This window comes from Phocoena phocoena, chromosome 13, assembly GCF_963924675.1.
Source record: "Phocoena phocoena chromosome 13, mPhoPho1.1, whole genome shotgun sequence".
NCBI classification, from domain to species: domain Eukaryota; kingdom Metazoa; phylum Chordata; class Mammalia; order Artiodactyla; family Phocoenidae; genus Phocoena; species Phocoena phocoena.
In genome coordinates, this window is record NC_089231.1 from 62,460,968 (window position 1) to 62,749,325 (window position 288,358).

At 44.0% G+C, this 288,358-nt stretch overlaps 1 protein-coding gene and 2 non-coding genes across 5 annotated transcripts; 1 reads left to right on the plus strand and 2 right to left on the minus strand.

Moving 5' to 3' along the window:
- The first annotated feature begins 40,487 nt into the window (after positions 1-40,487).
- On the plus strand, positions 40,488-159,499 carry LOC136132458 (nucleoporin SEH1). 3 transcript variants are annotated; one of them, XM_065889344.1, is made up of 52 exons: positions 40,577-40,687; positions 43,207-43,257; positions 46,344-46,490; positions 49,338-49,549; positions 55,098-55,196; positions 56,700-56,840; positions 57,565-57,722; positions 58,944-59,094; positions 66,285-66,434; positions 68,523-68,528; positions 69,129-69,143; positions 72,393-72,563; positions 73,248-73,373; positions 81,351-81,526; positions 84,071-84,120; positions 86,215-86,335; positions 87,824-87,972; positions 91,815-92,175; positions 92,609-92,752; positions 98,553-98,617; positions 101,563-101,689; positions 102,297-102,415; positions 106,105-106,933; positions 107,024-107,150; positions 112,974-113,145; positions 114,180-115,056; positions 116,010-116,158; positions 117,590-117,820; positions 119,179-119,304; positions 119,495-119,638; positions 119,741-119,804; positions 120,226-120,365; positions 120,465-120,557; positions 121,110-121,228; positions 122,132-122,308; positions 123,653-123,743; positions 123,937-124,113; positions 127,140-127,400; positions 127,658-127,773; positions 129,301-129,410; positions 132,066-132,216; positions 136,338-136,513; positions 137,126-137,249; positions 138,684-138,789; positions 139,223-139,430; positions 141,674-141,753; positions 142,850-142,945; positions 149,820-149,939; positions 150,319-150,440; positions 151,873-151,999; positions 152,434-152,492; positions 159,361-159,499. In XM_065889344.1, the coding sequence occupies exons 1-52, from the start codon at positions 40,577-40,579 to the stop codon at positions 159,497-159,499; spliced, it is 8,361 nt and encodes a 2,786-aa protein (XP_065745416.1). The 3 variants fall into 3 exon arrangements, with proteins under 3 accessions (XP_065745418.1, XP_065745416.1, XP_065745417.1); XM_065889346.1 differs by lacking the exons at positions 66,285-66,434; positions 68,523-68,528; positions 69,129-69,143; ... (39 more) ...; positions 152,434-152,492; positions 159,361-159,499 and adding an exon at positions 60,345-62,627 and having other exon boundaries at positions 40,488-40,687; XM_065889345.1 differs by lacking the exons at positions 66,285-66,434; positions 68,523-68,528; positions 69,129-69,143; ... (39 more) ...; positions 152,434-152,492; positions 159,361-159,499 and adding an exon at positions 61,948-62,149.
- Positions 71,582-71,654, minus strand: TRNAE-UUC (transfer RNA glutamic acid (anticodon UUC)). Its single transcript has one exon. It is a non-coding gene; the product is annotated as a tRNA-Glu (tRNA).
- TRNAV-UAC (transfer RNA valine (anticodon UAC)) lies at positions 125,230-125,302 on the minus strand. Its single transcript has one exon. It is a non-coding gene; the product is annotated as a tRNA-Val (tRNA).
- Positions 159,500-288,358: the final 128,859 nt, after the last annotated feature.

Below are 288,358 nucleotides of genomic sequence, written 5' to 3' on the forward strand. Positions count from 1 at the left end.
GTCTGTTACCAAACAAACGTGCTGATTATGGAAATCATCTCTCTTCACATAGGGAAACTCATGTGCATAGGACACCTTATAATCTGCAGTAAGAAATGTGAAGGGTTAGAAAAACGTTAGTGTGCTGTCCAACACTGAAATTTAAATTTTACTTAAAATTAAATGAAATGACAAAGATTCTCTCCTTGACCAAACTCTACTCAGGATCCTCTGAGCTCTTTTTCAGCTAAGTCTCAACTTTTGGGCTGCCCTGTTTCTCTCTGCATTGTCGAATTTTAGCAAGAATCCTGGTAAGTCAGTTAACCAGAATCCCCCATTCTCAGTATCTGGTTACTCTCATTATTTTTTTTTTTTTTCTTTTTTTGGCCACACCTCACGGCATGCAGAACTTCCCTGGACCAGGAATCGAACCTGCACGCCCTGTAGTGAAAGCATGGAGTCTTAACCCCTGGACCACCAGGGAAGTCCCTGATCACTCTTGATATTTAACCAGGTTCTGCATCTTCTGCCGTCCCCCGGGGTGACATCTGATATCCGTGGCCTGCCTTCAGCTAGAATCCTATTAGGCTTACCCAGAACCTCCCCCCCGTGCTTCCTCTGTTAAAAACAAGACTATAGGGCTTCCCTGGTGGCGCAGTGGTTGAGAGTCCGCCTGCCGATGCAGGGGACGCGGGTTCGTGCCCTGGTCTGGGAGGATCCCACGTGCCGCAGAGCGGCTGGGCCCATGAGCCGTGGCCACTGGGCCTGCGCGTCCGGAGCCTGTGCTCCGCGGCGGAAGAGGCCACAGCAGTGAGAGGCCCGCGTACCGCAAATAAAACAAAAACAAAAAAAAAGACTACAGGCCCAAAATGAAGTCGCTTGGGAAGCCCCGTGTCACCAAACCTAAACTTGATGGTAGTTTCAGCTCTCACAGAAATGGAACTTAAAGGAGTAAATCAAGAATCACTAATCACCACTGGTTAGGTGATCTGCCTGATAGACCCCTGCCCTTGACCCTGCAGTAACCAGTTCACTTCTCTGCCTGGGATAACTCCCTTGTTCCAACTCCATACTGCCTGTAAGTCTTTAGTTTTGTGTAGCTTCTTGGAGCTCCTGTCCATCCGCCCAATACATGAATCGTTTAATAAAGCCAATAAGATCTTTAAATTTTACTCAGTTGAATTTCGTTTTTTAACACCTGTTAGTAATTTTCCATCCACTGACCCCCCCCTTCCCCCAGCTTGGCTATAAATTCCCACTTCCCATTCTGAATTTGGAGTTGAGCCCAATCTCTCCCCCACTACAAGACCCATTGCCATTGTCCCTATACCTGTCACAGTAGTCGCCCCACACACACCTGAATAAAGTCTTCCTTACCTCATCATCTTCTATAAGTGTCAGGAATAATTTTTTTCTTTAACAGAAATTGAGAATTCAGTTCCACAGTTGAATTAGCCACATTTCAAATGCTCAATAGCCACATGAGCTAGTGGCTAAAGTATTGCAGAGCATACAAATCATCTAAGTTCTGTGGAACAGAGCTACATGAGGGGTTTAAAATACTTGGGGAATAAAAAGTGTCCTTACATAAAATAATGAAAACACTGATCAGAAAAAACCAGTAAGCTGTGGGAGCAAGAAGAAACTGTAATAAAGAAAATTAAGCAGCCAATCAGCCTTTCTACTTACAGAGTATAATTGAGGAATATATAAGATCTCCCTCCAGAAGTGCCCCACAATCTAATTGTCCTGGTTTCTGAAGTTCTGTCCTTGAAACTGATTATTTAGATTAAAGGCATGGTATCTCCTGGGATACCCCATGATTCTTAGCATCAATCACCTCATCAAATCTTGATCTCAAAGCAACAGTTCTTGTCACCAGATGCACACCATCCTTCAGGAACTCACTTGTCAACCCCCAGTTGGGGGAGCAGCGCTGGCCCTCTAACGGTTTGTCCTAGTTTGCTGCGAGCAGCTAGGATTCTAAGGCAGTGGTTCTCACCCCAGCAGCATCTGCATTGACTGCGAGCCATGAAATGAACAGAGATGAACTGCATTCCCCACGTGGCACCGTCTACCTCATTCCATGGGGGAGATGGGTTGCCCTGGACCCTCCAGTCTCCCTAGAGAGGCTCAGCATGGCCTCCAGCGGTTGGTACTGCTGATGGTATCTTTCAGTTGTGAGACACATGGGAGGGGCAGAGAGCAGAGGAGAAAATGAATGGAGAGAGAAGCACGGTGGTGGGAGAATTACTGCTTCAGAGACAATGAGGAGGTATTTTTATGACCACAGGAAATTTGAGAAGAAGGAGCAATGTCTACAGAGGATTTCTGGGATGTTTCTGGGGTATATCCTGTGAAAACTCCTGGAACAAGACTTGAAGAAAACTGATAAGAAAGATCTAAAGTATTCTTCAAAGCTTGTGTAGTTGGATTTTTGTTTCTTTTGAGTGAAAGTTCATGCAGACAGGAGTCCAGGAGCCTGGCTTGTAGAGTCAAGTGGCATGAGGGTCCACAGACGTTAAATAATGTTGAAGCAATCTAGTAAAGCTCAAACTCAACTTATTCAAATCTGGACTCAAGACCTTATTGTTGAGACCTGCTTCTTTTTCTGCACTCTCTCTCCCATTACCCATTTACCCAAGCCACAAACTTGGACGATATCCTCACCATCTCCCCATCCTTTCTCTTCTGTGTCTAACAGGTCACTTGGTTCTGTTGATTCTTCCTTCTAAGGACTCTCTCTGCTCCACTCTGTCCCCCCTGCTGCTCCCTTAGTTGAGGTTTCGTCATCTTCCTGCCTTGTCTCCTGTCCCATCTAACTGTATGATGTTCCATTTGGGAATCCCAAGTCCAGCATAGTGCCTGGAATATAGTAGATGAAAAACAAATGTGACTGAATGGATCTCTGTTGCACATTTAGATTGTTTCCAATTTTCCTGCCATATAAAAATGCTGCAGGGCTGCCCTGGTGGCGCAGTGGTTGAGAATCTGCCTGCCAACGCAGGGGACATGGGTTCGAGCCCTGGTCTGGGAAGATCCCACATGCCGTGGAGCAACTGGGCCTGTGAGCCACAATTACTGAGCCTACGTGTGTGTCTGGAGCCTGTGCTCCGCAGCAAGAGAGGCGGCGGTCGTGAGAGGCCCGCACGCGGCGATGAAGAGTGGCCCCCGCTTGCCACAACTAGAGAAAGCCCTCGTACAGAAACGAAGACCCAACACAGCCATAAATAAATTAATTAATTATTTTAAAAAATGCTGCAATATCCTTTTTGGATATAACTCCTCCCTCCTTTTTAAGGATTATTTCCTTTGGATAAATACCCAGAAGTGGAATTTTTGGGCAAAAAGTTATCACTGTTATCTCCATTTAGATTTTCCCAGAAGCAAGCCCTGAGAAGGAGATTTGAGAGCAAGTATGTTATGTGGGAGGTGATGCCAGGAAACCCTGGTGAAAGAGTGTGGAAGGGAGGCAGGGACAGGGAGGAAGGAAGCCGTAAAGGGTTTGTTAACAACCCGTTACTGCTGTAGGCAACTGGACCTGGTTCCTTTGGAGAGCTCCAAGAGGAAGTCCAGAACTACTGCTGAGCTATCCAAACCGAAAGGCAAGGAAGCTGGGGTGTTACCACCAACTCCTCATTTGTCATGATTTGAAGAAAGCTTCTAGAGGCTCTTGGTGCTCTGGCACTCCAGCTTGCCCTGGTGTAAGCTGAGCGTGTTCCTGCTATGGATGCGTGTCTACTTCTCCCCCTGATTCACATGTTGAAATGGAGGTGGGACCTTTGGGAAGCAATTTCGTCACAACGGTGGAGCCTCATTAAAAGAAACCTCAGCGAGTTCTGTTGCTCCTTTACTGCTGCACAGGGGGAAAGGCGAGAAGACAAAAGACGGCTATCTATGAGCCAGGAAGCTGGCTCTCATTAGACACTACATCTGCTGGCATTTGATCTTGGACCTCCCAGCCTCCAGAACTGTGAGAAATAAATGCTTGAGCCAGCACATCTATGGGATTTTGATTATAGCAGCCCAAATGGACAGTTCCCATGGCCAGAACATCTTTAAGCAGAAAATAACCTCTAAGAGTACAGGTGACTGTTGAGGGGATATGGGCAGGGCACTTAGAGAATCTACTAAAGATATTTTTGTAGCTTTTGAAATGCAATACTAAATTGCTTTATGAAGGAAGAAAACCAATGTATACTACAGGTAGACATCTAAAACTATATGAGTTTACCCACATCCCTAGTAACATTAGCGATTATCATTATTCTTAAGAAACTTAGCATATTTGAATGCACTGCATTTTTTTCTTTTTCTTTTCGTTTATCTACAGCTGCTCCCCACTTCCTATTATTTTATGCTTGTGTGTAAATTGGGCTGCAATTTACACTTGAATTACAACTAAGTTAATATCAAAACACAAAGGAATTGTTGTTGCAAAAAGCTTTTTCTGCCAGGTGGAACAGAGGCTCTACAGTTTTAATTAATATTTTTTATTAAAAATTGTTTATGAAGTATGTTTTTGCTATGGAAAACACATTCAAATCCCCAGATCTTAATCAGGTGCACTCAGCGTCATAGCAGTATGAATTCTGTCTTTGAGCACCTCTCTCTTCTTGCCCTGGGGTTTCTCTGATGCTGACGCATGACACACCCTAAATAACCCACTATTCCCCCAAACACGCCTAACTCAGAAGCTCAGGGAAGTTAGCACAGGTGGAGTCACCCTTGACCAATGATGATTTCTTCTTTCACCCCCAGGCACACGGTCCTGAGATACATTTCTTGTTTCTTGTGGGGCCCCAGTGGCGATGAGCACCATTTGTCCCTAGTGGTGGCCAACATGATAAGGCATCCTCCCGTCAGCGTTGTCTCCTTACCTGTTCCACACCCCCATCCTATACCATTGCCCCCTAGAAGCACTTTCCCAGATTCCTGCACATGAGCCTTTGTCTCAGACTCTGCTTTCAGGGATTCCAGCTAAGATATTTAGTCTCAGAAGTGGTCCTAGAAACAGACTTTCCGGATGGGATTTTGGAGCCGTGGCACACAGCAATCCGGAACACATTGCTGGAGGTGAGTGGCTGGTGGTAACATCACAATTGCTAAGCATCTCACCTGTGGTGCTTGGGATGAGGTGCAGCTGGGAGGATGAAACATGGGGCTGCATGGTGGCTCTAGCACCTAAATGGATAAAGATACTGGAGGTGGCTGGACTTGTCAAATGCTTTGGAAGACTTGAACAAGGTAAAAGACAGGTTTTGATTGCCAGCCATCTATCAACTCGAGTCAAGTCGTGGAGGCAGCGGAGCCCCTATGACCATGTTCAAAGAGACAGCTCCTTAGTCCCAAGAGTGTGCTGGATGAAAATCAGGCACCAAACCTGTTGTAATGAAAACAGAGATTCAAAGGGGAATAAATGCATGGCCATAAAAGTTCTCATCATCAAAATCAGAGACACAAGAAATATTTGGGTGCATGACCCTGAGAATCTTGCAACTCCAGATCTTTTGGACCCTCCAGGCACACCCCTCATTCTGGCTAGATTTGCCTGAAGAGGTGTCCCAAAATGGTGCTTCTACTTCTCCAGATTTACCCTGAACCATGTGTTGCCTCTTAACTGATAATCAGGATCCACTCAGTGCAGCTTGAGTTGGGAAAAACAGTTCATACTTCAGGAAGAAAGCTTATACAATCAAAAGAATTGAAAGGCCTGTCTCATATGCACCAATAGAAAGGAGAAGAAAATGGGCAATTGCAAATTTTAAGGTGTTGAATGGAGAAGGAGGGAAGTATGAGGATGGGTAGAAGACAATTTATTGATACAGGAACACTTCGGTGATTTGGGAGTCCTTGTGATGACACCTGCATCCACTCCTAAATCACTGCTAGAATAGCTTCTCAAAGCGCAGACAGGATGATGATCCACAGTGAATGAGGTGAAGTTTGAACTTCCTTGGCAGAGTACTAGAAAAGTTCAGGAAGCTTGGATGTTAGAATGGCTCCACTCTGTGGGAGCAGAGACCCCACCGCCTGGCTGTGTTCCTTGGGAGACTTGAGAGGAGTTCCCTTCCTAAAGCACAAGGAGTGCACTGGTGAGGGAGGCACGGTCATCTCTGAGAGGCTGGCAGGACATGTCCTTTGTGGGCCAGAGCTGACCAGTGGAACGTGCTGCCGACGGGGCTGACGGGGTCCTGGAATAGCGGTGGAGGGAGAGATGCACCAGATGAAATGGCCAGAGTAAAAGTTCCTGGATCTGTGAAGTTGTGCCCTGGTGACCAATAGATCCAGGGGCTCTGCTCTGGGGATGAGAGACAGCAGCTGGCCAACTAGGGTCCAAGTGTTGGAAAGCTGAAGTTTGAAATTAGCCACAGCAATGGAAAATCACAATCTCTCATTCACTGTCCAAAGCCAAATCAAATCACAGACCTGAAAGCACAATGATTGAAGGGAAGGCTGCCAAGGCTTCCCCTTGATGAAGGACGCTGCAACACCACTACAATGGTAAAAATGATAAACATGACCCACCCCTTCCCAAGAGGAACCTACAGCCACATGTCAGGATAATGGTGCCCAAGCAAATGGGTAGAGAATCTGGGTTGAACTGAAATACTGTTATGTTCCTACAGTTAGAGTTGGGCTTATGAAGGCAGGTGAGGATTGGAGTTCCGATCCAAGAACACCCTGCAGCGGGGCCACTGGGTCCACTAGGGACCTGCCTGGGGTTATTTCCCAGTTCCACATGTATAGTTGGGATGATACATAGTAGTTTGCAGAATCCTTACAAGGATTTCCTGACATGTAGAATAAAAGCCATGGGGAGAAGTCACTGAAACTGCCCCCAACCCATCAAGATAAAAGTTAGGAGCAATCCTAGGAGGAATTGCTGAGAGTAATAACCAGAAGGGACGTCAGGATGGAGGATGGTGGTCTTCATCAAATGCCAGAAGGATCGTGGAAGGTAAGGGTGGATGCGTATAAACTGAACTAAGTAGTAACCCAATCATAGGTGCCTGGCCCAACGCAGTGCTAACTGAGCAATCAGTGGTTTCCAGCACTTATTACATGGCTGTTCTCCTCAACATCCAACAATAAAGGGGGTCAGGGCTTCCCTGGTGGCGCAGTGGTTGAGAGTCCGCCTGCCGATGCAGGGGACATGGGTTCGTGCCCCAGTCCGGGAAGATCCCACATGCCACAGAGTGGCTGGGCCCGTGAGCCATGGCCGCTAAGCCTGCGCGTCCGGAGCCTGTGCTCTGCAACGGGAGAGGCCACAACAGTGAGAGGCCCGCGTACCGCGAAAAAAAAAAATAAATAAATAAAAAATAAAGGGGGTCAGAAGCGAGCTCTCACTATCTTTCCCAGAACTTTGACTTCCTGTCATAGTGTGGTCCTCTGGTATCGCGATCTTCTCGGCATCTGCACTGGTTCACTATTTGAGCTGCTCATCCCAGGTGAATCTACTTTTGATCCTCTTTGTGGATCCTCCTCATTGGCATAGATGGCTGACTTCGGAAAATACACATATGTATTTTCTTGAGGCCCCACTTGAAATTAAGACTTCTGTATCACTTTTTAAATTGGTAATATTTTATTTTTAAAACTTATATTAAGTAAAATATGACATGATGTTCATATTTGTTCATTCCAGGTGGTAGCTACATGGATATTTGTCTTATTATTGTGTTGTTTTGTTTTGTTTTTGGTATCTTTTTTAATGTGGTAAAATACAACACAAAATTTACCTTTTTAATGTGTATAATTCAGTGATGTAAAGTACATTCACCATGTCTGTCACCACCACCATTTCTAGACTTTTTCATCACCCTGGACGAAATCCCCATACCTTAAATTATTTTTATAAATAAACAAATTATAAAGGTTAATAAATAATTTTTAATTTATTTTTATGTTTTTTTATTGACATAGTTGGATTGCAATGCTATGTCAATTACTGCTGTACAGCAAAGTGATTCAGTTATACATTCTTTTTCATTTCTTTTCTGTTATGGTTTATCACAGGATATTGAATATAGTTCCCTGTGCTATACAGTAGGACCTTGTTGTTAAATAATTTTTTAAAATATTTATTTATTTATTTAGGCTGCCGGGTCTTAGTTGCAGCACAGGGGATCTTTGTTTCGACATGCGGCATGCGGGATCTAGCTCCCCGACCAGGGATCAAACTGGCCCCCTGCATTGGGAGCGGGGAGTCTTACCCACTGGACCACCAGGGAAGTCCCCTTAAATAATTTTTTTTTCGGTACGTGGGCCTCTCAATGTTGTGGCCTCTCCCATTGCGGAGCGCAGGCTCCAGATGCGCAGGCTCAGCGGCCATGGCTCACGGACCCAGCCGCTCTGCGGCATGTGGGATCTTCCCGGACCAGGGCACGAACCCGTGTCCCCTGCATCGGCAGGCGGACTCTCAACCACTGTGCCACCAGGGAAGCCCCCCCTTAAATAATTTTTAAGAACGGAAACCGAGCAGAGTTTTTCTTGGAGGATGTCAACCATCGGCTCAGCTGGGAGTGGGGTGGGGCGCATAGGCCGCAGTGTGGTACCCAGAGGCCTTCACCATCTGAGTCACACTGAGACCAGAGCTCCGTCGTCCCATCACCTGCTGCTCTCTCCCTTTCAGGTCTCCTCGTTTCTCTGGGAAGTCGATCCTGTGCTTTCAGAGTGAGCAGTATGTCCCTCCTGTGCTGTGAGTGGCCCCAGCGATGCTGCCTGGCACCTGTTACAATTTCCTGCTGGTCTCGCCTCTCAGGTGGCAGCTCCTTGGGGACGCGGCTGCAGGACTCCATCCTCCTGCTGCCACCAGCACCGGCCCAGCTCTGAGAACGCTCCTCCTTCCCTTGTTCCCATGCAATCGCAGGGATGCGGCCCTGAGCTGGCATCTCTGCGGGCAGATGGCAGGGTGGACGCCTGTGGACGCCAGAAGGAAACTTTCACACGACTGCCTACTGGAAATCACGTTGCCTTATGCTGAGTCTCATGAAAAGAAAGTAAATTCCCTTAATTTAAATTTAGAAATACAACAGCTGACCTTCAGGCTTCAGTTTAATTTTCATAGTTCCATTGAAATGTCTCACTACAATTTGTTGAATCAATCCTCTACTTTTGGGCATTTAGGTTGTTTCCAACTTTTCACTATTATAAATAACAGTAAAATAATGCGTGTTGCCACAGTTCCCTCTAGAGACGCCATCCTAATTCCCTTCCGCTGTGTGACCAAAGCCCGGGAGCCTGGAAATACGAATTGGCCGTGAAAATCCAGGATGTGAGGTGCCCTAGACAAATGGATACAACTTGTCTTAAAACAAATGTATGCACAGATCGTTTTAAGAATATATTACAGGGGTCTTCCCTGGTGGTCCAGTGGTAAAGAGTCTGCCTTCCAATGCAGGGGACGCAGGTTCCATCCCTGGTCAACGAACTAAGATCCCACATGCTGCGGGGCAACTTAGCCCGCAGGCCACAACTACTGAGCTCTTCGCCTCAACTAGAGCCCACATGCTGCAAACTACAGAGACCATGCGCCACAGCTGGAGAGAAGCCAGCCGGTGCATAACGAAAGATCCCGCCTGCAGCAACTAAGACCAATACAGCCATAAATAAATAAATAAATGATAAATAAATCTTTTCCAAAAAATGAATGTATTACAAAATTCATAGGTCTGTGTGATGTAAATGGATTTATTGATAAAGATTTAAAATAGCGGCCAGAGAAGAGACACGTCCACACCTGTTTGCTGTCCATCAGGGCCTGTGAAGGTTCTCTGTGGTGTCCTGGCTTCCATTTGAGAGAAAGCAGCCACGTGGTGGCCGCTTGCAGCGCGTGGCCCTGGCACCTGTCAGTGCTGCCCAGTGGGGACCATCCTGCCGCTGCGCACCATCGCCTCAGGGGCTGCAGCATGGGGTCTGCACGCGGGGGCCTGTGCCCTGGCTTCCATGGGGCCCCTGCGCTCCACCGCTGTGCCCCCCACCACGGTTACCCAGAGTGAGCAGGAGCTTGCAGGCGAAAGTTTGTTTTCTGGGGGTGAAGGTACCGTTTGGAATCTTACGGCACAAAGTAGAACAACCTCCCAACCATGTCTTTTCTTGTCCTCTTTAAGCTATAATCACCACACTCTTAGAATGTGATCCCCTCCAGGATCAACTCCACCCTGGCTTCCCCACCTACCACCAGCTGGGGGGGCTTGGTGTCAATAAGGAGAGGTTCATCCTGAAGGACTTGAGACTGACCAGGTAAAGCAAGACATCATCACAGTGATTGGAGGCAAGAGGCCATCAGTGGAGGTCCTGCCTGGATTGGAGAGCAGAGGTCACGCAGGCCCCCAGAGGTAGGTGTGTTGTGGCCACTTTGGGTGTCAGCCCTCTGCCCTCAGGGGCTGTGGCCAAAGCAGCATCCAACCCAGATAGGCCACGTGGAGCCGCACACATGGACCAAAGTGATGGAGAGTTGCCCAAACCTGTGTGTTAGCACCGCTGTGGACCCCATCTCTCGAGCCTCTCTGGGAAAGAAGCATTGTACCAGCAAGGGGTTGTGGTCCCCTTGCCGCCGCCCCCCCCGAATTACCCCACTGACAGAGTCCTGGGTCCCTCCCTCCTCCCCTCTACCCCTGCCAGCTCGTTGGGACTAGAGCAGAGAGGCCATGTGTGCCCTGAAGTACAGGGCTGGGCTGTGAGATTCTGAGCGACCTGGCCTGGGACTAGTGTGCCCACCCAGGTGGCCCCGCCTCAGGGGGAGGCAGAAGATGTTGAGAAATGCAGGACTCAGGGAGCTTCTGGCTCCAGATCCCCCATCTAAAGGCAGAGACCAGACTACCACCCACAGCAGTAACTGAATGATGGCTTTTGCAGTATATTCACTGAGAGGGAGGATTATTTTTATTGCCACTGTCAGTGGTGAGTCTAATACCAGCCAAGCAAATGTGGAAGGTCTCATGCCCTCCAGTCAGGGGCACCCCCGTGCTCTGTTTAGCCAGATTGTTGGAAAATGTACAGGAATAGCTTATAAAGGAAGGGAGGCAAGTATGGGGACACATAGTTCTTATCAACTAAAGATAACTTCTCATGCTGATTTTTTAGTATTCCTCTTCCAGCTACAAGTCTGCTTCATAGGCTATTGGATCCCTTACTCTCTTTAGCTAGGCTTCCAGACTAACTTTTGTTAAAGTGTCATTGCATGGAAGGCTAATGTTTTCACAGAGCCTGCCAAAATAGATAGGAATGACTTTTTAAAAAAAAAAAACAGTTCCAGGAAACAAGTAATAACCTTTTTAAAACAAAGATTCAGAGTCTGGATTTGTGAAAAATGCTGTATCAACTCTCCTTTTAATATTCCGGGGATTATTTTAAAGCAAAAGTAAGGGTTTAATTAACAAAAATATGTGGCTTAAAAGACTGTGGGAGTTTGGGGAATTTTTTTAAACTAATTTTTAATCTTTTATGGGCTGGTAAGAAATTTCCTTGTATTGTGAGAGTGAATAATTTTTTCTTCATTGCTTAGATTTTAAACTTGGTGAAACTTTTAGTCTTTAACCATCCAGCATTCTCTAGGATGTTGCATTAGCTTTCAAATGAAAAATTTACATAAGTAGTTCTGCCTTTTTGATTCTCTTCCAGGGAAGAAAGAAAAGAAGAAAGGGAGGGAGGGAGACAGGAAGGAGAGGAAAGAAGTGGGGGGAAAGAAAGGAAGAGAGAGAGAGAGAAAAGGAAGGAAGGAAGGGAGGGAGGAAGAAAGGGAGGGAGGGAGAAAGAGAGAGAGAGAAATTAGAAACTTCTGGGTTCACAGTTAATGGGCCATCCATCTAATGACATCCATTTGTGTCTATGTTTGAAGGTCATTACCAGCAGACAGTCCCTTCCCCTGGAATTCTCAGTAGTGCCCCCTTGCAAAGCCAGCCTGTTGTATTTATCTCTGGTCTACATGACTAGGTTGTTTGGGGGCAGGGGTTGATTTGAATCGTTTTGGAAAACTGACTTCTCTCATTCAGATATAGCTTTTCCGGAGCAGAGTATTTTCAGAACACTTACTGGCAGCATAACATAGATGATATCACAGAAGTAATTCCCGCACTGCTGAGCTGCTCAATTCCCCAGTTAAACACTGCTCTGATGTCACCAGCCTCCCGCCAGGAGGGCTGCCAAAGTCGTGTACACTTAAAACGCCTTCTCACCACCCCAGGAAAGCTGGTATTCACTAATATTAATTGCAAATAGCAATTTGTTCAAAAAATAAATTTATTCATTTATTTTTTAATTTTTGGCTGCATTGGGTCTTCGTTGCTGTGCATGGGCTTTCTCTAGTTGTGGCAAGCCGGGGGCTACTCTTCGTTGCACTGTGAGGGCTTCTCATTGCGGTGGCTTCTCTTATTCCAGAGCAGGGGCTCTAAGCACACAGGCTTCAGTAGTTGTGGCTCGTGAGCTCAGTAGCTGTGGCTCCCAGGCTCCAGAGCACAGGCTCAGTAGTTGGGGCGCATGGGCTTAGTTGCTCCGCGGCATGTGGGATCTTCCCAGACCAGGGCTCGAACCCGTGTCCCCTGCATTGGCAGGCGGATTCTTAACCACTGTGCCACCAGGGAAGTCCATAATTCTTTTACCTAATCAATACTTTGTATATTTTAAGTATACAGATTTAGGCATACTTAATTTGTTGTAGAGCTATGCAAATTTTAACCAAAAATTTAAAATTTCAAGTGATTGAGTCTGATCCTCACAGTACACCAGCATCACAGAGTCAGGGATATGAAAAGATGTGAAGTTGCGGTTTCTGTATGTTTGCTACACCTTTGTCCCAGGCAATAGGTGGCATAAAAATACAGAAAAACCAGGAACATTGGCATGGTGCAGGAATGCATAGTCCTTGCTCACAGAAAGACGTCTACAAAAGATGTCTAATCCTCTTGTGTTCCTGGTCCCAAGTTTGGACGCCTGCAGGATGTAAAATGGCGTTTACATGTTGACCTCTCTGCCCTTTGTAGCTCTGTTATTCTAGGAACCCATCGATGCGCCAATGCGGAGAATTCCTGCTTCTGCGAAGGAGGGAGGTAAGCAGCCAGGGAAAACCTCACGCCCTTACAGTCCGGCTCCTGTCCTGCTGTCGCCCCTCAGAGATGGGTGAGGCCGCAGGGGCTCTGTGGTCACCGGGTTGAAGAGGACTGGCACCGGCTCAGTTAACTCAGTTAACCAACCCCAACAAGCGTCATAGTCATATCCCCACAAATCACAAAGCAGAGCGCACCATGGCTGGGATCCCAAAGAGGTCCCCCAGGGATGCTGAGGGCCCAAGACTCATAATAGCAGGAAGCTAAGTTGCCCGAGCCTGTGTGTGTCGGGCTGGCCCCCGCCCTGGCCCCAGCCCTGGCCCCAGCTCAGATCACACTGTCCACCAGGGTAGCCAGGCCACCAGCTCACCTAAGCCAGCCAGACATTCCTTCTCAAGAAATGGGACTTTGCAGACAGAGACCAAGCCAGTCATACAGAGGGAGACCCTACAGCTCTAAGACCCTGGGGGAGCTGCAACCAGTTGAAGGCAGAAGCCCAGCGCATCACGGAGGAATCTGGTCTGGAGAGAGGAGGGTCCATACAGAGCCGTGGAAAGTGAAGACCTCGTGGCCCCAGAAACACAGAGAGAGGCAGCCTCTCGGATGGCTTTGAATCCCCAGTGTGGCCCAGATGCATTCTTTCCAGTCCTTAGTCATCAGGGACTTAGGGCACTTACACCGTCTTGTTACACCCACTTAAAGAGACCAAAAGTTTCCTGAGACACCAATAAACATTCAGCTAGTTTGTGAAGGCTGCAACATGTTTCATTTTATGAGTTAAACCAAGCATAACTTATTTATAAATTCCCCATTGTTTCCAATATTTTGCATTAGAAGCATCCTTGTAGTTGAATCTCTGAATACATCTACATTTTTTTTCTAGAGCTGAATTCCAAGTGTAATTGCTGGACTGTGTGGACATTTTAATGTGTATTGCGTATTGCCTGCAACTAACTTGTATTTGGACGAGCAGTGTATGGCAGCCCCTGTTTAAATCCATCCCCCCAAAACTTACTATTTTTTGTCATTCTTATTTTTTTTGTCCATGCCAATATGTTAGGTTGAAAATAAGTCCTTCATTTAAAATTTTCATTTTATTGATTGAACTTTTTCTCAGATATTGATGGGCACTAATATTTGTGTGTGTGCATGTGTATGTGTGTATGCACGCACCTTGAGTTCATGACCTTTGCTTATTTTCCGTTGCTGTGGTCAACATTTTCTTATTGATATGTAAGAGATTTTCAAGTTAACCCATTATCTGTCACCATGGCTTAAATTTTTTCTGGTTTATTGTTTGATTTTAAAATTTTGTTTGTGCTTTTTTTTTTGCAGTATGTGGGCCTCTCACTGTTGTGGCCTCTCCCATTGCGGAGCACAGGCTCCGGACGCGCAGGCTCCGTGGCCATGGCTCACAGGCCCAGCCGCTTCACGGCATGTGGGATCTTCCCGGACCGGGGCACGAACCCGTGTCCCTGGCATCGGCAGGCGGACTCTCAACCACTGTGCCACCAGGGAAGCCCTATTCTGTTGTTTTAAATATGACTTATACACATATAATTACTGTTCTCATTTTTTTTAAATTATTAATTATATAAAATTATAATTAGACTGTGATGGTCTAAGATAAAAAGAAGTGAGAAGTGTCAAATATGGCATGAATTTCTGTGGTGCTGCACTCTTAAAACTTTTATGTTGGAGTCAGCATCTTCATCATTATGTGTCATTTTACTACAGTTTGAGACAGGGAGGTGTGATGTTGTCTGAAGGTGGCTTCTGAATCCATGAGTTCATGAATGTTTTATTTGATTCTCGAAAAACGTTAATTAATTTTTCAGTGTAGTGAGAAGAATATCTCAAAAGAACATTATATGGACTACTGCCCTGCCCCGAAAGTATTTCCCTTTACCTTTTTTTTTTTTTTTTTTTTTTTTTTTTTTTGCGGTACGCAAGCCTCTCACCGTTGTGACCTCTCCCGTTGCGGAGCACAGGCTCTAGACGCGCAGGCCCAGCGGCCATGGCTCACGGGCCCAGCCACTCCGCGGCACGTGGTACCCTCCCGGACCGTGGCACGAACCCGTATCCCCTGCATCGGCAGGCGTACTCTCAACCACTGCACCCCCAGAGAAGCCGCTCCCTCTCCTTTTAAAGTCTATGTTAAGCTGTACGAAGGCTTTATTTCAAGCTGTCTCATAAACCTTACCTTTCTCATTAAAAAAAAAAAAATTTTCCGTGCTCAACTTGAATTAACTCTGTCAGTACCCAGGCAGAAATTAGGTTACTATCCAAAACAGAAAATAACAATGGTTGGTGAGGATGTGGAGAAATTCGAACCCTTTTTCACTGTTGGCGGAATGTAAAATGGTGTAGCCACTGTGGAAGACACTATGGAGGTTCCTCAAAAATTTAAAAATAGAATTCCACTTCTGGGTACATAACCAAAAGAATTAAAAGCTGGGTCTTGAATAGACATTTGTACACCCATGTTCACGGCAGCATTTTCACAATACTGAAACATGGATGCAACCCAAGTGTCCATTGACTGATGAACGGATAAACAACATGTGGAATATTCATACAACTGAATATTATTCCATCTTAAAAAGGAAGGAAGTTCTGCGATATGTTAGAACATGGACAAATCTTGAGGACTTAAGTGAAATAAGCCAGTCACAAAAAAGACAAACACTATATGATTCCACTTTTATGAAATACTCAAGGAGTCAAAATCAAAGACAGAAGGTATTACAGTGGTTGCCAGGGGCTGAGGGGAGGAGAGAATGGGGAATTAATGCTTAATAGGTATAGAGTTTCAGATTTATAAGGTAAAAACAGTTATGGGAATGGGTGGTAGTGACGGCTGCACCATATGAATACCACTGAACTGCATACTTAGAAATGGTTAAGGTGGTAAACTTTGTTATGTGCATTTTAATACAGTACAAAAATTAGAATTAAAAAATGTTTAAAGATTTAGAATCTACCACTCATTTAAGTTATTTTACTTTATATAGATACATAGGAAAGGTTGATCTTACTGAATTAAGGCAGGTCATTCTGTATAGATAGAAAGCCTGAATGTAGCCAACGGTATTTCCAATCCACCTCTGTTGAGAATAACTTAATAGCCTTCAGTTTAGTATATGCTTGTAAAGTTTGTTAAATTTAGATAAAGAAATTTAACTCTTTGGTTTTGGAAATTCATACACACACACTACTAATGTAGAGAAAGGGGCAATGATCTATGATAATATAAAATGTTACCGTAAAGAACCATTCTTTTATAAATTTAATGGCTTTTAGTAAAAGCTCCTGAGATCACCCTGACTCCATAATGAAAGAGGTGATGTGTCCCTCATGCCCATTTGTGAGCTTTGTGCCAAAGTAAATTTTAACAAGAGCCATAAAGAAAAGTCTTGCTGCCAAACCACAAACTATGCTCAAAAAACACAAAACAGCAAAGAAATAAAAAGTTAAACAAAAACAAACAAGTGTAGGGCTTTGTGAGGCCAGAATAAACCACATGTCATAGAAAAGTCATCATAGACGGGGAATGTCAAGGGATGGGGGGTCTTGGGTCTCAATCTCAGGGGATGCCATCCCCCTGACATCTCTCATGGCACCCAGAGTCTCCCTGCAGCTGCGCTGGCCTCTGCATCGTCAACGAAGATCATCCAAATAACTGACTGCTCAAGCAGCTTCGCCAAATCACGTTTATGGGGCACTTGATACATAAAGGTTTATTATTTTCCAACTGGATAGCACTGATTAGGAAAGGAGGAAAAGACTCCATTTGAACCATCAAGCTGCCTCTTTTAGAAAAGTCTTCTAAACATTTTAACAGCAAATAGCCTGGTATTTACCAAAAAGCTCTTGTAAGCATATGAAATGTCACATTTTAGCTGCTTAAGAAAAAGATTCTTACCTAAGGGACACTTTTGTGAACCATAAATACTGTGTTTTAATGGCTGTTTTTCATCATTCAGGGGAATGAAGTTTAGCATTAAACAGTTCAGGATCAGATTTTTTAAATCTATACTTAAATAAATTCTACTCATGAAAAACATGATGTCAATAAGCTTAGTAAAGAGGGGGACTTTCCTGTGGTCCAGTGGTTAAGAATCTGCCTTCCAATGCAGGGGATGTGAGTTAGATCCCTGGTCAGGGAACTAGATCCCGCATGCTGCGGGGCAACAAAGCCGGTATGCTGCAACTACTGAGCCCCCATGCTCTAGATCCTGCATGCCACGACTAGAGAGCCCTTGTGCAGCAACTAGAGAGCCTGCGTGCGGCAACTACTGAGCCCATGCACCACAACTAGAGAAGCCTGTGTGCCACAATAAAGATCCTGTGTGCCGCAACTAAGACCCGACAGAGCCAAATGATAATAATATTAATAATAATAATAAGCTTAGTAAAGAAGTGTGCATTGAAAAACTACTCAAGAAAGTTGGGCTGTTCTGTGCAAACCCACTGTTCAGGGCAGGGAAGTAACACAGGTAATTCCAGCTGTGCACCAACGGGTCAATACTGTCTTATTTACATGTGAGCGCAGTATTGTCATTGAAAGATCGCTGAATTGCTAGCATTCTACCAAATTGTTCCAGCTTTGGCTCTGGGAGCTCTTCCAATTGGCTCCTGTGTCCTTTGAGGATGATACTAGAAACCAAGATCTGCCTCAGGTCCTGCTCAGCTGACAGAGCAAGGAAACGTGTGCTTACTAATATCTAGAAATATTTCAAAAAGTAAAAATCTGTATCTGTATTAAGCAATAGTGGAGTTCATACTGACGTTTCCAACTCTACTTCATTACCATAAAAATCATTCTAGCCTTCCCCCTTTTCTTTCTGTCTTTTTTTTTTTTTTTTTTTTTTATTTATTTATTTATGGCTGTGTTGGGTCTTCGTTTCTGTGCATGGGCTTTCTCTAGTTGTGGCAAGCTGGGGCCACTCTTCATCGCGGTGCGCGGGCCTCTCACTATCGCGGCCTCTCGTTGCGGAGCATAGGCTCCAGACGCGCAGGCTCAGTAATTGTGGCTCACGGGCCCAGTTGCTCCGTGGCATGTGGGATCTTCCCAGACCAGGGCTCGAACCCGTGTCCCCTGCATTGGCAGGCAGATTCTCAACCACTGCGCCACCAGGGAAGCCCCTGTCTTTTTTTTTTTTTTAATTTCTTTATTTGGCTGTGCTGGGTCTTAGTTGTGGCACGCGGGATCTTCGTTGTGGCATACAGGATCTTTAGTTGTGGCATGCAAACTCAGTTGCAGCATGAGGGATCTATTTCCCTGACCAGGGATTGAACCCGTGCCCCCTACATTGCGTGTGCAGAGTCTTAGCCACTGGACCACCAGGAAAGTACCACTCCATGCCTTTTCTTATCTGTGACCTCCTATTTCAACATTGAGGAACCTGGTTCCCACCAAATATCTTCCATTTACTAAATTGTTCAATATCTGTGTAGCAGTTTCACAGTTGTTGACCTGAATCCCTTAAAAGGAATTTTGAGGCAGGGTAGAGCAATTAGAGAAAAAAGAGAAGGTTCAGAGGAGCCAGAGGGGCCAACAATCCAATGGGACTGGGGAGTAAGGGGGCCGGGAGAACGTTTCTGGTGACAGAGTTCCAGACTTACAAGAACAAAGAGGTCTCCAGCAAATGTGGAGAGATGTACTTCCTCACTTAGAAGGCGAGAAATGCAGAGTTAAGCAGTAAGGCCACTGTTATCTATCACGCAAGGAAAAATGGAAAAGCACAATGATACCCCAGGACTTCCAGAGGGTGTGGGGATGCTGCTGGTGAGGCTATGACTGAGGCGACATTGCAAAGTGTCCATCCAGTCAGAGCTCACAATGCACCTGCTCTGTGACCCAGCGGCTTCACCAGGATGCTCATTATGCGCTGTGTGTAAAGCAACAAACTGGACCCAAGTGTCCACCAATGGGAGACTGGTCACAATGCCTGGCACATATAAACGCTCACTAAATGTTTATTGAATGAATGAATGCATATGTACATGCATAAAATGAAATATTTAGAGCAGTTTAAATATATATATATATATGCACATACACCTATACCTAAAAGAAGGCCAAGATATAATGTTGAGTGAAAAAAGCAAATCACAAAGTAATCTTATTTATAATAGGATCCAATTTTTGAAAAAATGTATGTGCGTAATAAATTTCTGGAAGAATACATTTTAAAAAACATAATTCTGGTTATTTCTGGAAAGCAGAAATGGAAGAAGGGAGAAGGTGCTAAAGGGGTATTTATCTTTCCCTTTGTTTTTTGAACTTTAAAATCATGACCGTTTAATACTTTTATATAATAAAAAGAGTAAACAATCTCATTTCCACATGACTTCCTTTGTGTTTATATAGCTTTTTGTCTGTGTTGCTATTTAGAGTAAATTGTTTATACAAAGGTTAAACAAAATCAAAGGACAAACATGTCTGGTATTCAATTTTAAATGATATTTATGTGATGTATATGTCCTCCATAACCCCAACCCTTCACTGAACTTTGCCAGTGACTTAGATATTTTATGTGAATTTATTTTAGGGAACTTAATCAACACAGCAAAGGAACCCGGGTGCGACGGAGGTTGAGGATTCATGGCATCCGAATTTGGAAACAAGGTGACTGGGAGGAACGTCAAGCCCCAGTGAACAGCGTAGGACTTTTGAGGGGGGGCCCAGGGTAGCTGTGTCAGCCGTCCTATAGGGATCTTGGTTTGAGCCATATTTCATTTACCTTTGAAAGAAAGGCTGACCCACTGAGACTTAGGTTGCAAGTTAAAGACCACAGGCTGTGAACCACGGCTTCTGGGAGCACAGAGGAGAGAGCGGCTGTCATCTGTGTCCATGTAGCTGGGAAACTTCACAAAGAACAGGATGCTTGTGCTGCACTATGAAGTGAATAGGAAAGTTTGCTAGGAGGAGGGGTGGCAGAGGAGCACTTCAGGAATAGGACAAACTATCCTCCTGGCAGCCTTGTAGTTAGCCAGTGACCAGTTCTGTCTGTCGAGGAAAAAGTCATCAATAGTCAACCTAAGAAAGAAATGGAGAAATTTATTCAGCCAACCTGAGGATTATAACCTGGGAGACAGTCTTTCAGAAAGCTCCGAGGACTGTTCTGCCCGTTAGAAGTCAAAGCACAGTTATACATGTTTTTGAGGCAAAGGGTTATACATCAAATGACATATTGACAATTTACCTAGTCCAGTTCTGCACGTACAAAGTGAGTAGTGAGTCATTGTGATCCCTTAAAGCATTAGGAAGGAATGTTATCTCCTAAGGAGGTCTGGTTAATGCAGGTGCACAACACACACTAAAGGTGAGGAAGGAGGCACAAACAGGCAGAGAAAATTTTTATGTTTAAATTTTTCTTGTCTTGCCATAAAATATGTATTTTACTTTATTACGTCCAATGGGTCATGAAAGAAAGTGATGCGTGTCAGTTGCAGATTGAGGCAATGAGGTGTCCTTCCAGCCCTCGAGCTCTCCCTGAGCCTCCCTGAGACAGCCTGGGAGCTGCAGGAGGTGAGTGGACTGACTCCCCGAGTCCCTACGTGGACAGGAGCTGTCCCAGGGAGCACTGGCCTGAGGACCATTGAGGAAGCAAGAAACGTATCCTGATCAATTGACACATGCCATCTTCTTGGTAACATGCAGCTGCCTTGTGTGCACCAAACAGTTCCTATGGCCTCAGCTTTGCTACAGTTTCTGCTGCCTCCAAAACTCCAGGTCCCGCCTATTTTCCAGGTTGGATCGTCTAGCCTCCTGTTGGTTCTGTGAACCCCAATATCTCTCCATAAATGCTGCTTATGTTTAAGGTGGCAACCAAGAAACCCAATGGATATACAGTAAATGCGGTAAAAAACCAAATTAACTTTATACCAAATGCCATTTACAGTAAACAGTACAATATTTCAGTTCCAGCATAATTATAAAAGTACAGCTTTTTAATCAGTTTGTTCATTTTCTGATATACCAAATCCCAATTCAGCCCATAAGTAGTTTAATAAAATGAGATCCTATCACTTGACATGCAACGCAGCACAGGAATTTGGACGGCTTCTGGAAGATCATGAATTTCCCACATGAACAAAGATGCACGATGGTGGCGACAGTTGAGGAGCACAAGTCTGGGCGCAGCAAGTAGGTCAGCCAAGCAGGACACAAAGAAACTGCAGAAACACAGGGGTCAAGGCGAATGGACAGGAGCTCTCTACTGCAGGGCTCAGGACATCATGGGGAGGAGGGAGAGCCCCGACTGTACTGAGGGGAGAACAGGTACAGCAGGAACATGATGCGTTACAAAATGCTGTTGTCTAAATAACCTGTATTGAATCTTCAAAGAACCCTCTGAGGGGGGGTATTACCCCATTTTGAAAATGGGGAAACCAAGCCTCAATCAAAGGAATCCATTTTTGCCTGGAAGGCCCAGAAGGCAGAGCCTGGGGCAAAGGGTCAAGTGCTCCATTTTTCAGGGGTGCAGCTGCAGGGAGCAGAGGTCAAGGCCGAGGAACCAAACCGGAAGGAAGAAGAGCTGGCTGGAGACAGCGGTTTGGAGACAGCAGCTTGGAGTCAGCACTGCTGAGTGCAGGCGACCATCCCTGGGACAGTCCCGCAAGCAGCTGAATAACTGGACCTCAGAACAGCCGCCAGCTCCAGCATCCTGGGCAGAAGATCACCTCACGGGGAGTTAACGCCCACATAGCACATGGGCACTGAGGGTGAGTCCACTCATCCCATGCCTTCTTGTCAACTGAGAGCCTGGGCAGGAGGCCAGAGGGACAGACAGAAGCCAAGTGCCGTGAGATGGCACCTGCCTGAGGTCAGTGGGAAGCAGAGACAAGCACTTGGAGAAGACCAGAGGTGTCTGGCGGCTGTTGGTCTGGACTTGGAATTTGTTCCAGGCCTTCTGTTACAGTGAATGAGTGAGCAGAGGTAAGTGAGGGTGGGACTTAAGTTACATCCCAAGTTGCAGACAGTCCGAGACCCTAGGGGCTTATTTAGTTTATGAGAATCCCAGGAATGTTTTTAGTATGACGTAGGACTTTCTGTTAGTCGTATAGGCAGAAACAGCGAAAATTGTTCATGGATATGAGTATGATTTAAAATTTTAGCATGAAAGAATATATGGAGCTGATTTTCATTTGTTTACGATTTGAACAAATACATTTGCGCCTGCCAATGTATTAATCATTCATTCCAGGTGGACAAACTATGATCTAGGTATAGTGAGTAATGAAACACCTTGGCAGTCAGTGCTCCTTGTTTCCCAGAGATGGGAAAATTGTTTCTAGGTGAGAGTTCCTTATTCCAAATCTCTCACCTGGAAGTAAACTTCTATGGATATAAAATTTCCCATCTCACTCCTGTCTTCCAGCCGTAGTATAAATAAGGCTCCCCCATTAAAAAACACTGTGGATGTGATGTGAGAAACGGAATCAATATAATGATGGATGAATCACAAACATTTATGTAGACTGAGGTTTGTTTTTTTGAATTGGATTTCATTGTTACTGCAGATTATTCAACGGATACTGAGTTATTACTAGCAAGTTCTATTAGTTGCCTGGAAAGCATCCGTCACCAGGTGGTGCAGCCCTGACCAACGGGAATAGATGCAGAAGAACCATGACGTCGTCCTCCAGCATCTGCAGAGGAAATGTCCATCTGTTAATTCACTGAGAAGGTCTGCGCTCAACAAGGACTTTATAAATAGCAATGTCAGCATATCCATTCATCACATACAGTGGCTAATACGAGTTTTTCATGCAGCTTTCTAAGAATTAGCATTTACTCAGATAGAAAACTGTCGTTTACTCTTGTTGAAGTTCTCATCTATAATCATAAAAATCAATAATTTCATTTGAATTTGCTTGCTTTTCTTACCATCATGTAAATCATTATTAAATGAAACCAAATGATAAGCTTTTACTCTCTAAGTGGAAGTGCACATGCAGTTTATTTTAAAACATTTTGCAAAGCAACATCACTTCCGAAGACAATAATTGCCTGGCAAGTTATTCTCTGATGGCCCAGTGCTATTCTTGTCACATTCAGGAGGTTCTTGATGCAGGAGAGCCTCAGGGGACAGAATAAGCAACGTCCTTGCTGCTCTAAAGATGGGTCAAAGGGAAAGAGGCCCAGACTCCTTACTCTTTCCAAACTGAGGGGTTAAGTGAGCTCAGGTCCTGGCTCTCTGAGCACACGTGTGGCACAGACACAGAAATGAGAGGCTGATGGCAGCAGGAGCCCAGGTACAGGTATGGCTCTGCCTGCAAAGCCTGTGCTGAGCTTGACCCTCCCTGGTCCCCCTTGAGAGCTGCTTGTACTTCTGCCTCCCCAGGCCCAGAGGAGGCATGAGAAATGTGGAAGAGCCAGGATGGACACCCATCCGCAGGCTGAATGGGGGCTTCCCAGTGAACCGTCTGCCCTGCTCGAACCCCTGCCCTCCTCTGGCCCCTTGATGTTTCTAGGTACAAAAGAGTAGGCAGAACATTCCAGGAGATGTGGCCTTGGGAAGGAGATGTGGGAGCTGTGTTCTGATCTGGACCAAACCAGGGTAGGAATGTTATCGAACCTGAGTCCATATGCCTGATGCACTGAACATTGGAGCTTGGAACAGAGAAAGGTTTATTGCAGGGCCAAGCAGGGAGAATGGGCAGCTTGTGCGCAAAAGACCTGAACTCCCTGATGGTTTCTGGGGAAGAGTAGTTTTGGGTTTTTTTAAAAATAAATTTATTTATTTATTTATTTTTGGCTGCTTTGGGTCTTCGCTGCTACTCGTGGGCTTTCTCTAGTTGCAGCAAGCGGGGGCTACTTTTCATTGTAGAGGGGGCTACCCTTCATTGCGGTGTGTGGGCTTCTCATTGTAGTGGCTTCCCTTGTTGCGGAGCACAGGTTCTAGGCACGCGGGCTCAGTAGTTGCGGCACGTGGGCTTCAGGAGTTGTGGCTCACGGGCTTCAGTAGTTGTGGCTCGCAGGCTCTAGAGCACAGGCTCAGTAGTTGTGGTGCACAGGCTTAGTTGCTCTGCGGCATGTGGGATCTTCCCAGACCAGGGCTTGAACCCATGGCGATTCTTAACCACTGTGCCAAGAGGGAAGCCCCCGGGGAAGAGTTTTTATAGGCAAAATCCGGGGGGAGGTCTGCAGGGTGTGTGGCCTTCCTCTGATTGGTTGATGGGGAGGTATTGAGTGATGTTCCAGGAATCTCAATCATCAGCCTTCTGGTTCCAACCAGTCTAGGGTCCACATGCTTGTGCTTGGCTTGAAGTGACCATCCTCCACCTGGGTGTGGGCCTTAGTTGCTATAGAAAGTCTCAGAGATCTATATCAGATGGTTACATGCATCCCTTGAGGGGGAACCAGGACCCTGCCCCATCCTGCTCTATGTCTGTGAGTGCTCCTCTTTTGTTTCTGCCTCCCCTCACTTCCCTAATTAGTAACTGAATCTGCCCCTTGGAACGCAGGGAAGGTTTGGAGGCTGAAGCTTTTTTCCCACAAGTGAGAAACAGAGGACTTGGAAAGGCTTTTGTACCGGGGAGGCCCCACAGGGTCCTCTCGGTTTCCACCCCCCTTTTGAAACTCCTCAGTCTTGAGGGGAACAGGTGTTAGAATCATAAATTCAGCAGAGGAACTCAGTTTTAGGGAGACTGGGTTTCAGGAGGAGCCTCACGGAAAACAGCAGGAAAAAGGTGAAATGCCAAGAAAGGGGAATAAAAAAGGGACAGGGACACACACAGGCACCTGCTGGTGGGACAGCCATCAGGGACTCCTTGGATCCTGCCTGGGTCCTGCCAGGTAGTGGGACAGTGGCCGGGCAGGAAGGGCGCTGGGCTTCCAGGGACCATCAGGAGCATTCAGAGGGCATAGGCCCCTCAGGACGTCCAAATGGTCTCCCTGTGCCTGACATGCCCTCTTCCATGAGCAAGTTTTAGTGGCAGCTGCATGTCCCGGGAGGATTCAGGAGTCCTGGGACCCACATGTCCAGCCAGGGGTCAGGGGGCGGAGGCCACGTTATTTCCTCCTCTGTGTCACCTTCTTGGTGTGGAAAAGTTTCTGTGTCCTTTGCTTTTAGAGAAAACTATGCCTTTTTATTTTGTTTGCATCTTTTTATTAATTCCTGCCTGTTTTGACACCAACATACATCCTCACACATTCACAGGAAGATTCTAGAACGAGAATGGTAACCTGCATGCACTTCTGGCCACATGTCACATCTTCTCTACCATTTCCCACTTCCTCCCAGACAGAGCTCCTGTGAGGAGTGAGGCCCTCTCTGCCCCCTCTCCAGGCAGAGCTCTTGGCGAAGTTTAGGGTGACACGTTTGTGGCACAAGGAGCTTTCCATCACCTGGATATGTCCTCTTGCTGTATTCCCCTAGTTCATCCCAGAAAAGAAGGAGCACAGCTAAGGGAAAACTACAGTGGTTTGGTGATTAGTGAGGCTCCCCCTTGGATGGTGGTCCTGGCTGGAAGCCAACCTCCATGAGTCTGCTTAGAGGGCAGCAGCATGGGACCATGGCTTCTGGACATGCTGACTCCTTGAACGAAGGGTGGTGTCATGCCTGCCAATCAAATATGGTCCGGGGGTCAGTGTCACCATCACCTGCGAGTTTATCAGAAATAAAGAACCTGGTCCCACCCAGGCCCCCTGAGCCAGAATCTGCAGTTCTCAGACCTCTAGGCGACGCACCTTAGAGTTTGGGAAACCCTGGTGAAGGGCGCAAGGCCCTGGGCTTGGAACTGGAAAACCCGAGCTCTGGTGCCAGGTCTGAGTTTTACCAGCTGCATGACCTCCAAGTCCAGCTCCTTGTGTGCAGCTGCAGACAGCATGCCATTCCTTTCCATCCCTTCCGCAAGAGTATCGCAGTCAGTTAACCTAACATAAAAACAAAAGAGCTTTCTCTAAAGTGTGCACACTGACTAAAGCTGCTTCGTCTGTGTGTCAAGGCTCATGCAGTGCGGGGTAGACACGAGCCTTGGTCGTGAGATTGACCTGGTTCAGCTCTATGAATCGTTGACATGCACAGTGCCACCTTCAGTCTTGGAATTTTGCATTTAGAAAAAACCTGCAAAGCCAGACTCTGTGTGACTGTCAGCCGCTGCCGCCCCCTTTCCTGTCCACTGTCAATTGGAGAATCTGATGCACAGGTGTTTGGAAACCAAATACGCAGTGGAGACATTATTTTCACGGATTTCCTTATGTATCTAAAGCGTTATAACCGTCCCCTCCTCCCACACCAGGCTTTCACGCAGGGTGAATATTGGTGACCTGGAAATTTTGCCTAAGATTCTGCGTAAATATGAGAAATTCTGATCTGAAGCCCTGACACTGTCCCGAGAGCCAGTTAGCACCAAGGGTTCTGCATTCGATTGCCTTTAATTATTGCCACACTCTTCCTAGTGCTATTATTAACTCCACTGTAGGGGTGAGAAGAGGAGGTACAGAGCTATTAATTGACTGGTAAAGTAATTAAACACGGAGGCCGACAGACTGGATGGATGCAATGCCTTGGCAGCCCACATGAGCAAACCCACACCAAAGCCAGAGTCAGGGCATCGAATCCGAGAGGACGAGGCATCAGAACAACCACAGACAGTTCGACTCTCCCAAATAGAGCCCCGGCATAAGCTGCAGCCAAGCAAATAATTCCCTCGCTTTGTTTCTGCGTCTTCTCTATAAAAACCTGACCTCGCTCCGGCTGTGGAGGGCTCCTAACCACATTCCAACTCATGCACTCAAATAAACTCTTGAAATGTTTAATGTGCCTCGTTTTATCATTTAACAGGATTCGCCGAAGTTCACGAGGCAGGCTGGGGTCGAAGCCACGTCAACACCAGGCCTTCTGACTCCAAGCCCTGCCCCATGGACGCTGATCTCGTCCTCCAGAAAACAAAGGAAACAAGCACCAAGTGAGCGGTCTCAACCTTGGCATCACCTGGGCATCGCAGGGAGATTAAAAAGTAATAATGTCACATAGACCTGGGGGGGAGGGTCCCCAGGTCATTTGCCTGAAAAAAGCCTCACATCCAGAATATATAAGGACTTCTCACAAATGAAGAACAAAAAGACAAATAATCCAGTGTTTAAAAATAGACAAAAGACTTGAACAGATGCTTCACAAAAGTAGACTCTTGAATAGCCAATAAGCACATGAAAAGGGGCTCAACACCAACAGCAACAAAAGGACTGAAAACCAAAGGACAATGAGTGTCCTTTCACACCCACTGGGGCGGGGTGGGGGTGGGGGTGGGGGCTAACAGCAGAGTGACAGCACCAAACGTTGAGCAAGGATGTGGAGCAACCTGGTACATCACTGTTGGGTGTGTAAGTAGCCCAGTAACATTGGACAATGTTAGCAGATTCATATAAAGTCACAAACCCATCTAATCTTCAATGTAGCAGTTCCACCCCAACATACTTAATGGAGAGAAATGAATGACTAGGTTCCCAAAAGAGACTTTTCCAAGCCTTGTTCCAGTAATCCAGTGTGACTGAAAAACCACCCCCAAAGCCAGCAGCGTATAACCACCATTGCTCATGCTTATGGATCCATGGTCAGGAGTTGAGAGGGATACAGCTCCCCGACCACCCCCCACCCACGGCCAGGCCTGGCAGAGCCACCCACATGGCTCCTCGCTCTCTCCTGGCCCTGGGGCAGGGCTGGCTGAAATCTGGGCTCAGCCATTGTCCATGGTAGCCTTTCAGGCAGGGTGGGCCCAGCATAGCCAGACTGCTTCCATGGCAGCCTGGGCTCAGAGGCAAGTGTTCCCCGAGAAATGTCCCAGCTTTGCAAAGCTGTGTGGCCTCTCATTTATAGCCTCAGAAGTAACGTAATGTCTGTGATAGTCTGCTCAGACCGCCAGAACAAAATACTGCAGGCTGGATGGCTTAAACAACAGACATTTATTTTCTCACAGTTCTGAAGGCTGGTAAGTCCAAGATCAAAGACTGGTGTTCAGTGAGGGCTCTCTTCCTGGCTTGCAGATGACCACCTTCTCACCGTGTCCTCATGAGGCCTTTCTTCTGTACACAGAGAGAGAGAACTCTGGTCTCTCTTCCTCTCTTTATAAGAACACCAGACCTATCAGATCAGGATCCCTCCTCACAACCTCATTTAACCTTAATTACTCCCTATAGGCCCTGTCTCCAAATACAGTCACATGGAGTGGGGGAGGTTAGGGCTTCAACATATGAATTTGGGAACACAACTCAGTGTAGAATAATCTCACTTCCACTGTCTTTATTAGTCGAAGTAGCTCCAGCAGGAGGGGATGTGAGGACCACTTTGTGACCATCCTTTAAAATCACTATGTAATTGTTCATAATAACCCCAAACCGTAAACAATCCAAAAATCCATCAACATCAAAATGGATAAATTGCAAATATTCATATAATCAAATACTATTTAGCAATAAAAAGGAATGTACAACCACATAGATGAATCTCAAAAACATTGTTTTAAAAAAAAGAAGCCACACCACCAAAAAATACACACTGTGTGATTCCACTTATATGAAGTCCAAGAACAGGCAAAACTCACTATGGTGATAAAAGTCAGAAAGTGGCTGCCTCGGCGTGGGGGGTGGTCAGAATTCACTACAGAGGGGTGATCTCACTTTCTGTTGTGATGGGAATTTTCTGTATCTTGTCTTGGGTGGTGGATACATGGGTGTGTACAATTGTGAAAATGCTTTGAGCTGAACACTTAAGATATGGACATTTTGTTGTCATGTGGACTATTTCTCTATTTAAAGAAAAAAGTGATGCTGCTGCTGCCTGGGTGCTGGTACTGCCAGAGATTGTGGCTCAGTTAATCTGGGGCTTCAAAAGTTCCCCATGTGATTCCAACATAAAGCAAAGATGGGGGCATCTGCACCAGGCCCGAGTCTGTCCTTGAGGGGAGGGAAAGGCTTGTGTAATTCCCTTCGATAGAACCCAGTGCTTGCGCTGTGTGTGTTTCCTACGGCTGCTGTAGCAAATTACCATAAATTTTGTAGCTTAAAACAACCCAAACTTATCCTCTTACAGTTCTGGAGGCCAGTAGTTCAAAATGAGTCTTAAGGGGCTAAAACCAAGGGCTTGTTCCTTCTGGAGGGTCCAGGAGAGCATCTGCTTCCAGAGGCGCCCACATTCCCTGGCTCTCAGTCACTTCACACTAGACTCTGCCTCTCATCACATAACCTTTTCCTTTGATGTTGACCCTCCTGCATCCCCTTTAGGAGGACTATATTGATTTCATCAGGCCCTCCTGGATAATCCAGGGTAATCTCCCCATCTCAAGACCCTTAACTTAATCACATCTGCCCAGTTCCTTTACCATGTAAGGCAACCTCTTCACAGGCCCTGGGGATTAGGACACAGACCTGAGGGACCTTTAACCGGCTACTCAAAATGCAGTTTTTCAGATGTCGGAGGGAGACCTGACCCCTTGCCTGGAATCTTGGAATGCAGAGGGCTTGGGAATTTTCCACAGCCATCTCCAACAATTCTGAAAAGTGACCTGCAAAAGACTTCCCCATCTCCCTAGGCTCCTCAGCACTGCACATCAGGGTCCCAAATAACCAGCTGGGCAGTGATAGCATGAACAGAAAACTCCATTTTCTTTCTCAGGTCCCAGGACAAGCCCCATGATGACATGAGAACTTGAAGACAGGACCTGCCCTGCGTTCCAAGCGGAGAGAAGTTACAACGTTACTCGAGAGAGGGAGAGCGTTAGAGAGAGACGGGGGACACAGAAGAAGCTCAGCCCCGCCTCTCCCTCGGCCTGAGGACTGAGTGGAGACCAGCTGCTTAGAGTAGGGTGTGCCGGGACCCGTTGTGAGGTGCCCCCTCCCACTCTCTTTTCTCCTCACTCTCACCCTCTCCCTCTCTCATTTTGTTGCCTAAATTCCTGACAAGGAACATCACAGAGTATCCTTCCTTCACATCCCAGTTGAGGACTCCGAGGCCGCCGGGTCCCGTCCACACTGGCTCCATCCTCTGGTCACCCCTCCACCTCCCACCTGGCCACGCCCAGCCACACCAACCTCCTTTCGCCCAAACTCCCCAGACCCGTCTGTTCTGCTTGATCCCTGTCAAATGACAAACATCCTAAGTGTCAGATGTGTCTGCTGGCAGAGGGCTGGGCCCCTGGAGCCCAGCCATGGACACCAGTTAGGAAACTACTGGTCTGGGCCCTCTCTGAGGTCCTTTCCACCAGTAGAAGTCCATTATCCTGTAATTTTACTCCTACTGTGTCCTTTTAATATGTAATACAAATTAGAGTGGGAAGAACAGCTCCTGGGGGTGTGCTTTCCTTATACCCAGCAACGCAGCCACCCTGGTCCTGAAGCACAGAGCCTTCTTGGCAGTTCAGTCCAAAGCTGCCCTCTGAACCCTGTGCGGGAAGGAGGCTGAGTCCTTCATCCCAGCCCCAAATGCTGTTGCTTCTACACCAAGAGGGAGGCTCAGATGGCAAGGGTTTCCCTCTGAAACCTGGCCAGTGTTCTGGAAACAGGCTCTGTTCTCACCGTACCTTAGCTGGGCCCTCTAGGCTTATCTCCCTCTGCCCTGCTCAGCACGGCTGTTGCTCTGCTCTCCTTCTGCCCCAACCGAAAGGAAAGCTCGCCCTGGGCTCTCTGCCCCTGGATTAGCTGGGCGCCCCTTTCCCAGGGTCAGGGGCTAGAGAAGCAGAGGACACCCGCCTGCAGGACCGCTTTCTCCCTAAGGTGCTGCAGAGAGATGGAGGGAGGAGGCCACCTCTCAGATGCTCAGGAGGGGACACATAGAAGGCCACACCCAGCCAGCCTCTCTCCCCAGATGGCAGCCTTTGGTCCCGAGGACTGAGGATGTCGTGCTTGGAAGCCACCTGTGAGTCCAGAGGTGCCCCTCTTTCTCCTTCACCCAGCCTCCCACGGGTGACGCCATCTCTCGCCCCCACGCCCCTCCTGTCGGAGCTGATTTTCCATGGGTCTTAACTTTTCTGTGTGTCTTGCAAGCAAGGCACTGGCTTCCCTTTGTTTTGCTTTATTTTTTTGAGAACATTTGTACAGCGAGCAGCCTTTCTTCAGAGAAAAGGCAGCGTGCCCACACGCTTGGAAGGTAGAGAATAAGCAGACTCCCTGCTCGTCATCAGATATCCAGGGTCCCCGGGCTCAGAGATTCTTCTGAATCGGGACTCCCGGTGCTCCTGTGACCCCTGGCCGGGTGGTGTCGGGGCTCCGGGAGGTGGTGCAGGAGGATGCAGGTGCTCTCGCTGCTGTTATTGTTGTGGGTGATAACAGGTTCCTCCCGGCAGGAGACCCAGGGCCACTGAACCCAAGAGCCTGCAGGACCCTTCCCAGTCGTGGCCCCCTCCCTGGGGCTGGCCTCAGGGCAGCTGTGCCCCGGCCTCTGAGTCCTGAGCTCTTCAAGTGTATTGAGTCAACGAGCACTGAATTTAGAAACAGGAAGATTTCATTTCCAATTTGGTTATACGCTGTCTGCTCTATTATAAACCATGGAACATTTCAGACGTTGCCAACAGTTAGGAATCTGCACAGTTGCCATGCATTTCAAATTTCTGCATGAGGTGTTTTAGTTCCACCTACAGGTCACTGTCTCAGGAGGTGCTGCAGACGTACAGGTGATGTACCCCACAGCCCACCCGATGCAGTGGGGGACCATGCAGAGCAGCGGTGAAGCTCACCAATGTAATGCAGAGAGAAAGAAGCTAGATGAAAAAAGTACATATTGTACAATTCACAAAACTACAAAACCAGGTGGAACTAATTGTATTAGAGTTTTACAGAGAAATAGAACCAATAGAATATATATTATTTAAATCCCTTTTATATAAAATAATAATATATAATAATTTATATAAAATAAGTCCCTATACGTAGGCATGGAGAACACCAATATATATATTTTATATAATTTATATTTAAAGGGATTTATTTAAAGGAATCAGCTCACGTGACTGTGGGAGCTGGCAAGTCTGAGGTCTATAGGACTGGCTGTCAGGCTGGAGACTCAGGCAGGATTTCTGTGCTACAGTCTTGAGGCAGACTTCCTTCTTCCTTGGGAAACCTCCATCTTTGCTCTTAAGGCTTACAACGGTATGGATGAGGCCCATCTGCGTTCTCTAGCATCTGCCTCGCATGATACAACGAACAACCTGGGAACAGGGATACAACAAACATCCTGGGAACAACCGAAAAACGCACTGACTCTTTCCCCAGGAGAGGATGCAAAGTCCTGGAGTGATGTTTACTCCTCTTGATGTCTCATAATTCTATGATATAAATTAATACTGTACTCTTATGTCATATAATAAGGGAATAAGAGGGGAAGAAGACAAAGCTATTTACCAGATAGATCTATCTATCTATCTATATATCTTTATTTGTAACCAAATAAGGAAGAAATTTTCATGTAACCACTACATGTAACCACCACATCCTCATTTCTGCAACTGATCACTGGTGGTTGTAACACACCTTCCCCCACTACCCATCCTGTATTCCCTTTGCCCTTAGTAAGCACCTCAGCTGGTCATGGTTCTTTCCTTGGTGGTGTGACATAAACCTTCATTCCTGCCATTAGTAGTCCTGCCTGGATTGGGTTGTGGTCCTCCCCTGGTTTTAATCACAGGGCATGGCAATTCTAAGAGACAGCTTAAGGGCTCTCCTGTATTCCAGACATATTCTTCCTTAGCTCCACTGAGGAGGAGCAGCCCAATCTTTCCTTGGGAATCAGGCCCAGTCACCCCAGACAGCACAGTAACTCCTTCCTTGCCTGCTGATTCACAGGAATGAGGAACCTGAAGTGGATGAGAAGCAGTCTTAACTTCCAATTCAATGGACTTATTGTTGTGTCTCCTGATGGAATTAAGACCTTCAGGCCAGCAGAGCAGAGGCAGAGCAGGAACAGGAAGCAAAAATGTCGCTGTGGGTCACTAGGGGCAATGGTGAGTGGTGGCCCTCCCATTTCTACCCCTTGATTCCTGACTTGGAGAAAAACAGCACCATATATTGGAGAACCCTGCCCCAGCCCTGCAAGGGACTGCCACCTAGCTGTCACTGTAACAGAGTCTTTCAAAAGGCCATTCCACCATCTATCACGACTGCTGCTTAGGACTGTGGGGAACAGAGTAAGACCAGTGAATTCCATGGGCAGGGGCCCACTGCCATACTTCATTTGCTGTGATGAGAGTTCCTTGATCAGAAGCAATGCTGTGTGGACTCCATGATGGCAATCTGTAAGTCCATGGATGGGAGTTTTGGAAGAAGCACTGCATGAGGGAAGGTAAGTCCATACCCAGAGTAAATGTGTCTTGCAGGAAGGACAGAATACTGCCCCTTCCATGATGGAAGTGGTCCAATGTAATCAACCTGCCACCAGGTAGCTGGCTGGTCACCCTGGGGAATGATGCCATACTGGGGACTCAGTGCTGGTGTCTGCTGCTTCAGACTGGGCACTCAGTGGTGGCCATAGCCAGGTTAGCCTTGGGTGAGTGGAAATCCATGTGTAACCCCCACCCCTGCCCCTGTAGCCACGTTCATGAGCTCACTGGGTGGTGACAGGGGTGGCTGGGTGGTGTCCATACAACGGGTCATCCTATCCACTTGAATATTAAAATCCTCCTCTGCTGAGGTCACTCTTTGGTGAGCATTCACATGGGACACACGTATCTTCATGTTTTTTGCCCATTCAGGGAGGTCTATACACATATCTCTCCCCAAATTTCCTTGTCACCAACTTTCCAGTCATGTTCCTTCCAAGTTCCTGACCATCAAGTCACAGCCCAGGGCTCAGTGTACAGTTGTACTTCTGACCATTTCTCTTTCGAGGAACAACCAGGTGCACTGCTGGAAGTTCTGCCCACCAGGAGGGCTTCTGCTCACTGCTGTCCTTTAAGGGTGTCCCAGAGACGGGCGGCAGTGCTGTAGCTGGTGCCTGCAGGCCAGGCAGAACCGTCTGTCTATCTGGCCTGAGTTTTCTCTTCCTCAGTCAACTGATTGAGGGCAAGGCCCCATGAGGCCACAGGCAGGGACTGAAACAGAGAAGATAGTGTGGTCGGGGGGCAAGGACTCCACTCAAAACTAGCAGTTTTCTGGGTCACTTGGTAAATGGGCTGGAGTAGCACTCAAGTGAGGAATATGTTGCCTTCAAAGTCCAAAGAGGCCACCAGGCATTGTGCCTCTTTTTTGGTTGCAGGAGGGGCCTTGGAAGGGTTATCTTGACATGCCCCACACCACTGGAGCCCTAGAAATTTCACTGAGGCAGACGGTCCCTGAATTTTTGTCAGATTTATTTCCCACCCTCTGACACACAAATGTCTTGCCAGTAAGTTTGGCATAGGTGCTACTTCTCCCTCACTAGATCCAATCAGCATAACGTCAGGAATAATGGGCCAGTGTGGTATCTTGTGGAAGAGAAAGGCAATCAGGACCCCTGTGAACTAAATTATGACACAGGGTTGGAGAGCTGATACACCCCTGAGGTAGGTCAGTGAAGGTGCAGTGCTGGCCTTGCCAGATGAAAGCAAACTGCTTCTAGTGGTCTTCACTGACAGGTATGGCGAGAAAGGCATTTGTCAGGTCAATAGCTGTATACTAGGTGCCAGGGGATGTGTAAGTTGCCCAAGCAATGAAGCCACATCTGGTACAGCAGCCGCAATTGGAGACACCACCACAGTGGGCGTTAGGGCTTCAACAGATGAATTTGGGGACCCAGCATGACTGCATTTGTAGATAGGGCCTGTAGGGAGGGAGGGAGGTTAAATAAGGTCAAAGGGTGGGACCTAATCTCGTAAGACTGGTGTCCTTGTAAAAAGAGGAAGATATGTCAGAGATCTCTCTCCTGCACACAGAGGAGAGGCTGTGTGGGGACACAGTGAGAAGGTGGATGTCTGCCAGCCAGGAAGAGTGCTCCCACCTGAAATGAAATCTGCTGACACCTCGATCCAGGACTTCCAACCTCCAGGATTGTGAGAGAATACATTTCTGTTGTTTAAGCCACTCAGTCTGCGGTATTTTATTGTGGCAGCCCAAGCTGACTGAGACAACTGTGAAAGTGCATGGCTGGCCAAGCCCGCTGAAAGCAAACTGTTTCTGGTGGAAATGGTAATTAGCAAGTATTGAGGAAAAAGCATTTGTCAGACCAACAGCTGCAAACCAGCTCCCACGGGATGTGTTCATTTGCTTGAGCAATGAAACTGCATCTGTAACAGCAACTGCAATTGCAGTGACTGTCTGGATAAATATACGATAACCCACTGTCAATTCTCCAGGATCCACCTGTTTTCTGCACAGGCCAAGTAGGTGAGCTGAATTGGGACGTGATGGGAATCACCATTCCTGCATCCTTCAAGCGTTTGTTGGTGGCACTAATCTCTGCAGTATTGCTTTTGGTTTACTTTCCTCAGTAGAGGCAGTTCTAGTGGCTTCCACTTGGCCTTTCCCAAAAAATAGCCCTCCCTCCACAGGTCAGGGAACCAACGTGAGGATTCTACCAGCTGCCTACCTCAACCACATCCCAGAACTGGGGAAATAACCACAGCATTGGCTTGGGGACCCGAGACACATGAGCTAAAACTCCTCTGGTCAGCTGACCTCCACAAGGCCTACTCTGACTGGTGGACCACAATGATGCTCTGGGTCACCTTGAATTAGGGTCAGCTCGGAGCTAGTGTTCAGTAATTCTTGAAAAGTCTAATTATTTCCTTTTCCTCAGAGCATAATCACTGTGGTAAAAGGCCCCAGACCCCGAGGGAAGGCTGGGAGGAAGATTCAGTGTCTGTTTTTGCCAGCACAGCAGGGTCTTTCCTCAAGGGGATCTGGCCTCCCCTTTATTCAAGTGTTTTTGGGTCTGTAAACTGGGTCAAGTCTGACGTTGACTGTAAGGCCGTATGACACAAGTTTGTGCACTTGACCTAGAACTCTTCCTGTGACACAGAACAAGTAAGAATTTAGTAGACTGCCCATCTCTTTTCTTCTAGGGACACCATGATCAACTAGTCAGTGCCATAGGTCTCTGCCAATAAGACTATGCTAATTACTGCTTTGAATCTGCTGTCCATTACGGTACCTGGCCCCACCTTGTTTTTGGCAATTATGCTCTCCTTGGATCCAATTATTCCCATTTAAGAATCCCAGTTTGGTGGCAGTTCCCACTGTAATTTTGTGCCTACAGGAAGGAGTGACCACAGGAGTTCTTCAAGGATGCTCGGGCTCCCTCACAAATGTATTTCTCACAGTCATGGTGCAAGGTGTGTCCTCCGGGCCCTCCTGGAGTGGGTGAGCAGGTCCTACATGATAAATCCACTCTCACACTCCAACCTTCCTAGGCCTTTTGGGTCTATCCTCACGATAGACCAAGGCAGGTCTGGCATGTCTTCATTTAGTGTGGGTTACCTTTTGGTCAGTGTCTCACCTCCCCAAACGAGCCCTTTCTAACCCCGTGACTTACAACACTATATCCAGAATCTCTGCTTAGTGGGTTCATATCAGTAAATTCAGCCTGATCCTACTTTACTTTCCACCATTATCCCACACTCTTTACTTATTTGGCTGTGGCGGGTCTTAGTTGCAGCATGTGGGATCTATTTCCCTGACCAGGGATTGAACCCTGGCCCCCTGCATTCAGAGCGTGGAGTCTTAACTACTGGACCACCAGGGAAGTCCCCTAGCCCACACTCTTAATATCCATTCCCACAGATATTCCCCAGAATTATGTCTGCATAAGTTAGAAAAGTAACACTTCTTTTGGAGCATAGTACACCTCCTCATGGGTCAAACTTTGTGCCTCACCCTTTGGGCTTACTGGGATGTTTTGCTATGGGTCTGGAAGTAAAGAGGGGTGCCCGTGGCCAGTCTTGAGGATGATCAGCAGTATCTTTCAAGGCAACTGCCGCAGAAGAAGTTATTACAGGGTCCTCAGGCAAAGCAGGATCACTGTCCTCAGATGGATTGGAAGGGTTACTTCTACTGGCACTCACAGAATTTAGGCCTCAGCGTCCCCAACTTCATCAGGACCTGCCCCTATGTCCCCATTCCAACTGTTTCTTTTCCCAATCCATGCCCTTTAATAGCAGAGGTTGCCTGTGAGGCTGGGTTTCAATCTGTGCTGTAATGCAACCACTTGTAGGATGCCATAAGCTGGGATGCCACTGTTGCAGCAGGGGCTCCAGGAACCTCGGTTGTGCAGAGCTTGTATCCCTTGCTCCTTTGGCTGTGGCTACTGCTGGACACTGGCAGGGTCATCCAGGGTGCTGGCTCCCAGTTTCCTGCCAGTTGGTGGTGAACATTCCAGCACCAGCAGCCCGAGGGTCAGTAACGGCAGGCCCTATTTTCCCTTTCACTCTTCCTGCCCTGGTAGGGGGACTGTTTCCTGCAGTTATTAATCTCTGGGTAACCTCACATGTTCCCTTTTTGCTCTTAATTTTTGCTTCCAACATATTTATAATAATAATTATAATTTCCTGTGTTAAATTCCCTGTTTCAAATACTTGTAGTGGATACTGTTTTTGTGATCAAATGCTGACTGATAGAAAATATCTGTAACTCATTATTAGCAGCTGGTATGATTTTTAACCCAAGAGAGTCAACGTAGAAGCTAAGTGAAATTGAGTCCATTAAGGGAACAGACACAAAATAAATATACAAACATAGCTTTCTTACAAACAATACAGAAAAACAGCCCTTCACAATAGTATTAAAAACTATTAAAAGTTTTAATAAACCTAATACATGTAAAATTGTATGAAGAAAACCTTTAGAACTATAAAAAAGCACATATAATAAAACCTATATGAATAAAGAAATAAAGCATGCCTATGGTGATCTTTACAGGTTAGTACATTAGCAGGAGAATGGTTAATAAACCACAATTTGTCCGTATTCGGGAATGTATACGTTAAAAAGAGTGAAAGAGGGCTTCCCTGGTGGCACAGTGGTTAAGAATCCGCCTGCCAATGCAGGGGACATGGGTTCGAGCCCTGGTCCGGGAAGATCCCACATGTCACGGAGCAACTAAGCCCGTGCGCCACAACTACTGAGCCTGCGCTCTAGAGCCCGCGAGCCACAACTACTGAAGCCCATGCGCCACAACTACTGAAGCCCGCGCGCCTAGAGCCTGTGCTCTGCAACGAGAAGCCACCACAATGAGAAACCTGAGCCCCGCAACAAAGAGTAGCCCTCGCTCACTGCAACTAGAGAATGTCCGCGTGCAGCAGCAAAGACCCAATGCAGCCAAAAATAAATAAATGAATAAATAATTTTTTTAAAAAGTGAAAGAATGAACTAGACCCATGTGGAAAGGTGTCTAAGACATATGAGACACTTTTTAAAAAGCAAAAGCTAGTATAGTAAATTTACTTTTAAAAATCCAAACAAACTTTCTGATACTAGGTACATATGTATGCTTTGTATTCTATAATCCCACAGAAAATGTGTGGAGGCATACACAGCAACAATCATATTCTTTAGGCAGGGAGATTAGATTGTGGGGTGAATGGGGACGTTAACTTTTTCCTTTGTATGTTCCTGTACTGTAAGACATTTCTTACAGTAAACAGCCTAATAATTATGTAATAATTTTGAGAAATGGTCAAAAGGAGAAGACACATCACAGACTGGGAGAAAATATTTGTGAAAAACAACAACAAAAAACTTCTGATAAAGGACTGTTATCCAAAATATACAAAGAACTCTTAAAACGCAACAGTAAGAAAATAAAACAACCTGATTTAAAAATGTGCCAAAGACCTTAACAGATACCAAAGAAGATATACAGATGGCAAATAAGCATATAAAAAGATGTTCTATATCATGACATGAGGGAGATGAGAATTAAAACAAACAACTATGAGATACCACTACATGTCTCTTAGAATGGCCAAAATCTGCAACACTGATAACACCAAATGCTGGTGAGGAACTCTCATTCATTGCTGGTGGGAATGTAAAATGATTCAGCCACTACGGAAGACAGTCTGGAGGTTTTTTACAAAACTAAACATATACTTGCCATATGAGGAGGCTATCATGGTCCTTGGTATCTACCCAAAGGAGTTGAAAATTTATCTCCACACAAAAACCTGCAAATGGATGTTTGTATCAGCTTTATTCTTAATTGCCAAAACTTGGAAGCAACCAATGGGTCCTTCAGAGGTTGAATGGATAAACTTTGATACATCCAGTCAATGGAACATTAATCAGGGTGAAAAAGAAATGAGCTATCAAGCCATGAAAAGACATGGAAGAACTTTAAACGCATATTACTCAGTGAAGTCACCAATCTGAAAAGGTTACCTACTGTATGATTCCAACTATATAGGACATTCTGGAAAAGGCAAAACTATGGAGACAGTGAAAAGATCAGTGTTTGCCCAAGACTGAGGGATGGGGGTAGGGGAGGATGACTAGGTGGAGCACAGAGGATTTTTAGAGCAGTGAACCCATTCTGTACAACCCTACCACGGTGAATACATGTCCCTATGCATTTGTCAAAACGCACGGAATGTACAACACTGAGAGCAAACCCCAAGGTAAACTATGGACTTTGGGTGATAGTAATATGCTATGTAACAAATGTACGACTGCGCTGCTAATACTGAGAGTGGGGAGGGTAGTTGCCTATACGAGGCCTCTATGTATTTTCTGATCAGCTTTTGCAATGAACTTAAAATTTCTCTAAAAAAATGAAGTCTCTTAAAAAAAAAATCCCTCCTATTCAACCTCTCACCCAGATAATCTCTGGCAACAACCGCTGTGTTTACTGTCTGTAAACTTCACTTATACAAAGTTTTTTAAGGTTTGGAGCTTTTATAAATCTATCAAACCTTCACCGACAGTGAGTACTTTCTCTGGAAATGAGTGTCTTTGACCTCAGAGCAGTTACAGTAGTTCTTAGTTATCATACCTGCAGCTCACGGGTTTGGGAGTTTGCCTCTGAAAGTACCAATAAAATCTTACTATTTTTAGTGGGGGGCGCGGGGGGGAAGGCAAGTGAAGGAACTAACAGCAAGCAAGGCTAAGCCATTTCCACACCTCCCGGGCTTGGTGTGGGGGGCGGGAAACGGCCGGGCCCACCCGCTACGTCTGGGAGCCTGCGCTCCGGCCGCCCGGCACAGCCCCGGACACACGCCCCGTCCGCACTGCCCACTCTCCGCGCCCACTCCCACCCGGCCCGGCCCGTCTCCCGGGGACACACGCCCAAACACGGACGAGACTGACTCAGGTCCGAGGCCCACAGACGACAGTCTTAACCTTCGCATTCTCCCCAATTTCCACACTTGGTCAGAGAGTCCTCTAACTCTCCTCAGGGTACAGGCAGCGCCGCATCCAAAAGACTGACCGGTGCCCCAAGAAATCCAGTAGCCACGGCCGCGCGGGGTATGACGGGGCGGGGGCGGGGTCCCGCAAGGTATGATGGGCCGGGGGGCGGGGCGTGGCGCAGCCGGGGCGCCTGAGCGGTCCGCGGGAAGCACAGCCGTGCGCGCCCCGGAACCAGGTCCGGGTGGGCTGCGGTCCGGGCGCCCTCCTGTTGGAGGAGGGAGGGGCTGGCGCAGCCATGTTCGTGGCGCGCAGCATCGCGGCGGACCACAAAGATCTCATCCACGATGTGTCTTTCGACTTCCACGGACGGCGGATGGCCACCTGCTCCAGTGACCAGAGCGTCAAGGTGCGCGCGGGGCCGAGCCCGGAAGGAGGCGGGAGCGTGCGCGGCCCGCTGTCCGAGCGGAGGGGCGCGTGGAGACTGGACTCTTCCCGACTTCAGGCGCGCTGCGGCCACGAGGTCCGGAGCCCAGGCCGACTGGCGGGCGCCCTCCTCCTAGCTATTGTGGAGTCAACGCCGCCTGGGCCGCCTCCGCGCGGCTGCGGGGGCGTCCGTGCGTCACGGGGGCGTGCGTGCGTCATGGCGGCGTGCGCGCTCCTGCCGCGCGGGAGGCCCGACGCGCGGGCCTGGTCGGCTCTCCAGGGCCGCCCGGTTGGGCCCCAGGCGCCATGGCACGGCTCCTCGTTGGTCAGGCAGGGACCCGGGTCGCGGGGACGCCGGCACAGTGGGTGGGGTGAGCCGGCCCCCGCGTACCTCGGCCCCTCCATCCGGAGCGGGGCCCCGGGACCCCTCCCCGCCGTCCGCCCGCTCGTCACAGAAGTGCCGGGGCGGGGGGAGCCGCGCGGCCGGTCTGCTCTGTACGCGACGTCCTCGCGGGCGGGTCGGAATCCACTTCCCGGGCTGCAAGTGTTGCGAGGCCCAGGTTTTCTCACCCGCCCCTCCGTGGGAGTGTCGCAATAATTAGCGTCCGTTAACCGAGTGGGTTTCCTTATCCGAGTAGAACTCAGCTTCCAAGTCACTAGGACTTAGTGGGTCGTCCAGTACGGAGCTTTTGTCTGTCGTGGTGTTGCAGTGAAAATCTTCGTTAACCCGGCTTTTTATGTTTTCTGGATGATTTCCTTAGGCTTATTACAGTAGAGAAATTAGTGAATATTTTAAAAGTTTTTGAGAGTAATTGGCAAATTAGCTTTTTGCAGGTTTGTACTATGTTACAATACTGCTGGTGAAGAGTATCAGTGTGATAGTTGTCCGTGTTGGGCATTATCATTGCAGTTTTTTTTCTTTAATTATTTTTTATTGTGGTAAGGTACACGTAACAGAATTTACTACCTTAGCCATTTTTAAGCGTACAGCTCAGTGGTATTAAGTATGTTCATATCTTTGCCTCCATCTCCAGAACCTTCTCATTTCGCACTGTCCCCGTTAAACATAACTAGCCGGTCCCTCCGGCCCCCGCCCCTGGCAGCCACCCTTGTACTTTCTGTCTCTGAATGTGGTTCTTCTAGCAGCCTCATTTAAGTGGGATCTTACAGGATTTGTCTTTTTTGTGACTGGCTGATTTCACTTAGGATAATGTTTTGAAGTTCATACATGTAGCATATGTCGTAATTTCCTTTGTGAAAAAGGGTATGTTTAAACTTAAAAACTTTTTTAAAAGGCTAAAAATATATATTGCATATACCGCATTTTACTTATCACTCATCTGTCAGTGAAGTTGGGTTTCTTCTACATTTTAGTTGTGAATAATGCTGGTATAAATGTGGGTGAACAAATAACTCCTTGAGGCCCTGCTTTCAACTCTTTGGGGTGCAGACCCAGAAGTGGAATTGCTGGATCACATGGCAATTCTATTTTTATTCGAAGTTTTTTGAGGAGCCACCATACTGTTTATCATTACACTTTTTTAACACAGGTTAAAATGTCTTATTGTAATCTGTAATTTTTGTTGGTAGTAATGTTGAATGTTTTGTTTTTGTTTGTTATATATACAGTTGATCCTCATTATTTGCAAATTTTGTATTTGTGAATTTGCTTATTCTTTAAAATTTATTTGTAACCCCCAAATCAATGCTTATGGTTGTTTGTTGACATGAGCTGGGTGGCAAAAAAATTATAGAGTTGTCGGATGTGCATTCCCAGCTGAGGTTGGACAGGTGACACTCTGCCTTATGATTCAGGCTTTCATAATGTAAACAAGCATCCTTCTCATTGTCTATTTAGTGTCACATTTTTGTTCTTTTTTTGGTGATTTCCATTGTCTGAAGTGGTCCCCAAGTGTAGTGCTGCATAGAGTTCCCACAAGTAAGAAGGCTGTGATGTGCTCTATGGAGAAAGTGTGTGTTAGGGAAGCTTCATTCAGACGTGAGTTATGCTACTGTTGGCGGGGAGTTCAGTGTTATTGAATCAATAATGTATACCAAATACGGTGTTTTTAAACATACACACATAAAACAAGGTTATGTATCGATTGCTTGACAAATATATTGTGACCAGATGCTCCTGTGAATCTCACCTATCAGTATTTTCCTCAGGAGGAGTGGTTTGGTATTCGCCAATTTACTGCTTACAGTGACATTCTAGGACATAACTAGGACATAATGGCTATAAGTAACCAGACTTGACTGTAACTGATATTGTCTCCATTAACTAGTAGAACAAAGGTTCCTTGACCCCAGTGCTCAGCACAGTGCCTGACGTATCCAAGTTTCTCAATAAATATTTTGTTGAATGAGTGAATGTTTACTTACTGATTGTATTCTTTTGTGAATTTATGTTCCCCTCCTTTGCCCTCATAGTGACTAATGTTTATGTTTTTCATATTAATTTGTAGGAATTCTTGGTATAAAATATCTTTTTTCTTGCAGGTCTGGGATAAAAGTGAAAGTGGGGATTGGCATTGCACTGCTAGCTGGAAGGTTAGTATTTATTTTTACAGTGATTTGAAAGAATTGAAACATTTACTATTTAGTAGCATTAGTGACTTGCTGTTCAGCTTTGAGAGAATTGTAAAATTTATATCTTTTACTTACATTTTTTTCACTATTAAAGTAACAAATACACTTCAGAATGTTTAAGAATAAGAAATTTGAAATTCTGTATCATTCTAACCTCATTATTTTTTGCATCTCAGTATTTCTTACCTTTTTCCTTTATATATTTTTTAATAGTTGTGATGTTTTGTACAGTTTTATTTCTTGTATTTTAGAAATAATAGCTTTACCCAGGTACATTTTTATGTATCTTGAGAATCATCAATTTTAAGTGTACAGTTCAACGAGTGTTAGTAAATTTACACGGTTATGCAACCATAACCATAATCTAGTTTTAGAACACTTCCATCAACCCTGAAGTTTCCCTTGTGCCTTTTGGGGTCAATCCTCGTTCCCTCTTAAGCCCCAAGTAACCACTGAACTATTTGTATAGTTTTACTTTTTCTAGACATTTCATATAAGTGGAATTCTACAGTATGTAGTTCTTTGTTTCTGCCAACTTAGCATGTTTTTGAGGTTCATTGATGTTGTGGCATGTGTCAGTGGTTCGATCCTTTGTAATGCTGAGTAGTATTCCCTTGTATAGATGAAGCCACATTTTATTTATTCATTCACTATTTGATGGACAATTTGACTGTTTTTAGTTTTTGGCACTTATGAATAGTGCTGTTATGAACATGCCATACAAGTCTTTGTGTGGACAAACATTTTCGATTCTCTTAGATATGTAGGAATAGAATTGCTGGGCTGTGTATGTTTTAACTTTCTTGAAAACTGCCAGACTCTTTTCCAGAGTGCCTGCACCATTGTATTCCACCAGCAATGTATGAGGGTTCTAGTCTGTCTTTTTGATTATATCTTAGTGGGTGTGAAGTGGTGTCTCACTGGGTTTCAATTTGTATGCCCTTAATGATTAATTATGTTGATAGTGTTTTCATGTGCGTATTTGCCATTCATTTATCTTCTTTGGTGAAGTGTCTATTCAAATCTTTTGTCCTCTCCCCTTTTTTTAAATTGAGGTGAGGGTCACACAACGTAAAATTAGCCATTTCAAGTAAACAAATAAATGTGAGTGCATTTATTACATTCACAATGTTGTACAATTACTACCTCTGTCTAGTTCCAAAACTTATTTTTATCACTCCAAAAGGAGACTCGTATTTCTTGCTTTTTAGTTTAACAGCATGTTTCATAAGTACTTTAGTTTGTTTTTAAACATAACTATAGCAACAAAACAAATATAACAACAAATATACCCTATTTTGTTTAGCTGATGGATATTTAAGTTGTTTCCTTTTTATTGTGATGAACACCTTTATGCAATCCTTATTCTTTAGTTAGATTGTGCTTTACTGGGAATCTAACATTTAGCAGAATCTCAGTGCTGTAGTGCATCTTTTACTTAATAGCCTGTAAAAATAAGAAAGGTGAAATGAAAAAGACTGGACAGAACAAAGGATAAAAAATAAGGGTGCAGGGGCTTCCCTGGTGGTTGGGAGTCTGCCTGCCGATGCAGGGGATGCGGGTTCGTGACCGGGTCCGGGAGGGTCCCACGTGCCGCAGAGCGGCTGGGCCCATGAGCCGTGGCCGCTGGGCCTGTGCATCTGGAGCCTGTGCTCCGCAGCGGGAGAGGCCACAATGGTGAGAGGCCTGCGTACCGCAAAAATAAATAAATAAATAAATAAGGGCGCAGGGACTTTCCTGGTGGTCCAGTGGTTAAGACTCCGTGCTTCCACTGCAGGGGGCATGGGTTAATCCCTGGTCGGGGAACAAAGATCCTGCATGCCGCAAGGCACGGCCAAAAAAAAAGGGGGGGCGGTGCAGAGTTTACCATTGGATGATGACACTGTTACCATGTAGAAATTATTGGATTATGAAAGTGTTCTGAGATTATTGAGTATAAAAGTGTTAGATTGAAAGAGATTTTGTAAACATCATTGGTGGACTGGTGCTTGTTGTCATACATTATTTTTACTGGAAAGCACAAATGAATTCTGTTGATGTGAAATGCTTTAAGACTTTTCTGCCTTTTTTTTTTTGTCAACAAAAAGTTGGATAATAGTAATTTGAACTAATTTGACATTTTTCATCTATAAAGATAATGCTATTGAACTTTAAATTATTTCCTCAGAATACAAGGATTTGGACTTCTCTATATTTGTTCTCATTGCCTCTTTTCCTAGAATAGTCCATTGTCTAGCCAGACATCAGAATCATTTAAGCATTTTGTTGCTATGGTTTCTTATACTGTCAGGCTTTTGAAGCATATAATTTTTAAATTTTATTTATTTTTTTTGCGGTACGCGGGCCTCTCACTGTTGTGGCCTCCCCCGTCGTGGAGCACAGGCTCCGGACGCATAGGCTCAGCGGCTATGGCTTACGGGCCCAGCCACTCTGCAGCATGTGGGATCTTCCTGGACCGGGGCACAAACCCGTCGGCAGGCGGACTTTCAACCACTGCACCACTAGGGAAGCCCTGAAGCATATAATTTTGATTACTCTTATTTATCAGGTGGATGTTTCCTATAGAGGAAATTTGCAAGTAAAAAAAAAAAACAAAACAGTGGACTGATAGAATCTCTCTGTTTAAAAGCTTTGTTAGGCTAAACTCTGAACCAAGTCTCCAACTATCATTAGCACGGAAAGAGGTCAACTTTATCCAGCTGGATTTTTCTTTATTAGTAAAATGTTAGAAGAATTTGACTCTAGAGGGGCTGCAATCTTAAGTACAGAGTATCTTCTAGACGTTAAAAGTGCTAGAATTGAACTTTTTTTTGGCTGCGCTGCACAGCATGCGGGCTCTTAGTTCCCCGCCAGGGATCAAACCCATGCCCCCTGAAGTGGAAGAGTGGAGTCTTAACCACTAGACCACCAGGGAATTCCCTAGAATTTAACTTTTTAAATGTTAAATTAATAGCTTTCTCCTTTTGTTGAAGTAAAAATACCTGTATTCTGTTTCTTCAAGTGACTAAACTCAGCTTTTTTCATTTTTTGCTTTTTTAATTCCTCAGACACATAGTGGATCTGTGTGGCGTGTGACATGGGCCCATCCTGAATTTGGACAGGTTTTGGCTTCCTGTTCTTTTGACCGAACAGCTGCTGTCTGGGAAGAAATAGTAGGAGAATCAAATGATAAACTGCGTGGACAGAGCCATTGGGTGAGACATTTGTAAGCGGTGGGTTGGTGGGTGGGGAACATGAGCACCCGAGGAGCAGTGGTCTTTCCAAGAACACTTCGGGGTGGTAAGATTTTCAGTCCCACCCGCCTTGACCTCCAGGGAGGAGAGAGGCGCTGGGGATTGATGTAGTCACCAGTAGCCAATGAGGTAGTCATTCACGCCTGTGTAATGATGTCTCCATAAAACCCCTATAGCAGCTGTCCTCAACCTTTTTGGCACCAGGGACCCATTTCGTGGAAGACGGTTTTTCCACGGGGAGGGCAAAGGGGGATGGTTTCGGGATGATTCAAGCACGTTACATTTGTTGTGCACTTTATTTCTATTACTATTACATTGTAATAATAAAATAATGAAATAATTATACAGCTCAGCATAATGCTGACAGGAGGCGGAGCTCAGGTGGTAATGTGAGCAATGGAGAGCGGTTGTAAATACAGACAAAACTTCACTCGCTTGCCTGCTGCTCACCTCCTGCTGTGCGCCCTGGTTCCTAACAGGCCACAGACCGGGACTGGTCCATGGCCCAGGGGTTGGGGACCCTTTCCCTAGAGGACAGGGTTTGGAGGCTTCTGGGCTGGTGAACACCTGGAGATTTGGGGAGAGTGGTGCCTGGAGGGGGCGTGGAAGCTCCACACCTGTCCCCAGCCTTGGGTACCTGTCCCCAGCCTTGGGTACCTGTCCCCAGCCTGTGCGTCTCTTCCATGTGACTGTCCCTGAGTTACACCAGTCAGTCAGAAGCACAGATAACAACCTGGGTTTTCGACTGGCATCTGAAGAAGGGTGGTCTTGTGGGACTGAACTCTTGAGCTCGTGGAATCTGACGCTATCTCCGGGTAGTTAGTGTCAAAATTGAGTTGAATTCTCCTTGGACACCCTGCTGGTGTCAGAATTATGTGGGGAACAGCCTCTACCCCCCACCCCCACCGGAATTGGAATTGTTACCAGAAACTTTTACTTCTTTAGGGAAATGTCTCTTCAAGTCCTTTGCCCATTTTTTTGTTGTTGAGTTGTAGGTAGGGGTTCTTTAAGTATTCTGGATATTAATTCCTTAAGAGATATATGATTTCCAAATATTTCCTCCCATTCTGTGATTTGCCTTTTCACTCTCTTGATAGTGTCCGTAGGTGCACAAAATTTTCATGAAGTCCAGTTTATTTTTTTCTTTTGTTTCCTTGTGTTTTTGGTATCATAAATCATAGACAAATTCATTGTAATGGAGACTTTTCCCCAAAGTTTTCTTTTAAGAGTGTTGTGGTTTTAGTTCTCATGTTTAGGTCTTTGATTCATATTGAGTTAATGTTTGTACACGGTATAAGGTAAGTATCTAACTTCATTTTTTTACATGTCAATATCCAGTTTTCTAACACCTTTTATTGAAAAGATTGCCTTTTCCCCATTGAATGATTTTGACATCCTTGTTGAAAATCAAGTGACCATATATGGAGAGTTTATTTCTGGACTCTATTCCATTGGTGTCTGTCTATTCTTAGGCCATAACAAATTGTTTTAATTACTGGAGGTTTGTAGCTTGCATACTATTCATATTGTTTGACTTTTTTTTTTTAAATGATGGGAGGGGTTGGCCTCATTGCCTTTGCACCGGGGCCTTCCTCAGGCAAACAGTTGCTTAAGGGCAGGGGAGCAGAGACATTTCTTGAATAGAAAGGATTTTTCTAGCAGTCAGTCTGAGATGGATCAGTTAGCATCCTATAGGTGGGGTTTAGGAGTGGTGGCATAGAAAGGATTTTTCTTCGAACTTAATAGTTAAATCCACTGTCATTAATACATTTAATATTTCAGCATTCATGTTATTAATTATTCAGTGGTGTTTTTAGACAAAAGTTTGCAAAGATGCTCTGCTATCTTTGAAGTTTGATATTCTTTTGATATTCAGACACCTTAAGATGTATTTTAGTAACCATAGACAGTAAACTCTTGATTTCTAAATTTTATTGACATTTTCAGTCAAAAATCATCTTATCTAGGTGCCAGACAGTAACTGGTACATGCTATGCTGGGATTCTCTAATTACCAGAATGCCAGCTTCGTACCATTCGCTTGGTCTCTACTACATGCCTTCTTTTAAAAGTGGATGGTAGCGGTCTGAGTAGGACTAACACTTATATTTGATGGAAGAAGTTTCACACCCTCCATTCTGCTGTTAAAGAATCTTAATTCCTTTACTTTGCGGCCTGCTTTGTATGACAAAACTGCTCATATGAAAATTCTAACATTTTCTGGTTTACTGACCTATCTGCTTAAGAAGAGAGTACTTAACCTAATTTAATAAAGTTAGACTTCGTAAGGCCTTCTTTCTTCTGCCATAGAGGGAGTAATTGATTATAGGTCACTGGTTTGTTACTGATTGCTAGCTGTGTATGTGGTATTTTGTTAAGTGCTTTGTACGAAATTGAGGCCCACACAGGTTTTGAATATCTTATTCAAGGTTATATACCTAGTAAGTGGCAGAGGAGTTCTGTGTGATTTCAGAGCCTGTGTTCTTTCCACTCTGCCATCCTTTTTTTTTTGTATTTAATTAATTTATTTATTTTAAGATGTACTTTAATTTTTAAAAATTTTTGGCTGTGTTGGGTCTTTGTTGCTGCGCGAGGGCTTTCTCTAGTTGTGGCAAGCAGGGCTACTCTTCCTTGTGGTGTGCAGGCTTAGTTGCTCTGCGGCATGTGGGATCTTCCCAGACTAGGGATCGAACCCGTATCTCCTGCATTGGCAGGTGTGTTCTTTTTTTTTTTTTGGCAGGTGTGTTCTTATCCACTGTGCCACCAGGGAAGTCCCTGTATTTAATTTAAATTGTTAATTTTTTTTCAGGTCAAGAGGACAACGCTAGTGGACAGCAGAACATCTGTTACCGACGTGAAATTTGCTCCTAAGCATATGGGTCTTATGTTAGCAACCTGCTCAGCAGATGGTATAGTCAGAATCTACGAGGCACCAGACGTCATGAATCTCAGCCAGTGGTCTCTGCAACATGAGATCTCATGCAAGCTAAGCTGTAGTTGTATTTCTTGGAACCCTTCAAGGTATGCTTACACAGCAATCCTCTGGTGATATAAGCCTAGTAATTATTACACTTAGCATCAGATGGTTTATTTTTTTGAAAATGCTTTTCTTAAGTAGTCTTGTTCATTATTTTTAAAAATGTATATTATGTAGAATAAAAATTCTCCTTTCTCCACCCTGTCATGTGTCTTATACCCCTATTTCTACCCCACAGAAGAAGCCAACCACTGTAAATATTCTGGTGCGCCTTCTGGACTTTTTCCATGTATATAAAATAAATATTTAATAACAAATATTTAATTTGTGTGTTTATAAACACACAAATATATGCAAATACAGGTATATGCTATCATGTACAAGTGGACACAAAACACACAGACATGTTTAGACATAACATTTTCCTTTCATGCAATTTGCCTTTTTCACTTACAGATACATCATGGGCATTTTCCCGTGTGTTAGTATAACTAGTTCTTCCTTACTCCTTTAACTGCTGTATAGAGTGTGATTCTAAGACTGTATCATAGTTGATTTTTATTAAACTTTTTAAAATTAAAAGAGTAATGAGTCACCTGATAAAAAAATTCAAATAATCTAGAAGAGTACAAAATGAGAGGTAAAAGTTCCCTTACTCCCTAAAAACAAATGCTGTTAGTAGTTTTGTTTTTAGATTTTAATTCTGGTAGTCACTATTTTATTTTTAAATGATTTATTTATACCTTTGGTTCTTGCTGTGTTATCTTTAGACAGTATTTATACTCATTCTGTGAAAGATGACTTCAGCACATTTACAAAGCTTTCCACTTGTGAAGGTATGACAAGGTATTTTATTTGTGGAAGTGTTAATAGTTGTTTAGTTGTATTGGTAATTATCTTAATTTCAAATATTTATTTCTCTAGTGATTTATCAATTTTTAGACTATATATTGACTCACCTCTCTTTTAAAAAAGGGGAAATCAGCTTTTTTTTGCTTCTACCATACATTCACCCTCCCATTTCCTAATATTTTGTTATATTGCTTATACAGTGACAGGATTTACAATGTTTGTATTTATGTTTTGTAAACATTTAATAATATTAAGTTATATGTGTTAAGTACACATATAAGTACTTTATCTTTTGACTACAGGTTGATTCTAAATATTAAGTAGCAACCAAATTTATAAGACTAGATTATGTAAATATTCATTACAGACATAAATGTAATCTGTTTCATGGAAACTTTCTCACACAGAATAATATGGCATTAACTCCTGATGGGTGCTCTTTTCTCTTTACTGATTCCTTTACTTTTGGGTTATACTTGGCTGTCACAATTTTCATATCACGAGTTGCCTTTGGATTTTTTGTTTTCATTTTGGTCGCATACCTCTTAAAGTAACTTTTTTTCCTATATGGGATGGATGGCAAACTTTCTGAATTCTGGCATACCCAGAAATGTCTTAATTTTTCTCCATGCTTAATTATAGTTTGACTAGTTTTAGAACTTCGGCCAAGTTCCAAATGTAAGAATTTCAAATTACTATTCTTGAATCTTTTAAACTTTAGGTGGTGAGATGTCTGAGGCCAGTCTGATACTGGATCTTTTGTAGGAAGACTAGTCTTTCTGGAAGATTTTAGGATTTTGCCTTACTACTTTGAGTTGCAAGTATATTCTCCGAGTTTGTGGTTTGTCATTTTGACACTATCATGACTTTTGATAGTCTGCAGAAAGTTCTGAATTTTAATATAGCCACACTTAACAGTCTTTCTATATTTGTTATAGTGCTTTTTGTTTTTTTATTTGAAAAATTCCCCACCTTGATGTTGTCAAGTGTATTCTGAAAGGTTTTTGGTTTTGCCTTTCACACTTGGGTAATTAAAACTCCTGGAATTGCTTTGTATGGGTTTAAGGTAGTAGAATTCTAAAATTTATATACCAGGATGTTTCCAAGTGTTTTTTCTTTTAAAACATTTTTCTGTTAGGGAAGATTTCAAATATACTAAAAGTATATAATAGGCAGAGCCTCAAATATCCATCACCCAGCTACAGTAATTCAAAGCTACTCTTGTTTAATCTGTATATGCCTCCCCACCTTCACAAACAAAACAAAACAAAAACTGGATTATTTTTAAGTAAATCCAGACATACACTATTAGATGTTGGTCTTTTTTGAATTCATCCTGCTTGATGCTTAGTGGTCCCTTTTAAGGTGAAGAAGGTCCTTGTCTCAGATTGGGGATATTTTAGGATTCTTTGATAATTTATCCTTCTGTTTTCTCGATTCTGTCCTTCTGGAATTCATCTTTGATTATTCTTGGATTTACTCTCTATTTCTTTAAAATTGTTTGGAGATTTACTACTCTGTCTTCCAGATCTCCAACTTGTTCTTCAGGTGTACATTTTATACCATCCAGTGATGTTGGGGGTTGGGGGGAGTGGCAATCATTTTTAATTGTTAAGAAGTCTTTCTTTTTCTCTGATAACTCCTTTTTTATGCCTGTCAGTTTTTGTTACATGGATACAACATTTCTCTGAGGATCCTAATTAAAATTTTAAAAAATTTTATGTTTTTTGATTTACAGTCAAGTCTCCTTTTTTGCAGTAGTTATGTTCTATCAAGTTGCTGCAAAACTGAATTAGCTAATACTGAGCCACCCCTCCCAGGGGAAATACAGGGTTAGGTGCTACCAGCCTCTGATCACATTTTTGTTAACTGATCAGTACTTAACCTTGTTTTATGTGTCTTTCTGTCTAAAGCCACCTTATTTAGCATATATTCATTAACATTGAACTCAGCCAACAACACTAACTCATACCTGAATGCAGTTTTTATCTAACAGGTATTTTCTCCATAAGGAACATCATGACCTTCTTGCTAAACTTAGGAACACAAGGCAGCACGTCAGCACTGCGCTTGGGGGCCATTTTTTTTTTTTGCGGTACACGGGCCTCTCACCGCTGTGGCCTCTCCAGTTGAGGAGCACAAGCTCCAGACGTGCAGGCCCAGCGGCCACGGCCCGTGGGCCCAGCCGTTCCGCGGCACGTGGGATCCCCCCAGACCGGGGCATGAACCTGTGTCCCCTGCATTGGCAGGCGGACTCCCAACCACTGCGCCAGCAGGGAAGCTTGGGGGCCATTTTAAACAGTGAAATCATCAACACAAAGAACAAAAATGCAGAAAACATGATGGTAAATAGAGTGCAAAGCAGACACTGGTTTTCAGCATAAAGCTGAAACAGGAAGGCCCATGAATGCCCCAAGTATTGGATTTTTGGTTTTGCAAATAAATTTTAGCAAGTAGGTCAGTTTACAAATGTAGAATCTGCATATGATGTGGACTGTAGGCTGTTTTATATTTTCTCAAAGATCTATTTCCTCAAAGAACTGTTTGTATGCCTTGGTCTTTAACTGTCACACTCCTTCTTTTTCTCAAGTGCATGTTAGTCTTTGCTCATGTATTTGTGAACAGGAGACTGTGATGGCTGCTAGAGAGAACTGGTGTTGGTATTTTTCTCCTGTTAGATGCTCTGTTTTCTTAACAGCTCATTCTCTTACTTAGGGGGTTGGTTGAGTTTTGACTAAGTAGGTGGAGTGATTTGGCAGGGTTTCCTTGTAGGGCGACCAAGAGGGAGCTGGCAGGTGGGCATTACCCCCAAATTGCCAAAGTCAGGTTTTGACTTGGGGGATAGAGTACTTTAATGTATTTTCTTCTTTCTTGTCCCTCTCCCTGCCAGCTTTGCAGTGCTACTTTATTTCAAGTTCATATCTCTCCTCATAAGTTCTAATCATCTCACTAGGATCCTTCTCAGATTTTATTTAGCCTAGAGCAGAGTCAGCTGCCAGCCATGGGGGTCTTCTGATTGCAGATTATTAAATGAATCAATTCATGATTGCCCCATTACTCATTACTATTGGTTGATTGATTGATTTGTTATTTACTTATTGATTAGAGGTTGGAGCTGCTAGAATTTCCTCCTTAATGATAGTTGTTGAGCTCTTTTTCCCTTAGCATTTTAACTGTCTGATCTCCTTTTGCTTCCTGGAATCCTCCAGATTTCATGATTTCTGATGGCACATTCTGATTTCTGCACTGTTACAGTGTTATTTTTTCATCATTTCCATGGAGGCGTAGGAAGGAGATGCAGGTGATCAGTCTCCTGTATTCAGTCAGAGAGTTGGATGGTTTTGCTCACTGTTTAATTACGAGTCATATTTGGAAAATGGTTTAAATGTGATCATCTTATTTATGGATATACAAATGAGATAATCCTCAATTCAGGTTGTTGTCTGGATGTTTCACAATTTATTTTTTAGAATATTTTAAAAATTTATATTTTCAGTAATTTTAGAATATATTACTGTAAATGTACTTGTCCTTGATCAAATAAATACATTTGTGGAACATTGAAAAAAGAAATTTTGTGAGATATAGAAATTACTATAATTTACATCCCTTTGAATAGCTAAGAATTATAATAAGTAACTTGTAATTTTATTTTATTACTATAGCACTTTGTAGTTTATCTGGTATTTTTCTTTTTTTTAATTAAAAAAAATGTTTGTTTATTTGTGGCCACGTCAGGTCTTAGTTGCAGCACTTGGGCTTCTCTCTAATTGTGGCGTGCAGGCTCCAGAGCACGTGGGCTAGTTGCCCCAAGGCATGTAGGATCTTAGTTCCCCGACCAGGGATCGAACCTGTGTCCCCTGCATTGGAAGGTGGATTCTTAACCACTGGACCGCCAGGGAAGTCCCTACCTGGTTTTTTCCTTATATTAGGTGATGTCGTTATCAGATGCTTTAGTAATAAACACCTAAACCTTTTTTTAAAAATTATCGCATTTTGTTTTCAGCTTTATGAAATTGGCAGATCACAATATCAAGATCAAAGGTTAAACAATACCTCTATGTCATGTTCATAGAGGTATTACTTAATCTGGATGGGGGAGGCAAAGGAAATCAATATCTAGGACATTAGACATAGAAATGAAAAAAAAGATTCAACCTAGAGTCAACCTCAGTAGAGTTCACTCTCTTAATTGCTTATCTTTTGCCTTTGTCAAAACGCCGTTGACCACAAATGAGTCTGGAGACTAGAGAATGATAGGCATGCCTTCCTGAGGGTGGTCTTTTTCTACTTTTCCTTCTCCATCGGGGTGGGGTTCTTTTTGTACGAAGCACATAAAAATCTTTTTGCCATGAATTTGGTCACCGTAAAATTACTTTTCATTCTATAGTTAATGACCAGAACTTTTAGAAAGAAAAATTCTAACGCCTCTTAAGTGTCTTTAAAAAAAAAAAAAATCTATTGACAGCTTGAAGCCTTTTGTTTTGGGAAAAGGACTACTTTCTAAGCCATAAGAAAATGTGGTTAAAAACAAGGTGAAAGCCCAGTGTCCTCAGTCCCCAGGCTGAGAACTCAGGGGTACCCCTCCTGGGTGTGTGGTGCCAGGCGTGGCAGGGGTCTAGTCCAGAGTGACACGCTGACTGGTGGGTTGCATGGCTGCTGAATGCATTTTTAATTCTCTGAACTAAATGTGCATTAACTTTATAATTATGTAAAATATCTTATACTTTTCCTTTCTAGCTCTCGTGCTCATTCCCCCATGATCGCTGTAGGAAGTGATGACAGCAGCCCAAACGCAATGGCCAAGGTTCAGATTTTCGAATATAATGAAAACACCAGGTCAGTACTGCTTTGGTTAAGTTATTGTTCTGAATTGCATTTAATTTTTTAAAATGTTATTTCTTTATTCATTAACTCAGTTATGCATTATTTGTCACATATTTACTGATTTCCTATGATACGCTAAGTTCTCTGCTCTGGTAATATAAAATTGAGTGGTGTAGAGGAAAAGGTAATTGATCTCCCAGTATGTACCATCATGAAGGGAAAACAAACAAAAAAAAGGTGAAAAATGGTGATGAATTTTATAAACTGGGAGAATCAGGATGTTCAGAGATTATGCTTAGGGGGAGGGGGCCAGGAAGATTCATTCAAAAGGAGACCCATAGGGCTTCCCTGGTGGCACAGTGGCTGAGAGTCCGCCTGCCGATGCAGGGGACATGGGTTCGTGCTCCGGTCCGGGAGGATCCCACATGCCGCGGAGCGGCTGAGCCCATGAGCCATGGCTGCTGAGCCTGCGCGTCTGGAGCCTGTGCTCCACAACAGGAGAGGCCACAACAGTGAGAGGCCCACGTATCACAAAAAAAAAAAAAAAAAAAAAAAAAGGAGACCCATAGAATGAGTAGAAGTTAGCCAGACAAAGAGGGCAAAACATTCCAGATGGAGAAAACTGCATGTGTTGAGAGAGAGCCAATATATTTTCACTGTGTTTGGAACATAATAGGTAAAAGGGAGTGTGATGAGAAATCTGGAAGGCTTATACCTGCAAGACCTACTGTTCAACGTTTAATTTTTATCTTAAGGGTAATGTGAAGCCATTGAAAGGCTTCTCAGTTGGAGAATAACAGGATCAGATGGTAGTTTAACACTCCCGAGGTGTGGAAATAGACTTTGTTGTAGCTTCCTTTATCATCACTTAAAAAATTCAATTCTTGCTGTTGTCAGCTTAACTTTTTTCTTTACACTCAAATTTTAGGGAATTCAGGTACCCTTTTTCTTAAAAAAGATGTTAATGGCTAACAAATCAAGATCTCATTCGAATTAAGTTTTAGTTACTCTGTTTTAAGCTAAACTAAAAAAAAAATTAAAGGAAGAAATGTGGGAGGTGATATTACATTCCTAGGGCTGTCAAAGCAAATTACTACAAACTGGTGGCTTAAAAGAGATGTTTCTTTTCAGAGTTCTGGAGGCCAGAAATCTGAAATCAACGTGTTGTCAGGGCTGTGCTGCTTTCAGACTCTTTCCTTGTCTCTTCCAGCTTCTGGAGGCTCCAGGAGTTCCGTGGCTGAGCTGCATCACTCCAATCTCTGCCTGTGTCTTCACGTGGCTTCTTCTCTAGTGTCTGTTTCTCTCTCATCCTGAGATCCTTAATTGTATCTGCAAATGCCCTTTCCGATAGGTCACATTCACAGTTTCTGGGGAATGGGGCTGGACATATTATATATTGCAGAGATAAACACTACTTCATTGTGAGCAAGATGGAGAAAATGGAGATACCTAGACATGTGGATTTTTAAAATTTTCATTTCTGATAATTCTAATGTAAATTGTTTTTTCATTTAGGAAATATGCAAAAGCTGAAACCCTCCTGACAGTCACAGATCCTGTCCACGATATTGCCTTTGCTCCAAACTTGGGACGGTCTTTCCACATTCTTGCCATAGCAACCAAAGACGTGAGAATTTTTACATTAAAGCCTGTGAGGTGAGTTTTTGAAACAATTACTAATTTGAAAGTTCTCTTACCTCTTGCTTATTTTCATTTGTGGAGGAGAGTGTAGAGGCAACAGTGATCTGAAGAATGGATCTTCCCGGACCGGGGCACGAACCCATGTTCCCTGCATTGGCAGGCGGACTCTCAACCACTGTGCCACCAGGGAAGACCAAGAGAGGAGATTTATGTTTTCTTAGTTGTGTTTTATTTAGGCAGATACTAAAATGAATTGGATCCTCTGAATATAATTGCACTCTATAAATGTTTGAAGGAATGAGAGGTGGCAGTCTACTTAGGGAAAATTAAATTAGAACTGAGACATTCTTTTGAATAATCTGTTTAGCTTTAACTTTGGAATTGTGAGTTTCTGTTCTTTTTTCCTTCTCTTCTCCTGTTCTTCCCTTTCTACTACTTTTTCTTTTGAAATTAATCATTGTCATCTCTTTTATTCCTCAGCCTTTTGGGGGGAATAAAATCCTCTTTAGTCACTTAATATCTTTTATGTGGTAGGATCATGCCAGGTACTGGGGAATCAAGTGAAAGTGACATGGCCCATCTCTCAGTAAGCTATGGAGGTTGGGGGGCAGGTATGGATATGACATTGATATGGCGTGTATGTGAGACCATTTGTATTTTTTAATTTAGAACAGTGAGTGTGTGTGTGTGTGTGTGTGTGTACACTCAGAATTCCTCAGGAAAAATTTTTTATTAACAGGAAAGAACTTACTTCCTCTGGTGGGCCAACAAAATTTGAAATCCATATAGTGGCTCAGTTTGATAATCATAATTCTCAGGTCTGGCGAGTGAGTTGGAATATAACAGGGACAGTGCTGGCATCTTCAGGAGATGATGGCTGTGTCAGGTTGTGGAAAGGTAAGATTTCATTGGAGGAATTGTTGCTTTATGATGCTACTTTAGAATTTTCACTTAGAAATGTAAACTCTGAAGTATTTTGAAAAAAATTATCTTTCTACAGTTACTTTTAAATTAATGTCTCATATTGTGTTGAATCTTTGTCATTTTACCTAGTTCATAGCAGTAATTGACTAATTGAATTGTTTACGTTTCCATGTGGAACAAAGTAAAACTAACTGTAACAGAATATACACTACCTCCAAAGATACCATTTGCTATGTGTGTAACTTGTGGGACTTCTCTACAAACTCAGGATATAGTCATCTCTTATTTGATTAAACAATTGCTTTAGCCAACAAGCCCTTAAGAGAAGAAAAATCCAGTATCTTCCCCACTTCTTCTCTACAGCTCCCAAAAGTTAGAGAATCTTGAGGCCACTGATTCTAAAAGTTTCTTACAAATGCCAAGCAGAGAAGGTGGTCTGGACGGTCGACACAGACTGTGGGTGCTGTGGCATGGTCTGTACTTCTCCACGGATGTTTATCCACTGGCTCTGTGTACCACTCTAGTCGGTAGCGTCCCATCTTTAGGATTCGAAGTTACAGCTTCGTTCATTTCCCCTGAGGAGTTACTGTTCCCAAACTGCAGTTTGGCTGAGTCTCCTATGGTCAGCTTTAGGCTGTGGTAGAACCAGCCCAGGTGTCCCTTTCCTCAGGGTCTTTGCTGCCCTGTTCTGCCTAACTTGGATTTCCTGAGCTCAGTGTCTGCAGTGACCAGTTTTGCATCCAAACAATTAGACCAAGTTGGATAAGCCACTCAAACCCCAGAGGTTCTATTACCTACATCCATGAGGACTTGACTTGTACTCGCTTAACCGAGAAGGTGACTCCGTTACCCACACATCAGAACTGAAATCCATTATAATGAAGACAGAATTTTATTTTGATATTAACTTAATGTAATAATGTGGTAGCTTAGAGAATTGTCTCTGTTAATATTTATCTAGTAAGGAAAGGAAATGGGTGGTGAGAGCTTTGTTTTTCAATTAGTATTTCTTTAAAAACTTCAAAAAATAATTGTTAAAATTGAGATATATGTGTTTCATTTAAAAAAATGTCTTTACCATTTATCCTGAGAGATATGTAGCCTGTAGGTCTCTTTTATTTCTTTAATTGTAGATTTGTGCCCTGGAACATAGGTTATTAGTCATGTTAATGAGTTTGACCATTTTCCTTTCAGCTAATTATATGGACAACTGGAAGTGTACTGGTATTCTGAAAGGTAATGGGAGCCCTGTCAATGGGAGCTCTCAGCAGGGAAACTCAAATCCTTCTCTAGGTTCAAATATACCAAATCTTCAGAATTCATTAAATGGATCTTCTGCTGGCAGGTAGGCTGTTTTGTGAGAAAACTAGAAATTATCTTCTTTTTAAATCATTCTGGTAGCCATACTGAAGGTGTGTTATTTCATGGATTTTAAGACTGAATCAAGAAATTCACACATAATTGTGGCACTAGAAGAGAAGGAGGCACTTTGGTAGCTCTGTATTTGGCTTATTACTTGGTCATAATATTTACAGGTAGGTTCTGAGGCCGTTAAACAAACTCAATTATATGCTGAAATTTAGTGGTCTTCCAGAAACATATATAACTTTGAAGTAATGAGATGAAGAGGAAGTTTGGGACAGTACTGAGGATCGTAGTCCCAGATGAGCATTAGTGTTGCTAGTGCTGGTAGGGTGGCCTTTGAGTCAGGTTAAACTGAAATTTTAAATAAAACACACGAACTAAGGCTTTGTAAAAGTGAGTAAATTAAATGTTTTTTGTGTGTGTGTTTAAAATTTTCATGGAGATTGTAAGAGGATATGGTAAATTCTGAGTTCTTGATTTTTAGAATTTTTAGTATATTTTAGATTCTCAAAGAATGTTTAATGTTATCTAAAGAGTTGTCCTTTTGTTTTCATATTCAAATTTCAATTGTGAATTTGTAAGGTAAAATTATTTTAATATGCCTTTGTGAATAATTTGGAATACTATTTAGGAAACTTCAAAGCACAGCCTTAACAAACTGTCACGTGGTTGTCCTGTTGTCAACTTAAATGAAAGAAGAGAATTGTATTTTAAATTTCCTCAACTTTTTTTTTTTTTTTGCGATATGCGGGCCTCTCACTGTTGTGGCCTTTCCCGTTGCGGAGCACAGGCTCCGGACGCACAGGCTCAGCGGCCATGGCTCACGGGCCCAGCTGCTCCGCGGCATGTGGGATCTTCCCGGACCGGGGCACGAACCCGTGTCCCCTGCATCGGCAGGCAGACTCTCAACCACTGCGCCACCAGGGAAGCCCTCCTCAACTATTTTTGTATTGTTATATTTTTATAAAGGAGTCCTGCTTTTTAAGTATTTGCATGAAAACAACTTCAGGTCACCATAGAAGATATCAGATTATAAAGATTATTTCATGAAGCAAAGATACTAGTGTTAATTTTTTTTTAAAAAATCTGGTTTTTAGTTGCTGCCTGTACTGCACATTTTCTTTTGTAAAGAGCTTTGAAGTTTTGATGTGTTCTTATTGTGCCAATAACCATGTGTGTTAGATCTGTGATGCATTTTCCCTTCTCCATTTGTATTATGTCCTTTAACAGAAAGCACAGCTGAGTACCAGCTAACTGGAGTAACTTTGCTGTTTTGCTGCTTGTTGCATGCACACAGGAATGGGAAGCAAGCTCCTTTTCCCCTTCCCCAGCGCCGTTTGACCTCTCCCAAGATACACCAACAGCCTGCTTACTACTAAACGCAGTCCAAAAGGCCTTTAAAAATACAGTGTATATCATTTTTTTTTGTGCTAGCCAGTTTATTGACATTATTTGAAACTTCTGAAATATAAATGGAGAGGCTTTTTGTTGAGACATTGTCACCAAAACAATTTTTTGAAATGTTTCTGAAATGAACATGGGTTTTAAAATTAAAGGATTGTTACCATCCTCATTGCTAGTTGGGAGGAGGGAAGGTATCACTTTATTCCATCTGGAGACTATATATAGACTTATGTCTTTTATTTTCTAAAACAGTAAGCTAAAATGAACTTTTATAATTTTAATTTGAAGATTGAATATTTTTCATAAAGATTGTTTTGAGTGCTAATTTGTTTACCTTTTGTAGAATTGGTTTATACATGATATTATTCAGTACAACTCTGTTATTTCTTTGTAATGTTTAAAAAGTATTAGTGAAGGAGTGAGAGAAGTAGTAGTGAAAGTAACTTGACTGTACAGTTTGTAGCCAAACATTTGGTATTGCTTCATTTATAATTTAGAAGTAAAATGAAAACATCTTTGTAAGTTTTCAGTTCATATTCACTAAAGAGATAAATGTTTCTAATATGTGCTTGTATATTTTTATGGTGTGATTTCATGGCTTAAGTTTTCCTTCAAGTAAAAATTTGGAAACATAGTATAAGAAGCAGATAAAACTCTGCTAAAATTGTGCATGCATGTTAACCTCCACATTCCATGTCCCAGGATTTTCTTAATTTTGTTGGCTGCTTCATTTAGTTCATATCCTCTGATAACAAAGCTATAAATCTTTTTTTGAGAAAATGCTAAAGTATTACGGGTAAGTTTTAAAATGGCAGAAGAATAACAATAGGACATATTTTTGAGCCCTTTTACTTATCAAAATTTTGTACTAGTCTTTTTGCAGAAAAACATCTAAGTACATTCAAAGATTGTGTTTCTTCAAAAGTATGTTGCAATAGCTGGCCATACTATGTGAAAGTCTATCTGAATTGGTCCTCAGTATCATGTATGCACTAAAAAATGTGCTGCTGCTACAAGTGAAGTGTTGCTTAAAGAAAAAGCTTATTTGATTTGTAAATTACAGGAGAGCATCAATATGTTTTTGAGAGACTAGAAAATGTTTTAAATTATAAAATTAATGTCTTTTTTGTAACATTCATACTGATAATTTTTTTTAACATTTTAAGTTTTAACAGATTGTATTTCTTTTTTCAAGTTTCTATACTTGCTTAAGTGAGCCTGATTTGAGTAAGGGTCTTGATTTTGCTATTATGTTCCGTTAGTTTTGGCATGAATATAGTAAAGCTTTTTTTTCTAGCATGTGTTTTTTCCTCTTTGGTTCTCTTTGTATTTACTACTTTTCTCTTTTTCTTCTGTTTTTTCTTTTTTTTTTTTTTTTCTGTTGTTTTTGTTTTGTTTTGGTGTTTTGTTCCTGTCTTCATTGTTTCAGGTATTTCTTTCCCCCTCTGGATTCCCCACGGGCTGGATCGAGATGGTCCAGTTATGCCCAGCTCCTTCCTCCTCCTCCTCCTCCTCCTCCTCTGATAGAGCACTCTTGCGATGCTGACACTGCCAGCCTCCAGTATCCTCACCCTCGCAGACGATCTCTCTCTCGGCCTCTTAATCCCTTACCTGAGAATGAAGGGGTTTAAAAAACACTGATTTAACACTTAAAGGCCTTATTCAAGTGCTTGTAAATGCTTTCATTCCTGGCTTTTTGTTTTTCTTCATTTTCTTTCAGAAGATTTTTCTAATTTAGGGTCTGTCTTGCATGTATTAAAACCAGAACATGGTGTTTGGAACCTAAATGTGTTTGTGCTTCTGCATCAAAGGAATATTTGCTTCATTGGTTGATAACCTTTGATGAAATATGAGATGTGTACACATAACATTAACTGTGAGAGTTACACACAATAGCTGACTTCAAAGTGCCTGTTCTGTACATTTTATTTTGAACTGTTATGGCGTTAAGTTTCTTATGGTTTGTCATACTGGTTAATGTGAAAGCATATCGTTATAGAGTTAACTTTGCCTTTGAGACATGATAAAAAATGTTTTTGATTTTTACAGGCTAATGTTGCAACTGACTAGTTTGTAAAATAAATCATTCCTGTGTATAAAGCAGCAAAACATATTATGGACTGTTTGGTCTTTTTTTTTTTTCTTTTAAAGGAAACTGCCTTTCACTACTTGGAATTATTGTTTAAAGCTTTTGTAATTATTCTCCAAGTAGATTATTTAATAAAATATATTTTTAAAGATATGAATCTGTTGCCATATAAAAATAGAATGTAGTTTATTTGATGGTTGGTAAAGCTTATTTATATCTCCTTAAAATATCATATTGCTAAAAAAAAGATCCAAACAATCAGAAATTAGGGGATGATCATGGCATTTATTTAGAAGGTAGAAAGTTAGTATGGAGACTAACATCTAGAATCAACAAATGTCTACTTGACATTTGAACTGCTATTTGAACAGCATTTCGTATGTCTATCAGCTGATCACACAGATGGTATAGTTGTTATAAATATATATTATAATTTACAATCTAATTTTCAAAGACACTCTCCTATCAATAGACACTTTCCTGTCAAACCCCTAGAGCTTCTTAACATGCAAAGGATAAAGAGCTTATAAAGTATATTGTATTTTAATTTAAGGCAAGGTCTTCCTTCTGTTAAAGGACTTGTTTTAGACCGGTAGACTTGTCGAGTTTCAAAGCAAGAGGTCTCACTTTAAGTCTGGATCTAGCTGAGAATTAAGAATTCAAGTCTTTTAGATTTCAATCATTATCGAGGTATGTGGGGTAGGATGGGGTAATGAATTGAGACAGGCCCTCCCATTTAGTGAACATTGGGCATCTTCTATATGCAAGATACTGTGCTAAACACTTTGGGATATGTAAAAAAAACCAGAAAGGTAGTCGCCACACATTCATTCTAGTGGGAGAAGGCATTTACAGAATTTACAAAGGGTAGTGAGGATTCAGCTTCATAAAAAAGGTTGAACGGTACAGGAGGCATTAAAGAAAGTGATTTATATGTCAGCAGGATTTGGAAGGAATGTGGGATTGTGACATGCTGGAGTACTTACAGTGGAAGAGGGCGGAGTCCAGGGTGATGGCCCAAATGTAGAAGAGGACAGGGCGTGTGCAGGCAGAGGATTAAGTTTTAGTCCAATGAAAGAACAAGGTTCATTTGGGGAGCTAGTGGGAGATTAACCTGGATGCGTACCTTGTGGTCACACTGTAGAAGGTGCTGGATATTGGAGGTTGAGGTGTTACCACTCAGAGCAGTTGGTAAAGGGAAGCCATGTGAGACGTCCGCCTTTCCTAACTGGACAGGTGTCTCTTCTAATTCCCTGGAAGGTACCCTTGGCCATGGGGCCACTTCAAGCTCTTCCTGGAATTGGAGATTTGGAATTCACTATTTCTTCCTTTTCAGTTGGTCAGATAATAGCTGATGTTGTTGAGTGCCTCCACGTGCCAGTGCTCTTCTAGATGCAAGTTAACTGACTTCATCCTCACAGCAAACTCTGAGGCAAGTGCTCTGATTATCCCCATTTTACAGATGAGGACACCTGCAGGTTTAAGCTCTTTGTACGAGGCTGCACAGTTAGGAAGTGAGAGCATTGAGATTTGGACAGTCTGGCATCACAGTGAAGGCTCTTTTCCTGCTAATACTTTGGAGTGTAGATCCCTGTCACTGTCAGGTTGCTGGGTGCCATGGGGAGACCTCCAGTCACTTGATCTTTATGAAGGAAGGACAGTGAGTTGGGTTCAAGGGATTCAGGGTGAGTGACAGTCTGGAACAGTGGACACATTCCAGCAATTCACTGCCAGCGTGTGGCCATGGTGTAGGCAGAGCGTTGCTCATTACACTCAAACAGCATCCTTTCAGCTCTAGAGCTAAGGATTTGATTTGTTTTTCAAGATTCAGAAAATATTGAGATTTTCGCCATTTAATCTGTGTTCATTGAGTGTGGACACAGGTAGAACAGGCGTGGTTAAATGCCAAGGCTGGAAGGTTTCAAGAAGAGGTGTCGAGAGAACTGCGGAGACATCACTGAGTTTGACAGGAGGCCAGTCCTGATAAACTAAAACAAGTGTGGAAGTAGTACTCGGGGCCAAGCCAGAAACAGAATGAGTGACAATGAGGTGTGAAAGGAGGCAGTTAAGGATAGGAGAGACAGAGTGGTCTTTGATAAAATGGAACCAAGGAAGGGTGCGTGTCTTACTCATTTTTTAAAAATTTTATTTATTTATTTTTGGCTGCATTGGGTCTTTGTTGCTACGCGTGGGCTTTTCTCTAGTTGCAGAGAGCATAGGCTACTCTTTGTTGCGGTGTGCAGGCTTCTCATTGTGGTGGCTTCTCGTTGCAGAGCACGGGCTCTAGGCGCGCGGGCTTCAGTAGTTGTGGCTCGTGGGCTCTAGAGCGCAGGCTCAATAGTTGCGGCACATGGGCATAGTTGCTCCGTGGCATGTGGGATCTTCCTGGACCAGGGCTCGAACCAGATTCTTAACCACTGAGCACCAGGGAAGCCAGGGTGTTTTATTTTTTGCAGAGAGATGCAGAGTTTCCAAAGGCAGAAAGGAAGAGAGTGAAGAGGGCATCCAGGAATGATTGTTGAGCAATATTTTGGAGGAGGTAGAAAGTTGTGATAAGCAGATGTCTTTTCCTACCAGGCTAAAATGAGGAGTAGGGACTGTTGAAGTCCCAAGTGTGCATCGTCAACATTCAACAGCTATTCAATGGATTCAGTTAAAGAGTTAACTTTGTTAAAGAGGAACTGTAGGGAAGAAATTCTGAGGTAAAGAAAAGTGAAAGGTGTGGTTTCAGTAAAGCAGTAGTTAGGACCTCGTGGTGAGCAGGCGTTGGTGATGGGACTCGTGGCCTAAGGAGAACGGGAAATAGAGGAAGATAATTAGGGACGTACCGTCTCATCTCCTCGCCCCTCTTCACCCGGAACCAACCTTACTGCGCCCCATGGGCGACTTGGTGTAGCGCGGGCCCCGGGGATGACTTCCTAACCGCAGCACTGTCAGTGTAAACGTGCGGCAGGTGACCACACGTCAGCATCCGCTCCCGTAGGGACAGTGCCAACACTTCCGAACTCGGGGTGTGTCAGATGCCTGGTCCACCCGAAGTAGTTCTCTGTGCTCTAGGCGAGTGCCGCTGCTCTGCAGCACCAGGTAAGAGAGGCGTGGCGTCCTCCAGTGGGCGAGGCGCCAGGCGCGGCGCCTCCGGCCGGGCGCGGCTTCCCGCTTCAAATCCGGGATGCCCGCCCTCGTCCAATCAGCGGGCTCGTCCCTTCGCGCCGTCCAATCCAAAGCTGGCTTGGAGTTCCCGCCCCTCGGTCCGTGTAGCGAACCGACGTAAACCCCAGGGGCGCACGGTACGGCCGGCCGCCGTGTGGGGACGCGCGCACGCGCACTGGCAGAGGCGGTGGACACCGGACCTCTCTTTCGCGGACTTTCTGCCGGCTGGGCGCTCGCGGCCAGCGTCGCGGGCTCGGTGAGGGGTCGCCGGGGGGCGGGGCGGGCGAGTCGGGCTGCCGTGAGAGCGGGGCCTCCGGGACTCGGGTCTTTTGTTCGGGTCCTGGTCCTTGTCTCCCCAACGCGGCGCTCCCCGCTCGCGGGCCGGGCCGGGCGGGGGTGACGCGCTGCTGACCGGCGGATGCGGCCGCGTCACCGTGGCTCCCGGCCTCTTGCGGGTCGTTTCACGGAAAAACGGGAAAGGTGACAGTGTTTGAGGTCGCTTTGCTTTTGTTTTTTCCCGACGGCAGACTTTGTTCGCTGAAGCATGAGGTCCCTTTCGAGGCCGTGGCCTGGAGGGCGGCTGTTTTCATGACAGTGTTTTCACTCGCTGTTATCATTTTGAGGTCATTAGACTGGAGTTTTTACTGCTCCAAGGTCAACTTTTTCTCCGGATTCCAGTTTTTAGGGCAGTTTACGGTAAGTTTTGAAAACTGTTATGCTAGATGCCTACCTAATGGTAAAGCGTGTCTTAGAACGTTGGGGAAGTTTGACTTTGGCTTTTTCCCACAGCTCATACTTTTAAGTGTGTTCAGTTGTGCACGTAGGCTTCCAGTCGACAACTACAGCAGATGATATTTTATGTACCCAGGCATGAAATTAAAGCAATTAAATATCAGTAAACTCGAGCAGGATGTTTTGAAGTTACTGCTTTAAGGACATACCAAGAGGAATCCCAAAGCTGGCTGCTTAGTTCAAGTGCAGTAAAAGGAAAGATAATATTGTATTGTCCTCGTTTTAGATGAGGAGGAGGGCTGGGTAATGCAATAGGGACGGAAGTTAGGGCATATTCCCTTCTAGAAAAACTTTAGGAATGTGGCATGTCCATAGATGGCTTAGAACAAGTGTAGTCCTTTCTGGAAAAGAGAGACTGGGCGGTAGATTACATCTGGAGGAATCTTCCCCTGGATTGTGTTATTGCACCCACAGCAAAGCTCTATTCCTGCACTTAGTACTGTATCATAGTGGGTAGGGATTGTCAGCTTTCTGAGGGGAGCCACCTTATTTATTGTTGCTTCACACAGCCAGGCAGAGTGTCTTTCACCGTTTGTTTTTGATAATGATTGTTGCATGAATGATCTTTGCTTGATATCTGGATTTTCTTAGATTTGATTCTTTCTAAGTGGAGATAACCCTTAAAGATATGGTATACATTTTGATGTGGTATTATATATTTGTAAGTGAATGAGTAACTTAGTAACTACAAGACTAGATGTGCGGAGGCTACTTGGAAGACTTGTGTGGGAATTTATTTTATTTTATTTTTTATTAATTTATTATTTTTGCTGTGTTGGGTCTTCATTTCTGTGCGTGGACTTTCTCTAGTTGTGGCAAGCAGGGGCCACTCTTCATCGCGGTGCACGGGCCTCTCACTATCGCAGCCTCTCTTGTTGCGGAGCACAAGCTCCAGATGCGCCGGCTTAGTAGTTGTGGCTCACGGGCCTAGTTGTTCCACGGCATGTGGGATCTTCCCAGACCAGGGCTCGAACCTGTATCCCCTGCATTGGCAGGCAGATTCTTAACCACTGTGCCACCAGGGAAGCCCTATTTAATTTTTAAAAAATATTTATTTATTTATATATTTAGCTTCACCGGGTCTTAGTTGCAGCATGCGGGATCTAGTTCCCTGACCAGGGATCAAACCCAGGCCTCCTGCATTTGGAGTGCAGAGTCTTAGCCACTGGACCACCAGGGAAGTACCCTGTGCAGGAGTTGAAAGATTGATGGACAGATAGGCAAAGTTTCCGCTCTTAGGGAGAAATCTTTTTAGTGGAAGAAGACAGACAAATACAAAAACAGACAGTGATCAGTGCTGGCAGAAATTAAAATGACCATGGACTCTAGGGTACATTTGACTTCATAATAAGGGATCAACTCTCTTAGAAGGTGAGCTTTGAATTGAGGTGAATGTCAGGAAGGAGCTAGCTGTACAGACATCTAGAATAGTATTCTAGGCCTCGAGGTGGGGATGGGCTTCAGTATTATAGGAACAGAAAAGCCGTTATGTGGTGAGTGAGGCTGGGGTGTGCAGATGAGGTGGCTCACTGAAGTTTTCAGGAAGAGTATGGTACCTGGCTTATGGTTTACGATCCCTTTGATTGCCATGTGGAGAATTAATTGTAGAGTGGCAAGAATTGGACTGTGAAGACTGGTTAGGAGGTTTTTCAGTAGGGTAGGATGGTAGTAGAGTCAGAAAGATGTAGAATGACTCAGGGATTGTTTTAGACAAGGCCTGTTTTGCCCTTAGGAATAGGCTCCACTAGACGTGTTTTGATTGGCAACAGTGTTTTTACTGTGTTTAAATGGGTTCAGGTGGAGTCTGTATTTTCCTGTTGTCTGACGGTGCGTGTTCCTGAAGGCATTTGAGTTTGAGATTTGTCTGTGTAAGATGTGCACTGCGTGACAGAGCTGAGGTCAGGATCCTGGGTGTGTCTAACATGGAAGGGGAGGCTGTCAGGTGAGATGCTTGGCTGTGAAAAGAGGGTGAGAAGGTGGTGCAGGGGTGCACAGGAAGGGTGGGGATAGGTTTTCCACCTCCTGCGTCCTGGTGTGGGAGAGTTTGAAAGTGTTTGTAGAAATCGAGAAGAGGAAATGTAGATAGTTAGACATGTCAAAGAGAGGAAAACACTGGGCTGTGGTCTGAGAGGAGGGTGCTTATGTGATAGCTGGTGATAAGTTTGCTGGGTTTGACCCAGTTTGAAAATCTTCATTCATTCAGCAAATTTATTGAGGGTCTACTCTGTGCAAGGCACTGCTCTAGATTCACTGGTAAAACAGGTCAAGTCCCTGCCCTCATGGCACTTTAAATTCTAACGTAGGGTGGGGAATATAGTTAAACTGGTGAACTATATAGCACTACAGAAAAAAGGAAGCAGGGCAAGGAGATTGGCATGCCGAGCCTGACTGTACGCGCTGGTGGGAAAGTGGACATTTACACAAAGACCTGAAAGAATTGAAGGCACAGGAGCCTCCATGGGTTCCAGGGACGGCAGCAAGGTCAGGGTGGCTGGGGTGGAGGGCGCAAAGGAGAGGAGCAGGAGGTCCCAGGTCAGAGTTACTCAGTCCCCCGTTGCCAGCAAGACTGACTTTCTCAGTGCTATGGGAAGCCAGTGGAGTGTTCTGAGCTAAGCAGTGAGTGTTTGGCTTGTTTGACTGGGTAACCTGAGTGTGTGGAGGGTAGTCTGGGGAGGAAGATAGAGGCTCTTGCAGGGAGGGTCCCGGTTGGAGAGGGTGTGTCTTGACCATGGCGGTAGCAACCAGGAGTCGTGAGAAATGGCAGGTTCTGATTATATGGTTGTGATGTAGCCATTGGGATTTGCTGAGGGATTGCACACTGATGGTTTGATCTGAGCAACTAGAGAATGAACTTGTCGTTTTCTCTGTGGGGAAGATTGAAGAGCAGGCTTTTCTTGAGGGGGTTGCAGTGAGATGGAATCAAGATTGATGTTTTAGGTGCTTGTTAGATACCTAAGTGAAAATGTCAGGTAGGTAGTTGAACATCTGAGGTTCAGGGGAGAGACCCAGGCTGGAGATACAAGTTTCATATGGGATTTAAAACTTTCAACTGAGGGCACTCATCCAGAGAGGCTGGGTAGATGGAGGAGACCCAGGAGCCAGCCCTGGAGCCCTCGCTGTGTGGAGGTCCGGGAGAGAAGGAGGAGGAAGAGCCGACAGCGGTGCTTTGGAAACCAGGTGAAGAAAGTACTTCTGTGAAGAAGGAGTATGAATTCGATTCTGTTAGGTCCAAGACAAGGAGGACTGAAAATTGACCGTGGGGTTATGGGTTTGGCAACAGGGAGATCAGTGGTGATGTTGACAAGCCCTTGGTGGGGCGGTGGGACGGAAGCCAGCTGGGAGTGGGCTTAGATGAGGGGTGGAGCTGGGTGGTCGGTAGTGACTCGTATTGGAGGTCTGGGTGGTAGAGGTAGTGCGGATATAGGTGGCGGTAGCTGTGGGGGGATAGCAGGGCTGAGGTCGAGGAAGGCTTCTTGTGCTCATGGGGAGGACTGCCCCGAGAGATGCAGCAGTGTCGAGGAGGCGAGGCGGGTGTTGGAACGGGAGGGCTTGGCTTCTGCCAGAAGTGTGGATCCTTCATCTGTGATCAGGTAAGGTTAGTAGGTTTCTAGTGGTCTTAAGGCTTTTCCTACTTTGTAGAGTAAATTAGCCCATAATATCTAAACTCACACGTCAGTGATTTGCCACCGACCCCAGCACAGTCCTGCATTGTCGTCCGTCTCATCAGTAGTGGCAGCTCTTGGAATATCTGTCCAGGCGCTAAGCCCTCTCCCTTCCTCTGCTTTCAGCTGATGTGATCAGGCCAGACTTCCTAATACACCATTTAAGGCTTGTAGGATCTGGCTCTGTGGTTTTACTCACCCGTTGCCTGAATATGGTGGAGCACCTGCTATGGCCACCACACCCTTAGCACTTAGAGCAGAGTTTGGAGTCATACCTGGGCGCGAATCTTACTAATTGCACAAACTTGGGTCAGTTTAGCTAGTTTAGTCTCTGAGTTTGTTTCTTCTTTTGTAAAATGAGGATAAGTGAGTTAAGGTAGTAGGTACGCAATAAATTTAAATTTTCCACCATTGCTTATGTTTATTTGTCACCTTTTTTTTTTTTTTTTTGCCGTACACGGGCCTCTCACCGCTGTGGCCTCTCCTGTTGCGGAGCACAGGCTCCGGACACGCAGGCCCAGCAGCCATGGCTCACGGGCCCAGCCACTCCGCGGCATGTGGGATCCTTCCGGACCGGGGCACGAACCCGTGTCCCCTGCATCGGTAGGCGGACTCTCAACCACTGCACCACCAGGGAAGCCCTATTTGTCACCTTTAAAAGCCCTCTTATCTCATACTTTGCCTGAAATGTCCTGCTCATTCTTCAAGGTATAGGGCCAATATCCTCACATTTCTTGAGTCTTTCCTGATTTAATTATTTTCTTCACTGAATTCCACACAGCCCTTACATGATAAGCACTCTGAAATATTTTTAAAATTGAGTAATGTGTCCTGAGTTCTGAGATCAGGGCCCACTGAATGAGTGGCCAGCATGCACTGTAGGTTCTCTATCAGTAGTACAGACTGTGCCAGTGTTTTCCAGACTTAGCCTTTGTGCGCCACTTTTACCATTTTTGCCTTGTCCATGTGCCAAATATACTTTTTTAAATCTTTATTTATTTATTTATTTTTGGCTGCGTTGGGTCTTCTTTGCTACGTGTGGGCTTTCTCTAGTTGCGCAAGCGGGGGTTACTCTTCATCGTGGTGGCTTGTCTCTTTGTGGAGCCCTGGCTGTAGGTGCGTGGGGTTTAGTAGTTGTGGCATGCAGGCTCAGTAGTTGTGGTACATGGGCTTAGTTGCTCCACGGCATGTGGGATCTTCCCAGACCAGGATTGAACCCTTGTCCCCTGTGTTGGCAGGCGGATTCTTAACTGCTGTGCCACCAGTGAAGTCCCCAAATATACTTTATGTAACTTAAATTTTTTCTTTGAACAGACTCACTTTTTTTTTTTGGTGTTGTTGGCTGCACCACGCAGCTTGTGAGATCTTAGTTCCCTGGCCAGGGATTGAACCCGGGCCCTCGGCAGTGAAAGCACCAAGTCCTAACCACTGGACCACCAGGGAATGCTGTAGACTCACTTTATTTATTTATTTATTTGTTTGTTTGTTTGTTGAATTTTTTTGGCAGTGTCAGGTTTTCGTTGCTGCGTGCAGGCTTTCTCTAGTTTCGGCGAGCAGGGGCTACTCTTCGTTGTGGTGCAGGGCTTCTCATTGCAGTGGCTTCTCTCGTTGTGTCGCATGGGCTCTAGGCACGCGGCTTCAGTAGTTGCAGCACTCGGGCTCAGTAGTTGTGGCATGTGGGCTTAGTTGCTTCAAGGCATGTGGGATCTTCCCTGGCCAGAGATTGAACTCATGTCCCCTGCATTGACAGCCGGATTCTTAACCACTGCGCCATCAGGGAAGTCCCTAGATTCACTTTTTAAACCATTTACTCATCCTTAATCTTTGAAATCAGGGACTAGATTTTGCTAGTTCTATTTATTCTATTCCCTGTTAGAATGTGTGCCCAGCTTGTATGACGTCCAGAAATTGTCTGTATATGCCATTAGTGTTGTGCCTTCTTTGATTCTTTATTTGATAAATTAAAAATCCAAGAGTAAATTAAGCTGTTGTGTTTCATTATTATATTAATTGTAAGAAGATAGTTTGATGTTTATATTCTCAGCTATAGTATCCCCTCTTAGAGCTGTTCCAAAAAAAGGATTTTATCAGTTTTCTAAGATTTATGGGACTTGTACTCTTAATCGTTTGAAAAAGTTTTATGGTAATATATGATTTATAAGAATACTTTTATTGTTGCAGTGAGATGGAAGATTTTCGAGGTATAGCTGATGAGTCATTTCCAAGCTTTTTAACCAATTCATTACTTGGTGGTAATAGTGAGATTTTGGAAAATGTCACTCTTTCTTCAAATCTTGGCTTGCCTGTTGCTGTTTCAACGCTTGCTAGAAATAGATCCAGCACTGATAACAGGTAAGAATTGTTTGAACAGATGATTTTTTTTAGATTCTTAAAGCCTACTATATACTGATACTTCTGTGAAATTTTTCAGCCAAGCTTGAGCTTTAGCTTTATCTGAGGCAGATGACCATTTATATAAAATCAACATAGAAGATAAAACCATCTCTTTCCTGTTCTGTCCCTTATCAGTGGTGGGTGGGTAGGTTTGGGATTGAACGCCAGTGACCTTTTGGCGTACCAGTGGTCTTTCTGTCCGTGGTATATTGGCTTTTATTAGTTCAGACTCCTGGTGGCTGGTGATTTGAGCTGCACCCCCAAATGTGATGTGTATAGTTCATTCATCTTGTGTAACTTGTAAAGTTTACCTATGCCTGAATATCTAACCACTTTCCCATCCTCCTAACCTAAACATTCTGTATGGAGCTCCATCTTTACCTTTGGAATGAAGGGGTTGTTTTAACTCTTTAAAAACTTTTGGCTTTAAGATTTCCACAACTCTCTTGTTTAATACACACATTCTGCTGCTGCACAGGTTTTCAGTGCTTTGCACATAAGGTGATGGTTTTGAACATTGGGGACCCTATTTGTTTTTACCCCCTGGTGGTTGGTTTTACAGTCATACAGTCCTATGTCATGGTGAATTTTAAATGTGTATAATTTAGTTATTAACAATTAAAACAAAATTTTTGTGTGTAGGAATTCTGATGTCCAGGCATCTTATTTAGTGGAAGGGAAGTTTTCAATTCCATCAGAGTCGTCTCCCAGTAGCCAGAGTGAAGCTGAACCAAGAGAGAGGTTACAGCTTGTCTTCCCGGATGATGAGTGAGTTCTTACTTCATCTTGCTTTCACTGTGTTAAGAGCGAGTCTCACGTAGTCCTGTGGAAAATGAACACGTGATTGTGTCTCTGATCGTTTATAAGAATTTTAACAGTTTTCTTTGTATGATATTAATTGCAAACAGTTTTAGTCTTTCAAAATCTTTTTCTGATTCCAAGAGTAATACATGCTCATTGAAAAAATTATAAAATACAGGCAATTATAAGGCAGACAACAAAGGCCTGTCATCCCAGTAAGACATTGATTATCTTTTTATTTAGTCTGCTAGACTATTTTCTATGCACATGTACATATGTATTAATTTTTTAACAATAATAGGATTAAACTGTACGTACTGTTTATAACTTTTAAAAATTAATGATTGTGTCATCTTTCCATTACAATTAATGTAGGTATGTATCATAATGTTAATGGCTGCACCATGTTAGGCACTTAGATGATTGGAATTTTACTATTATAAATTTAGTGAACTTCCTTATTTATACATACATTTTGCATCTAGTAGGTTATTTTATTCAGATAAAATCCTAGGATCAAAATAGCTGAGTTAAGAATATTTAATTTTAAACACCACTGCGGATTACCACATTGCTCTTTGGAAGGTTTGTACCAGTTTGCATTCCCGTTAGAAGATGTGCATGAGAATGCCTGCTTCTCTGAGCCCTCTCTGACATTTGGTGGTGTTATTTCGGATCCTCAATTTTTAATTAATTAATTAATTAATTTCTTCCTTTTCTTTCTTTCTTCCTTTCTTCCTCCTTGCCTCCCTCCCTCCCTCTCTCCCTCCTTCCTTCATTGGGTCCTTGTTGCTGGGCTTTCTTTAGTTTTGGCAAGTGGGGGCTACTCTTCTTTGTGGTGCGTGGGCTTCTCATTGTGGTGGCTTCTCTTGTTGCGGAGCATGGGCTCTAGGTGCACAGACTTCAGTAGTTGTGGCTCGCGGGCACTAAAGCACAGCCTCAGTAGTTGTGGCACACGGACTTAGTTGCTCTGCGGCATGTGGGATCTTCCCCAACCAGGGCTCAAACCCATGTCTCTTGCATTAACAGGCAGATTCTTAACCACTATGCCACCAGGGAAGCCCCTGATCCTCAATTTTAGAAGTAAAAGAATTTATACACATGCCTAAGTGAATAGAAGAAAGTCTGGAAGGCTTTACACCAAAATGTAAATGGTGCTTATGTCTCGATGGCGGTATTACAGGCAGTCTTAAAGTATTCTGTTTGAATTCATAATCGAGGATTTATGGGATCGAACATAATTTAATGTTTATTCATTACTTATATTTTTCTTGTGAATTACCTCTTGATGACGTTTAGATATAAGCACTTTCTATATGTTAAAGTTGTTAACTCTGTGTATTCATTTTCGCAACGTGTGTTTTTTGTTTTCGTTTTATTTATTTATTTTTTATTTTTTTTTGTTTTATTTATTTTTAACATCTTTATTGGAGTATAATTGCTTTACAGTGTTGTGTTAGTTTCTGCTGTATAACAAAATGAATCAGCTGTATGCATATGTATATCCCCATATCCCCTCCCTCTTGCATCTCCCTCCCACCCTCTTATCCCACCCCTCTAGGTGGTCGCAAAGTACCAAGCTGATCTCCCTGAGCCATGCAGCTGCTTCCTACTAGCTATCTATTTTACATTTGGTAGTGTATATATGTCAGTGCTACTCTCTCACTTCGTCCCAGCTTACCCTTCCCTCTCCCCATGTCCTCAAGTCCAGTCTCTACATCTGTGTCTTTATTCCTGTCCTGCCCCTAGGTTCATTAGAACCATTTTTTTTTTTAGATTCTGTATATATGTGTTAGCATATGGTATTTGTTTTTCTCTTTCTGACTTACTTCACTCTGTATGACAGACTCTAGGTCCATCCACCTCACTACAAATAACTCAGTTTCGTTTCTTTTTATGGCTGAGTAATATTCCATTGTGTATATGTGCCACATCTTCTTTATCCATTCGCCTGTCGATGGACACTTAGGTTGCTTCCATGTCCTGGCTATTGTAAATAGAGCTGCAGTGAACGTTGTGGTACATGACTCTTTTTGAATTATGGTTTTCTCAGGGTATATGCCCAGTAATGGGATTTCTGGGTCATATGGTAGTTTTATTTTTAGTTTTTTAAGGAACCTCCATACTGTTCTCCATAATGGCTGTATCAATTTACATTCCCACCAACAGTGCAAGAGGGTTCACACCCTCTCCAGCATTTATTGTTTGTAGATTTTTTGATGATGGCCATTCTGACTGGTGTGAGGTAATACCTCATTGTAGTTTTGACTTGCATTTGTCTAATGATTAGTGATGTTGAGCATCCTTTCATGTGTTTGTTGGCAGTCTGTATATCTTCATTGGAGAAATGTCTATTTAGGTCTTCTGTCCATTTTTGGATTGGGTTGTTAGGTTTTTTTGATATTGAGCTGCATGAGCTGCTTGTATATTTTGGAGATTAACCTTTTGTCAGTTGCTTCGTTTGCCAATATTTTCTCCCATTCTGAGGGTTGTCTTTTTGTCTTGCTTATAGTCTCCTTTGCTTTAGGTCTTTAATCCATTTGGAGTTTATTTTGTGTATGGTGTTAGGGAGTGTTCTAATTTCATTCTTTTACATGTAGCTGTCCAGTTTTCCCAGCACCACTTATTGAGGAGGCTGTCTTTTCTCCATTGTCTATTCTTGCCTCCTTTATCAAAGATAAGGTGACCATAGTTGCGTGGGTTTATCTCTGGGCTTTCTGTCCTGGTCCATTGATCTTTATTTCTGTTTTTGTGCCAGTACCATACTGTCTTGATTACTGTAGCTTTGTAGTATAGTCTGAAGTCCGGGAGCCTGATTCCTCCAGTTCTGTTTTTCTTTCTCAAGATTGTTTTGGCTATTCGGGGTCTTTGTGTTTCCATGCAAATTGTGCAATTTTTTGTTCTAGTTCTGTGAAAAATGCCATTGGTGGTTTGATAGGGATTGCATTGAATCTGTAGATTGTTTTGGGTAGTATAGTCATTTTCACAATGTTGATTCTTTCAATCCAAGGGCATAGTATAACTCTCCATCTGTTTGTATCATCTTTAATTTCTTTCATCAGTGTCTTTTAGTTTTCTGCATACAGGTCTTTTGTCTCCTTAGGTAGGTTTATTCCTAGGTGTTTTATTCTTTTTATTGCAATGGTAAATGGGAGTGTTTCCTTAATTTCACTTTCAGATTTTTCATCATTAGTGTATAAGAACGCAGGAGATTTCTGTGCATTAATTTTGCATCCTGCTACTCTACCAAATTAATTGATTAGTTTTCTGGTAGCATCTGTAGGGTTCTTTATGTATAGTATTACGTCATCTGCAGTGACAGTTTTACTTCTTCTTTTCCAGTTTGTATTCCTTGTTTTTCTTTTTCTTCTCTGATTGCCGTGGCTAAAACTTCCAAAACTATGTTGAATAACAGTGGTGAGAGTGGCAACCTTGTCTTGTTCCTGATCTTAGAGGAAATGGTTTCAGTTTTTCACCATTGAGAATGATGTTGGCTGTGGGTTTGTCATATATGACCCTTATTATGTTGAGGTAGGTTCCCTCTATGCCTAATTTCTGGAAAGTTTTTATCATAAATGGGTATTGAATTTTTTCAAAAGCTCTTTCCTCATCTGTTGAGATCATCATATGGTTTTTATCCTTCAATTTGTTAATATGGTGTATCACATTGATTGACTTGCATATATTGAAGAATCCTTGCATTCCTGGGATAAACCCCACTTGATCATGGTGTATGATCCTTTTAATGTGCTGTTGGATTCTGTTTGCTAGTATTTTGTTCAGGACTTTTGCATCTATGTTCATCAGCGATATTGGCCTGTAGTTTTCTTTTTTGTGAGATCTTCATCTGGTTTTGGTATCAGGGTGATGGTGGCCTCGTATAATGAGTTTGGGAGTGTTCCTCCCTTTGCTGTAATTTGGAAGAGTTTGGGAAGCATAGGTGTTAGCTTTTCTCTAAAAGTTTGGTAGAATTCGCCTGTGAAGCCATCTGGTCCTGGGCTTTTGTTTGTTAGAAGATTTTTAATCACAGTTTCTATTTCAGTCAACATGTGTTTTTGACTGAGTGCCTGCTGTGTGCCAGCTACCTCTCCAAGGGCTTGGGAAATAGCAGTGGACAAAACAGACATTACACAAAAAGACACCAAAATACACCAGTTTTATAGTATATTAGAAGAGAAAAAGTGATAGGAAAAAACAGAACATGATAAGGAGGGAAGTTAGGAGGGATGAAAGGTGTTGTCATTGTGAGTCTCCTTGAGGAGGTGTGAGTTCAGAGCAGAGACTTGAAGGAGAGAGTCAGCCCAGTTGGCCTCGGGAGGAGGAGCCTTTCAGGGGGAGGGCACAGCAGCGGGAGGGCACTGAGTGAGAGCATCCCTGGTGTGTCCATGAGCAGGAAGGAGCATGGGGTGGGCAAAGCTTCTGACTCCGGGTGAGGTGGGAAACCCACCAAGGGTTCCATCTCAACTCTGATATGATTAGCCCCCTCTGGCTACCAGTGAAGAATAGACTGCTGGGAAGCAAGACTGTAAGCATGATGACCACTCGGGAAGGCGGGTTCTCAAGGGGCCGGTAGGTGGAGGAGAGGAGGGGAGAGGAGAGGAGAGGAGTGGAGGAACAGAGATCGGAGGTGGGGAGCACACAGCCTGGTGAGCAGGCTGGGGTCTTTGGTAAGTGCCAGGTGTTCAGTGTGGTGTTCTTGGCCACTCCACTCTGCACAGGCATTTCTTAGGCCTTAATCTGGAGAAGAGCCTTCTTCCTGGGTGCACAGGGTCGTGTTGGCACTGCTGATGTACGTGGGTGGGTTGGGGAGCAGAAGTGGAGGGCTGTGTGGGATGGTTGCGTGAAAGACTTTTGCTTAAGATTTAATTTGAAAAATGTTGATGGGCCAGTAAAAACAATGATAGCTGTAGGTTTGAGGAAGTCGAGTTTTGAGGGGGAGTGATGGTGGTGGTTAATTTAGAGTGCCCTCAACTGTCTCTGTTGTCCTAAAGTTTTAATGGTCACACTACATGTCTTTCGGGGGGTGGGGAGTGGCAGGGGGAGGTTTAAGATATGAAAATTAACTAAATGTCCTGACTTGTTTATTTCATTTTACCATCTTGCTTCCCCCACCACCACCCCTTTTCTTAAAAATATGTTACATAGAGACCTTTATTGTCTTTTTGTTTCCTCATATTCTCATTTTATTTATTTGCGATATAATTGACATGTAACATTATATTAGTTTTAGGTGTACAGCTTAATTTAATGTTGGTATACATTTGGGAAATGTCACCACCATATGTCTCGTTAACATGTCACCTTACGGAGTTAAAAAAATTTTTTTTTCTTGTGAGGAGAGCTTTTAAGATCTACTCTCTTAGCAACTTTCAAATGTACAATACAGTATTAACTACAGTCACCATGTTGTACATTACATCCCTCAGGACTTATTTTATAACTGGAAGTTTATACCTTTTTTCCCCCTTTACCCATTTCTCCCCCCACCCCTGCCTCTGGGAACCACCAGTTTGCTCTCTGTATCTATGAGCTTGGTTTTTTTGTTTGTGTGTTTTTAGATTCCATTTATAAACAAGATCATACAGTATCTATCTTTCTCTGTCTGACTTACTTCACTAAGCTTAATACCCTCTAGATTCATCTGTTGTGAATGACAAGATTTCATTTTTTTTATGGCCAAGTGCTATTCCATTGTGTGTGTGTGTACACACACACACACACACACACACACACACACACACACACTACATTTTCTTTGTTCATCTGTTGATGGGCACTTAGGTTGCTTCCATATCTTGACAGTTGTAAATAGTGCTCCAGTGAACATAGAGGTGCATGTATCTTTTCCAGTTAGTGTTTTCATTTTTGGATAAATACCCAGGAGTGGAATTGCTGTATCATATAGTAGTTTTTAATTTTTTGAGGAACCTCTTGCTGTTTTCTATAGCGGCTGCACCAATTTACATTCCCACAACAGTGTAGGAGGGTTACCTTTTCTCCACATCCTCATCAACACTTGCTGTTTGTTGTCTTTTTGATGATAGCCATTCTGACAGGTGTGAGGTGATACTCATTGTGGTTTTATTTATTTATTTATTTTTAATTATTTATTTATTGGCTGCATTGGGTCTTCTTTGCTGTGCACGGGCTTTTTCTCTAGTTGCGGCGAGCGGGGGCTACTCTTCGTTGTGGTGCGCGGGCTTCTTATTTTGGTGACTTCTCTTGTTGCAGAGCACGGGCTCTAGAGTGCAGGCTCAGTAGTTGTGGCTCACAGGCTTAGTTGCTCTGCAGCATGTGGGATCTTCCCAGACCAGGGCTCGAACTCGTGTGCCCTGCATTGGCAGGCAGATTCTTAACCATTGTGCCACCAGGGAAGTCCCTCATTGTGGTTTTGATTTGCATTTCCCTGGTGATTAGCAGTGTTGAGCATCTTTTCATGTACCTGTTGGCCAGCTCTATGTCTTTGGAAAAATGTCTATTCAGGTCTTTAGCCCATTTTTAATCAGGTTGTTTGTGTTTTTGCTATTGAGTTGTATGAGTTCTTTGTATATTTTGGAGTTAGTCCCTTATTAGGTATATGACTGACAGATATCTTCTCCCATTCAGTAGGCTGCCTTTTCATCCTGTGGTTTCCTTTGCTGTGTACCACCCCACCACACCTCTTTTTCTGTTTCCTCTACCACGTGACTTTGTATCCATTTATAGCCTTTCTACCCGCCCCTGGCTTTTGTCTTTTGTTTTTTTAAAAAAATTAATTTATTTATTTTATTTTTGGATGCGTTGGGTCTTCAGTTGCTTTGCATGGGCTTCCTCTAGTTGCGGCGAGCAGAGGCTACTCTTCATTGCGGTGTGCGGGCTTCTCATTGCAGTGGCTTTTCTTATTGCGGAGCATGGGCTGTAGGCACGCGGGCTCAGTAGTTGTGGCTCGCAGGTGCTGTAGCACAGGCTCAGTAGTTGTGGCACACGGATTCAGTAGTTGTGGCTCACGCACTCTAGAGCACAGGCTCAGTAGTTGTGGCACACGGGCTTAGTTATTGTGCGGCATGTGGCATCTTCCCGGGCCTGGGCTTGAACCTGTGTCCCCTGCATTGGCAGGCAGATTCTTAACCACTGTGCCACCAGGGAAGTCCCCTCTGCCCTCTGTTTTACTTACTTCTGTTTGATTGGGGTGAAGCTTTCCTATACCTGCCTGCATATGCACCTTTGGATTAAGTGATTGGCTCTCTGTGTATTACAGCCGCAATAAAGAGGTGGAGAAACTGGGAGGAAAGTTAGAGTTTGCCTCAGGGGCAGAGAGTTAGGACTTGGAGTCTGTGTAAGAGCCATTTTCATTTAATTCATCCTGGCCAGATTGAAGTCTGGCCCTGGGTTTGTCACATGATGAATTTGTTGCATTTAGCAGCTTTTTCCTGAAGTTCCATCTGCTGGTGAAATGGCTGTGGTGACAGACCCAAGAGCTTTTGCAGTAGGTTGGGTGGAAAGTTGCCTTTAAGGAAGAACCTTTCCATCCATAGAAACAACAGAGGCAAATGGAAGATGATGATAGAACAGTGGCAGGGGCTAAAGTACAGCTTCAAAGCGTTTGTAGTTCTGAGCAGTAGCTATTTGGCAAATATACAGTAGTATCCTTTAAGTCTGTCTTGTTTTTTGAAAAGCTGAGGTTTTCTCTAGATGTGGTAGATTCACAGCTACTTACTTGGGAAAGAAGAAAACTCTGCCTCTCATCACTTGAGAGGCAGAGTAGCAATATATTTGACTTCGGTAGATGTACATTACTGGACCCAAAATGATGGTATTGTTCGCAGGACGCCTGGCTGGTCCCAGAAATGTTTCTTTTCACTGTATCCATTTTTTCTTTTTAAGAAATAACTGATTAAAGGATATTTTATAGATACACCTAAGATAACTAATATTTCATTATTATTCTGTTTCCTAATTTAAAAGTTCTATCTCTAAGAAAAAGAATCAGACAGAAGGTCGACATTTGTCAGGTGCCATCCTCAAGGAGTCAGCTTTTCAAAGTAATAGAGGAAGAACGGAAGAAGAGCATGTTAGAACTGCAAAACCCTTTCAGAGCCAAGATCCTTCTGATGGGATTTCACCACTGGAGCAGGAGCGAGGTACTGAACTATTAAAAATCATTCCTTATTGTATATATTTTAATTTCCTTTTTAAAAAACTTTTTATAATTGAAGTATAGTTGATGTACAAAATTACAGAAGTTACAGGTGTGTAGTATGGTGATTCACAATTTTTAAAGGTTATACTCCATTTATTATAACATATTATAAATATTGGCTATATTCCCCATGTTGTACAATATATTTTTGTAGCTTATTTTATACCTAATAGTTTGTTCCTCTTAATCCCCTACTCCTGTAATGCCCCTCCCCTTCCTCTCTCCCCAGCGGTAACCACTAGTTTTTTTCTCTTTGTCTGTGAGTCTGTTTCTTTTTTGTTATATTCATTAGTTTGTTGTATTTTTTAGATTCCACATATAAGTGATATCATACAGTTTTAATCTCCTTTCTTATTTTTTTGTCTTTGGACCAGTGTTTATCTTAAACTATGATACTATAAACTGAAAATGCTTTGGTTTGGCACTTACCTATTAATACCATGTTTATAATACTTTTATAGGAAAGGATCTCTTAATCAATCTCTTAATTATCCATACTGATTAAGCTGAAATCTCCTTTCCTGTGGAAACCATGCTTCTGATGGTCACAGCACACTTCATGTTCAAGACAAGGAGGCTGTTTCTAATACACCTGTCATATTTCCCCTACCAATTACTTTGTATTCTTGTCAGCAGTCATTTTTGTTCCTAAGTTAAAATTTTTATGGGATGTTTGTATTTCTCTTGATGAAAAATGTATATGTATGAAAGTAGACTAGATTAACTCCTCACACAAGAAATGAAAGAAAGTAAGACAAATTGGGCTTATTCAAAATTGAAAACTTCTGTGCTTCAAAAGACACTTTTGAGACAGTGAAAAGACAACCCAAAGATGGGAGAATATGTTTGCAAATCATATGTATCATATGTATATGATCAGGGACCAGCAACCAGAATATGTACAGAAGTGTTATAGCTCAATAAAAAGACAACCCAGTACTGTAAATGGCAGAGGCTGTTCAGTAGACATTTCTATAAAGAAGTTGTACAGATGGCCAATAGACACATGAGAAGATGCTCAACAGCTGTAATCATCAGGGAAATTCAAAACCAGGAGAGATCAATTCACACCCGCTGGAATTACTAGAATCAAGGAGATGGGAAATAGCAAGTATTGGTTGGAAACTGTGACGCTCACCCATTGCTCGTCGGGATGTAAAATGGTGCTGCTGCTGTGGAAGATAGTTTGACAGTTCCTCAAAACATTAAACGTAGCATTACCCTATGACTCAGCAAGTCCAGTCCTAGGCATACACCTAAGAGAAATGAAAATGTGTGTCAACACTAAAACTTGTGTGCATGAATGTTCATAACAGCATTAGTCAGAGTAGCCAGAAAGTGGAGACAACTCAGATCGCCATCAGCTGATGTATGGATAAATAAAATGCAGTATGTCCATACAGTGGAGTGTTGTTTAGCCATGAAAAAGAGTGAAGTATTGATACCTGTTGTAATAGGATGACCCTTGAAAGCATGCTCAGTGAAAGAAGACAGACTCAGAAGGCCACATTTATCTGAAGGTGAATCCATTTATCCATTTATCCGAAGGTGAATCTGTAGGTACAGAACAGGCAAGTCCACTGAGACAAAGTAGATTAGTGGTGCTAGGGCCTGGGGGGCAGGGAGAATGGGGAGTAACCGTTTATGGGTACAGGATTTCTTTCTGGTATGATGAAAATATTGTGGAATTAGTGATAATGGTTGAACAGCTTTGTAAATATGCTAAAAACCACTGAATTGTATACTTTAAAAGGGTGATTTTATGGTATGTAAGTTTTATATCAGTTAAAAAAAAAACTTCCCCATATACCTCTCTCACAGTTTCAGTTAGTATAAGATTTGTCACACTTGCTTAATCTCTTCTGTTTTTCTATTACCTTTTTTCCTGATATTAAAAAATTCCAGACATCATTTTATTCCTACATATTTTAGCTTGCATCTCTAAAAATACGGGCATTTTCCTATATAACCATAGTGATGTTAATACTGTTAACCAACAATTCTGTTATTATCATATAGTACTCTGGCCCATATTCAGTTTACTAATTGTCTTGGTTGGTTTGCTTGGATTGGGGTCCAAGGAAGGTTCCATTGTATTTTGCTCCGTCTGTCGTGGTGTCTCTTAGGTCTATCTTTCTGGAGCTGTCCTGCTGTTTGGCATTGTCTGTTTGATCACTCATGGTGTCATTTTTCTTCTCTCTTCCTCACATCCTCTGTAAAGCAGAAGTTAGCTTTAAAGCCTTGTCAGATTCCTATTCAGGTGTTTTTGGCATATGTATAATTTTTTAAGCTTCCCCACCCTAACAGGTTTTTAATTTAACTGACCACTGATGGGCTCCTATACCATCATTTAAAAGTGCTCTATTCTATTTAAAGGGAAAAAATGTATAGTTCATTAATTTGCTATTTTTGAGTGTTATTGGGTATTTAGTTGCTAAAATATTAATAATTTGGTCTTAGTTTTTGTTTTTGTTTACTTTAACAGACTCGCCTATTGATTTTTGTGCACGATCCTGGATGAATAAGGAGAACAAGGTAATCTTTTATATGTTATCAATTTCTAGTATTAGGAGAGTGAAAGTACCTACTTCACAAATATGAATGCTAACTAGTATTAATATTACCTAGAAGTCTTCTACTTGTAAATAGCAGAAATCCACCTTACTGCTATGAGTAACCGGGAAGCTGACAGTAGGGCTGGTCTGGGGCTTCCTGTGTCTCCAGGGCTGTCTGCACCTCTGCTGTGCTTCACCCCACGCCGACTCCTCTGGAATGTTGGTTCTGTGGAGTGAGGGTTTCTCTTTGTTTCCTATGTTGCCTCCTGAGTGTCCAGCACATAGCTGGCACTTGATAATCTGTTGAATGATAGGGAAGCTGAATTCATTTGTAGGCAACCCAAGTGTTGTGATCAAAAAAACAAGAACATGAAAAAAAAAAAAGCACAATTCTAATGAGCTCACTTGGGTCCATCCTCCCTTCTGTAAATCACTGTGCCAATGGATGGGTTGGGATAAAACTCTGATTTATGAGGCTGGACCCTACGTCCACTTCTGTGTGTGTGTGCATGTGTGTGCGTGTGCATCAGTGCATATATGTGCATAGATAGAGGGATGTGACTGAAACCACCCACACCCCACCCCCCGGACTACATGAAGTGAAAAGAGAAGGGCTCCTCAGAGGACAGGCACTGAGCAGATAAGCAGTTTGTGTTCAACATAAACCATCTCATATTTATGAGAGTTGTTTATAAAGTATGAACCAAGTATTGATACTTTTAAAACTTAAAAAAAGGAAATGCAATTTTTATTTTATTTTACTTTTGTAAGAATTTTTAACATTATTTTGTAAAATGATTAAAAGAGGTCCAAAGTAAGAGTTGTTTCCGTGTGCCAGGGGTTGGCACACTCTAGCTCATTGCCCACATCCAACCTGCTGCCTGTTTTTGTGAAGTTTTATCGGAAAGTAGCCGTGTCCATTTGTTTGTTTATGGCTGCTTTTGTGCCACAACAGCTGAGTTGAGAAGTTGTGACAGAGACTGCATGGCTAGCAGACCCTGAAATGTTTATTGTCTGGCCCTTTGCAGAGAACGTTTGTTGACCCCTGCTCTGTACACTTGCTCCCTCTATGTAACCACTAGTAACTTACATATGTGAGTGATGCTTTTTAGAGGAACTTCAGGTGTAGTCAACTTGAAATTCAGTCAGAAGGCTTGATTTCTTGAACACTGAGAAAAATGGTTTCTAAGAGAGAGATCATAACTTTTCCTGTGATAGGTAATTTTATTTCCCTAGGATGGTTGAAGAATTAACTTCCTAAAAGTATTAGAAATCATTGATAACAAAGAGAAGGACCATAAAACTAGAAAGCAGGAAGACAAGTATAGACACATGAGATACTTGATACAAAAGGTGAAGAAGTAAGAGCAGGGGTAAAATAAATACACTAGATAACCTAGACCAGTGGGGCCACCACTGCATTGGCCTTGGGTTTAGCGTGAGCTGTCCTGGCAGCCATGGCAGCGATTGTCCAAACTGAGTGCATAACTCAGCACTGTGCTCTACAAGTGTGTAAATGGGTTGAGAGCCCGTGTTTTTTCCCAAAATGTTAGCGCGCATTTTGCAGTCTAATTGTTGAGATGGTATTATTTGATATATATTTAATATGATGGTGAAATAAGATTGACACTTGAGGAACTTCACATTTTATTCTGGGCCTTGAAGTGTCCTAGCAAACTGCCATGTGTCTTGTGGCCCCTAGTTGGAGCAGGGATGTCCACTGTCCAGGGTGGGCTGCAGAGTCCAGCTTTGCTGTTACCTGCACCTCCTGTCCAGGCCTTGAGCTGCCCCAGTTCATTTGTGTGTTAGTACACGAACTATATTACCAGGTCCTTTGAGCGTGTGCAAACAGTGTGAAACCTTGAACTTTAAGGATGTCTCATTGGGTGGGTCAGGGGAGGGGGGTGGCATGGGGGCAGAAAGAAAGTTATTAATACGTGTAAAACAGCTAGCCCTTCATTGCCTGAACTGTGAACCACAGACCTTGAGCACATTGATGGGCCTTTCTGCAGCCTGTGCTGTGGTCTTCACAGTAGTGAGTGTGCTGCTCTCATTGCAGTTTTATTTCTTATAGGTTGTTGTTCCTGATGCTGGAAAACATTTTGAAGAGAGGAATCCAAACAATGACTTAAGCCATACTAGTTTCCTAGAAAATGAGAAACTGATGTCACTTGCCAGCTTGGAAGATTCTTCTGGTAGCATCACAAAGCTCAACTGGTGTTTTCCTTGTCCTGACCTTGCCGCTCCACGTATCTCTGCTGCTTTGTTGCTGTAGTTATTATTGCACCTTTTTGTTTCTCTGCCTTCTCCTTTACCTCTTACTTACGAGCACTCAAGTGGCCACTTGTGTTAAGTGATGGGATTTTAGACTTATTTCTCTATAGCAATCCTGATAGGATTATGCTTATCCCTCAGTTGAGTATCATTAAGGTATAAAGTATAAAGCACTGTGTTAAGAAATTAGGGGACAATGAACTATTTAGCCCCTGCTCTCTGAAAGGACTGCACATGGCAAGAGAGATGCATAGTTGACCTCCGATTGTGAGAAGTGTATCTCAACGGTACAAGTTGTGTGGGAGTCATAGGAGGGTGACAAGTTAATTCTGACTGAGGAAGGTATCTGTGAGGCTTTATTGAAGGAGGATGCAGTTCTTCCTCCTTGAAAAGGAGGCCCGTGATAGGCCCTAATGTAGATACCAGAAGAGAAGTACATTCAAAAAGCAGGAACAGCTTCAGCAAAGACACTAAGGTGGGGGCATATAGACCATGTTTGGAGAATAGCCAGTGCTTTTGTGTGGCAGGTTTATAGCACCTGTAGGACTATGAATTGGGGAATAAACCCAGAAAATAGGCAGAGACTAAATTATCCATGGCTTTGAAGGCCAGGCTGGTGAGCCAAGTGGGATAGATAGAAGCTATAAAATCAGGGCAGGTTTTGCTGCTAGCTATTAGGTATTTTTAGATTATGGAATTGTTGATGAGGAATTGTTGACCTGAATTTATGCAGATCCTTGTTTTAGTAGGCTAGATTCTCAGAGATGATTGGAAAATTATCCTCTTGAAAAGGCTTACAGTACCATTATAAGTGATTGAGTGTTCTAGTTTTGTCCTCCCTTGCCCGGCTGGGTGTTAGAACAATGAAAAGCACTGCCATTATTGTTTTATTTGTCTATTTGCAACTTTTTGGTTTTAGTGGAGGTGGAAAAAATTTTTATCATATCTGAGTATTCAGCTTTGTTATATCTTTTTTTTGTTTCTTCATTTTCAAGATCAGATACTGTTTGAGGTTTCATTTTACAATTAATCATTAATTCACCTGGAATTTGGTTTTGCTTCTATGGCAGGCTTATCTTTTCTTTTTTGACAGTTACTCACTTGTCACAGTACTTTCTGAATAATCTGCCCTTTTCCATTGCCACACTTACTATATTCTAACTTTTGATGTATGCCAGGACTTGCTTCTGTGCTGTCTTCTCAATGAGGGTTAAATATTAGTTTATATTAGAATGCTTATGATGACTTATAGACTGAAATTACAATGGTTTTTTTCATGTCAAATGTTAAGGCAAAATCATGTAGACTATTGACCCATGTGTTTTATCAACCTTTTTGATTATATATTATTTACAGTTCAGTCACTACTTTAAAGCCTGTCCTATTTTCTCCTCCATTTTACCAATTAGATGATGATATCGATGATGAAGAGTTTTATGATGATCATTTGGAGGCTTATTTTGAGCAACTGGCAATTCCAGGAATGATGTATGAAGGCCTAGAAGGACAGGAATCTCCAGAAAATTATTTTAAGTTACCTGCAAGTGATCCTAGTCAGGTATATTCCAAACTTTATGGTTTTTCAGAAATTTGACATTAGAAAATCATTATTGGATTCAGTGGATATTAATAAAACTTAAGCTTTTGGTTTTCTTTGGATTCTGTTTTCCCCAGATACAAACTGATGAGAAATACCTTTCCTGTCCTTTCCTGCTACTGCTTACCTTTCCCTCACCTATAGAAAAATTAAAAGAATGGTGCACTGAACATCTGTATACCCTTGTCCAGATCAGCCAGTTGTGAACATTTTTTTGCCATCTTTGTGTTTTCTTTGTCCCTCCATAAGTACTTTTTTACTGAGTCATTTAAAAGTAAGTTGCAGGGCTTCCCTAGTGGCACAGTGGTTGGGAGTCCTCCTGCCAATGCAGGGTACATGGGTTCGAGCCCTGGTCTGGGAAGATCCCACATGCCGCGGAGCAACTGGGCCTGTGTGCCACAGCTGCTGAGCCTGTGCCCTAGAGCCTGTGTGCCACAATGGCTGAAGCCCGCGCGCCTGGAGCATGTGCTCCACAACGGGAGAGGGCACCGCGGTGAGAAGCCTGTGCGCCGCAGCGGGAAGTGGCCCCCGCTTGCCACGGCTGGGGAAAGCCCACGCACAGCAACAAGGACCCAACACAGCCAAAACTAAATAAATAAAATAAATTTATTTTTTAAAAAAAGTAAGTTGCAGATATTATGACATTTCACCCTAATACATCAGCATTTACCTCCTGTGAATAAGGACTTTTTCCTACATAATCACAATTCTCTTATCTAACTTTGATATTGTGACTTAAATTAATATACAGTTCATATTCAAATTTATCTACTTGTCTCCAAATGTCCTTTACTTTTGTTGTTTTTGATCCAGGCTTTAATCAGGGATTACACTTGTATTTGGTTGCCATGACTTGGAGTTCTTTCATGTCATTAAACTTTTTGTAAAATCTAGGCCTGTTGTTTTGTAAAATGACCCATATGGTAGATATAGCTGACTGCTTTCCTCCTCCTGATTAGATTGAACATTTTCCCCTTGAACAGATTGACTCTAAACATAAGCATTGTTGTATACTCTGTGTCCCATTGGGAGGCCTGCAGCCCACTTGTCTCCTGTTGGTGATGCTGTTTGACCATCTTGATGAATATGGTGTTGGCCAGATGCCTCCTTGACCCCCTTTGTTATCAGGAAGTAGTCTGTGGGATTTCAGGTACTTTCATTGCCTCCTCCTGAAACCCCACCTCCTAAGAGACCTTTGGATTGCTTTTATTTTTCCCCTTCTCCTCACATTTCCTAACTCTCAAGTTTTGCTGAGTTACACTGTCCAAGTGTAGACAGAGACCTATTTTTATTTTTTTTAATTTATTTATTTGGGTGTGCCGGGTCTTTGTTGTTGCTGCGTGTGGGATCTTCCTTGCAGCATGTGGGATCTCTAGTTGTGGCACTTGGGATCTTTAGTTGCAGCATGCGAACTCTTAGTTGCAGCATGTGGAATGTAGTTCTCTGACCAGGGATCGAACCTGGGCCCCCTGCATCGGGAGCACGGAGTTCTAGCCACTGGACCACCAGGGAAGTCCCAACAGAGATCTATTTTGTGTTGAGGTTTCAAAACTATCAGAGCAGCTGTATTCCCCCGACTCACCCCTCTCCGCTTTTTTTTGGACAAACCCTTGTGACTTTCAATAGCAGCGAGGGAGCTGCTCTGCTCCGTAGGAAACCCTTACCTGGAATTGGTCACCAGCCAGTGGCTTCACTTCAGGTTTCCTCTGCCTCCACCTGGGAGGGTTGTCGCATGGCCATGGTCAGTCACAGTCCCACAGGTGGTAGCTTCGCCCTGTTGTCCTGCAGAGCACATGGATTGTCTGACTGCATTCTTTATTCAGTGTTTTCAGGCGCTTTGCAGAGGAGAGAGCTGGTTTCCTATGTTCTGGTTCTTTTTAGTCTTTGTTAGTATCCTATGTGAAAATAGTTGTCTAATTTAAATGTCAGTTCTTTGTCTCCTTTGTCTTTTTTTCTATTGGGATATTCATATTTTAACTCTTGTTTTTATAAGCTTTCTGTGTTAAGGAGATATTTTGATCTTTATGCACTTTATTTTTTTATTTTGTTTTTTGGCTCGGACAGGAGACATACATCTCCTCTGGAGGCTGGGAGTCCGGATCTAGGTGTGGGCAGGGCTGGTTTCTCCTGAGGCTTCTCTCCTCGGCCTGGAGACGGCAGCTTCTCCCTGCGTCCTCAAAGGGTCTCCCTTTCCTGGTCCTCATGTATTTCAGGCTTTAGTGTTTTTGTTAGTTTCCTAGGCCTGCCAGAACAAATTACCAGAATTTTGCTAGCTTAAAACAACAGAAATTAATTTTCTTACAGTTCTTGAGGCCAGAGTCTGAAAACAAGGTGTTGAAAGGGCTAAGCTCCCACCAGAGGCTCCTTCCTGCCTCTTGCAGCCTCTGGGGCTCTGGTGTTCCTTAGTTCAGGGCAGCGTCACTCCAGTATCCGCCTCTATTTTCATGTGGCCTGTCCCTCTCTCTCTCTGTGTCCCTCTGAGGTCTTCCTCATGGGGTTTAAGGCCTGCCCCAAATCCAAGATGATCTCAAGATCTTTAACTTAATTGCATCTGCAAAGACCCTGTTTCTGAATAAGGTCACAATTTGCAGGTATCACCTGGGGGTAAGACTTGGACACATCTTTTTTGGGAGATTCAATTTAACCCACAGAAGTTTTATACTACGAAGATATTCACTGAAGAATATAAAACTATCCATCTGTATTTCTTCCTAGTACTTTTACATGTAAATCTTTAAGTCATCTGGAGTTTATTTTGAGATAAGGTAGAGATTGTTTATTTTTTGTATAACGTTGTTGCAAAATCACCCGGTTAATAAATGGTGGCAATGGAATTTAAATGTATGATCTTATTTCAAAGTCTGTGTCTTGTCTTTTATATAGAACTACCTCCTTTTAGTATCCTAACTTTGAAAAACCTTGCCTATGAGGCTGTTTTTGTTGTTATACATCTTATAGCAGAAAAGACTGCTGTTTTAAGGCTTCACTGGCACTTGAGATAGTGGTGGCTGAGTGTCTGAGAAGAGGGTTGTGGGCATGCAAGTCCCTTTCAGCAGTTGTTATTTTAGGAAAGAGTGAGCAGTGCCCTTTGGGAAGGTATGTTGGAGAGCGTGGTTTTGAGGCACTGGCTTAATCTGCCGTGTTTGAGGCAGTTGTTCTTGAATTCCTCAGGGTCGTTTGTAGTATTTGCTGTTTTACTCCTATTAAAAGTTATTAAGGGACTTACCTGGTGGTCCAGTGGTTACGACTTCATGGTCCCAATGCAGGGGGCCCGGGTGCGATCCCCAGTCAGGGAACTAAGATCCCACATACCACAGCTAAGCCCGCATGCTGCAACTAGAGAAACCTATGTGCCACAACGAAGAGCCTGCGCAGCCAAAAATGAATGAATGAATAAATAAAATAAAAATAACTTAAAGTTATTAATATTTGTGTTTTCAGAGTCTGTTAATAATATTAATTTTATGAGTCCGGTCACACTGATGGGCTTCCCATCCTTTTAGAGACTTTCAGTGATAATTACAAAAGTTAAACTGACATTTCTAACATCCTGTGCCGTAGTGAGCATATTGGCCCCACTTTTGGTATCTGAATCTGTTGGTGTGTGTTTGCCATGACCACATTTTGAATTTTGGTTTTGGTAAGTTCCTTACGATTGGTCCACATATAGTCTGGAAGAATATTGTGTAGTCTGTTCCTTTCTAGAATAAATATATTATGTCAACTGTATAACTTTTTTGGTTGTTTTGGAAGGAGTTATGAAAAACAAAACTTATTTCTGGTCTGTTATTTAATTTTTAAAGGAAAGCGGAAGAGAAGAAGTTCTGGCGAAGACTCTCAGGGCTGCTAATGCGAAACTTAACCCTGTTTGCTTTCACGACACAAATGCCAGTAAAGGTGATTTTGGCTTGATAGACCCTTTAAAGCTGGATGCAGGATCTCCTCATCAAAATAAGCATTTGGCGTCAGACTCAGAAACAGTTTTGCCTGTGGATAGATTTTTAGACACTGAGATGCCTCAAGTGTCCATTCAAAAAAATGTGGATGTAGCATCTTTGAAGTCTGTTAGTGACAATGCATTTAATTCCGCTGATGCTCTGTGGTCACCCACTAGTGAAAGGCAAACGTGTGAATGTTATGAATCCGTTGGAAAGAGCAAGGACCGTAAGTGGGCCTTTTTTTTTTTTCCAAAATAAAAGTAAGAAATATGTAAAAATGCTTATACACATTTTGAATAGGATATATTTCCAAGTGAAACTTCCCTAATCTTTCATATTAAAATATTTAAGTGTTCTGTGGATTAAAAAATGGTGTCTTTATTCACAGATCTGGTGGAAATGTGCCTTTCTAACTATTAGTCATCTTTTCCTTCCTCCCTCTCCTCCGTGATGGACTTTTACTGTGATTAAGGCTGGATTTTTCACCATCAGGGAGATATTTTTCTTTTGGGGAAATGGATTTTCCTTTAACTAGTTTTGGGCAGATTTCAGTACTGTTGATAACTAAGATAAGTCAACTAAATAAAATTATTTAAGAATATTGTATCATTTTATTTGTTGCATGTGTCATTGGATGTCTCTGGAATTTTATTTTCTAGAAACGGATCTATCACAGAGTGTGGTCTATCAGAATGAGGAGGGCAGATGGGTCACTGATCTTGCCTATTACACAGCTTTTGATAAAGAACAAGATGTAAATGTGTCTCTAAGTGATGAGATGAATGAAGACTTCAGATCTGGCTGTAAGTGTATTGATAGCCTCTGCTCTGAACCATTTTCATTTTCTGATGGTGTTCTGAGATTACCATGTACATCTTGGTCGGCCACATCAAATCCCTTCTGGATATGTACTTAGCACTTCACTTGTTTCTCTAGGAACAGAGGCTTGAGTCAGTCATTGCTAATCACTGTGGACTGAGCCGAGCCTTTCCCTAAGTAAGGACAGTGAGTCACTTTAGAGCATGTGTGTTGCAGTTAGTAGCACCTTAGGCTTTACTTTCTCACTTTATAAATTGTCTTGAACAAAAGAACTATTCTGATAAATGAGCAGTTACAAAAGCCAATCCATTTTAGAGTAAAAGCTCAGTAATGAAGAAATGGAAGAAAAGTGTCGAGAAAGATAAATGAAATCTCAGAGGATGAGAGCATTAGGAATCTCAGTTAGATTTGTTAATTAGCAGAATCTCTGACCGTGAAAGGAAAACGCTGCAGAAGGCACAGCATTGTGAGCCTTGGCCTGTGGACATTTGCTGTGCCACTGAGGCTTCTAGGGCCTGAGCGCCTCTAAACCTGGAATGAGGAAAGACAACGAGGAGCCTGTCAAGCCCAGTCGTACTTTTTTTTTTTTTTTTGCGGTACGTGGGCCTCTCACTGTTGTGGCCTCTCCCGTTGCGGAGCACAGGCTCCGGACGCGCAGGCTCAGCGGCCGTGGCTCACGGGCCCAGCTGCTCCATGGCATGTGGGATCTTCCCGGACCGGAGCACGAACCTGTGTCCCTTGCATCGACAGGCGGACTCTCAACCACTGCACCACCAGGGAAGCCCCCCTCAGTCGTATTTTTAATAGGCTCAGAAGGTGCCAGAGGAAGAAGTTACTCTAACAGCTGCTTGTACTAAGCTGTTCCTAATGTCCATTGATGTGGAAGTACAGAGATCAGTCGATAAGGCATGTTTCCAGCCCTTAGGAAACTGTCCATCAGCTAAGAGGGATAAGATGAGAATACAGAACAACAGCATCGTTTGGAGTTGAGGGGAGGAAAAACTTTTGCGTGAGTGGGTAGCAGAGGATTTTATATAGGAAGTGGCTTTTGAGGTAGAGTTTCAACAGGGAAATATTTTGGGCATGAGAAGTCCCAAGTGGATAGAAAACCCAAAGAAAGAGGATGAGATGAGGAAGCATGGGCGTGTCTTGAGAATGGTAAATAACCCAGCGTGGCTGGCATTTACGGCAAGACATGGGAAGGGGAGAGTAATGCGACATGGTGAGATGAAGCCAGAGTGGTAAGACTGGGCCAGGGATCGGGTGGGGCTGGACTCCGTGCTGAGCCGTGCCTGGTGGGCACTTGGGAGCCTCTGAAGATGCTTGTCCAGCTTGCTTTGTGAGTCTCCCTCTGGCCTCGATGGTCAGTTAAATGGTAGGTTCCTTAGGGTGTTGTAGAAATCGAGGTGTCACAGTGAGAATGAGAAGAAAATAGCTCATGAGGGATGTGGAGATAAAATCGCTAGGATTTGGTGACTGGATTTCAGCGGATAGTAGAGAGGTAAGTAAAGATGGGCGTTTGGGGTCTAAGTTATTTTGAGAAAATGGCAGTACCATTAACTGAGATGGGAAAAATCAGAAGACATGGTAGAATTTTGGATGATTGTGGTTTGAGGTGGGGATATTCAGTAGTTCGAAATATGAGTCAGAAATTGGAGGTTAAGTTATAGTTGTCAGTGATATCTTGATTTACAAAGGACGGTAGGCACAGGCTGGACACTGGTTAGGGACCCTGTCACTTGAAAAGTCATCAGTTGTGGAATTTTCATGTGTTGCTGGTGAGAGTATGAATTGATAAAACCATTTGGAACTTGTTTGGCAGTATCTTATGAAGGTGAACTTTATGAACTTCATAGTTTATGACCCAATAATTCTACACCCAAGTATATACCCAGTGTTCAGGGTGTATATATTCACCAAAAGACATACACTAAAATGTTTGTAGCAGCACTATGTGTATTAGTCCCAAACTAGAAACTCCCAAATTCCCATTGACCTTGGAATGGATTGTGTTTATACCTACTTTGGAATGCTGTGTAGCAATGGGAATGAAGGATGTGTAGCTACTTGCGGCAGCGTGATGAATTTCACAAACATGTTGAATGAGATAAGGCTAACTAGCAATACATGCCGTGTATGTAGCCAGCTCTGTGGAGTAAGAAGCAAGGATAGTGGCTACCCTTGGGTTGGCACGCCGTGACAGGAGGCAAGCTCAGGGGGCCTTTTGGGTGCTGGCATGTTTTCTTTCTTGATCTGGGGTGTTGATCTGGTGACACAGATGTGTTCAGATTGTGAGAATTCATTGAGTTGCACACTTACATACACTTTTTAATGTATATTATACTTTGGTAAAAAGTTTTTAAAAGTTAGTGATGAAGCTGAGAAAAAAATTTGCAATTCATATTACAGAGTGAGGGCCCATTTCCCAAATATGTAAATTGTGCTAATAAACAATAAGAAAAAGACCAATACTCAGTGTAGAACTGGGCAAAGGGTGTAAACAGCTTATAGAAAAGGAAATTAAAAGTCAGTTCCCCTGGGAACTATTCTTCAGCTACACCTGCACAGATGTATAGGATGTGTGTGCACATTGTTCATCATCACAGAAGGTTGGAAGCAACGTGGATGTACAAAACAGGGACTGATTAGATAAGGTACGTCCATACGAGGGGATACCCTGTGGCCGTAATAAAAGGAAACGGAGCTCTTTAGGTACTGGTAAGGGAAAGATCACCAAAATAAATTATTTAAAATCTTATTCCAACATTTGCATAAAGAGATGGAAGAAGGAAAGACATACATATTTTTAAATACATACAGTGGAAAGATTAAAAAAAAGAAACTATTATAGGGCTCCCTAGCTACTTGTAGAACTCAAAGGTCAGTAGGTTCTCAACTAGTGAGGGGTTTCACGGGGTGCTACATATGTTGGTTGCTTCTGGAGGTGTGGGAAGTGGGGCCAGTGATGAGGGAGACTTGCAGTATTGTATTCCGTTACATCTTTTGGTTAATTTCTAATAACTGGTTTTTTTTTTGCGGTACGCGGGCCTCTCACTCTTGTGGCCTCTCCCGTTGCGGAGCAGAGGCTCTGGACGCACAGGCTCAGCAGCCATGGCTCACAGGCCCAGCCACTCCGTGGCATGTGGGATCTTCCCGGACCGGGGCACAAACCCGCGTCCCCTGCATCGGTAGGCAGACTCTCAACCGCTTTGCCACCAGGGAAGCCCCAAGAACTCTTTATTGAAGCAGAATGTACCTATACCTTCTGCATTTAGAACTATGTGGGCATGTTACTATTAAAGGAGAAATATGATAAAATAGATAGTGGAGGAATTTCATGAAACCATCTGTGTGGTTAGGGAATGAACAGAAACTGAGAAGGAAAGGATGACTAGCACTGGTGGTGAGGAAATGGAGAAAATGATTATTGAAAACTATGGAAAAGTTTGATGGGAGGAAAGAAAGGATGAAGTAGTCAAGGGGAATTGGGCTGGTGGAGCGTGAATGGAATGGGAGACTTTATATGAAGGGAAAAGAAATGTTGAAAATGTAAGAGGAGATACTCAGAAGAGGAAGCTTGGACCAAGGGCATAATTTTATAATAACAAGGCAGTTTTATTTATTTATAAATGAATAATTTTAATATTTTTTGGCTGTGCTGTACAGCTTGTGGGTTCTTAGTTCCCTGACCAGGGATCGAACCCATGCCCCCTGCGGTGGAAGCACGGAGTCCTAACCACTGGACCTCCAGGGAAGTCCTCAAAGTAGTTTTAAATGAAAACTTAAAACTTCCCCATTCCCACTTCCCCATTTCTGCCTCCCCCTCTCTGACAGCTCAGCCATGTGAGCTGCCACTTCTGCTTGTGGCCTAGGATTTAAACATCGGGCAGGGATGGGGAACGGTATTGCTGCTTCAGAATTTAACAACAAAAGCGTTCAGGTGGCACTGGAGAGGACTGTGGTTGCAGATTTGGCAAAAAATTGGGCAGAAATTCTTGTAAGAAATGAAGTTCTGCTTTTTCATAATCTGTGAGTGATTTCTGATGAGCATACGTGGTAACAATGTCACTGTAGACTTTTCTTTAATTGAAGAGTCTTAAAGTCCAGAGAAAAAGTACTCAGGAGTATAATAAAATAGCATTTGGAGCTGTTTACTTAATGATTTTAAAAATACAATATTTTAACTCATTGAAGTAAATTGAGTTTTTCTGGGTTACCTTCTTACTATCTGATTTCCTGTCTACCCTCTCCTGGCTTTTAGATTTGGTTGGTTGATACTTTTCACACTTTAGAGCAGTGGTTTTTAACACTTTGAGTCATGGACCCCACAGAGAATCTTCATAGAAAAATATTTCCTGTGGAAGATAACTGTTCTGCATGTGACTTCCGGAGCTTCCTGGCTCTTCCGATGCTCGTTCATAGACTTGTAGGCTCAGAACGTGTTTATGTGGGAGGTGGTGGGATCGCAAAGTAAGGAACCAGCACTGCCCTGACAAGTCAGAATCCTGAGCTACTTCTGGTGGGTGCTCTCCTGTCCCTGCTGGAAACAGCCTCCTGTGTCTGTTCTCATTTTGTCTCTCAAGGTGTTAGTGTTGGGCCCTCAGGGCTTCCAGAAGGGTAGTTTGGATTGGGTTAGCCCCTGATGGACTGATGAGAGTAGGGACATCTCTCTTGTTTGGGCCACGAGTGGACTGTCCCTTCTGGGTTGCTGTTCACTCCTCCCCTTCCAGCCACTGTCTGGAAACACCAGGCAGAGGCAGAATGGGCAGCAGATGGGAAGTCCAGAGTCTAACCTGCAGACTTTTCTGATTCAGCCAACATGTTTAAAATCCTTTTAAATTCTAATGCCTTGAGCAGGATCATTTGCTGTTCAGCCTGCCTCTGTCCTCTCTCCCCATTGTGTTACACCTGGCCCTCTGCTCACTTACCCCAGCCTTGTGGCCTTGGCCTAGAGATGGAGGGCTGCGTGCCCATTGGTTTCCCTAAGGTGAACTGAGTTGCTCATTTGGAACTTTGAGGGCAGACACTGGGTGAACACTTGTTCCTGTTTGCCTAGGCTGTGGGGTTTGCTGGGGTGTGGGATTTTTCCTTTCAAAAACTAGGACAGGGGCTTCCCTGGTGGCGCAGTGGTTGAGAGTCCGCCTGCTGATGCAGGGGACACGGGTTCGTGCCCTGGTCCGGGAAGATCCCACATGCCGCGGAGCGGCTGGGCCTGTGAGCCATGGCCGCTGAGCCTGCGCGTCTGGAGCCTGTGCTCCGCAACGGGAGAGGCCACAACAGTGAGAGGCCCGCATACCGCAAAAAACAAAAACAAAAACAAAAACTAGGACAGTCCTGGGTGTTGGGACAAACAGGTAGTTGGCATCCCAGCAGACATCTTCATGACAAATTTACAGAGTGGCTTGTCCATCTGATGTTCCAGATGAAATTCCATGGGTATTCATGGGCAGGTACCTTAACTCATGTGTGAAAAACTGCAAGGCTGAAGTTAATGTGAATCTTTTATAAAAAGCTTACATTATAAAGCCCCATTAGTAAGTTAGAACAAGTTAGTACCTGATGAAATCAATCACAGTAGGGTGTTTATTACCAAAAGTTTCAGAACCACGTGCTCTTATTGTGCTTAATACAGATGCATCAGTTCTGTGATGGAAGCTTTCACATACTTCTTTCAGTTTTATTTCTTTAATATTTCATTTTCCTAACTAGCTATGTTATATTTATATGCTAGTATTTAATTAGGCTTCAGTGCAATATAATTATAAAACTTATTCTTTTTTTAAGCTGATGCATTGGATTTGATTGCACAAGATGAAGAAGAATTTAATAAAGAGCATCAGTTTATGCAGGTTTGTATTTTATTGACATTAACCAAAGTTTAGAGTTTTTCTTGTATTTAAATGTAGGCAAAATGTTCATTTCTTTCTGAAAAGATATATAGTGAGTATAGAATTATATCTTGATTTTTCTCATGTTTAGACAATTCTGCCTTTTCCTTCAGACTCTAAATTATTAATTGAGAAAAAGCTGGCATACTGAAATAGTGTTTATTAGTTCACTTAAAATTGCCTTAATAGGCTTCAAAGATATAGTTTTTTTTACCATGTTTTAAAATGAGGGAATTTAGTGCTATTCGTTTTTATTTGAAGATGTACTCCTTTCTAAAGATTTGTATTAATGACAATCAGTCTTTGACTTAAGCAATATGTTAAAACAATGCATATCATAACTCAGGTATTAAAAAGTTTTTCTTTTTCTGGACTTTATTACCTTTATTAGCTGCTTAAGCTTGAATTTGTCCACATTTTAAATATCCTTAGTGAAATTTGTATTTTTATATATTAGAAGAACAGAAGGCTTGCTGGAGAAATGAAATGAAATGATGACTTTCTTCCTAGGAAGAAAATATAGATGCCCAGAACACTTCAGTTGCCCTAGGGGATACATCGTGGGGAACTTCAGTCAATTATGGTCTGTTGAGGAGATCACTTAGCACATCAGATTTGGACAAAGACGATGCCACTTATTTACGTCTGTCTTTAGGAGAGTTCTTTGCTCAAAGGTCTGAAGCTCTCGGTTGCCTTGGTGGTGGTTACAATGTGAAAAGAGTAAGTACCATGTGTTCTAGAAGTGGTTAAATTCACTTGCCCTTATGTTTTGAAGGTTATGATGGTGTAGCTAGATCAGAGTATCTTTAAAGCAGAGACAGGATAGGGACTCCATGGTGGAATATCGGTAAAGAGCTTCAGTTTTTTAGTGGCTGTACCCTGACTGCAGTCCTAGCTCTGTCTTTTAACTAGTTCTGTGGCATGGAGCAATGTATTTAACTCCTCTGTGCCTTGATTTTCCAATTTCTAGAATGGAATACTGTCTTATAGAGTTTTGGGGGGGATACTGTGATAGTGCGCGTACAGCGTTTAGCACGGCCTCAAGTGCATTAAGTACTCCATCCCTGTTAGTTGCTGTTTCATTGGTTGCTGGTGTTATATCATTGGTTGTGGGAAGAATTCAAAGATTCATTTTTTAAACCTCTGGTCTAAAAACATGTTTTGAAATATAGGAGTGTTTTGGTTTTTTAAAATGTACATGTAAAAAGTTTTAAATGTAAGTGATAGTGGTAGATTGTATGAAGGAGTGAGGAGAAGCTGTGTCGCCTGTGAGGGTCAGAGTGGTGTCTGAGGAGGGACACTGAGGTGGTGCCTGAATGGTGGGGAGGAGGCAGCGTGTTCCCAGAAAAGTCTTGGAGGTGGGAGCTGGAGGGCATATCGGAGAAGCAGAGAGTAGGCCCACAGCTCGTGTGAGTGGGCTTTGGGTCGGTGGTCTGATGGCAGAAGTAGACAAGGGCCAGGTCATGAGGGGCCCTTGCAGGGCTCGGGTTCATCTCAAGGGAACTGGGCAGATGTGCTTGGAGGCAGGGTGCCCGGCCCATCTCCAGGTGTGACAGGAGCTGGATGGAGGAGGTTTCTGAGCCTCAGAGGAGGAGAAGCAGGCAGAGGCTTAGCACGTGGAGGAGATGCCATGAAGGCCGAGGCCTAGGATGGCAGTATGGAAACAGAAAAGTTCTAGGGTTCAGGATTTCCTCTGGAGGTAGAGTCGAAGGACCTGTTGGTGAATTTCATGGAGGGACATAGTGCTGTCGGAGGGAGTGTGTATTAAAGTAGGATTTCACTAAGAGTATAATTTTAAACAGCTAGGGTGTTAGAAGTTGACTTACAGGAAAATTTGAAACTGAACTGTGGGTCCTGTCTATGCAGTGAATTAAAGAATGAGAGTAAATACTTAGGCAGATTTTTCTGCCTGGATGGATTGGTTTTGACATTATAAGAGAAGTTGAAGCATAACTGAATTCCTTTCTGAACAGCTGGACAAAACACCACACAGTGGAAAGATGGATCTGTCATTTTGTATTAGTTATGAAATGTTACTTGGTTCAAGTTGCTGGATCAAGGGAGGAAATCCTCGAGTGAAGATTGATAAAAAATTGAGTGCATTAGTGAATTTGCTTTTCAGGTCTATCGTGAGAGCTCTGGAAGGAAGCCAGGTGGGAATTCCCTGCCCTTGAGCAAGGTCCGTGAATGTGACCTTCTGAACGCTCATCTAGGGCAGTAGGAATGTATCTCATCTTAATACAGATTTTCAAGGACATATTTATTGTGTAAAATAAAATACCCTTGTAAGTTCCAGGAAGGCAGGAAGTTTTATATTTTTTTTCTCACTGACATGTCACTGATGATTATTACCAGTGCCTGACACATAGCAGGTGCTCAGTAACAATTACTGGAGGAACAAAGTATCATTTCTGGGTTGTTTTAATTTGGATTTCTTAGTGAGGGCAAATTATTTGACAATATTCATTCTGATGATTAAAGATAGCTAGCAGTAAGGAAATAAAAGGTCCTGTCTGGACTTGTAAAGTTCATTTCTAGTAATTTATGTTATTTTGGTTTTTTTTGTTTGTTTGTTTTTGGCTTGCATCGGGTCTTGATTGCAGCGCGCGGGCTTCTCTCTAGTTGCGGCATGTGGGCTCAGTAGTTGTGGTGTGGGGTCTTGGTTGCCCCGTGGCATGTGAGATCTTAGTTCCCTGACCAGGGATTGAACCCGTGTCCCCTGCATTGGAAGGTGGATTCTTAACCACTGGACCACCAGAGAAGTCCCAACTTATGTTTAAATGGAAAAATCAGAATCATTTCGTTGAAATCAATTTTAGCTAGGTTACCACTATTAGGATAAAATAGTCTAGAATTTCTCAAAGCAGTTGAAAACTAAGGAAATAATTGGCATGTTTATTTTGTAGCCATCATTTGGTTATTTTATTAGATCACCAGAGAAGAGAGAACCTATTGCTCTAATAAGAAAATCAGATGTATCAAGAAGCAGTTTGGAGAAAGAAATGGCTCATCTTAACCATGGTCTATTTTCAGGTAATGGATTAAATGAAGTTTTTTTTTAACCTGTAAGTTAGTGGTTGTGTGATCATGTTCTTTATGTGGAAGAAAGTAATGTATATACCACTTTGAATTTTTTGAGTATTAGTTACAGATTTGATTTTTATGTAACTTCACATTGCCTTTTCAATCTAAAGTAGAAACAAGTCAGCCAAAATTCACCTAAATCCTTTTGTAAAAACAAAAGTAAATGAAATATAATCTGTTCAAGTGGTTGGGTTAACTTTGGCCTATTAAACTGCTGAGTTAATGAATTTTAGCTATTATATTTATTATTTAGGTGGACTTCTAAAGAGAAGTTTTCAGATTTGGACTGTGATAGTATAAATATGATAAATATCTGTGATGAATATTTAAAATCAGACTTTCTTGGTTAACATAACAATTATCAAGCAGCTACTTTTTGCTAGTATAATGCCTCGTACATTGTATCATGAAATTGTATAAAATGTGCTTTAGTCCTTAAAGAGCCTATATTCCAGTGGGGGGTGGGGGGGTTGGGATATTTAGTGGTCCTTATCCCACGGATTGTTTCTGTGAGATAGTGTATAGATGTAAGTTGAATATTACATATTTTCTACAGGAGATTTAAAGGCACAGCTAAGTGAAGGATCAGTTACACTTCAGGCTGAAGAACTGGAGAGTATTTCACAAGTGGATGAAAATGATGTGACATTAACTGCCAATAAAGGGAAAACAGAGGTATTTTAAGCCTTTCATGAAGGAAAGCTAAAACCTCGCTGTCATAATTCTCATACAAGATCAAGATAAAGTCACATGTAAAAAATGCATAACATTTTTCTTACTCAATTTTATTGCAAGTATCCTTTAAATATTATCAGTGTATAATAAATGTACGAAGAGTTTATAAAACAAACTTACAGTCAGTGAGTTATCACAGCTTATACACCCATGTACACCCCAGGTCAGGAAAGAGAGCATTGCCCACAGCCCAGGAGCCATTTTTTTGTTCCTCCTGAACACTACTTCCTCCTGTCTGACCTATGACACTGTATCAGTTTCACCCGTTTGTGAACTTTATATACAAGAAATCATGTAGTAGCATATATATATATTTTTTTAAATATAAATTTATTTATTTGTTTATTTTTGGCTGCGTTGGGTCTTTGTTGCTGCGTGCGGGCTTTTCTGTAGTTGCAGCGAGCGGGGGCTACTCTTTGTTGCAGTGCGTGGGCTCCTCATTGCATTGTGGTGGCTTCTCTTGTTGTGGAGCACAGGTTCTAGGTACGTGGGCTTCAGTAGTTGTGGCTCGTGGGCTCTAGAGCGCAGGATCAGTAGTTGTGGCGCACAGGCTTAGTTGCTCCATGGCATGTGGGATCTTCCCAGACCAGGGATCGAACCTGTGTCCCCTGCATTGGAAGGCAGATTCTTAATCACTGTGCCACTAAGGAAGTCCAAGTAGCATATATTTTTCTTCGTTTTTTCCCACTTAGGTTTGCAAGATGCAACTGTGATAAGTATAATAGTTAATTTTCATTGCTGTATTGTATTCTATTACAAATATTCTGTCATTGATATATTCACCCTACTGTTGATGGATATTTGGGATCTGTCTTATGTCAATATGACACTGTTAAAATCGTGTAGTTTTATAGTAGGTCTTGATATCTAGCAGAATAAGTCTTCCCCTCTTATTTTTCTTTAAAAGTATCTTGGCTGTTCTTGTTCTTTACATTCCCATATATATTTTGAAGTCAGATTGTCACCTTTCACAACCAACTAGCAACCCTCCTGAGCTTTAAGTTGGGATTGTGTTTAATCTGTAGAACGGTGAAACTGTTGCAGAGCACAGGCTCCGGACACGCAGGCTCAGCAGCCATGGCTCACTGGCCTAGCCGCTCCGCGGCATGTGAGATCTTCCCGGACCGGGGCACGGTCCCGTGTCCCCTGCATGGGCAGGCGGACTCTCAGCCACTGCACCACCAGGGAAGCCCTCCTCTCAGTATTTTATGGGGCTTTTTTGTGCAGAGATTTTAACACATCATTTGTTAGATTTCTTTCTGAATTGTTTGAAGTGGTATTTTAATATTATCTTTCTGAACTTAATTTTCCCTTTGTTGTGGCTAAACAGAAATAAATGTTTTTTAATATACTTACCTTATATCCAGCAAGCGTGCTAAATTCATTTTTATTTATGGATTCTTTGGATTTTTCTGTATATGCACTTACATTATCTGAGAATACCAACAGTTTTGTTCCTTTCTAATTTTTATACCTTCATTTCTTTGTCTGGCCTTACTTGACTGCATCTTAGAACAGTGAATAGAAGTGGTGATGTTGGGTTTCCCTGACTCAGAGGGAAAACTTTTCAATAGTATTTTGTCTTTAAATTTGATGGATGCTCTAGATTTTTATTTATCATCAGGTTTTTAAAATTCCCTTCTAATATTTGTTTGCTAGTTTTATTTTAATTGGTAAGGAGGTTGAATTTTGTCCAGTGCTGTTTTGCATCTGTCTAGGTGAACATGAGTTTTCTTTTCTTTTGGTGATGTGGTGAGTTACATGACATGGTTTTGAATATTAAAGCTGCTCTTCTCCACTTGGGTCATGATACATTATCATTTTTATAGATGGTTGGATTCAGTTTGATAATAATTTATTTAGAATTTTGCATATGTGTTCACAAGTGGGTTGATGCTCTTTCTTACCATGTTCTTGTTTGGTTTTGGTACCAAGGTTTTGCTGGTCTCATTTTTCTTATTTTCTGGAAGGTTTTTGTAAGACATACTAATTTTTGTTTAATTAATTAATTATTTTTGGCTGTGTTGGTTCTTCGTTGCTGCACGCTGGCTTTCTCTGGTTGCGTTGAGCAGGGACTACTCTTCGTTGTGGTGTGCGGGCTTCTCCTTGTGGTGGCTTCTCTTGTTGCAGAGCATGGGCTCTAAGCACGCGGGCTTCAGTAGTTGTGACATGTGGGCTCAGTAGTTGTGGCTCGGGGGCTCTAGAGCGTGGGCTCTAGAGTGCAGGCTCAGTACTTGTGGCGCATGGGCTTAGTTGCTCCGCAGCATGTGGGATCTTCCCAGACCAGGGCTCTAACCCGTGTCCCCTGCATTGGCAGATGGATTCTTAACCACTTCGCCACCAGGGAACCCCCTGTCCATTGGATTCTTAATTTTTCATTGTATTTTTTAATTATAGAATTTACATTTAGTTCTTTCTTGATAATTTCTAGTCTTCTGTTGAGTTCTTAATGTTGTTTTTAATTCCTTAAGTATGTTTTAGATTTTAGATTTAGATGTGTTTTAGACTCTGATAATCCATTGTCTGCAAGCCCCACAGTTGTGTTTTTCTGTGATGTGGGCCACATTACCTTGGAACATTGTGTGTCATTCATTGATAGAGGAGTGGACTTTTACAGGAAAAGTTGCTGAAATATTTGAGGCCATGGGAGATCTTCCAGACAGGATTTTTGGCTGCTTCTGAGCGAGGAACAGTAGCAGTCTCAGGTTGCTTTAATTCAGTTATTGGGATTGAGCTGATTGGAGCTTGGCCTCCGGTCCTCCTGAGGGCCACCTTTACTCCTAGGGAGTAGCCCTCTGTGGTCTCGTCCTAAAGCATGGATGTTTACCATGGTCACCGCCTTCCCCTCATCACTGGCAAACTCTGAACCTGATTTTTGTACCCTTACTCCCATAGAGCAGCTTTTCTTAGCTTCTTTTTTAAAAATTATCATTTCAAAAAAGATTTTCTTAGCTTCTTAAGCTTCCTGATGTCTTAGCAGTAGCCTCTTCCTAAAGCAGCTACCCTGGGGCAGAGCATCCCTGGGACTGGGCTCACCTCTATGGGATGCTCTCTTCTCTTGGATTTTGGCCCCATAGTTTTTTATTCCTTTTTTGGCTCTCCAGCGCCTTCTAAGAGATGTTTTCGGATATGCTGTCTAATTGCTGTCAGCAAGAGTTGGTTTGCATCACTTAGTCTGCTATTACTAGAGGCAGAAGTCTTAATTTGCATTTTTTAAATATTGCTTTGCTGTTGGTTCCATTTCATTATTTTACCCCTGGTTTCTATTTATGTCTTGCTTATAAATCTAACAATTGAATGAAATTACCAAGAATCATAATTGCAGTCACTGTGGCTCAATGGCTTCTCAATTTCAGTATTTCAATTTTTTGGTTTTAAATTATTTTCTGATTCAGTTTTAGCATTTCTTTAACTCCTGAAGGGTTTTTTTTGAACAACTGATGAACCAACTTTGTAAGTGACCGAGTACTCTACAAACCAAGTTGATAGCAGCTGTCTTTCTTCATTAGGAGGTTTAACTGGTATACCATTAATTTCTTGCTGCTGTCAGATCTTATGTAGCACTTACAAATAAAGCTTAAACTAATATGTGCTTGTCCATGGAACTGATGTGAACTTTTCATTTCTAGGACACTTTCCTCATCAACAGCAAACCCCAGAGACACACAGGCGAACTGCCTAGCGGTGGTGATTCTGTGCTGAGGATAAGCACCATTGCTTCTGCCATCGCAGATGCATCAGTGAACGCTGACCCCTCCCAGCTCGCCGCCATGATCAAGGCACTTTCAAATAAAACCCGAGAGAAGACTTCTCAGGACGATGGTAAACAAAAGCACTGTTCGGCTGTGTCTCATTTCTTACCTAATGAGCTGGAAAAAAGTAATGGATCCAACGCATTTGATATGGAGAAATACCTTAAAAAAACAGAAATTAGTAGATATGAAAGTGGAATGGACAACTTTTCAAGAGCTGGTGTGTCTGATGCTTGGGATTTATCTTTGTCCAAAGAACGGACTACACATGACATCCATGCAGTGGACCTGGGTGCTACTAGCATAAATGTAAGGGAGCCAGAAGAAGACACAGCAGCTGGTTTTTATGGTGAAAGTGGAGAGAGCGTGGACCAGGCATCACTGAGAACGATAAACTCTTCAAATTCAGTTCTTACAAATATGGGAGAGAGAGAGGGTGCAGGGGTTGATGTGAAGGCACATTCCATTGACCATAAATCACCAGATTCTGGTGATGGTGAAAAAGCTGCCTCCGTATCCATTCCAGCCCTTGATAGCTCATTAGTCAGGAACCCCAGGGTAGCATCCCTCTGGCTGTCAGAAGAGCATGAAGACACACAGAATAGTAGAAAATATCAGAGGCAAAATGAGTATGTTAGTGAGACAAGTAACAATGAAAAGCATGTGACTTTTGAAAACCGTTCCATAATCTCACCTAAAAGTGTCGGTAAGTGTCAGAGTAATTGGTCACATTCAAAAAATTACACAGAGTGTTTTTTTTTTTCTGTTCTCATTGGAAAATACACCTTTCTGGTAGATTTGAAAAATCCCTCTCCTGAGTGTGGTGGACATGGCTCGGAGGATGACCAGGATAGCTTCCGACCTTCCACTTCTCCACTGAGTCATTCTTCTCCTAGTGAGATTTCTGGAAATAGTTTATCAGGGTAGGTGCTTAACCTTTTTTTTTTTTTTTTTTTAAGCAATAAAATACATGCTCAATGTAGGAAAATTGGAACAAAGTGTAAAGAAAATTAGTCATCTATAGCTTCATCTCTCAGAAGTAACCGTTATAAATATTTTGTGAACTTCTTTCAAGCTATTTTTCTTTGCAAATTTTCATACCCTGCTTTTTTCTCTTATTAAAATAATTCCTACATTTAAAAGAAAATTAATGTTATAGACTGCATAATGAATCTGTCACAGTTTATTTGGTGCTTCTGGTCGATACTGGTGATACTATATTTTACCTTTTTTGTTTGTTTGCCATTTTAATGATACTGAGATGAACAACTTTGCTTATAAAATTTTTCCTGTGTTTTAACTGATTTCCTCAGAAGTGAAATTACCAAGTCAGGGATAAGAATATTTTCAGGCTCTCTGGATTAGCAAACTATTTTCTAAAAGAGTCTTAAAGACTTGCACTCTTACCATCTGTGTTTGTTGAAGGTGTGCATTCTACTGTTTTCTTATCAGCGTTTTAAATAACTTTTAATTTTGGGTTTTTTTTTTATCTTACAGTATTATTTGTGTTCTTAATACTAATGAGATTGATAAGTGCTTTTTCAAAGGTTAGGATAAGAATCCTAATATTTTACACGTTTTAGCACAACCTGTAGGGTAACTTAAGCTTCAAGTTATAAGACCTTTTTAATTTTTCAAAAATGCCTTAAGTCAACATTGTTTCAAAAGTTTACACATATACAGGTATATGTGTGTGTCCATAGAACTTTGAACAGTGTGAATGTAATGCTTCATCAGATGTGTCTGTTTATTTGTGTATAAATGTGCACGTGTGTGTGTTTCCCTCCATTAAGCTCATTGTCTGCCTCGTTCTCCAGTCCTCTCACCAGGAGCTGCTATTGCTGGTTTCTTAGGTTTCCTTCTGGTCTTTGTTTGTGCACATACACAGATATGAGTGTATATTCTTATTTTCATCCCTCTTTATAGTCAATAGAGGGTCCTTTACACACTTCTTATGTTTTGCTACACAAGGTTACTTATCCCAGCCTTATCTGTATTACTTTGCATGCATGCAGATGTATTACAGGATAAATTCTTGGAAATGAGATTGTTGGGTCGAAGAGTATATGCATTCACGTTCCTATTTAAATTAGTACAACCCCTCTGTAGAGGTTGTGTTAGTTTAATTTTCCACCAACAGTTTAGGAAAGAGCTTGTTTGCCACAACCTCACCAACAGAATGTTTATCAAACTTTTTGTTGACAGTCTGATAGGTGAAAAAAAACGATTTCAGTATAACTTTAAATCATGAGTGATGATGAGCATCTTTCCTTTATATTTCCTTTTGTATCATATATCTATTCATGTTTGTTACCCATTTTTCTCATGGACTGTTAGTCTTTTTTGTCTCCATTTCTCAGAGCCCTTGACGTATTAGGGAGAGTGGGTAGCCCTTTGTTTGTGACATGAGTTATACAGTTCCTAGTCTTTAGAAGGTTTTTTCCTTTCTTGTATTTTTTGCTCTCCCGGATACTTAGCTCTAGCTTACCCACACCATTTCTGATGAATATGCAAAATCCAGGAGCAGCTTGGGAAACACATAATAGGTAACTTGGATATCAAATATAATTTCAATTTGTTTCAAAATATTGAACATTTATAATAATTTCACTGCTTGGGTAAAATTTTCTGCTTATTAAAATCTTTCCATAGAGGAACATATAAAAGATCTTTTATAAAGCCGTAAAAGAAAAAATCCATAGATTTAATAAAATAAACTTTCTGTATGGCAACAGTTTTTGCCTCAGAATTGACTTGATCTTTTTGTAAGCTTTATGCCAAAGATGCTTTCAAGTCTAATAAGATCTTTCAAGTCTAGTAACCTTGTTAGGCTATGTCTCTATGTTGACCTCATGGCCACCTTGCCCTGTCATACAGCACCCTTTCAGTATGTGGAGTCAAGCATTCTTTTATTTAGGAAAGGTTTTTTTTTTTAATTACTTATTAAGATATTGGTCCTGACCCCAGGAACTCTAGTCTTGCATATGTGGGATCTGCATTTATTTTGTTTGTAATCCCTTTTTTAAGAACTTATTTTAGAATAATTGTAGATCCATGGGAAGTTGCAAAGATAGTATAGAGAGACCCCTTGTCCCTCCCCTGCTCCCCCAGATGCTGCACAGAATCACCACTTGTGCAATCACTTGTCCTGGGCAGGGCAGTGGGTAGAATTGTGTCATTTTATCATAGGTGTGAATGTGTATAACCACCTCCACAATCAGAGACATAGAACTTTGCCATCACCACAGTAACCTGCCTCTTTCTTACTTTTTCATGTTGTTTGCATTTCACATTTCTGATTTCTAGATTCCTTGTAGTATTTTCTTTTTTATTTCTTAACCCCCGTGTACTTTCCAGTTTCATCTTGTTTTCTATGATCTTGACATTTTAAAAAATTGTATATGAAGGCATTTAATAACAACTGTAAGTGCTCTATAAAGACATATTGTTATGATTTTTTTTCCTTCACCTGCCCTTTACTGCATGATCAGAGACAGAATGCTGGGCTGGATGGTCTCAGTTTTGGACCCACCTGTTTTTTCTTTCGCCCCTAAGAAAATACACTTATTCATTAAGTGTAGGAAACATATCTTAGGGGGATACTGAACTTTCTCATGAACTTGGTCAGATATTTTGAATGAGAGTGTTACGATGACCTTTCTAAAGTGACTGTTGGTGGGCTTCCTTCTCCCTACGGGTCAGCCACCTGCACCCACACCCCCACCTCTCAGCCACGGCCAGACTGCAGCCTTAGGGGGAAAGAAGCAGGACACCAGCAGATTCTGAGGTTCGTTCTTCTGTCCCTTCTCCTGCTGCACGATAGGCGTTCCTGCCGAGGCCAAGCATCCAGCTCCATTTTATCTTCCTGCTTTCGCTCATCTCCTTTTTTTCTCATCAGCTTAAATGAACATGCTGGCGTCTTGTGGCTGATTTTCCTGTGCACAATTCTCTCTTCCACTGAGGAGACTTTGTTTCCTGTTGCCTGTGACTCCCTCCTTCTCGTGCACCCAGCAGCTGGTACTGCCTCTCTGGGCATCCATGCCTGTTTTCTTTTTCCTCATCTTTGTGCTTTTTTTTTTTTTGTCTGTTTGTTTAAATTTTTTTATTTTCTGGCTGAGTTGGGTCTTCGTTGCGGCACGCAGGATCTTTTGTTGTACCATGCAGGCTCTTTGTTGCGGTGTACGGGCTTCTCTCTAGTTGTGGCGGGCAGGTTTTCTCACTCTAGTTGTCTTGCGCGGGCTTGCATGGGCTCTGTAGTTTGCAGCACATGGGCTGTCTGGCTGGGGCACACAGGCTCAATAGTTGTGGCGCACAGGCTTAGTTGCCCTGAGGCATGTGAAATCTTGGTTCCCCGACCAGGGATCGAACCCACATCCCCTGCATTGGAAGGCGGATTCTTTACCACTGGACCACCAGGGAAGTCCCTCATCTTCGTTTCTTTATGTGTTCTCCCTGTGTTGCGGGGTAGCCGAGCTGTTCAAGTGTTTATCCTTGATGTCACTGATTTTCTGTAGCATCAGCTATGCTTTCATGGCTTCCAATGTGGACATTCATTTTGTATTCATTTCTTTTTATTGAAATTCTTCTTGTACTTTTGTATTATGGTAAAATGAGTTTCATGGGTTTTTTTTCAGGTTTTTCCAGTTCATTAAGTTTTTTATTTAATTTTTTAAAATATTTATTTATTTATTTGATTCTGCCAGGTCTTAGTTGCAGCAGGTGGGCTCCTTAGTTGTGACATGCGAGCTCTTAGTTGCAGCATGTGGGAGGTAGTTCCCTGACCAGGGATCAAACCTGGGCCCCCTGCATTGGGAGTGTGGAGTCTTAACGACTGTGCCACCAGGGAGGTCCCATACTCATTAAGTTTCTTAATATTCACAGTGAAATGTTGGTCAGAATGTTGATCTGTTGAGTGGCCACATCTTTCTGGTGAGAGCCCTTTATCTACTGAGTTTGCTGCTCACCAGTTTTCCTGCTGGCTGGTCTTCCAGCATCCAGCCAGCTTCCAGCAGGTCCGTAGTGCTGATTTAGAGCTTCTAATTCCAGAATTGCCTTGAGGTTTTGTGTGGCTGGCACCTTGGCAGTTTTTGGCTTCCTTTGGAGTCTGACATCCAGACTGAAATTTCTCTTCTTTTGTTTGTGTGTTCTTACAGTTCACTTCTCATTGCTTGAAGTAATACAACCTAAATGCATTTGTTCATTTCGACCAAAGGAGCTAGACTCAGCACGTACCCCATTACCCAGAACTCTTTTCCTGCTGCCCCATGGTGTCTGTGTGAGTATGTGTGTGCATGTGTGTGTGCGCATGTGCATACAGAACCCACGCAGGTGCATGTTATTCAGTGACTAAAGAGGGCCTGAAGCAATTTGGTTAATATTTTGTCTCCATTGGTTAGAGATTCACTAACTAGTATTGTGTCAGGGCTGTCTTGATTTGGTCCTTTTAAAAATCCAGAATTCAAAATAGGATTTTCTCTTTGTGTCTGATGGCCACCTGAGTATTCTGAACTTTGTGCACAGAAATGATGGGTAAAATTCAGTCAGATTAAGGGCTGACTTGAAACTAAATGGCAGAGTATTCAGGGGGTGCGGCAGCTGTTTCCAGAGGCGGCTGTGTGGGAGGCGGCTGTGACGGTGTTTCCCACACAGTGTGATTTTGTACTCTGCCTTGAGGGACAGCTTGGCCCTCTCCTGTGCTGGGGGCTAACTGACAGAATATGGCACATGTATTAAATAGATGCAGGAGCTTATTATTTATTGCTTTATAACTTTTTTTTACTTAATATATTCTGAACATCTTTCTGAGTCAATGGTTAGTAGTCAACAGCATGATTTAAAACAGCTGCATAGTGTTTTATTGTGTGTCTGTGCCATAATTTCAATAGCCTCCTTTCTCCTACATGACGTTTAAGATTGCCTACGTTTTATTGATAGTGATATATGATGTTTCCTTTTAGCGAATCTTTATAATTAGCACTAATTTTTTTCTTAGGATTAATCTCTAGATGTATAACACCTGAGTCAAGGGGCTTTTGCTATGCATGCTTGATAGCTCAGCCGAGAGTTGCACTGCTCCTATTCCTGCCCGTGGTGTGGCTCTTCCCATCTCTTTGATTGTTTTCATCTTGGCTCTTTTTTTTTTTTTTTAACAATCTGTATCAAAGATCTTTATTTATTTTTGCGGTACGTGGGCCTCTCACTGTTGTGGCCTCTCCTGTTGCGGAGCACAGGCTCCAGATGCACAGGCTCAGCGGCCATGGCTCATGGGCCTAGCCGCTCCGTGGCATGTGGGATCTTCCCGGACCAGGGCACGAACCCGTGTCCCCTGCATCGGCAGGCGGACTCTCAGCCACTGCGCCACCAGGGAAGCCCCATCTTTGCTCTTTGAGGGCAGGAATTGGCCAGTGCTCTGCTCTTTGCTCTATATCAGGTATTCAGTAAACTTTTGTTGAATGAACAGCTAACATTGTTATGTGACTGTATATGAAATTTATTAATGAAACTGCCACAACATTTTTCTTTTTCAGTAGCTTACCAGATACTTCATTCAGTAGGACTATGATTTACAGTTTTAGATAATTAAGGGTGAAAAGAATTGAGTCTAGGGTTGAGTTGTATATGGCAGCTGGGACAGACGGTAGTGCAGGTTGACAGGGTTGTAGGCAAGCAGGAAGGGCTTTCTGCCAGTGTAGACGATGTTAAGTGAAGGGATGAACAAGTCCAGGCACAGGTGTTCTCTCTTCCAGGTGTGCCCTGGAGTCTTTCAGTTCAGCAGCTCATCTGCAAAAGCACCCCTGTGAGAGGGAGTCATCCCAGCTGACGTGTCCACAGGCCAGCATCAGCAGGCTGACTTACATTTCTGAACGAGAGAGCACCTGTCCTGCCACGGCCTCAGATCGTGGCCTTAAGGACCACCAGGTGGGAGCACTTTTGTTATTTCTTTACTCAGGCTTCTGGAGCTGAAGTCTTACTGATGTAGGACTCAGACTCGAGTTCAGGCCTAATTTCTGTTGCTCTTTTAACTTTAAAATAAGTGTGTATGTGTGTTTTGCTCGTGCTGGGTAGGCACTACAAGTACAAATATTTTAGCATCTGCCATCAAAAAGCTCTCAGTCTGGTGGAGGCCGTGCAAGACATGCCGTGTAGAGAAATGCACTGTGAGAGATTCAGGAGGCGACTGATAATCTGACCAGGTGGCGAGTCCAGTGAAGCTTGGTGGGAGGACTGTCTGGAATCAGGCATGGGGGAGGCAGGGAATTGCAAAACACGCTGCATTTGAGAGCCCCCAAGAAATTTGGAATGGCTTCGGTGAATCGTGTACATGGAGAAGAGGAGGGGAGGCCAGACCACGACATGGTGGATGTAACATTTGGGAGTTTGAAGGCTCTTAAGTAGGACACAGACCTGCTCTGTGTTGTTTTGAAAGCTCCTTGCAGTGGAGGAGGCACTGAGGAGTGAGGTTAGAACCAGGAGGATTTGACACCAGGCGGCTGGAGTTGTCAGGCGAGGGGCAGCACAGGCTCAGGCCAGGGTCATGGCCATGGGGGTGGGAGGGAAGCAGAGAGGTCTGAGAGATTTGCTTGGGAGAAGCTAGAATTTTACTACCTAGGTGTGTTTTGTGAACATGACAGTGTTCAGTTTGTAATGAGCTGCGTATGACTTGCGGTGTGCAGTGCAGGCCTCCTCCGCTAAGCTGTGCCTAAACCTATCCACTAAGTTACTAAACAAAACCACTTGTTTCTTGTCCTGTAAATTAGGAAGAACAATGAATGCAGATTTTCTAACTTTTAATCCTGCATTTCACAGCCACTGAAGTACTTTGTATAAGCCATCCTTTTTTCAGAGAGGTAACATCATGTAGATCTCTATTCTTTGAGAGTATATCAGCATGGTTTGCATTTGTAATACTCACTTTATCTGTGGATAATGTCTAAACATTTTTGGTCACACAGAGTGATGTCACCAGTACGTTGAGCACCACAATTATTCAGGCCAGTCCAGTTCCATCTCAGGAGCAGGCTCCGGATAAGTTGAGAGAAAAAAGTCCATTTCAAAGTAGAGGAAAAGGAGCGTTACTGTGTATTATCCAGAAGAACTTGGACACAGAAAAAGAAACTGAAACTGCTTCTCTGAGTAGCGAACTTGAAGATGTAAAACCGAATTTCAGATCGAAAAGAGAGCTTTCCTCCAAAAGTGAAGATCTGTCAGAAACCACTGTGGCAGGTGTGACCTCAAATCCCAGTGAACTGGACCAGGTCAGCCTGGCTCTGCCAAGGGAGTTGGGCCTCGGCCAGTGGGCCCTGCCAGCCACGCCGCGCCTCCCTGTGTCCCGCCAGGGGCCTGTGCCCGACAGTGGACGTGTGACTCCTATAGACACGTCTGCTGCTGACAGTGCGTTCGTTGGCCAGGGCCCTCCCCAGACCTCCTTCCCCAGCACCGAGGGCTGCGGCCCTGCTCCCTCAAGGCAGCACGTGCCCACCTCGGGCCCTGCGCTCTCCGCACGCCGTCCCCTCCCCATGGCTCCCTGTGCCCAGCTGAGCTCGGGAGCACTGCCTCGGTGCCAGGCTGGCGGCACCACAGCCTGTGGGCTCCCGGGAAACTGTCATCCTGCTGTCGTCACAGGAGAGCACGTCCAGAACTCTGTGGCCATGGGCTTTTGTCTTGGACAGAACATCAGCTCGGAGTTGCTGGCTGCCTCTTCCCTTTGTAACCCGTATTCTAACGCCTTCAATCAGAGTCTTCTAAGTACAGCCAAACCTTTTACTGTGCAGTCTCTTGGTCCAAACTGTGGAATTGATCCATGGGATTCAGGAGTGATGTCAGGATTTGGTAAGATGCTTTTTTCTCTGCTACTGCTTGTTGTTGGTTGCTGCTATTTAAAAACTGAATTTTCTCAATTGGGACCATAAAACTAGTTTGTTTCAAGGAGATACTGATTAGCCTGAATTTCTTGTAAACTTTTCTCTTTATCCTGAATTTGGAACACAGACCATAACGTATTTCTGTGCAAGGGTCCCTGAGTGGCCTTAGAAAAACATAAAAACTTAACGCAGGTAAAACTCCCACTGCCTTTGTCTTTCTGTTTCTCTCTTGTGCTCCAAACTTGGAATTCTGTTGTTGGTTCAACTAGGAAACGTCTAGTATAGAATCACCCACCTGAAGGAGGGAGTCTCCTGCCAGTTTTTAAGTCTTCAGGGGTGACTCGTGTGGGAGTGAGAGGCAGCACCCTTCCGCTCCCGCCCGTAGTGGCTGAGCTGCCTGTGCTCGTGCTGATGGTCACTCTTGGGAGCAGAGCTTGGTGCTATGCTTTCCTGACACGGTGCTCATGGCCACTGCAGCACGATCAGTTTTGCCTTCTTTTTCTTCTGAAGGAATTCCACAGTGACCCCATAAGAATGGTGAAAAGCTTGGTCATCATGTTAAAAATCAGTTAGAGCCTCCATCATTTCTCATTAGATTAGGCAGTGGCTTATATTTATAGGAGAAAAAAGGAAGAGATTACTGACAGCAATAACATCTAAGAGTTGATTAGCTGTAAATTTTTTAGTTTGATCAATTTTGATTGTTTTTCCTCATGGGCTGGTTGCCTCAGGAGAAAATTAGTGACCAGTCTCTGCTGAGCCGTATGCAGTGTTGGGGACTCCTGTTTAGATCTGGGGCACTTTATAAAACCATAGCTCTCGGTGTCAACAGGTAGTCTTCTGTAAAAATTTCCATTTAACCAGTTGTGCTTTTGATGGGGTGTTGGGTATGCATTTTGACTCTGCTTTAACTCTACCCAGGGAAAGTAAGAGTGCCTGAGGAATTGAAGTTTCCTCATGCTTGCTGTATTGGCATCGCGTCACAAACCTACCTTAGTGTCCTGAATCCTGCCGACTGCTGGCTGCAGGTCAGCATCGGGGTCCTCAGTGTTAGTGTCAACGGTGAAAAGGTGAGCTTTCTGTGTCTTTCTCCTCTGACTTAGCGATTGCAGTACAATTAATGCTGGAGCTCTCCTTTGCCTAGTATTAGTACTTCCTTTTATACCAGGGAGCATGTCCACCACCATATACTTTGCACAGAATCGTTGGAATCGTATCTTTCTCTTGGTTCCCCTTTTGTTGCGGTACTTCCAGTGAAAGGGAAATCTGAATGTATTTCTCAGATCTCATCAGGTGTTACTATTTATTTATTAACCATTATGTTTCATTGTTACTTGTTTATAAAATCACGTAAGTGTGCTTTTTGTGCTGTCGGCTTAAAGCACTGACTGGAGCTCCAAGTTTCTGGTCTCTATTTGTTGTTTTTGTTAAATGTGATTGAATATGTTATTGTTGTTTATTCCAAAGGAAAAAAAAAAAAGAAACAAGTTACTCTTGCAACCTGTGCCTTCATTTAGTAAGTTAATTTATCTGATCATGTTCTTACATGATCTTTTGGAATACCTGGAAACACAGTTTTAACATTAGAGCAGGGGTCTCTCGCATGATCAGTTACAGCTGCTGAGGTTCTAGACTCTAGACCCTGTGGGCCTCGGTGAGTAGGGAGAGTGGGAAACAAGGTCAGCAGCTTCTTGCAGACAAACATTGGTGGACGGGTTTACTCTCCCCTCTTACATCCTAGTGATAACCTTGATTTACTTGATAAAATAAGACTGTCTTCTCTCCCTCTCCCTTTCCCCAGCTTTTCCCCTCTGATCCTGAGGGTAGAGGAAAGGCAGGTGGTTGGAGGAAAGGGTTGAGAGTGAAAGGTGGTGAGATTGGAGGCCTTTTTAGGAGCATGTAGGAAGTAATGATGACTCTGGAAGTGGGAGTAGAAAAGAAGATCCCTGTTCACAGGGAGGAGGGAGAGATTGGAGTGAGTCAGAATCGTAGACTTTGAGGCCTGACAGTGAACCTTGGAGATCAGTCTAACCCCCTACGTTACACAGCTGCAGAGACCAGGTCCCAGGTGATGTCCAGGGTGGGAGACAGGTCCCAGGGTGATGTCCAAGGCTGGAGGTGCTGCCATTTTCAGCACCCTTTTCAAAAAAAGTGAAGGTAAAAATAACATATCTTCAAAAGTCCTTATGGGAGTTCTCTCGTGGTCCAGTGGTTAGGACTTGGTGCTTTCACTGCCGTGGTCCAGGTTCAGTCCCTGGTTGGGAACTAAGATCCCGCAAGCTGTGTGGCATGGCCAAAAAAAAAAAAAAAAGTCCTTATAATTTTGACTAACTGTATTTTCCAGGTAATGAGTTATGAGGCCTGGGTATTTTTCAAGAGCTAACATATCTAGATTTGGTAGTTTGAGTGACTATGAAAAGGGATCTTAAACTAGTTGGTTCTTCTTCCTGATTTTCATTGCGAAGTTATTTCTTAACGGACCATGTGGCTCTTCTTTTAAGGTGGATCTTTCAGCTTATCCTTGTTTAGTTTTCAAGAATAAAGTCATCATAAGACCTCATGCCACAGAAGAGATAAAAGTGCTCTTCATACCGTCTGATCCTGGGATTTTCCGATGTATATTCAGCATTGCTTCTTGGCCGTTTTCAGCTGACGCAGAGACAGTGGCACAGGCAGAAGCACTGGCAAGCAGGGTTGTCCTCACCGCCATTGCCGAGACCCCCGTGATCGAGGTGACTGTAAGCAGGTCTTTGTCATACCTGGCATTTTAATGAGGCTGTTCAACCTTAGAAGTAAAATTTGGGTAAAATGAATTTGTGGATGAATGTGCCAAAAGTTATAATTGAGCTAAACATTACTCTCAATATTTTCTTATTCCAAAATTTAAAATTATTTCTGGAATTCCCTGGCAGTCCAGTGGTTAGGACTTTGCGCTTACACTGCCGAGGGTGCGGGTTCAGTCCCTGGTCAGGGAACTAAGATCCGGCAAGCTGCAGAGCGAGGCCAAAAAAATTAAGATTATTTCTTTTGTTTTATAGAAGCACAGATATGCTCGCTAAGATGTTTGTAAGCAAAGTATAACGTTAAACCCTATTTTCCAGCTGGTTTCCATCGTATAGTTTGATGTGCGTGGAGGAAAACACCACATTCAGATTATCCTCTTTTCTGTACCTGAAAACTGCTCACTGAAAAATTTCCTCTTGTACAGTTGCTCATTTTCTGGAAGTGAAAGAAATTGGGTCTAGCCAGGTTGGGGCAACAAAATTCTTGTGGGATTGCAGGCCTCTTTAGGACACTGGCTGTCAGCCCTGGCTGCACATCGGAATAACTGGGGTTTGTTTTTTTTAAAAAATTTAATTAATTAATTTATTTTTTGGCTGCATTGGGTCTTTGTTGCTATGCGCAGGCTTTCTCTAGTTGCGGTGAGCGGGGGCTACTCTTCGTTGTGGTGTGTGGGCTTCTCATTGTGATGGGTTCTCTTGTTGCGGAGCACGGGCTCTAGGCATGCAGGATTCAGAAGTTGTGGCACAACAGGCTCAGTAGTTGTGGCTCTCGGGCTCTAGAGCACAGGCTCAGTAGTTGTGGCACATGGGCTTAGTTGCTCCGAGGCATGTGGGATCTTCCCGGACCAGGACTCGAACCCGTGTCCCCTGCATTGGCAGGTGGATTCTTAACCGCTGCGCCACCAGCGAAGTCCCTAGATATTATTGTAAACATTTTCAGTGTTGTCAGAGTTTGGACTAAATCCAAAAATGCCCACATATGTTTTGGAGGGAATTGAGAAGTCGGTAGTATAACAGTAGAGCTAGTGGAAGGGAGGCTGTGTGTTTTGTAAAGTTGTCAGTTTGTCTTCTCACAGTAACGCAGCTAAGCTGTTGCTTTGTTCTGTAGTGTATTTGGGTACGTGGACTACCTCAGAAAAATAATTTACTTGTGTAGAAAATAGGAATTGTAAAATAGCCCCAGGAGTCTTAGGTAAGTTTACCTTTAATGTTGACTATTTGTGGCTGGAAAGGGCAGTGATGTGAACATAAGCTGTGATATTTATTAATATATTGTTTTTATAAATCCCTTTTTTCCCATAATTTAGGTAGAAACAGAAAAGAAAGATGTTCTTGATTTTGGTGACTTGACTTATGGAAGCTGGAAAGCTCTGCCTTTAAAGCTGGTAAACAAGACGCACGCCAACATCCCAATTAGACTCATTATTAATGCTGTAAGTACTGTGCTCGGAGGAAACCTTTACAGAGCACACTGACTTAGAGTTGTAGATGCAGCTAGTAGCATCCTTGGTTAACTTCTCTTAGGAAAGTAGATATTTTTGTTTAGGATCTTTGAACAAATTTAGCATCACACCAACATGACTCCATTGGCTCTACTGAAGCAGCTTCTCCTGTTTCTGACAGAACGCCATAGCCTGGCGCTGCTTCACCTTTTCCAAGGAACCCATCCACACAGCTCTGAAAGCTGTTCCTTATGCCCATGCGATTGCTCAACTGGCCACCCCCTCGGTGATCAACCATATGATGCCTGCCAGCGATGACGGACAGGTGAGCTGGGGGATTGAAGGACTGATTTAGAATTAAGGAGGAAGTTAAGTTTCCAAACTACTTTTCTTTCACTGTGTATGAAAAATTTTTTTTATTTTACAGGATCCAGAATTTCTGATAATTTGGGTTCTTTTCCATAGTCCAAAGAAACAGATGACTTCTTCAGGTATCATGTTTACGTTTTATGGGATTTTCTTTACTCCGTAGCTAAATAAACTACAAAGTTGAGGCTTATTTCTCCTGTCAGTAAATTGTCAAATATTTATTGTAATTTGTCAGATATTTTATGTTGTTTTAAAGCTGGGCAGAGAGCATGCTATTTTGGGTCAAACCCATCCAATTATGGATAATCCAAGCAAGTACCACTGAAAACGTTTTGGGGTCTTTTCTGGTAATTGATGTTATCTCCTCTACCAATTAGATGTTTTCTTCCTTTTTCTCCTCCACGCATTTCTGTTCCTCTCTGAGTTCTTTGAACAGTCATTTTAAGATTTTTTTGTGCCCCTTGATGGCGTAGTGTTGGGCCATGTGTGGCATTTAGAATTAAATAACTCTGGTGTCTGAACTAAAAGAATGACCTTTTACAGAGATTCTAGACTCAGCAGAAGAATTCTTGGCAAGAGTTGATGTAGAAGTTGATAGTCCAAACCCTACACCAGTCATTAAAAGTATCAATCTTCGAGCAAGAACAGGAATAGCCAGGATACATGCTCCGAAAGACCTACAGGTACCCTAAACTCCTCACTTTGCTGTTACTTTATGTTCAGGTTGATTTCATTCCAAGCGTGACATTTTTAAAACATGCCTGTTTTACCCCATCCTCTAGACTATGCACTTGTTTGCCAGTGTGGCTTCCTCAACAAGGCAGTACTTACCTTTGAAAAATGCTGGGAATATTGATGTCCACTTGGACATCAAGGTAAGAATTTGTGTCTGAGGCTGTAACTTATTTCCTCGGGCTGAGACTGTGAGTGTCTCCTTGGGTTCTGAAGGTTGCTCTGCTGTTGACCTTGTTCAAGGGCTGGGGGCATTGGCAGGGGTGGTCAGACAGAAGAATCTGAGCCCGGGCTTTCAGAGCTGGTGTTACACGAGCATAAAACAGATGGTTAGGAAGTTCAGCTGGGATGTCTAATGTAATAGGTACAAGAACCAAGCTCTAGATTAGTTCCTGAAGACCGAGTCATCCTGTGGCTGGGTGGAGGAGAGGGAGCCACATGTGTAGACAACATTTCTGAGTTGTGTGGCTGAGTGAGGGGGTGTTGGTGGCCAGGAATTAGGGATGGGGCAGGGGATAGTTTGTTACGGAAGAGAAGAAAGATGTATCCTTTCCAAGAAAGTAAGATGGTGGGGCATTGCTGGGCAGGGAGGGAGTAGAATACCCAGTTGTGGTCAGTGAGAGAGACAAGGCACGTGAGTGTGTGAAAGCCATGTCTGCAGGTCAGCGTTGACTTATAATTATGTAAATACTTAGATCCCAGATCAAGGAAGTCACTTTTCAGTGGATCCAGAGAAACTATTCCTTAAACCTGGAGAAGAGCATGAAGTTATAGTTTCATTTTCTCCAAAGGATTCCAAAGCCTGTGAGGAAAGGTAACGTAGGACTGTTGATCATGGCGAATTTGTGCTTATTTAGGTGTGCTCCGGTCCACAGCCTGAGGGACAGAGTACACGCTTCACCTCGCCTATACAGCACCGCTTTACCTCTTTCCTTTAGCCTCAGATCTTTCTGCTTACTGAAAATCTCCTTTTAAACCAGCTAGCTGACTAGAAAGTAAGATATCACTATTTTCAAGTATATTCTGACAAAAGTAAATAATAACACGTCAATCTTGATGTTTCTCACTAACTTCTTCTCTCTCACCAAGGAAATCATCAGTTGACCTTGTCAGTTGTTAAAGATACAACTGACAGTTGTACCTTTTCCAGGCCAGTGACTTTTTGGCACCCAAATCATAAGTGAATATCCCTTTACAGTGGTCGGAGCACCCTTGTCACCAGCTTTTGAACTTGCTTGATAAAATGTAGCTTAGCCCGCTGTCCTCAGACGCACGTGGCCCATCCCCTGCCTGATTGCCGAGCCCCCTGCCTGGTTCCTGAGCCCCCGAGTGCCTCACTGTCCTCCGCCTGCTTGTCCCTGGGTGCAGAGGTGCTGGCTGCTCAGATGTGAACACTTGTGCCGGGAGGACTCGCCCGCACCTGCCCACCGGGGTAGCACCCCCACCCAGGAGGCTTTCCTCATCCCTTCCCAGATCCCTCCCTGTCTCCCGTGACCCATGCACTTCTCTCCCGCTGTGCTCGTGGCATGGGCCTGTGGCATGTACCCGTCTCCTTCTCTGTCTGTTTTCTCCTCTGGAATGTAAGCTGTGAGGGTGAGAATGCAGTGTAGCCTCAGCACCGACCAGCTCAGTCTCTTGGACGAAGGAAGCGCATAGGACAATAGTTGTCGAAAGAATTGAATTCTGAATATTGAACTTAGATGGTTTTCTTTGTTAGGATCTTGAAAATATTTGTGCAGTCGTTTGGCCCTCAGTATGAAGTGATGTTAAAAGGTGAAGTAGTTTCTTCAGGAAACAAGCCTCTGACGCCTGCATCTTGCTGCTCAGATATTCCTTCGATTTTATCCAACAAGCAGTTTCTGGCGTGGGGAGGTGTCCCCCTGGGCAGGACACAGTGAGTATACACTGTAGCTGTTATCACATAATGCTAGTCTTCCCTGTGTTGATGATGACCATGTTAATGTTTTTAGAATTGAAATAAAACTATCATATTCATTATTCATCCTATCATGAATACAAATTTTTTAGTAAAATTTTAACCTCTTTTTAAAATACAAGCCAAAAAAATTAGGTTTCAGTTTTCTTAAGCTCTTTGGTGAATTCTGTGCTGATGACCAAACTTAGGCAATTAAGTGTGTCTTCGTTCCTTCTCTGGAAAGCCCTGGGGACTGGTGGGAAGAAGAAATAATCAGAGACGTTGCATCTATTTAAGGAGTTAGAGGCTAGTTGATGAAGGGGCACGTGTTCTTTACGCAGCTCTCAGTGAAGACCCCTCTCAGCTAGGCTCCTGAAATGTCCTGCATGGCCGTGAGTTTGAGGAACTGTGCCCTCCTCAGTAGCTCCTATGCCCGTGGAGTCAGTCCATCTCTAAACATTGTACTTGGTTTTAATTGGCTTTGTTTTTATGAAAAAAATATTTTTCAGAACGTCTTTCCCAACCATTGTACTTATGGAAGGTTTTTCTCAGGTGTGCTGATAACCAGAGGTCTTTGATTTTATTCTGAGGTTAAACTCAGCAACCTTTCCCTTTTAGCACAAGGTGCACAAGGCATAGACCACAGCTTAAATAATTTAACTGTCAGTCTTCAAAATTTGAGTAAAATGGAGATTTATTCATGTATTCTGTGTTCTCTAATGAAGAGAGGCTTCATATATTTTCAAAGACTGAAGGATTTTCATCCTGTGAGCCAGTTGCTATTCATACGTCCATTCTACTTGCACTGTAAGTTTTTTTAAAGTAAGGTTATTTCAGTATGCTGTTTAAAAGACTACTTTGTGCAAATGAGTCTCTTAAAGTAAAAAATCTGAGCGATGTGCTTAGGACCCTTGTTTCCACGAAAGATAGGTTTTGGAGCTGAGGATGGTATTGACTTTAATGACTTAATGAATTTGGTAATCTGAATTTTCATTGATTACTATTTTATAAGACAGATAATTCCTATACATAGAGAATGAATAATAAGGGCAGCTAAGGAGCTATAACAGGAGAGAGACTAAACCCAAAATCTTCTCTGATAAGCTGAGTCTTGAGCATACGTTCTCACAAATGTAGAGTTCTGGGACTGTGGAGGCACAAATGTAGAGTTCTGGGACTGTGGAGGCACTTCCAGGCTGCTCAAGGGGCCTGTGCAGTCAGTCCGTCTCCAAACACTGCAGTCAGTTTTAATTGGCTTTGTTTTTATGATTGTAGCAATATCCATGGAGGAAAACCACATTTAAGTTGTGTCATTGTTTCTAGGCTTCAGAAACTAGCTTTAAGAAATAATTCCACATCTTCGGCCCAACATTTACGACTGCTCATTAGAGGACAAGACCAGGACTGCTTTCAGGTTTGTGGAGTGCGTGGCTCTGTTCTGTTTCACGTTCTGTCTAGATCCAGGACACTTAACACTTAACATCTAGATACATGACACTTAATGTAGGCCATCTTGTGTTCTTAATCTTCGAGGAGTTCATGTTAATTGTATGTTTTATTTGTGCTGCTGCTCTGTTTTATGCAGAGATTTTTTTTTTAAATTGTAGTTTCAGCACACTTTTGGTTCAGAAGAGCGATTGACCAGTAACTGTGAGATCAGGATTCGTCCAAAAGAAGACACATACATCTCTGTGTTGTTTGCACCTACTCGATTATCTTGTATGTTGGCCAAACTAGAAATTAAACAACTTGGAATTCGATCACAACCAGGCTTTAAGTTCACGGTAAGATAATTTTATAGCTTTTTTTCCCTCCCATGGAGTTTATGACATGTTGTAACTATTGGTTAAATATTGGTAAATTACATATACTCTGCTTTTTATAAGTCAAAATATGTGATTACCTAGATTTACAAACAAGTTAGGGAGTAATTATATACCTTGTAGGATTACCCTATTTTAAAAGCAGCCACCAGAGTATTCCTGTAAGTAATGGCTTGTCTAATGCTTGTAAGTTTCATTTCGGTTTGAAAATTTTGAAATGTACTCAACTTTTCAGAAATCCATTTTTTGGTAAATCCAGATGGAAATGTTTAAGATGTTGACTTTCCAAGTAAATTTTATTCTTTCAGTTCAGCAAAGTGTCTATGGACATCATTTGTTAGACTCTGTTCCGTACAGCAGGGATACAAAGACAAGAGCTTTTCTATTTTGTTTCTTCCCAGCATAATTTTAAAAGATTTCAAGTCATTTCTTTAGCTAGATTCAGGGTAGTAAGAGAGAAAAATGATGAATCCTGGAGGAGAGGAAAGAAGGACAGGGTAGTGGAATGAAGCCTGAACTCCCTGAAAGTAGCTAAAATCCAAGCAATTAGTTGGCAGTGGGGCTGGGACTACGATGTTGGTCGTTTCCTAGTGTCAGAGTGGATGTGTGATAAATTACAAGATTAACAACACCTAGAAGTTTTTTTAAAAAGGATGGATATTTATGGCAAATTTACCTTTATTTGATGCTGGAGCTGGTCACACTCTCTGTGGAGCTCTTCACATGACCCCATGAGCTTTGGTGGGGAGAGGTGTTAAAAGGTGTAAATGGCCATTTTCAGAGCAGTGGTTCTCAACCAGAGACTGTTTCAACATCCAGGGGATACTTGGTAATTTCTGGAGACATTTGTGGTTGTCACACTGGAAGTGGGAAAAGATACAACTGGCACCTGGTGAGTAGAGGCCAGGGGTGCGGCCAGACACCCACAGTGCACAGGGCTCCCCATGTCAAATGGCGCAGCCCAAGGGCCATTGTGCCGAGGCTGAGAACCCTGCTCTAGATGGATTTTATTTTATTTTATTTATTTTTATTATTTTATTTTATTTATGTTACGTTACGAGGCTTGTGGGATCTTAGTTCCCAGACCAGGGATTGAACCCGGGCCCCCGGCAGTGTAAGTGCAGAGTCCTAACCGCTGGACCACCAGGGAGGTCCCTGAGAAGCCTGCTCTAGAGTAGCAGTTTCTCTGGTTGAAACTTCGGGTCAGTGGGCATTAGTCAAATTTCATTTTATTTAATCTTTTTTTTTTTTTTTTTTTGCGGCACACGGGCCTCTCACTGCTGCGGCCTCTCCCATTGCGGAGCACAGGCTCCGGACGCGCAGGCTCAGCGGCCATGGCTCACGGGCCCAGCCGCTCCGCGGCATGTGGGATCTTCCCGGACCGGGGCACGAACACGTGTCCCCTGCATTGGCAGGCGGACTCTAAACCACTGCGCCACCAGGGAAGCCCTAATCATTCTTTTTCTTAACCTTTTAGTCAGTAATTATTTGTGACTCCCTTAGACTTTTTTTTTTTAATTAATTTGTTTTTATTTTTGGCTGTGTTGGGTTGTCGTTGCTGTGTGCAGGGCTTTCTCGTTGTGGCAAGGGGGGGCTGCTCTTGTTGTGGAGCACAGGCTCTAGGCGCACAGGTTTCAGTAGTTGTGGCACATGGGCTCAGTAGTTGTGGCTTGCGGGCTCTTTAGCACAGGCTCGGTACTTGTGGCGCACGGGCTTAGTTGCTTCGCGGCATGTGGGATCTTCCCGGCCCAGGGATCAAACCCATGTCCCCTGCATTGGCAGGCAGATTCTTAACAACTGCGCCAACAGGGAAGCCCCCTCCTTAGACTTTGAAAATATAGGAAGAATACTGATTTTGAGTGTTTTCAAAAGCTGACTTTCCCTGTTACTTTCTATTTTCTTGCCTAAGATTTACTTGCAAATCTCTGTGGGAAAAGAAAAATTAGAAATACTTTTGGCTCTTGGGAACTAGCAGAGCTCACCCTGAATGAGGTGGGATTTGCAGGAGCTTCACATCTGAAGCCCTTTAAAAATGCTGTTAATTTGTACTAAGGGGCAAGCAATACTGATTTTTGATCAGCCTGAATTTAATTTTTCAAAATGTTACTTAGTACATAACAACTTGAAATAAGCTACTGATGTTTTTAAGTTTGCAAAGGATTCTTTGGAACTTATTTCAATAATTAGGAATGAAAGCTCATTTTTAGGGAATGCATGTCAAAGGGTATGAAACATTTGTTTCCTAGCAGGGTACCTATTTCTTACATTCCTATTCATAGAGTTTGTTCTGTGAATCCTTGTTTCCTGGTAGTGCTGAGCCCCCTGGGAGCCTTGTAGCTCAAGGGTGGCCCTGGTCAGCACTGGAGCCTCCACTCTGCCCCCGGCTACCGGCTTGTTTGAGATCTGGGCTTCTCTTTGGTCCCTTTGGCACAGTCCTCTGACTCTGCTAGACCGGAAGTTAACAGGATTATATGCTCATAGATTTTTCTGTCCCCAAAACTTTTCATATTGAAAATTCACAATTATTGGGTATTTGAAAGAATTACATGGTGAACACTTGCATGCCCTACCACTTAGATTCTACAGTTAACATTGTGCTATATTTCTTTTATCACATATTTAACCATCTATCAATTTATCTTATTTTATGCATTTCAGAGTAAATTATAAATACCAGTGTCTTTCATGCTGAACACTGCTTAAGCAAACATATCAATATTAATCTTTTTATTGTTCTTTTATCATCTAAGCTTGGCATATTGGAAGGTAAATAATTTTGTAGCTCATTGATTTGTTTTTCCCTTAAAACATAGTCCTTACTGTAAGGCTAGAGATTGACTGTGGGGAAGCTACTAGCCAAAGTACACAAAGCTTAATAATTTTAATTGTAGTAAATCTGTTTTTATTGTCTTCTCTGACCGTAATTTAATCTTCTATTTTCTGCTTACATAAAAATAATTTTGGATGTATGTGTTCTGTATTTTTAGATACCTTTGTCTGGATATGGAGGCACAAGTAACCTGATTTTGGAAGATGTTAAAAAGTTATCTGACAGTTACATGGTAACAGTGAATGACTTAGTGCCTGGCAAAGAAAGTAGAATTGTTTTTTCTGTTCGTAACACTGGCTCTCGAGCAGCTTTTGTTAAAGCTGTAGGTTTTAAGGATTCTCAGAAAAAAGTTTTGCTGAATCCTCGAGTATTAAGGATTTTTCCAGACAAATTTGTGCTCAAGGAAAGAAAACAAGAAGTAAGTATGAAAGTCTCTGCACTAAAAATATGAGCTTATTTTTAGGTTAAAGTAATAATTATGTATTTTATGGTAGAGAGCTAAAATCATATTTGAAAGGAACTTAGGAGTGGAAGGACTTATCTGATCTTGGAAATACTCTTCATGTGCATCTTTGTCTATAGTGACTGTTTGTGCTCCTGTGACAGTTTATTCAGAGTGAAATGACTTACTCAGAAATATTTAATATTCACTCCTGATTTTTTTCTTGGCATCAGGATGTTACTATAATATATAATCCATCAGACAGAGAAAACAATTGTAAAAACACCACAGAACTGTCAACTATATACTTTTTTGGTGGAGATGAAATTTCAAGACAGCAGTACCGAAGGTGGGTCACTTACCTTACATGATGGTGGGGACCATTCAGTGGAAATAAAGAGGCTGTGACAGTGGTTTGGGATTTGGAATTTATAGAAGATGTTTCACTACTTTTAGTGAACTGGCAGATGAAAAATCTTGGTAAAATTTGTGTGACTGATAAGCTACCTGTAGGAGAAATACAGGTAGAAATACCTGTAGGAAACTCGTCTGCAGGTTTCCTTGCAGTATCCTTTTCTGGACGTACATAGGGGCCTCTGCTCCTTTGCTCAGAGAGGACCTTGGACTTCATCGTAGGACGGTCTTTGTAATGATAGCAGATCAGTTTCAGAAAAGATTTAAGAACTACTGAAAGAGTATATTGTGTAAATGCACCTGACTTGGAACATTTCTGGGAGTGTTGAGAATCATTTCAGAGGATCAAGCCTTATTTTAGACATGTGTAGGGTGTCTAACTCTAGCTACTTAAGCTTGTACTTGTAAAAAATTTGGTACATCTGATCTAAATGTAGTTTAATATGCTGGAATGTTGTCAACTTTATATTTAGGTCTAGGTGTGATTTAGACATTCTGTGTGTTGAATTCAGAGTTCTTGTGTCACAAAATCTTGTTTCCTAGCCTAAAGCTGAGTATGAGGTAAGTGAAGCTCCTGCCAGTTCATCGTTCTCAGGAAGTCATTGTCTCACGGGAGGGCGGGCGTGTGCGTGGGCCAGTCTTTCCTTCTTCCAGTCCTTTGTGCTCTGCTGTGTTTTATTCTGATACACAGTTCAGGAAACTGTTTTATTTTTAATCTGTGAAAGACTGTTAGAATGTTTAAGAAGAGTTTAGTGATGATTTGCTACATGATGATAGCACAGACCTGAAGTGAAGAGCTCAACTTTGAATGCGGTTTTTTCTCTCAGTTGAGTATTTTAGAAATAGAAACTGGCATTTAGAGAAATTAGATCACAAGTTTTTTGGTTTTTTTCCTTTCTCTCTACTGGGATATAGAAATCAGTGTACTCCTTTATAACTCCTCTTTGCCATTAATTTATAGTAATGAGATTTCTTTCGTTTGTGAACATCTGTGTTTTATAGAGAAATTTACTTTTTAGTTCTCTCACCTCAAAATTCTCTAGAAGAGGTCAAAGTAACAGAATTACATGGTAATTTAAATATTCCCTTCTGATGTTTTATTTGTATCATTTTCTTGGCATATTTTTTCTGAGACAAATTTCTAACTGACCAAATTTTCACAAATAATGAAAATGTATGACCCGAAAAGAATCTAATTTTATCTTTTCTCTACTCTTCTGTTAGGAAGTGGTTGATTTGATGTGTTTAACTGAAACTGATGATTGTACTCCCATGTATAACTTTTAAGGGAATTTCCAAAACAAGGGGTTTTTTTTTCAATTACTTATATTGGGATTTAGGACATTATATCTATGAAGTAATGTATCATGATGTTAGTGGGATTTTCCAGATGCATGAATAAAATCTAATTAAGGTTATTTTGTATGTATAAACGACTTCTGAATAAAATCTCTACTGGCAGAGCCATGCTGCACACACCAGGGGTGAGGAAGCAGGTCCTTCCCACCCAGAGCATGCTGCAGAACATCGACTTTGCGGAAGCATTTCAGGACGAGCTGCTCGTAACTGAAGGTAGGAATTTCAACGTATTTTAAATCTTCTGGGTCCAGTGTGTGAGGAGGAAGAGTGTTAGCTTAGATGTGGTATCAGGCTGAATTTGAGTCACAGCTTTACTGTATGACTTTGGACAGATTACATCACTGAAATTCAGTTTCCTTAGCTGTAAAATGAGAGGAATAATGTCTCTGTTCTCTACACAGAGTTCTTGTGAAGATCAGATGAGAGGGCTTTGCCTTGTAAATGTTAGATATTATTGCACCTAGTCTTTGGGTGGACTTGTGAATAGAGGAGGAGAACAGTTATGATTAAACTCAAGTTATTACTGTTTAAGATTTCATGATTGCAAACTTACACTCATTTTGAGATTTCTCTGCTCTTGTGACTGCTGTGCAATTTATGGAGGATGTGATAGTGGTAGTGTGACTCTAATCTAGATGTTTAGCCCTATTTGAGCTGAGCTGAGCAATTCAGGTATTTACTGGTATCTATGACTCATACAAAATATAAGAATGGAAACATGCAAATTGTGTAAAAGTATGTGTACGGATTTTCACCACAGTATTGTTTATAATAGGAAGAAATTAGAAGTAACCTAAATGCCCAAGAGTAGGGGATCGTTTAATTATGCAATAGAATATCTTGAAGGCATTCAGACAATATGATTCTATATTAAGTGACATGGAAAGCTCCTCAATTTATTAAGAAAAGAATTATTTTAAAATTTTGCATATAAGATCACCTGTCTCCCCCTTGGCCTGTGAGCCCCTAGAGGCAAGGGCTGCACCTTCTACCCCTGTGACTCATGCCCTGCACTCCCCACCAGCCCATTTGGTAAAAATAATTTAATGTCTTATTTATAGTTACCTAGGTAAAATTGCAGGAGTATACACACCAAAATATTAACAGTGGTTATATTCTGGTGGTAGAATTTCAGGTGGTAGTGTCTTTTCCCCCCATTTTTATTTTCTAGTTTTTTAATGATGAAATACACACTCCTTCTGAAGTGGGAAATGATAAAGGAAAAGGATATTTATGCCTATGTAGAGGTGATATAGAATAGTTTATGATCTTTTCAGCAAATTGGGAGTCTAGATCATCTGCTTCAAGGGTGGGTTAGTTAAAAATAATGAAAAGATTTGAAATGGTTGGAAAGAACGTTGGATTTGGAGCTGAACCTCAGTTCATAGCCCATCTCTGCTACCTCAGCTCCTCCGAGCTTCACCTTCCATATCCCTTCCTCAGAGGAAGGATCCACGTGAAAGAGTTAACCTGAACTGTGCCGTGGAGATGGACCCAGACACATAGCAGCAGCAGTGAAGTCTAATGAGAACTAGGCAGCGTGAGTGTGCAGCCCTCGCAGCTTCACGACTCTATGTCTGAGTGGACTTGGTGGGGAGTGCAGGGCACGAGTCACAGGGGAAGAAGGTGCCGCCCTTGCCTCTAGGGGCTCACCGGCCAAGGGGGAGACAGGTGATCGAAGTATAGCATGAAAGTGCTGTGACAGAACTGTCCTTAGGGACCTGGGGGCCGCGGAGAAGTGGCAATCTGCTGAGAAAGCGGGGAGGGGGTTGACAAGGAGGAGAAGGTGTGGACCAGGGTGGGGGAGGGTATTCAGGCAGAGGGAGCTGCATGTGCAAACATTCAGGAAGTGGGTGTGTTAAGGGTTGTGTTGACAAACCTGACAGGTGACCTGCTGAGACCCCCCTGTGATGGGGTTGAGTGGGGGCTTCAGGTGGGTCCTTGGGGCCAGGTTGCACATCAGGGAGTATTGGGCTCCTGGAGGTGGTGTGCATGCTGTCCAGGTGAGGGGAGGAAGCAGCCCCACTTGGTCTTGTGCTGGTTGGTGTAATGGATCCCTATAAGAATGTTGCGGTTGAACTTTTTACATGATTATTTTGAAAAACATTTGAGCGTATTACTATTAAGCATTCATAGCGATCTTACTTTTGTAAAATGTGTAATTACTGTGGCAAATAATTTCACAATTAAACTTTTATAGTCAGATGTATTTAATATAAATTTTAATTTACACTTCCTGTGTTCTTTCTGAGTTTCCATCTTAAAAACACTTAATTCTTAATATCTAATTTATATGTAGAATACAAGCATGTTCTCTAAAATTTCTTGTATATATAAATTCAGGTAGGTTTATCTTTGGATAAACCTTGAGCACTGTCTGATCAATCTAAATACATGTAGTTATACTAATACTGCCTGTTTCTGGATTTACTTAAGTTTTTATGAGACTGCCACTTATGAAGTATGTGCTCTCAGACTCTGTGTTTTGGCCCCTCATTTGGGGTGGAGGTGATGATGCCCAGAGAGCTGTGGAAACTGACCGGGTTGGTTTATGCTGGGGGTCAGAACAGTGCCCACAGCCCTGAGAGAGGTTGTTACTCGTACTTCCCGTGAGGAGACTGAGGCTCGGACTGGTGAAGGAAGCTGCCAGAGGTCCCAGGCTGAGCGTTGGCGTGGCTGTAATCCAAATCCAGGGCCAGAGCCTGAGCTGCCAGTCATTGATGCTAATCTGTAGTGTTAAAAATCCAAATGTCACCTACCCCCAACTAAGAAGATACAAGAAAATATGTAAATATATGAGTGCCTCTGTTACTTGGTGGTGTGATTATGTGAAGATTCATGTATTTCAAACATTATTTTCTATTTCAGTATATGACCTTCCCCAGCGGCCCAATGACATCCAGCTCTTTTATGGAAACATGCGTAAAATTATACTTTCAGTAATTGGAGAATTTAGAAATTCTGTTTCTAACAGAGAGTTTCTTCCACCTTCTTCCAGACCTAGCTTGGAATCTAAAAGGTAAAACTAACAAAACATCTTTCATCTGAGTTGAAGATTATTTGATTCACAGTGGAACTGATCTTTTACCTTGTACTTTGTTGGGTTTTTGTCTCAAACTGTTTATTTCATCTTTATTTTTAAGTTGAAAGAATTCCAAATTCACAGAAAAGTTTAAAAACAATACAGAGGGACTTCCCTGGTGGCGCAGTGGTTAAGAATCCGCCTGCCAATGCAGGGGACAAGGGTTCGATCCCTGATCTGGGAAGTTCCCACGTGTTGCAGAACAACTAAGCCTGTGCCACAACTACTGAGCCTGCACTCTAGAGCCTGCGTGCCACAACTACTGAGCCCATGTGCCACAACTGCTGAAGCTTGCGTGCCTAGAGCCCACGCTCCACAGCAAGAGAAGCCACTGCAATGAGAAGCCCGTGCACGGCAATGAAGAGTAGCCCCCACTCGCTGCAACTAGAGAAAAGCCCATGTGCAGCAATGAAGACCCGACGCAGCCAGAAACAAATAAATTAATTAAGTTACTTTTATAGAGAACTCCCATACGCTATCTGCACCGAGATTTCGCAGTTGATAACGTTTTACCACATCTACCTTATGGTCTTTCATGTATATACAGGTTTTTCTGAACCATTTAGGAGTGACTTGCAGACATGATGACCAGTAGCCCTGAATTGGCTGTAGATGCCCCCCCTCATAGGCATGGCAAGCCCGTCAAGGTTAGGACACTGATGCGGCGATACAGGACCACCATCTGGTCCACGGAGTCTCCCAGTGGTGTCCTGTGTAGTTAAGGCAAACAGCAAACAAGAAACTGCCTCTTTCCACTTCCTCTTTGGTCCAGAATCTAATCTGAGATCACACGTGCGTTTGGTTGGCTTGTCCATTTACTCTCTTTCAATAAAGGGAGTTCCTCAGTCTTTCACAACAGAGAAAACAAACAGGGTTTGCTTATCAAGTACGATCCACAGAATCAAAGGTATTTTCCAGAATGAAGCTTCAGTACTAATTTGGGGTGAAACACAGAGAAACCTGGGGTTGCCCATGGTACTTTCTAGATCTACTTTGTAACATCAACACTCCCCTCTGGCTTAGATTTAACACAAGGTCCATAAGTTGTGGGTGTGTTGTGTCACACAAGAGACTATTTTGATCATGAAAGGTATTTTATGCTTTGATAACTATGTAACTTACGTGATACTTTACAAACAGCTGTGCCACATAAATTCGTAAGTTTCAGATTTCTTTACCACAAGCAATGTGAGACAGACCAGGTGCTGCCTGTTTTAAGGATCCCAGTGCATTTGCTGTGGTATCCTGCATTTGCAAGATTACAAGGTGATTTAACCAAGCCATCTTTCTTTTTTTTCTCTGGTCGTTTCTGGTAAAAAGGGAAAAGTAGGCTGCAGGCCAGCTGCTAACTCTTTCTTACCGGATACCTTGATGTTTTTATACAATACAGGCCAGTTACTTTGTAAAATATTCTTGATTTCAGTTCACAGCTTCAGGACATGCAGAATGATGCTGCTGGTTTCTCAGTGAAGCTTCCTCGGTGGTGAACAGTGCTGATTTGTCCTGTTACTAGCAGTATTTTTATCACTTTGTTTAAGTGGTGTTTGCCAGGTTTCTCTACTGTAAAGTTAATAAATATCTTGAAGGGATATTATAATACACAACTTGGAGACAATGAATGATCTTGTTTCTTGTGAGACTTTGAGCACCCAGTGAGGATTGCTTCCTGAATCATTTTATGTCTGTCTTGGTTACTAAATGGTGATTTTCTGATCCCATCTTTCTGCATTTATTAGTTATCTTTCTACTTTGAGGAAGGAATTTCCTTTTTCTTCTTATTCACATATATTAGGACCAACTCGTGGATTCAAGATTAATCCTTGTTGTCATTATTTAGCCCCCTGACCTGCTCCTTGGTCTTTTGCCTGTGCCCACACCACCTCTGGGCACCTCCTTATTCACAGGTACAGCAGGATGGTCGAGGCTCGTCCTTCACTTGCCTGTCCAGCCTGGAAACGAGGACACGGGCAGCAACGTGCTCATTGTTATTGAGGTGTCCTTGCTTCTAAGCCCGCTCAGTGGACAGAGCTAGGAAATATATGAGTTTATATACAAATCCACGTGCAATTCATATCTACTTCTGTTTATAAATGTGTTAAAATCTTGAGTTTACACTGATACCTCCAATTCTAATCTAACATAACACGTGGATTCCTTTCCTCCTTCCCATAATTGTACCTTTTTTCTCCAGTACTGAGAAGCCTGGCCCCATTATTTTCAATATGTTTACGTTTTACTTAGTCCCCCTGTTTTCAGCCAATCTTGTCTTCACATGGTCTGTCTCCCTGGGCCCAGTGTTGCCAACTCACACCAGCAAGTCTTAGTGGCACCAGTTGAGGGCTGACTCCCCCCATCCCCATCACCCTAGTGCCTCTGACTCACGCCAACTTGGTTTCTTTAATCCTTATGCTGTTCGTGTTAATTTTTTTTCTAAGATAGTCAAAGATAGTATTAACATGTATTAAAAATTACCTTGAGGGCTTCCCTGGTGGCGCAGTGGTTGAGAGTCCTCCTGTCGTTGCAGGGGACACAGGTTCATGCCCCAGTCCGGGAGGATCCCACATGCCGCGGAGCAGCTGGGCCCGTGAGCCATGGCCGCTGAGCCTGCGCGTCCGGAGCCTGTGCTCTGCAACGGGAGAGGCCACAACAGTGAGAGGCCCGCATACCGCAAAAAAAAAAAAAAAAAAAAAAATTACCTTGACAGTTACTTCAGTTGTGAGGAACTTGTTCTTAGGAAGCTAAACAAACAGTAATCAACTTTGTTTTTTAAATTGTTTTCTGATGTTTGGCTGGTGCCCCCTTTGTTTCTCTGGGGCAGTATAGGTCTGATTGGAAAGGGGGGGGTGGTCAGAGGGCAGTGAATTAGGGGTGAAGAGAGGGATTTCTCTCTGTCCGCCAAGTGTTGACTGGAGTCCAGGTGTAGCCCTGCTGTGTGGTAGGTGAACTTGGTCACCGCACCAGTGAACTTAAGTTGTCATGTGTTCACGTGATTACGAAATTTAGTTGAATTACAATTTTTTAGTAATCTAAGGCTTATTAGAAAACCCAATTTCAACACTTAGTAAAAAAACTTCCTAAACTTTATTAGCATTTCTTAACTGTAGTTTTTTGCCAAGAAGATTTTGTTTTAAAGTTTTTTGGTGTTAGCGTTGTAAAGCCAGTTATCATTATTCAGTTATAGATACTTGAAGAGTTTTGTTGTTTTTCTTAAATTCTTAATATTGGGTAGGTTATTTTTGTTTTTTTTTTAAGGAAGGAAATTCTTTTTATTTATTTTTTGGCTGTGTTGGGTCTTCGTTGCTGTGCGCGGGCTTTTCTCTAGTTGCGGCGAGCAGGGGCTACTCTTTGTTGCGGTGCGCAGGCTTCTCATTTGCAGTGGCTTCTCTTGTTGCAGAGCACAGGCTCTAGGCGTGCGGGCTTCAGTAGTTGTGGCACGTGGGCTCAGTAGTTGTGGCTCACGGGCTCTAAAGCCCAGGCTCACTAGTTGTGGCGCATGGGCTTTGCTCCGAGGCATGTGGGATCTTCCCAGACCAGGACTCGAACCTGTGTCCCCTGCATTAGCAAGTGGATCCTTAACGACTGTGCCACCAGGGAAGCCCTGGGTAGTTTTCTAGTAAATCTTTTTTAAAAAACATTTATTTGGCTGTGCTGCGTCTTAGTTACGGCACACAGGATCTTTAGTTGTGGCATGAGGGATCTAGTTTCCTGACCAGGGATCGCACCCGGGCCCCCTGCACTGGGAGCACGAAGGCTTAGCCACTGGACCACCAGGAAAGTCCCTCTAGTAAATCTTTTAAGAGACCTCAGATGGCATGCAGAAGTCAAGGCAGGAAACAAATCATTGCAGATTCTAATTAAAGATTAGTAACATTTAACCTATACTGTACTTTACTTTTTATACACTTCTTTAAGAAAACCCCAATGTGAAGGATTCTTATTCACTGAAAAATATATAATGCACTTTTATTTTTATGTTTTCAGATTTATGAATAATTAATATAAAAATGTGACACAATCTGCTTTATCATTTTAAATTTCTTTTCTCTCTCTCTTTCTAGTGAATCTGGCAGTTGTGGGACACATGGTGGTAACATTTCTTTGGATGTTTTACCAGTGAAAGGTCCTCAGGGGTCTCCACTTCTTTCACAAGCTGTTCGCCCACCTCAAGATAAATCGGCCTCAGAAGAAGTGTGGACTGTCCAGCCTGAACACTTGATTTTAGTCGCCCCTTCTTGTGAGTATGCCCCCAACGACAGGACAGAAAGTCCCTCTGGGGCCCGGGCTGTACTTGCTCTGTCCTCAGGGCTCTCATAGGACAGACCTGGGCTCCGTGCAGATGTGGCTGGTGGCTTGCCCAGGCCTCCCCTGCCTGCTACAGACCCAGCCAGAGTGTCATCCTGACACGAGGACTCGGACCCCAGGCCAAGCTCCCGTGTGGCAGAGCTGCCCATCCGGAGTTTTGATTCCTGCCCCCCACGCCCCCATCCCCCACTGAGAATGCAGTTGGCACTTGGCCTCTTTTACCCTTAACGTTGATACCCTTGGTCCAGAGTAGGAACAAATCTAGTACCTATGTCTGTGCCCAAGACAGGGAGTAACAATTACCAGATTTCCTTTTTCTTCTTTGTTCACTACTAAACTTTATTCAGTGTCTTTGTAGTTTCCAAGAGTAAATGAAGGTCTTGCTTTACCAGGAATTTGAAATTTCTGTAATTGGGCAGTTGGGAAAACAAAATGAGTTAGTATGGTAGTGTTTTTATTTAGGATTTATTTTTACTATTTATTACCCTTTGTCTTTTTCACAAATGTTAAATGTAAGTAACATTTTATTTATCTGTTGTCATAGGTGATATGACAAAAACTGGACGTTTCCAGATTTTAAACAATTCTGTTAGGTTACTGAAATTTGAGCTGTACTGGCCAGCACATTGTCTTACAGTGACACCACAACATGGGTTTATCGCACCAGAGTAAGTATGACCTCCCTTTCCCCTGGGTGTTATTTAGATGCTTTAGCATGGTGACTTTTTAAGGATCAAATAATAGGCCATTTTAATTTATTCAGTAGAATTTTGCAGTGTGCTGACTCTGTAAAGAGCACCATGCATGGTTCTGTGGGGCCACAGTGAGTTCAGGACTCATGCTTCTTAGCGGGTAGAGACCATGTCCACAGCCAGTTACGGTATCAGCCTGACAGGGTGGAGAGACGTGTGAGGCGGGGGAGAGTTGCTGATGTAGCTCTGCCTACAGAATTACAGCACAGGGATGTGGCTGTGCACGTGATGAGGGTAGTGGTCTCCAAAGCCCCGGGGGTCTTGCCTTTGTCACCTTGGGTCTAGCAGCTTATTCTGCTGGTTTTCTCTAAGGACATTTTACAGACACAGATTCCTGGCTTCTGATATGTCTGAGCCATAATCTAGTTTGCCGTTTTCTACAAAGGATATTTTAAGGTAAAAAGAAGTCTTTGGGGGCCAGATGGTGATGAGCAGCTGCCCTCTCTGTGCAGCTTAATTATTGGGATATAGCCTCAGCTCTGCAGCTTCTCAGGGACTGTGTCTGGGTTGGCACAGAATACGCACATCTGAAAGTTGCTTCACATTTGGGAATAGCAACTTTGCACAAGAGCAACATGAAGTTTATTTGCTTTTGCAAAATGATGGCGTATGCGTTTCAGGAGAGTTTATTTGACCAAGACCAGGTTAAGGTATGGTTGGGGACACTCCAGAGAAAGGTTCCTAGGACCAAAGCAGTCAGTTAAATGTTTGTCTGTTAATGGGTGAAAAGCTGGGAGATGACTGGACAGGTTATTCACAGAGACTTGTCCATCACCCTGCATGTTGAGCTTTTAGCAGTGGGAGGTCATCTTGGCCATTTTGGACGTGGGTACTGACCTCTCTTTATAACTGGTGGTTTCTCTTCAGTCACAAATCCAGTTACATCGTCCACATTTAAGTCTTTGACATCCCATAGCTCTTGAAGAGAACAGTGAGCACAGAAAACCTGACCGACCCCCTTTCCCACCCTCTCTTCCCTTCCAGTTACACTGTGTGACCGTGACGGCTCGTTCTTTTTCATTGGCGGCTCAGAGCCTTTGTGTTACTGGTATTTTGCTCCAGAAATGTTTAACTTGAATTGCTGTTTAGATGGCATTTCAGTGATGTGGTCCATTTTCACATGAGCTTTGCCCTTAGGTTCTTGGGTTCACACCACTCAGCTTTTTGTCAGCCACTGGGTTGGGGTTGAGGCCAAATCAAATGCGCCTGGTAGCTTACCTCTGTTCTCTGCTCTTTCTGAGCAGTGAGGAAATAGTTGGTGACTGACAGGACAGTGTTTGTAACTCTTGTGGTTACTGCTCTTCCAGTACAGGGTATTCTTGGTTCTCAGTGTTCAATTCTTCTTTTAAGGAGCAACCTACAAATTCTTGTGAGTCCTAATTCCTCCTTATCCACAAAACATTCAGTGTTCCCATGGAGTGGCTTGATCTATATACACTGTGACAATGGACAGAAGGTAATTTTTTAAACTTTTTTTTGATCAACATTTCTCTTTTTTTGCAGTTTAAGTTTTGTAATCCTCACTGATAGCACTTACATTTCAGAAATCGAATTGAGGTGTCCTTTCAGCCCAAATAGACTTAATTAAATAGAGTATTTAGTGCAGAGTTTTTCCACTAGTGAGCTGAACAAGTGTCCTGGGTGGGCAGCAGTGGAGAGTGGGTCCTGGAAGCCATCATTAACTTGCAGATTTTGCTTTGGAAAAAAGAGGGGAGTTGGGAGAAAGGATAAAGTCGAAGAGCTACTTTGGGATCTGAATGGACTTTAAATTCACCAGTGTTTCATTTGTTTGGCATTACTTTTCTCTACCATAATTTAAAAATAGGAATTTTTTTTAAAAAAAACAACAGCTTCACTTGCATCTTATCCCTTTGTTTGGCTCATTTCAGAAAATTGTGAAGGTTCAAATTCGAGAAGACTTGACCCAAGAAGAACTTTTCACTTGTTTGACCTCCGGCCCGTTTAGAATCCTTTCCCCAGAAACAGAGCCTTCAGTTAATCATCTGGTAAAACCAGTGACTAAACCACCTTCCACAAGAGTTGAGATAAGAAATAAGACTGTTACTTTTCCTACAACAGAACCTGGCGAGACTTCAGGTATTGTATCACAAGGTTACGTAATTCAGACTTATGCTAGTACGTTGGATCTAACGCTCTTAGTTAACTGTAGTTTGTGATAGGTGCAGATTTCCCGCTGCTTCAAGAGAAAATCAAGTAGTCACTGGAAATCATTTCAGTTATGAGCTGGATTTGCAGATGCTTAAAAATTGTACCATGTTGAATTTAGGCCTTTAATAACTCTCTGTTCCAGGAGGTTTAGATTTTCTTATCACAACCATCCCTCCCCGACTCTCACTAGGTCTTTGACCAGAGTTGCTACTAAGTTAGTGGCTGAAGAGGAGAGGAAGGTGGGTGGAGCCTGGCTCTGTCAGTTACTCTGCGACTACAGGCTCCAAACTTGCCCAGCCTCCCCAGCTGTGATTAACACCCACCACCCAGGGCCTGGGGATGGTGATGCGGTGTGTGAAGCACCTCTGAGCTTCCTTGGGCCGGAGTAGTGCTTTCTGCCCTGTGGGCGCTCTCTCCGCGGCCTCGGGGTCTAGGATTGCACATGGACAACTTAGATAGGGTCTGGGGCCACCTGTTGCCTGGCCCCCCAGCTCCTCAACTCTCGCGGTCTGTCTTCCACTGCAGCTCAGTCTCCTGCCCTCAGGGTCCCTCCTGGATATCGTCGGCACCAGGATCTGTACCGTGTTTTTACTCAGTTTCAAGCCTGTCACTTCTGCCCATCACCCCCTCTGGCTCTTCCCAGCTCACTTACTCCAGGGGTCAGCAGTTGCCTGACCACATTCAGACCTCCAGGCCTTTCCCCTGCCCATCGCCCCACCCACAATGCACTTCTCCTCTATCCCTCCTCGACTTCTGTGCTCTGTCCCTGTAACCCCTCACAAACACTCATGACTGCCTTGTGCCCCTCGCCCTCTGCATTCCCGTCTGGCAGAATCCCAGCCCCGGTTAAACTTGACTGTCTCCCCGGCTCTGTCTCTGCCCCTGAGTGCTGCGCAACTTGGGCCCCTAGACGCCCTGAGCACAGGCTTCCCCAGCGGCCCTTGCAGCCCTCCTCCCCGCTTGCCCCCGCCCCCAGCAACTGAGGCTTCTCTCTCGCAGCCCCCGCTGCCCCCTCCTCCCTGCTCCTGCTCTTTCTGGCTCTTGCCTTTGCCTCACACATGGTTGAAAATCTAGAGATCATCCCAGGTGACTCTTGGCTGGGAACCTGGGCCCACCTGCTCCTGCCGTCTCAGGCAGGGCTTCCTTGGGCCCTCCTACCCCCTTGTCAGCATTTCTTCCTCTTTGCCAAAGCGTCTCCATCAGGACACAGCACGCCTGCCGTCACTCATGGACAGGGTGCCCTCGGCCCCTCGCCTTGCTGCGGCTGCCCTCCTCCCTGGCCCCTTCCTGCCAGGGTTGTGCTCCCACCCTCGCTTCCTCAGCAGCTTAGCTGCTGCCACCAACCAGGCCCTGAACTTGCTCCCATCAAGGTCACTAGAAAGCTTGATTTTGCCAAATCCAGGGCATCTTTTGTGTGTCTGTGTCAGTTTGACCTTAGCACTGGCAGCCACTCCTTCCCCCTTGGAGCAGCTCTCGGGGCTCATCTTGCCTCAGGGCCCCTCCTGAGCCTGTGCTGCTCCCTCCTCCTCTTCCGGCTCCTAACGCCTGCATCCCGTTCCTTCTCTCTGCTTGCCCTGAGCCCCAGATGTGTGCACCCCACACATCCACGAAACCTGCTTCTCCAGCCTTTCCCATGTCAGCAGTGGCACCACTGCTTGTGCACTTGGTTGAGCCAAATCCCTACAGTTGATGTCTCTTCCCTTCTGTTCACCAGTCCCATCCATCAGCACGTCCTTTGCAGTCTGTCTTCAGAATAAACCCCACATCTGCCCGCTGACTTTCCTCCCTTGGCCACCACCAGGCCTGATGCGTGCAGGTCACCCTGTGCGGCATCTCGGCCGAGGGCCACAGTGACATGGGCCAAGCTCTGCCCACACTCTGACCCCATGCAGCCTCTTAACCTGCGCAGCACCAGGGGTTCATGCATGGTGAAGACCCAGCTGTAGTTCTTCAGTAGCTTTTTGCATTGCACTTCCGTTAAATACAAGATAAGGCATCTGTCTGACAGGACTTCGTTAGAAAATATTGTTATTCCTGTTGGACTCCAAGGGATCTAAGTGTATTTTTTCCCTGTGATGAGGTCAACACCGTATTTTCCACAAATTATCCCACGAATCTGCTTGTTTAGTTACCCCTCAAAGAGTTTGAGTTGTTAAATGTGTTCCTTTTAGGAAGTTACCTGGAACTTGAGAATCACGGTGACACAGAAGTGAGGTGGCACCTGTCATCCTTAGCCCCACCTTACGTCAAGGTCAGTAATAATTGCCTCAGATATACTCATTTTAATGTTTAACTTTATGCAGGATGTTTCAAAATCTGAATTATGAGCATATGTTGAGATAACTGGTTTTTTGTTCCTCTGCTTCATTTACTTAATTATCTTTGTAAGTGGGGCTAACCTGCCCAGTTGTGTTCACAAGGTGGTTTTGAGAGTCAAGTTAGAGAATGTATGTGAAAATACGTGCTTGCTCTGTTTCATGCTCTCTCCTGCAATCCTGCTTTTTATCTGAAATAACTATTTTGAAAAATATATAAAAGTTTTATACCAAGGCATTGTGTGTGTGCTTTTCTATCCTGAGTTCCAAGTGCTGCTGTGTGTTTTCACCTAGTGGGAGCGAGTGCAGAGACGGGATTGAACCGTCCTTGCCAGTGAGTCTTAGCCTGTGTGCCCTGCAAGTGGTGTCCGCCACTGGGCACCACCCGAGCCAAGTGTGTGGTCACGTGTGATGTGGCCTCTCTCCCCTTTTCTTGGTTTGACCATCATGGTTATGAGCCATAATGTTAACAAGACGTGTGTAAAAGATAGTGCAGGGGACTTCCCTGGTGGTGCAGTGGTTGAGAGTCCACCTGCCGATGCAGGGGACGTGGGTTCGTACCCCGGTCTGGGAGGATCCCACATGCTGCGGAGCGGCTGGACCCGTGAGCCATGGCCGCTGGGCCTGCGCATCCAGAGCCTGTGCTCCGCAACGGGAGAGGCTGTGACAGTGAGAGGCCCACGTACCGCAAAAAAAAAAAAAAAAGATAGTGCTGGGCCCACTGACAAAAAATGAAGCACAGGTATCGTATGGAGTGTTGAAACACATGCTCAGCAGGGTCTTCAGGGTCTTTGAGGAAATGGCAGTCCTCCGATGCGGGAGCAGCCTCCTCTCCTACAGAACACTGCCGCCAGGGGTGGGATGAGGGTCTGCGTCAGGTGAGACCTGGTGTGAGCCTAGCCCAGGGTGCTCCTGGCCCACCATGAAACAGGCTGGTTTGACCTCAATGACTGTGAAGGCAATGGTGTCACTGGAATAGATCCGCTTACTTTTTTGTTTTTTTATTTGATTGTTTAAATGGTGTCTTTGTAGGGAGTTGACGAAAGTGGAGATGTTTTTAGAGCTACCTATGCAGCATTCAGATGTTCTCCTATTTCTGGTGTACTGGAAAGCCATGGAGTCCAGAAGGTGAGTTCTAACACCTTTTCACAGCCGTCTGTTAAGAACACAGTGTTGGCTGGCCAGGAGTGCCTCAGTGTTTCCACCCAGAAGAGTTCACTCCACCTGGACCAGTGCTGCTCACAGCCAGGCTGCTGCAGGAGCAGCTGCAGCACAGGTCAGCACTCTGCTTCTTCAGCAGGACATCTTGTGTGAAACAAAACACCGTGCTTGGTGATGCGGTTGGTTTACATTCTGGTGTAAGCACTTCAAGTGGCCTCAGGTTGCCAGTGCTTAGAACACGCTTCTGGTAGCGCTGATCTAGACAGTGGTTTTGTTCACCAGCTGTAGTCAGAAAACTCTACCAGTGTTGCAGACCACTCAGTGTTCATGTGGGGTCAACAGTGTGTCTTCAGGGGCAAGTGTGACAGGTCCCTTTAGTACCACTGCCCTGGTAAGTTCTGGTTTGTTTGTAGCCCTGACCTGGCCCCTTCATGTATGACGCAGGGATGCTAGTTGTTCACGTGGCCTCAGTAATACACTTTTCCTTTTTCATTCTAATAGCCAAAACTCATTTAAACTATAGCATTTACTTGATATGGGTCCAGTTCCTCAGAGATTCAAGCTTGTAATAAGGTTTATTAGAACATAGTTGTGAGCTCGCAACTGACCATGAGAGAATCTTTGAGCAGTGACAGAGTCACAAACTCTGTGTGCTTCACTGTGTCTGTGTAACAGGCTTCCAGAGGGTTTCTGACTTTCTTGTAAAGACACAGAGTTCTACCAGTGTAGTTTATTTCACTTCCCAGACCACAAGCAGCTGAGCAGGGAGCACACGTTGCTCAGCAGAAGTTCTGCATCTGAAAGGAAGGTGCAGAGAAGCCCCAGCAGGAAAGTCGTCAGCTGTGCGTGGATCAGAAGACCTGATGGTATTAAAACAGCAGTGCTCCCTAAACTCATCTACAGGTCCCAATGAAAATCCCAGCTTGTTTTTAAGAGATTGACAGGCTGGTCCTAAAATTCATGTGAGTGTGCAAGGGACCTAGAATAACCAAAACAATCTTGGAAAAGATAAAGTTGGAGGTTTCACACTTCCCATTTTCAAAACCTACAAAGCTACAGTAATCAAAACAGTGTGGTATTGACATAAAGATAGACCTATAAAATATGTGATGTAGATGTGAAAGTCCCAAAATAAATCCTCATATTTATGGTCAGTTGATTTTTCAATAAGGGACAATTCAACAGGGAAAGAATGTTTTTCAACAGTGGTGCAGGGACAGCTGGATATCCATGTGCAAAATAATGAAATTCAACCCTTATCTCACACTATATATAAAAATTAACTTGAAGTGGACCATAGACCTACGTGTAAGAGCTAAAGCTGTAAAACTGCTAGAAGGTAACTGTTGATCTTCACGACTTTGGGTTAAGCATCGGTTTGTTAGATGTAACACCAATAAAGCTCAAGTAACAAAAGGAAAAATAGATGAATTATCAAAGTGTAAAACTTTGTGCATCAAAGGACACGATTAAGAGTGTGAAAAGAAAACCCAGAGTATGGGAGAAAACATTTACAAATCATGTATTTGACAAAGTACTTGTATCCAGAGTGCATCAAGAACTCTTACAACTCAATAATATAAAGACAAATACCCAGTTTAAAAAATGGGCAGAAACTCTGAATAGACATTTTTCCAAAGAAGATATACCAGTGGCCAGTAAAGACATGAAAAGATGCTTAGAATCACTAGTCATTGGGGAAATGCAAATCAAGACCACAGTGAGATCGCTTCATACTCACTAGGATGACTGTGATTTTAAAATAATAATAGTAATAACAAGTGTTGACAAGGATGTGGGGAAATTGGAACCCTCATACACTGCTGGTGGGAATGGAAAAGGGTGCAGCCACAGTGAAACCAGTTTGACAGTTCCTCAGTAAGTTAAAGTTAGAGTTACCATACGGTCCAACAATCACACTTCTGGATAAATACTCAAAAAAATTCAAAACCAGTGTTCAAACTTGTACACAAATGTTCATAGCAGCCTTGTTTACAATAGCTCAAAAAGGTGGAAATAACCCAAGTGTCTATCGACTGATAAGCAAAATGTGGTGTGTCCATACAATGAAATTTTATTTGGCAATAAAAGGAATGAAGTACTAATAACATGCTATCACGTGGATGAACATGCCAAGTGAAACCACAAAAGGCCAGATATTGTAAGGTTCAATTTATGGGAAATATCTAAAATGGTAAATCTGTAGAGGCAGAAAGTAGATTAGTGGTTGCTGGGGCTGGGAGTGAGGGTGGAGAATGGTGGGCAACTGCTCATAGCATGGGATTTCTTTGGGGATTGTTGTGAGTATTTTAAATTAGATTGTGGGCATGGTTGCACAGTTCTGGAGATACACTAAAAACCACTGACTACACCTAAAATGGGTGAATTATGTGGTATGTGAATAAAGCTGTAAAAAAAAAAAGAAAAATGAGTACTAGATTGTCTCCCAGGAATTTCTCCTCTTATAATAGTTGACATGGAAATGTAACCTCCATGAGGTCTCTGGTTTTTGTTTTGTGCGTCACTGTGTATCCTGGACTGAAGTTGCTGCTCACCGCATTGTCAGATCACATCTCTCAAATGCGCTCTAGGTCTGGATACTTAATTTATGTGCACAGCACATCACTCTGGGACCCTTTAGGGAAGTATTACCAAAGAGCACAACTGTGGTTGTATTGAGTACTGATCCAGAAGGAAAAAACAATTAGTTCGTTATGACTGAGACACCATAATTGTGTGAAACGTTGGTCAGTGTGAGATGAGACTAAATGAGCCTAAGGCATGTTAGGGCTTGTTGTAGAACATGCAGTAGTAGTGGGTTTTCCCTCCTCTGTTTTTTATTCATTGGTGTTAGAGGAAGTGTAAGTGGGGTTTGTAGGAAGTGTGGTGCTGTGGTTCCAGTGGCTCCAGATGGTTGTGTGCTTGCACCATTCAGGGCATGGTTGTATCCATCCTTTCTGAATCCTCCCATTGCCCTGTCATCCATGTCCCCCACCCCAGTAGCTCCTGCCTCTGTGCTCCCAGCCTGCAGGCCCAGTTGTTTCTTAGATTCTGTGTCCACAGAAATTAGGTCAATGAAGCATTTTAATGTTAAGTCCAGACTCAAAGATACTGATTTATTGTTACCCTAACTAGGAATCAGTATTTTTAACACTAAACATTTAATTAAAAAGCTCTTAACGCTGATAAAATACTGTTTTAAAATACTTCAACTTCCTGTTGACCTTTGACATGCTGCACACAAAGATTTCGTGTATTTGACTTGGAGCTGTGTGGTCGGGGTGACATTCTGAAGTGAGTTAGGGTAAGAGCTGCTCTGGTGGGCACAGCATCCTGGCTCCTCTGCCTCTGCTCCCACACCCACCCCTTCCTTCCTGTGGACCCTCTTGTCCCCTGCAGTCAGTGAGGTGTGAGGCCTTAGTCCTTCACCACTTGGCCAGCAGTGGGTCCCATAAGCATTTCCATGGAAGTCTGCATTGTATTTTGGGGGGTGTCAGACCTTCCTCATTTAGGTCTTGTACTCTAGAATTTTTTAATAACTTTTTTTTTAAGAGTTTGCATTATTTTAACATTTTATTTCTATTTTTTGAAATATTGTTGTACAATAGCATATGTTACAGGTGTACAATATAATGATTCACAGTTTTTAAAGGTTATATTCCATTTGTTATTGTGCAATATTGGCTATATTCCCCATGTTGTACAATATATCCTTGTAGCTTATTTATACCTAAAGAGTTAGTACCTGTTAATCCATTACCCCTATGTTGCCCCTCCCCGCCTCCTTTTCCCCACTGGTAACCACTAGTTTGTTGCCTACATCTGTGAGTCTGCTTATTTTTTATTTGTTGCATTTTTTAGATTCCATATATAAGTGATATCATACAGTATTTGTCTTTCTTTCTCTGACTTTTTTCACTTAGTACAATGCTTTCCAAATCCATGTTGCTGCAAATGGCATGATTTAATTCTTTTTCATGGATGAGTAATACTCCATTGTGTGTATGTGTATGTGTGTGTGTATATATATACATATATACACACACACACACACACACATGCACATATATATTACTACATCGTCTCTATCCATTCGTCTATTGATGGACACTTAGGTTCCTTCCATGTCTTGGCAATTGTAAGTAGTGCTTCTGTGAACATTGGGGTGCATGTATCTTTTCAAATTAGTGTTTTTAGTTTTTAATTTTTTGGGTAAATAGGAGTGGAATCACTGCGTCATATGGCAGTTCTATTTTCAGTTTTTTGAGAAACCTCCATACTTTTCTCCGTAGTGGCTGCACCAGTTTACATTTCCACCAACAGTGTACTAGGGTTTCCTTTTCTCTACATTCTCGCCAATATTTGTTATTTGTGTTCTTTTTTTGATGATAGCCATTCTAATAGGTGTGAGGTGATAACTCTGTGGTTTTGATTTGCATTTCCCTGGTGATTAGTGATGTTGAGCATCTTTTCATGTGCCTGTTGGCCATCTGCATTTCCTCTTTGAATAAATGTCTATTCAGTTCTTCTGACCATTTTTTAATCAGTTGTTTGATATTTTTGATGTTGAGTTGTGTGAGGTTTTTATATATGTTGGATATTAACTCCTTACTGATCATATCATTTGCAAATATTTTCTCCCTTTAGTAGGTTGTCTTTTCATTTTGTTGATGGTTTCCTTTGCTGTGCAAAAGCTTTTAAGTTTAATTAGGTCCTATTTGTTTATTTTTGCTTTTATTTCCTTTACCTTACGAGACAGATCCAAAAAAAGTACTGCTATGATTAATGTCAAAGAGTGTTCTGCCTTTGTTTTCCTGTAGCAGTTTTATGGTTTCTGGTCTTTAATCCATCTTGAGTTTATTTTTGTATATGGTGTTAAAGAATGTTCCAATTTCATTCTCTTACATGTAGCTGTCCAGTTTTCCCAGAACCACTTACTGAGGAGACTGTCCTTTCTCCATTTTATACTCTTACCTCCTTTCTTGTAGATAATTGACCATAGATGGGTGGTTTTATTTCTGAGCTTTTTGTCCTGTTCCATAGATCTATGTGTCTGTTTTGGAGCCAGTACCATGCTGTTTTTGATTACTGTAGCTTTGTGGTATAGTGAATTCTACCAAACATTTAGAGAAGAGTTAACACCTCTCCTTCTCAAACTATTCCAAAAAATTGCAGAGGAAAGAACACTTTGTAATTCATTCTATGAGGCCATCATCACCCTGTTATCAAAACCAGGCAAAGATATCACACAAAGAAGAAAATTACAGACTAATATCACTGGTGAACATGGATGCAAAAATCCTCAAAAAAGTACTAGCAAACTGAATCCAACAATACATTAAAAGGATCATACACCATGATCAAGTGAGATTTATCCCAGGGATGCAAGGATTTTTCAGTATCTGCAAATCAGTCAGTGTGATACACCACATCAACAAATTGAAGAATAAAAACCATATGATCAGGGACTTCCCTGGCGGCGCAGTGGTTAAGAATCCGCCCGCCATTGCAGGGGACACGGGTTTGATCCCGGGTCTGGGAAGATCCCACATGCCGTGGAGCAACTAACTAAGCCTGTGCGCCACAACTACTGAAGCCCACGTGCCTAGAGCCTGTGCTCCGCAACAAGAGAAGCAACCACAATGAGAAGCCCGTGCACCACAACGAAGAGTAGCCCCTGCTCGCCGCAACTAGAGGAAGCCTGTGCACAGCAACGAAGACCCAAAGCAGCCAAAATAATTAATTGATCAATCAATCAATTAATTAAAAACAAAAAATATATGATCATCTCAATAGATGTAGAAAAAGCTTTTGATAAAATTCAACATCCGTTTATGATTTAATACTCTTCAGAAAGTGGGAACATACCTCAACATTATAAATGCCGTATATGGCAAACCCACAGGGAACATCATACTCAACGGTGAAAAGTTGAAAGCTTTCCCTCTTAGGTCAGAAACAAGACAAGGATGTCCACTCTCGCTACTATTATTCAACATAGTTTTGGAAGTCCTAGCCACGGTAATCAGAGAAGAAAGAGAGATAAAATGGATCCAAACTGGAAAAGAAGTAAAACTCACTGTTTCCGTATGATACGATACTATGCTTAGAAAATCCTGAAGATTTTCTATACCAGAAAACTAGAACTTATTAATGAATTTGCTAAAGTTGCAGGATACAAAATTAACGTACAGAAATCTGTTGCATTTCTGTACAGTAACAACAAACTATCAGAAAGGGAAAAGGAAACAATCCCATTTACCATCGCATCAAGAAGAATAAAATACTTAGGAATAAACCTACCTAAGGAGGCAAAAGACCTGTACTCAGAAAACTGTAAGACACTGATGAAAGAAATTAAAGATGACACAACAGATGTACTGTGTTCTTGGATTGGAAGAATTAATATTATTAAAATGACCATACTACCCAAGGCAATCTATAGATTCAGTGCAATCCCTATCAAAATAACAATGGCATTTTTCACAGAACTAGTACAAAAAATTTTAAAATTTGATTGGAAACACAAAAGACCCCAGATAGCCAAAGCAGTCTTGAGAAAGAAAGATGGAGCTGGAGCAGTCAGGCTTCCTGACTTTAGACTGTACTACAGAGCTACAGTAATTAATAACTTTTTTTTAATTAAAAAATTTACATTTTGAGGAATGTGTTACTTAAAGCCTTAAAGAAAAGTATACTTGGATCTGATTAGTGGCAGAATTAGCCAAAGCAAAGACATTTTTCCCTTCAATTTTTTCATACCTCACTTTGAATTGGTAATCTAACTGCATGTGTGTAAGGTTCCGTGTCTGAATTTCTCTCCTGGATGTGTTGTTTGTAGGTCTCCATCACGTTTTTGCCCAGAGATAGAGGGGACTATGCCCAGTTTTGGGATGTGGAGTGTCACCCTCTTAAAGAGCCTCACCTGAAGCACACCTTGAGATTCCAGCTCTCTGGACACGTGAGTGTTACACTGAATTTAAGTAAATTATTGGGTGTGTTTTAAAGACACCAAGGGAAACTGGCATGAAAAACTGGCCTGTTGTTTTTGGTATTATTGTTATCCCATTAATTCTGTTATAGATTCTTATCATCTTAGTTTTCTTATGTGTCTTTATTGATTGGCTCTATGAAATTTGCTTGCCTTAATTAGGTAAGATTGTGTGTGTGTATGAGAAAGAGAGAGAAAGAAACAGTGCAAGATAAAGCATTTTGTGATTAAAGGAATTTAGAAATCATAAATCTCCTTTTTAAAAATTAGGAAGGAAGTAGTAGAATTCAAATAGGTAAGTGTCCACATGTTTATTTCTCCTCCTCCACCCTGTGATTTTTTTATACAGAGTGTCAAAGCACAACGTGAGCTTGAAAATTCACGCATTTCCACAAATAGCCTCATTAAAATAGATAATTTACTTAAGCCCCGAAGACAACCTGTATCAGAGGCGTCTGCTCTCATACCTGGGTATGTTATTTCTGTCATTCTCATGAATTTTTCCCAGGGCTTTATTGAGATATAATTACATTCGGTAAAATGCCCAGTGGCTTACCTGTGATTGATGTACGTCACCCCCACTGCAGCCAGGTAGAGACCGTTTCTCTCTCCTGGAGCGTCCTCACATGCATGCCTCTCTGCAGCCACCCCCACCCTCACCCAGGATTTGTTCTGTTCCTGTGTGTTGTCATAGTTTTGTGGAATTTCATGCACATGTGCACTCAAGTTGTGTCTGGCTTTCACTTAACGTAATGATTTCGGGATCATCCGTGTTGGTGAGTGTACCTATGGTTTGTTCCTTTTGTTGTTGAGTTCTCGTGCCCCATCATAGGAGCACATCACGATTGTTTCATTTTCCTTTTAACATTTGGTGGCTTCTGACTTGGAGCCCTTGTGAATGAAGTGCAGTGAATATTATTATATGTGTATTTCTGTGGACATATTTTTTCATTTCTTTTGGGTAAAAATATCTAAGAGTAGAATTGCTGGGTCATACGGTAGAAATTTATTTAACCTTAAACTGCCAAAGAATGTTCCCAAAGTAGCTGTTCCAATTTACATTCCAAAACACAGTGTATGAAAGTAGATTCTTAAAAACTTCGAAAAATGTATGTTATACCAGCAGCTTACAAAGCTTTAATGATAGTATGTAAATGTTTTACCTAATGAAAAAAAAAAATTTTTTTTCAGGGATGTGTTTTTTTTTTTTTAACTTTTTTTAAATTGAAGTATAGTTGATTTACAGTGTTGTATTAATTCCTGCTGCACAGCAAAGCAATTCAGTTATACATATACATACATTCTTTTTTTAATATTCTTCTCCATTATGGTTCATTACAGGATATTGAATATAGTTCCCTGTGCTATACAGTAGGACCTTGTTGTTTATCCATTCTCTCTATAAAAGCTTACATCTGCTAACCCCAACCTCCCACTCCATCCTCCCCCACCCCCTTCCCTCTTGGCAACCTCCAGTCTGTTCTCTATGTCCATGAGTCTGTTTCTGTTTCTTAGATATGATCATGTGTGTCATATTTTAGATTCCACATATAAGTGATATCATATGGTATTTGTCTTTTTCTTTCTGACTTACATGAAAATGTTTCTTATAATCTTTAGTTACCTAACATTTAGGTCTAACTTAGTTGTGGAGGAAGGTGCTTGTAAGGAAAATATGTTAAGTTCCTCTCAGGGAGGTGGAAGCGCTGCTGCTGTCTCAGCTGCTTCCCCGCACCCCTGGACACTTCCTGCCGCCAGCAGTTTGTCTTAACACACATTAGTCAGTCGCCTTTACAGAGCTACTTTAACTGAGTTGCGGGAGAAAACAAAGCCACACTTCATAATGTAATATATACAAATATGGATTTTAAATAGTTAACCTTCAGACCTATCTCCATAGCAGGCAGCTTGACCTCACCCACCGTGGAGTTTATGCCCCAGAAGATGTGTATCGGTTTCTGCCAACAAGAGTTGGGGAGTCAAGGACGTTGAAAGTCAATTTGCGAAATAATTCTTTTATTACACACTTGGTAAGTTGGAAATCTAGCTGTGGGTTTTGGAAAAGTAAGTGTATTCTACTATTTGATAAACATTTTCCTGATAATTAGAAGCTTGTTTTAAGTTATAATAGTTAAGTTTTAAAATGCCTTAATACCGTTATTTGAAAAGAAACTCAAGGGAAGTTCATGATCCTTTACCTGAAAATTGAAAATTATTTAGTATTTGTTTTCATATTTTCATTTTTTAATTTTTCCTCTTGTTTTCTTCTGTACTATCACACCAACATATTTCTGGATAACATTTACTCCAGTTAGAACTAGAATAAACTCATTAAACTTCCCCTAAGTGTTTTCATGAGCATTTATTGTTTTACCTCATTTTGTGGCTATACGGTATGTTGATTTAAGTATGCACAAATATCTAACTTGTATAACTTCATAAAATGTTTCATATTAAATTCCAGCTCAAGTTTTTAAGTCCCAGAGAGCCTTTCTACGTCAAACATTCAAAATATTCTTTGAGGTGAGTTTATCATAAATCAAAATGTTCTCATCCGAGTGCAGGTCTTTGTGTTTAGGAGCCTGAGATTGCTCTTGGGGGTTAGGACTGTGAGGTCTCTCTCTGTTGCAACCCCTCATCCTCCTCACCAACACCACAGAGCACCAAGCACGTGGTGAAGGAGACAAGGAACCTGCTAGGGAAACATTCCGTGACCTGTGGGTACGTGTGGTGAGTAGCAACTCAAACTTGCGCAGTGTTTGGACTTAGTGCGTGACTCCTGTTTCCCAGTATTTTGACAGCCATATACTTACATAGAACCTTAATTATCTTGTGATTAACTTTAGAGTGATTTCTGCGTCACATGTTATTTTCACTACACTGAGAATCAGGGATTTAAATTTTAACTAATTAGGACAAAAACCTTCCCAGATTAATTGGGAAAATTTTATTATCCTATTTTCCAGTTGTCATTCTTCAAATAACCCTGTATTGTTCTTAAATCAGGGCTACATTTTCTTGTCATCCTTGCTTATTTTCTTTTTTTAAAAATGTGTTTGTTTTTATTTATTTTTAAGGTGTATGTATGTATATATATTCTTTCAGTTTTATTGACATAATTGACATACAGCACTGTGTAAGTTTGAGGTGTACAGCATAATGATTTGACTTACATACATGATGAAATGATTATCACAGTAAGTTTTGTGAACACCATCATCTCATATAGATACAAAATTAAAGACATAGAAAAAATCTTTTTTTCCTGCGATGTGAACTGTTAGGATTTATTCTCTTAACAACTTTCATATATAATGTACAACATGTTCAGTATATTTATCGTGTTGTACATCACATCCCTGGTACGTACTTAACCTTACAACTGGAAGTTTGTACTTTTTGACTGTCTCATCCAGTTCTCCCTCCCCCAACCCCCTGCCTCTGGTAACCACAAATCTGATCTTTTCTATGCATTTGTTTTTGAAGTATAATTGACCTACAACACTGTTAATTCCTGTATTTCTATATGTTTTTATTTCTATACATTTGAAACTGATCACCACACTAAATCTAGGATGATACATCACCACACAAAGATATTACATAGTTATTGACTATATTCCCCACGCTGTACATTTCATACCTGTGATTCATTTATTTTGGAACTGTGGACGTTTGTATCTCTTAATCTCCCTCACCTATTTCTTTCTTCCTCCTACCCCCATCCCCTCTGGTAACCACCTGTTTTGTCTTTGTAGCTATGACTCTATTCCTGTTTTGTTATGTTTGTTCATTTGTTTCGTTTTTTAGATTCCACATGGAAGTGAAATCATACAGTATTTGTCTCTCTCTGACTTATTTCACTTAGCATAATATCCTCCAGGTCCATTCATCTTATTGCAAATGGCAAGATTTCACTCTTCTTTATGGCTGAGTAGTATTCCACTGTGTATCTACACCACATCTTTATCCGTTCATCTGTTGATGGACACTTGGGTTGCTTCCATATAATACCTTTTTCCATCCTCTCACTGTCAGTCTATGAGTGTCTTTAGATCTTAAGTGACTTTTGTAGCAGCATATATACGGGCCTTGTTTTTGTATCCATTCAGCTGCTCTTTTGACTGGAGCATTGAATCCATTTACATGTTATTGATAGGTATGTACTTACTGCCATTTTGTTAATTGTTTTAGGGTCTTGCTAATTTTCTTTCTCCATATGATGTACATAAAGGCTGAAATCTCAAACTGGGTTGTCACTGTTATTTAGAATTTTAACAGTAGAGTTCTGTTGCACTTAATACTGAAAAATAATTTTATCTTCATCTTTGAATCTTTAATTAAACAATTTAGTTATTATAAGATCTTTCATTTTAGCATCAAGAGGCTGTCCCAGAAACATGTTATATTTTGTGAAAACTTGGCCCACTTGCAGGCGTTCAAGGGCTGTCTCTGAGTTACTAGCCCAGCAGCACTGACTCAGAAGCTTACACTTACCTCCAGATACTGGAAGATGAGTCGTGGGGACCGTTCTCTCCACCTCTCATCCTTTCTTCCCCTTCTCGTCCCCCCTCCCCCATCCCATGTGCTATGAAACCTGCCTCTCAGGAGCCCAACCTAAAGGCACGAGTTGTGCAGAGTCAGCAATGACTATACCTAGAAAGCTACCATGGACTTAACTTCTCTGAGCCTGTTTCCTAATTTGTGAAATGGAGATGAAAAGCCACTGGCAGCCTGGACTCGTTACAGGAGTATGTGAGAGGTGGTCCTGGGGAGCCCCAGCAGGACCCACAATGTCGATAGAGCATCACGGTTTCTGTCGGTGCTTTCCCAGCCAGTCCCTTCAGTGAGAACATGGATGAGAGGGGCCTGGGCCTTAGCACTCCTAAGTCTGAGCTTTCACGCTTTGCTGCCCTGAGCTCTTGTCTGTGGGTCCCTCCCATGACGGCCTGAGACTGGCGACATTCCACAGTCAGTAGAGTAGGGTGGCTCTGCTGAACTGAGGCAGAGCTGCAGAAACAATTCACCTATTTAAAAATAGGTTGTTTAAATTCCCAATTGTGACACTTTTTAGTAACAGAGTACAAAGTGATACTGAGTAAGTGATCTGTCCTGAACACCGTTATTATCTGAATTTGAACTTTATCATAATGGTCTTATTAACTCTGCTTCCCGTTTACTCTGTGTCTGGTTCACATCCCTGAGCTTGGTCAGTGTTTTGCAGGTGTGTGTCTTTAAACGTGAAGCAGAGGGGGTGGAATACTCATGTGTAAACCAGTGTATACCTGTCACAGCTTACTGGAGGGGCTTCAGATTTTTGTTTCAAGGAGCTTTTATCTTTAAAAAAATCTTTTTAAAAAAAGTTCAAGAAACCTTCAGATTTAAAAGAAATTCCCTTGAAGAGCCTAACAGCTTTTTAAAAAACACTATTTGCATTCAGCTCATCTACAGTTTTGGTAAGGACTCATTACTTACAATAACTTGTTAAATTACTTGGCTTTATGCCACTTGCCCATTTTATGGCTGAAGGATGATGCAGTCAACTTACCTGGAGATACATTCCTTTTCCAGCTTTCATCATTAAATACACTGTAGTTTCAAATTTTCTTCTGATGTTATGTTCTTTGCTTAATTTGCTTTCACAGATTTTTAAAAATTGAATTATATTTTAGCTGAAATTTGTAAATCAGCTCCTTCTTGATCCTTTGTAGAAAAAGAACCTGTTTGTGTTCGATCCCAATGGCATTACATGCGGCAGCCTCTGGCCTAGCAGGGCTGTAGGGACCAGCCAGCTGAGTGAGGCCCACAGGCAGTTTGTGGTCGCCAGTGAGCTGTTAGACCTTCACAGGAGACCACACGACCTAAATTGAAATGTAATTTTGGCAGTTAACATGTCAGAGTATTTTCATAATTGCCACCTTCAGTTTCCTCCTCCTACCCCTGTGACCAGCGGGTAGTGTCCTTCTTCCTCGTGCGCCTGGGTGCCCATCTCGTGTCCCAGCAGCACTTCCTCCTCCTCCTCACGCACAGCTCCCTGCAGTGCTGTTGACATGACAGGTGTGATGCTTAAAGCATTCCTAACAAGGAATCTTTATAAATGAGATGGCGTTTTGCTTAGTTTCAACTTGTCTAAAAACCAATTTTAAAATATAAAATGCGTTCATTCTAGTAATCTAAAAGTAGACATTTTTATAGAGTTGAACTTGGTGACTTGCCATTCCAGTGCTAGAACATTTTAAGCTGTCCTGAATTAGACACTCACTGCTTTTCTCTGCAGCCTAGGTCATGTCACAACATCTAAGAGAACTTAGAAACATGAGAAACTATTTTTAATTAAGCAAAATTCGGGCAGTTTACATAAGCTAGCATTTAAAATAGCATCACAAGATACATTTTGTTTGCTTATACTCTTCAAACATGTTATTATTTTAAAATGTTTTTAACTTTTTATACTTTGAAAAGAAATTTAAATAAGGTAATTTTATACTTTATTGGTGGCAGGTAAAGTTATTCTGATGCATTTCATTATGGAACTTAGGATAAATATATAATGTTACAGATTCCAGCATCAACTTTAATAATTAGCAACTCAGTATAAACTTGATGAAATATGAATAAGAAAACCATGCATGCAAAGCAGTAACTTTGATCTGTTCAACAAGGTGAAGTAAACTCTAAGTCGTAGAAAAGTCTTCTCTCATGACATGTCTGTAGGCTTAAGTCTTACGTAAAGGAAGCTGGGAAAGCTGGTTTTTTCATATATAAGAATGACTTCTTTCTATTTCGGAGAAGTAGCGGTTTGTCAGCTCTCTTCAGTGTCCACTCTCCTAAAGTGGAGCTCACCTGAGAATTCTTCCGCAAACAGAGGCAGGGGCTGCTGTCAGTGCAGGCGCGGAGGGCTTTGTACCTGTCCCAAGAACGAGACTGTTGGACCCTGCACGGGCTCATGAGCTGTAGGGGGCTGGTATGGCGGCGCTGGCCTCGGAGGGTAGACAGTCTGTGGCGGGTAGACAGTCTGTGCCGAGGCTCCTGGGGAGCCCCTCCCTGTCCCCTGTGGTCACGTTCTCTTCCTCAGGGGCCACTTGCCCTGGGACCCGTGAACCCCACTCCCCAAGTAGTAGCGCGGCTTCCGTCACCACGGGTCCGCCCTCCCAGGAGGCCCCTCTCCCGGGCTGTCCTCCTGCGGTGGGGACTGTCAGCTGACTGCAGATCAGTAGGCGGGAGCCCCGCACGTCCTGGGGGTTTTGCCTTAGGCGGAGGTGCTGGGGGAGGGCGTGTGTTGGGCAGGTTTATGTCATCCATGGAAAGTGGTGGATTGTGAAGGAGCTAATGGAAAAGGAGCATTAATGAGCAGTTTTTTGGTAAAGGTTCTGTCTTGGGCTCTAGGTGATCATCTCTTTCTCATGTCTTTTTAAGAAGAATTTGTTGTGTTTCCACTTACCCCCGAAAGCATCCTCTGTTAACTTTGTTCAAATCTAATCTCTGCTGGGACATTGCAGCTAAGGCCCCGTCTGCTGGGCTCACAGCAGCGCATGCAGGTCCTGGTGAGCCAGCCCCTGCGGCTGAGCGGCCAGGCCCTGCTGTGTCCTTCAGAGGGAAGCCAGGGAGCAGCAAAGTGCTTGTTTTAAGTTAAAGCAAAAGAAAAATTACGGTTGCTGTAATTTGTAGGTTCACGGGCATGAGGGGTGAGGGGGTTCTGGGCACCCCGCCGGCCCTGCCTCTGTACCTCCTGCTGCTTGCTCTGGGGCCTCTGCTGCAAAATTCGTCATTGGATGGTAGGAGGTTTTAAACTAGATCTCTGTGTTGTGTCTATGTGCTTTCCTATTACGTGTTCCCGTGTGTGTGTGTGTGTGTGTGTGCGTGGTGTGTTTATATGTGTGTGGTGTGTGTATATCAGTGTGTATGTATGTGTGTGTTTGTATGTGAGTGTGCGTGTGTATATGTGTGTGTGTGCATGTGTGTGGGGTGTGAGTGTGTGCTGTGGGGGGGTGGGAGTGTGCGTGTGTGTGTGTATGTGAGTGTGTATGTGTGTGGAGAGAGTGTAAAGCCCTCTTGGTAACAGCACAGTCACTGCTTCGCTGCACTGCTGGTGCTGGAGTTGTGTGAATCCGTGGTTCTTTTCAAGTTGCACCCCCCATTTATTCAGTGTCTGTAAATCTAAAGCAGGAGATACATGTTTGTCATAATATGTTTTTCAAAATCCTTCCTCAGTTAAATATGGGTTTCTTTATTCCATGTTAATAATGGGATCCTCTAGAGATTTACTTGGGGTATTTTAATGCTTTTAGTAATTCATAAGTTAAAAAGCCTCTTAGGTTGGCAGATTGTACTGCGTCATTCTGAGGATTGAGATGCTAACATGAAAGAGAAAATTGTCCTTTGTCAGTGCCGTCGAAAGGTACCAGTTTTTTTAAAGGCATCTTAACTTTTTTTTTTTTTGCGGTATGCGGGCCTCTCATTGTTGTGGCCTCTCCCGTTGCGGAGCACAGGCTCCGGACACGCAGGCTCAGCGGCCATGGCTCACGGGCCCAGCCGCTCCGCGGCATGTGGGATCTTCCCGGACCAGGGCACGAACCCGCGTCCCCTGTATTGGCAGGCGGACTCTCAACCACTGCGCCACCAAGGAAGCCCTAAAGGCACCTTAACTTTGATGTGGGGAAATGAGGTAAATGCATTGGAGGAAAATGACCCAGACTTTAAATATGTATGTTCTGCGTTATCAGTTACATGCAGGAAAAGGGCTTTGAAATACTTAGACTGTTTTCTGAATTTCTAGCCCACTGTGCTGGGTTCATCAGGGAACATGCTGGAAACAAAAGCACAGGTCAGATCCAGTGGCTGATCCTGAACACATGTGGTTGAGATCAAGGGCGGAGCCCCTGCCCTCTGAGGAGAGTCTGAAAGCTGTAAAGTTTCACTCAAAAATGATTAAGACAGAAAGTTGGTGACATCACACAGGTGTGGGAAAGTGCCTTTGTCTCATTCCCTGGGAATAAAGGTGTATTTTTGAAGCTTTTGGGACCTCATTTTATGAGCAAAAACACCCCCCCCCCCCCCCGCCATGTACTACTTTTAAGCACAGGGCATTCATTACCTGCCTCGATAGAATCTGAAAATAAATTTTCAAGACCTTTGGAAGGTTTCATATGAAATTTGGAGCAAAACCCACCAGCCCTGTAAATGTAGGTCCCGCTGCCCCGGGGGCGGTTGGTGGCACGTGCTCCCTGACCTTTTGGGAGCCGGTGGCCTCCTGCTTCTACAGATGCAGCACCAGGCCCTGGGCCTCTTGGCTCCTGCGTCCTTGACCGTGTTTGCTCTCTGCCAGGCATCGTGAGGCTGGAGGGGCTCCGTGTGCCGTGGCCTTGGTGTTGACACCCCTTTCTCTCTGCAGAGCCCAGCACTACATCAACATGCCTGTGCAGTTCAAGCCCAGGTCCGTGGGCAAGTTTGAAGCTTTGCTCGTTGTTCAAACTGACGAAGGCAAGAGTGTCGCCGTTCGACTCATTGGTGAAGCTCTTGGGAAAAGTTAACTAGAGTCCATTTTGTGTAAAGTAAATGACATAAGTTATATTTTGGTAACTTCATTTTTTTCTATACTACAGTTACGCCTTTGTATATATTTTGTATGATAAATTGGATGTCTCTAACTATAGATTTGTTCTTTTGAGAAGCTAATACTGAAGACCTGACTAAAATAATCATGTAACTATCCTACAGTATTGTATTTAACTTTTACAGGGGAGAAGAGAGTTCTATTTTTGCATTGATTATGATATTCTGAATAAATATGGCGTATATTTTAGTTGGTATATCCAGAAATAAACTTAATTTCCATTGAATTTGTTTTTTTTTATATGCTGTCATGTAGACATTAGAATATCACTTTATTCTGCTAATTATTTTCAAGCGCCTGTTCTGTGATTTTTCTCCTCCATTACAGTTCTGTTTCCCTTAAGAAGTTCCTTCTCGGTTCCTTTGTCTTTTAGCTAATTGCCCAGAGTAGAAAGGAAAGCTTTCTTTCAAAGAAATTGTCTTTCTCCGGAGTGGGGCAGGCTCCACGTTCTGTGCAGACACATTGGAGAGGTTGATGGTATATTTTAAGAGAGCGTTTATTGAAATTAAAGCTGGATGGGACAACTCCAGAATCCGGTGTAGAAGGGCACTGCCATCAGGTACTAGAGGGACCTGGGGCACAGGGAGTGAGGGCAGTGAGCCGCCCGAGGGGACAGAGTGCTCTCCCTCTGTGACGTTCCCTGGTTCTTCCAGGAGAGACGTGAGTATTAATTGCTCTGTGGCCATTGCTGGTGAGTGGTTGTGCAGCAGCGTGGCGGTCGCAGCCGGGTATTATCAATGGAGCAGAAGGAACTCGGAGGGTGTGCAGAGCTGCCAGGAGGGCTCTAACCCCCGGCATTTACAACCGCGACAGAGAAACACTCTCCTTCCTGAGCACAGATTTAAGACAGTCTTACACGTCTGCCACATGGGTCAGTAATCACAGGTGAAGGGTAGAGGCAGTCCCACAACTGTTGATCCCTCTGTGATTAAAACTGCTCTCCTTCAGTGTCAGCTCTCTTCAGTGTCCACACTCCTAAAGTGGACACTTCCCTGTTTTGTTTCCTCTTTAGATTTTTCATTTCATGCCCAGGGAAAGATCTGGGACAGGAGATCCTGTAAGTCTTTAACTGCGCCCAGAGCCCACTGAGCACTGGGCTGTGTTCCCGTCTCCGACGCCCATGGTCGCTCGTGCAGACAGGAGGGGTGCGGCGGGGACATCCCGCAGGGGCAGGCACGATCTCGGAGCAGCACAGGCTGTGACATGAGGTGAGGAGAGGCTGGTGGTGAGAGTGTGGCTGGAAATGCAATCCTCCCAGGGGTGTTATAACCATTACTTCTCCTGCGCCCGGTGCTGACCCCAGAAGATGCACGGACGCATGTGGAGGTGATTGTGCGTTTGCTCCATGAGCAAGGCTGACCCAGGCCCAGGGCCACTGTTGTGCTGACCTGCCCTCAGGTCGGTGGGAAGCCCCACGCTGCTCGCTTGAGGAGGTCCTCCCTGCGTTTGGGATGACCCACAAAATGGCTGTTCTGTGGGGTCGGCCTGAGGAAATGCCACCTTGTGGACTTGGCTGCATGTGAGACTTGCTCCCTGAGAGCTGTGAGGCCAGCAGGCACAACGCAGACCCCGCCACGCCAGATGCCAGGGCGCCACCCACAGCCGCCACCATTGCCCTTGTGCTTTCGGGCACAAGGGCGACTCTGCGTCAGCTTCTCTGGAGCCATCTTCCTAAACTCAGGGGAGGCCCGTGTGCCACCAGAGCCGGGCCAGCTCGGATCCTCCTCCTTGGCCTGGTCCCCCCTCCCTTGTGCTTCCACAGGCCTGTCCTTCTTGGTGGGGGAGGGGCACCTCCCAGCACTGCCCCTCCATGGGGCACCTTCCCTACCTGCCTTCCAGGTGCTCGGGGAAGGTGCCCAGCCGACTGATGGGCACCTATGCCAAAGGCGGTTCACCTCTGAAGCCTCAGTGGGTAAAGTATGGGGGTATGGGGGAGAGGGTTCATGCTTTGAACAAGTGGATGCATCCACTGAGCTTCTGTGTCTAAGTATTTCCATGGAAATATCAAGAGCATATGGATAATATACTATCTTACAAATGGATGACAGGTTGCTTCACACAATAATGTTTTTATATCTCAAGTCAAAAGCAGGTTGTGCGAATGGAGAAACACCGGAAGGGCTGGTCAGGAGCAGGCTGGGACTGCTCAGCCCACTGCTGTATGAGGCATGGCCCTGGGGGCTGCCCAGCAGCCAGTGAGGTAGACAGGGAGGAGGTTAAACGCACAGGACAGTGATGTAATTGTCGACCTGGGATTCCAAGAGGGTTTCCTTTAAAGACCATAAAAAGAATTCAGTAATGTGACTGGATTACGTAACTGATACACAAAAATCAACAGTTTTTCTATATAAGAAAATAGTAATGGAAAAAATAAAACCCCTATGAATAAACGTATAAAGAAATGTAAAATTTACGTGAAGAAAACTTTAAAATCTCACTGGAGGTTACAGCAGGTTTGGGCAGGGGGTAACGTGTCCACGTTGCTGCCGGGTACTCCTCTGTAGCATGAATACCCCTTGAGATCTTACTAACGACAGGACTGCAAGTAGCCGGGTGAGACTAGCATGTGCAGGATGGATCCGAAAGCCCCAAATACATAACAGAAATTCAGTGCCAGGTAAAAGTGGCACCTCAGTGGGGAAAAGATGGGTTATCCCAGATTAGCTTCCGGGTGAATCATAGGTTAACAATGAAAGTATAAAAGTCCCAGGAGAAAATATGGAAAACAATATCAGTTATTAATTTCTAATTTTGGAATAAAAACAGTCACATAAGAAAGAGATCAACTCAACGACTAACAAATTAAAATTTTCTGGGTGGAAAAAACATAACCAAAATCAAAAGATAAATGACAAACTGGGAGTCTTAATGGACACATTGGCAATTTCAGTCTTTCTGCTGCAAACAGTGACACAGACTCTCCGTCTGCAGTTGTCACTTCATGTATTTCCAAGGACACCTGTCGGGTAAAGCACTGCAGCATGGACAGCGGGTGGAAGGCAGGGCAGGGGCAGTATAATTTGAGTGGACATTGCTGACTTGTCTCCTACCTGTTTTTCTACATCCTTGCCAAAACAACGTTAGCAAACTAACTTTTCCTACTCTAGTAAGTGAGTAATTGCGTCTGGTCTGATGTGCACTGGCTCTGACTCTGTGGGCAGAGCCCACCTAGGCAGGTGCAACGGGTGGCTGCCAGGAGCCACCCTTCCTCTGCTTCTTTTGGGAGCCTCCAGCAAAGAGGGTGGACCTGCTCAAGGCCGCTTTCTTGGGGTCCCCTGCAGCTGAGCCCTGAGGAGACCCCTGTGGAGGGGACCCACCTTCCTGTGGACACCAAATGTGGACGGCAGATGGCTCTGGGAGTGGCAGGCAGAGGGTGACGCCCGGGCCCCCTGGGCTCTGTCCTCACAACCCTGCCCTGAGGCGGGAGGAGGCCTGCCTTCCACTGGCCTGTCTCCACTTCCCACCAGGTTCAACTATTAACTATTTTTGTAATAAAAAATGTTTTAAAGGGCTTCCCTGGTGGCGCAGTGGTTGAGAGTCCGCCTGCCGATGCAGGGGACACGGGTTCGTGCCCCGGTCCAGGAAGATCCCACATGCCGCGGAGCGGCTAGGCCTGTCAGCCATGGCCGCTGAGCCTGCGCGTCTGGAGCCTGTGCTCCGCAACGGGAGAGGCCACAGCAGTGAGAGGCCCGCGTACCGCAAAAAAAAAAAAAAAATGTTTTAAAGAGGTAAACGTAACAAAGGAATTTAATAAGAGATTTAAAAATCCGAACATCACTTTTTCTGCTAATATTCAGTAAACTTAATGGAATGTCACTTATTAATTAGGGTATTGACAGTAGTCTTTCTCAGAAGGTTTTGAAATGACACCTCACAGTAAAGTTCTACCTTTCCTTCTGAAGAAGCTCAGACGTGGAGACCCTCGAGGTCCTTACAGGTGTCACGGCCTCTCAGCAGATGCTCCTCCTCAGCTTTGCTGTGACGTGTGTTTCAGTTTGGTGTCCAGGAAGCAGGGCCGGTCCCCCAGGGGGCCTTTGTGGAGTAGGTGCCAGCGGGTCTGAGGTCTGAAGGTTTCCTGTCAGCCTCAGCTGTAGGGCTGCTGCCCGCACCTGCCCTGCCTCTGGGAGGAGGAGGGTTAACCAGTCCTGTGCCTTCTGTTCACTTGGGGTCACTCGGTCCCACTACAAGTTTGCTTTCCCCTTTGTTATTTAATGTCGATGTTAAAGCCACTATGAGGGTTGCCTGTTTCTACGCCGAAGTCACTGGACATGAAGAGAGCCCATTTTTATATTTTATATAAAATATATAACATAAATATGTATTTTTGTATTTTATAGGTTTATTTAAGTATATTTTAAAATTTCTATATATACACATACATATCAGGATAAAGCAAAGATTGCGGTTGTTAGCAACCAAGGTTTTTAGTAGAAGACAAATGTGATGTTATAATTCAAAGATAAGTCAAGATATTAAGTCCCTTTGAAGTTAAATTTAAATCAGAAATATAAGCTTGCACTCATGATTTTTTAAAAATCCATATTTCCATCCTTCTCCACTAAAAATGCCCAAAGCAATCTTAGCTCATTGGCAGTAGTGCCCCTGGAAAGAGACATGGGACACGTGTGCTGTGGCCACACGCCTACAGTTGTATTATTTTAATTCTAATCTTGTTCTGTTAAACTATGAAATGAAGAAAATTAAAACATGAGGTTAATATTCAAGAGTGATTATGTTGTATATACAATATAAAAATTGATCTGTTGTAAGTTAGTGAAAGTAAATAATCCAAGACTCAACACTCATTTTTTATCATTCATACTGATTAATTGGCAAAATTCAACTTCATTTTGGTTACGTAAGTGCAGACTTTAAGGAAAATACTCTTAATCATCTGTTTAGAAGAGTGCAAGTTAATTATCTAAAGGATAACTTCACTGGGCATGATTTAATTTATGTATGTATGTGTTTGTTTATTTCCCTAAGAAGAGTGATTAGAAGTCCTATCAATTATAGAAATCTCATAGTCTGCTCAGAGAAAATAACTTGTTGACTTTGGTAGAAAAACAGCAATTTCTAGTTATTACATAAAAATAAAGCCAGAAAATAGATGTAGTAATGGAAATAAAGAGAAATATCAAAATGGTATAATTGACAAACAGCTGGAATACCAGTACCTCATACCATATGTACAAGTAAATTCCAGATGGATTGAAAATTTTAATGTAAAACCTATAAGATTAAACTATATTAGATTTTATATGTCTGTAACTTTGGATGGGAGTGAACTTCTTAAGCAGGAAAGGAAACCCAGAAGTTATAAGGGAAAGTCAGATAAATTTCTTTTAATTGTTGTAAAATATGCATAACATAAAATTTACCATCTTACCGTTTTTAAGTGTACAATTCAGTGGCATTAAGCACATTCACATTGTCGTGCAGCCATCACCACCATCCATCTCCAGGGCTTTTCCATCCTCCTAACAGATGTATTTTAACACACAAGTTTAACATATTGAACAGCAAAAAGACACCATAAATAAAGACAAGAGACAAACCATATGTTGGGCAAAGACGTTTAACAACACTTTATTTCTAGCACCCTGAGTGCTAGAAATCCTATAAATTGGTAGGGAAAGGCAATCCAATAGAAATGTGGATAAAAGAACATAAATAGACATTTCACAGAATGATAATTTTAGATGGCTAGTAGACATCTGAAAATTGGTTGAGAAAATGCAAATGAAAGCAAGAATGAAATACTCTTTTTTTTTAATCCATGAGATTGAAAATTAAAATGTGTCATGCATCCCTACATTGCTGGTGAGTGAATTGCTGGAAATTGGTATGGGAAATGCTAATTATAGTAATAAATACCATTTTTTTAAACTCATCAAATTGACAAAAATTAAAACGAATAAGAAATATCCTTACTTTGCTGGTAGGAATGCAACTGCTAAAACTTTTGGGGGATGTAATCTACAAATACCCACTAAAAATTAAAATCCTTTCACCCATCAATCAACCTTTGGGAGTCTATTTTATAAAAATGAAAGCACCATTACATATAGCTATACGTATGTATACATATACATATATGTATGTATGTTAATACCACATAAGAGATGCAAATACAGTATCCTGAAAACATCCTACTGTGAGAGGCTATGGAGGTTAAGAGCCCTGTCGGGAGAGAGAGGCCACAGGCCCTGCAGTGCCAACAGGTGAGCAAGAAACTGTCTTGCACCTGGGTCATCCTGGCTGAGTGCTCCCCAGATTCCTGGCCCAGGCAAATGTGCACAAAATAATGTTTTAGGGTACTTTGTTATGCAGCAATCTTGGTTTCTATAAGGAAAAAGTCTCTTTCTGCTATTCTCTCACATCATTTAGTTCCTTTTTATAGAACACGTTAAGGTACTTTTTTTTAACCAAAAATCTCTCTCTATTTACTAATGGAGTCAAATAAGCAATTTACATTAGGAAACAAAGGAAAAAGTTATTAAGTTTTATGTAAAAAGTATTATAGTATTGATATTTGGGGAAAAAAACTCATAACCAGAGGCAACAATCTTTTTGCAAAATAAGCTACATGGCCTATTTGGTAGGCAGTACATTGTAATTGCTTTGTTTTTATTATCCCTTTACATGTTTTAAAACTTTGCCAGTAAAGCTTTTCTAATAGTGCTGAAGAGACGTTTTTCCTGCTTACTTGGCAAAGTTTGCTCTCTGAATAAAAAAAAAAGCAAAAGTTGTGTTGATTCTCCTCCTCTCTCCTCTTGCTCCTCACTCTTCCTCTTTCTTTTTCCCTCCTTACCTCTCTGCTTTCCCCAGAGTCAATCAACCAGAGTTCTCATTTGCCAGCAACAGGACTCCACGCCGCACTCAACACAGCGGGGATTTATTGGTGCATGTTCTCAATGGCGGAGCCAGAACTAGGCTTGGACATAGACAGGGGGCCTGGGCACAGGGAACACAGCTGGGGCCCAGCAGACCTGCCCCTTCTGTGATGAACTGGACATCCAGTTGTGTCCACTTCCTTAAACCTGCATGTAAGCCCCATGGGAGCATCTGATTTGCCTCACCTGGGGTAAGTGTCGCCCCCATGGTGAATGGGGTGGGAGGGGAAGATCTCCAGCAGCAGGCATGATGAAAGAATATCCAAAAAGGAGATGGGGCTGCCGGTAGGAAGGCACACAGATGGCCACTAAAAATGTAATTTCATCAAGGTTCTGCTTAGAAAAAAGCAACCAAAAATTGAAGATGAACATAACTTAAGACCCAGAAATCCCATTCTAAATGTCTATATACTGAGTGTCTGAACACTAAGAAGTCTCCCACCTGTGTGCAAAGAGACAGTAGCAAGGATGTTGATTGTAGTAATGGAGTAAGAGCGGGAAAAAATGGCAACTCTTAAATGTCATCACGAAGAATGTGATCTATTCACGTAGTGAAATACTATTACCAGTTAAATGAACTAAAACGATGTGTCGACTTGAATTTTTTTTTTTTTTTTTTTTTTTTTTTTTTTGCAGTACACGGGCCTCTCACTGTTGTGGCCTCTCCCACTGCGGAGCACAGGCTCCAGACGCACAGGCTCAGCAGCCATGGCTCACGGGTCTAGCCGCTCCACGGCATGTGGGATCTTCCCGGACCGGGGCACGAACCCGTGTCCCCTGCATCGGCAGGCGGACTCTCAACCACTGCGCCACCAGGGAAGCCCAACTTGAATAAATTTTGACCGCGTAAATGAGTGAAAAGGTCAAATGTACACTATGATAGCATTTATATAAAGTTTAGAAACATACAAAGCCATATAAGCATGTATATAGTTTCAGAATATGTTTATATGCAGCATAGGTATAAAAACCTGGATGGAGAGGAATGTACCGATGTCCAGAGACAGTTCTCTGACCTTCTACATGTCAGCACATCTTGCATGCGAGGCCCTGCCTGCCTTGTGTTCTGCACTATCTTTAGAAGGATGTTCATGTAGGTAACAGACTTGCCAGACAGAGATGTGTCTCCTTCATCTCCTCTCCTGTAACACAGCCCACTGTGCTGGCAGGTGCCATCTGGCCCTCTTGGCATGGCCCTGTGAGAATTGGGGCTCAGAATATTGGTGCAAAAATGCTAATACTGCTATTGCTGTGGGCAATGAATGGTCCCTTGTCTCTGACCCTGGAGTCGCATGCCTTCTGCCAGCATCCAAGAAACTGTAACAGGCGATAGTATCAGCTTTCAAATGGGGTAAAATTTCAGATTCTTCATAACTGTTGACAATTACCTTCAGACTAAGAGTTGTCTCTAGGAAGGGAGGAAGGGGCCTTGAATAAGAGGGGTCAAAGGGAGGTTGTACATTTCATTTCACAAGAAAAAGCTCTGAAACAAACATGGCCATGTGATAGTATATATGCCCTTATTATATTCTCTATATTTTTTGGTATGTCTGAAATATTAAATTAAAAAGTGAACTTACATTTTAAAAATCCCAGAGAAATGAGTTTTTTTAAACAATAATGAGTTTTCTTTCTTAAACTTGTAATCTATAGATTGGATCTCCTTTCTTTTTTCCTTCGTATTACTTATCATCATGTTCATCTCTGTGTTTTTTTCTCTACTTTTTAAAAATTTTGCTTCAGTTTTCTTGTTGAGATGAAATGTACATAACATAAGATTGGCCATTTTAAAGGGAACAATTTAGTGGCATTTGGCACATTCACAGTGTTGTGCAACCATTACCTCTACCTAGTTCCAAACTATTTTCATCTTTCCAGAAGAAAACACTACTTACTAAGCAGTTACTCTTCTCCCCTTCCCTCAGCTCCTGGAAACTACCAATATGCTTTCTGTTTCCATGAATTTAACTACTTTGGATACGTTTTAAAACAGCATCATGCAATATGTGACCTTTTGTGTGAGGCTTTTTCCATTTGACATAATGTTTTCAAGGGTTAGTCACATTGTGGGTTTGAATTCTGTCTGGGGTCACTTGCTTTTAGTCTGAAGAAATTCTTTTATTTCTTGTAAGGTGGGTCAGCTGCAACAAATTCTCTCAGTTTTTGTTTATCTGGAAATGTCCTATTTCATCATCAGTTCTGAAGGATAGCTTTGCTGGACATAGAATTCTTGGTTGACAGTTTTCCTTTTGAGCCCTTTGACTATGTTATCTCACTTCCTCTGGCCTCCATTGTTTCTGCTGATAAGTTAGCTGTCGATCTCATTGGGGCTCCCTTGTAAGTGAAGAGTCGCTTTTCTCTGGCTGCTTTCAATATTTTCTCCTTGTTTTTGACTTTCAGCATTCTTGCTATAATGTGTCAGTTTGTGGATCTCTTTGAGCTTATCCTACTTGGAGTTTGTTGAGTTTCCTGGGTGTTTAAGTGTTTTTTTTTTAATACATTTGGAAATTTTCAGCTCTTTATTTCTTCAAATATTTTCCACTCTTTCTGATACTCCCATTATGCATAAGTGGTTTGCTTAATGCTGTCCCATATTCTTCTTAGGCTCTCTTCATTTTTCCTCATTTTTTTTCCTCTCCATTCTTCAGATTACTAATCTCTATCAAACTACTTTCAAGTTTGCTAATTACTCTGTTTTGCCAGCTCAAATCTACTGTTAAGCCCCTCCAGTGAAAGTTTCATTTCAGTTATTGTACTTTTCAACTCTAGAATTTCCATTTGGTTGCTTTTTTATATATATAATTTCTATCTGTTTATTGGTATTTTCTATTTGATATGACAATGGCATCATACCCTTCTTTACTTCTTTTTTTAATTAATTTATTTACTTTTGGTTGTGTTGGGTCTTCGTTGCTGTACACGGCCTTTCTCTAGTTGCGGCGAGTGGGGCTACTCTTCGTTGTAGTGCATGGGCTTCTCATTGCGGTAGCTTCTCTTGTTGCGGAGCATGGGGTCTAGGCACGCGGGCTTCAGGAGCTGTGGCATGGGGGCTCAGTAGTTGTGGTTCACAGGCTCTGGAGCACAGGCTCAGTAGTTGTGGCACATGGGCTTAGTTGCTCCGCAGCATGTGGGATCTTCCCGGACCAGGGCTTGAACCCGTGTCCCCTGCATTGGCAGGCGGACTCTCAACCACTGTGCCACCAGGGAAGCCCCTGCTTTCATTTTTAATCTCTTTCCACATCCAGTGCAACACGTCCTCAGGACCGTGTGAGGGAACATCTTTATGGTCCTACTGTGCTGACTCTTCTAGAAGCCCCCAAATGTCAGTGCCCCCATCAGGCTGCCCGGGGGCCTCGTCCTCCTTTTGCATCACTCTCCAGATCCCATCCTGCTGCCCTACACGAAGTTGTTGTGGACACATTAAGGCTTTGAATTGGTTTCTGTCAAAAAGGCTTGCCCGCAGAGTTCAGAGAAAGAAAATCTTCACTTTGTTAAAGGCCACTGAGTCTCCTGGGCCAGCAGCTCGAGCCCCTGGCCCTCCTATAAGCTGAGCAGCTTTGGGGCTGCACTCTGGGTGCGGGGGGAGTGGCGGTGAGGTCCCAGCATCGCCCTGGGGCTCCTCTCACGCCCTTCATCCGATCAGAAGGACCTTGGAGTGGCATAGGGAGTCCTCGGGCGTCCGTGTAGCTCGTGCTTCCCGCCCAGTGTCCACTAGCTGGGTGTGAGCTCCAGCCTCCCTGCCTGGGCCTCTCACAGTGACCTGGCCCAGCTATGTGTCGGCCCCTCTCCTGGTGGCTCTCAAACACTCGGCCACATTCCCCCAGCCCCGGCCCCGCCCAGCAGCCTGAGCCCGGATGGTGCCGGTTCCTGGGCACCTGTGTCAGCTGACAGCAAACCACCCTCTGTGTTGGGACGAGTGTGTGAAGAGTACAACACAAGGCGGGTGAGGACAGGGGTGAGGGTGCCAGGGGAACAGGAGAGGGGACTGGGCAAGAGCAGCCTGGCTCCGGAGCCAGGGGCCAGGGTGCCGGGCTGGGGGCAGGACTTTGGGTTGGGTCCCAGGAGATGGGAGCCCCCGGAGCTCCTGGTATGGCCTAGTCAGGCTGCCCATGGGGACTGAGCACAGAGAGGAGGGGGAGGAGAGTCGGTGGCTTGGACAAGGGAGATGGGGGTTGCTGCTGAGGAGCACTCGGATTCTGGATGTAGCCACCTGAGTTTCCATCCAAACTAAGTCCACAGTCCAGCCAGGGGAAACTTTTAAAACTCAGAAAAATAAAACCTGAATCATGGCGCATCACTCCCTCGTTTAAAACCGGGCAGGAGACTGGGAGGTGGGGAACCCCACCCACAGGGCAGCAGCAGTCAGCTCTGGCCCTGCCGCCACTGGGAATGAAAGGCTGAGGAGCTAAGTCTTCGCATTTCTCCGGAGAAGCAGAAATTTGAAATCTTTAGGTGAAATCTTCCTACTTTTATCCTTTAAAATAATGGAGGTCAAGTGACACATGTTTTGAGGATTTGACTTCTGCTCATAGGAAGCAGTCACGAAGTTTGCTGGATGGAAAAACTGATACTCCTACAGCTTAGGTATCTTTATTATTATTGTTGGTCTTCAGACTTTCCCCCTTGACACAGCGGAGGGAAAGTATATGGCAGTGGTGGTGGTTATGAGGGGAGTGGTGACGGGGAGGGAGGTGGGGACGACCCCAGGGTGGGGGATGCTTCAGATCCTCTGCCATGGGCTCCTTGCTCCGTCTGCAGTCGCCGGGCCCTGTCCATGCCTGACTCTAGGAGGTGAGGATGGGGACGGGGTGGTGGTGAGGGCAAATGACTCTGGAGGGACTGGACTTGCAGCCCGGGCTCTAAAATGATGGGCTCAGAAGATGTTCCTGCTCCTGGCCCCGATCTGGAATCAGACACTGCTTGTTGTGAATGACCAATACTGAAGCATCCACAGTGGTTTCAGCAGCAAGTTATTTTATTGGTTTTAACTGCTTTTTCTTCCAATAACATTATGCTACATGTGTGTGTGTGAAGGAAAAGTGATACCCCAGCGTTGGAGACGCCAGGATGGGCAGCCACTGTGGACGGCTGTCTTCCAGCTGTGGTGTGGCAGAAGGACCGGGGCCCAGCTCCCTGGACGTGGTGGTCATGTGATTTGACACATCATTTAATATACGTGAGATCCAAGGTTTGCTTTAAGGATGAAATAAGTATGTAACTTCTGGTCGGGGTGCCTCTGTGCTCAACAGATGGCGTCGGCACAGAATTATTTTAACATGATGGACCTATTTCTTCCTCTTGTACAACAAAGACTCTTACCAGAATTCCCAAATTCTACTTTGATTTCACACTGATACTTTGATATACTGTAAATAATATGCTGTCAGCCATTGAAATATGAACCTCTCAGCCTACAATTCACCCTGTCCTGAGTATTTATAGGACTAAGATGAATTTTAGGACTGCTTCAGAAGGGCAGCTGCTCATGCCCAGTGATTACGGGAACGTGAGGAAGTTTGCCGAAGAACCTTTCCAATCAGTTTACTGACATCTGAAAGGTCAGAAGGAGAGATTAATTTATTTTTGTTTCCTGTTAATCAGTCTCCTTGGATTAAACTTTGCAGTCATTTAAAACCTTTCATTATGGTTTTAATTTACATTTCCCTAATGAGAGAGTACCTTTTCATGTGTTTACTGGCTATTTCATACCTTCTTTTGTAAAGTACCTTTCAAATAGTTTGTTTTGGGGGGACACCTTTCCTTAAAGAAGCTAGATTGGGGGTTATGTTCTCCACAAGCAGTTGATCTCTGGCTGAGACGGGGAGATACCCTGGCCCACGGTTCTGTGTCGGTCAGGGTTGGATCACAAAAGCAGAACATTTGTAAGTGACACGGAGTCGGTACTTACTACAGGCAGTAGTGGTAGTGAGCAGTGCACGGAAGGGCACTGAATCAGGGCCTGGCAGGACTGGCAGGTGGGCAGGAAAACTGGCTATGAAGGGGGGGCAGGGATAGACGGGCACTCACAGCACCACTTGGGCCCACAGAGCAAACAAACCCTGTCTGTCTTTTGTCCCTTCAGCCTAAAGGACACAGGCGACTGGCAGAAGGTGCTGGCGTCCTTTGCCATGAGGCTGTGAACGCACCCCTGACCCAAGACAAGGGGACGAGGGGACACAGGGAGAGCAGGTCAGGGGTGTGCAGGCTGCTTGGTGCCTGGCGCCCTGCGTTCCTGGCAGGTCCTGGCCACTGCTCAACCCCTCCTTCAGCGTCGCCCACAACTTTCTCTATGGCATCCCTAACCTGCCTTAGTAAAAGACTAAAGAGGACAATTCAGGTAATACAAACTTTAATGTTTTATGAAGTGGACCTTTTAAATTGCAAAATGGGGCAGAAGGCAAGAAGCTCTCACAGGATAAAGAATAGAGAACGAAGAAGAGACAAAGAGGAAGCACGCAATCAGTGCGGGCTGCAGAGCCCGCCTTGTTTGGGGTGAGGAGGCCCAGAGCTAGTAGTGCATCTGGGGACGGCTGGCTGGATGCCCTGCATTTCTAGTCAAACGAGCGCTTGTAGGACATGAAAGTCATCTACGTTTTGGTGTGCTGACGGGTCACCCCAGGCATGAGTGTCTCCATCTTCGGCCTAGAAATTTATTTCAACACTTGCAACCCCAAGGAAGGGAATTCCGGGGAGCACGGACCCCCGTGGCTAAGTTGACCCAGTACAAAGTCACCGGAGAGCCTGTCCCTGCTGGCAAGGATGAGAAAGGGTGAAGGAAGCTGATAGTTAACTGAGGACATTTTGGGCCAGGTTCTGTGCTGAACACTGAACTCACTGACCATTTGTACCCCGCTGACTGACCGTGTGTCAGAAAGCAGTGTGCTAGGGTGGGGGCTGCAGCAGCCACCTTCTACCCAGCTGCTGGTCACTGCAACGGAGAGCAGGCCCCAAACTCAGCAAGGGACCAGCCAGCCCTGAGGGGCTCTGCTGGACATGGGGGAAGTGGGCGGGGGTCACCACGGCACCAGAGGAGGCAGAAGCTGTGAACTGTTGTGGCTTTAACACACCAAGGAAACTTCACTACACTTTACTATCTGCAGGTGGTTTGAAAATAATGTTCATCGCTCAGGAGTTGTTCCATCATTTTTGATAACTGATGCGTAGCAGCCACACCTAAGTGCATCTGGATGGACAGTCTTCGAGGTGATTGTTTACATCTTTTACTTGCCGTATTCTTCCTTTTCCTATACCCGCTCCCCTTCAAAGAGAGAGAACAGATGTTTTTTGTTTGGCCCAAGGAGAGTATTGCAGCAAGGCTGAAAGCAGAAGTCGCCTGCAAAATATTTTTCTTTCTGTCTTTGGTGATTTAAAATCTACACGCATAGAGGGGGGAGTGGGGTTTGTGGGTCCTGGAGCAGTGGGGGCAGCCAGATCCCAAAGGGGGTATTTGCATGGAGATGCGGACATGGCCAACCTCACAGCAGATCAGGTGAGGAGGGAATTGTTATCTACAGTTTACAGATTGGACACTGAGACAGTTTGATGGTGCAGACAACACAACAAAATGTGCCCATGACACGGCTGAGACACACGGGACAGAGGCCTCCCTCCTGGAGCTGAGCTCATCCGTGTCCCATCCCGTGTATTTATCTGGATGGGGTTTCGCTTCCCCAGCAGAATTACCCTCAATGCAAGCATCTCTCACTCCTTCTCCATTTCTTATTAATTTAAAAGGTGCAACGAGTAGGGTGGATCTTTTTTGGATAGCTTAAGTCCCATCCAAATGTTATACATGAGATCCAAATAACCGAATTATATTCTCCGATTCACATTTATCTTGCGGTCAGTTGGGGCCCTCAGAATCTTTCAACATTTGCTCATGGTTACCCTTGTATTTTTGTCTCCTTGGATGACTGACCTTCTTCTGTAGACTAAGTACAGTCGGGATTTAATGGACACCAGGTAAACTGCAGTGGATTTATACTGAGAAAGAATGTTTCTCACATCCCACTCCTTGAAACCATTTTCAGTTGATTTCCACCCAGTTTAGTGATATTTTACCTCAATATTATTTCTTGTCCATCACAATACGAGGCTCCATTCATTTCCCCGATCTCTCTGGGGCCCTTCCTAAGCAGCAGGTGCAGTTCTGGCCGCCACGGACACATGTGCTCCACTCTTCGGAGCAGAAGCAAGTGCTGCTCTCCTGGCCTCTGCCTGGGCCCTTGGCATGAACACAAGAGGTTACTAACGGTCAGGTGAGCTGGCGGGTTTTACAGAGAGCAAACCTGCATCCAGACGCCTCTGGCTCTGCCACTGCTGTGGCGAGTGTGTGTGTGTGCAGGGCTGTGGGAGGGGGCAGCTGAAATGCAGAACAAATATGAGGACAGCGTTCCTCCCATAGCTGTTTTCCAGAAATAGAAACAGAGACCTGCACTTTCTAGTTATAAATTAGGGAAGACAGCAAGAAATGGGAATGCAGAATGAATTAAGATTCATCATAAATGGTAAAGCTGAGGCTAAGATGTAAAATTCGGGTCTCAATTTAAGAGGGTTAAATCGTACGCAAGGAAATGATGCCCAAGTGAAATAGAAGAACAAATTGTTTCCTGTTCTTGGAAAAAACATTTTCTCCACTGTCCATGGGCAGTTTCAGGTTTAGAAGGAAAACGCCATTTCTCTGTTGACCTCAAGAGGGCAAGAAAACAGTTTCTCCAACCCCATAGCTGCTGTTAGTTGGCACATTAAATATAGGCTAGCAAGTAGATGCTTGTCAAGATTCAGATTACCTGTATTAAGCACTGATCAGCTCACTTCTCATTTAAAGAAGTTTTCCATGGAGGTCAGATTCAAAGCTGTCCCAGTGCTGTAGACACTCCTCATTTGCCTGGGGCCTGGGACTCCCTGGGAGCTGGGCTGAGCTGAGCAGGAGGGATGTCAGCGCGGCTGTAGGTGGCAGTATGGTTCAGCTCCCGCACTGTGCATAGCCAGTTCGGGATTTTGTGGTCTGGAGACAAGTTAATCTTTCACAGCCTCAACTTTCTCATCTGTGTAATGGGGAAGACTAGCTGCCACAGTTCTCCTGAGGATTGAATTAGATAATCTCCGTAAAATTCCTAGCACAGGGCCTGGCACAATAAATGGTAGTTAATATTGTATCACCTATGAGCACTGATCAAATCCTACACAGCAGTTACCATCATAGCTGAGGACAGCTGAGGACTGTTCAAAGGAAGTTGAATTAAGCTAACATTTCACTAACTAAAATGTTACTGGTAAGTTAATGTAGATTTCGAAAGATTCTTTTCTCTGATATTATGGAAGCATGAGCTGGTCAACTTTTGGCGGGGAGGTGGAGACATTGAAAATTAGCTGCTTTAATTAGCTGCCCTTCTGTTATACCCTGCCTGAAACCCCAGACTGGTATATTTTGATATGTCTGCAGGGGGGTTAAGTTTGGCAATTAATTTGTCTAATTTTGGTGGCTGTAATAAAGCTGGGTTAAAATGCCCGTATGCTGTGGCCAAACCCCTATCAAACAGGTTGGCCAGTGTGAATGCTAGTACTTCTGGAAGACAACATGTATACTGTCCGCACTCGAGTGGAGTTTAAGTCCCAAAGGCCTTCCTAGGAGAGATGTAGGTCCTCCAAGGAGAAAGGGTCGCAGTGGGAAGAATCCACCTGAACTCCCCATCTGGGAAGGGGCTGACTAGGTGGGGATAGGAGGATTCATCCGTCCCACTAAGGGCCCTGCAGCCCTACTGTGCATCTCAGCTAGTGCCAGAAGGCCGGCTGCCCGCGGCGCAACCCGCCCCCCCCCCCTCCCCCCCCGCCGCCGTCGTCTCCCGGCTCCGGGATGGAGTTCCCCGGCCGGCCGGCGGTGGGCGCGCGCCCAGCGAGGCAGAGCCGAGCCGCGTGCGCAGCCGGGGGTCCCGCGGCCCGGGCGCCCGCTCGCCCAGCTCGGTGCCCGCGGCCCGCGGAGGTCAGCGCGGCCCGCGCGGGGTCCGGCCAGCCCACCCCGCCCCCGCCCGGCCGCCGCCGGTCCAGCTCGGAGGGGGATGGGGAGAGCGGAGAGGCCGGCGGACAGCGAGGCAGACGGCGCGGAGGCGGAGGCGGCATCCGCGGCACCGTCTCTCGCTTCCCTGCTCGGCGCAGCGGGCCGGCCGGCCGGCCGGACCGGGAATCTCCTGCGAACCGGGGAGGAGCTGCCGCCGCCAGGCCGGCTGAGCGTCCGGGGAGCGTGGAAGGGGGCGGGGAACGCGGGGAGCCGGGGCCGATCCCGGCCCTTAAAGCGGCCCCCCCCGCGCCCCGCGCGCCGGCAGCCTCACTACAGAGCCGCGGCCGCAGGTGAGTGCCGACCCAGAGCTCCGGCGTCCGGCCAAGTTCGGTGCCGCGCGGACCGGGGGCGCGAGCGGGAGGACTGGGCACCGGAACTGGACGTCCGCGAGCCGCGCCGTCGGCGGGCCGCCCCCCACCCCCGCGAGTCCCGGCGGCGTCGCGGTGGGCACGGCGGCGCCCGGGGCGCTCCCGGGGGCGGGAGCAGGAGGGCGGTCCCCACCGCACCGTCTGCTTCCCGGTGCCCCGCACGGTTGTGCGCCACCGCGGCGGGGGACGGCGTCTGCGGGCAGGTTGTGCGGGTATTGCCAGAGTTTGCGGGAAGGGAGGCGCAGAGCGGCGGGACCCTGGATCCCGCGTCCCGGGCACCCCGCGCGCTGAGCAGGGCGCGGACCGCAGGGGCTCCAGCGGCGGCTGGGAAGCAGCTTGTCCCGGCGCCGCTGGCCCTCAGGCTGAGCCCCGAGCCCGCAGGAAGCGGGCGTGGGCAGAATTTCTGTGACCCTCACGGCGGAATAAACAGGAAGCGACGAGCACCCAGCCCAGCCGCCCTGCCTTTGTTGTGCGGTCTGCGGGGCGCAGCGCAGAGGACGCCTCCCGGGACCCCCGCCGGCCCCCCGGGGGCTAGGCGCGCCCCGTAAGTGCGTCGCCCGAGACCTGGGCTCGGTGCTGGGCAGCTCGCCGCGCTGGCCCCGAGGGCAAATCCTTGGTTTTAAACTTTTTTTTTTTTTTTAACTGGTAAAGGAGGAGGCTTCCGATGAGGCGGAGGTTTCTGGAGGACGACGGGGACCGCGGCGGGGTGGGTGGCACCTGGAGAAGGCGGGTAGGTCGGGCCGCTTCCCGGCTGAGCGCGCGCGGGTTGGCACAGCGGGAAACTCGTAGCTAGCTGGGACCCAGACGCAGGAGTGATTACTGAGTGCTGGTGGACACATAAAGTAGCGTAATTTTTGTTTTCCCCAGAGACTCTTTTAATTAGCTAAAATTGGATAATTCTGATTGGCTTCTTTTCTCTTTCTCTGTGTCCCATCTACTCCCTTCTCCTTCTCCTTTCTAATTTTTTTTTTGCAACTTCGCATTCCTGGACCCTTCGCTTGTAGTTCAGTGCTGCTTTCTAAATGTTAGTTATGATGGTGATAATATTTTTGGATGACCTACTGTGTGTAGGTGTTGTGGGATGAGGTGAGGTAAGCTGCACCGTGTTGATTCCAGAGCTGCTGTTAGTAGGCTTCTTGCAGTGGAGGTGGGTGGCGATGGTGAGCCACCCTGGCTCTTGGAAATATGTGGTCTGGTGGCTGGCATGGAGGTTGGTGCATTCCTGGGGGCTAGACCAGGAAGATTCCTTTTAAAATGGTCCTTCCGCCTGTTTGGCTAGCTAAGAGGGTGTTCTCCCAGTCTGTCTCCCCTGAAGCTGCAGGACAGTGTGAGTTACAGGACAGGTCCTGGAGGATCTGCACTGAGAAACTGCCATTAAATCCAGTCAGGTCTGCATTTGCATAGGAGTGTTTAGTCTTCCCAGGACTTATATTGCTTTTACTGTCACCTGTACATTTGCCCTTGTACTCTGCACTGTTCTCTTGAACATGTTCTTTATGTTCAGTGAAGGGTCATGTCAAATTTGAGTCATTCCATGTACAAAGGAGTAGATTTGATTATTATCCATGTACATGTATTGAATTATAATAGTTGGTTTCCTATCCTTGGATGCTCTTTGATGGCTCTTGCAAAGAAGTGCTTTTTAAAACATGGGGGTATATTCCTCATTATCTTTGAGAGCTTAATTCTTTTAAGAGCTTCACTTTGCTATTGACATTGAACACACTGTTAGGAATTAGGGCTGAGACTGTAAGTGCCAGTAAGGGATTTGCTGCAATGGACTTGTAGCTGCCTTCCTCCCTTGTTTTAAAAGCCCCCTCTAATTTCTTAACATTCTGCTGTTACCCTTGAAAGAGTCTTGGCTGTGGTTCTAGTTTGTGGAGGCTTGTATTTACGATGGAGAAGGCTTTTCCCAGCAGGTATTAGGGCTGTCTCTTGAATCCTCTCTGGGGCCCTTTGCATGACCACAGTCCTGCAGAGGAACCCAGCCAGTGCCAGCTGCTTATTAAGGGATTTTGTGCCCATTTGTTGGCATATTGTTTGAGTTAAAGTCTCCTGCCCCCACTTGCCAGAGTATATAGACAAATATTTATTCCCACCTCCCCAATGCTGACAGTGCTCTAAGAATAGTTTTCTTGCCTGGCGCTGGGAGCAGGACCCGCCCGCCTGCAGAGGTGTTTACAGTTTGGGCCTGGGCTGCAGTGTGGGTTGACTTAGCAGCCTGGCATAGCGGCCCGCAGCTCCTGGGACATGGTTGGCTTTTCCTCAGGGCTGTTGGAGGGTTGCCTCCCAGCCCGACAGGAGCATAGGGAGGTGACGGTGACTTAGTGCCCTGGGGGTGGTTCCTGGCCTGTGGTCCAGCAGAAACCCCTAAGCTTGTCCAGATCCCTGTGCAGTCACCCCCATGGTCTGGGCAGGAGGTCATGGCTTTTTGTCATCACGTAAAACCAACCACTCAGCGCTCAGGGCAGGGACACTGGCAACTGTGACTGTTAACATCTTCCTGGTGGCCCTTTGCAAGTTTATTCCTATCTTTCTTCTGTGTCTGGGCTTATGGCGTCTCTGTGATGTGTCTGTTCTTTTGGGTGAGAGTTAATACAGAAGGAAGAAAGAAATGAAAAGATCATTCCATGTTAACCTGGAAAATTTTTAGAAACATTTGACGTACTTCATATAGATTTGTGGCTATTCAATGTAAACGGTGTGGAATGCTACGGGGTCCCCAGTGCCCTCTCTCCCTGCTTCCACCCCCTCCTTTCTTAGGTCTCAGAACACTCTCCTGGAAGCCAGTATTTTCTCATGTCAAAGTGACTTTCTGCCTACATGGGATTTGTTAGCTTAGAGTTACACCGTGACCTATACCATGGGTGTGATGGAAAGTGAATCTTCAATTTTTAAATAGCAATGTATAGCTTCTGACTCCATCTGAAAATTTAGGCCACAAGACCTGCCATGTGTTAGGGAGATTTTTTGGTGGTGTTATTAGCTTTATTTTTAGGCAGCTAGGGGACACAGGTGAGCACCTGTACTATTAATTGCTGTAGAAATGTTGGGTTTGTATTTCTCATTAATACTGTTTTTCTCTCTATCATAGAGGACTTGAAAATAATGTTTGTGTTGTCTCCTATCCATGTGATTTGAGTATGGATTGCTTTTCTTTGAATTTCCACTAAAAATGGTACTTTGGCCTTTTAAGCTGTTTTTGTAAGGACTTTTCTTTCCACCAGGCTTGTTTTCCAGATAGGTCTTGGAAATTACGAAGAACATAGCTATAATTTCTCCCTTGATTGGCAGCAGAGCGCTTTCCCGGACAAAAATAAGGCTGCTCTGTGCCAAATGGTTGACTTTTCTAGAATAAAAATTCTAAAGGGTTTGCAAAGAGTCCTCTGGTTAATATATTGGCATTCCCAGAACCCACTAAAACCCCGGCAGCCTGCCAGACACCACTTAATGAGGACGCAGAGTGTCTGGCTCAAATCCCCACGAGCAGAAGCGGGTGGAGGCTGCTGTCCACACCCTTTATTAATTTTTAATGATCGTACTTTTGTTTTGCAGATTTTGCTCTGCACCCCCTCAAGACCAACAGACACGGGTGCCACCCCTCCCCCACTCATTTACTCATTTCCTTGGCATTGGAAAAGTGTTGAGACTTTCAAGGTTTAGAATCCTGCTGAGGGATCATTTCTGTTTGCATGAGTTCTTTTGTGGTTGGCTTTCTTTTTTTCTCATTCTTTCTCTCCCAGCCCCGCCCCCACCCGCCTTTATTTTGGAAGAGGAAGAGAGAAAAGGAACAGAAAAGGAGATAACTTTTTTTCTTATGATGCTTTATTGTCTGCTGGAAAAAAGAAGCACTTATGAAACTTTAAGTTTGTCAGACGGTTTATATGACAGTGCAAGTTGGTGCTTGCCAAGCTTCAGACAGATTGCTAACGTTACATGACGGGGATAAATAAATTACCGCTGTGAGCGGTGGGCAGGGCCTTGGGCACCCAGGAGCATGCAGGATGTGCAGTACGTGGGTGTGTGGAAGGTCTCTGCGCGCTGCCTGGAATTCTGTGACTTGCTTTGGAAGCGAAAAGGGTGTGTCTCTTGCTTTTATTTTCACCAGGGCTGCAGGCGGCAGAATCCAGGGAGCAGCTCTGTATTTTTCCCCCGGCCTGGTGGCCCTGCCCCTCGATGGCCCCTTACCCCCATGTCTCCCCTCCTCTGCATCAGGGGACATGGCACCTCGTCTTCCATCCAGGGTCCAGCTTCCGATGAAACTAAACTTTGGCTGCTGTTCTTTCTGCAGGTGCAGGCATTGAGAACAAATTGTCTGACATAAGTGTGTGAGCTGCCTGGGAGGGGGCTGGGTGACACTCCTTGGGCACAGTGTACTTTCATCCCTGGCGTGTGGATAGTCAGCTGGCAGAGTGACAGGTGTAATGAACTTAATGGTCTTGCTCTAGTTGCTGGCGGACACACTGCTTGTATTACAAAGCCACCTCCTAAGTTGGGCCCTGGCCAAATGACTCGCAGGATCTTCTCTGTGCAGACAGGATTCAGAGCCTGGACTGGCTAGGAACAGGGTGGGTGTGAGCGACATGGTCCCTAAATGGACCTAGAATTTCTCTTTAAAGTAAGCCTGGGGGCTTCCCTGCTGGCGCAGTGGTTGAGAAGTCCGCCTGCCGATGCAGGGGACGTGGGCTCGTGCCCCGGTCTGGGAAGATCCCACATGCCGTGGAGCGGCTGGACCCGTGAGCCATGGCCACTGAGCCTGCGCGTATGGAGCCTGTGCGTCCGGAGCCCGTGCTCCGCGACGGGAGAGGCCACGACAGTGAGAGGCCCGCGTAACGCAAACAAACAAAAAAGAAGTAAGCCTGCTCTGTCCAATTTGCAAAAAGGGCCCATCCCATCCTACCCCCCAACCCTGCTATCCAGCCATATTGTGGGGTGTGGCAAGGTGCCCCCCCATCCCTGGGGTTGTGGATTGCAGGCTCCCAGTGCTGCCTTCTTGGTTTCCCAGAAGTGGACTTGGGCCTCTGGTGGCTGGTCCATGGCCCTGGGACCAGCAGCCTCCGCACAGAGTTGGGAGGGAATTTCGAGAGTGAAATCCCACTGTTCCAAAGGCGGAAGGCCAGGCCGTGCTCGGGAGGGCTCCCCCGGGTAGTGGTCAGAGCGACAGCAGCACCGCCCCTGTGCCAGGCTGTCCTTAGCGTTATATTAGCTGATTGAAGCCCCCCAGCAGCCCTGGGACGTGGGCACTGCCACCATGCCATTGGCACACAGACAGCAAGAAGCCTGAAATGCCGGAGTGAAGAATCGCTGTCTCGTGAGCAAAGGTGGAGGTGGCCACGTCACGCTGGGGCCTGGGCTGTGACCCTGGGGCTGGCCCTTCCTCAGGGACCACTCACGGTGGGTGGAGGGAGACCAAGTCTCTCCTCGTCCCCAGCAGGGCCCAGGGCTCCTCCTTCTTTCCTACCTTTGTCCATGGCTCTGATTTACACCCCACCTCCGGGCCCCACCCGCATTTCTAAACCCTGCTCCTGTGCCTGTCCTGCCTGTGCTCACAGCCTTGGTTTCAAGAATTGGGCCATTGGTGGCTCTGTTTTGTCCATGTTGAACCTCGTCCTCCCAGGAGGAATCAGCCAGAGAGTTGATGCCTGTGGTCCTGGGCTCTGTGGAACCACCTCCGCTGGTCTTCTCTGGGTGAGGTTTGTCGGGTGTCGGTCCTGTCTTCCGAGGGGCACCCGAGGCCTGCGGGGCTGGACTAAGGTAGCCCAGGCCCTCCCGGCTCAGCAGGACCCAGCAAGTCCCTGAAATGGGGTGAAATGAAAAGATGATACATCTCTCAGATTCTCTGTCTCACTCCGAGGGGGCGTGGATTAATCAACCACATGTATCGGCGTGCAGTTCTTGTGTTCATCCCAGACGGACCTAAGTGTTTGAGGTTATGGGGCCTGAAGTGAGGCCCCAGGAGGTGCGGATGTCCGGGGTCCTGCAGGACGGCTCCCCAGCCCTTTGCAAACCTTCCCATGGCAGCAGGTGGGACCTGGCCCCTTCACAACCCTTAGTGGCTGCGTGGTGCCGTCCCCTCTGAGGGGATTGTGGTGGCCACACACTGTGGAGCCTGGCGGGCCTCTGTCTGATTTGGTCCCTGGGGTGGGGTTGGACGGGTGCTCTTTTGCGTTGGGGGCTGCACTGGCCTGGGAGAGTTCCTGTCTGGTCCCCCTGTCAGGCATATGGGGGCCCGGGTTGGCCCTAGATGGGGTTCCACCCTCTATTTGAACCTGACTTTATTCCAGAGATTCTTTCAGGCCTGGCTGAAACCAGTGTCATGGATCTAGTCTCTGAAATCCTTTTTTTTCCTGATTATATACTTATTGAAGATAATTAGGAAACTATGAAACGAAGAGAAAAAAAAAGAAACAAGAAGAAAATAAAAAAGACTACAATTACCTATAATTCCACTACCTTTAGAGATGACCTCTATTTACAGTTTTGTAGATTCTTTCCAGACCTAATTATAAAATCATGCATCAAACTTGTATACTTTTTATAAACTTAACATTCCACCCTGAACATATTTTCATGTAATTTAAATATTCTCCAAAAATACCACTGCTGATGACTATTAAATTCTACTCTGTGGTTATATTGTTTTTTTTTTTCTAAGCCCGTTTTGGGACGCTGAGGCTGTTAGCAGTTTTCCCTATTATAAATAATTCTGCACTGGACATTCTGATTACGTCCTTTGGATAGCTTCCTCAAGGAGGAGGTGGTGGGTCTAACTTTTAGAGGCTCCTCCAGAAGTATTACCAGTTGATTCTCAGAAAGGCTGGGACGCTGCACACGGACACGGGGGTTACTGTAGTCTTGCCAGTGCTGAATATTGTTATGAAAAAAATCTTTTCAAGTTTGGCAATGAAATGGTATGTTTAAATTTTTCTTCCCATTCTTCTGTTGTGAAAATCAGGGCGTGGCATCTGGGGATACACAGGTGAAGAGAGTTTTACTGTTGCTAGAGCTTTGCTGTGGGCAGATGCAGTGATTTTAGTGGATGCTCCCAGCATGGAGATAAGACCTTTGTGCTGTTTTAAATTCGAATTAAATGTGCTCAAGAACTTTGTGCTATTTTAAATTGGAATTAAACCTGCTCAGGTAGGTTAAGGGCACGAAACAGTCTAATAATACATTTTTAAATAAAATTACGGGATTTTATGGCCAAAGACTATGCTTGGTCTTTCCCCAACATCCTCACCCTAACCGGCTGGTTAACGTGGGCCCCGGGTGGAGGGATGAGGTGGGGGAGGGGTGGCTCGGCAGCAGCTGCTTGAGGAGCTGTGTGACACTTCCCTCAGTCCTTCCTCTCCGTTCTCAGCGATCGCTTTTTGAGATCAAACTCTTCCCTGGCCTTTTGCCCAAGGATACCAACATAAAATTCATTTTCTTACTGTTTCACTCGATGGCTGACGGGAGACACCTGGCCTGGGTGCCCTCTCCTGGGAGCCTCTCCCTTGGTCCCCTCTATGCTTTCGCAGACTTCTGTTTCCAGCCTGAGGGTGTTGGCGCCCACACCGGCTGCTCCAGAAGCTCCAGAGAAGGAAAACCATCTCAGTATCTTCAGTACGTTGCAGTTAACTAAAGTTGGTTTTGTTTTCCTCGAAAGGCAGCCTTTTTGGTTGAAAGGTTGGGAACAGCTGGAGGGAGCAAGACATGACACCTGCATCTTGAGGTAATTGAGCCCCAATTAGCTCATTCTGGTCACACACACCTTCGTGCGTCGGTGCTGGGGCAGGTGTGGGTGCTTACCATGCCCCGCGGTGCATGCTGGGAGCGCCCGGCACTGTCGGGCGTGGCCTGGTGAGCAGAGGGTATGGTCCGAGGGGCCCAGGTGGGCGCTGGTGCTTGGGTGAGTGACCCCGGCCCTCCAGGCACATCCTGTGGGGAGCACCCTGGCCGTTGTCTTGTCTGCTTGGTCCCCCTGCTGGCCATGTGGGCAGCCACACCACGCTTTCCAGGTGCAAACACACCCTGGACGTGGCTAGCAGGGCAGATGGGGCCAAAGCCCTGGAGGTGGAGCGAGCAGCGGAGTTCCCAGGGAGTTGGTCATGGAATAGATGTCATGGAATAGGTTGCTGACACCCCTTGTGTCCCTCCGCATTGTTTGCTGCTGGCTCGTGTGTGCGCGGCTCACACACTTGGCTTTAATCCAACCTGGTGTGCTCCTTCAGCAGGATGATAGAATGCTGGAATCTTTCAGTTGGAACAGAGGGCCTTTCTGGACATAATGCAGCATGATTTCAAGGTTGGGTAATGTTTACAGCTGGATGGCTTGGTTGAACTATTATATTTCTATGACTTTGTCCGTTAAGATAAATATTGCCCCCTTCAGAACTTAGCTTTCATCCTACTGGTATTTAAATATAAGAGCCACAATCTTTTACTTCCAAACTAGAGGTAGGTCCTGGGATTTAACTTTTTTTTTTATCTGAAGAGTAATGTAAAAATAATAAATATATATACACAGTCATAACTATATAACTTATGTAGTAAATTTAGTCCAGAGAAAACATAGTGTTTATTTCTGATAAAAGAAGTTGGCTGTTCCGTGGATTGGAGATTTTGTTATTTGATGGACCTCTGTACTGAGTGCTTCGTGTGAATATTCACGCTTTTATCGTTATAACGTGGTTCATACACTGGATTTTAGGAATTGGGGCACATTTATGTGCCTGAGGGAACGGCTCCCGTTGTGTCCTTGGCCACCTGAAGAAGCAGCATCAGGGCCGTAGTGTGGGCCTGAGTCGCCCAAGGGGATTTGTTGTTCATAGCGCACATACACATTACCTCCTGGTTTTGAGGAAAGTTTTGCTGTAAGCGGGTTGCTTTTGTCTGTGGCTCACAGCCCCCCTGCCCAGCCAAGCCCCTGGAAGGCTTGTGACCTTGGGGAGGTCAGTTTGCCCTTCCCTAAAACAGCCATTTGCCTGCCTCTTAGGTTTGCAGGGGATCAAACGAGATAAGGCTCATGTAGACCAGCAGGGCGGGGCCCAGCGCTGCCTCAGTGAGAGCTCGGTAAAGTGTGGCTGCCTCCAGTCAAAGGAGCATTTGGGAAGCACCCACCCAGCCTGTGAGGCGGGGACCCCGCTCCTTCCCCCAGGACTCAAGGAGCAAGTAGTCTGGCACAGGAAGCAGCCAGCAGTGAGGACAGGCACTTGTAGCCAAACCCTGGGTTTAAGAGCGGGAAATGCCATCTGAGCCGTTCGTTCATCGGGAAAGATTGTGTACCTGGGGGAGGGGGGGACCAAGGCCGGTGGGCCTATGAGCTCTGACGGCCTCACGCGCCCTCCCTCCCCTCCTCCTCTGCTCCACGGGCCCCCGCGACGTCCGAGCACACGGTCTGCTCTGGGCAACCTAGGAGACTTCAGGGAGAGGCTGGCTTTGGGCTGAGAGGTGGCCAGAGACCGGTTTGCAGGGAGAGGGTTCCTCTGTCCAGGGCTCTCAGAGCTGTGCACGCTGGGGTCTAGAAGGCAGAGACAAGGGCGTAAACCTCAGTACAGTGTGTGCGGGGCCCTGCTTCCGTCCTCACGTGTGTAGTTTATAATCAAGTACGCATGACCCGTGTGTGATGCCCACACTTCTTTGCTCATAGGACGTGTGTGAACAGTTGGGGCCACTGTTGACAGTGGGACCGCGTGTTCAGGACCTGCTGCGAGGGAGCAGCTGTGGTGGGGAGGGCTGGCACCGTGGGTCCACAGTGACCATGTGGCTCCTGTGTTTAGGGCTCTAACGCACCCCTGCGGGAGGGGGCAGGGAACCCTATGCGGTGGTTCGTGTGTAAGGGCTGGCGACACAGACTCCATGGCTCCTCCCCCAACTTTGCAGCCCTGGCTCCTGTGTGTGGCCCCTTTTCCTGAGTCTCCAGGCGGTGGGAGCCGGGCGGATTTTGACGCGATTTGGTAACGTGCAGTGCCGGCACGACAGATTTGTCGAGAGCTGACCGTCCAGAAGGTGAGATGATTTACTCAGTGGAGCAGGTCAGTGAGTACATTGGGTTGTAAGGCCGAGAAACGCTGGTTCTCGTCCTGCCCGAGCAGAACGTGGGTTGTGGCTGGAGCTTTGCTGGTGAGACCCCATCTGGACAGGCGGCGGGAGCGGGTTTGGGCTGATGTGGCGGTAGAGGGGGCTTTCAGGGGAGGGGCACAGGTGCTGGGAAGAAGTGGCACTTGACCTGTGACCGTGACCTGCGTGGTGGAGGGTGGAGAGGCAGGAAGAGGGCTTGCAGACGAGCATGAGCAGAGGTGGGACTCGGAGGTGTGTGCGGCGAGGCGCCGTCGCTGTCACCGGTGGGGACAGTCGTGGTGCTGCAGAGAGGTTGGCAGACTGAGTCTCTTGCAAAGTTTCTGCCCATCTTTGCTGAAACCCAAATCAACCAGCCATGTCGGTGAAGAGAAATGGGTCCCTCGGGACACCTGATTGTTTGCCCTGGGGGCCCTGTCCTGGCCTCAGCTCTCCAGTACTCGGTACTTGTTCACATTTCACAAAATGCGAAAATGTTCGTGCTCCACGCAGCTCACACCAGGGGGCCAGGCTTGTCACTTTCATATGGTGACAGTAGTGGCTTCTATTTGCAAAACACTAACTTTTTAAAGCTCTTCACAGACAGCATCTAATTTCATGATCCTTGGCTTTAAGGAACAAACAAATAATGAAGTGTATGTGGAAGTGTAATTGATCTCTAATGCGGCTGTTTGCTGAATGTGGGAGTCAAATCAGAGTGTATCTTAATGTGCAAAACCTCCTGGGAAGAGGTGGCCGGCAGTTGTTCAGGCTGCACGGCGGGTGGTTTTTTGAAGGGACAAGGCTTTGCAGCTTGCTGGATGGGCAGGAACCTGGGCAGCATGATTTTGAGAGGTTAGGGCAAAACACCAGTCAGACTCAGAAGTACAAGGCCATTTGAGGGCTGTGCTGAGCAGTCGTTTCCCTGTGGTTGTGCAGAAAAAGACATGGGGTGAGGCGAGGTGTGTGGGGCGGCCGCTCTCACCTCTGTTCTTAGAGGAAGGTGTGCTGGTGGCCCTCTGTGGCACTTAAACTACGGCAGGTCCTGGCAAACCTGGAGTGTCGCCCGGCGGTCGCAGTGGAGCCGACGTCCAGCAGTGTGTCCAGTGTCCTTCAGCCCCGGCTTCTTTTCCCTAACGTGGCGTGTCTGCTGTCCTGGTGTCCATCTGTTCAGTTGTGGATGCAAGTTACTGCCGGTTCTGTCTCTCCGCTTCTAGCAGAGTAGTTTTCGTGCTGCGTTGGGGCCCTTTTCAGGTGACATAAGGCAGCCCCAGCCCTCGTGGTGCCTGGCCTCCCCTGTGCCTCGGCCTCCGGCAGCTCTTCTCTGCTCAGTTCTCCTCTTCTATGGGCACCATGCGTCCTGTCCCCTTCTTGGACCCCAGGCGGAAGCCACACTTTCTCTGCAGTCTTCTCTCTCGTCTGCAGTCCCCAGAGGTGCCGTGTTTCTCCCCGAGTCCAAGTGTGTCCCGAGCTGGTGATGGAGGCAGAGGCCGCAGGGTCTCCTCCTTGGACACCCACTAAACCACTAATGAGGGGTAGGTGTCGCTCAAAGGTTTAGGCAGGAAGGAAGTGCTTTCCGCCCTCCTTGGGGTACTGAGTCTGTGGGATCAGTAACTAATGCAGAGGGTCAGCAGCCCACGGGGCATTCGGGGGACGGCCCGACCCTGAAGGACGGTGCGGGCAAGATGGCCCCTCCTTGCTGAGCCAGGCGCTTGTCTCCTGTGTTGTTTGGATGTTCTCTGCTGTTGGGTGGAGTGGTGACTGTGGAGAGAAGGGGGCAGGCGGTTGGCGGGCGTGACGGGGACAGTGAGCAGAGCCTGGCAAGCCGGCGGGGGGACCGAGTGCCCCTTATCTGAGCCCTCCTTTCTTTGACTCTGCCACTGACTCTGGCGTGGTTTTATTAACAACCGCCTTGTGACAAGACGTGGTTGGGTGCTTGGTGATGTGGCCAGGAGTTGGGGTCGGTCTCAGAGTGGCCCTCAGTGCGGTCTCCCCCTCATCTGTCAGTGGGGAAGCTTTCTGACCCCAGAACCTCCCACCCACGCCTGGAAAGCTTAGAATTCTGTTGTGTGGATTGAAGTGGGCTCTGTATTATGTGGAGGCTCTTGCCCCAGACTCTGACTTCACACTCATGCCCGACTGCCCAGTGGGGATCTCCAAGCCTGTGTCTAGAGCCATGTACTTGCCCCTCCCCATCCAGTGATTCATATACACATCTTGGAGCCCTCCTGGGCTCCCCCAAATCTGGTCACTTGTCACCGTCGCTAGTAGCTCAGTGTGTCCCTTCCATGGCCTCATGCAGGGCCTCCCGACTGGCCACTCACCTCCCCGCCACACAGTCTGCTTTCAGCCCAGCAGCCGTGTGAACCGGGCCAGGGAACCTGGGATTAAGCTGCTCCGCCTGGCCCAGGGGTCTGGCCGCCATCCCCTGAGGCTCCTTACCATCCAGCTCCACCCACAGGGCCTTGTGGTTGCTGCTGAAACCCATCCGCCATGGCTGTGTGTCTGTCTCTCAACTTCATTCAGGCCTCTGTTGGGCGTCCTGCCCATACGCTGTCCTGGTTTCCTCTGTTTGTGCAGGGGGAGGTGCCCAGGACCGAGAGTGCAGGACTGGGGAGCGCGTGCTGGACGTGGCAGGACGGCGACTCCTGGGGGCCGGTGTGGGCACCGGGGGTCCCACCACAGTCGTCAGGGGTCAGGCCGGGCCTCCCTGCAAACAGACGGTCCTGCCGGAAAGGCTGAAGCAGAGCTGCAGGCTGGGGGGTTGAGTGGGGTCTGGCACAGCTCAGCATCCACATTGTCCCCCTCCCCTCGCCCCTCAGGTGTTTCCTCACCTACATTAACTTCTATTTTACCATTTTCCCCCAAAGTGACCTACCCGAGAGAGGAGCGATTGTTCGCCTGACCCGATCTCGCTCCCCTCCCCTCCCCCCCCCCGCCAGTTTAACCTGCTGGCCAGATAAACTGCGGACGAATGAAATATTATCTATTTGTTTTAAGCAAATTAATCAAACTATAAAAGATCATCAGACTTGTTAACTTTATTAAGATCATCATAGGTAGAGATTTTCCCTTTAGACCAAGTGTCTTTATTATTTTCTTGGTTCTCCTTAGCTGTCTTCTTCTGTTCTTGGGATCAGGAAAAGTTCAAAGTAGAGAAAATTATCATCTGTGCATTGTTTTTCCATCTTTTCAAAGAAGACTAAGTCCTTGACAGGTACTTGGGAGCCTGACTCATCCTCCAGACACCTGACTGTGCTTTTATTCTGGTGTTAGATACGTCTTCTTGAGTTGTGTTTTGTTGCCTTGGATTTAAAATCCACAAGGATGTGAAAACTAAGTATTTAGTGGAACAAGGAAAAAATCCTGAATAAGACAAATTCCAGTTAGTGGCAAGTAACACTGTGGTTCATTTCCGCTGATGGATTTCAGCCCGTGTGATGTGTCACCACACACTAGCTGTGCCTATGGTGAGGTGGGGGTCTCCCCACGTCCAGGGGACACATCTGCGGTCCTGCCCCGACCAGCGGGGGTGGGTTGTCTCGAGTACCGATCTTCACTTTCTGCCTCCGTCAGGAATCTGTTTGGACTGACGTGGGCACACCCACCTTCCTCTGGAAAACAGGCTGCAGAGAGATGCACCAGGACCTTAAAAATGGATGTCTCCATTGTAGCCCCGAGGGAGATTTTGAAATCCCATCTTTTTACCTTTTCCGTATTTGCTACAATGATCTTTTTTATAGCAAGAAAATCACCAGTGAACTTGATTTCTTCAGGCCATGGAACAAAAAGTCAGTTTCTGAAAAACTGTGGAAAACAATGTGATGTGTGTCTTTTTAAGCATCTTGGAAGCATGGAGGGAGTTGCTATGGGGACTGTGAGGTTTACTCTAACGGAGAGCGGCTCCATCTGGCACCACACGTGCCCCCAGCGCCCTACATACAGCGGACTTTCTCCTTGATGTGAAAACAATTACATGCAGAATCATGATTCCATCTTTTCCCCTCAAATCACCATTTGGCTTTGATCTAAGAGCAGCCTCTGCCTGCTCTGTGCCTGGGGTCAACTGGGGTCACCTGCGAGACCGCCCTGCCTGCCTTCTGAGACTCCATCTTTGCTGCTGGAGCGTCCTGACTGGGTGCCCAGCGTCCGGTGTGGGTAGAATTAGCTGCTGCTTCTGCCCCCGTGCTGGCATCTCCACCCCTCCCGCAGCTGCTCAGAACCAACATGGTCCCACCTTGATCTAGAGAAACGGTTGTAAGTGTCTGTCCTGGGTCACGGTGGGGACGTCGTGACTTGAGCAGTAAAGTTGTTTCCTGTTTGAGGGAGAGCAAGGCAGAGCGACACAGAGAAGGGGGAGGGGCGTCCACAGCTGCCCCAGAGGAAGGGGCTAATGAGCAGGTTGGAGGCGGGGTCCTAGAGCCCCGGTGGGGGACTCCCTGACCCCCCTGTGTTGGGGCTGTGCTTGCTGTCCATGTGGGGTGTGGTCTTAGGTCCTGCTGAGTTCCGGTTCCCCCCCCCGGAAGGTGGGGTGATCGTGACCCTCAGGCGTCTGCTTCAGGGACTGGGGACTGGGCTTGTGGGAGGCGCCTTGCCCCATGTCCTGCCATCGGCTGGTCCTGTGCTTCCGCGGTGTCCTCCCCATGCAGATGCCCTGGTGGCACCCACTCCTCTCGTCTAGACGCCATCTACAAAGGAAGGCCGTGGTGACCAACGGGCTGGGGCAGGGACTGGCCAGCATGCCCTGTCCTCCTGCCTTGGAGACGACGTGGTAACTTCCTTCGGAGCCGCAGGGTCTGGTGGAACGAGGGTGATTCTGCTTTAATGGGAAAAGCCGCTGGAAGACATTCAGGAAATGTGGCTTCTTGCTCCCAGCCCCTTCCTTCAGTGGACACTATTGTTCGACCACCCTGGGTCAGGCACCAGTCACTCAAGACCTCTGGCCTCAGTTTCGCCACTGAGAGCCCTGTGCCAGCCTCCCCCCAGCACTCCCCACACAGGATTTCTCTTGATGGATTTTGTTCATTTGTGGGGCTGTGTTGTGTGACGATCATTTGCGTTTTACAGATGAGGGCACTGAGGCCCAGAGAACGTTAGCAACTTGTCGAAGGTCACATGTTGTTAAGATCTGTCTCCAAAATGAGTGGCTCCCGTGGAGTCTGGTGCTCCCCGGGGAGCCTGCTTCCTCAGAGCCCCGGTTCCTGGGCTGTTTATGTAGGAAAAACAGGTGTCGGGGCGGAGCTGCTCGTGCTCCATCCTTGCTCGTGCAGCACGTGCTCTGGAAACCCACCCAAACCCCAGGAACTGCTGGGAGGTGCAGACATGACAAGGCTCCCAGTATCTGCCTTTCCCGAGTTGGAGGGGTTTCTGGTCACGTTTCCACTCAAGCACGGGACGGATCCAGGGTTTCTGTCATTATCTGGGACAGAGACCAGAGGCAGAACTCTGAGGACGCCTGCTGAGTTCACAGAGAGGCAGAGACTCCGCTGTCTGGCTCATCCCCAAATGTGTCACGTCCTGTTGGTACCTCCTTTGCTCACCTGGGAGGACACTGGATTTGCCTTGCCTGCAGTCCTGGATGTCCGTCTCTGAAGCTCCTTTGGATGGAACCGAGTTCTTTATTTGGGCGGCAGATTTTCACACAAAAGGAAGATTTCTGTATCTTTGCTGAGTTTCTGTGATAAACTGGGTTGTTTCAGAGTTGGTGGTTAGTCAAGAGCAAAGGTGAGTGAGCGAGACCTTGAACCAGCGGGCAGTGCGAGGGGGCGGCGCAGGGCCCACCGACTAGGTTCCCGTCGGTGGAAATGCACACCCAAGGTGCGGTACTTTAAGGGTCCTGCAGAGACCGAACAAGAAGACCTCTGGGGTGGGGCTGAGACCGAGCCTGTACTAGGAGTGTGGACCCAGCGCTGCCCAGCACAGCTCCTGAGTGTGGATGAAAGGTGTGTGTCCTCGACTGGCTGGCTGGCGGGGGGGCCTGGGGGAGGGGAGCAGGGACTGGAAATGTTGACGCAGCTAATCCAGTGAGAACAGCCTCCTGGGCTATGGGATTTGAGGGAATAAAGAGTATTGATGGGACCACTTAGAAGTTTAAACAGACTCAGTTCTCCTTTTCCCCCGTGTCTTGTGTAAGGATTTTGGTGGCTTCTAAATGAGCTGCCCTGAATGGCATTGACGCCCTTGTAAATTCTAATTAGCTGGTGAATTACTTAGTATGAATTTTGATTAGTTAGGATGAATTATAGGTATTAATGAGCAAATGAAAGTTCTGGTGTCCAGGGGGCTTTGAATAGTCTCAGAAAGGCTGTGCTCTCTTTGCACACTGCGTTCTTTACCCTTAGAACCCAGCGTGGGGTGGGGATGCCTTGCTCTCCTCGCTGGTTTGCGGGACTCCAGAGCCCTGTGTGCCCCCCATCCCCCAGTGTGCTGCGTTGGGGGGCTGCTTCTAGTGGGCTGGTGAGGAGAGCTCAGAGGGTATCAATCTTTCTTCGGTCTCGCCATGTTCCAGACAGCCTTGCCCTGTGTTTAAAGAGGAGTGGTTTGAAAGACCCGACCCAGACCCATTTCAGTGATGGAGACGGGTCCCATGTGTGGCCAAGGAAGGTGTTCTAGGAGGTCACAGGTTCATTTACACGCAGAGCAGCTGGGGCGGCCTTGTGTGGTCCAGTTGCAGGTGCTGGGGGTGCAGGCTCCTCGGCCCGGCCCCTCCCACGTGCCCTCTGCAGGCTCTCACTCCCCCCCACCGCCCCGCCTTCCTTTGCGTTCTCTGGGAGGTGCTGCCTCCCCGCCCCTTCCCATGAGGTGCCCCATGTCAGCATCCCAGGCCGGCATGTCCCCGCCCTCCCCTGTGCTCAGAGTTTGACCATAGTGTGTGTGTGCACGCCTGCTCACACCGTTGTTTCCCACTTGACTGTTCTCATACCTGCCTTCCGCACAGACCACGACCTCTGAGCCCTCTTCTATATTCCAAGTACCCAACGCAGGGCCTGGCGCGTAGTGTGTTTGCAGAGATGCTGGAGAACAGATGGAGGAGACACGGCCAGCGCTGGGGATCAAGGCAAATGGTGGTTTTCTCGTGATTTCTGCCAAAGAAAGCATCAGCCTTGCTTCAGGCAGACCTGGTCTGCACTCCTTCCTTCGTAACCCTGTTCACACCTCACATGTGTAGCGACCCGAGGACAGTAAAGTTCCATGGGGGCCACAGTGGGTCCTGTGTAATTTCCCGCCGTCTGTGGTTGGCGAGCTCAGCCTGAGCGCTCCTCAGGGGTGAGTCCCAGCAGGTGTCACATCCAGCGTCAACCTGACGAAGAGGTTCTGATACTTAGAGAATTCAGATGGGGCAGAGATCCCACGCAGGGATGGAGGTGGCAGAACCTTGGCAAAATGGACTTCCTTGTGGTCAGACGGTGTCTCAGGAGCAGAGCAAGCAGCCAGTGGATTCAGGCCCTGAGGCCTTCCTGCCAAAAGGCTGCTGTCCTCTGGGTCTTGATGGTCAGCCAGCCTTGCAGGTTCTCACCCCAACCGACTGGTGGGCAGGTGCAGGGGCGACCCTTGGAACCTTGGGGTCCCTTCGAAGTCGGTGCCAGCAGGGGCAGTTCCTTCAGATGCCTTGCTCCATCCTGGCCCCCGTTCCCCTCACACCGGGCCTCCAGAGGCTGGTATCCTGGGACCTTACTGAGCACTCTCACTGGGGGCCCAGGTTACAGAGATGATCACCCGCTGTCTGCTGTGTCTCCGTATTTTACTGTCATTTAACATGAATGTTGCAGGGGTCATGGTTCAGACTCTCATGTCCACAGAGGTCAGAGTAGGCTGGGCTCTGGGGACGTGGACGGGTATACACGTCCCGTCCGCTACCTGCAGGAGACAGATGTCCGGAAAGGCTCCCGTGGCCTGCCGCCCTCTGATGTGGGCATAGGGCTCAGACCCTGCAGTCTAGCTGGGGAGTAGCTCGTGTCGCGTCTCTAGAGGATGCATTGCGGAGGTCTTGGCCTGTCCCTCTTGCAATGGTGGTGTTCTGTTGATTTCCTTGTGCACGCCCAGCTTCTGCCAGGAGTGATTTAAAGATAGCTACAAAAATACGCATAAACTTAAAATCATAACAAAAGATGGAAGGTTTTAGGGGAGAGAAAATATGAGTTTGAATAAGCAAAGTACTTCAGACATGTTGACTTGCAGGAACCCTTTATTTTTGACTGTCTGGGAAAGTCCATTGAAACAATTCTGTTTAGGATTTTGGTATTTCAAGTTTTACTCAAGAGAAGGAAATGTCAGGTCACCGCAGCACCAGTTCACATTTCTTCTATGGTTTAGGAATTGAGGTTTGAGATGCAGAGGCTGTTTAATTCCTACTGGTGTTGTGGTTTCAGGCCTGGAACTGTTTGGGTGATTCGTGATGTCTGATCATGATGGGTGGGGGCACAGAGAGGCAGGCAGGAGCTTCATAACTTTAGTCAGATGCAGAAGCACCTTCAAGCGCTTCCTAATGATTTTCATTGAGAAATGGACCTTTCAGAACAGTGATACAGAGATTCTTAGTATTTTACCTTTAAAATATGGTAGTTGTGGCAGAGATGTCTTTTATGTGGTAGGTAGAAAAAGTGTTTTACTTGACTCTAATAAAAGCAGCTTTCCAAGTCGTTTAGTTCAGTCTCTGGCCTTTCACTCGGCTTGATATCCGGTCGGAGCCCCGGTCGCCCCCCTTTGCTCAGGGAGCAGCAGCCCCAGCCCCCATCCCCGAGTGAGGTCTCGTCTGCTGTCTGGCGGCCCCTCTTTCGAACCCTTCACCTTCGTGTCTTTGTCCCCACACCCCTTGTTCTGAAGCCCCTCTTTGAGCGGCTTGGAGCTGCCCTTTACATCTGAGCACTTTGTGTATTTGTGTCTGATCCCAGCAGCTCATAATTTCCCAACCACTGTACACCTGGGCTTTCTAAGCGGCGAGGCCGCCTTGCTGAGGGCCAGCTGTCCTGGCTTCTGCCACCTTCCGGCTCTTAACCTTGGGTGCACTACTAACTGTCCACTGGGCATAAAACCATCTCTCAGACAGTGTGGAGGAACAATGAGACAAAATATGGGCACAGCCCTTGACACTATGTCAGCATCCATCCATCCAGTCCACCCACTTAGCTAGCTATCGCTTATTAAACTTAACTGCCATAAATTAAATTGATGTTATGGTAAAGGCCCCAGTTTTCTCTATTACCTGCCCATTCTTCTCTTTTTGTTATTATAGTTACTAATTAACCTTTGAAATCTTTAAAAATTATTTATTGGTCCACATGGAGTGTATTGTGGTTAATACAATCACTTTTACACCTTCAGGAGTTGCCATCAAAAGCTTAGGGGTGTCTTCCTGATACACACGTACACACACATGCAGACGCATACATTCATATATATGTTTAGATTCACACACACATACACACACACACAGTTGCACACACGCACAGCAAGCCTTATGTGTGAGTGCTCCTGTGTGGAGTTTGTACTTCTTGCAGAGCTCACGGGTGGACCCTGTGGTTGGGATTCTGTAGAACTGGTTGGAGTGTTCATTTAAGGTTACATTTCATACGTTTTTAGAAAGCATGTATCATATGCCTCACTAGCAATTTTGTTAGGCATCCTGGGGAAACAAAAGAATGAAAGCTCATGTTTGTTGAGTGAATGAATGAACTATCAGCCTACTAGTAAATAGGTCTATAGGTTTAACTGCTAAGCTACTTCACACCGAGGTGGTAATAGTGATAGTGTTATCAATGTTGATCCCTTGGGGTTATTTACATTTTAAGGAGATGTAACAGTTCCTTTACCCAGTTGTGGAATTCCAGACCTTGTGCCCAGTGCCTGGAGGAGGCCAGACGCTTTTCTTACTGGTCTTTAAGGCAAGTTAGTGTTTGTATGAAAACTCAGCCCTGGTGACCAAAGAAGGCAAATTGAAAAGAATGCTTTTCTTGTGGATCCATAGAAATCGGATTGTCTGAAGGGGACTTGGGTCTTCCAGCAGGGAACAGTGCGTGTTGATGGAGTAATAAGTCTGCTGTTGTGAATGAAGTTTGACGAAAAGCTGATGTCATTGCTGAAGCTCATCTGCAGGTGTGCGTTCGTCCCTGCTGTGGTCACTTACCATGCTGGAGACCTGGGCAGGACCCCAGCCCTGTGCTGACTGGGGGACTGGCCTCGGGGGCCTTGGATGCCCACCGTGCGCTTCTGCAGGCCCTGCTGATGTTGCAACTGTGGGTGGAAACCCAACCTGGTGGGTCCTAGTGCATCAGGAAGGGGACGACAAGGCCCGGCCTCTGCACTTAATCATCTGAAGTGTCAGGAGTTCCTTATGGGTAGATGCTGAAGCATCTGTCACATAAGTGTGGGTCACACTGTCCTCATGGGACCGGGTCCACACCCCACAGGGTGGAGCCTTGGACGATCATGAGGCGTGTGGCAACCACTGAACTACATGGGGCAAGGAACTGCGATGCCATGGGCTGGTGTGTGAGTCAGGCGGGGTTGGGGGGGCCCTGCATGGGGGGTGGGGGTCTGCAGGGGTGTCTGTGGAGGGGCTGTCCTTGCTCCTGGCATTGTGTCGTGTAGTCCTGTCAGGCTTTTCTTCTGTTTATTTTGTGTCTTGGCATTTTGCTCATTTTCCAAACCTCTGCCTGGGCCACGAGGCCTCAGGGCACAGATGGTGTAAGACCAATGTGCACCCGGGGGTCCAGGGCCCAGGGTCCTGGCCTGCACGCTCCTGGCCACCGCCTCTTCTGGCCTGGGCCCCATCCCAGAGGGGCACCGCCTGGATGCACTGTCAGTGCCATAGGAGAAGGACGGAAGGAAGGAAGAAGCGATGGGCATTGCAGCCTCGTGGACTCAGGGAGCTGCCATCCTGGGGAAGTGGCCTCCCCTGACCGGAGGCAGCCTCTGTGGGGGAGGCAGACAGCCTCCTGTGTCTTCTGCCATCTCAGCAGGAACACGCTCAGGTCTTCACCGACAGTGTCATTTCCTCCATTTCTTTATAGAGACTAATGTGGATCTAGAAAGAGGGATATTTAAAGCCCTTTCTTTCTTCTCCTTTTCCCCACTCTTTGAAGGAATTCCCAAGCCTGCAGGGTAAACTAGCATCAGGGTGTCTGAGACATCTTTCTTGTGACTGATTTGTTTTCAGCAGGCAGATTCCTCTGGGTTGATTATGACTGGTAAGGGGAGGTGTGGTGTGTTGCCCTGTAAATCCTGCAGGCAGGAAGGAAAGAGGAATGGATTCATCGAAAACAGAACACCCTGGAATTCAGAATAGTCTTTCTAATATTCTCCTAAAGTCCTGCTGATCAGAATCTATCACGTTTTCATTTTCTGTAGGAATGAGCACACTTTCTTGACTGGGCACAGGGCTGTACCTGTCCCTTTACGCTCTGTGAGCTCAGCCTGCCTCAGAGCTGACTGTCAGGTGGGGGGGTGTGGTGACCAGGCAGTACTGTGAGTAAAGTTGGACCTGCCCCTTGGGAGAGCCAGGAGGGCATGAACATGGGAGGGGTCCCCTGGTTCCCTGGGAGGGATGTGCAGTGGGGGAGAGCTGCCTGGGCGCCGGACTGGCTAAGGGTTTCCCCTCCTGAGACTGTGCAGTGGATGATGAACTGTTTTCTCTTGGCCGCAGTGGGGAGACTGGCAGGGGGTGTGGGGAGGCTCTCCCGGGCACAGAAGAGGGAGGCCGGGTGCAGATAGGGCCGGGCTGCTTGGGGGCCACTCGGCTGCCTGGGGCAGAGCCGGGCCTAGAACTCCAGCCGTGGAGTTTGCTCTCACAGCCACATCCAAAATTGTCTTTCCATTCGTGGCTGGGATGGAACAGGACGTGCGCTACTCTAGCCAGAGTGACCTGAACCAGCAAACATGCTCACAGGTAACGAGATGAGAACAGAACATTTAGAAGAAAACCCCCTGATTCTTTTAATTTCAAAACCTCTACTGTTAAACATAAGGTGGGTTTCCATGGCTGGGGGGCAGGGCAGGCCTCCTCAGTGAGGTGGCATTTGAGGAGGGACCCCTGAGCGGCCCAGATGGCATTTGGGAAGATTCTAGGCCGAGGGAGCTCTGTGCAAAGGCCTAGAGGCCAGAGCTTGTCTGAGTGTTGCAGGTTGTGCTGCGGGAGAAGAGCCGGGAGGGCACCCAGGTGCGCGTGTGCAGGCATGTGTGTGTGCATGTTTGTACATGTGCACTTGTGCATGCATGGTCCTGGATGGCCCCCAGGTCTCTGTGGAAGGAGCCGGTCCAGGCTTGGGGACAGCAATGTCTTGTCTTAGGACTCACGGGGCCTCTGGGTGATGTCGGGACGAGGGAGAGGAGGCTGTCACAGTCTCAAGTCCAGGAAAAGGGCGCCGTGTTCCCACACAGCTCCAGAGCCCTGCGTGCTGTTGGAATTAGAGCAGCGGTTATGTGTCAATGGGACAGAGATCGGGAAGCGCCCCGAACAGCAGCGGGAGGCTGGGTGGATCTAAGTCTGCTTCCTTCCTCTGGAACCTCCTTCTCTATTTGAGGTGGGGCCTCTCTGTGTTGGGAGTAGAAATCGCTCCTCTTAAATTCAGGCCCCTTTCCTGCCTCTGTTATCTGAGTCACTGATTAGAAATGCACATTGGTCCCCACCCCTACGCACGGTCAGAATCTGCCTCCTAACAGGGTCCCGGAGACTGGAGGGGCTGAGTGAGGCAAGTCTTGCTTCGGGGCAGCATCTCCCCAGGGATCCAGGCTTAAATCCCCTGGAAGCCAGCGGGTCGTAGGGCTCCTGTGAGCAGGGACCCCCCACGGCATCTCTGGTGGCCTGGCAGCCACAGATGCTTTGAGCCTGGTGAGCCGGAATGGGTGTTGGCACGCTGGAGGGAGCCCTCTCTCTTCTACGGAAAGGGTCAGGAGAGGGACTGCCCAGGGGGAGCCCAGGTGTCGGCACCTGTGTCGCAGCTGCACCTGCTGGGGTGAGAGGAAATTGCTGAAATGCAATAGCTGTTTGACGGGTGTTGGTGCGCTTATTTGGAAAACCTTGCCCATAGATCTCAGAACTGTTTGTTGCGCTTTCCTTAAACGTTTCTCTTGTCAGAATGATGAGAAAATTGCCTGTGTGGGAGCTCAGAAGTGCAAATTTGTTAATACCTCCTTTGACAATGGTTTGTGTTCAGAGCTGTTTATGAGCTGTCACAAATCATTTCTAGTTAAAGGTGCTTCTGCTAAGTGCAGGAGCAGCGGGGAGCTGTGGGTGGGGGAGCTGTGGGCGGGGGAGCTGTGGGTGGGGTACGGGTGACCTGCCGGCCAGGGGCCAGGCCCCAGGCGTCGAGGCCTAGTGAATTGAATGGTAAAGAGTGAAGAGGCCTGGCTCCTGTGGAAAAGGACTGCTTTGAAAATCTCCCTTTTAGCGGTCCCCAGAAGCCCGGTGTGAAGGCATGCATTTGAGATGCAGCCCTTCTTCTGACGGCCAGAGAGGAATCCCACGCCTGCCTTTGTTCCTTTATGGTCGCGTGTGTTAGACTGGCCTTTGGTAGAAGATGCCACTCATTGTGGTGGATTTGCCCTGACCCACCCACCTGTTCATGGCAGGCATCTGCAAGATAACGTCGTGGGGTCCAGAGTGCAGCCTGGGGCCTCGAATGGTGAGAAACTAAGCATCATGAGGGGTGCTTTTTGTGGCTCTGGAGGCTTTATAACACAGGTCCTACTGGAGGCGATTTTGCCTCCCCGTGTCAGGAGGACATCTTTGGTTGTCGTAACTGGTAGTCGGGACGTGTTCCTGGCATCTGGTGGGTAGAGACCAGGGAGCCTGCAAATGTCCTGCAGTGCACAGGACACACCCACAACAAGCCCCAGATGTTAGTACTGCCGAGGCTGGGAAACCCTGCTCCAGGGCTGGTGGCAGTTTTGACAGATGATAGCGAGTAAAAGTTAGCACACACTGGGCTTCCCTGGTGGCGCAGTGGTTGAGAGTCCGCCTGCCGATGCAGGGGACACGGGTTCGTGCCCCGGTCTGGGAAGATCCCACATGCCACGGAGCGGCTGGGCCAGTGAGCCATGGCCGCTGAGCCTGCGCGTCTGGAGCCTGTGCTCCGCCACGGGAGAGGCCACAGCAGTGAGAGGCCCGCGTACTGCAAAAAAAAAAAAAAAAAAAAAGCACACATACGTTGGCCAGGTAGCAGCTGAAAAGATGTGAGAGCTCCAGTGTCTGCTTCTATTCCTTGTTGTTTACTTAATATTCAGAAAAGAAATTCCATTGTCCGAAACCCATCTTTCTTTTTAATTTAAAAAATTTTTATGCAATTTTTAAAGGTTACACTCCATTTACAGTTATTATAAAAAAAATTGGCTATATTCCCGGTGTTGTACAATACATCCTTGTAGCCTGTCTCATACCCAATAGTTTGTACCTCCCACTTCCCCACCCCTATGTTGCCCCCCACCCAAGCTGGTAACCAATCACTAGTCTGTTCTCTATATCTGTGAGCCTGCTTCTTTTTTTGTCATATGCACTAGTTTGTTGTATTTTTTTACATTCTACATATAAGTGAGATCATATAGTATTTGTCTTCCTCTGTCTGACTTTACACAAATGTTTAAACATGACTAGAGGGAAGTTCAGGGTATGGACTCTGTCATGGGCGCCCTCGAGGTTAAATTCTTTCTCACAATTGCCTTTCCTTTCTTTTACCAGGTCCCTTAAAAGCTTTTGTGATCTGATTACACCTTATAGAAGTTTGCAGTTGATAAATTGTTGTTCATCAATTCAGTATTTAGGCCAATAATATTTCTTTCTAGCCTGTTACTAAGGCCGTGGTTCGGTCTGTCCAGAGGCGTATTTCCTCTTTCCTTAGCTGGATACGATAGTGTTCAAAGGAGGCAGAGAAAGGATTGGGTCAGAACCACTGGCCTTTTAACCTCTGTAAAACAAGGTCCCAGAAAATGCTCTCTGAAGGAGACTCACAATTTTGTGCAGAAAGGGCAGGTCTGCCGCTGTTCACCCCTAGACACAGACAAGTGACCCCTGGGGCAGGGGGGTTGCAGTTTGTCATATTATCCTCAGATCAGGATGACCGTGTGTTCCTGAAATGTGCTCTGGTTTTGGAGGCTGTTGTTTTCCTGGAGTGCTTGTACAATCCTATAACACCTCCTTCAATGAAAGGTGAATTTGCATAGTTTGTGAGTACTTCCTAATTTCTAATTGACTTTTGGGTAAAATGAACCTTACTACTGAAACGTCCTACAGTTGTAGCTCTTAGAGAGGCACTAAGTAAAAGGAACCACAAGCCTTAGAATGTTCTGTTAAGTGCGTCCTACGTTGTTATACACTTTTGATTCATTTTCTTCCAGTTGTTTCTTGTTTTCTGATTTTATATCTAAGTCATCTTTATCATCTATTTATATCCACCTTCTGTCTGTTTATCTATCAGTCACCTCTGTCATCTTTATCTGTTATTTATTTCTATTTCTGTCTACTTATCCTGCCTGTCTGTCTGTGCTGTTCACACAACTCAAGGGGTATTCATTCCATCTTCCCCTCTAAGAGAAAAGGCTATACTTTATTTTTGAATAACCTCCTAAGAGCACATGCTGATTTTTATTGAAGGTCATTGCTTGGCCGTTGAGCGGCCCCTGTACTACAGCTGGTAGATGTGTCTTTGCTGCCTCAGCTTCTTTTTTTTTTTTTTTTTAATAAGGCTTTTTTGTGTGTGTGTGTGGCTGCTTTGGGTTTTTGTTGCTGCGTGCGGACTTTCTCTAGTTGCAGCGAGCGGGCTACTCTTTGTTGAGGTGCGCAGTGACGCGGTGGCTTCTCCTGTTGCGGAGCACGGGCTCTAGGTGCGCGGGCTTCAGTAGTTGTGGCACGCAGGCTCAGCAGTTGTGGCGCACAGGCTTGGTTGCTCCGCGGCATGTAGTTTCTTCCCAGACTAGGGCTCGAACCCATGTCCCTTGCGTTGGCAGGTGGATTCTTAACCACTGCGCCACTAGGGAAGCCCCTCAGCTTCTTTTGAGCACAACAGCAAACGTTTTCTCCTGGCTGACGCCCCTGGATGTCTGTGAACAGGGCACGCCCCCAGCTCTTCTTTGCCCAGGACCCTGGCTTGGTCATAAATGGCTAACATGGATTAGAGCACTTGGCAAATCTTTCTCAAATCTGCTTGATGAATGGCTGAGTAGTAGTGGTTTTACACAAACACAAATTTGTTCGTGTTTGGGGTGAAGGGGGCACATGACAGTAGTGGCAAATGGCGAGATGCTCCGTGTAGCATCTTGGACTTGGCTGATTATTTGTTGCTGCTCTTCTTTCTCCCACGATTTCCTTCCCTCTGCAAAGATGTCTTTCTCTCCAGGACTTGCCTTGTCTTTTTTGACCTTCTGTCTCATGGACAGGAGTGGTAACCTGCACCATCAGTGTGACGTCCCTCTGTCCTGTCACTTGACTAAAAGGAGCCGTCCAGCCATGGCTGGAGCCTCCCTGCCGACGGGGAGCTCATCACTTCAAACACCGCCCCTTCAAGGCCAGTGCAGATGGGTTGAAACGTGCCTGTGATTCAGAGCAGGTTGGCTTTCCTTCCACGTGGGTCCCACAGCCGTGCAGGCACCACTGAGGCCCCAGTGAGCCTCCTCTTCTGGGCTGGATGGCTTGCCCTCCCCGTTCCTTCTCTGGCTTCCTCACGGCCCTGCGAGCTCTCTTCGTGGATGGCTGCGCTCACAGATAGTGGGCCTCCAGCCAGGCGTACTGCGGCTCAGCATGGCGGGCACAGCGAGGAAGAGGCAGGCCTTATGGTCCTGCTGGTCCCAGCTAAGCCGCCGAGGGAAGGATGCGGCCTGGAGACTGGATGGCTTCCCAGCTCCCTGGAGTCACATCCTCAGAGTGGGCCTTGCTCCTCTTCAAAAAGAGAATATTCAGAACATTAGACACACCCAAATTTAATGATAAGTGTAAAATCATTTTATAAAGCCAGAAATGAATGATTTTTGAAGTATTTGCCATTGTTTAGTTACACAGTGTCCTTCATGAGTGTAGCTAATTAAGAATGGACGTTTTTTATACATATCCTGAGCCCAATAACTTGGGTAAATGACATTCTTGGGCAGAGAACCCTTTAACATGTGTTTTGTATTAGACAATGTGCTGTTTCCTTTCTATTCAGAATTAGGGTGAGTGTCAAGCATTGTTTCCTACTTTTCTCTGCAAGTGGCTACACTTGGATTGTGTGAAGTTCTGTAGCCTTTCTCTTTTTCCAAGACTGAATCTGGATTGATTTCTGTTTATGAAGCTTCTCGAGATCCTTGCTGGAGAATGTAGCTGGAGAAGACACCTGAGTGCGTGTCATACCTGTGCTGTTGTATAAAAGCATTTAAAGTACAATCTTCCTGAATCTGGAGGATCCCAAGGTGGCTTGTAACAGACTTGAGTGTTTCAAAGTTGAGGCAGACGTTGGCAAGACTTGTCTGTGCAATGACATAAAAGCTTTCTTTTCTTTTGCCTGACCTAAAGCTGGGTACCCTAGCCAGGCTCTGCCCCCTCCTCCCTGCACGTCTAGTCTATCTCCGTGTCACCAAGTCCTGTGGTTTTACTTCTGAGTATTTTTTCACCTGACCATTTCCATTCTTACTCGTAGTTACTGCCTTTGAGTCCCAGTGTTTCTTGCTTGGACTTTCGCAACAGCCTCGGGACAGACCGCTGTGCCTTTTTTAAAAAAATTAATAATTAATTAATTTTTGGCTGCGTTGGGTCATTGTTGCTGTGCGTGGGCTTTCTCTAGTTGTGGTGAGCGGGGGCTATTCTTCGTTGCGGTGCGCAGGCTTCTCACTGCGGTGGCTTCTCTTGTTGGGAGTACGGGCTCTAGGCACGTGGGCTTCAGTAGTTGTGGCTCATGGGCTCTAGAGTGCAGGCTCAGTTGTTGCCGCGCATGGGCTTAGTTGCTCCGCGGCATGTGGGATCTTCCCAGACCGGGGCTTGAACCTGTGTCCCCTGTATTGGCAGGCAGATTCTTAACCACTTCGCCACCAGGGAAGTTCCAAGACCGCTGTGCCTTTGACCTCTAGTTTTTCCTCTCCCCTCCTTGAGTGTCCTTTATGTGCTATAGCGAGAGAATCTCAGATTTCAGTGTGTGTCAGAATCACCTGGAGGGCTCCTTAAAATGCAGTTTCTGAATTGGCAGGTGGCGAGTGGAGCTTGAGACTTTGTTCTCATGTGTTTCCCGGGGAAGCTGATGCTCCTGGTCTGGGATCCCCAGAACGACACACAGCTGACCATGCGGTCACAGTGGCCTGGCTTGGGGCTCTTTCTCTGGGCCCCGCTCCCTCTGCAGCCTGTGGCACCCTGTTTCTCTAGCGCCACCCAACAGACCACACCCTTCCTGGCCCCTCTGCCTGGAGGCCACCCTCCTTGGCTGTGCAGCCGCATGTTGCCCGGAGAGGAGCGTGCTCCTCTGGGCTAATCTTCAGCGGCTGGAATGAGCTGCTCCAGACACTCAGGGCAGGGCAGGCTTCTTCTCTGTTTTTCCAGAGCAGTTACATCACCAGGAAAGGTAAGAGGGCCTCCCTCAGTCATTTGGGGATGGAGTGTGTACCCAGGATGTGAACTCCCCCCTCGCTAGTCGCTTCCTCGGTCTTTTGTGGGTCCTGGGGTCACCCAGGCAGGGTGGCTCGGTGTCAGTCCTCACTCAGCTGCCCAGAGCCCCGCATCTCCTCCCACCTCTGACTGCTAAGCCGCCTGCCTCCCTCCTTCCCTCAGGTCAGTTTAATTTGGGTTTAGACCTGTTTTCCACATGTCAGTATGTTGACAAATTATTTGATGAGCTTTTTGAAATGCAGATTCCTAGAGATTCTGACTCAGGGGAGCTGAGACAGTACCCAGGAGGTGGGGTCCGGGCTGGAGGGAGTAGCACTTGCCCAGACCCCACCCCCTTTTGGGTCCCTTTGGACCCAGAAGCATAAAAGACCATTTTGCTACAAAGTGTTAAATCTTCCTGCTACTGGCTGGAGGCTGGAGACTCCCAAGCAGATGGTGGGCGCCCTGAGGGCAGGACATTTGCTTTATTCTTCTGCTCAGATAGTCTGGGGGATGAGTGCATGCCACAGACTGAGGAAGGCCACACACTGGGGCTTTCGCCTTTTCTTTTCTTTCCTGCGTGATGGTGCTGTGTCCAGAGGCCGGAAGAATTCTGAGGGTCTGCGGTGGCTGCCGACTCCAGGTCTGGGCTTCTGCTGGGCGTGGCTGAGAATGAGATGTTTTTAAATTGCCAAACAGCGGTCTTAGATCAAAGGAAAGCTGCCAAAGTGATGTTCACATTGAGATGGTAGCTGGTGACAGCTTGTACATGGAAAGCAGGGAGCTGCTTTAAAGTACACTCAGCCAGGAGGTCCTGCAGGGCTCCTGGCCCCTCCCTCCTTGGGGTTGCCTTCCGGCATTAGCTACAGTTTCATCCCAACCCCAAAGGGTGGGAGTCACTGACTTGGTTGTAGAATTGACATGAACAGAATTCTGAGTGAGAGCAAATCTGACTGCAATTGTTCTGTTTCAGTGAGATTGAAAATCTTCTGTGCTTACTGCCCAATAAATCCTCTTGCACATGGAATAACCTCATCTCCCGAGTCCTGGCCAAGGTCTTGGCCGCAGTCAGCAGGGTGCCTGTGGCAAGCGGGAAGCTAGTAGAAGCTCCTCGGACTGCAAGTCTGAGTTACGGAGATGACTTCTGAAATTGAGTCGCGGTCTTCAGTTATACCTGTATTTGCAAAAATACCCCAATAATTAAGTGTATTTGAAACAGCTTCTGCATGCGATCATGTAGAGTCATGCACTTTTAAATTATCAAAGAAATGTTTGTTACTTTTGGAAACTGTACTTGCAGCCCCTGGAGGCGTGTGCGCACACACAGGCCTGCAGCACAACAGTCACCAGAAGGTGGTCTGTCTCGCTTGTTTGGAAGCAGCGGCACCAGTCCGCCTTCACACGTGGTGGGATTTGAGCAGAACAAGGACAGTTTTCTCAGGAATTGTGGAGGTTTCCAGGGGCAGCCTACGCATGATAATTCACTTTCTAAAAACAACCTGCGCAGCTCACATGCCTGGGATGCTTCCCTGCGCTCAGACCTGGCTCCTGTTGCCTTGTAGCTTGAGCCAGCCACCCTCCCTTCAGACGTGGGTGCCCCTCAGCGTCGTCCCCGGTCATCCTCGTTGTCTGTCAGCTCTCGGGAGGTTGGGGCCACCCCTGTGCGAGCAGCAGCGTCCAGCGGCAGTGCTGGGGCCCAGGTAGTGGCTTGCTTTGGATTGTGAGTCACTAACTGTTGGTTTTTTGTTTTGTGTGTTTTCATTAAAGTATAGGTGACTTAAAATATTGTGTTAGTTTCAGATGTACAGCACAGTGCTTCGGTTTTGTTTTTGTGGTTTTTTTGTAGGTTATATTCCATTATAGGTTATTACAAGACAGTGGGTACAATTCCCTGTGCTAATACAGTAAATCCTTGTTGCTTACCTATTTTATGTATGGCAGATTGTAACAAATTTATGGATGTCAAAGGGAAGAGGGAGGTGGCGAAGTATGGGATTAATGGATGTAAACTAACTGTCCTTTCTGAGTTTGGGTTTAAGTCTCGTGCAGACCAGGGCATTCTTTCACCAGACTTTTTATTCTTGTGCTTTTCAAGCTGAGCCCCCAGCCTCACGATGATTTCAGTGATCTTCGTCAGTGGCAGGATACTTTGTGCCTCTGGGGATGGGTGCAGACAGGGCTGACTCCTGGCCTTTCCCCTCAGTCTGTTCCTCTCCCTGTGCCTCAGTTTTCTCCAAATGGGGGCATCTGGTCCCTTTCTTCTGGCTTTCTGCTCTTGGCTTGGCCCTCCCTTCCTCTCCCCTCTCCCTCCTGGTCCTGGCAGCCACTGTAACTGGGAAGTTGGCCAGTCGTTTTGTGTGTTAAGGTCTTGTGGTTGTAATGATTTTCCTTCTCACAAAAATTCCAATTATTTGAATTTCTCAGCTGTTTGGGTTCTGGCTAAGTGGATTTAATTTCATCTGAGGATCTGAAAACTTGGTGCTTATCTGAGTTTACTGTTGAAGACGCTGAGGAAGGGAGATTTTTGATAAGTCAGTGGATGCAAAATGTTATGCTTTCAAAACTACTCTTCCTTCTGGTACTTCGCAGCTGAAGCATCCCGCACACATCGCATCCTGCCCTTGGCTTGATTCTCTGTAACTAGCGTTGCTGTGCTAAAGTCACTTCCTGCTTTCCCTATCTCCCCTCCCCTCACCTATGTCATTAATCTTAGCTTGTACTGCTTTGTTAAAGGCTAAAGTAATGCACAGAGTAAAACTCTAAAACGTTTAGAAGCTATGCAGTATTACATTGTAAACCTGTATAAATTCTTAACAAAGTTAGTGGTTTGGAAGGATTTTCAGGAGAACTCCTTCAGCTAAAAGGTAGTAAATTCCTTAACATAACTGAACTTTGGCTTATAACAAGGTCATTGTTTGGCAGTGTTCATGTTTTTAAAGCTTTCCAGAACTCAGAGGAGGAAATGATCTGAGACAATGTAGTGATTAAAACAATAAAGGTAATAAATTAACATTTGCATTATTTGCCAACGATTGATTTCCTTTCTTCCAACTTTTTACCCTACATTCTGAATAAATTGGACCATGTGAAGAACTAGAAGATTAGCTTTACTTTTTTTTCTGGTTGAAATCGCTTTTGCAGAAGTGGAAATTTGGCAGCAAGTGTGGAAACTAGCAAATCAGTTTACAGTGTCCTGTGCTTAGTTTAATGAAACCCGCAAGAACGATGAAAGACTCCATGGCCTCAAATAAGAGAAGGCTGAATTGTGTAGCTTTTCTGGAATTTTATTTTTATCCTTATTAATTCAGTAGCATGTAGAACAGTATGTCCAGGCTCTAGTTGGTTAATAGTTGCTTCCAAGTGGGTAGAATTTCAACTTCAATAGTTATTTTTTGATGATCTCATGGAGAAAATGTTGGGAAATATTTTCTAAGAATAGTCTAAAATGAAGAGGAGTGTGGTAATTTTTTAAGAAAAAACTGTGACCTAATGGAATATAAGCAGTTGGCTGATGACCAACCAGTCTTTACCACTGGACGTTGACCTCTAACGAACTTGACCTCTAATGAGGTAGTAGAACCATGTATCTATTTTCAATTAAAATGATTGATTAACATGGGAGTATTGGGAGCATCTGTATTTCTTTCACATAAAATGGGGTAGATGGACGTTTCTTTGAACAATGGTTTCATCATCAGCATACATTTTCCAGCTGCTGCAGCTCTCGCGAGCCCATCTGATGGAACGTGGCTCACGTGTAGTGTATCCGAGTTGTTGTGTCTGAGTTACTTACAAACAGATGTCTCTTTTCATTCTTGGGCGGTTTATAGGTTTCTGCACTGGGCCTGGCCCTGCATTCTTTCACTCCCTCACCTGGGTGCTGACCTCCACTCTGGCCAGGTGGCCCTTCCATCACTGTCAGTGGTGCTCCCATCACCTGAAGCCAACATGAACATGCTGTGGGTGTCACCTGAATACCTGCCTTCAAGCAGGTGCTCTCTGCTGAGGGGTCCGCTGTGCAATGAACACATATTATTAGGGGGCTAAGGGGGGATCTTCACCTGCCAACGACCAGGGCTGTCTAGTGCTTTGTTACTGGGTCACCGCAGTGGGACCCCTGGGAGCTTGTAAGAAATGCAGACTCTTGGGGCTCACTGCAGACCAGCTGAGTGTGAATCTGTCCTGCTCTAGGGTACAAAGTAGTGCCCATGCTGGGCCTATTTTAATGACCATTTACAAGTTTATCGAAGCATTGAAAGCCAAAGGCAAAGATCCTTTAGCAGTAGAATGTGTTTTCATTAAGTTATTTCAGGATACTGGATCCCAGACTTTATGTGAAGAGCTTATGCACAGATTATGCAGATGGGTGACTTCCGTTTGGCTCCTTTTTGCTTTCTGGTTAGTCTGCAGGGCTGTGCTGTGAGGGATGGTCCTTCAGGATACCCTAAAGTTTTCCTGGTAGACTGGAGTTTGCTGTTCTCTGTGGGTTGGGAGGGTAGGGGGGACAGGAGGGGACAGCTGATGTTGTGATGAACATGGGGTTATTAATTCATTAATAGTCATTAATTAAGTGCCTTAGTTATTTAAGTGCCCAACCAGGGTTTGAGAACTACCGCCCAACTAATTGGCAGGTCATGAACTCATTAGTTCACAACCAGCAATTTAAAAAAGTGACTTGCAGTGGAAGGTGGAATATAGTAGTAAGGCTGAGTAGTTTCAGAAACTTTTAAGCTATACATGTGATAAGTATATATAAATATTTACTATCACAACTCAGTGTATGTGTATGTATGTACATATATATGCATGTGTATTTATATATTATGCATGTGTATATAGGTGTGTATGCATATACATGCACACATATATTGCATTAAAAATGAAAGTACAACGTGACTAATATTATGGAGGGGTTATGGAGGAAGTATTACAAGATATAGTCTATGTAGCTTAATGAAGGAGAAAGACCAAGCATAGATGTTTATTATTGGCTCAATTTACCAAAATGACAAATTCGTATCTAGATAGCAGTGAACAGTAAACATTTTTTTGCTGTTCAGAAATGTTGGGAAATAGGATGTTATGATTTTCAAACCTTTGTAGTTAATATAGAACTAGCATAACTACCGTTGATAGACTTAAATATTTAGAATTCAGTGAGGTATAGTCAAGACTAAAATGATCTTGAACTTAATTTGCTTCATGCTGGTTTGGACACCTTTAGGACCTCCTGTATCTCTGGTTGCCATGGTGAAGGCTCAGCATCTGTATGAGTAAAGGGTGGAGAGGAGCCAACAGGATGCTGGCTCCCAGGTCCCCACTACTCAGCCCACTGAATAGAGACCGTAGCCGCCACTAAGGGTGGAAGAGCCTGATTTTGCCTCTTCCTGTGGCCTCAGCCATCTGGCCCAGGGCCCGGTTGTTGAGGTGTGGAAGCCCTTGTGGAGTGACGGCTCCTCCTTCCTCTCCAGTCAAAGCCAGTCCCTACGACTGCATACGAGCCCCGGGCCCACGGCCTCTCCGACTTCATCTCCGGTACCTTCGTCTGAGTTCAGTCTGATCAGCACCTGTCCTTGTTCCGGAACCTCCTCCCAAGACCCCCCTGTCAACCCCTGGCCTCCTTCCAGCCTTGCGGGGATGCGCCCGCTCACCCCGCCTGCACGGGCGCCTCCACAGTCTGGCCACCTCCACCCCCAGGTGCCCGGGGGTGGGAGTGAGGCTGAGTTGCATCTGGCACTCGTGCACCTGCCTGCCTGATGCTGGTCCAGGGGTTCGGGTGGGTTTGGATGCGCTCGGGTTGCTGCTTCCCGCCTCCTGTCTCTTCCTGGTGTTGAGCATCCGCTCCCTCCCAGGACCGGGGACCTGGCTCATAGGAACAGCTCTCTACCAAGAACTGGGTTTGTTTTGGATGTTAACTATTAACAGAGGTTGGTAAAAAGTGGAGGACAGTTTTTATCTCTGGCTTATGAAAACCGGTCTTGACATTTTATTATGACAGCACAGGCTTGCTTGTGTCTGTCCTGCTTCCCGTTACATTTTGGGTTATCAGGGGAATGACAACCTAGGTTTTCCTTATTTTCTGAGAGCACGTTGCAGGAAGTTTGGGACATAAGGGGTCTTCAAAATGCCGCTGCTTCCCCAGCCTGTGTTGAGCCTGCTGTGGCCCCAACCCCACCCAGCCTTTGGGGGTCAGGACTCTGGCCCGCCCACGTGGTCCACAGCATCTGCATTTGGATGTGTGCAAGGCCTCTTGTACAGAGGACAGCTGGACGAGAGGCCCTTCCAGGAGGCCCGGACACCAGACAGCACGGCTCCAGATCAGAGAAGGACCTTGACGTCCTGCGGTCCTCGTCACACTTCCGTTCAAGTGCTTGGTGATCTTTTGTGGAGGCGTCGGGCTTTGCCTTTCTTCTTCCCTTGAGTTTGGAAATCAAGCTACTGGGGTTGGGGTGCCAACCCGCGAACTACCCCAAAGCAAAGGGATGGACGGGTAACGGCCCAAGGGCAGGAAGATGAACAGTTTGGGTGGAATCAGGACTCGGACCCTCCTCCTTTTGATTCCTCACGCTGTGACCTCTACTCCAACACAGATTTTCCCCCACACTTAGTGACCTTAAAGATCTGTAAAGAGGAAGCTGGAAAAAAACCCGCATTTGAGGGGACCTGCCGCTCAAACCCCTGTTGTTCAAGGGTCAGTTGTAAGCAGGAAGCTAACCCCCTTGGACCAGAACATCACTTAAAGGAAACCAGCATCTTTTTTGATGTTTCCTTAAGGTGCTCTTTCTGGCTTTGCTGAAAACTTTTGTTCTTCTGGCTTCGGAACGTTTACGTATGGCTTTTGGGATCTGGAAGGCTCCGCCCTAACGGCTTTTAAGACCCTGCTGCGTGTGCGCAAATGCGTGCGCGCCCCCGTGTGCGCGCTCCCCTGGGGGCGTGCGTGTGCTTGCGTGCTTGCGCGCGCCTCAGAAGCGCCGCATGGCTGCCATGTCGGCCATAGTGTGGCTTCGCAGTGCAGCGTTTCGCTGGTGGCCATGGCCTGGTTCCCTAACGGGTGGTTCTGGCCTGTGTAAGGTTGGGCGATGGAGCTTCTGAACAGCTCGAGGCAGTCGGTCCGGAGCGGAACGGAGACAGGACACTATCCTGTGCAGTTTCGCCTCAGGTGACCGGCTGTTTGCTCTGAGAAGGCCCGACATTTCTCTGGAGGCAGCTCCGGCTGTGGGCCCGGCCTGTGCAGGGGCTGCCCTGGGCTCGGCTTGGCTCCCAGGAGGCCGGCACCACCTCGGTCCATTTGCTCTGGAACAACTTGGCCCCAGGGAGAAAACGACCCTTGCGTGGTCAGAGGACCGGATGCGGCCTGCGCCTGGTCCTGCGTCCGTTTGGGCCGTGCCACTGGCCGCCTCTGCGTTCCGTGACAGTTTAGGTAGGAGAGGCTTTCTGTTTCCCTCATCTCTCCGTAACTGAAGTCCACACCTACGGCTTCGTGCTCGTCCCCGTCCCACAGACCGGCCGCTCATGGCGGAGACCCTGCCCTTGTCCTCGGGGACGTCATGTTCTCTGGGGCCCAGGATCCGCGGCCGGGCTTCTCTCCCAACCTCAGTATTCTGTTACCTTAGAGAAAGCGAGGAGGTTGTGAGGGTTAAGAAGGATCGTGCCTCACTTCCCCCATGAGTTCAGCCTTCTGCCCCTCGTGTGGGCCCCTCCCATGCGAGGGGCTCTGTCCGCGTGCTCCTCAGCAGGGCTACCAGCGGCCCGCCGCTTCTCGCCCTGTTTCTCACCGGTTCCCCAGCTGCAGCCACTGACTGCTGGAAACGGGTCAGGAGGTGGCTTTCAGGAGGCGGTTTGGGGCTGGTGATATCCTCAGCCCCGCAGGACCATCTGCAGGTGATCAGAGTACGGGGCATGGTACAGGAGGACCGCCGCCAGCTCCTTGTATGAGCGCCTGTGCTTACTAATTCTCTTGAGTGAACCACTCTCGCAAAGGCTTAGTTTCCTGGGTGTGGGCGTAATATTCTTGCGCAGTTTTCTTTCTCTGAAGCATTGGGCTTTGTGTGGAGCTGTGCTTTGTGAGATGATGGAAAAGGCCTGCACTTAACTAGAGCTGAGTGTGGAGGGAACTGGGTGGGTTCTGTCCTCTGGGCCTGTTTCTTCCTCTGCCTAGGGAGGGGTTGCTCAGTGACCCCTCCTGTTCCCTGCTGTGGGTCATTGGCTATTTTCACACATAGAGATGGGCCCAAGAGAGTTAAAATTATGCCGAGAAGTGGTGAGTTTATTGAAATTCTCTGCCTCATATGTCATGGAACTGGTGTTTTTAGTTTTTCTTGGCTTGAGTGTGAGCATTCTGCTGCCTGAGAGGCTGAGCACCAAGGGGTAAACGTTGGAGATAATGTTCAGGTTTATTGAGTGATTTATGAGGGAGTAGGAATATATAATAAGATTTCTTTTTTATAATAAGATCTTGAATATAGATTTTAAGAGAGTATGATGTGCTTCTGTAATGAATGGAGTTTTTATTTTGTACTCCCTTCAGTAATTTAACTGATTTGAATATTTTAAAATCTCTCTTTTATTATACTAGTTCTTTTGACATCTAAAATAGACACAACTTGAGTTGCAGTATTCTTTGTAATTAAAAAACCAATAATTTATCTCTCGAGGATAGCAGAAACTGGATGATTTATGCATTCAACTTTTATTTTAAGCAGAGCTTAAATAAAATCTTGCTTAAAAGAATTACAAATCAGCAGTTTAAAAATAAAAAATCTTAAAGAACCTTTGAAATAGGTTGTCATGAAGTTGACGTTAGCATTTTGTTTCAGAATTAGAGTCAGGGGATTTGATCTACACAGGTTTTTCCGCTGTGGTTGGGAATGAATTATCAATACAAGTGGAAAATTAAGAGTGATTCACATGGGCTTCCCTGGGGGCGCAGAGGTTAAGAATCCGCCTGCCATTGCAGGGGATACGGGTTCAGGCCCTGGTCCGGGAAGATCCCACATGCCGCGGAGCAACTAAGCCCGTGCGTCACAACTACTGAGCCTGCGCTCAAGAGCCCGCGAGCCACAACTGCTGAAGCTCGCACGCCACAACTGCTGAAGCCTGCACGCCACAACTGCTGAAGCCCGCACGCCACAACTGCTGAAGCCCACGCTCCACAACTACTGAAGCCCGTGCTCTGCAACAAGAGAAGCCACCGCAGTGAGAAAAGCCCGCGCACCACAACGAGGAGCAGCCCCCGCTCGCCGCAACTAGAGAAAGCCAGCGCGCAGCAACGAAGACCAATGTAGCCAAAAATAAATAAATAAAAATAAATTTATTTTTTAAAAAAGAGTGATTCACACATTTTTACTTTGGAAATTTTCTTAGGGAATTTTTTTGTTTTTAACCTTCAGCTGATAGCTAAATGCCCAAGAAGGGGCAAGGATATTTGGCAAACGTGGTAACTGCAGAGCAAAATTTCTAAGCAGTCAGGTTTACAGGTAAAATGACATAACCAGTCCCGGAGAAATTGTCCATTCATCATTTGGGGGTAGAATATGAGGCTTAGTATCTTCCACCTATTTTGACATTAATTTTGTGGCTCTGAGCTCTGCTTTGAAGGATTGCACAAATTCTATCGTTTTGGCCTTATTGCAGTAATGAGAGATTGACAAATCATAACTCTTTTTTTTTTTTTTTTTTTTTTTTGCGGTACGCGGGCCTCTCACTGCTGTGGCCTCTCCCGTTGCGGAGCACAGGCTCCGGACGCACAGGCTCAGCAGCCATGGCTTACGGGCCCAGCCACTCCACAGCATGTGGGATCTTCCCGGACCGGGGCACGAACCCGTGTCCCCTGCATCAGCAAGCGGGCTCTCAACCACTGCGCCACCAGGGAAGCCCCATAACTCTTTTAATTTGGCTTATTTAAAAATATATATTAAGGGCATCCCACGTGCCACATACTCCTCACAGTCTTGGTGATGCTAGGGTCATGGTGATGTTTCTTGCCCACAGAGAGCTCATAGTCAAGTAGGAGAAATGAGTTTTTGCTTATGGATGGATGAGGCAGGTAGGGAGGGCTGTTTTGATGTGTTAGTTATGTGTGCATTTAATATATACATATGTGTTTTATATACTCCTATATTTAATTAATTGCCAAATTAAATTTATTTACTATTGCTGCAAAACAAATGACCAAAAACTTAATAGCTTAAACCAATACTCACATATTATCTTACAGTTTCCATGGGTTGGGAGTGCGGGAATGGCTTAGTTGGTTCTCTGCTCAGGATTTCAGAAGGCTGCAGACAAGCTCTCAGCCCGGTTGTGTTCTCTTCTGGAGGTGTGAGTGTGGGAAGAATCCACTTCTAAGCTCATTTAAGTGGGCAGAATTCAGTTCCTTGTAGCTGTAGGTCTGATGTCCCTGTTTCCTTGCTGCTATCAGCTGGGGACTGTTCTTGGCTCCTAGAGGCCCTTGCACTTCCTTGCCATGTGGCCTCCAGGCCCTTCAGACATGGTCGCTCACTTCTTTAAAGCCAGAAAGGGAGTCCCTCACTTTCTAGTAGGCTGACGTGGAGTCTTACATAGCGTAACCTGATCAAGGGGATGGCATCCCATTACTTTTGTCATGTTCTTTTGGTTCATCCCTTTACTTTTGTCATGTTCTTTTGGTTCTGCCTGCACTCAACAGGAGGGAATTATGCAAAGGTATGGCCCCACTGGGGGTCACCTTAGAATTCTATGCACTACATACATTTCTGGTTGTTCCACTGACTTCTCTTCCCTCGAAATCAGCATTTGAATCTCAGGAAGACTGATGAGAGGAGTCCCAGTTGAGGAATAAAACTATCATCCGGAAAGTCAGAAGTGGGTTGTTTTCTTCTCTCAGTATAGGTAAAAGTCAGGAGGACAAAGTAATGTCTGTAGGTTCACCACTTTGGTAGGAAGGAGTTATATAAAAACAGTGGGGTGTCTGGCTCATATGTTTGGGGTGGATGTCCACAGGAATTTCACAGGGGTCCTCTGGCTAGACGCAGTCATTTTTTATCTGGATGTCTTAGCATTGGCTGATCACTCAGGAGTGACATATGGCAGGAACATGCTTCGGGGGGCAAGTCTCCTGGAGAGTACATTGCAGCACACAAGCTAGACAGATGGTGGCTTATTCACCCTTGGACCAGAGTGTAATCCTGCACATTGGCCAGCTGGGTGCTGAGAGGTGCTTGTGCCATCTGAGGCAGAGCCAACTGAGTTTACCTGGAACTGCTTTGTCAGGCATGAGGCGGTCACCTGACATGACCTGGAGTGGCGAGAAGGACAGTGTACTCATCAGGCTGAGAGGAGGATGCTGGTGACAGATTGTGTGAACTGGAACCAAACAGAGTCGGGAGGACGTCCTGCCAACAGGGTGGAGGGCAGGGGTTAAGATAGCCTAGCAGACACAATCACGGAAGTTGTCACCTTAGCTGGGTCTTCACTAAGCAGGGGTCACTGTTGCTTCCACAAAATTAAACATATGTTTCAGGGGAGGAAAAAGTGCTGCTGGGCCTGCCTCCCTTTATAGTTAAGGATCGGTGGATCCATGTGGTCGACAAGATAGTTTGGGTTCTTAAGACAGCCATATTTAGGATGTCTATAATTTAAAAAATCCCTAATCCAATAAAGACATTGTCAATTACATGTTCATGACCCCTTGTTGAAGAAAAAGCCTGTGACTTTGAAGGAACAAATGTGTGTCCTTAGATTGGAAGCTGAGAACCTGTGGCCCTGTGGCTGCTGGAGAATTTATCCCCAGTTCAGTCATACCCCGTACCCAGATTGTGTGCTGGGGGTCTTCTCTCTTCTGTTTATTATATGATGCTTATTTTATTCATTTTGGTATCTGTGCCTTTTATTGTGACAGTCCTCAAGTATTTTTCAGAACTTGGAGAAGGGGATGGTACACTTAAAGAAACCAAGAAATGGTTCACTGGAATTCTTTATTTTTCTTTTCAGCAGTTCAAGCTCTATATCTGTAACATCAACATCTCCTGATTGGACCGTTTTCAGGAACTCGCATCAGTTTTCATAACAGCTTAAAAGGTGAGTAGAGCTTGAGACTCTTCTCTTTGATAATGTTTGTGAAGCAGAGCTTGTCACAGCACTGACTGTTCTGAGATTGTGTCCCTCTCAAGAAAGTGGTCCCAACTCCTAGGTGCAAAAACTATCTTCCCAATGTAACTTTTTCTGATTGGAGGAAAGTTGCATGATATCACATTAAATGTGACTTTTCTTTTTTGTTTAATACCCAAGTGTATTCATAGTGGGCTGTGAATGTATATAAAATACATATTTCTAGATTTACTAGAATATCTGAAGGAAAATAATTTTACTATTCAATTTCTATTTATTGCTGAGCCTGAGCATTTAATACCCAGATGTTTAAAAACATTTAAGATTGGTGAGAAACGAGATTCTTTCTTTCTCATTCTAAATTTTTTGTTCTGCTTGGTTTCCAACTTCATAAAATGGGAATAATATTTTTGCCGTGGGACGTGATGAGCTACCATGCTTCATACAGCACCTGGCATGTAGTGCACACTGAACGGATGTCAGCTTCTCTCTCTCCTGGCTGTTGTAACAGCAAGTGAGCAGGTTTTCCTCTCTGTGTGTTGGTAGCACACGTGATCTGTACTGTAGGGGAGCGTTGACCTCCTAGTTTGCTGTGTTTGTGTTCCTGTGTGTTTCTTCTTGAAGGGTGGGAAGTAAGTGGCCTGGGGTATAAATTTCAGGGTATCTGGAATAGAAGCTTAGATGACACACATGTTTTGGTCACCTCTGCGCATCCTCAGACCCAAAGCCCAATTCAGAGCCAGCCCCAGTTAGTGAAGGTGCCTGGCGGGGGGTGGTACCAGGAGCATCCTACCTGCCTCAGCTTACCTGCCCAGCTTTACCCTTTAGCATGTCTCTTCACCTCTCTTTGCTTCTATTTTGTCAACTCTTAAGTATTTTAGTGATTCCTGTCCTGCCTAATTGCCAGGCTGTGGAGAACATCAAATGAAGAAATATATGAGAGTCTTCAGCAAAGTAAAAACATTCTATACAACATAAGGTTCTTTTCCCCTAAATTTTTTAAAAATTTATTTATTTTCTTTATTATTTTTGGCTGTGTTGGGTCTTTGTTGCTGTGCGCGGCTTTCTCTAGTTGTGGAGAGTGGGGGCTACTTCTTGTTGTGGTGTGCTGGCTTCTTATTGCGGTGGCTTATCTTGTTGCGGAGCACGGGCTCTAGGTGTGCAGGCATCAGTAGTTGCGGCACGCGGGCTCAGTAGCTGTGGCTTGTGGGCTCTAGAGCGCAGGCTCAGTAGCTGTGGCGTACGGACTTAATTGCTACAGGGCATGTGGGATCTTCCCAGGCCAGGGCTCGAGCCCATGTCCCCTGCATTGGCAGAGGGGTTCTTAACCACTGCACCACCAGGGAAGTCCCTCCCCTAAATTTTTAATGTGCCAGGCATGACTCATTGTTTATGCCATATTCCTTACTAGAATGTAAGCTTTATAAGGGCAAGAATGTCCCTCCCTCCCACTTGTTTTTTCCTCCAGGGCTTGAAACAGTGCCTGCTAACTAGGAGGAGTTCAATGAGACTTTTGTCAGAGGAAATGATTGATGGAGATCCCCTGGAGGCTTTCAGAGCTTACCCAAGCCTTTTTATTCATGGTGGTTGTTGGAAATAGATGAGGCAGTTGGAGAATCACGAGGGATTTAATGTGCTTCCTCACTAAGGCACACAGACCCTTGAACTTATGTGGACTTTTCACAGGTTGGAAGCTTCCTGAAATTGTAGGTGCTCAGAACCATGCTGTACTTAACAGACTCTCTGAGTCTGTTGGGTGCAGTTCCTACGTAGTTCTTTCCTGAGTGGATTTCACAATCAGGGATATGCAAACGTGGAGCCCATTCAGTAGGGTCTCACAGGGTCGGTGGTAAGCTGCTATGGGGGGCACTCAGGCCGCACGCCTCGCCAGTGGTCAGTGACTGATGGAACACTTTTCGTTCACGTGGTTCTTCATTACCTGACAGGACAGTGTGATGTTTGAGAATCCCTTACCTTCCCAGACATGGTATTGCTGAGGTGTGCCATTTTTCTTCCATAAATTGGCATACCCACCACCAGCTTGAAGCAGGAGGTGGCAGCTTGTCTACACCAGAGCCAGAGAGAGTGTGGGCACAGCGTGGTTTCTCATCATCATCTCAGATGTAGTCCTCTTTGACTTTGCCCACCACAAACTAGAACTGTCTTCATGTAGAATTCTACTGGGTAACTGAACATACCACTGATTCTGCCCCTGAGGACTATGCAGCTTGATTTGCAGAATTTTGACAGAAGTAGAAATCTTGCAAATTACATAACTACCCTATTCTCTCCCGTATATGGAGTTACCTCATTCTGTCAGCTATTTTAAGCAACTTTCAGAATTGGTAATGGAAAACTTTTTCTTGACTACATTACTGTATATTGATTTTAAATTAAAAGTAAAGTGCATTGCTCCTTCTGAACATAACAGTGGTTAAGAACAGATTCCTTTCTGCAGAACTGCATGTCACCTGGTGCAGTACAGGTCATTTCCAGGTACATACTTGGGTTCAGAGGTGTTGTAAGAGCTTTCACACCTCTAAGATAGGTTCTTACAGCTGATTGTCCTGGAATTTATATTTGTTCTGTTACTTGTAAAATTCTGTCCCTTAAAGCTCACAGCTGGACCGGGAGACATTCCTACATGCTGATAGGACAGACTGGAGGCATTACCACTCTGCTCTGTCTGCTGGGATGGGAAGGCCCAAGGAATTCTGGGCTTTTTGTTAACTGCAGAATGTGCCTGTCTTACTGTACAGTGGATTTTTGTGGACTTGGTTTTAAAATCGGGTTGGGTCCCCATGTCTAGGTTGTTATTAAGTGTATTTCAAAAATTTGACCTCCTTGATAAATTTGAAGACAGGTCCCTCTTTGCCTTATCATATCTGTAAGGTATATTTGGAAACATGGCCTTTGGCTCGAATTCTGTGCTTTTACTCACTTTGTTACTCTGGCAAGTCCTAACCTCCTCTGAGTCTCAGGTTTTCTCATCTTTAAGTAGGATAGTAATTGTTTTGTGGAATTATTGTGAAGATGCCTAACTCAGCATTCAGTGCGTAGTAGGAGCTTGATGAAATGTCAGTTATTGTTTTCTATCGAAATGCCAGCTCTTACCCAAGGACCATGGCTGGCTGGATCAGAGGAAGAGAGCAAGGGCGGAGCTTTCCGTCCTCTTGCAGGACTAAGGAGGTTTGCTGAGTAATTTCATGGGGCATCTTGCTGGAGTCAGGTGGGTGGAGTGCCTGTGCCCTGGCCAAGCACAAAGCTGCTGGGATGGCGGTAAACAAACCATTAATTCGAGCTTTTTGCACCTTTTCCTGTCCTCTTTGTGAGACTTAGACCCGGTTGGCTCTCAGCACAGTTGTGAAAGGTTCAGATGGGGAAAGTCCCATCTCTTTTTTTGGTTTCCTTCAATGTCCTTAAGGGATCTGAAGTGGATGGTGAGGACCAGGGAGCCAAGTGGGAGTCCTGCATTGTGAGACCTGTGGTCCCAGTGGGGAGATGCTCTAGCAGTCAAAAAATAACCGTAGATACAGGTGTTGCAACCTGACCTGAACTTCTGTCTTTGTGTTAAATTTAAACTTTCAAGGTACATCACAGAGGATCAGTAGTGTTGCGAGAAGCATAACCTCTGAGTGTAGGTCTCTGCTGTCTACAGGAATGCTTATTTTCTCCAAATGTATTTTTGCCAGTGTCCAGTAAAGTCGATTAAACCATAAAAGGTTTGTGCTGGGAGTTCCCTAACTTGAAGGAGGATTTAAACTCTGCCTCATAGTTAGGTTGGGGTCATTCAGAGGCTGCACTAAGACATACTGGCTGTGTGAGAAGCTGGGCAGTGGTGGGTTGGTGCCTCTCTGGCCTTCTAGGTTGTCATCAAGGAAGTCAAGGTGAGCACATTGAAACCAAGGTGACACCAAGGTTTCCAGTGGGAGGGGTCCTGGGACAGATCCCAGGTAGACTAGTTCCAGGGTCCCTCTTGGCTTGTGATAGAGTTTCTGGGTTCTCTAGGCCTCATTCAGGCCCTTCCACCTCCTGCTTCCTCTCTCTTCTCCTCCTCCTCCCTTCCTCCTGCCCACCCCATGTCTGTGCAGTGTCAGGGGATTCAGATCTGAGCACCATCTCACTGCTTTTCCCTCATTCTTCCACTTTAAGGTTAAGAGTGGCACTGAGAAAAATTGAAACTCAGCAAGGGCATCAGGGATGCCATGTGCTGTGTTTGAGTTAGGAAAACCCAGCAATACAAAGAGGAAGGCCAGCAGGCAGGACACCACTTAGAGGCTGGGAAGAGAACCTTGTTACCTCTGCTGTTTCTGCCTGTGGCCTGGGAACTTGGGAATTTTCTCTGCCTGTGTGTTGGACGCTGTCCTTCTATTGTTAGACTATATTGTTATTAAGTAGACATTCAGAGCTGTATTAGAAAAACACCTTTATGTTTCACTTTAAACTGAAACACAGCAACTTCATCAGTCAGTGCCTAGCACAGCGTTAAACTGCTAAAAAGCTAGCAAATTTTCCACCTAAAAATGTTGTCGGGGAGGTAAAGGTGGGGGGCATGGGGGAGAGTATAAAAATAAATCTTTCAGAGATCCTGGGTTGCTTGGTGGCATGTGTATTTTTCCATGGTGCGGGAGGTTAGAAATAGCATTGCTTTTTATGGGATTCTCAGCAGCAGCTCAAAAATGTGGCTTCGTGGGCTCAATCTGTGTGTGTGGGTGGGACGGCTCCTGCAGCCCGTGGGGTGGGGGCAGCGCCTATCCGTCTTCCTGCCCGTCCGCCCCGGCGGGTGTCACCCGGGTGAACGGCGCTCACGTGTGAATGTGCTCGCCAAGGTCAGGCTCTTGTGAGGATGTGCCTGTGGCAGCGGATGCCAGCTGTAGCAGACGGAGCCTCAGTGATCCCCACAAAGTCACACCGGTGCACATGCGAGGGCAGGTGCCAGGCACAGGGGTTGTGATCTGGGAGGGCGTCCTCCAAGGCTTCTGAGTGTCTGACTGGCTGGGCCTCCTGAGTCTCTGTGAGATGGCCTCCCCTTCGAGCCTTAATACCAGCGGGTTTGGTGGGCCACCCCTTCAAAAGGAGTCCTGAAGGATTCTTGACATTTGTTAGAGTTACATAATTCTTACAGATGGAGGTCGGTTGCCCAGTGTTTCTCAGATTCAATGCAGGAAGGGAATGGAAGGAGGCAACCACTGGGCAGAGGCTTTTAACCCCCATGGGACCCAGGACATATGTGAATTCCTGGAAATTGTGCCTGTTCCTGCAGAGAAGGCCAGGGCTTTGATGGGATTCTCGGTAAGATTTTGACCTCCAGAAAGGTTAAGAGCTTTTGCAATAGAGCATAAGGTAAAGTTCATTTAACTCGGGAAAATCATTTTGGAAGCATAGTGAGTGTCGGGAGAGGGAGGTGTTGGCAGGATTGAAGAGGACGGGCAGAGGAGGAGAGGGGTCCGCTTAGTAAATTGTGTGACAACACAAGAGGGGACCCCATCTGCTGGGGGTTTTCTTTGTGGGCTTTCTTCTTGAACTTCCTGTAATATTGTGTTGGGGATGGTTCCTGCCGAAGGCCGCTTGCCAGTGCTTGGTTACCTTCGCAAGCTTGGTGCTTGGAAGGGGAGCCGGCTGCTCGCAGGTCATCTGGGGTCTGTGTGGATTCAGCCCAGCATTTAATCAGCAGTTTCCCCCTCTTTCCCTGGATCTGCTGTGCCTTGTTCTCTACAGTTTTTCTGGTGACTTGCTTGGGGGTGATTATGATAGGGCAGCAGCTGTCCAGAGGACAGTGGAGGTTTGAAACCTCAGGCAACGAGTGCTTCACCTCCTCATCCACAGCTCACCGGGGCTTTGGCGCTACTCAGTGGTGCCCACTTCAGTGCCTTCTGTCTGAGTGGCCAGTCGCCTTTGGGGGACAGGATTGCTGGATAAGTGTGCAGATCACTTGCAAACACAAAGCGTTACAGCTGCCCGAAGACCGTGTGGGCGAGAGTGCTTCAGCCAGGTCAGGGGTGGTGCCCATGCTGCCTGGGCCTCACGGTCCACCAGGGGCAGAAATGTTTCTCTTGAGTCCTCAGGTGGAGCCGGAGGAGCCGGGAAGGTTACCCAGGCACCTCTCTTTCGGAGCAGGATGTCAGGGGTGCCCTGGAGCCAGAGCGAATTAGAGCAGGGAGGACTCGTCCCAAACACGACCTGCGTCTACTTTTGCTTTTTAAAAGTTCCAAAGTTGCTACCTGATATGCAGGTTCTGTTCTGTTGTAATATTTCACCTATGCAGTTATATTCCAAGAATAATGATGCTTTTGGCTTTCTTTATTTCTCTGTTTGGATTGATCCATGTTTGCCCAGTGCAATGACTGGGCAGGGAGTTCTGCTTCCTGTGGTGCTAGTCTGGCAGCTGCCACATGTCCTGTCACCTCAGTCCCTATCTCTCAGTACCCCTGTTGACTTCATAAAAATAAGAGAATGTGCTGAGATTCTTCAGTCATTTGAGAAAATTTGTTTTACAGGTTCAGGTGGGTTTGTGAAGTATTTTTTAGTACTTTGCAAGATATAAGGATGCGTTTGAGTCATCATTAAAAGAACTTTTTACCACTTAGTATTGTGGTATTTAAATCAGTTATCTATTATTTGATCTTTAATTGGTTCTCAAACATTCTGCTGCTCCCCTTTTTCAAAAAGTGTGGTGGAAAATATGTAACAGAGAATTTGGAACCCTGTGCCCTGTTGGTGGTTATGAAAGGTAGTGTTGCTGTGGAAAACAGTATGTTTTAACCATTTTAAAGTGTACAGTTTAGTGGCATTAAGTACATTCACATTGTTGTGCAATCATCACCTCCATCCATCCCCAGAACTATTTTCATCTTGAAAAACTTGAACTCTATTCCCATTAAACACTAATGCCCATTCCCCCCACTCCCAGCCCCTGGCAACCACTTCTACTTTCTGTCTCCAGGAACTTGCCTGCTCAAGACCTGATACAAGTGGGATCATAGAGTATTTGTCCTTTTGTGACTGGCTCACTTTACTTAGCATAGTGTCCTCAAGGCTCATCCATGTTATTGCAAGTGTCAGAATTTCCTTCCTTTTCAAGACTGAATAATATTCCATGGTCTATATAGACCACATTTCGTTTATCCATTTGTCCATCAGTGGACACTTGGGTAGCTTCCACCTTTTGGCTGTTGTGCTAAACATGGGTGTCCAAATATCTCTTCAAGTCCTTGCTTTCAGTTCTTTGGGTATCCTCATTTTAAAAAAATACTCCCCAAACTTATTTTTAAAAGCACACTCTCGATTAGACACCATTAGGAATCCAAAAGAAAGATATGCTGAAGTATGGAGGTGATCTTAAAATTACAAGATTTGAAAATGTGAACTAATTAAAGGGAAGTGAAAGAATAGAATTGAGAGCTATCCTTTCCTATAGAGGTAATAAATATTATTCAGGCCAGCAGGCCTCTCGTACATGTTCTGAGTGAAGCATTATTCCTTACACAAGACTCCAGGTAGGGCCAACTTCCAGGAACAACGCACTCGGCCTGCATGTTGCTCTTGTGTTGTCAGGGGTGCTGATGGGGAGACAGACAGGAAATGTGAAAAAAAAGGAAAAACGGGAGAATTTCTGGTCAGACTCTTGTTTTTCCTGAGAATTGGAAAATTTTTAAATTATGACCTTTTATAGATAACAGTACATTATTTGTGATAAGAATGCCACAAGACTTTTACTGGAATGACTTCTAGAATCCTGTGCAGTGGGAAGGTTTTCTACGGTGTTAGCGCCATCTGTGTGCATGGTGGGAGCCTCACCCTCCCTCCGGCGCCTCCATTGTCTTTAGAGCATGAATCGCCTGGTCAAATCAAGAAAGAAAGCTAACAGGTGAAAGGATAGGGAAGTTCGTCTCAATCTGGGCAAACCTTGGCTTTCAAAAGTGTGGGAAGACAGAGAAGCTGTTATTGGAAGAGGAGCAGTGGGACAATGAGCAGGGTCACGACCAGCTGTTGGTGATAAAGTTTATCTTAACCCACATCAGAGCTCCAGCTGTGTGCTGGCCCTCTGGGGGGCTTGAGCACAAAGATGACTGGGAAACGGGCCCTGCCTCACAGAGGGACTCGTGATCTGATGGAGGAGACCCACAACATGTCCCTGGTCACAGTCCACAGTGACTTGCGCTCAACATGTGGTGCCGAAGGGGCCCAGGGCAGAGAGGGCCGTGTACACCCTACTGGGAAGGTTTGTGGATACACTCACGGAGGTGGTGACGTGTGAAGTGGGTCTTAAAGCACCCATTGTAGTCTGCAGGTGGGCAGATTAAACATTTCTGGGTGTGTCTGTGAGAGTGTTTCCAGATGAGTCAGACTCAGTAGATGGCCTCCCCAGTGTGGGTGGACATCGTCCAGTCCGTTGAAGGCCTGCATAGAACAGAAGGCGGAGAAAAGGGGAATTTGGCCCTCTTGCTTCCTGCCTGCCTGCTTCAGGTGTGACATCCTGCCCTGGGACTGGGGTTTACACCGTCGGCTCGCCTGTTCTCAGGCCTTTGACACCACTGGCTTCCCTGGGTCTGCAGCTTGCAGACGGCAGATCGAGGGACTTCTCAGGCACCATAATTGTGTGAGCCAGCTCCTCATAATAAATCTTTCTCTCTCCTCTCTCTTTGTGTGTGTGTGTGTATATGTGTGTGTGTGTGTGTGTGTGTGTGTGTGTGTGTGTGTGTGTGTGTCCTTTTGGTCCTGTTTCTCTGGAGAATTTTCAGCAGCTTCTTCATTAATCTGATTATGTTTATATTCTAAGTCTTCTCCTACTATCTCAACATCTACTTCTTCGCATATCTAACTTATTTTGGATAAAATAATCCTGAAGCCATTAGAATACTATCCAAACTTTGCTTGGCTAGAATTGATAACTAATAAAGATTCTATTTATTTGCTTTCTCCAGTTTTATCATTTTCTTTATTTATTCTCCAGGCAAGTATTCTTAAAAAAAAAGATAAGGGTTTGTTTTAGGCATCTTTTTATGCCTTATTTCTGTATGACTGTGTGTGTATTTTCTTTTTTGATAAGAAGCAAAAATCACAGTATCTTGAAAGAGTTCTGTTGTCTACCATCAGATGTGTGACCTACTGCTTATTCGTGGGCAGCAGCAAAGCACTTAGTGAGATATAAAACTAAGTAAAAGTCAAATGCTGTGTATGTTCTAAGAAGTTACAGTATACCACACAAATGAAAAAGTCTCTTATTCCTAAATTTAAACCGTAGCTGATTTATACCAAACCTTTGCCTCTAAGGTAGGCCTGTAAGAATATAAGAGGGTACAGTCACTGGCATAAGGACTGTCACTGCCAGCACCAGTGGGCAAATTGGAGGCCTCGCTCTGCACTGCGGCCCCCTGAGAAAGTCAGCCCACGCAGGGACCACATCTGGACCTGTTGTGACACACAGGGATTTTAATTTCCTGAGGCTAACTAAATTCTGAGGTATTTTCTCAGTTTCCAGGCAATAAGAACCTAAACAAAACTGAAAGGGACCGTGTATCAAGCCTGGATGGAGTTTGGGCCCCTCCAGGGAGTATGTGTGAGCAGGTGCGTGAACACCCTGCTCCTCCTCCTACCCCAGCCAGTCTGTGTTCACAGAAGTCCTCACACCTCGCAACTCAGGCTCAGCCTCTTGTGCTCCAGCAAACAGAATGATGAACAGTATAATCGGCAGCAGAGCACCTCTGCCACCAGGAAAGGCATCTGAAGGCAAAATCGGCTGTTAGTTTTTTCATTCTTTTTATATGTTCACTCATGCATTCACTCAGCAAATAATTACTGCGTACTTGATTGAAACCATACAGTATTAGTCCTGGCAAAGGCCTTTTACAAATGGAATGAAGTGGTTAGAGAGGCTGTGGCTCCGGCAGGTGCAGCGATTTGCTCGCGGCCACAGCGCCCTCGAATGGAGCTGCAGGGACCTGGCTCAGGTCTCTGGGGCCCTCGGGCACCTTTTGCCTCACCTCAGGCTCAGCCCTTCTTTCTCCCACAGAAGACCCTGTAGACTGGCCTGGTCTGAATCGCAGCTGCTCTGTTCCAAACCTTAGCCACTAAGATCTTAGGATTCTTGGGAACAGTGAGCATCACATTCAATGTAAGTGTGGTTTATCTTTAAGAATTACTGAATTTTGACAAAGCAGTGTTTCTGAGGAATAGAAATGTGTCATCTCATGGCCAGTGTAATTTTCTCTTCCATTTCTCTTACAATTCTGTTTTTGAAAATCGTGCTTTTTATGCTTGAGGTGGACAGGGTGTCGCAAGTAGAGGCCACAGCGTAGGGCATTTCCTGTTTACCAGGGAAATATTGCCCCAAGATCTGTTGGTCTAGCTGATTATGGTACTTTTGAGCCAATCAGATGAAATTTTGGAAAATATTCAGTAAAATAAAACTTTCCCTTCTAGGGTACCAAAAAGAAATGCTCAGCGTTGGGTGTTTTAGTTTAGTCAGTCCTCATGCACTAGTTGTGTGCCATCAAGGGCTCAGCAGGTGATAAGGAAGTGCGGTGGGGTTCAGAAGTTTCCTGGCCTCAGGGAGCTATTTGACTGCTGTTTGGCTGGATGGTGGAGTGGATAGAGAGAATAATACAGCATTTCTGAAGGCCTGATGTTTTCCTTGGCTCATTGTCTTAGGTGTTTCAAAAGCAGATGGCAAACAGTAACAACAGCGTTGGGTGCGAACATAGGTGATCTGTGAGTAGGCTGCTGACATTATTCCTGGGTGTGTTCTGTGTGTATTTGTGATTCTGTGACCCATACTCTATTCCTGTTGTTTTCGCCAGCCACTTCAGGTGATCATATGGCTTGAGATGAGTATAGATGATGGAAACTTGAGTTATAAAACATTTTTAGCGTCTAGAAATGTCCTTAGACATTTGACTTAGGATCAACAATCTTGATCTAAGATTTTTTCTTTGCTACCCCTTTACTTGTTCCCTGATCATTCCGGGGTACAAAGACCACTGGAGAGAGATCTGGGATCTTTCCAATTCAGGGGCCACTTGGGAATGGGATGACAGTGGAGGCAGTGTGGACTCTAGGAGGTCAATTCTGGGCATTGGTGAGGTGACTCCTGAGGCAGATGCCATGTGCTTTGGTTCTGGGGCTTGGGCACCCCATCAGAGGAATACTGTGAACCTTCATTGCTGACTTCTTTTAAGGTAGATACATAATGAAAATGTGAACCTGAAATCACTGGTTTAGGTCTTGGCAAAGTTACATATTTTTTGACAAGTTGGCATGGGTTGGCATTTCTTGTAATTCAGTTTTACAACCTTTCTATGGTCTCTGTAGAAGTAATCAGTTTTCCAGTTCTGGAAACCTGGTCTTTTTGTGGACAGAGTAATTTGGTGGAGAGAAGACATTATTTCTAGGTTGCTGCTGGGAAGCTCTTGCCATGTAGACTACAAACTGTAGCTGATCCTATGTGTTGGTGTATGTGTGTGTGCATTTTCTCTAAGTCAGCAGTAGTTTGTGGCATTTTACAGATATGGAAATTATTTAATTAAATTTAGATGCATGGGGACTTCCATGGTGGTTCAGGGGGTAAGAATCCGTGCTCCCAATGCAGGAAACCCGGGTTCGATCCCTGGTCGGGGAACTAGATCTCACATGCATGCTGCAACTAAGAGTCCGCATGCTGCAACTAAGACCCAGTGCAGCCTAAATAAATAAATATCTTAAAAAATACTTTAAAAAATTTAGATGCATGACGAGAACACCTACTCATGCAGAAGTTGTGCAAATACATGCAAATCCTGTACAAATGAGCTGGCTTGGCTGGACTGGAATATTGTTTCACACCAGTCCTTCATTGTATCACAGAAGAAGAAATATGGGAGTACAGTTATCTTATGGTTCACTTTTGGATTAAATCATAACTTTAGGATACTTTTTCTTTTAAAAAGTGACTGCCTAACTAAGAAGTCTTAGATGGATGTCACCTTCCTTCTTCATTTTTTTCACATTGCATGTGAATTTTCAGGTGTCAGTATTACCTCGTTAGTCATTGTCATCTCTCCTGATCACCTTTGAAGCTACTTTTAAAATTTCCTTTTAAGCATTTTTAAAAATTGCATTTTACCTTGCTTTCAGTCCCAGAAAATCACATGTAAATTGTTGGAAGCTTGCTTCCACGTGCACTGTTGGAAGCTTGTCCCATCCTCCTTAGGGATCTTGGAGGAGTCAGGCTCACAGGCTGGGGGCTGGAGGAGTCCTTTAGAACAAGTTCAGTGCTAGCTCTTTCTCAGTTTACACTAAATGATTTCTGAGGTTGGAATGACAGATTTGTCCTAGTTGACTCTGCTTTTAACCTCTGGCTATTTAATTCTATGAAGTAAGCTGAGGAATATACATGTTAAACACTAGTTTCTGCCCATGCTGAAAGGGCTGATGATGGTCAAGGTGACTGTCACTTTGAGGCTCTAGGCTGGGAGCACATCAGAAGGATTGGACCAGAAATGGCTTAAATAGGAGATAATTATGACAAATGGTCTCTTAAAAAGTCTTAATAACTCAATCTGAATACATAGCAAGAGATTTTTCTCATCAGAAGGATGAGGTCTGTGGTATTATTATTAACTGGAAAGGAAGTTATGTCTTTTTCTTTAGAATGAAAGAGACCACAGCTATCATATGTATCCAGAAACTTCGTTTACAAGTAAGGAAGTGGAAGTCAGAGACCTTAAGTGACTTGCCTAAGGTCAGACCCTTAGTAAGTGGTGGAGTAAGCCTTGACGTGAGAGGCTTCATTGCAGCCTCTGCCCTTGTAGACCCCATCCTACACTGGAGGATGTGGATGGAGGATGTTGTAAGGCCAGCTGAAAATGTTTTTTTTTTTTTTTTTGGGTTCGCGGGCCTCTCACTGCTGTGGCCTCTCCCGTTGCGGAGCGCAGGCTCAGCGGCCATGGCTCACGGGCCCAGCTGCTCCGCGGGCATGTGGGATCCTCCTGGACCAGGGCACGAACCCGTGTCCCCTGCATCGGCAGGCAGACTGTCAGCCACTGTGCCACCAGAGAAGCCCTGAAAATGGTATTTTTAATGGTTGCTAGGAAAATTCTGGTTACACTCTTTTTTACATTGTAATTGACGTTAGAACAGCCTACCTACTTGTCTGCGTGCCAGCCCATTGTTTAGAGTAGTCAAAAATGTGTATCTTTTTAGTTTGCTCTTACATGGAATAGCTGTGAGATTGTCAGTACTCTCAAGGGATATAAAAGTGAATTCTGTCAGATTTGTTCATTAGTTATTAGAAAATGCTTAGGAGCAAAGAGCATTTTGGTAACTGGCTGGTCAGATTTGGGACATGCATAAAAATATAGTAATCAAGCACAGTGAAAATCAAGCATTTGATTTGTAGGTAAACCTTCCTTCCCTTAAAGAAATGAGCTGTGCAATCTTTGTTTGCAACTGAGGAGTTAAACACCAACGCTTTTCTAAGGGAAGTGGCTTCGACAGAAGCATCAGCAGTAGTGAAGCCCCTGTTAGCATCTGGACTTTGTAGAAGCTCGAGACATTTACTCTCTTGCTTGGAATTTTCCCTCATACAGGGGACCTTCCCTCAGCACCTGTGACCTTGCGTAATGTGCCCAACATCCTGGGGAGCTGTGATGAACCTGGTGACTGGGGAAACCTAGAAGTTGACCCTTCTGTAGACTCATCCCCACGGAGGTGCCCAAGCCCTACCCAGGAAAAACCAGCGGCTCCTGCCTCTGGAGTCCAAGTGTGGGCACAGGGCAGCCTGTAGCTGGGATTTCACTCAACATGAAACATAGCTCCAGATGGCTTGTATGTGAGCTTAGACCTGTAGAAGTAGAATGAATTTTAAAGGATCAGCTGACACCTTGAAGTGGTCAGCACTGTATACTTAGTACACTGTGGAGGGGTGGAGGTCTGCTGGCTTCCAAGTGGGTAGAAAATCTTTATACTGTTGTTTCGGGTGATACCTGTTCTTGAATATCTGGAACAAAGGGCATAGCCACTGTTGTTTAATATACATATTCTTATGAGGCTCTAAGACTTCCCCAGTAAAAGTGAACTCTAATGTATATTTTGGTGTGTGTGCTTTTAATGATTGTACAAAAAGAGTTTAATTTGTGTTTGTGTGGAAGATTGAGCACTGCACACACTGACAAAGACAGACATTATAAAATTAAAGTTTCAGAACTTGAAGTAACTGTGAAGGTCACCGATTCCATCTTTTGCATTGTACAAAGAAGAAAACCTGAAGCCTAGAGAGGCTGAGTGAGAACTCCATCTGATCAACACGTTTCCACGGCTGAACACCTCTTCTAATCAGAGATGGATGTGGCAAGGAACAAAGTGTGGTGGACTGGCAGCTGGCCACTAGTTTGAGCTCTGAGACCAGCCAGTAATTATCTGCATGGCTTTGAGCCGCTCACCCCTCAGAGTCTCAGAATCCTCAGCCGTGAGTGCCTGGAGGCCCGTTTGTCTTCTCCATTTTTGTGTCCTCAGCAGCCACTGTGTGCCTGGCTGGAATGGGTGCTCAGCAGATGTTTGCTCGGCAGTGAAGAAGGTGGCTGGAGAGCGTGTGGCCCTCAGAGGAGTACTGGTCTCAGGAGGTGGCAAAGAGAAAAGATTTCTAGTCCATCAAGTTTATAGAGGTTGCCTGTTAGATCTCCTTCTTGGAGATTCTTAACGTACCTTTAGCATATTAGAGGCTCGGAGAAGTTTGACAGAAAAGAAAGCTGTAGTGTTGTTTAACCCAGAATCTCCTAAATTTTTCTCTCTCTCTCTCTTTTTTTTTTTTTTTTTTTTTTTTTGCTGCACTGCGTGGCATGTGGGATCTTAGTTCCCCAACCAGGGATGGAACCTGCGCCCCCTGCATTGGAAATGCAGAGTCTTAACCACTGAACCGCCAGGGAAGTCCCTCTCCTAAACTTTTTTGACCCAAGAACACTCTTCCTATGGCTTTGTTAAACCTGGGGGAACTTTTGCTGGAGGAGATGAGCTTGAAGGAGACTTCCTGCTGGAACATTCTGAAATTTGAGAGCCAGGGTGGGAGGATGGGACATATTTAGAGGCATAAGGAGGTGGCAGTAGGTTTGGGGCAGGGGTGGGGGGCGGTGGGTTGGTCTCTAAACAGGGCTCAGACTCCAAATTCTGCAGTTAAACCTGTAGGCTCTGCATCCATAGCACAAATAGGAATCTGGGGTGAGGTGTTCATCCCTTGAGTTGCAGTCACGCAGGGAGAGGTGTGCATCTTGTCCTTAGGGAACCAAGGGCAGTGGCATGAAATGACCATGTTTCTGTTGTGCTCTTGCACTTTCTCCTGTTTTTCTCTTTAGCAGATTGTTTCTTGAAAGCAGGACTCTAATCTAAATTCTGTAAAACTCGCTAGGCACCATTGCTGCTCATCCACCTACCACTCGGAGTAAGTGCTGAAAGTGTTGAGACACTTTGTCGAGATTTGGTTACCTTTGCCCCCCTCCTTTCTCCATATGGTCTGAGATGGGCTCCACTGAGAGAGCAAGCAGGAGGGTCCCTCTCTGTCAGCCACACTGTTGGTGGGTTTGGTGATGCCAGTAGACATGCCTAATCACAGCTGGTCAGCTCTCCCCTGGCCCCCACTGCTGTCTCTGGGGACCCATGCCCCAGCCCCCAAGGTTTGTCTCCACCTACTCCCCCTCCCAGATAAGTACATATAAATGTGATTATGTTTAGAAGCTGAAGCATTTGAATAAATCAGATGCTTTTGCCCAGCCCTAGAATAAAGGCTGTAGTTATTTTAACAACAACAACAGCAAAAATCCTGCAGTCTTCAGCTATTTCTGGAAGTAGACTGGTAATTAGCATGCCATTTGTAATTCATTGCTGTCTCCCTGCTGTTTGTTTCCTTGTTCCAATGCAGCCCAGTTTGGGAGACTGGGTTTATTTCATTTGGAAATGCGATTTTGTTGAGACCTCCAAATGCCATAACGAGATTAATGGTTTTCTGGAGCCGAAGTTTGCCAAACCTGGTGTTGGCAGCTTGGGGACTCGTTTCCAGCAGCTCTGCGGAGGGGAGTAACAGCTTGCTTGGGTGGTATTGACTTTCCAAGAAAACTGTTAGAAGCAACTGCTTCAGGATGGTTTGATGCTACCTGAGGAGAGTGATTCTTGAGGAGGAGAACAGGTAATTTGGGGGTAGGGTAAAGAGGCTTACATTGTTTTATTTGCTGCACTGTTATTCCTGGGAGATGTTTCACATTTGTAGTTTATATATTTACTGATGTTCGTGGAGGCCAAATGCAGATGAGTGCCTTTTGGGATTTTGTTCTCTGGAGTGAAAGGAAAATGTTTGCAGTGGTTCCTTGGAAAGGGGCAGGCGGGCGAGAGGCTCCTGCGGGGCCCCTGTGGCCTCTCCCTCCGGACTTCATGCTAGCCCTCCAGCTGCAGAGGGAAAAGAGGAAAATATGAAGTGACCGTTTCTGTTTTGGAGTGCTGGGATCTGACTATAAAAGAACTCGGCCATGGTCCCAAAGGAAAGCTTTTGGTTCCTTCTTTTTAGATTTGTTGGGGGTAGTCTTTAATGAATAAAGGGGTTCTCTGGATTTCTCCAGGGTGTGTGCTGTCTAACTCTGCCTGCTCTGTTGACCCCAGATTTGCCAACAGGACAGGCGGGCGGGAGTAGAGCACAGGGCGAGCATGCCTTAGGCCCAGCTGTCTTGGGGGTTCCCATTTGTCTTCTCCTTTCCACTGAGAGGGAAATAAAGTAACTTTGCCCTCTGAGGACTTAATTCCTTTTTTCATTCATCAAAAGCTATTTTATGCATGAGCTAAATCTTTCTAAACTGACCCTCCTGCCCTTACTCTCCCTGACTCTACAAAAGAGGGAGTGAGTTAAAAAACAAACAAAACTCTCTTGTGAAAGGGATGCATATGTATTGTTCTGTGCAGCTCTTGATAAAACAGTTTAGATGTATGGGCGCTAGGTTCTAATAGTAAAAGAATTAAAATGGTCCTAGTTGTTCTGTAGGATACGATGATAAGAAGGAGCTAGCTTAGATTGTACAGAGGCCATAGGCAAAAACTATGGCCTGAAGTGTTGTTAGTGCAACTTGCCAGCAGGGAGAGTAGTTTCTGGGTTTTTAAGTAAAGGTGAATAGTTGGAAAGGTTTGAGTGCAGTTCTGTGGTGTGGGGGAGGATGTAGGCACCTGCGTCCTGGTGGTTGTCGTGGACCCCAGTGCAGAGGCTCTCCCACTAGGGGTGTGGATGGCTAGCAGGTTTCTGTGCTCAGCCCCAGTCTTGGTTGACATTGTTCAAGGCATTGGACCTTACATGTCCCTGAAGGTCGGCACGGTGCAGGCTGTGGGTTAGAGCTCCTGGAAAAGTTCTGGGTAGGATGGGTGTCTCTCAGACTCACTCAGTGTAAGGAGATCAGCCAGCTGCTCTCACGATTAACCCAAGAGGGTTCAGCTCTTTCAGGTTTACCTGGTGCAGGCTTAGGAAAAGGGATTCCTTCTGTTTTAGTTTCAAATTATGATATTCAAGAATAATTTATGTTTTCTGAAAATCCTTGTCATAGAAACAGACTTGAGGATAGAGGACTGGCAAACCAAGTACTGTGAAAGGATGTTAAGGGTCCCCTGAGGATGGGGGGCTGTAAACAATGTGGGAGACAAAGGGTCGTCTGAGGAAGGTGGACTCACAGTCGTCTGAGCCGCAGCTTGTTGATGTGGAGTCTGGGTTGAAAGACAGCTATCATGTCATGTGTAAAAAACTATTATTATTATTTTCAATTAGGCAATATCATCTCATGGTTCAAAAATAAAATCAGTTGTCAAAAGGTATTGATTTGGGACTTCCCTGGTGGTCCAGTGGTTAAGACTTCGCCTTCCAATGCGGGGGGGTACGGGTTCGATCCCTGGTCAGGGAGCTAAGATCCCACATGCCTCGGCCAAAAAACCAAAACATAAAAAAAAAAAAAGCCAGGAGCAATATTGTAACAAATTCAATAAAGACTTAAAAAAAAAAAAAGTATTGATTCAAAGGTCTACTCTGTCCACTCTGTGCCTGTCCTGTCCCACAATCACTGTCATTAGTTTCTTATGTATCTTTCTAGAATCATTTTAATCATTCATGACAGACTTGAAAGTGTGTTGACCATCACCACCTCTGTTTATCTAGAACGTGTCACACCCATTTTCCTGCACTGCTTTTTATACTTAACATGGTTTGGAGACCCTTCACATCAGCACATAGAAAGCTTCCTTCCTCTCCTCTCTCCTCCTTTCCCCTCCCCTCCCTTTCCCCCTATTTACAGCTGTCTGGTGTCCCATTTAATAGATGCATCATAATTTATTGAACCAGTTCTTTATTGATGAACGTTTGACTTATTTCCAAATTTTGCTTATACAAACAAAATACAGTAAATATTTTATTTTGCTTAATTTCATTGTACTTAATTATGTGCAAGTGTACCTTTAGGATAAGTTACCAGAACTGGAATTGTCAAGTCGAAGGGCAGGTGCATTTGTGGTTTTGGTTGACATTGCCAGTCAAGCTCCCTGAGGTGGCACTAGCACACCCCATCAGTCAGCAGTGGATGAGGGTGCCTGTTTTACCACATCCTCAGGAATAGAGCATGTTACCACGGTTTTGGAGTTTACCAACCCGATAGGTGGAAAATATGATCTAAATGTACTTTTAACTTACATTTCTATTTTTATGAGTGAGTGTGCATCTTTCATATGAGTTTTAGAGCCGTTTGTATTTGTGGATTGTTGTACTTTTTTTTCTCTCTTGGATTTCTAGGAGCGTTTTATATGTTAGAGAAGTAGATTTTGTGATGAAATTTGCAAATACTGTTTCCAAGTTTTTGTCATTTGTCTTTTAACTTTGATTTTTACCAGGCTGAAGTTTTTGATGTTTATGTGGTTATATTATCAATCTTTTGTGGCTTCTGGATTTTGAGTTATCGTTAGGAAGGAATTTCCAATATGGCTACAGAACCACCCTGTTGTTTAGGATTAGCTGGTTTTAGATGTTTTGTTGGTTTCCCCAAAATAACAGGTTATTCAAGTTATATTTGCTTTTTGTTTCCTGTATACTTTGCTTTTGTCCTCTCTGCTAGACTTTATTTAATATAATAAGATATCTTTGCTGCATTTTTCCATTCCCCATAACTGGAAAGAGATTGTAGTTGCCACCCAGAGTAGAAACGCTCTCAGTCTGGTGGATTAGACTTGTTGGTGTACGTGGCCAGGAGGCCTGTGAGTGACTCGCCCTGCCCTCCATGTGCCCCCTGGCTTGGACGGTGCAGTGTCACTGGAGAGACCTTCAGCTCTGCTGGGGAGTAGGCTCTGAATGTGGCTCTTGAGGCCTCAGAATGCTGGTAACAAATACCTAACAAGTGGCTTTGGGAATTGATAAGTTGGATGAGGATGATTTGCCAATGAAAATCTAATTCCAGGTAGGTTGTTCTCTGTGCAGTCTGGTTCCAGTTTCTCTTGCAAGTAATTATTAGATGTGCCAGCCTGTTATGATTATTACTTATAATTTTACTTTTCTCTCTGTGAGTTAACTGAGGACTTGGGAGTTGCTTTGTGGGGGTGAGTCTCATAGGACATAGCACCCCACCTCCAGCAGGCTCTCAGCACTCTTAATACTATGTATTGAAGATGTTAAGGACCTTAAAAAACAAATTAACATCAGTCGGAAAACTGTTTAGATCTTGACCACTTAAAATAAGATCTTATGTAGGATCTGTCTTTGTGGAGTAAGCATTTTCTGCGACTTGGAATGTTGGATGAGAGTTGGGTCTGAGGGACACAGGGAGGGATGTGGGAGAGATGGGAGAGATGGACTTTGGGATGATTGTATTTAAGACTTGAAAAACACTGGGAGGTCCCGTGCCTGCCTTTTTGAAGAATGATCTGTTGAGGACTCACTTGTCCTTGCTGGGGCTCCTGTCAGCCTGTCCTGGGCACTGTTGTGTCACCTGTAGTGAGGTTCTCTTGCTGTGCTTGTCTGTTAGCAGGCGGCCCTTTTAACTGTATATCATTTAACCAAATACAATGACAAAGCAACTGAAGGTTGTTTCTCAGTGTTAGGCTTTGAATTCCTACCACAGGATAGCCAGAAATAAATTTGTACACGGTTGAATGTCAGCCGTGTGGTGCAGTTACACGGGTGTAGTTGAGCAAGCCTCTGGTCCATCCTCTCCTGCTTCCTCCTTCTCTCACTCCCTTCTTCCTGCTGTCCAGGTAGCATTTCTCCACTGGTGAGCAAATTTAGGTAAAGTCAGTAAAATTCAGCAAGGACGATTTTGCTGAGGACAGCACTCCAGGCAGCAGCAAATTTTAGGGGCTCGGTGGAGGAAAGATGCTGGTGAGGGTGTCAGAGACGTGGATAATCAGAGGGAGGCGACATGGAGTCCTGGTGACTGTGGAGGGCCGGGCACGTGCTGTCAGCGCATGAGGTGCTTCTGAGAGGCACAGGCGATGGGGACCTGATGAGGCTCTTTGGGTTTGGAGCTTAGGAGGGTGCCAGAGAGCTTTGCCAGAGCACTTCCAGAAGCCTGGCTGTGGGATGAAGGCTGAACATCCCGCTCAGTTTCATGATTTCCTGCCTCACAGACACTGTTGAAAGGAAAGGCTGACCCGTGGAGGCCATCGTTCATTCAAGAGTGTCCGTGCCTGCGAACCACTCCATCAGTGCTCACAAAGTTGTCATTGGGTCAGCTGGTGGAATGTACAGTTCCCATGTGATTTACCTCCAACCAACTGCCAAACATGGAGTTTAAAAAAATAGTTTCTATTTGAGATTTATGAGGACACCCAGGAGTGAATTTGGGTGGATTATTGCCCTTTGTCATGGCCTTCACCCTACAGGATGTATATTCTCCAGAGAAGCCCATCACTGAACTTTAAACCATTGATAGAATGATGACAGGTCACTGAATGATGCATCAGGACACGTCACAGAGCTAGATAAATGGCCAAGATGATAGTGTTTGTGGTCTTCAGACTGGCATTAACCACTTCTTTACTATCAGAATGGAGAGAGGAGCTGAGGGTAGGCCCACTTGGGCTTGCGGTCAGGGCAGAGGGAAAGAGCAGGACTGTGTTTGCTCTAATAACCAAAAGAAAGCATAACCCTTTCAGTTGCCAGCGAGCACTTCAGTTCTTTCTTGCTTTTACTTTATTCGATTTGCTTACAGAGTTCACCATTCATTTATTCATTTGCTAATTCTAATCCAACTGTTTTTGAACCTTTGTGATATGTACAGTGTGGTGATAGATCTGGTCAGAAAAAATATATAGGTAGAAGACACAGTTCTTACCCTCAGAGATTTTACAGTCTGATTTGATCAGAGAGGCCATGGGCACTGGTGTGGACCGATCAGTAAATTCTCCCACAGGGAGGGTGGGCGGAGGCAGCCTTAGCCATGCTCCTTTCTCATACCCTAGATTCTTCCTCTTCATTCGCCCACACCTGAGTTCTTCCTCACTGGGCCTGAGGTTTCCAGGCTTCAGTTGCTGTTTCCGTCTGGAATAACAGCTTCCAGATGGGTTTTGATCTAAGTTTTGTGTTTTGACATGTTTTGGTTTATATTATTTACAGTGGACAGTATGAGAAATATTTTTTAATTCTGAAATTAACATATTTACTTTGCTTATTCTTTTGTTTTACTTGGGAAACTTTGCAGAGTCATACTTTCATTAAGATGATTTGGTATATTGGAAAGGTACAGGTTTTGGAACTAGAGAGATATAAATTCACATTTGTGTTCTACCCCGTAGCATTACTGTGGCCTTAGACAAATTATTTAACTCACTGAGCCTCAGTCCCCTGCTCCACAAAATAGGGAGAGCAGTGCCTACCAGGAGGGCTATTGTCAAGATTGGAACAAATTAAAAGCTATGACTATATTTTCGGGGAAGGCAGAGGGTCCACATGACCTTTCCTGTTTTACATTTCAAATCCATTCATTCATCTATCCATTTTACTGTTGAGTCAGAGTTTATGGGGAGCTTCCTATATACCAGGACCTGTGATGGGTGGGACACAAACACAAATGAAATTCTGTCCCACTGACAAAGAGATACTCAGGGGACTGACTTCAGTCTTGTCAGCGTGGGTCAGTGGAGTCCCCTCCGGGCCCCAAGACACTCTCTACCTGTAGAACCATCCTTCATGGGGGAGGGTCCTTGTGTGTCCTGGTGACAACACCAGGCAGGGTGGCGGCGGCGAGAAGCTCTGATGTCCATCAATTCTCGTTATTCTTCCTGGTCATAGGTGGCACTCCTTGCATTGGCCAGCGGAGGTGACTTTTACTCCAGTGTCATCCTCAGGAATGCAAACCACTGAATGGAATGCTGTTTTCAGTTGGTTATTACAGTGTTCTCACGGGAGATTTCAGAATAACCTTTATGGAGGTCTTCAAAAGCTGACTGTGTTGGTGCAGTGACAACTGGCAGTGTGTCTGGTTTCCTTGTCACGCTCTGTAGGGAAGGTGGTGGATTAGCCTGGTGGTGGAGGAAGTGCTCACAGGGCCTGTCCAGAGGGGAGTCCTGCATGGTCAGGTTGCTGTGAAAAAATCCTCCCAGTCATTCAGGCCGCCCGGGCTAACCTGAAAATAAAAGTCCGTAGGAATAGCTGTGTACTTAAAGGAGCTATAGGAGAGCATCATTTAAAAAAATTAGTTCAGGGGCTTCCCTGGTGGTGCAGTGGTTAAGAACCTGCCTGCCAATGCAGGGGACACGGGTTCGAGCCCTGGTCCGGGAAGATCCTACATGCTGCGGAGCAACTAAGCCCGTGTGCCACAACTACTAAGCCTGGGCTCTAGAGCCTGCGAGCCACAACTACTGAAGCCCAGGTGCCTAGAGCCTGTGCTCTGCAACAAGAGAAGCCACCACAATGAGAAGCCCGTGCACCACAACGAAGAGTAGCCCCTGCTTGCCGCAACTAGAGAAAGCCCGCGTGCAGCAATGAAGACCCAACGCAGCCCAAAATAAATAATAAATAAATTTAAAAAAATGAGTTCAGGGTTAAAGATAACACTGCATAATTTTCCTATTACATTTATATGAATGAGATATCTTAAATAATCATAATTATAAAACCACTGGGGAAAACTCTAAGCCTCAGTTGCATTATATGTGTCTTATAAGACATTTTTTTTTTGCGGTACGCGGGCCTCTCACTGTTGTAGCCTCTCCCGTTGTGAAGCACAGGCTCCGGACGCGCAGGCCCAGCAGCCATGGCTCACGGGCCCAGCTGCTCCATGGCATGTGGGATCTTCCCATACTGGGGCACGAACCTGTGTCCCCCGCATCGGCAGGCGGACTCCCAACCACTGCGCCACCAGGGAAGCCCACAAGACATTTTTTGACTGTTTAAGCCTAGAGCTTGAAAAAGATGGTAATAAAATAACACAAAGTTCTGTTTGTGTTTTTCATTTTTGTTTTTTACCTATGATCTTTTTACTGACTTGGTTAACAATGGTGGGGGTTGGTCTGCTTTGCATTCAGCTGCAGGGCTTGGTCTACACAGGGAAGGATTTTTGAAGGCTAAGTGCTAAAGAGGGCCACGTGCCTCATAGAATTTTGGGGCCACTGGAAGGGATCTGTTACTGCGTTCATTTTACACCACCTCTAGTCTCTGGAGGGAAGGACAAGCTTGCAAAGCTTTTTGTGTCCTTATTTGCACAGAGACTGAGTGAGTCAGCGTGTGGTGTCCGGCCTTCCTGTTTGGGTTAGGACGCTTGCCTTGCTAGCCTGGCAGCAGAGACTGGAGTCAGTTATTCCAGATTCTTACTGTGCCATAAGCAGCCAGCTAGCAGGCAGCTTACTGAGTCCCCCGGGCCTCAGCTGTGCAGTGAAAAGGAGGTGGATGTGGGCTGCAAGTACCATTCAGACGTGGCCTTGAGCCGTTTTCTTCCTGTGTCAAGAGTGCAAATTTGGGGTGTTTCCATCTCTGGGTGACCCTGATTTCCCCGAGGTAAACAGCTGTTTAAAGGACTGCCTTCTTCCCTGTTGGGGAGCATGAACTTAGTTTCCTTGGCACTCTTGTGTGCATTTCATTTGAACAAGAACATTTTGCACCTGTTGATGTACTGCTTTTTAATTGTTCACAGCTGTTTTCTTTGAATTTTTTTCCTCTCCTAAACCACAAGGACTTTGAGGACAGTGACGGTTTGTGATGGTTTCATGCCAGTCTGCATGGCCGTGTTCTTAACCCAGCTGCGTGCTGGGGTGGCCCACTCCTCTCCTCCCTGCATATTTCAGTGCTTGGGTTCAGGAGAGTTGTTTCTTTTTCCAGTTTTTATGTCTGAGAAATCAGAAAGGGAGGAAGGCAGGAGAAATCATAATTGTTTTACTGTGAACTAAATGCAACCAAAAAATGTCTTTCCACTGCTCTCAACCCATGCTTTAGTAATGTGGCCTGAAGAGATTCAGCCCAAAGTCAGTATTTAAATGTCTGTTATCAGGTGAAGAAGCAACACCTTCAGGTCTTCTCTGTAATGATTTTGGGAATCAGTGGGGCTGAACGGGAAATATCTTGGTGCAATTTATGGTGGTTTTGTTGCATTTCCTAATGGCTTGGGATTTCTCAGTCACCAGTGGTTTGTCCCAAGGAACACTTTAAAAGAGACTGTTTTGACCTGACTCAGTGGAATGTTTTATGAATTAGAGGTAGCAAAGAGCTGTGAGTTGTTTTCTGGAAAAGTTGTAAGTAATTGTTTTTATATTGTTCAACCATGCCAAATAATTTATTTTAAAAGTGCTCTCTTAATTTTAACACTTCTGTGACATGGCTGTTACTCTTATAATAATATATATGTATGTGTGAGGAATAAAAATGACTTAACTGTATTTTTTTAAATTTAATTTTATTTTTATACAGCAGGTTCTTATTAGTTATTTTATACATATTAGTGTATATATGTCAATCCAAATCTCCCAGTTCATCCCACCACCCCCACCACCACCCATCCCCCCACTGCTTTCCCTTCTTGGTGTCCATACGTTTGTTCTCTACATCTGTGTCTCTATTTCTGCCTTGAAAACCAGTGCATCTGTACCATTTTTCTAGATTCCACATATCTGCGTTAATATACGATATTTGTTTTTCTCTTTCTGATTTACCTCACTCTGTATGACAGGCTCTAGGTCCATCCACGTCTCTACAAATGACCCAGTTTTGTTCCTTTTTATGGCTGAGTAATATTCCATTGTATATATGTACCACATCTTCTTTATCCATTCATCTGTTGATGTGCATTTAGGTTGCTTCCATGACCTGGCTATTGTAAATAGTGCTGCAATGAACATTGGGGTGCATGTGTCTTTTTGAATTATGGTTTTCTCTGGGTATAATATGCCCAGTAGTGGGATTGCTCGGTCATATAGTAGTTCTATTTTTAGTTTTTTACGGAACCTCCATATTGCTCTCCATAGTGGCTGTATCAATTTACATTCCCACCAACCGTGCAAGAGGGTTCCCTTTTCTCCACACCCTCTCTAGCATTTGTTGTTTGTAGATTTTCTGATGATGCCCATTCTAACCAGTGTGAGGTGATAGCTCATTGTAGTTTTGATTTACATTTCTCTAATAATTAGAGATGTTGAGTAGCTTTTCATGTGCCTCTTGGCCATCTGTATGTCATCTGTATGTCTTCTTCGGAGAGATGTCTATTTAGGTCTTCTGCCCATTTTTGGGGGGTTGTTTTTTTTTTTCATATTGAGCTGCATAAGCTGTTTATATATTTTGGAGATGAATCCTTTGTTCATTGATTCTTTTGCAAATATTTTCTCCCATTCTGAGGTTGTCTGTTTGTCTTGTGTATAGTTTCCTTTGCTGTGCAAAAGCTTTTAAGTTTCATTAGGTCCCATTTGTTTATTTTTGGTTTTATTTCCATTACTTTAGGAGGTGGGTCAAAAAAGATCTTACTGTGATTATGTCAAAGAGTGTCCTTCCTATGTTTTCCTCTGAGAGTTTTATAGTGTCCAGTCTTGCATTTAGGTCTTGAATCCATTTTGTGTTTACTTTTGTGTATGGATGTAGGGAGGGTTCTAATTTCATTCTTTTACATGTAACTGTCCAGTTTTCCCAGCACCACTTATTGAAGAGACTGTCTTTTCTCCATTGTATATTTTTGTGCCGGTACCGTATTTTCTTGATTACTGTAGCTTTGTAGTATAGTCTGAAGTCAGGGAGTCTGATTCCTCCAGCTCTGTTTTTTCCCCTCAAGATTGCTTTGGCTCTTTGGGGTCTTTTGTATCTCCATTACAAAATTTAAGATTTTTTTGTTCTACTTCTGTAAAAATTGCCATTGGTAGTTTGATAGGGATTGCATTGAATCTGTAGATTGCTTTGGGTAGTAGAGTCATTTCCACAATATTGATTATTCCAATCCAAGAACATGGTATATCTCTACATCTGTTTGTGTCATCTTTGATTTCTTTCATTAGTGTCTTATAGTTTTCTGAGTACAGGTCTTTTACCTCCTTAGGTAGGTTTATTCCTAGGTATTTTATTCTTTTTGTTGCAGTGGTGAATGAGATCGTTTCCTTAGTTTATCTTTCTGATCTTTTGTTGTTAGTGTATAGGAATGCAAGAGATTTCTGTGCATTAATTCTGTATCCTGCAACTTTACCACATTCATTGATTAGCTCTAGTAGTTTTCTGGTGGCATCTTTAGGATTCTCTATGTATAGTATCATGTCATCTGCAAACAGTGACAGTTTTGCTTCTTCTTTTCCAATTTGTATTCCTTTTATTTCTTTTTCTTCTCTGATTGCCGTGGCTAGGACTTCCAAAACTATGTTGAATAATAGTGGTGAGAGTGGACATCCTTGTCTTGTTTCTGATCTTAGAGGAAATGCTTTCAGTTTTTCACCGTTGAGAATGATGTTTCTGTGGGTTTGTTGTATATGGTGTTTATTTTGTTGAGATAGGTTCCCTCTGTGCCCACTTTCTGGAGAGCTTTTATCATAAATGGGGGTTGAATTTTGTCAAAAGCCTTTTCTGCATCTATTTAGATGATCATATGGTTTTTATTCTTCAGTTTGTTAATATGGTGTATCACATTGATTGATTTGCGTATATTGAAGAATCCTTGCATCCCTGGGATAATCCCACTTGATCATGGTGTATGATCCTTTTACTGTGTTGTTGGATTCTGTTTGCTAGTATTTTGTTGAGGATTTTTGCATCTATATTTATCAGTGATATTGGTCTGTAATTTTCTCTTTTTGTAGTATCTTTGTCTGGTTTTGGTATCAGGGTGATGGTGGCCTCCTAGAATGAGTTTGGGAGTGTTCCTTCCTCTGCTGTTTTTTGGAAGATTTTGAGAAGGATGGGTGTTGGCTGTTCTCTAAATGTTTGATAGAATTCATCTGTGAAGCTACCTGGTCCTGGGCTTCTGTTTGTTGCAAGATTTTTAATCACAGTTTCAGTTTCATTACTTGTGATTGGTCTGTTCATATTTTCTGTTTTGTCCTGGTTCAGTCTTGGAAGGTTGTACCTTTCTAAGAATTTGTCCATTTCTTCCAGGTTGTCCATTTTATTGACATAGAGTTGCTTGTAGTAGTCTCTTAGGATGTTTTGTATTTGTGCGGTGTCCATTGTAACTTCTCCTTTTTCCTTTCTAATTTTATTGATTTGAGTCCTCTGCCTCTTTTTCTTGATGAGTCTGGCTAAAGGTTTATCAATTTTGTTCATCTTCTCAAAGAGCCAGCTTTTAGTTTTATTATCTTTGCTATTGTTTTCTTTGTTTCTTATTTCATTTATTTCTGCTCTGATCTTTATGATTTCTTTCCTTCTACTAACTTTGGGTTCTGTTTGTTCTTCTTTCTCTAGTTCCTTTAGGTGTAAGGTTAGATTGTTATTTGAGATTTTTCTTGTTTCTTGAGGTAGGATTGTATTGCTGTAAACTTCCCACTTAGAACTGCTTTTGCTGCATCCCATAGGTTTCGGATCATCATGTTTTCATTGGCATTTGTCTCTAGGAATTTTTTTTTTTTTTTTTTTTTTGTCTAGGTATTTTTTGATTTCCTCTTTGACTTCTTTAGTGATCTCTTGGTTATTTAGTAACGTATTGTTTAGCCTCCATGTGTTTGTGTTTTTTACGATTTTTTCCCTGTAATTGATTTCTAATCTCATCGCATTGTGGTCAGAAAAGATGCTTGATACGATTTCAATTTTCTTAAATTTACTGAGGCTTGATTTGAGACCCAGGATGTGATCTGTCCTGGAGAATGTTCCATGTGCACTTGAGAAGAAAGTGTAATCTGCTGTTTTTGGATGGAATGTCCTGTAAATATCGATTAAATTTATCTGATCTATTGTGTCATTTAAAGCTTGTGTTTCCTTATTAATTTTCTCTCTGGATGATCTGTCCATTGGTGTAAGTGAGGTGTTAAAGTCCCTCACTATTATTGTGTTACTGTCAATTTCCTCTTTTATAGCTGTTAGCATTTGCCTTATGTATTGAGGTGCTCTTATGTTGGGTGCATATATATTTGTAATTGTTATATCTTCTTCTTGGATTGATCCCTTGATCATTATGTAGTGTCCTTCCTTGTCTCTTGTAACATTCTTTATTTTAAAGTCTATTTTATCTGATATGAATATTGCTACTTCAGCCTTCTTTTGATTTCCATTTGCATGGAATACCTTTTTCCATCCTCTCACTTTCAGTCTGTATGTGTCCCTAGATCTGAAGTGGATCTCTTGTAGACAGCATATATATGGGTCTTGTTTTTGTATCCGTTCAGTGAGCCTGTGTCTTTTGGTTGGAGCATTCAGTCCATTCACATTTAAGGTAATTATCGAGATGTAAATTAAGAAAATGGTAATAGAAATAGTTTTTTTTTTTGTTTTATTTTTTTTGCGATACGTGGGCCTCTCACTGTTGTGGCCTCTCCCGCTGCAGAGCACAGGCTCTGGACACGCAGGCTCAGTAGCCATGGCTCATGGGCCCAGCCGCTCCGTGGCATGTGGGATCTTCCCGGACCGGGTCACGGACCCATGTCCCCTGCATTGGCAGGCGGACTCTCAACCACTGCGCCACCAGGGAAGCCCTCTTAATTGATTTGGGTTTGTTTTTCTAGGTCCTTTTTTTTTTTTTTTCTTGTGTTTCCCACTTAGAGAAGTTCCTTTAGCATTTCTTGTAGAGCTGGTTTGGTGGTTCTGAATTCTCTTAGCTTTTGCTTGTCTGTAAAGCTTTTGATTTCTCCGTCAAATCTGAATGAGATCCTTGACGGCTAGAGTAATCTCGGTTGTAGGTTCTTCCCTTTCGTCATTTTAAGTATATCATGCCACTCCCTTTTGGCTTGTAGAGTTTCTGCTGAGAAATCAGTTGTTAACCTTATGGGAGTTCCTCTGTATGTTATTTGTCATTTTTCTCTTGTTGCTTTTAATAATTTTTCTTTGCCTTTAATTTTTGTCAGTTTGATTACTGTGTGTCTCAGCGTGTTTCTCCTTGAGTTTATCCTGCCTGGGACTCTCTGCACTTCCTGAACTTGAGTGGCTATTTCCTTTCCCATGTTAGGGAAGTTGTCAACTATAATCTCTTCATATAGTTTCTTGGGTCCTTTCTCTTTCTGTTATCCTTCTGGGACCCCTATAATGTGAATGTTGGTGCATTTAATGTTGTTCCAGAGGTCTCTTAGGCTGTCTTCATTTCTTTTCATTCTTTTTTCTCTATTCTGTTCCGCAGCAGTGAATTCCACCATTCTGTCTTCCAGGTCACTTATCCGTTCTTCTGCCTCAGTTATTCTGCTATTGATTCCTTCTAGTGTATTTTTCATTTAGTTATTGTATTGTTCATCTCTGTTTGTTTGTTCTTTAATTCTTTTAGGTGTTTGTTGTTTAATTCTTCTAAGTCTTTGTTAAGTATTTCTTGCATCTTATCTCGATCTTTGCCTGCATTCTGTTTCTGAGGTCCTGGATCATCTTCACTGTCATCATTCTGAATTCTTTTTCTGGAAGGTTGCCTATCTGCACTTAATTTAGTTGTTTTTCTGGCATTTTATTTTGTTCCTTCATCTGGTACATAGTGCTCTGCCTTTCCATTTTGTCTGTCTTTCTGTGAATGTGGTTTTCCTTCCACGGGCTGCAGTTCTCCTTGCTTCTGCTGTCTGCCCTCTGGGGGATAAGGCTATCTAAGAGGCTTGTGCAAGTTTCCTGAAGGGAGGGAGTGGTGGTGGGTAGAGCTGGGTGTTGCTCTGGTGGGTGGAGCTCAGTAAAACTTTAATCCTCTTGTCTTCTGATGGGTGGGGCTGAGTTCCCTCCCTCTTGGTTGTTTGGCCTGAGGCGGCCCAGCACTGGAGGCTACAGGCTCTTTGGTGGGGCTAATGGCAGACTTCGGGAGGGCTCGTGCCAAGGAGCACTTCCCAGAACTTCTGTTGCCAGTGTCCTTGTCCCTGCAGTGAGCCACAGCCACCCCCGACCTCTGCAGGAGACCCTCCAACACTAGCAAGTAGGTCTGGTTCAGTCTCCTGTGGGGTCACTGCTCCTTCCCCCTGGGTCCTGATGCACACACTACTTTGTGTATGCCCTCCAAGAGTGGAGTCTCTGTTTCCCCCTGTCCTGTTGAGGTCCTGCAGTCAAATTCCACTAGCCTTCAAAGTCTAATTCTCTGGGAATTTCTCCTTGTGTTGCCAGACCCCCAGTTTGGGAAGCCTGACAGGGGGCTCAGAACCTTCACTCCAGTGGGTTGACTTTTGTGGTATAAGTGTTCTCCAGTTTGTGAGTCACCCACCCAGCGGTTATGGGATTTGATTTTATTGTGATTGCGTCCCCCCCCACCATCTTATTGTGGCTTCTCCTTTGTCTTTGGATGTGGGATATCTTTTATGGTGAGTTGCAGTGTCTTCTTGTCAGTGATTGTTCAGCAGTTAGTTGTGATTCCGGTGCTCTCGCAAGAGGGAGTCTTAACTACATTTTAAAAATTAACATAGGACTTCCCTAGTGGCGCAGTGGTTAAGAACCCGCCTGCCAGTGCAGGGGACATGGGTTCGAGCCCTGGTCCGGGAAGATCCCACATGCCGTGGAGCAACTAAGCCCACACGCTGCAACTACTGAGCCTGTGCTCTAGAGCCCACGAGCCACGATTACTGAACTCAGGTGCCGCAACTACTGAAGCCTGCACGCCTAGAGCCTGTGCTCTGCAAGAAGAGAAGCTACCACAGTGAGAAGCCCACGCAGTGCAGTGAAGAGTAGCCCCTGTTCGCCGCAACTAGAGAAAGCCTGCGTGCAGCAACGAAGACCCAATGCAGCCAAAAATAAATAAATAAATAAATAAACAAACAAACATAAAACCCCATATATTTGATGGAAAAGTGTCATGAACTGTCGGCCCAGTGCACTTTAGAGCTGCTTGAATGGTAGCTCATCGTGTTGGGTGCACGTCACAGAGATGACCATGAAACCAGCTGTTCAACTTCCCATCAGAACGTTGTGCCCTCTGCGTCTAGGCAGCAGAACTTTGCTAAGTGGGGCACAGACTGGCTCTGTGTGACCCAGCAGAGCTGCTCACCTTCCTGTAGGATCTCACAGCGTCTTAGCTCACTGGCTTGGATAAAGCAAGCTTCACCGATTTTTTCTTGTGTATTTCCTTCAGGCCATAAGAGTTACTAATGAGGCACCAAGCCTTCAAAATAGGAGTCTGCTGACTCCCAAAGTCCCATAGAACTCCTGTTTCTGTGATGTGTAAGGCAGGCTTTGTAGCCAAGTGTGTGCACTAGTGTATGTGTAGCACAGTGGGTTCACTAGCAGAGGGAATGGTACTTGGAGCAATGGACCACAGGCTTGTGTGCCTTGGAGTCAATGGGGAAGAAGAGACCTGCTTGAGGGGTGTAAACAGGTCACTGCTGCTCCCCACCCCTCCCAACACTGAATTCACAGGAACACATTCTCTGAGGCTTCTAGGTGGGTACCCAGAGTCTGGAGTCGTGCAAAGTGTCCACAGCCTCCCTCAAGGGGAGGCTGTGGACCCTTTAGCTCCCAAGCTCTGAGACATTTCTCTTGCCAGGAGCTTTTTCACCTGGCCAGAAGGGAGTTGGATTCATATTCAGTTTTAGTTCCTTCCCTTTCCAGTGTTCCACATGTGAATGTGGGCCAGGAAATGCATTAAAAAATTCTCACTGTTGTCTTATGTCTCAGGGCTCCCCCAAATCTTCCCTTGGGATTCCTTCTCCTCCGCTTTTTCAACAACTTCAGAACTGGGGCCATATCTGCCTTCCCTGGCAGGTGGTGGTTACACTTTGAAGACCTTCTTCCTTCCCTCGTCTTTGGGGTTGATGTTAATTTAATGGTACAGCTGTTAGGAGGCTCTGAATGACTTTCAGAAGGTGTTTTGCTATTTGTCCAGTCAGCTCAGACTTTAGCCATCTGGGCCTTAAAATAATCCAGTGGCTGTCGTCTTCCAGATTTCTTCCTGCATTTTGACCCTATCTATAGGTAATTTTTGTTTTTCCTTTGGAATCCTCTCAATACACACATCTCTTAGGTGGAAGGTTGTCGATTCACTTACCACATAGATGGTGACCTTGGGTCCTAAGGGTGGCAGGGCAGCAGTTGTGTCCACTGATTTATAGAAAGTAAACATTGTCAAGTCCTTAGGAATAATGTCCTCAGAAACATTTCATAGATAAAGAGGCAGCGATGTGCTCAAAGTGATAAGACCAGTGACAACTGCTCAGCACAACTTGGTGATTAGAAAGACCCCTTCTTGGGTCAGAATTCAGAGGGGCTTCTTACCTTTGAGTAAATCTTTTCAGCCTATGGCTGACCTACCAGTGCTATTGTGTTGGGAAGTGAAATAGGTCGTATCGCAGTATATTGTCTGTCACGAGCCTTTCTTGTCAAATTCGGATTGTGGTCTTTGGAGAAATAGGAATGTGTTTTCTCTTATTTTACCCAAACCTCAATCCACAGTACCTAGTAAAATAATGATATACTCTGATTCTGTTTTTAAAGGTGTTTAAATTGATTGCAGAGCGAAGTCAAGCACAAACAAATCGCCAATTTTGTGATAGTGTGGCCTCGTGCATGTTATACAATAAGTACCTTCAAGTATGCACACCTTACCAACAAGGGATTTCTGTGCACACAGAGGAGAACCTTCGTGTGTCAGACTGAGATGCAGATTGTGATTACCTTTGCTTAATTTCAGATTAGTGAGGGGCACCAGCCTTACCACAGAGAAAGGGAGAGAGAAGTCCTGGGCGTAGTTGGCAAAAGGTCGGTTCCAGGAACGTACGCAAATAAGACCCTCAGAGAGCTTGTTTTATTCTCCTTCCCTTCACCTCTACCTGTATATATAGCAGCCTGGAAGGACTCTCACTTGAGAATCACCCTTGCTTAAAGGATCCTGTGACCCTGTGATCCACCCATATAGACCTCAGGCTGCAGTTGTAGCCTTCTCAGTGCAGCCAGCTCCTTGCACCCTGGGGAGGTGACACCATGTCACAGCAACTCTGAAGAGTTCCTCTGACAAAGGCCCTTGTCCCCAGACAACTTTGTGACATTGAGGACCTAAAGCCAACTTGAATCCTTGGGCTTTAGGGATGAAAGTCAGTCCATCAAGTTATTCCCATATGTGTAAATGAGGATTTCTGCCGTGGTGGTGGACAGAATCATGCTCAAATGACTGCTGACTCCCTTAAGTTCAGCTTCCTGAGCAGTTTATGAGAAGACCCCCAGGTGTGGGATACACTGAAAAAGTCCAGTCTTGAAAAACAAAGAAAATAAGGATTAAATTTCTCCATTTATTAGAAAATGGCATAGTCTGCCTGTTAGATATAAATGGGAAAAATTTGGCAAACCTTAGAACACAGTTGCTATGTAATATATGGGTTAAAATATTTTTGTATGTTAAATATTACTGGTGCTAAAATCAGTGTTATTTAATAAGCATCAACTGTGTAGTATATTACGCAAAATATGAAAGCACATATTTTCTAGGCTCAAAAATGCCTTCATTCTTAAGACAAAAGTATAAATATATTTGTTTTTATATTATATATGGTAGGGGGAAAATACAAGATTATTTTTATCTGGCTCTGGAATGCTCATGTTTTTTTGGAGGGGAAAATGTAGTGACTTTTTCAGTTTATAGTTAATGTTAAAATTAATTTGTGTTTCTTTTTATACCCCAGTTGTTAGAGTCTTTCATTTTCTTGGTGAATGGCAGCCAGAGGGAAAAAACACACATTATCTTAAAGAGGCTATTATAAGACTGACAGCTGACATTTCAGAAAAAATCAGAAGACAATGAAATGATTAATCTTTTAAAAATTTGATGTATATTTGACTTAAAATATATTAGTTTCAGATGTAAAACAGTGATTTGATATTTTTATAGATTATGCACTGTACAAGGTTATTATAATATTATGACTGTATTCCCTTTGCTGTGCATTACATCCCTATGACTTATTTTTTTAATAATTGGTAGTTGGGACCTGTTAATCCCCTTCACCTATTTCACTCATTTCTCTTCCACTCACCCCTCTGGAGACCATTGATTTGTTCTCTGTATCTTTGAATCTGTTTCTGTTTTGTTTACTCATTTGTTTTGTTTTTTTAAGATTCAACATATAAATGAAAACACACAGCATTTGTCTTTCTCTGGCTTAGTTTAGTTAGCATAATACTCTCTAGGTCTGTCCATGTTATTGCAAATGACAAGATTTCATTCTTTTTATGATTGAGTAATATTCCATTGTGTGTATATATATATATATATATATATATATATATATATATATATATATATATATATACCACATCTTCTTTAGCCATTTATCTATTGGTGAGCACTTGGGTTGCTTCCATATCTTGGCTATTGTAAATGATGCTGCAGTGAACATGGGGATGTATGTATCTTTTCTAGTTAGTGTTTTTGTTTTCTTCCGATAAATACCCAGGAGTGGAATTGCTTGGTCATATGGTAATTCTGTGTTTAGTTTTTTGAGGAACCTCCATACTATTTTCTACAGTAGCTGCACCAATTTACATTCCCACCAAAAGTGCATGAGGGTTCCCATTTCTCCACGTTCTTGCCAACTCTTGTTATTTCTTGTCTTTTTGATAATAACCATTCTGAGAGGTGTGAGGTAATATCTCACTCTGTTTTTTATTTGCATTTCTCTGATGATTAGTGATGTTGAGCATCTTCTCATGATGTGTCTGTTGGCCATCTGTATGTCTTCTTTGGAAAAATGTGTAGTCAGGTCCTCTGCCCATTTTTTTAATTGGGTTGTTTGTTTTTTGATACTGAGTTGTGTGAGTTCTTTATATATTTTCAGTATTAACCCTTTATTGCATATATTGCTTGTAAACATCTTCTCCCATTCAGTAGGTGGCCTTTTCATTTTGTTGATAGGTTCCTTTCCTGTGCCAGAGCTTTTTAATTTGATGTGGTCCCATTTGTTTATTTTTGCTTTTTGTTGCCCTTGCCTGAGGAGATAGACCCGAAAACAATATTGCTAAGACTGATGTCAAAGAGCATACTTCCTAAGTTTTGTTCTAGGAGTTTTATGATTTCAGGTCCTACGTTTAAGGCTTTAATACATTTTGAGTTTATTTTTGTATATGGTCTGAGAGAGTAGTCCAGTTTGATTCTTTTGCAGGTAGCTGTCCAGTTTTCCCAACGCCATTTGTTGAAGAGGCTGTCTTTTCCCCATTGTATATTCTTGCCTCCTTTGTTGTAGATTAACTGACTGTATAAGTGTGGGTTCATTTTTGGGCTTACTATTCTCTTCCATTTATCTATGTGTCTGTTTTTGTGCCAGTACCATACTGTTTTGATGACCATAGCTATGTAGAATTGTCTGAAGTCAAGGAGCGTGATTCTTCCAGCTCTGCTCTTCTTTCTCAAGAATGTTCTAGGGTATTCAGGGTCTTTTGTGTTTCCATATAAATTGTAGAATTATTTGTTCTAGTTCTGTGAAAAATGCCACTGGTAGTTTTTGTTTTTGTTTTTGTTTTTTTTTGTGGTACGCGGGTCTCTCACTGCAGTGGCCTCTCCCGCCGTGGAGCACAGGCTCTGGACGCGCAGGCCTAGTGGCCACGGCTCACGGGCCCAGCTGCTTCGCAGCATGTGGGATCTTCCCGGACCGGGGCACGATCCCGCGCCCCCTGCATCGGCAGGCAGACTCCCAACCACTGCACCACCAGGGAAGCCCGCCACTGGTGTTTTGATAGGGATTGCATTGAATCTGTAGATTGCCTTGGGTAGTATGGTCATTTTAATGGTATTAATTCCTCTAGTCCAAGAACATGGTATATCTTCCCACCTGTTTGTATTACCTTCAGTTTGTTTCATCAGTGTCTTATAGTTTTCTGAGTACTGGTCTTTTACCTCCTTAGGCAAGTTTATTCCTAGGTATTTTATTCTTTTTGATGTGATGGTAAATAGGATTGTTTCCTTAATTTCTCTTTCTGATAGTTCATCATGAAAAAGAACACAAATAACAAATGTTGGCAAGGATGTGGAGAAATGGAAACCCTTGTACACTGTTGGTGGGAATGTAAATTGGTGCAGCTACTGTGGAAAGCAGTATGGAGGTTTCTCAAAAAACTAAAAACAGAACTACTGTATGACCCAGCAATTCCACTCCTGGGTATATATCCTGAAAAAATGAAAATACTAATTTGAAGTGATGCATGCACCTCAGTGTTCACAGCAGAATTATTTACAATTGCCAGGATATGGAAGCAAGCAAGTGTCCATCAACAGATGAATGGATAAAGAAGATGACACACACATGTATACAATGGAATACTACTCAGCCATAAAAAGAAAGAGATTTTGCCACTTGCAACATGGATGGACTTGGAGGGTATTATGCTAAGTGAAATAAGTTAGATAGAGAAAGACAAAGACTGTATGGTAACACTTATTTGTGAAATCTAAAAAATACAACAAACTAGTGAATGTAACAAAAAAGAAACAGACTTACAGATAAAGAGAACAAACTAGTGGTTACCAGTGGGGAGAGGGGATGGGAGAGGGGTGGGAGAGGAGGTGGGAGAGGGGGTGGGAGAGGGGGTGGGAGAGAGGGTGGGAGAGGGATGAGAGAGGGATGAGAGAGGGGATGGGAGAGTGGGTGCGAGAGGGGCTGGGAGAGGGGTGGGAGAGTGGGTGGGAGAGGGGACATATAGGGGTAGTAGATTCAGAGGCGCAAACTGTTACATATAAAAGAAGCTACCAGGATACATTATACAGCACAGGGAATATAGTGAATATTTTATAATAACTGTAAATGGATTATAACCTTTAAAATTGTGAATCACTGTATTGTACTCCTGTAACTTTTATAATATTGTACATCAACTATACTTCAAAAAAAATTTTTTTTAAATCAGATAATAACCTTATGGAGTTTACCTTGTATGTGGCTGTTTGTTTTTCTCTTACTGCCTTTAAAATTCCATTTCTATGTTTCACTTTTGCCATTTTAATTATGATTTGTCTTGTATCTCGTTGGTCCATCTTGTTTGGGATTTTTTGTGTTTTCTGGACCTGGAAATCTGTTTCCTTCCCCAGGTTAGGGAACTTTTCAGCCATTATTTCCTCAGATATGTTTTCTGCCCCCTTTTCTCTCTCTTCTCCTTCTGGGATCCCTGTAACGTGAATGTTAGCATTCTTGGTGTTGTCTGAGCGGTCCCTTAAGGTAATTTAAAAAATTATTTTCTATTTTTGGTGTTTTGATTGGGTGATTTCCACTATTCCGTCTTCCATATTGCTTATGCATTATTCTCTATCACCTAGTCTGCTGTTGACTCCCTCTAGTGTACTTTTCTAATTTCAGTTCTTGTATTCTTCACCTCTGATTGGTTCTTTTTTGTGTTTTCTAATTGTTTGTTGAAGTTCTCACTAGTGTTCCTGTGTTCTCCTGAGTTCATTGAACATTTTTTTAATTTATATTTTTATTGATGTATAGTTGATTTACAGTGTTTCAAGTATACAGCAAGGTGATTCAGTTACACATACATACATATATACATATGCATATACATATGTACACACACACTTTTTCAGATTCTTTTCCATTGCAGGTTATTACAAGATATTGAATATAGTTCCCTGTGGTATACAGTAGGTCCTTGTTGTTTATTTAGTTTATATATATATATATATATATATATATATATATAGTGTCTTTTTTTTCGGCTGCGTTGGGTCTTTGTTGCTGTGCGTGGGCTTTTCTCTAGTTGAGGCAAGTGGGAGCTATTCTTCATTGTGGTGCACAGGCTTCTGATTGTGGTGACTTCTTTTCTTGCGGCGCGTGGGCTTCAGTAGTTGCGGTATGTGGGCTCAGTAGTTGCAGCATGCGGGCCCTAGAGCACGTGGACTGAAGTAGTTGCAGTGTGTGGGCTCAGTAGTTGTGGTGCACAGGCTGTAGGGCACGTGGGCTTCAGTAGTTGTGGCACGCAGGCTCTAGAGAGCAGGCTCATCAGTTTTGGTGCACAGGCTTAGTTGCTCCGCGGCATGTGAGATCTTCCCAGACCAGGGATCGAACCCATATCCCCTGCATTGGCAGGCAGATTCTTAACCACTGTGCCACCAGGGAAGTCCTTATGTATAGTATCTTTTAATCCCAAATTCCTAACTTATCTCCCCCCTACCCCTTTGATAACCATAAGTTTGTTTTCTGTGTTGGTGAGTCTCTTTCTGTTTTGTAAATAAGTTCATTTGTATCACTTTTTTAATGATAAGTGATATAATATTTGTCCTTTGTCTGACTTACTTCACTTAGTATGATAATCTCTTGGTCCATCTGTGTTGCTGCAAATGGCATAATTTCATTCTTTTTTATGGCTGAGTGATATTCCATTATATATATATATATACCACATCTGCTTTATCCATTCATCTGTAGATGGACATTTAGGTTGCTTCCATGTCTTGGCTGTTGTAAATAGTGCTGCAGTGAACATTGGGGTGCATGTATCTTTTTGAATTAGAGTTTTCATCTTTTCTGGATATATGATATGACCAGGAGTGGGATTGCTGGATCATATGGTAACTCTAGTTTTAGTTTTTAAGGGATCTCCATACTCTTCTCCTTAGTGGCTGCACCAATTTACATTTCCACAACAGTGTAGGAGAGTTCACTTTTTGATGAGCATTTTTATGCCTGTTGCTTTGAACTCTTTATTAGGTAAACTATCTCAGTTTCATTAGAGTTCCCCTGCCCCCCCCCCCCCCCGTAGGTGTTTTTTTTTTTTGAGGTATAGTTGATTTACGATATAAGTTTCAGGTGTACAACAGAGTGATTCACGATTTTTAAAGGTTATACACTCCATTTATAATTATTATAAAATATTGGCTATATTCCTTGGGCTATACCATATATTCTTGTAGATTATTTTATACCTAATAGTTTGTACCTCTTAATCCCCTACCTACTTTCCTTGTTCTTTCATTTCAAACACATTCTTCTGAAATGATTAACCTTTAAAGTGATGAAGAAAGTGTCAACTTGGAATTTGCTTCCTTCTGAAAATATCTTTAAAAAATGAAGGCGGGACTTCGCTTGTGGTCCAGTGGTTAAGAATCTGTCTTGCAATGCAGGGGACGCTGGTTTGATCCCTGGTTGGGGAACTAAGATCCCACATGCCACAAGGCAACTAAGCCCATGCACCGCCACAACTACAGAGCCCACGTGGTCTGGAATCCACTCACCACAACTAGAGAGAAGCCTGTGCCCATGCACCACAACTAGAGAGAAGCCCGCGCACTGTCATGCAACTAAGAAAGACCTGACGCAGATGAAAATAAATAATTAATTTAAAAAATAAATAAAAATAAAAAATGAAGGCAACTGAAGGCCATTTTCATACAAACAAAGGCAGAGAGAATTTTCAGAAGACCTGTAGGAAAAGACATACTAAAGAAAATTCTTCAGGCAGAGGGAAAAATGGTCCTAAATGGATGCATCGAAATGAAGGAAGAAATGAACAGTAACACAAACAATAAATATGTGGATAATTCTGCATGAATATTGAACATAGAACAACAACTGCTATAATGTCTTATGGGGGTGTAATATGTATGTAGACTTAAAATACTTGATAATAGCATAAAAGATGAGAGTGGAGTTGAAGGCACTTCCATTGTTAAGAGAAGTTGTTAATGTTGTAATCTCCATCGTAATCACTATGATAATCATGTATAATTAAGGTAGTAATAGAAGGGAAATTGAAATGGTAGAAAGTACTTAATCAATTCAAAGAAAGTAAGAAAGGAGAGATAGAGAAACAAATAGTGTGACTGAACAGAAAACAAATAGCAGCATGGTCGATTTTCACTCAGACATGAAATGCATTTGGACTAGATACTTTGTTTACTTGACAAAGATTGTAGATCTGGGTATTTAAACAAACAATTGTTGTTTAGTATAGGTATACCTTAAATAAAAGGTATTTGACACAGAAGGATTTGACAGTGAAAGGATGGAAAAAGATACACTATGCCAGTACACCAGCCAAAACAATGTTATAGCTGTACACTAATGCCAGATGAGGTAGACTTTAAGGCAGTGAACATTGCTAAAGGTAGAGACATTTTATAATGATAGAAGGTGAATTCCCAAGGAAGATAATTTAACCTAAAGGCAGGATCTGTAGCCACAAAGGGATAGTCCTTAAATTTCTCCCAGATATACCCAGCTCTTAGGGACAGTTTCAGTCAGTAAAGACTCCCAACTTCTTCAGCCTTAAGCATAATGAACACATCCCTAAAGGCAATTTGGATAGAAGAGACTTGCCTGCTCAGCTATTGAGATTATTAATTTATTTTTTTTAAAGGAGAAAGAGTGTTTCAAGTGTGTCTGAATTCATTTTGATGGATTTACAAACAGCATTTCTTCACTGGGAGGCATGTATCACTTAAAAAAAGTTAACAATTGAAATTGGTTATCCTCTATCTTTTTAATAAATTCACAACAGTTAGAGATTGGTTGAGTAAACCTGTGTCCGTTCTGTGGCACCACTAGAAAGACCTTACAGTATTGTTGATGTGTAATCTTTGAACATGGAAAATGTTAAAAAAAAGCAAGTTACAACACAGTATGTACACTACGATCCCACTTGAGTTAAAAATGTGTCTGTTATATTCATATAGAAAAAATTCTGGGAGAATGCACCAAAATAGAAATAATGTTTCTATCTGAATGAAAAGATTATGGGTGATTTTATCTTCCCTGTTTTCTGTACTTTTATATTTTTTCCAACAAACATTTATTACTCAGGTGTTAAATATAAAAGTTATTTGAGAAAAAAACACTTGATTATATGACACCAGCTATTTCTACCAGGAGAATCTGTCTTCTTTTAATCTTTATTAATGTACATAGTTAGATTTCACATTGTGTTAAATATTTTTCTGTTAATGTCATTTGGAAAAATAGAATATTTTGTATTATCACATAGTTGAATATCTGCTGTTTTGAATGAATTGACCCATTTGTACAATGTACCTGACCTCTCCTCATGTCCCTTGCTAAGCGGATTGTTCCTTTAGCTGTCAGTGTTAGGAGTTTTCTCTGACACAGGAGTGGAGCCCCTCAGAGGTGAGGCTATGCCCTTGTCTATAGCTCCCAGTTTATAGCACCACTCCTGCCTTCCCTTCTGCCTGTGGCCATCTGCGTTTTGAGGCATGGAGCTTTAATTCTTGGTGGATCTTCAGTGTGTCCTCAAAAATTAGAATAAATGCCCATCAGTAAGGCTAAAAGTTCTTATTTTTTCTTCATCTGACTGTTAAATGGACCTGGATGAAAATGGGAAGCTTCGTGCTACTTTTTTTTTTTTTTGCAGTACGCGGGCCTCTCACTGCTGTGGCCTCTCGCGTTGCGGAGCACAGGCTCCAGACGCGCAGGCTCAGCAGCCATGGCCCATGGGCCCAGCTGCTCCACAGCATGTGGGATCCTCCCGGACCAGGGCACGAACCCGCATCCCCTGCATCGGCAGGCGGACTCCCAACCACTGCGCCACCAGGGAAGCCCCGTGCTACTTTTAATATGATGTTAGGTGTTCCAGTGATTCCAAACCAATGTGGTGATGTGGTGTCACAAAGGCCACAGACCCAAGGAGGATGCTGGGTCCTGAGTTGTTGCTGGAGTTGTTGTCAAGTGGACTCGTGGGTGAACGTGGGCAGTGCTATTGCCACCCAGGTTAGAAAAGCCCTCTTGCTTTGGACTAAATCAGGTTTCCTCTCCATCAAGGATAGTGGTCCCCTCTTTTCTCTGGATTCAGTGTCCCCTTTTATCTCTGGGGGGACATCAGAAGCTTGTTTTTCCTGGTTCTGGTTACTGGTTCTGGGTGCAGCTCCCCTGCAATCGCATCTCCTCCGGGCAGCTGGAGTTCCACACTTTCTCCCGAAGAGCTCAGTTTGTATGCAGAGAGTGATGGCTGAAGGAACGTCTCTTCATTTGAGCATTAACGGCTTTATTGATTCCTTAGCCTGGCCCTGGCCCTAACAGTCACCCATCTTGGCTTGGAGTTGGAGGAGGACTTGACTATTGCACAAAGTTCTCAGGGTCTAAATTAGGAAAGCCCAGAACTAATAGGGAAAAATGCTTGCAAGAATTGTTGGTGGACTCGGGTCCTACTGCATCTGTAACACATCAAGCTTATTAGTGTGTGAGGTCATTCACTGGTTGGATTTTTTAAAATGCTGTTGCTGCTCTTATTCTTCTTAAAGCCCTTAATGTTGGTTAAATATTTTACATGTATCGATTAATCTGTTGCTACTCCTCTCTGCGGCACCACCTTTTGTTTGTGTGGGCTTTATGGTTTATAAAAGCATGAATTGATCCTCACAATGAACAACAGCCCTGTGAAGTAGCGATGGGAGGTGTTATTAGTCCCAGTTCACTGACAGGAAACAGGTGTGCAGGAGTAGAATGGCTTGCCCAGGGTCCTACAGCCAGGAGTAGAGCCTGAGTTTTCTAGTTTTGGTCAGATGATACTTTGTTTACAGATATCAAGCTGCTTCTGGACCCCTGGTGGATCGGGAAAGCTGGAGTTTTAGAGGTTGAAGGAAGCAGGAATTGAACGCTCTCCCTGCAGAGAAGCCAAGTTCATTATTCATTTGAGACACTTGTTAACATTCAGTTTAAGTGTTTCTTCCTAAAAGTTATTACTGGATTTTTAAAAAATTAATTAATTAATTTTTGGCTGTGTTGGGTCTTCGTTTCTGTGCGAGGGCTTTCTCCAGTTGCGGCGAGTGGGGGCCACTCTCCATTGCAGTGCATGGGCCTCTCACTATCGCATCCTCTCGCTGCGGAGCACAGGCTCCAGATGCGCAGGCTCAGTAGTTGTGGTTCACGGGCCCAGTTGCTCCACGGCATGTGGGATCTTCCCAGACCAGGGCTCGAACCTGTGTCCCCTGCATCATCAGGCAGACTCTCAACCACTGCGCCACCAGGGAAGCCCTACTGGATTATTTTTTTCATTGTTATCTATTTTTAGATGTGCTTTTAATTTATGACTGGTGATACTGGATTTCTGTTTATGGTACTGATAGTTCCCTTTTTTTGGTATTGCAGCCAAGATCTTTAATAGAAACTAAATGAGGGAAATGTCTCCCTATGCGTACCCTGCCCTCCCCAGGATTAGTGGTTGGTGAGGATGGTTCTGAGCAGTCCTCAAGTCACAGGCAAACCCAGTGGTCACTGCTTCTCTGCTCTTGGCATGGGAAGTTCTTGGGGGTATGGTTGGAAGAGCTTGACTTCCTGTGTGGGCTCAAAGCTGTACTTTCCTAGGAGCTCAGGATGAGAAGTCCTGTCCTTGACATCCTTCTTGAAGCAGATGCAGCTGCTTCCGAAAGAGGTGTTCAGCCTTCACGGGTGCATCTGTGCCCACTGGGGTGGGTAATTCATGCAGGGCTTGAGGCTGAAGTCAGTCAGCTAGGGCACCACTAGCTCCGGGAACAAGAACTCTTCTTTTACATAATCTTATTTTCTGCCAGAAAGTGATTAGATTTATAGTAAATAGTACAGTTGGTCTGTAGCTATTGTAGAAACAGAAAAGAGGGCACCCAAGTGACTGAAATTTTGGGAACCTTGAATGAAATGACCTCTCAATGTGTGTATTTCAGGACGTGGTTGGTTTCTGGCTCTAAAACTGATGTGGTTTAATGCTCAGATCAGGAGGCATTACTCAGGATCACTATGTTGAATTGTTACTATTTTTTTAATGATAATTTTGCAAATAAAAGAATTCTTGACTTATATTCCCCAGTGAAAGAGGGGATGAAGAAGAAAACAAGACCAAAAGAGCTGTATATGGCTAATTCATGGGCCATAAAAATATATATATTTTAAATTTGGTCGCACTGTGTAGTTTGCAGGATCTTAGTTCCCTGACCAGGGATTGAACTTTCGTCCTTGGCAGTGAAAGCATGGAGTCCTGACCAGTGGACTGTTACGGAATTCCTGAAATATATATATATATATATATATATATATATATATATATATATATATATATATTTTTTTTTTTTTTTTTTTTTTTTTTTTGCGGTACGCGGGCCTCTCACCGTTGTGGCCTCTCTCATTGCGGAGCACAGGCTCCGGACGCGCAGGCTCAGCGGCCATGGCTCACGGGCCCAGCCGCTCCGCTGCATGTGGGATCTTCCCGGACCGGGGCACGAACCCGTGCCCCCTGCATCGGCAGGCGGACTCTCAACCACTGCGCCACCAGGGAAGCCCCTGAAATATTTTTGTTTTGACTTGAAACAGTGGTATCCACATTGTTGCAGAATCAGTGTTACTTCTTATGCTATCCTGGGATATCCTGTCAGTGACACGTGATTCTTACCCAAAGTCCTTAGTTTACATTACGGTCCACTCTTGGTTTTGTACATTCTATGGGTTTTGATAAATGTATAATGACACGTGTCCACCATTATAGTACCATACAGAATAGTTTTACTACCCTAAAAATGTTCTGTGCTCTGCCTATTCATTCATTCCTCTCACCAATCCTTGGTAACAACTGATTCTTTCATTGTCTCCATAGTTTTGTCTTTTCCAGAAAGTCATAAAGTTAGAATCATACAATATGTAGTCTGTTCAGATTGGCTTCTTTCACTTAATAATACACATTTAAGGTTCTTCCATGTCTTTTCATAACTTGATAGCTCATTTCTTTTTAGTGCTGAATAATATTCCATTGTGCAGATGTACCACAGTTTATCCATTTATCTACTGAAGGACGTCTTGGTTGCTTTCAAATTTTGGTAATGTTGTATAAAGTGGCTGTAAGCATACATGTGCAGGTTTTTGTGTGGATATAAGATTTCAACTCATTTGAGTATATACTAAAGAGTGCAATTACTGGATCATATGGTAAGAGTATGTTTAATTTTGTAAGAAACTACCAAACTGTCTTCTAGAATATTGTACCATTTAGCATTCCCACCAGCAATAAATGAATGTTCCTATTTCTCTACATCCTCACCAGCAGTTGGTGTTGTCAGTTTTTTGGGTTTTGGCTATTCTAATAGATGTTTAGTGATATCTCATTGTTGTTTTAATTTCTAATTCCCTAATGACATATGATGTAGAACATCTTTTCATATGCTTATTTGCCATCTGTATATTTTCTTTGGTGAGGTATCTGCTCAGGTCTTTTGCCCATTTTTTAGTCAAGCTGTTCATTTCTTACTGTTAAATTTTAGGAGTTCGTTGTATATTTTGGATAATAGTCCTTTATTAGATATGTTTTTTACAAATATTTCCTCCCAGTGTGTGGCTTGTCTTCTCATTCTTTTAACAGTGTCTTTCACAGAGAGAAGTTCTAAATTTTAGCAGTGTCTAGCTTCTCAGTTATTTCTTTCATGGATCACGACTTTGGTGTTGTGTTAAAAACTCATCACCATGTCATTTAGATTTTCTCCTATGTTATCTTCTAGGAGTTTTATGGTTTTGCATTTTACATTTAGGTCTATAGGCCAATTTGAGCTAGTTTTTGTGGAAGGTGTGAGGTCTGGATCTAGATTTATTTTTTGCATATGGGTGTTCAGTTGTTCCAGCATCATTTGTTGAAAAGAGTATTTTTTCCCCTCCGTTGTATTGTGTTTGCTCCTTTGTCAAAGGCCAGCTAACTGTATTTATGTGGGTCTATCTGGGCTGTTTATTCTGTCCTGTTGATCTGTCTGTTTATTCTTTAATCAGTATCACACTGTCTTGAGTGCTATAGCTTTATAGTAAATCTTGAAGTCAGGTAGTGTCTATTCTCTGACTTTGTCCTTCTCCTTCAATATCATGTTGGTTATTCTAGTTATTTTACCTCTCCATGTAAACTTTAGAATCAGTTTGTTGATGTCCACAGAATAACTTGCTGTGATTTTGACTGAGCTTTAATTGACTCCTTAGACTGAGCTGGAAAGAACCGACATCTTGACAATACTGAGTCTTCCTTTCCAGAAGTATGGACTATCGCTCCATTTATCTAGTTTTTAAAAATTTCATTCATGAGAGTTTTATAGTTTTACTCAAATAGATTTTGTACATATTTTGTTAGATTTATTCCTAAGTTTTTTATTTTGGTGGTGCTAATCTAAATGATATTGTTTTTAATTTCAAATTCTACTTGCTTATTGCTGGCACTAGGCAAGTGATTGACTTTTATATATTAACCTTATGTCCTGCCACCTTGCTATAATTGTTTATCAGTTTTCAAGAGTTTTTCATCTTTTTTAAAAAAATTTTCTACATAGACAATTTTATTTCTTCTGTCCCAATCTGTTGACCTCCCCCCGCTTTTTTTTGGTCTTACTAAATTAGCTAGAACTTGCAGTACAATGTTGAAAAGGAGTGATGAGAGAGGATATCCTTGCCTTGTTCCTGATCTTAGCAGGAAAGCTAGTTTCTCACCATTAAGTATGATGTTAGCTGTAGGTTTCTTCTAGATGTTCTTTATTAAGTTGAGGAAGTTCCCCTGTATTCCTAGTTTGGTGAGAATGAGTTGAATTTTGCTTCATAGCCTCATCTGAAAAAATTTTAAATTGGTGAATTAAGTTTATTTACTTTGTATTTAAGTTCATTATTGATATGATAGGTATATTTGGTTTAAATTCTGTTCCATTATATGTTTTTATGGTTTTCTTTAAGTCGTTTTCATGTGACCTATTTATTTATGCTTATATGTTTGGCCTGAGTTCTGTCATGCTATTTTATGTTTTCTGTTAAGAAAATTTTAAGTCTCTTGTTATGGGGTCTTTTTTAAATTTATGTTTTATTTTTTGATATTTACAGTTGTTTGTATCATTTTCTAGTAGTAACTTTTGATTATAACTTAATTAAATGCCATTACTCCTCTCTTTTGTTGGAGAGAAACTCCTACTATGAGCAATGATGTTTAGCATCTGTCTTCCTCCTTCTTGTCCTATCTGTCCCCTTCTGTGCTTGATGTTAGTCAGTTGTATTATCTAATTAGTATTTATTTGCATATTGTTACCTATGCTTATCTGTCTATTACTTTTTTGTCAAATTTAAATATCTTTTGATTCTTAGCCACTAGGCAGTGGCATTACCGTGTCTCCTACCATCTTTCACTGCTCTCCTACACTGTCATAATTTTTGTTTGTTGTATCATTTTTACATTATCACACATTATAAAATTTACATTTGGCTTATCACTTTAATCTTTATATTTGTTTTAATCTTAGTTCTACAGTGAAGTGAATTCAGTTGCCGGTTCTTTTGTCTTTGCTTCCCCAGTTGTCTTTTGGGTTCAAGGAGGCAATAGTTTCTGAGTTCCAATGTGTTCAAAACTATTAGTCTGTGGTCTTTATACTTGAAGGAATACCAGGCTGGATATGAAATCCTTGGCTCACACTTTATTTTCTTAAGTATCAATATTTTAAGAATTTTGAAGATTTATTCTACTAATATATGGCATTGTATATTACTGTGAAGAAGTATGAAGCCAGATTAATGCATTTACCTCTGATAGGTGACTTGATTTCTTTCTTTTTGCCCAGCTGCCCCAAGGAGTTGTTTCTTACTTTGGAAGACCAAGCTTAATAAGTCCAATTTTACTAGAATATATCTGGATCAGTTAAATTATTCTGGGTCAGTTTCCTTGTCACATGGGATGTCCTGTGTGCCCTTTCATTACATGGATTTAAGTCTCCTAGCTACATTGAAAACGGAGTTTGAGGGCTTGCCTGGTGGCGCAGTGGTTGAGAGTCTGCCTGCTGATGCAGGGGACGTGGGTTCGTGCCCCGGTCCAGGAGGATACCGCATGCCGCAGAGCGGCTGGGCCCGTGAGTCGTGGTCGCTGGGCCTGCGCGTCCAGAGCCTGTGCTCCGCAGCGGGAGAGGCCACAGCGGTGAGGGGCCTGCGTACCGCAAAAAAAAAAAAAAAGAAAATGGAGTTTGAAATTTCATACAACTTTTTTTCCTTGTCTTTTTCATATTCAGACGAAATAGGAAACAGTTTTGTTTCTTTTATTCTGGATAAGGAAAGTAATTTCACAAACATTAAGTAACTTGATTCTTTCAGCCAGCAAAAGGCAGAGTGAGGATTCAAAACTGAGTTTAAAAGCTTATGCTCTGTTACTGTACCATGGTGTTTCTTTAGGACTGGAAATATAGTCATAGAAGAGAGCAGTTATATCGTCAAAGGAACCTTAATCTCATTGGATATTTGTCACAGAGGTAGATGCATCTAAGTAGCAAGTGATGGTCCTGGAACATTTTTGAAATTTCATTTAGTGGATCACTGAGAACGTCATGGTCTTCTATAGCTTCAAGTTTCCTCTCCTCTCACCACCTGCCCCCACCCCCACTTTCATTTTTTCGTTCCTTCTGTGTGACCCAAAAAGGAGACTATAGGTAGATAAAGCTCTTCATTCTCATCTTCTATTTTCTTTTGATTTTTCCTTTTTCAAACTGGACTCATTAATATGTGTTCTCCCTTTGATTTGTTAAAGGGGAACTCCAGTCAGACTTTCTGTGGAGCTGCGGGATGAGTGGGTAATATCAGATTTCTTTTCTTGTCTGGTTTCACAAGTTTAGAGTGGTTGAGCTTCCTGAAACAGAGAGATCTAAAAAGAGTAACTGCTGCTGTTGACTCTGACAGGCTTCTCAGCCCTGCACATTGCTGTGCCCTTCTTAAGTACAGTGCTGGTAGATTTGTTTGTGAATGTTTCTGAGAGTATAAAGGTTACTCTCACACATATGTTTACTCTGTAAAGATAAGGTTCTGGTGAAAATAGAATTGGACTGTGCCATGTTCTCCATCTTAGTATTTCTGTGAAGAACAGTCTAGTTTTCAGAGACTATTGGTGGTTGTTACTCTATTGTAAGAAAAAAAGGCTTAATTGCTAACACTTAGGGTCATTTTAGGATCAGACGTAGTTGCTTGTACGTACGGGTCCTGTATACAAATTTTGGCTTGTGTGGTTTTTTTTGTTTTAACTGGGTAGATTTGTGAGAGACTCAGGGTGGACAGTAGACAGAGAAGATGATGGTGTTTCAAAACCATGCTTTCCATTGACTTTGTTTCCTCTGAAGAGGACAGAGGTGAGTCTAGGGTAATATTATTTTTTGTGGGTATGAGTCTGTTTTGGGATTGGACGAGGGAAAAGACACAATTTTTAAGAATTCATAAAATAATTTAAAACTTTGTTTATGCTTAATTTATAATACTTATAACATAGCTGCATATATCGGTAGGTAAGAGGGAAACATTTGATAGTTTTATTTCCCATATATCAGGGACTACTTTCCATTGCAGCTGAGAATAACATTCACTGATGAAAATAATGGCTTTTTAAAAATTAATGCATTATATGGTGAGCATGCCATCTCTTTAGATCTGTTTTCCTTTTATATGTCTATTTCTTAATTTTGTGCCCTTTTCGAATATAATGGTAAAAAGTTAGCATAAAAACATAAGTAAAGGGTTTCCCTGGTGGCGCAGTGGTTAAGAATCCGCCTGCCAGTGCAGGGGACACGGGATTGAGCCCTGGTCTGGGAAGACCCCACATACTACGGAACAACTAAGCCTGTGCGCCACAACTACTGAGCCTGCTCTCTAGAGCCTGTGAGCCACAACTACTGAGCCTGCGTGCCGCAGCTACTGAAGTCCGTGTGCCTAGAGACCATGCTCTGCAACAAGAGAAGCCACCGTAGTGAGAAACCCACACACCGCAACGAAGAGTAGCCCCCTCTCGCTCCAACTAGAGAAAGCCTGCACGCAGCAATGAAGACCCATTGCAGCCAATAAATAAATTAAATAAGTTAAAAAAAAATAAAACTACATATGGCTAGAAAAGATACAGTGCCAAAGTGTAATGCTGAAATTTTTTTTTTTTTTTTTTTTTTTTGCGATACGCGGGCCTCTCACCGTTGTGGCCTCTCCCGTTGCGGAGCACAGGCTCCGGACACGCAGGCTCAGCGGCCATGGCTCACGGGCCCAGCAGCTCTGCGGCATGTGGGATCCTCCCAGACCTGGGCACAAACCCGTGTCCCCTGCATCGGCAGGTGGACTCTCAACCACTGCGCCACCAGGGAAGCCCTGAAATTGTTTTTTAAAAAGCAATGAAACAAAACAAACAAACAAACAAAAATGAAGAAACAAACAAAGAAAAAAGCAATGAAACAAGAAGGTTTTTTCTTTTATTATTAAGATGATAATAAAAGATTATGAAAACATTTTGAAAATAGAGATAAACGATTTTAAAAAGGAAATAATCTTACTTCTTGGAGGTAGCCATCAATGTTTTTTAAATTGTTAATTTTTTAACATTGTGATTAAATATACATAACAAAATTTACCATTTTAACTTATTTTATTTTTATTTTATTATTTATTTTTGCGGTACGAGGGCCTCTCACTGTTGTGGCCTCTGCTGTTGCGGAGCACAGGCTCCGGACGCGCAGGCTTAGCAGCCATGGCTCACGGGCCCAGCCGCTCCACAGCATGTGGGATCTTCCCGGACCAGGGCACGAACCCGTGTCTCCTGCATTGGCAGGCGGACTCTCAACCACTGCGCCACCAGGGAAGCCCCATTTTAACTATTTTTAAAAATATTTATTTATTTAATATATTTTCCTTATTATTTATTTTTTTGTGTGTGTGTTGGGTCTTAGTGGTGGCACTCGGCACATGGGATCTTTGTTGACGCATGTGGGATCTTTTTTTAAAATTCTGTTATGGTTCACGGTCTGCTCAGGTTTCTCTCTAGTTGTGGCGTGTGGGTTTTCTCTCTCAAGTTGTGGTGCGTGGGCTCCAGGGTGTGTGGGCTCTCGTAGTTGTGGCGCATGGACTCCAGAGCACGTGGGCTCTGTAGTTTGTGGCACGTGGGCTCTCTAGTTGTGGCTCACGGGCTTAGTTGCCCCGCAGCATGTGGGATCTTAGTTCCCGGACCAGGGATCTCACCCATGTCCCCTGCGTTGGAAGGTGGTTTCTTTACCACTGGACCACCAGGGGAATCCCCCATTTTAACTATTTTTAATTGTATAGCTCCATGACATTTAAGTACATTCTCAGTGTTGTGCAAATACCACCACCATCCATCTCCAGCACTTTTTCTTCTTCCCAAACTGAAACACAGTTTCCATTAAACACTAAGTCCTCCTTTCCCCCTCCACTAACCCCTTGGGAAATACCATTCTACTTTGTCTCTATGAATTTGACTACTCCAGGGACCTCATTTGAGTGGAATCAGGTAGTATTTGTCCTTTTGTGTTTGGATGTTTTACTTAGCATACTGTCTTCAAGGTTCATCCATGTTGTACCAAATGTCAGAATTTCCTTCTTTTTCTAAGGGTGAATAATACTCTGTTCTATGTATATACTATGTTTTGTGTATCCATTCATACTTTGAAGGACACTTGAGTTGTTTCTACCTTTTGGTTACTGTGAATAATGCTGCTATGAACCTTGGTGTAGATATATCTGTTCAAGTTTCTGCTTTCAGGTCTTTTAGTTATATACCCAGAAGTCAAATTTCTGGAGCATATGGTAATTCTGTTTAATTTTTGTTTTTAATAGATTTTATTTATTTATTGGCTACGTTGGGTCTTCCGTTGCTGTGCGCAGTCTTTCTCTAGTTGCCACAAGTGGGGGCTGCTCTTTGTTGTGGTGTGACGGCTTCTCATTGCGGTGGCTTCTCTTATTGTGGAGCACAGGCTCGAGGCACGCAGGCTTCAGTACTTGTGGCATACGGGCTTCAGTAGTTGTGGCGCACAGGCTTAGTTGCTCCATGGCATGTGAGATCTTCCCAGACCAGGGCTTGAACCCGTGTCCCCTGCCTTGGCAAGTGGATTCTTAACCACTGTGCCACCAAGGGAGCCCCTATTTAATTTTTTGAGGAATTGCCAGACTGTTTTCCACAGCTGTACCATTATTCATTCCTACCAGCAACGCACAAGTGTTCCTATTTCTCCATGTCCTTGTCCACACTTGTTACTTTCTGTTTCATTGTTTTCTCTTTTTTTTTAACATCTTTATTGGAGTATAATTGCTTTACAGTGGTGTGTTAGTTTCTGCTTTATAACAAAGTGAATCAGCTATACATATACATATATCCCCATATCTCCTCCCTCTTGTGTCTCCCTCCCATCATCCCTATCCCACCCCTCTAGGTGGTCACAGAGCAACGAGCTGACCTCCCTGTACTATGTGGCTGCTTTCCACTAGCTATCTATTTTACATTTGGTAGTGTATATCTGTCCATGCCACTCTCTCACTTCGTCCCAGCTTACCCTTCCCCCTCCCCATGTCCTCAAGTCCATCCTCTACATCTGCATCTTTATTCCTGTCCTGCCCCTAGGCTCTTCAGAGCCATTGTTTTCTTTTTTTTTTAGATTCCATATATATGTGTTAGCATACGGTATTTGTTTTTCTCTTTCTGACTTACTTCACTCTGTATGACAGACTCTAGGTCTATCCACCTCACTACAAATAACTCAGTTTCATTTCTTTTTATGGCTGAGTAATAATCCATTGTGTATATGTGCCACATCTTCTTTATCCATTCATCTGTTGATGGACACTTAGGTTGCATCCATGTCCTGGCTATTGTAAATAGAGCCGCAATGAACATTGTGGTACATGACTCTTTTTGAATTACGGTTTTCTCAGGGTATATGTGCAGTAATGGAATTGCTGGGTCGTATGGTAGTTCTATTTTTAGTTTTCTGAGGAACCTCCATACTGTTCTCCATAATGGCTGTATCAATTTACATTCCCACCGACACTGCAAGAGGGTTCCTTTTTCTCCATACCCTCTCCAGCATTTACTGTTTGTAGATTTTTTGATGATGGCCATTCTGACTGGTGTGAGGTGATACCTCATTGTAGTTTTTTTTTTTTTTTTTTTTGCGGTACGCGGGCCCCTCACTGTTGTGGCCTCTCCCGTTGTGGAGCACAGGATCCAGACACACAGCCTCAGCGGCCATGGCTCACAGGCCCAGCCGTTCCACGGCATGTGAGATCTTCCCAGACCAGGGCACGACCCATGTCCCCTGCATCGTCAGGCTGACTCTCAACCACTGTGCCACCAGGGAAGCCCCTCATTGTAGTTTTGATTTGCATTTGTCTAATGATTAGTGATGTTGAGCATCCTTTCATGTGTTTGTTGGCAGTCTGTATATCTTCTTTGGAGAAATGTCTATTTAGGTCTTCTGCCCATTTTTGGATTGGGTTGTTTGTTTGTTTGTTTTTTTAATACTGAGCTGTATGAGCTGCTTGTAAATTTTGGAGATTAATCCTTTGTCAGTTGCTTCATCTGCAAATATTTTCTCCCATTCTGAGGGTTATCTTTTCGTCTTGTTTATGTTTTCCTTTGCTGTGCAAAAGCTTTTAAGTTTCATTACGTCCCATTTGTTTATTTTTATGTCCGTTTCTGCAGGAGGTGGGTCAAAAAGGATATTGCTGTGATTTCTGTCATAGAGTATTCTGCCTTTCTTTTCCTCTAAGAGTTTTATAGTGTCTGGCCTTACATTTAGGTTTTTAATCCATTTGGAGTTTATTTTTATGTATGGTGTTACGGAGTGTTCTAATTTCATTCTTTTACATGTAGCTGTCCAGTTATCCCAGCACCACTTATTGAAGAGGCTCTCTTTTCTCCATTGTATGTTCTTGCCTCCTTTATCAAAAATAAGGTGACCATATGTGCGTGGGTTTATCTCTGGGCTTTCTGTCCTGTTCCATTGATCTATATTTCTGTTTTTGTGCCAGTATCATAGTGTCTTGATTACTGTAGCTTTGTAGTATAGTCTGAAGTCAGGGAGCCTGATTCCTCCAGCTCTGATTTTCTTTCTCAAGATTGCTTTGGCTATTCGGAGTCTTTTGTGTTTCCATACAAATTGTGAAATTTTTCGTTCTAGTTCTGTGAAAAATGCCATTGATAGTTTGATAGGGATTGCATTGAATCTGTAGATTGCTTTGGGTAGCATAGTCATTTTCACAATGTTGATTCTTCCAATCCAAGAACATGGTATCTCTCCATCTGTTTGTATCATCTTTAATTTCTTTCATCAGTGTCTTATAGTTTTCTGTGTACAGGTCTTTTGTCTTCTTAGGTAGGTTTATTCCTAGGTATTTTATTCTTTTCGTTGCAGTGGTAAAAGGGAGTGTTTCCTTAATTTCTTTTTCAGATTATTCATCATTAGTGTATAAGAATGTAAGAGACTTCTGTGCATTAATTTTATATCTTGCTACCTTACCAAATTCATTGACTAGCTCTAGTACTTTTCTGGTAGCATCTTCAGGATTCTCTATGCATAGTATCATGTCATCTACAAACAGTGACGACTTCACTTTTTCTTTTCCAATTTGGATTCCTTTTATTTCTTTTTCTTCTCTGATTGCTGTGGCTAAAACTTCTAAAACAGTGTTGAATGATCGTGGTGAGAGTGGACAACCTTGTCTTATTCCTGATCTTAGACGAAATGGTTTCAGTTTTTCACCATTGAGAATGATGTTGGCTGTGGGTTTGTCATTTATGGCCTTTATTATGTTGAGGTAAGGTCCCTCTGTGCCTACTTTCTGGAAGGTTTTTATCATAAGTGGGTGTTGAATTTTGTCAAAAGTTTTTTCTGCATCTATTGAGATGATCATGTGGTTTTTCTCCTTCAGTTTGTTTATATGGTTTATCACAGTGATTGATTTGCATATGTTGAAGAATCCTTGCATTCCTAGGATAAACCCCACTTGGTCATGGTGTATGATCCTATTAATGTGCTGTTGGATTCTGTTTGCTAGTATTTTGTTGAGGGTTTTTGCATCTATATTCATCAGTAATAGTGGTTGGTAGTTTTCTTTTTTTTTTTTGTAGTTTCTTTGTCTGGTTTTGGTATCAGGGTGATGGTGGCCTCATAGAATGAGTTTGGGAATGTTCCTCCCTCTGCTATATTTTGGAAAAGTTTGAGAAAGATAGGTGTTAGCTCTTCTCTAACTGTTTGATAGAAGTCGCCTGTGAAGCCATCTGGTCCTGGGCTTTTGTTTGTTGGAAGATTTTTAATTGCAGTCTCAATTTCAGTGCTTGTGATTGGTATGTTTATATATTCCATTTCTTCCTGGTTCAGTCTCAGAAGGTTGTGCTTTTCTAAGAATTTGTCCATTTCTTCCAGGGTGTCCATTTTATTGACATATAGTTGCTTGTAGTAATCTCTCATGATCCTTTGTATTCCTGCAATGTCAGTTGTTACTTCTCCTTTTTCTTTTTAAATTCTGTGTTTTTTTTTTGTTGTTGTTTTTTAAATATATTTTCTTTTAAATATATTATTTATTTATTGTTTTATGGCTGCATTGGATCTTCGTTGCTGTGCACAGGCTTTCTCTGGGAGGGGCGAGTGGGGGCTACTCTTTGTTGTGGGGCATGTGGGCTTCAGTAGTTGTGGCACGTGGGCTCAGTAATTGTGGCTTGTGGGCTCTAGACGGTAGGCTCAGTAGTTGTGGCACACGGGCTTAGTTGCTCCGCGGCATGTGGGATCTTCCTGGACCAGGGCTTGAACCCGTGTCCCCTGTATTGGCAGGCAGATTCTTAACCACTGTGCCACCGGGAAGCCCTCTAATATTGATTTGAGTCTTCTCCCTTTTTTTCTTGTTGAGTCTAGCTAAAGGTTTATCAATTTTGTTTACCATCTCAAGGAACCAGCTTTTAGTTTTATTGATATTTGCTGTTGTTTCCTACATTTCCTTTTCATTTATTTCTGATCTGATCTTCATGATTTCTTTCCTTCTGCTAACTTTGGGGTCTTTTTGTTCTTTTTCTCTAATTGCTGTAGGTGTAAGGTTAGGTTGTTTTTTGAGATGTTTCTTGTTTCTTGAGGTAGGATTATATTGCTGTGAACTTCCTTCTTAGAACTGCTTTTGCTGCATCCATACGTTTTGGGTTGTTGTGTTTTCATTGTCATTTGTTTCTAGGTATTTTTTGATTTCCTCTTTGATTTCTTCAGTGATCTCTTCGTTATTTAGTAGTGTCTTGTTTAGCCTTCATGTGTTTGTATTTTTTACAGATTTTTTCCTGTAATTGATATCTAGTCTCATAGCGTTGTGGTCAGAAAAGATACTTGATATGATTTCAATTTCCTTAAATTTACCAAGGCTTGATTTGTGACCCAGGGTATTATCTATCCTGGAGAATGTTACATCAGCATTGGAGAAGAAAGTGTATTCTGTTGTTTTTGGATGGAATGTCCTAGAAATATCAATTAATCCATCTTGTTTAATGTATCATTTAAAGCTTGTATTTCCTTATTTATTTTCATTTTGGATCTGTCCATTTGTGAAAGTGGAGTGTTAAAGTCCCCTACTATGATTGTGTTACTGTCAATTTCCCCTTTTATGACTGTTAGCATTTGCCTTATTTACTGAGGTGCTCCTATGTTGGGTGCGTAAATATTTACAATTGTTACATCTTCTTCTGGGATTGATCCCTTGATCATTATGTAGTGTCCTTCTTGTCTCTTGTAATAGTCTTTACTTTAAAGTCTATTTTGTCTGATATGAGAATTGCTACTGCAGCTTTCTTTTGATTTCCATTTGCATGGAATATCTTTTTCCATCCCCTCACTTTCATTCTGTATGTGTCCCTCGGTCTGAAGTGGGTCTCTTGTAGACAGCATATATATGGGTCTTGTGTTTGTATCCATTAAGCCAGTCTATGTCTTTTGGTTGGAGCATTTAATCCATTTAAGGTAGTTATCGATATGTATGTTCCTATTACCATTTTCTTAATTGTTTTGGGTTTGTTATTGTACGTCTTTTCCTTCTCTTCTATTTCCTGCCTAGAGAAGTTACTCTAGCATGTGTTGTAAAGCTGGTTTGGTGGTGCTGAGCTCGCTTAGCTTTTGCTTGTCTGTAAAGGTTTTAATTTTTCCATCGAATCTGAATGAGATCTTGCAGCGTAGAGTAATCTTGGTTGTAGGTTTTTCCCTTTCATCACTTTTTTTTTTGATTTTAACATGAATGCCTTTATTGAATCACATGTTTTTTGGCTTTTTTTTTTTTACATCTTTATCGGAGTATAATTGCTTTACAATGGTGTGTTAGTTTCTGCTTTATAACAAAGTGAATCAGTTATACATATACATATGTTCCCATATCTCTTCCCTCTTGCATCTCCTTCCCTCCCACCCTCCCTATCCCACCCCTCTAGGCAGTCACAAAACACCGAGCTGATCTCCCTGTGCTATGCTGATGCTTCCCACTTGCTATCTACCTTACATTTGGTAGTGTATATATGTCCATGCCTCTCTCTCGCTTTGTCACAGCTTACCCTTACCCACCCCGTATCCTCAAGTCCACTCTCTAGTAGGTCTGTGTCTTTATTCCTGTCTTACTCCTAGGTTCTTCATGACATTCTTTTTTTCTTAAATTCCATATATATGTGTTAGCATACGGTGTTTGTCTTTCTCTTTCTGACTTACTTCACTCTGTATGACAGACTCTAGGTCTATCCACCTCATTACAAATAGCTCAATTTCGTTTCTTTTTATGGCTGAGTAATATTCCATTGTGTATATGTGCCACATCTTCTTTATCCATTCATGTGATGATGGACACTTAGGTTGTTTCCATCTCCAGGCTATTGTAAATAGAGCTGCAATGAACATTTTGGTACATGACTCTTTTTGAATTATGGTTTTCTCAGGATATATGCACATTAGTGGGATTGCTGGGTCATATGGTAGTTCTATTTGTAGTTTTTTAAGGAACCTCCATACTGTTCTCCATAGTGGCTGTACCAATTCACATTCCCACCAGCAGTGCAAGAGTGTTCCCTTTTCTCCACACTGTCTCCAGCATTTATTGTTTCTAGATTTTTTGATGATGGCCATTCTGACTGGTGTGAGATGATATCTCATTGTAGTTTTGATTTGCATTTCTCTAATGATTAATGATGTTGAGCATTCTTTCATGTGTGTGTTGGCAGTCTGTATATCTTCTTTGGAGAAATGTCTATTTAGGTCTTCTGCCCATTTTTGGATTGGGTTGTTTGTTTTTTTGTTATTGAGCTGCATGAGCTGCTTATAAATTTTGGAGATTAATCCTTTGTCAGTTGTCTCATTTGCAAATATTTTCTCCCATTATGAGGGTTGTGTTTTGGGCTTGTTTATGGTTTCCTTTGCTGTGCAAAAAGTTTGAAGTTTCATTAGGTCCCATTTGTTTATTTTTGTTTTTATTTCCATTTCTCTAGGAGGTGGGTCAAAAAGGATCTTGCTGTGATTTATGTCATAGAGTGTTTTGCCTATGTTTTCCTCTAAGAGTTTGATAGTTTCTGGCCTTACATTTTGGTCTTTAATCCATTTTGAGCTTATTTTTGTGTATGGTGTTAGGGAGTGATCTAATCTCATACTTACACATGTAGCTGTCCAGTTTTCCCAGCACCACTTATTGAAGAGGCTGTCCTTTCTCCACTGTACATTCCTGCCTCCTTTATCAAAGATAAGGTGACCATATGTGTGTGGGGTTATCTCTGGGCTTTCTGTCCTGTTCCATTGATCTATCTTTCTGTTTTTGTGCCACTACCATAGTGTCTTGATTACTGTAGCTTTGTAGTATAGTCTGAAGTCAGGGAGCCTGATTCCTCCAGCTCCGTTTTTTGTTCTCAGGATTGCTTTGGCTATTCTGGGTCTTTTGTGTTTCCATAAGATTGTGAAATTTTTTGTTCTAGTTCTGTGAAAAATGCCATTGGTAGTTTGATAGGGATTCCATTGAATCTGTAGATTGCTTTGGGTAGTAGAGTCATTTTCACAATGTTGATTCTTCCAATCCAAGAACGTGGTATATCTCTCCATCTGTTTGTATCATCTTTAATTTTTTTCATCAGTGTCTTATAATTTTCTGCATACAGGTCTTTTGTCTCCTTAGGTAGGTTTATTCCGAGATATTTTATTCTTTTTGTTGCAGTAGTAAATGTGAATGTTTTCTTGATTTCACTTTCAGATTTTTCATCATTAGTCTATAGGAATGCCAGAAATTTCTGTGCATTAATTTTGTATCCTGCTACTTTACCAAGTTCATTGATTAGCTCTAGTAGTTTTCTGGTAGCATCTTTAGGATTCTCTATGTATAGTATCATGACATCTGCTAAGCAGTAACAACTTTACTTCTTCTTTTCCGATTTGGATTCCTTTTATTTCCTTTTCTTCTTGGATTGCTGTGGCTAAAACTTCCAAAACTATGTTGATTAAGAGTGGTGAGAGTGGGCAATCTTGTCTTGTTCCTGATCTTAGTGGAAATGCTTTTGGTTTTTCACCATTGAGGACAATGTTGGCTGTGGGTTTGTCATATATGGCCTTTATTATGTTGAGGAAAGTTCCCTGTATGCCCGCTTTCTGCAGGGTTTTTATCATAAATGGGTGTTGAAGTTTGTCAAAAGCTTTCTCCCCATCTATTGAGATGATCATATGGTTTTTCTCCTTCAGTTTGTTCATATGGTTTATCACATTCATTGATTTGCGTATATTGAAGAATCCTTGCATTCCTGGAATAAACCCCACTTGATCATGGTGAATGATCCTTTTAATGTGCTGTTGGATTCTGTTTGCTAGTATTTTGTTGAGGATTTTTGCATCTATGTTCATCAGTGATATTGGCCTGTAGCTTTCTTTGTGACATCTTTGGTTTTGTTGTCAGGGTGATGTTGGCTTCGTAGAGTGAGTTTGGGAGTGTTCCTCCCTCTGCTATATTTTGGAAGAGTTTGGGAAAGATAGGTGTTAGCTCTTCTCTGAATGTTTGATAGAATTCGCCTGTGAAGCCATCTGGTCCTGGGCTTTTGTTTGTTGGAAGATTTTTAGTCACAGTTTCAATTTCAGTGCTTGTGATTGGTCTGTTCATATTTTCTTTTTCTTCCCGATTCAGTCTTTGCAGATTGTGCATTTCTAAGAATTTGTCCATTTCTTCCAGGTTGTCCGTTTTATTGGCATAGAGTTGCTTGTAGTAATCTCTCATGATCTTTTGTATTTCTGCAGTGTCAGTTGTTACTTCTCCTTTTTCATTTCTGATTCTATTGATTTGAGTCTTCTCCCTTTTTTTCTTGATGAGTCTGGCTAATGGTTTATCAATTTTGTTTATCTTGTCAAGGAACCAGCTTTTAGTTTTATTGATCTTTACTATCGTTTCCTTCATTTCTTTTTCATTTATTTCTGATCTGATTTTTATGATTTCTTCCCTTCTGCTAACTTTGGGGTTTTTTTATTCTTCTTTCTCTAATTGCTTTAGGTGCAAGGTTAAGTTGTTTATTCTAGATGTTTCCTGTTTCTTAAGGTGGGCTTGTATTGCTATAAACTTCCCTCTTAGAACTGCTTTTGCTGCATCCCATAGGTTTTGGGTGGTCGTGTCTCCATTGTCATTTGTTTCTAGGTATTTTTTGATTTCCTCTTTGATTTCTTCAGTGATCACTTAGTTATTAAGTAGTGTATTGTTTAGCCTCCATGTGTTTGTATTTTTTACAGATCTTTTCCTGTAATTGATATCTAGTCTCATAGCGTTGTGGTTGGAAAAGATACTTGATACAATTTCAATTTTCTTAAAATTACCAAGGCTTGATTTGTGACCCAAGATATGATCTATCCTGGAGAATGGTCCATGAGCAGTTGAGAAAAAATGTGTATACTGTTGTTTTTGGATGGAGTGTCCTATAAATATCAATTAAATACATCTTGTTTAATGTATCATTTAAAGCTTGTGTTTCCTTATTTATTTTCCTTTTGGATGATCTGTCCATGGGTGAAAGTGGGGTGTTAAAGTCCCCTACTATGAATGTGTTACTGTCGATTTCCCCTTTTATGGCTGTTAGTATTTGCCTTATGTATTGAGGTGATCCTGTGTTGGGTGCATAAATATTTACAATTGTTATATCTTCTTCTTGGATCGATCCCTTGATCATTATGTAGTGTCCTTCTTTGTCTCTTCTAATAGTCTTTATTTTAAAGTCGATTTTGTCTGATATGAGAATTGCTACTGCACCTTTCTTTTGGTTTCCATTTGCATGGAATATCTTTTTCCATCCCCTCACTTTCAGTCTGTATGTGTCTCTCGGTCTGAGGTGAGTCCCTTGTAGACAGCATATATATGGGTCTTGTTTTTGTATCCATTCAGCACTCTGTGTCTTTTGGTTTGAGCATTTAGTCCATTTACATTTAAGGTAATTATCGATACGTGTGTTCCTATTCCCATTTTCTTAATTGTTTTGGGTTTGTTATTGTAGGTCTTTTCCTTCTCTTGTGTTTCTTGTCTAGAGAAGTTTCTTTAGCATTTGTTGTAAAGCTGATTTGGTGGTGCTGAACTCTCTCAGTTTTTTGCTTGTCTGTAAAGGTTTTAATTTCTCCGTTAAATCTGAATGAGATCCTTGCAGGGTAGGGTAATCTTGGTTGCAGGTTTTTCTCCTTCATCACTTTAAATATGTCCTTCCAGTCCCTTCTGGCTTGCAGAGTTTCTGCTGAAAGATCAGCTGTTAACCTTATGGGGATTCCCTTGTGTGTTATTTGTTGTTTTTCCCTTGCTGCTTTTAATATGCTTTCTTTGTATTTAATTTTTGATAGTTTGATTAATATGTGTCTTGGCGTGTTTCTCCTTGTATTTATCCTGTATGGGACTCTCTGTGCTTCCTGGACTTGATTAACTATTTCCTTTCCCATGTTAGGGAAGCTTTCAACTATAATCTCTTCAAATATTTTCTCAGTCCCTTTCTTTTTCTCTTCTTCTTCTGGAACCCCTATAATTCGAATGTTGGTTCATTTAATCTTGTCTCAGAGGTCTCTGAGACTGTCCTCAATTCTTTTCATTCTTTTGTCTTTATTCTGCTCTGTGGTAGTTATTTTCACTATTTTATCTTCCAGATCACTTATCCATTCTTCTGCCTCAGTTATTCTGCTATTGATTCCTTCTAGAGAATTTTTTTTTTTTTTTTTTTTTTTTTGCGGTATGTGGGCCTCTCACTGTTGTGGCCTCTCCCGTTGCAGAGCACGGGCTCCAGACGTGCAGGCTCAGCGGCCATGGCTCTCGGGCCCAGCCACTCCACAGCATGTGGGATCTTCCTGGAGTGGGGCACGAACCCGTGTTCCCTGCATCGGCAGGCAGACTCTCAACCAGTGAGCCACCAGAGAGTCCCCCTTCTAGAGAATTTTCAATTTCATTTATCGTGTTGTTCATCATAGTTTGTTTGCTCTTTAGTTCTCCTAGGTTCTTGTTAAACGTTTTTTGTACTTTCTCCATTCTATTTACCAGATTTTGGATCATCTTTACTATCATTACTCTGAATTCTTTTTCAGGTAGACTGCCCATTTCCTCTTCATTTGTTTGGGCTGGTGGGTTTTTGCCTTGCTCCTTCATCTGCTGTATGTTTCTCTGTCTTCTCATTTTGTTTAACTTACTGTGTTTGAGATCTCTTTTTTGCAGGCTGCATGTTCGTACTTCCCGTTGTTTTTGGTGTCTGCTTCCAGTGGCTAAGGTTGGTTTAGTGGGTTGTGTAGGCTTCCTGGTGGAGGAGACTGGTGCCTGTGTTCTGGTGGATGAGGCTGGATCTTGTCTTTCTGGTGGGCAGGACCGCGTCGGGGGGTGTGTTTTGGGGTGTCTGTGACCTTATTATGATTTTAGACAGCCTCTCTGCTAATGGGTGGGGTTGTGTTCCTGTCTTGATAGTTGTTTGGCATATGGTGTCCAGCACTGTAGCTTGCTGGTCATTGAATGGAGCTGGGTTTAGCGTTGAGGTGGAGATCTCTGGGAGAACTTTTGCCGTTTGATATCACGTGGGGCCAAGACGTCTCTGGTGGACCAATGTCCTGAACTCGGCTCTCCTACCTCAGAGGCACAGGCCTGACACCTGGTTGGAGCACGAAGACCCTGTCAGCCATATGTCGCAAAAGAAATAGGAGAAAAAAAGAAAGAATGAAAGAAAAAATAAAATAAAATTATTAAGATAAAAATTTTTTTTAATTATTAAAAATAAAAAGTTAAAACGTGATTAAAAAAAGAACGAGGATAGCAACCAAACCAAGGAACAAATCCACCAATGATAACAAGCTCTAAAAACAAAACTAAAAAAAAAAAAAAAAAAAAAACCGGACAGGTAGCACCCTAGGACAAATGGTAAAAGCAAAGCTATACAGACAAAATCACACAGAGAAGGATACACATACACACTCACTAAAAGAGAAAAAGGAAGAAAAAATCTATATATATAAAAAAAAAGGAAGAGAGCTACCAAATCAATAAACAAATCTGCCAGTGATAATAAACTCTAAATAGTAAACTAAGATAAACATTAAACCAGAAACAAATTAGATGCAGAAAGCAAACCCCAAGTCTACAGTTGCTCCCAACGTCCACCACCTCAATTTTGGGATGATTTGTTGTCTGTTCAGGTATTCCAGAGATGCAGAGTGCATCAAATTGATCATGGAGGTTTAATCAGCTGCTCCTGAGGCTGCTGGGAGAGATTCCCCTTTCTCTTCTTTGTTTGCACAGCTCCTGGGTTTCAGCTTTGGATTTGGCCCCGCCTCTGCATGTAGTCACCTGAGGGCGTCTGTTCTTCGCCTAGACAGGATGGGGTTAAAAGGAGCAGCTGATTAGGGGGGCTCTGGCTCACTCAGGCCGGGGGTGGGGGTTGGGGGAGGGTGGAGTATGGAATGCGGGGCGAGCCTGCGGCGGCAGAGGCCAGCGTGATGTTGCATTAGCCTCAGGCGCGCCGTGTATTCTCCTGAGGAAGTTGTCCCTGGATCACGGGATCCTGGCAGTGGCAGGCTGCACAGGCTCCCGGGAGGGGAGGTGTGGATAGTGACCTGTGCTTGCACATAGGCTTCTTGGTGGCTGCCACCGCAGCCTTAGCATTTCATGCCCGTCTCTGGTTTCCGCGCTGATAGCCGCGGCTCACGCCTGTTTCTGAAGCTCATTCAGGCGGTGCTCTGACTCCACTCTCCTCGCACACCCTGAAACAATGGTCTCTTGCCTCTTAGGGAGGTCCAGAGTCTTTCCCGGACTCCCTCCCAGCTAGCCGTGGCGCACTAGCCCCCTTCAGGCTGTGTTCACGCAGCCAACCCCAGTCCTCTACCTGGGATCTGACCTCCGATGCCCAAGCCTCAGCTCCCAGGCCCCATCCACCCCAGTGGGTGAGCAGACAAGCCTCTGAGGCTGGTGTGTGCTGGTCGGCACCAATCCTCTGTGCGGGAATCTCTCCGCTTTGCCCTCTGCACCCCTGTTGCTGCACTCTCCTCTGTGGTTCTGAAGCTTTCCCCCTGCCACCCCCAGTCTCTGCCAGTGAAGGGGCTTCCTAGTGTGTGGAAACTTTTCCTCCTTCACAGCTCCCTCTCAGAGGGGTAGGTCCTTTCCCTATTCTTTTGCCTCTGTTTTTTATTTTTTCTTTTGCCCTACCCAGGTACGTGGGGAGTTTCTTGCCTTTTGGGAAGTCTGAGGTCTTCTGCCAGCATTCAGTAGGTGCTCTGTAGGTGGTGTTCCACATGTAGATGTATTTCTGATGTATTTGTAGGGAAGAAGGTGATGTCTACGTCTTACTCCTCCGCCATCTTGAAGGTCTCTTTTCTTTTTGATAATAACCCATCTGATGGGTGGTAAAGTGGTGTCTTGTGGTTTTTTGTTGTTGTTTTGGGTTTGTTTTTGTTTATTTGTTTTTTATGGGATCAAGCAAAGGCTATTTATTCAGAGCTTGCCATTACAAGTGAGTCAGCCACCCATCACTTGTGTTTGGCAGAGTCTCAAAAGCAGGCAGAGGAGAGGGAAAGCTTTATATAAAGTGAAAAAAGGTGTGCTGGAAGGAGGAAGTGTTGGCTTGGGGAAATTGTAGGTGGGCTAACTAGAAGCTGTGCATCATATGTGATTGGTTAGGCATATTTGGCTTTCCCAGTTGTTCCTCAGTTGATATCAAGGGCAAAAATTAGCTGTCAGTTATTAATCAAGTTCTGGCCATTTTGTGTTGATTGCTATTGGGGTTGTTTGGCTTCCTGGACTGATTGCTGCAGACTGTAGATCGGAGTTGTATTTTTATTTTTGGTCTGGCTATTGTCTGTATATTCAATCTCTTGGTCCCTGCTTTTGACCATTCTCTCATTTCCTGGAGGTTGACAAATTCAGGGAAAGCCAAAGATCCAGATCTTCACTGCTTGGAGTTTGTTCAGCTGTCTTCATGGTCAAATGTATTGCAAGATCTTCTTGCTCTTCTTGTTGTATCATCATGGAGATCATCTAGGATCTTTTCCACTTGCTCTATGTGTGGGTCAAAGTCCACCGGTTTACAGGTGCTCTCCTTTGAACCAGTCTAGAAGGATGTGCAGGTCCATGCATGTCTGTCCCGTGAATGTAGGTAAATCCTCCCCTCCTTCTCCTCCTGAGGCAAGGCCCCTGCAGTGTACTGGTGGAAGCTGGATGCCACAGCCCCTCAGAATCCGGGAAGCCTTTGGGTGGCCCCTGAGCTTTTTTTGGCCCAGGGTTTCGGTCCGCTCTGGGGTGGCCCACCCCCACAGCCCAGTATTAGGCCAGACCCAGGCCCAGGTGGCTGGGATTTGTGGAGGGCACACCTGCTGCCGGGTGGATGAACCCCGTGATGCTCACTGTGGTTTTGATTTGCACTTTCCTAATGATTTGTAATGTTAAACATCTTTGCATGTGCTTATTGACCATTTGTATATCTTCTTTGGAGAAATGTCTATTCAAGTCTTTTGCTCATATTTTAATCAGGTGGTTTGCTTTTTTCTGAATTTTTGAGTTGTAGTGTTCTTTATATATTTTGAGTATTGTTAAAAAAGAGACAACAGGCCTAAAGTGGAGTCACTTGTGCTCAGTCCTCATCTCCAAACCAAGACTTAATACCTAAGTTAATTACAGTTTCAGCCTCTCCCAGGAGTGGAATCTTAAACTAGCCAATTTTGAATTATCTGAGGTAATCTGACCAGTAGACCCCTGGCACCCCTAAAGTAAGGGAAGCCCTGTACCACGCTGTTTTAATTACTGTAGCTTTGTAGCAAGTTTGGAAATCAGGAAGTGTGAGGTCTTCAACTTGGTTCTTCTTTTCCAAGATTGTTTGCCTATTTGGGGTCCCTTGATGTTTCATATGAATTTTAGAATAAATTTTTCTATTTCTGCAAAAACTGTCATTTAGAATTTAATACTGATTGCATTGAATCTGTGGGATCACTGGATAATATTGACATCTTGACAATAATAAGTCTTCTTGGGACTTCCCTGGTGGCGCAGTGGTTGAGAGTCCGCCTGCCGATGCAGGGGACACGGGTTCGTGTCCCGGTCCGGGAAGATCCCACATGCCACAGAGCGGCTGGGCCCATGAGCCATGGCCGCTGAGCCTGCGCGTCTGGAGCCTGTGCTCTGCAACGGGAAAGGCCACAATGGGGAGAGGCCCGCATACTGCAAGAAAAAATGAATAATAATAATAAGTCTTCTTAAAAATATTAAGTCTTCTAATTTATGAACTTAGTATGTCTTTCCATTTATTGGTGTCTTTCATTTCTTTCAGCATTGTTTTTTAGTTTTCAGTGTACATCTACTTGTTTAAGTTTATTTCTAAGTATTTTACTATTTTTAATGCTATTGTAAATGGAATTTTTAATCTTAATTTCCTTTTTGTGTTGTTCATTGTTAGTGTATAGATATGTAACTGATTTTTGTGTGTTGATCTTGTACACAACTTTTTATTTCTACAGCTTTGCTGTATTCATTTATTAGTTCCAGTAGGTTTTCTTTTTTGTCTTTATATGGAATCTTTAGGGTTTTCTACATGTTAGTATCATGTCATTTGTGAACAGAGATAATTTTACTTCTTTTCCAGTTTGGATGTCTTTTATTTATTTTTCTTACCAAATTTCTTTGGCTAGGACTTCCAGTAGAAGTGGTGAAAGTAGGCATCCTTGTCTTGTTCCCAGTATTAGAGGAAAAGTTTTGTTTTCAGTCTTTCATCATTGAGTGTGATATTATCTGTGAATGTTTCATAAATGGCCTTTATGATGTGTGATATTTTACTTCTGTTCCTAGGTTTGTTGAGTGGTTTTTTTGTTTGTTTGTTTTTGTTTTGTTTTAAATCATGGATGGGTGTTGAATTTTGTTAAATCCTTTTTTTCTGCATCAGTTGAGATGATCATGTGGTTTTTTCCCCTTCATTTTGTTAATGTGTTGTATCACATTGATGTTTATCAATTATGTGAATAATCTTTGCATTCAGAGAATAATCCTACTTTGTCATGTTGTATAATCTTTTTAATATGCTGTTGATTTTGGTTTGCTAGTATTTTCTTGAGGACTTTTGCATCAATGTTCATAAGGGATATTAGTTTGTAGTTTCCTTTTTTTTTTTTTCTTATAGTGTCTTTGTCTGGTTTTGATATCAGTAATTCTATTCTCATAGAATGAGTTAGGAAGTGTTCCTAACTTCATCTTCAATATTCTGGAAGAGTTTGAGAAAGATTGGTGTTAATTCTTTAAATGTTTGGTAGAACTCACCAGTGAAGACATCTAGTTTGGGACTTTTTATTTTAATGGGAGCTTTTTTGATTAATGATTCAGTTGTCTTACTTGTTATATGTCTGTTTAGATTTTTTATTTCTTCCATGATTCAGTCTTTGTTAGTTATGTGTTTCTAGGAGTTTGTGCATTTCTTCTGTGTATCCAATATGTGGCATATAATTGTTCATAGTACTTTTTTATGATCCTTCTTATTTTTGTAAAATTGGCAGTAATGTCTCCACTTTCCTCTTTTATTTTATTATTTTGAATCTTTTCTTGGGTAGTCTAGCTAAAAGTTTGACAATCTTGGTGATCTTTTTGAAGAAGCCACTTGGTTTCATTGATTTTTTTTTTTTGCTGTTTTTCTATTCTCTGTTTCATTTATCTCTAATCTTTATTGTTTCTATCCTTCTAGCTTTTGGGTTATTTTGTTCTTTTTTCCTAGTTCTTAAGGTGTAAAGGGAGGTTGTTGATTTGAGATCTTTTTAAATATAAGTATTTATAGCTATAAATTTCTCTCTTAACACTGCTTTGCTACATTTCATAAGTTTTGATATGTTTTTTGTTTGCTTGTTTGTTTGTTTGTTTTGCGGTACACAGGCCTCTCACTATTGTGGCCTCTCCCGTTGCGGAGCACAGGCTCCGGATGCGCAGGCTCAGCGGCCATGGCTCATGGGCCCAGCTGCTCCGCGGCATGTGGGATCTTCCCGGACTGGGGCACAAACCCGTGTCCCCTGCATGAGCAGGTGGACTCTCAACCACTGCGCCACCAGGGAAGCCCTTGATATGTGTTTTTATTTTCATTTGTCTCAAGTTATTTTCTAATTTCCCTTATGATTTCTTCTTTGACCTAATGGTTGTCTAATAGCATGTTATTTAGGTTCCTCAGGTTTGCGAATTTTCCACTTCTGGTATAGATTTCTAGTTTTTTCCCACTGTGAGCAGAAAGATATCTTGAGTGATTTCAGTCTTTTAAAATTCATTACCTTGTTTTCTGGCCCAACAGATGTTCTATCCTGAAGAATATTCCATGTGCATTTGGAAAAATGTGCATTCTGCTGTTATTGGGTGGAGTGTTTTGTACATGTCTGCTAGGGTACAGTTGGTCTGTAGTGTTGTTCAAGTCCTGTATTTCCCTATTGACTTCTTTGTATCTGTTATTGAAAGGGGGGTATTGAAGTCTTCTGTTATTGTAGAGCTGTCTAATTCTTCTCTTCAATTCTGTCAATATAGATTCATATTTTTAAGCTTTGATGATTGGTCTATATATGTTTATAATTGTTATATCTTCTTAGTTTATTTTATTTTTTAATATTTGTTTTATTTTTTATTGAAGTATAGTTTATTTATTTGGCCACACCTCGTGGCATGCAGGATCTTAGTTCCCTGACCAGGGATGGTACCGGTGTCTCCTGCATTGGGAGCTTGGAGTCTCAACCACTGGACTGCCAGGGAAGTCCCTCTTCTTAGTTTATTGACCCTTTTATCATATGTAATGTTCTTCTTTGTCTCTTGTAATTGTTTTTAACTTAATGTCTATTTTGTCGGATACAGCCACTCCTATTCTCTTTTCATTTGTATTTGCCTGCAATATCTTTTTCCATTCTTTCACTTTCACTCTGTTTCCTTATATCCAAAGTAAGTCTCCTACAGACCGAATATAGTTGGATCTTGTTGTTTTTTCCTTTTTTTATTCCATACTTTGCCAATCTGTGTCTTTTGACTGGGGAGTTTAATCCATTTAAGGAAGGACTTATTTTTGTTTTTTTAAAATTTGTTTTCTGTATGTCTTATATAATTTTGGTCCATTATTTCCCTTTGTATATACTCTGTAGATTTTTTTTGTCAGTACCATGGAGATTACATAAAATATCCTCAAGTCATAACAATTTATTTTAAATGGACATGAATTTAACATCAATTGCATATAATTACTCTACTCCTTTGTATCTCTGCTCCCCACTTTGTTTTTTTTTTTTTTTAAGAGATAGAGCAGTCTGCTCTCTCTTTTTTTAAATTAATTAATCAATTTTATTTTTGGCTGTGTTGGACATTACTTGCAGCATGTCGGATCTTTCATTGCAGCACGGGCTCTTCGTTGTGGCATACAGACTTCTCTCTAGTTTTGGCGTGCAGATTTTCTCTCTCTAGTTGTGGCGCATGGGCTCTGTAGTTGTGAAACGTGGGCTCTGTAGTTTGTGGCACCCGGGCTGTCTCATTGAGGCACACAAGCTCAATAGTTGCAGCACGTGGGCTTAGTTGCCCTGCAGCATGTGGGATCTCAGTTCCTTGACCAGGGGTCGAACCCGCGTCTCCTGCATTGGAAGGCGGGTTCTTTACCACTGGACCACTAGGGAAGTCCCAAAAGTTTTATCTTTTTATTGTAAAATAAAACAGATAAAAAACATATAAAACAAACACATAGTTTAGTAAAATGTTCTCTGGTGATTATGCCTGTAACCACCACTGAAGTCAAGAATAGAACTTTGCCCCCCATCCCCAAGAAGCCCCTATAGGTGCCCCTTTCCCATCACATCCCATTCCTCCCCTCTTCTTTCCAAAAGTAGCCACTAGTGACTTTTATAATAATGACTTCCTGATACTTCTTTATGATTTTATCATCCAAGTTTAATCTTTCCCATAAAAAAAGTGCTATGTCTTTTAAGTTTCTTTTAATATACAGGTTCTCTCTCTATCCTTTTGTTTTCCTTGAAGATTATTTGTTAAAAATCTGGGGCCTGATGACCCATAGTTTCCTTCACTCAGTGTTGTGCTACCTGCACAGCCCTAGTGCAGTTGCACATGTTTCTTTTACCTGTAATTCTTATAAATTGTAGCTGTATCCAGAAGCTTGATCAGAATTTGTTCACTT

What these genes read in the sequence shown, in the direction of transcription:
- LOC136132458 (XM_065889344.1), top strand. Translation starts at nt 40,577, where the DNA reads ATGTTCGTGGCGCGCAGCATCGCGGCGGACCACAAAGATCTCATCCAC. An exon ending in TAACCATGGTCTATTTTCAG is followed by an intron (nt 101,690 to 102,296) that starts GTAATGGATTAA and finishes TATTTTCTACAG; the next exon opens with GAGATTTAAAGGCACAGCTA. An exon ending in ACTGTGACAATGGACAGAAG is followed by an intron (nt 138,790 to 139,222) that starts GTAATTTTTTAA and finishes GGCTCATTTCAG; the next exon opens with AAAATTGTGAAGGTTCAAAT.